The sequence below is a fragment of the Durio zibethinus genome, chromosome 11 (genome assembly GCF_047325235.1).
Source record: "Durio zibethinus cultivar Kanyao isolate XHJ-2024 chromosome 11, ASM4732523v1, whole genome shotgun sequence".
Lineage (NCBI taxonomy): Eukaryota > Viridiplantae > Streptophyta > Magnoliopsida > Malvales > Malvaceae > Durio > Durio zibethinus.
In genome coordinates, this window is record NC_143172.1 from 2,937,624 (window position 1) to 3,225,981 (window position 288,358).

The 288,358-nt window shown below is 31.9% G+C and overlaps 24 protein-coding genes, 1 long non-coding RNA gene, 1 other non-coding gene and 8 pseudogenes across 59 annotated transcripts in view; 19 read left to right on the plus strand and 15 right to left on the minus strand.

Annotated features, from left to right (window-relative positions):
- LOC149515985 (cytochrome P450 monooxygenase 76AD131-like) overlaps positions 1-2,556 on the plus strand; it is a 2,742-nt gene extending 186 nt beyond the window's left edge. The window contains exons 1-2 of the mRNA XM_089767679.1: positions 1-812; positions 1,767-2,556. The exon at positions 1-812 is cut by the window's left edge and continues 186 nt beyond it. Of these exons, the coding sequence (XP_089623805.1) occupies positions 1-812; positions 1,767-2,396 (1,442 nt within the window). The 3' untranslated portion in view covers positions 2,397-2,556. The remainder of the gene's footprint in view (positions 813-1,766) is intronic.
- A 6,927-nt stretch (positions 2,557-9,483) lies between these two features.
- On the plus strand, positions 9,484-11,217 carry LOC149515986 (cytochrome P450 71AU50-like; annotated as a pseudogene).
- Positions 11,218-29,471: 18,254 nt separating this feature from the next.
- Positions 29,472-31,670, plus strand: LOC111290059 (labd-13Z-ene-9,15,16-triol synthase, chloroplastic-like). The gene is made up of 2 exons (XM_089768765.1): positions 29,472-30,565; positions 30,667-31,670. Exons 1-2 carry the CDS (start codon positions 29,588-29,590, stop codon positions 31,303-31,305), a joined length of 1,617 nt encoding a protein of 538 aa, XP_089624891.1. The 5' UTR covers positions 29,472-29,587; the 3' UTR covers positions 31,306-31,670.
- A 29,961-nt stretch (positions 31,671-61,631) lies between these two features.
- On the plus strand, positions 61,632-63,530 carry LOC111290869 (7-ethoxycoumarin O-deethylase-like). The gene is made up of 2 exons (XM_022882367.2): positions 61,632-62,679; positions 62,756-63,530. Exons 1-2 carry the CDS (start codon positions 61,702-61,704, stop codon positions 63,383-63,385), a joined length of 1,608 nt encoding a protein of 535 aa, XP_022738102.1. The 5' UTR covers positions 61,632-61,701; the 3' UTR covers positions 63,386-63,530.
- A 1,424-nt stretch (positions 63,531-64,954) lies between these two features.
- Positions 64,955-74,946, plus strand: LOC111291500 (uncharacterized). 2 transcript variants are annotated; one of them, XR_016346672.1, is made up of 5 exons: positions 64,955-65,339; positions 65,689-65,827; positions 70,342-70,399; positions 71,373-71,438; positions 74,313-74,946. It is a non-coding gene; the product is annotated as an uncharacterized LOC111291500 (long non-coding RNA). The 2 variants fall into 2 exon arrangements; XR_016346671.1 differs by having other exon boundaries at positions 64,969-65,339; positions 65,703-65,827.
- A 12,806-nt stretch (positions 74,947-87,752) lies between these two features.
- On the plus strand, positions 87,753-92,758 carry LOC111290062 (labd-13Z-ene-9,15,16-triol synthase, chloroplastic-like; annotated as a pseudogene).
- A 2,318-nt stretch (positions 92,759-95,076) lies between these two features.
- On the minus strand, positions 95,077-99,012 carry LOC111290530 (amine oxidase [copper-containing] gamma 2-like; annotated as a pseudogene). The gene is made up of 4 exons (XR_016346189.1): positions 97,294-99,012; positions 96,555-96,666; positions 95,806-96,353; positions 95,077-95,698 (listed from the first exon to the last, which is right to left on the minus strand). The product of XR_016346189.1 is annotated as an amine oxidase [copper-containing] gamma 2-like (transcript).
- A 443-nt stretch (positions 99,013-99,455) lies between these two features.
- On the minus strand, positions 99,456-103,048 carry LOC111290657 (amine oxidase [copper-containing] gamma 1-like). The gene is given in 5 exon segments (XM_089767680.1): positions 99,456-100,028; positions 100,114-100,215; positions 100,217-100,572; positions 100,687-100,800; positions 101,350-103,048. Coding segments are annotated over 5 exon segments (2,253 nt in total). The 5' UTR covers positions 102,832-103,048; the 3' UTR covers positions 99,456-99,829.
- Positions 103,049-110,566: 7,518 nt separating this feature from the next.
- Positions 110,567-112,685, plus strand: LOC111290856 (UDP-glucuronate 4-epimerase 5 pseudogene; annotated as a pseudogene).
- A 1,688-nt stretch (positions 112,686-114,373) lies between these two features.
- On the minus strand, positions 114,374-116,400 carry LOC111290858 (zinc finger (C2H2 type) family protein). The gene has a single exon (XM_022882354.2). The coding sequence runs from the start codon at positions 115,950-115,952 to the stop codon at positions 114,813-114,815; it is 1,140 nt and encodes a 379-aa protein (XP_022738089.2). The 5' UTR covers positions 115,953-116,400; the 3' UTR covers positions 114,374-114,812.
- A 1,343-nt stretch (positions 116,401-117,743) lies between these two features.
- LOC111290756 (uncharacterized) lies at positions 117,744-122,493 on the plus strand. Of its 5 annotated transcripts, XM_022882218.2 has the most exons (8): positions 117,745-117,969; positions 118,756-118,881; positions 119,377-119,475; positions 119,791-119,933; positions 120,465-120,573; positions 121,167-121,274; positions 121,684-121,824; positions 121,926-122,493. In XM_022882218.2, exons 1-8 carry the CDS (start codon positions 117,898-117,900, stop codon positions 122,349-122,351), a joined length of 1,224 nt encoding a protein of 407 aa, XP_022737953.1. In that variant the 5' UTR covers positions 117,745-117,897; the 3' UTR covers positions 122,352-122,493. The 5 variants fall into 5 exon arrangements, with proteins under 5 accessions (XP_089623809.1, XP_089623808.1, XP_022737953.1 ...); XM_089767683.1 differs by lacking the exon at positions 121,167-121,274 and having other exon boundaries at positions 117,744-117,969; XM_089767682.1 differs by lacking the exon at positions 119,377-119,475 and having other exon boundaries at positions 117,744-117,969.
- Positions 122,494-125,686: 3,193 nt separating this feature from the next.
- On the minus strand, positions 125,687-126,479 carry LOC111291083 (putative calcium-binding protein CML13 pseudogene; annotated as a pseudogene). The gene has a single exon (XR_016346190.1). The product of XR_016346190.1 is annotated as a putative calcium-binding protein CML13 pseudogene (transcript).
- A 3,572-nt stretch (positions 126,480-130,051) lies between these two features.
- On the plus strand, positions 130,052-134,264 carry LOC111289946 (uncharacterized). Of its 2 annotated transcripts, XM_089767684.1 has the most exons (5): positions 130,052-130,391; positions 130,507-131,072; positions 131,552-131,812; positions 131,933-132,808; positions 132,901-134,264. In XM_089767684.1, the coding sequence occupies exons 2-5, from the start codon at positions 130,643-130,645 to the stop codon at positions 133,380-133,382; spliced, it is 2,049 nt and encodes a 682-aa protein (XP_089623810.1). In that variant the 5' UTR covers positions 130,052-130,391; positions 130,507-130,642; the 3' UTR covers positions 133,383-134,264. The 2 variants fall into 2 exon arrangements, with proteins under 2 accessions (XP_089623810.1, XP_022737047.1); XM_022881312.2 differs by having other exon boundaries at positions 130,083-131,072.
- On the minus strand, positions 134,132-136,944 carry LOC111289947 (putative transferase At4g12130, mitochondrial). The gene is made up of 5 exons (XM_022881313.2): positions 136,198-136,944; positions 135,343-135,596; positions 135,075-135,173; positions 134,721-134,879; positions 134,132-134,644 (listed from the first exon to the last, which is right to left on the minus strand). The coding sequence occupies exons 1-5, from the start codon at positions 136,620-136,622 to the stop codon at positions 134,403-134,405; spliced, it is 1,179 nt and encodes a 392-aa protein (XP_022737048.1). The 5' UTR covers positions 136,623-136,944; the 3' UTR covers positions 134,132-134,402.
- A 1,660-nt stretch (positions 136,945-138,604) lies between these two features.
- LOC111289948 (fatty acid desaturase 4, chloroplastic pseudogene) lies at positions 138,605-139,192 on the plus strand (annotated as a pseudogene).
- A 4,967-nt stretch (positions 139,193-144,159) lies between these two features.
- LOC111289230 (uncharacterized) lies at positions 144,160-145,526 on the plus strand. Its single transcript, XM_022880092.2, has 2 exons — positions 144,160-144,653; positions 144,743-145,526. Exons 1-2 carry the CDS (start codon positions 144,594-144,596, stop codon positions 145,331-145,333), a joined length of 651 nt encoding a protein of 216 aa, XP_022735827.2. The 5' UTR covers positions 144,160-144,593; the 3' UTR covers positions 145,334-145,526.
- Positions 145,527-148,237: 2,711 nt separating this feature from the next.
- Positions 148,238-157,172, minus strand: LOC111289229 (uncharacterized). 3 transcript variants are annotated; one of them, XR_016346191.1, is made up of 7 exons: positions 157,046-157,172; positions 155,995-156,596; positions 155,831-155,911; positions 149,844-149,919; positions 149,643-149,735; positions 148,463-148,709; positions 148,238-148,384 (listed from the first exon to the last, which is right to left on the minus strand). XR_016346191.1 is itself a non-coding variant. In XM_022880091.2 (6 exons), the coding sequence occupies exons 2-6, from the start codon at positions 156,574-156,576 to the stop codon at positions 149,152-149,154; spliced, it is 1,035 nt and encodes a 344-aa protein (XP_022735826.2). In that variant the 5' UTR covers positions 156,577-156,596; positions 157,046-157,172; the 3' UTR covers positions 148,838-149,151. The 3 variants fall into 3 exon arrangements, 2 of the variants coding, with proteins under 2 accessions (XP_022735826.2, XP_089623811.1); XM_022880091.2 differs by lacking the exons at positions 148,238-148,384; positions 148,463-148,709 and adding an exon at positions 148,838-149,354; XM_089767685.1 differs by lacking the exons at positions 148,238-148,384; positions 148,463-148,709 and adding an exon at positions 148,838-149,503.
- Positions 157,173-157,818: 646 nt separating this feature from the next.
- LOC111291119 (putative protein S-acyltransferase 14) lies at positions 157,819-162,033 on the minus strand. Of its 3 annotated transcripts, XR_016346192.1 has the most exons (8): positions 161,706-162,033; positions 160,934-161,180; positions 160,756-160,847; positions 159,324-159,447; positions 159,162-159,247; positions 159,011-159,076; positions 158,299-158,532; positions 157,819-158,219 (listed from the first exon to the last, which is right to left on the minus strand). XR_016346192.1 is itself a non-coding variant. In XM_022882710.2 (7 exons), exons 1-7 carry the CDS (start codon positions 161,892-161,894, stop codon positions 158,091-158,093), a joined length of 933 nt encoding a protein of 310 aa, XP_022738445.2. In that variant the 5' UTR covers positions 161,895-162,033; the 3' UTR covers positions 157,819-158,090. The 3 variants fall into 3 exon arrangements, 2 of the variants coding, with proteins under 2 accessions (XP_022738445.2, XP_089623812.1); XM_022882710.2 differs by lacking the exon at positions 158,299-158,532; XM_089767686.1 differs by lacking the exons at positions 157,819-158,219; positions 158,299-158,532 and adding an exon at positions 158,542-158,748.
- A 7,698-nt stretch (positions 162,034-169,731) lies between these two features.
- Positions 169,732-171,795, plus strand: LOC111290591 (IRK-interacting protein-like). The gene is made up of 2 exons (XM_022881963.2): positions 169,732-170,104; positions 170,304-171,795. The coding sequence occupies exons 1-2, from the start codon at positions 170,015-170,017 to the stop codon at positions 171,654-171,656; spliced, it is 1,443 nt and encodes a 480-aa protein (XP_022737698.2). The 5' UTR covers positions 169,732-170,014; the 3' UTR covers positions 171,657-171,795.
- Positions 171,796-175,568: 3,773 nt separating this feature from the next.
- On the plus strand, positions 175,569-183,039 carry LOC111291487 (SNARE-interacting protein KEULE-like). 4 transcript variants are annotated; one of them, XM_022883302.2, is made up of 21 exons: positions 175,569-175,797; positions 176,755-176,813; positions 176,932-177,013; positions 177,183-177,261; positions 177,759-177,809; positions 177,924-178,020; positions 178,162-178,194; positions 178,659-178,784; positions 178,857-179,045; positions 179,138-179,221; positions 179,311-179,409; positions 179,668-179,744; positions 180,165-180,261; positions 180,874-180,999; positions 181,079-181,174; positions 181,355-181,474; positions 181,586-181,663; positions 181,957-182,147; positions 182,353-182,443; positions 182,538-182,627; positions 182,714-183,039. In XM_022883302.2, exons 1-21 carry the CDS (start codon positions 175,716-175,718, stop codon positions 182,765-182,767), a joined length of 2,001 nt encoding a protein of 666 aa, XP_022739037.1. In that variant the 5' UTR covers positions 175,569-175,715; the 3' UTR covers positions 182,768-183,039. The 4 variants fall into 4 exon arrangements, with proteins under 4 accessions (XP_022739037.1, XP_022739038.1, XP_022739039.1 ...); XM_022883303.2 differs by having other exon boundaries at positions 180,874-180,972; XM_022883304.2 differs by lacking the exon at positions 178,659-178,784.
- A 67-nt stretch (positions 183,040-183,106) lies between these two features.
- On the minus strand, positions 183,107-186,370 carry PHR1 (photolyase 1). Of its 2 annotated transcripts, XM_022883308.2 has the most exons (9): positions 185,896-186,353; positions 185,207-185,547; positions 184,889-185,129; positions 184,627-184,784; positions 184,496-184,532; positions 184,237-184,295; positions 183,854-183,935; positions 183,698-183,769; positions 183,107-183,470 (listed from the first exon to the last, which is right to left on the minus strand). In XM_022883308.2, the coding sequence occupies exons 1-9, from the start codon at positions 186,217-186,219 to the stop codon at positions 183,297-183,299; spliced, it is 1,488 nt and encodes a 495-aa protein (XP_022739043.2). In that variant the 5' UTR covers positions 186,220-186,353; the 3' UTR covers positions 183,107-183,296. The 2 variants fall into 2 exon arrangements, with proteins under 2 accessions (XP_022739043.2, XP_089623814.1); XM_089767688.1 differs by lacking the exons at positions 183,698-183,769; positions 183,854-183,935 and having other exon boundaries at positions 185,896-186,370.
- Positions 186,371-197,626: 11,256 nt separating this feature from the next.
- On the minus strand, positions 197,627-202,940 carry LOC111289905 (uncharacterized). Of its 3 annotated transcripts, none has more exons than XM_089767689.1 (2): positions 199,918-202,940; positions 197,627-198,350 (listed from the first exon to the last, which is right to left on the minus strand). In XM_089767689.1, the coding sequence occupies exons 1-2, from the start codon at positions 202,243-202,245 to the stop codon at positions 198,291-198,293; spliced, it is 2,388 nt and encodes a 795-aa protein (XP_089623815.1). In that variant the 5' UTR covers positions 202,246-202,940; the 3' UTR covers positions 197,627-198,290. The 3 variants fall into 3 exon arrangements, with proteins under 3 accessions (XP_089623815.1, XP_089623816.1, XP_022737000.1); XM_089767690.1 differs by having other exon boundaries at positions 199,895-202,939; XM_022881265.2 differs by having other exon boundaries at positions 199,556-202,937.
- A 5,583-nt stretch (positions 202,941-208,523) lies between these two features.
- Positions 208,524-208,596, minus strand: TRNAK-CUU (transfer RNA lysine (anticodon CUU)). The gene has a single exon. It is a non-coding gene; the product is annotated as a tRNA-Lys (tRNA).
- Positions 208,597-209,210: 614 nt separating this feature from the next.
- On the minus strand, positions 209,211-213,597 carry LOC111289871 (methylsterol monooxygenase 1-1-like). Its single transcript, XM_022881227.2, has 5 exons — positions 213,052-213,597; positions 211,967-212,289; positions 210,185-210,332; positions 210,047-210,079; positions 209,211-209,566 (listed from the first exon to the last, which is right to left on the minus strand). Exons 1-5 carry the CDS (start codon positions 213,379-213,381, stop codon positions 209,486-209,488), a joined length of 915 nt encoding a protein of 304 aa, XP_022736962.2. The 5' UTR covers positions 213,382-213,597; the 3' UTR covers positions 209,211-209,485.
- An 8,432-nt stretch (positions 213,598-222,029) lies between these two features.
- LOC111291109 (uncharacterized protein At4g22758-like) lies at positions 222,030-223,439 on the plus strand. The gene is made up of 2 exons (XM_022882696.2): positions 222,030-222,645; positions 223,135-223,439. Exons 1-2 carry the CDS (start codon positions 222,249-222,251, stop codon positions 223,290-223,292), a joined length of 555 nt encoding a protein of 184 aa, XP_022738431.2. The 5' UTR covers positions 222,030-222,248; the 3' UTR covers positions 223,293-223,439.
- Positions 223,440-224,986: 1,547 nt separating this feature from the next.
- On the plus strand, positions 224,987-227,472 carry LOC111289831 (protein cornichon homolog 4-like). Its single transcript, XM_022881177.2, has 4 exons — positions 224,987-225,325; positions 225,854-226,035; positions 227,014-227,136; positions 227,240-227,472. Exons 1-4 carry the CDS (start codon positions 225,254-225,256, stop codon positions 227,274-227,276), a joined length of 414 nt encoding a protein of 137 aa, XP_022736912.1. The 5' UTR covers positions 224,987-225,253; the 3' UTR covers positions 227,277-227,472.
- Positions 227,473-227,569: 97 nt separating this feature from the next.
- On the plus strand, positions 227,570-230,848 carry LOC111289830 (pentatricopeptide repeat-containing protein At4g22760-like). The gene is made up of 2 exons (XM_022881176.2): positions 227,570-230,319; positions 230,658-230,848. Exon 1 carries the CDS (start codon positions 228,448-228,450, stop codon positions 230,176-230,178), a length of 1,731 nt encoding a protein of 576 aa, XP_022736911.2. The 5' UTR covers positions 227,570-228,447; the 3' UTR covers positions 230,179-230,319; positions 230,658-230,848.
- LOC111289832 (general transcription and DNA repair factor IIH subunit TFB5-like) lies at positions 230,256-231,316 on the plus strand (annotated as a pseudogene). Its single transcript, XR_016346193.1, has 3 exons — positions 230,256-230,319; positions 230,658-230,734; positions 231,135-231,316. The product of XR_016346193.1 is annotated as a general transcription and DNA repair factor IIH subunit TFB5-like (transcript).
- Positions 230,989-243,894, minus strand: REV1 (DNA-directed DNA polymerase). 14 transcript variants are annotated; one of them, XM_089767692.1, is made up of 27 exons: positions 243,580-243,889; positions 243,345-243,486; positions 243,106-243,221; positions 242,929-243,005; positions 242,290-242,672; positions 241,635-241,772; positions 241,300-241,432; positions 241,113-241,201; positions 240,779-240,829; positions 240,481-240,684; positions 239,327-239,446; positions 238,981-239,073; positions 238,304-238,363; positions 238,120-238,206; positions 237,873-237,956; positions 237,546-237,618; positions 236,749-236,817; positions 236,462-236,563; positions 235,834-236,130; positions 235,674-235,747; positions 234,665-235,254; positions 234,186-234,246; positions 233,033-233,212; positions 232,833-232,892; positions 232,342-232,434; positions 231,829-231,958; positions 230,989-231,331 (listed from the first exon to the last, which is right to left on the minus strand). In XM_089767692.1, the coding sequence occupies exons 1-23, from the start codon at positions 243,777-243,779 to the stop codon at positions 233,159-233,161; spliced, it is 3,297 nt and encodes a 1,098-aa protein (XP_089623818.1). In that variant the 5' UTR covers positions 243,780-243,889; the 3' UTR covers positions 230,989-231,331; positions 231,829-231,958; positions 232,342-232,434; positions 232,833-232,892; positions 233,033-233,158. The 14 variants fall into 14 exon arrangements, with proteins under 14 accessions (XP_089623818.1, XP_089623823.1, XP_089623817.1 ...); XM_089767697.1 differs by lacking the exon at positions 230,989-231,331 and having other exon boundaries at positions 231,623-231,958; positions 241,300-241,413; positions 241,670-241,772; positions 243,580-243,890; XM_089767691.1 differs by lacking the exon at positions 230,989-231,331 and having other exon boundaries at positions 231,623-231,958.
- A 101-nt stretch (positions 243,895-243,995) lies between these two features.
- On the plus strand, positions 243,996-247,563 carry LOC111290065 (ATP-dependent Clp protease proteolytic subunit-related protein 2, chloroplastic-like; annotated as a pseudogene). Its single transcript, XR_016346643.1, has 11 exons — positions 243,996-244,023; positions 244,265-244,324; positions 244,394-244,436; positions 244,534-244,575; positions 244,667-244,741; positions 245,491-245,610; positions 245,939-246,076; positions 246,209-246,354; positions 246,700-246,757; positions 246,844-246,939; positions 247,191-247,563. The product of XR_016346643.1 is annotated as an ATP-dependent Clp protease proteolytic subunit-related protein 2, chloroplastic-like (transcript).
- Positions 247,564-249,180: 1,617 nt separating this feature from the next.
- LOC111291213 (AT-hook motif nuclear-localized protein 1-like) lies at positions 249,181-253,473 on the minus strand. The gene is made up of 5 exons (XM_022882846.2): positions 252,645-253,473; positions 250,853-250,920; positions 250,509-250,640; positions 249,803-249,964; positions 249,181-249,633 (listed from the first exon to the last, which is right to left on the minus strand). The coding sequence occupies exons 1-5, from the start codon at positions 253,033-253,035 to the stop codon at positions 249,409-249,411; spliced, it is 978 nt and encodes a 325-aa protein (XP_022738581.1). The 5' UTR covers positions 253,036-253,473; the 3' UTR covers positions 249,181-249,408.
- An 11,323-nt stretch (positions 253,474-264,796) lies between these two features.
- LOC111290904 (ACT domain-containing protein ACR8-like) lies at positions 264,797-268,049 on the minus strand. Its single transcript, XM_022882418.2, has 7 exons — positions 267,661-268,049; positions 267,045-267,090; positions 266,770-266,884; positions 266,576-266,643; positions 265,910-266,476; positions 265,716-265,820; positions 264,797-265,611 (listed from the first exon to the last, which is right to left on the minus strand). The coding sequence occupies exons 1-7, from the start codon at positions 267,720-267,722 to the stop codon at positions 265,249-265,251; spliced, it is 1,326 nt and encodes a 441-aa protein (XP_022738153.1). The 5' UTR covers positions 267,723-268,049; the 3' UTR covers positions 264,797-265,248.
- Positions 268,050-276,573: 8,524 nt separating this feature from the next.
- Positions 276,574-279,200, plus strand: LOC111290492 (Double Clp-N motif protein). The gene is made up of 5 exons (XM_022881821.2): positions 276,574-276,848; positions 276,938-276,976; positions 277,071-277,180; positions 278,392-278,571; positions 278,955-279,200. The coding sequence occupies exons 1-5, from the start codon at positions 276,625-276,627 to the stop codon at positions 279,110-279,112; spliced, it is 711 nt and encodes a 236-aa protein (XP_022737556.2). The 5' UTR covers positions 276,574-276,624; the 3' UTR covers positions 279,113-279,200.
- A 210-nt stretch (positions 279,201-279,410) lies between these two features.
- LOC111290491 (protein DETOXIFICATION 56-like) lies at positions 279,411-281,257 on the minus strand. Its single transcript, XM_022881820.2, has one exon. It carries the CDS (start codon positions 281,110-281,112, stop codon positions 279,556-279,558), a length of 1,557 nt encoding a protein of 518 aa, XP_022737555.1. The 5' UTR covers positions 281,113-281,257; the 3' UTR covers positions 279,411-279,555.
- Positions 281,258-288,358: the final 7,101 nt, after the last annotated feature.

Here is a 288,358-nt window from a genome sequence, read left to right on the forward strand (position 1 = left end):
CCCCATCGCCGCCAGGCCCTCGAGGCCTCCCCTTGGTGGGAAACCTTCCCTTCCTTGACCCTGACCTTCACTCCTACTTCGCTGTACTAGCTCGCACCTACGGGCCAGTTGTGAAACTCCAGCTTGGGAGCAGGATTGGTATCCTGGTGACCTCCCCATCTACGGCCCGAGAAGTGCTTAAAGACCAAGACATCGCATTTGCCAACCGTGACGTGCCTGTGGCTGCTCTCTTAGCAACCGGCGGGCGTGACATAGCTTGGAACCCCTATGGTCCTGAGTGGAGGATGTTAAGAAAGGTATGTGTACTGAAGATGCTTAGCAATGTCACTTTGGACAAAGTATATATGCTTCGTCGTAGAGAAGTACGAGAAACCGTGGGTTATATATATAGCAAGGCTGGATCGCCTGTAAATGTCGGTGAGCAAATGTTTTTAACGATATTGAATGTGATTACCAATATGTTATGGGGTGGCACGTTTGAGGGGGATGCCAGGGCCAGCCTTGGCACGGAGTTCAGGCACGTCATCTCAGAAATAACAGAGCTTTTGGGTCTGCCCAATATTTCTGATTTTTTCCCAGTCCTGGCACCGCTTGATTTGCAAGGTATAGTCAAACGTATGGGAAAGCCGGTGGAGAAGTTGAACGGAATATTTGAGAAAATAATTGATCAGAGGTTGAAGATGGAAAGCGAAAGTGGGAGCACAGGCACAGCAGGGGAATTCAAGGACTTCTTACAGTTTCTAATCCAGTTAAAGGATGAGGAAGATTCCAAAACACCAATGACCATGAACCATATCAAAGCCTTGCTAATGGTGAGTTTTTTTTATCTTCCTTTTTATTTCTCATAAAAAAAAAGTTTTGACATTTTTAGTACTATTAATTGCCCAGATTATTTTTGGTACTATTTTTTTGCCTGAATTTTTTTTGGGTAGTATTTGTTGTTAACTCGTATAGACCATTTCATTTGTTATTGAATATTGGTTTTCTTTTTGTCCCGATTGAATATTGGTTAGTTATTAAAAAAACTAAACACTAACTTACTTTTAAATAGATAGCGATAGATACGGCAGAGCAAAGCCAGCCTTTGTGAAAAAAAAAAAAAAAAAAGTAAATGGCAATGAAAAGTACATTCTGTGCTCGAAATCTAACGACTATATAATTGTCTTCAAATTTACTGAAACAATTATTTACCCAACATTTATACAAAATACTACAATATAAAAATTTAATTAAATGTTATAAACAGTAATGAAATTTTTTTGGATATCAGATAATCCAAACAATCAATGTTAGATCCTTCTCTTATCAAAAAATTTATTTATAAAATTAAAAGATAAATCACATCAGATAAAAACCACAAAAAATTTGTATTGTGAAAAATAATACGCTTCTAGTCCCTTTTGTATGTTTCCATTTTAATTATTATAGAGATTAGAAAAAAAAAAGGGTTTTAAGTTTAGTGTATTTTATATTAGAAATTTTAAATTTTTTTTATAAAATTGATGTTTCATGATTTTAATATAAAAAAGTAAATATATATATATATATAAAATTTTGAAATATGAAAAATATATTATAAGTAATTGACCCACTGAAAAAAGGAATTGGTTATGCAACTGAATAATAAGAATGAGACCTAGAATTAAAATAATAGCTGTGAGAATATCAAAGCCCATACAAATTTTAGTGGTTTTCACATAAATTTGGAGAGGTATGGACATCCTAATCTATTAGTTCTATTATATATAATTGGAATATATGGACAGGATATGGTGGTGGGAGGATCAGACACATCATCCAACTCAATTGAGTTTACACTGGCTGAAGTCATCAACAAACCAGAAGTCATGAGAAAAGCACAGCAAGAACTGGATGAAGTAGTTGGCAAAGACAACATTGTGGAAGAATCCCACATTCATAAATTACCATATCTACTTGCAATTATGAAAGAGTCGTTGCGTTTGCACCCAGCTCTACCTCTCCTGGTTCCTCACTGCCCCAGTGAAGCCTGCACTGTTGGCGGCTATGTCATCCCTAAGGGTTCAAGGGTGTTCGTGAACGCCTGGGCAATTCATAGGGACCCTTCTATCTGGGAAAATCCATTGGAGTTCAACCCAGACAGGTTTTTGAACAGCAATTGGGATTTTAGTGGGAGTGACTTCAGTTATTTTCCTTTCGGATCAGGCAGAAGAATCTGTGCCGGGATAGCAATGGCCGAGAGGATGGTGCTGTATTCAATTGCCACGCTCCTGCATTCTTTTGACTGGAAAGTGCCTGAGGGTAACAAGTTAGATCTTTCAGAGAAGTTTGGGATTGTTTTGAAGTTAAAGAATCCACTTGTTGCAATTCCAACGCCAAGGTTATCAAATCCAGCTCTTTATGAATCAAAATTTTAGATTATTTGGGTCCTTTATATATATTCAGTCCAAAAAAAAGTACTGTTTTATACAAATTATTATGTTTGAATTTGAATGTTCTTATATTGTATACTATTTAACTAAATTATTGGCGACAAACATTTTAGAATAATATACTCTTTGATTTTACAGGCAATAATGTATTAACGTCAGAGCGTGGACTTAGTTGACAACATCTTGCCCTCCATTGGAGGGCATACCCCTTTCTCACCATTAATTAGCCTTGAGTCCTCGACTTTTGGCCAAGATATTTTATTGGTTTAACTGTTCATAACTATGATGATATGATGTTACTATGGGGTAAATAATACATGTAAATTAGAGAAACCTGCCCACTGCCAACCATTCACATAAGTCTAAAGCCTACAATTTGCATATTTAAGAGTATATCAGTTATCTGATCTCCACCCTACACGTAACATGTTCAATTTGTTATAGAAACTGTGGTAATATTTTATATATAAAATTATTGATACGATGAGATAATAATTATTTTATATTATATTTAATTTGTATTTGAAAAAAGATGATTGTTAAAAGAATTAATGCCTTTATGATATAGAGTTATTCAATTTTTTTCAAGTAAAAAAAATTATTTTTAATCTATAAGATTAAATTTATATATCTAATTATATTTTTAAAAATTATATCAATAATTTAAATTATATAAATTTTTTAAAAAAAATTTTGATAAATAAATAAATTATTTTATTCTAATTTTTGTACTCATCAAACATAAAATATTATGATATTATTTAATCTAATTTTATTTATAATATCATTTTATTCAATTTTATCATAATTTTATATACAAAACATAACCTGAGATCACTATTACCAATTGCACATAAGCTCCGAACAAATAACATTAATGGTTGCATTAAATTTGTTGTCAAAGTAAATTTTTTTGCTAAAATAACCAAAAAACCTCTTAAATTTTATTATTTTATTTAAATAAATCTTTATAATTTTATTACATTAAAATAAATTTTTAATATTTAATTTACACCTAAATAAGTTCTTAACTTTGAATTCGTACTTAAATAAACTCTTAACATGAATTAATTTTTTATTTGAAATAAAGATTTATTTTAATACAACTTTAAATTTAAAAGTTTATTTAAATATAATAAAAAAACAGAGGTTTATATAAGAAAAATGAAATAATTTAAGAATTTTTTAATATTTTAGTCTAAATTTTTTATAGTAGTAATTTTTTGAGTTCCTAATTATTTATACATCTTGAATGAAAATTTTAAATTTTATAAATAAAAGTAAAAGAATGACTTATATACTTTTCTTAATACATTTTTTTATTTTTATAATATATTTTTTAAATATGGGTTATTCTTTTAATTTTATAGATAAAATTTTAAAAAACTTTGGTGACCATCGATAAGATAAGAGAATCTTCATCCATTCAAAAGAAGACATTTGATTCTCAACTCAAGTGGACAACATCCAAGATTTCCATCTATTTTTGTCAGGTTACAACATGCAAAAAGGAAGAAAATCCAAGAAGTGTTCTTGTTCCATATACAAAAAGCAGCCCCCGCCTCTAGGTGTTGGCTATTTTAGGTGTTATATCGAATTTCGACTTAGAGGATATTTTTATAAATATAAAAAAATATATAATTTGAGATAAAGATAAAGGATATTCTTTATGTTTGTATTTCAATAAGTAAATCAATAAAAATCAAGCCAACAAAAAATAGAAAAGAGAGAGAAAGATGAGTGGGATGAACCTAGTTTGTAGATTCAGCTTATTTTGGTTTATAGTAACAGACAATGACAAATAATTCGAAAATTCAGGTTCAGGAAATTGTACTCAAATTTTTACATCAACTTCAGATTCACATCAATTATCTATCCTCAAACCAACAAGTAAGTCGAAGTTGCAAATAAATAATATTAAAAATTAATAAAAAGAAGCTCGACATGGTAAAAAGGAAGTAGACTGATAAGTTACCGATTGAGGATGATCATTAAGGTGCCCACTAGTGAAACTCTTTTTTATTTGGCATTTGAAACAGAGATTGTAATGCCGGTTGAAATTGACCTATCAAACTTAAGAGTTAAATTGGTATTGAAAAAAAAATAAATAAAAAGACGTTTAGGGCCAATCTCGACCTCATCGAATAACAAAGAGAATAACCTTAACATAAATTGTAACCTACCAACAAAAAATAACCAACTATTATAATAAGAAGGTCTGGCGTAAGTTTTGAAATGAGGCTGCATACAAAGTTTTGAAAGCAATTCAAGGTTACGGGGACAATTTTAGTATCTCAAGACAACTGATGGCTACGGGGATATCATTTTATTTAATTCTAATATGTTTTTTATTTATATATTATTAATAATATCTACATATTTTTATAAATGTAATTATATTCAAATTGATTTTTTTGTATATTTTATCTCTGTTATTATTATTATTATTATTATTATTATTATTATTTTATAATTTTATAATTTTTTATTTCATCAAATTTCAATAAGTTAAATTTGTTTTTAAAAAATATGTATTCAAACAAAACAATTATAAATACTAGTATTTTGAATTGATACATTTTAAATTGTTTTTTTTTTTTATTTTTTCAAAATTAAAAAATTTTCTTCCAAACACACTTTTAATATAATGGTTAGGTTTCATAATTATTATATATTATATTATATTATTATTTTTAATTTTTAATTTATTTTTTAAAACATTTATTTTATACATCGACTATGTATGAATGATAAATTGTTAATCAACCAGATAATGCCATTTTATTGAAAAAGTAAAAGTAGGTAAATCCTGGAAAATAAATAAGAAATTTTGTTTATTAAATACTCCTATAAGCAACTTATTGATATTTATTTCAAAAACATGTACACTTTTATCTTTGTTCCCTAATGAAATGACATTCTATGGCTATTATTATTAGTGCTCAAAAATATAAATTCTTTTTAGATTATCTGTATTTCATCTTTCTTACCAAAACAAGCGATGACAAATTTACCTTAATAATATGTAATTAGCTAGTTAAAATGCTAAAACCAATAATAAAAAATTATAAATATTGAAATTTTTTTAAAAAGTTATAATTATAATAAAATATTATATCTATATAATTAATTAAATAATAAATTATTACATTATAATTAAATTGTAATCACTAAGTAATCAATTCACCAGTTAAAAACAAGAAGTTGGCAGGAAAAAAAGAATCTATTACCACAAATTTCCATAACCTTATCTTTCCGTGGCTTTATGTATTTTTCTGTACACCACACTTTGCACAAGTTGGAAACAGCCTGTTTGATGGATGACCAGATTGACAAGTAGGCCATTCTTCTTCTTTATTTTCCTTGAACGTTTCTATGTGGGCCGTGGCCTTGGATCTCAAAGACTGACTAGAAATTCTATCTTGTATGTCTATATACAATAATAACATACCAAACTTCAATTGAAAATGAAGAAAAAAAATAGAATAACCAATCTGTATGTTATTAATGCTCTATTTAGATATGATTTTAACGTACAAATCCCTTCCAAAAGATAAAAATGGCCCCTTCAAAAAAGAGTTTTTTTTATGATTAAAAAGTTTAAAATTTTAAATAAAAAATTCAATTCTCAATTGTTTTAAATTTTGTGTATTAAATATATGTTAAAAAATTATTTAAACAATTGTTTGATTATTACAGTGTTATAAAGTATCATAACTTCACTTCGTTGTTGTTTTACACCTTAAATAAATAATATTATATAAAAAATTACTTAAAATTTAAAATAAATAATTAATTAATATAGTTCAGGCTTTGTTTATTATTAATCTTTTAGAACAAATTTTGAAAAGTGATTAAGGTATATTTCTTGTTGATATGTTGATTAACCTTTTGTTGATTCTTTAGATTTTACTATCTAATTTAAAGAATATTTTTCAGCGATAAAATTGTTAAAATAAAGTTTCGCAATAAATTCTGAAAAAAGTTTTTTGTGAATAATCTTATTTTATAAATTAAAAGAAAATTTAATGAAACTTTATACTCAAATGATTTTTTTTTTCACGAAATATCGTGGTATATTTTTAATAGTTCTATTTTTTATATTTCAATACTTTGAATTTTTTTATGAATGTCGTTTATAATGACGTATATGAAATATTATATTTCACATATATTAACTTTTGATAAAATAATAATATATTATATATTAAATAAAAAATTTCAGATTACATATTTTATTTTATGTTATCCTCCTCTAACTCGAAATCTTAGATACATCATTATAATATACATAAATATAAAAATATATATTTATATTTATATCATCACCTTTAAGCGTCAACTCCTATTCATAGAGCACTAAGTTGCACAGTCTAGGTGTTGTAATAATAATTAGCGGTGTTAATTTCTCCAATACAATCCCAAATTTTTCCGTAGTATCCGGTTTTTCACCATCTGGCATTTTCCACTCGAACATATGCAAGAAAGTAGCCAACATGTACATTAACATCCTCTCCCACAAGCGAAGCCCTGCGCATGTTTAAAAATTTTTCTTTCGAACGCATTTTTAATTTTTGTTTGGTAAAAAAAAATTTAAAGTAAATAAATTACTCGATTCTTCAGGGCAAAGTAAAATAAATTACACTTGACAACTTAAAACAAATAAATATAAGTCATATATTTAAGATAATTTCAATAAATAACTATTAGTAAGACTTGAACCAAAAATTTTTTCATCGAAAAGAACGAATCTTAACTCATTAAATCAATCACTTATTAATTATTTTTAATGTATTGATTAGGTTTCATAATTATTATATATTACATTATTATTTTTAATTTTTAATTTATTTTTTTTTAAAATTATTTTATACATTGACTATGTATGAACGATAAATTGTTAATCAACCAAATAATACCATTTTATTAAAAAACAAAAGTTGGTAAATCCTTGAAAATAAATAAGACATTTGATTTATTAAATACTCCTATAAGCAACTTATTGATATTTATTTCAGACATGTACACTTTTATCTTTGTTCCCTCATGAAATGACATTTTATGGTTGTTATTATTGGCGCTAAAAAATATAAATTCTTTTTTACCAAAACAAGCGCTAATAAATTTACCCTAATAATATGTAATTAGCTAGTTAGAATGCTAAAACCAATAATGAAAAATTACAATTATTAAATTTTTTTTGAAAAGTTATAATCATAATAAAATATTATATTTATATAATTAATTAAATAATAAATTATTACATCATAATTAAATTATAATCACTAAATAATCAATTATCTAATAAAAAATAAGTTGACAGGAAAAATAAAAACATAATAAAATATTTTTTGAAATTACAAGTATTGCTTTTATAACGCAACAAGTTGGCAGGAAAAACAAAAACAAAAAATTTATTACCACAATTTTCCATAACCTTATCTTCACGTGGCTTTATGTATTTTTCTGTACATCACACTTGTCATTTCCAAGCATCATCATTCTTTTGCCCAAAAAAAGGCACGGAAATCCAGTTGCTTGTTTTTAAGTCATGGCCCTGTTGGATTCAGACTCCTTCAAAGAAGTCCAAGAATTGTTGGAATGCGAGTAAAAGATTGTTTTTAACCACATTAATGATTAAATTAAAATCTCAGTTATTAATAAAATAAAAAAAATGGAAACGTTTGAATATTCTTCCATCGTGTTAAGCATAATAAGACAAATTTTTATTTGATACTGTTTATTTATGAGAAAGATTTAGACGAAATTTTTAGATAAAATTTGTAAAGATTTCAATTAAAAATAATTAACCAATTAAAAGATCTTATTAGATTAATAAAATATGCAAAATTTAAAAAAATTTGATGTATTTTTTATATAGTATTTTTAATAAAAATTTTAACAGATTTTTTATTGATAAATAAATATTAATTAAATTTAAATTATAAATAAAATTTTATTTTTTTATATATTATTATTTTTAATTAATTTTATTAATTTACACGATTAAATTTTTTTATTAAAATTTCAACTGAATCTTTTATATTAAAAAATTTTAAGAAATTTACCTTAAACTGTTTAAACTTTTTCTTTTTAATAGTAGGATTCTGTATTCAAACATTTCTCTTTCAACTTTCAAGACGAAAATAGTTTGTTAATTGAAAATTTGTCCATCAACGATATGCTTTTGTCAAAGTAAATTACATATATATATATATATAACTATTCCTAAACAAGTGTTAATGTAAACAATATGTGATTGTAATATAAAAAAAAAGTAATTTAACAAATATTGGGTGAGCTCAATGCTCAAAATCAAGACAACTCTTCCAAAAAAATGCGTGCACTAGGATAAATTATCATTTATATTATTTTAACATATGAATTCATAATTTTTTTTAAATATAATTTATATTTAATTAATATAAACTTACACGTGTATAAATATTATTACAAATAAAAATTATGCAAAATTTTTTTTTTAATTTGATTGAATGCAGATTTTTATTTATTTTATCATTCTATTCCTGCTCAATAATATATTATTTATTATGGATTTGAAATTTTGTCAAATTTTTTGAAAAAATCAAAATGTGTTAAATAAAAAGGTCATGATACGACAGTGAGAAGCCTCTAGAAAACATTTAGAGATAGTTTATTTGTTGATATATGCTTTTAGTTTTTGCTATTTGTTTTAGATTTTGTATTCAAATTTTTTTAAAAACAAATAAAAGTAGCAATCAAATGAAAATATGATTGTACATTCATGCTACACTGATGCAGTATTCAATTAAAAATTTCCAAGTTTAACAGCTTTTTATTTATAAATTGTTAATTAAAATTTTAGAAAGTAATGTTTCAAAACTTCGAAAATTAAAAGTGAAATTAAAAGATATATGAGACTACAACGTTGGTAAATCATGGTTCTTTCAAAGTTGCATTTGTCCCCAAATTAAATCACCTACTGCTATAAATCATGCCTACTACTTTCTAGTTACTTCGGCATTTTGGCCAAAAAAAGAAAACCATTTTAGCTTACAATTTCTTCGTTTCTTTTGTTCCTCCTAGAATAATGTGGCTAACAGCCTACACCTTGTTTTCATGGCTGTTGGATGGCAGCACCCAGAAAGATGGACCGCTTCGAGCAGTCTTCTCACTTCTGATTGCAATGTTAGAAATCTCACTGTGGCACCTCTGGACTAATAGGAAGTCAAACAAGCCAATTACTCCGTTGCCGCCTGGCCTCCGTGGCTTGCCGATAGTGGGATACCTTCCATTTCTTGGAACTGACAATCTTCACCTGGTCTTTACAGAATTGGCTGGAGTCTACGGTCCTATCTTCAAACTTTGGCTTGGAAACAAACTATACGTGGTAATTAGCTCACCATCGCTAGCAAAAGAAGTGGTTCGCGACCATGATATAACATTTTCTTAGCGGGATCCTACCATTGCTGCACAGATTTCTACCTTTGGCTGCAATGATTGCATTTGACTCCTACAGCAGTCCCAGCTGGAAAAAGAAGCTCAAAATTCTTGCAAGCGAGATGCTTAGCAGCGGTAGCCTGAATGCCTGTTATGGTCTAAGAAAAGAACAAGTAATGAATACCATTGGGGAAGTCTATAAAAACGTTGGCAAGCCAATTGATATTGGTGAATTATCATACTTAACGTCAATCAATGCGGTCACCAGCATGGTGCGGGGATGAAAACCTGGAGGAGAGAAAGGGGCTACGATTGAGGGGCACTTCAAAGAGTTTTCTTCAGAATTAATGATGTTGTTGGGAAAACCAAACGTTTCTGATATTTCCCCGCAATTGCACGGCTTGACTTGCAAGGTGTTGAGAGGGGAGTGAAGAAAATCTCTCATTTCTTCAATCAACTTTTGGAGACTGTAATTGAACTAAGAATGAACGTGGCCACCGACAAGGATAAAGTTGATGGAAAGAGTGAACAAAAATAGACTTCTTGCAGATGCTCTTGGAACTCAACAAAAATGAACATAGCGCATCATTTATTACAATGAATCAAGTTAAGGGTATGCTTATGGTAATATTTTTTTATCATGCCTCAATTTTCCTACTTTTTGTTCTGGTTTCTGATTTGGGTAATTGGTGCTAATAATTTTTAACTAGGACATTGTGGTTGGTCTAACGGATACTACATCAACTATGGTGGAGTGGACAATGGCAGAGCTAAAACAACATACAGAAATAATGGAAAAAGTGAAGAAAGAACTAGCTGATGTTGTTGGGCTAGACAGCACCGTTGAAGAGTTTCACTTGCCTAATTTAGGATACCTAAATGCGGTGACAAAGGACACCTTCCGATTGCATCCAGCCCTGCCCTCCTTGTTCCCCGTTGTTCTGGCCAATCAATCACTGTCGGTGGCTAGACCATACCAAAGGGCAGCAGGGTCTTCTTAAATATACGGTCCATTCACAGGGACCCCCATATTTCGGACAATCCTTCAGAATTTCAGCCTGAGAGGTTCCTGAATGATCCTGAAAAATTTGATTATTATGGAAATGATTTACGGTACATGCCATTTGTCTCTGGAAGGAGAAAGTGTCCTGGAATTCCTCTGGGGGAGAAGATGCTATATTTCATATTGGCCTCATTGCTGCGTTCTTTTGAGTGGAAATTGCCACAGGGCACAGAGCATGACCTGTCCGGCAAATTTGGAATTGTTGTGAAGAAAAAGAAGCCTTTACTTCTGATTCCGACACCAAGGTTACCTAATCTTGAGCTCTACAGAAAGTAACTGCTATAATGTACATGTACTATGCGACTATTGTATCTCTTTCATATTAATTACAATGCTTTTAGCAAATTTCTGTTGTCTATAGCTGGTTCAGGCAACAGTGCCATGCAACCAATTAAAGTCAAAAAATAAAATGAAATATATTGATACATGCCATTGAGTCAGTCGACTGGCGTGTTGCTGTAGGCTGGTTAACAGATCGGGAACGAGGGTCTCAACCAACCCTAGGCGGCATGATTCTGTGGCCTAGGACTCTGGGTATTAAATATATAGCATAACCATATAAAAAACGGGTGGGATGTGGTTTTTTTTTTGGTTCATCGGTGGGATGTAGTTTTATGTGTTCAATAGTTCTAATTTCTAATAGAATAGATGTGACTCGTGTTATTTGCTTCTTGTTTGCATCCATGGTAACATTAAGTATAGGATATATATTTGCTTAAAGCGTATATATGACCGTCCGGAGTTGATAAATCGAGATACCATTTCAATAGCAATGCCTGAATTATACTTGTCAAAGCGTAAATGTATGCCATGTCTCTTTCCACGAATCATCTCCAATTTTCACACGATCTCTTTCACTCACCCACTAATGTCTCACCCCTGTAATAACTCCAAATAAAGCTCTCAAAGTCCCAGTCTAATTTGGCTTGTTTTCAGCTTTCAAATATCTGTAGTCTCTACTTATACTAAGTGGACTGCTACAAAAGTAATATTCCATTTCAATGGCAATGCCTAAATTATACAAGTTGTGATCCGGAAGCTGGCAATTCTGACCGCTCAATTCATTCCTTGATTTACATTTTTCAACAAAACAAACACTCTATTTTTCCTAATGTCGAGAGTCGAGACGGATAATTACTCAGAGCAAGCTTCAACATCACCGTGAGTTGAGAGACCCTTCCATTCCCCTACTCTTGCAAGCTTGATATTAAATGCTTTTACCTTTTGGTAAATTTGCCATTTTCATAATATATATACACAACCGAAAACTCAAGTTTCTATAAGCCCGTTGGGTTACCTTATTTAAGACCAAGAAAGCCGAAAAAAATTTCCTTTTTGGGCCTAATGAAATGAAAGTGAGATATCCATATCCTTCTTGATTTCATTTTATAACCATTTGCGTTTCTAATATTTTTCAGTATTGTAATTTAGATAATGTTTTTTCACGATTGCAATATATCCCAGAAAACGTGACGTTACATGTATCTATACTTATATATAAAAGTAATCTTGAGCCGATCAAATTTCAATTTTACTGCCACGTCGGCAATTTCACTGTTCATCAGCTGAACCTGCATCAACCTCCCATTTCCCACCGCTGGTCACGAAAAGTCAAACCCTTGCAAACCACAAAATTCCATTTGACCAGCTCCACCCACAATTCCCCACCACCGAAACCCATTTTGAACCATCAACCACCGTTACACAAGCTCAAAACAGCCGTTGACAACCCTCATTCTACAGGCCTAAAACCACAAAAAAAATCACAAAAAAGGGAAAAAAAATCTCATCCCCTTTCGGGGAGCAACAACTCCAAAAGCCAAAAAAAAAAAAATTATAACATAAGAGAAGGAGAGAGGGCTTTCGGTTTGGGTAATTTGGAAGGATTTTAGGTCTTTTTTTTTTTTTTTTAGAAAGGAAGAAGGAACCGAGATGGGATAAGGTATGGGGGGCGGCGCGTTGGTGGTGGCGTCGACGACTGGCGGCTGAGAGGAGGCTCAGTCTCGGTGTCGGCAGAAGCAGGGGAAATGAACGAAAAAAAGAGAAGAGAAAGAAAAAGGAGGAGAAGAAGGAAGGAAAAAAAAAGAAAAAAAGGGTTGTGGCTGACCCGAAATGGATCCTCCGATTGAATCAACCCGGCCCGGTTCAATCCCAGTTTAGCTGATGGCAACGGGTCGAAACAGGTTTTTATTCTTGAATTCGATCAGATTTTATAATCATAAAATTCGTACTCTTACTTGATTTCAAAATTTTTAAAATTTTTTTATTTGAACTCGATCCGAATTCGACATTGTATAAATCATATCCGATCCGACTCGAAATTAATAAAATATTAATTTTTAAAATATAAAATATTATTTTTAAATATAAATATATAAATATATATAAATAAAAAATTTTAAAAATAATTTTTTATATAATATCAGATCAGATCGAGTTTACTTAAAACCCGAATCGATTCAAATCTGATTTTCACTTATTAATACACGACTCAAATTGAAATTCGATTTTTTTTTAAAAAATCGATCTTATAAAATCAGATCAGATCAAAACCCGTTGATTTCAGGTTGGACTACCAACCCTACCCATAAATCCATTGTGGGCTTCCTTTTGTGAGCAATTAAATACATAGTCAGACAAAAGTAACAAAACAAAGAATATGATTTTTTTTTATAAATATTTTAGATTAAAATATTAAAAAAAATTTTAATTATTTTATCTTTTGTAAGTAAACCTTTATATTTTTATCGTATTCAAATAAATTTTTATTATTTAATTTGTATTCAAATAAATTTTTATTTGAAACAAAAATTAATTTATATTAAAAATTTATTTAAATAAAATTAAAAGTTATTTAGATATAAATTAAAGGTTATGAATTTATTTAAATGCAAATTAAAGTTTAATAACTTATTTAGGTATAACAAAACTACAAGAATTTATTTAAATAAAGCAATAAAATTTGGAGAATTTTGTTATTTTAGCCAAAATTTTATAAATTTTAGAAACAAACTTTCAAGATTATAATCATCAATTCTGTTTTATTTATTTGACAATCTCCCATAACCAAAAACTCATTACATCTAATAACTCTCTCTCACATTCTCTTAAGGTGTATTGTAATTTTCTTAACAACACACATTTAACTCTAAACATAACCACAAATTTATAGGCATAAAAAACCTTCCTTAACTAATATATCAAAATTAAAAGTTAATTGCTAAGTAGCTTTTTAATCAAAATTAAAAGTTAATTATTAAGTAATTTTTTAATTAAGATACGTAATCTTAAACAATCATAATTAAATGTGAGATTACAGTATTTAAGGTCCCAAGCTTTGTTCAAAAAATCTTGATCATGCTGATACTTTACTTGAGAAATCCTAATATAGCTTATTAGACTCTACTCAATAACTGGTTATAATTCAAAGAATCCTAATCAAAACTAAACTTTGTTAAACTATTTTCAACAAACGTGAAGGTAAAACTTACTTTAAGCAATGCATGAGGCATGAGGTTCATGCACAAAATACATGTGAAAAAGACTGTGTATGCATGTCATGTATGCTTAGGTTAAGTTTACATTGTGCTATTATCAACTTACAAACAATGATACAATATTCTTATGCTGCTCAAATGATGTATCTAGGGTAGAAACCATGCCCGCAGCATAGCGTGGGTCTCCCTCTAATAATAATATAAAGCAGAATGAAGCAAAACGAAAGAAGATTTGGACTTATCTGTTGTTTAATTTCAACATGCATAAAAGCGATGTTTTAGTTTTTAAAACAATTTTTTTTGGGTAAGTTTTTCAAAGATTAATTTAGGTAAAGAAAATTTTGATGTGCTAATAAAAAAAATTGCTTATATTAGATTGGTTAATTTGGTAAGTCCGAACGTATCTTGTAGATTCATAATTTTTTTTTTAAACAATTACGTAGATAGCTAAATATCACATAAACTTCATGATAAATCGAATAAATTATAATTTATATGTACAAAATTCCATATCATATTCATTATATTTGAACAATTACATAGGTGAATATCATAAAACTTTGATGATGAGTTTGACAAATCAAGATGCTACATGCTATTTAATTCTCATACAACTCGATATACAAGTTACATGTATAAAAAATAACTATCATAAGTAAGTATTATATTTATATAAAAAAATTATTGAATTAAACTAAATTAACAAATGAACCAACAAACATGTATATGATAAAGGACAAACCAATATAAAATTGAATCAAATTCGTAAACAATAAAATTTGAATTTGAAACCTCAAAATTGCAAGATCTTTCTGCCAAGTCCGTAAACTTTTTTTCCTGAAGGGCCAAGTTAAATACTTGATGTCTTTCTAACAAAACAATATTAAAGTTTTTATATTCAATTTTTTGAATATTTTTAGAATGAACTTCGTGATTTGAACTTTTAATGTTAGGTATAAATGAAGATGGTTCATGTTCAATTTTTCTTTAATATTAATCAATAATTTATCTCTTTAACATATTGATAATAACTCATAAATATAATTAAAATTTGAACTATAGCAAATACATTGATAATTTGATAATACAACATTCAAATATACTAAACTATTCCATAAAACTTGCAAGGATGGGTCCGACCGATAAAAATTAAAAATATATTTTTGGACCCATAACTTTTGCGCATGCATATTGAAAGAAAATAAAGATAAAAGAAAATCAGATATTTCTACTCGGAAAGGGATAACATGAGAAATCAAATAATTCAAATAAAGTTGCTGATGAATCTTTTGAATTTCCAATTATAGAATATCTTTATATCTTATCCCGTACGTTGAAAATTTTACATAAATAACATTAGAATTTTGGTGAAATCAAACCATGAAAAAAGGTGCCCTGAACGTTGATCTCAGTTGATAATTAAAAAATTCCATGGAACGGAACGTACAAAACCTGAAAAGTGTCTATGATGACTTTTGACCATGTCTGGGAAGCACGCCGTTGTGTTGCCGCAGCCGTCCCTAGCATTGCAAAAGTAGGAGCTGGAAGAAGGCCCATATATAGTCCTCGGCCATTGCCCATTGGACGATGACTTTTTGCCACTCGAGTAAGTCCAAGTCCAAAAAGAAATGCCGCCTTGAATCTAATGACGTGCGAGCCCAAAATTTTTTATTCCCTGTTTCCTCTTTTTCAAAGAGCATTCATTGAACAAAATAACTATCCTGTCATCCTTTCTTCTCTTACTACTTTTGTTCCCTCACCAGCCATGACAAATTAATACTAGTGCTACTTGTTTAACGATTTCTTTTTCTTCTTTTGTTTTTATCATTATTATTTTTTGGCAACGGAGCCAAACCCTAAACTTAAGAGGATTTGCAAGTGCATCAAATCCTAAGCATATATGAATTTACCTCTTAACAGAAATGAGCAAATCATTTGAACAAATAAAATAAAAGTAAAAAGTGAAATTTTGGTATTTGTAGAGATCATTTTATTTTTTATATATAATGTATATAGGGTACTTAATATTAATATTATCATAATGCACATATATAGGGTTTTTTACCTGCTAAACATGTTGCTAATTAATCCACTATTGCATAGAATTGTTAATCCATAAAGCAATGGATGATCTATAGATGTGTAAATCATAGTACTAGTATTCTTCTAGGGAAGTTTTGATTCCAATGGCTGTGCCCATCTACTCCGACTACCAGTTAACTCTGTCGTTTTACTTGAATTCTTACAAACTGACGAACACGTGCTTTGATCTTTACGAAAATTAATTAGACCACTGTTCTTTCATAATTTTTTTTTCTTCTGATGACTGTAAATCTTCAAAATTTTTGGGGGGTAACCAATATTCTACTAATGACTGTTTATGTATTTTCTTTGATCTTTACGAACACGTGCTTTGATCTCTACGAATATTAATTAGACCATTGATTTTTCATAGTTCTTTTTTTTTTCTTTCTCTTCTAATGACTGTAAATCTTCAAAATATTGGGGTGGTAACCAATATTCTAGTACTCCCCAGCAATATTAGACTGTGCACTTCCTGGTTACCTCTGTGTTTCATTCCAAACAAGTATTGCTTTCCTAATTTCGAAAGTCCACAAGAACTTCGTAAAAAAGGAAATTATGACCACAAACCTTATCCTCACGTGGCTTTTATGTTTTTTTCTGTACATCAAACTTGTCATTTCCAAATATCATAAAAGTTTTGCCTAGAAAAATCACTGAAATCAATCGCTTGTTTGATTAAGGAGTTTTCAAAGACGTCCAAAAGTTACTGGAGCTGGGTTAGAATTCAAGCGTTGTTTTAAAATTTTTTATTTTATTTTATTTTTTATAAAATTTATCTAATTAAAAAACAAATAATGAAAAGTTAAAAAAAATAAATTAAGATGACACGGCAATCCGTCTCATATTCCTACAAAATTTATATAGTAAAAAATAAAAAATAAAAAATCATAAAAAATGTCATACGAATATCTATATTGAATTTAAAATATTAATTTTTAATTTTAATTTAAAATATATAAATATAAAATTAAATTAATATTAAAAAATATATGAAATGAGTCTGAACAAATAATTCTAATCATGCTTTCTTCACAATTTCGTTTCTCATAAAAAAATCGATTTGCTCCAATTTGATCTTGATTTAAAAAAATCAATTTCTATCGGATCTAGATGTATTAAATCCCATCGAATTCAAATTATTTTGGTATACCTATCAATGACTTTTTTTTTTTTTCATAATTTATCTAATAAAAAATAAAAAATAGCTAAAATAAAAAAAATCAAACGGGAATACGACATGGACATCTCAATTGGTTTTTTTTTTTCACAAAATTAATTTAATATAAAAGGGTATAAAAAGAAAAATAAACACCATTAATCTGGTTGAGATGTAAGATAAGATCTTATCCGAACGAAATAAAACACATAGAATATGAGTTATTTTGTTAGAATCACCACAGCTCTGATATCATTTGTTAGGTAAAAATCATAATCCAATCAAACAAATGAAGTGAAATTAAATAATCCATCAATCATACAAGAGACAGCAATTTAACGTAGTTCGATCCAATCGACCTACGTCTACGGATGAGAAACAAGATCCGTTAGTTGTAGAGAATTATAAATATACAAATCATATCAACCTCACTCAATAATCAATACTTATAGGCCCTCTCAATCTTTAGTTTATGGACTATTCTCAACTCAAACATACATATACTCATATGTACCATTTCAACACAAACAAACACATACCCATATGCATCCATACATCATACATATGTAAACCCTTTCAATATCTTCTAGTCAACTCATATGCATCATACTTATGTGGACCCTTTCAGTCTTCTCTAGTCCACTCACAAATATACAAACACACACACTTATAAGATGTAAATTTTCAGTACTCTTATGAAATATCTATCCCATAAAATCCTACGATTTTCTTATATCTTTTTCTCATACTTAACTTTATAAAGACTTCACCTATTTATAAGCATACAAACTTGCCTATTAAGAATATTTTTTCTCTTAGAATTTTTTTTCTATAAGTCTTCTTGTCCATTAAGTAATATCTAACAAATCTCAAATAACTATATTATGGGATTTGAATCGTTATTCCCAATAATCTCCACATTGACTCAAATTTCATCAAATTATTTATCTTTATGCTAGATATACTTAGCTTCGCCTACAATGAAAGTCTCACAATCATCTTCTTTTATGTGTCTTCACGTTTTATACAAACTAATTTTTAAAACATGAACTCGAACTTCTTCTTTGAGTTGAGCTCTTCTGGATTTACCTCTTCCCATGACTCGAACCTTCAAATCTTCTCATATATCGAACCTTTAGCGCTGATACCATTTGTTAGGATTACTACAGCTCTGATATCACTTGTTAGGCTAAAAAACACTAATCTAATGAACCCAACGAAAGCAAAATCAAATGATTAAATAATCACATAAGAGATAATAATTTAACGTAATTCGGTTCAATTGACCTACATCCATGAATAAAAAATAAGATCTATTAGTTGTACAAAATTACAAATATATAATCAAAGAATCAACATCACTCAATAATCAATCTCATAAGATCTTCTCAATCTCCTCTAGTCCTGTGGTAAAACCCTACAACTTTTTTATATTTTTTTCTCATACCTAATCCTGTAGAAACTTCACCCATTTATAAGCATACAAACTTATCTATTAAGAATCATTTTTCTCTTAGAATTATTCTTCTGCAAGTCAAACTTGCCTATTAAGAATATCTTTTTTCTTAGAATTTTTTTTCTGCAAGTCTTCTTGTCTATTAAGTAATATCTAAAAAATCTTAAACAAATCTGTTATAGGATTTGAGTCATTATTTTCAATAATTTTTTCATACCTACATTAGCATTTTTTCAAAAATTTATTTACTAATTTTTTTGTTGTAAAACTTATTTAATTAAAAAAATAAAAACAAAAACAAAAAAAAGAAAAAAAATATGGTACCACGTGTACACGCCTGTTAATTTTTTTAAAATGATCTAATTAAAAAAATTAAAAAATTGAGTTGCTGCATGATATTAAAAATGATTAATTTCTTTGATCATATATTTCAAAAAACTAAAATAAAAAGAAAAGTCTTTTCAAAATTATTCAACAATTAAAGTTAAAATCTGAGATAGAATCCAACAGTTGAATTAAATTAAAGATTTTTCATGCAAAATCTCACATTTTTATTTTTTCTTTTTTATCCCTTTTTTATTTTTATTTTTTACCCATTGACTTTGACTTTTTTGACCAAAAAAACAAAAAATAAACAAAAAATTAAACTAAAAAATAAAAATACAAATAAAATTTATGGCTTAATCTTTGAGCTTAAGATTCACTTTTCCAAATAATGCCCAATCGCACAATCAAAATTAAAATTCAAAGCCTAATTAATTGTAAAAAATCCTCAAACAAATAAGGTATCTACAATACCTTTAAAGTTAAAGGCAAAATTGTAAAAAATAATTGTAAGGCTTGCATTATTAGATAGAACTGAATATTGTGCCATTAAGAAATAACATGAGAAAAAAATGAGCTAGCTAATATGAGAACACTTAGATGGATGTGTAATAAGATTAGAAAAGAAAATCAGAAATGAAAAAATTTCAATAAAATTAGGAGTAGTACAAATTGAGGAAAGGATGTGAGAAAACCTTTTGAGATAGTTTGGACATATGAAACGGAGGCCTATCTATATACAGTTAGGAGAAATGAGTTTTTGAATTTGAGAGATACCAAAACTTCTAGAAGTAGACTATAAAATCTATTAAAAGTAATAAAAAATGATATTAAGATTAAAGAAATAGATAAAAAATTTATTTTTTATATACATGAGTGGCGCAAGAAAATTAAAAATTACGACCTAATATGATTCTTTTTTTTAACCTTTCATATAGTTGATTCCAAAGATATGCGATATAAGATTTAGTTTGTTATTATTATAATATCAAATGACCCTATCATGTGAAAATTTTAAAATATTTAAATTTTTTTTTTAAATTATAAATGAAAAAAGAAAATGTAAATAGCAATAAAATAAATAAAAAAAGAAATCAAATGGCTTAACATGTGATAATCCTTGATATAATGTGACTCCCACAAAAAAATGAAATCTAAAATATTAGTTATTAAATATATAAAATAAAAAAAAGAAAATGTTAAAAACGAAAAAAAAAACACATAACATACCATTGATATTAAATAAGTTCTATACACAAATATATATATATATATTTATTAACTCTTTTAAAAATAGAAAAAAAAAAAAGAAAAAATTGATATAAAGGGAACCCCAAAAAAATATTTATTAAATATAAAAGGTAGAATACAAAAAGATGACATGTGGCACCCAAGCAAAAAATAAAAATTAAAAAAAAAAAACTAAAACAAAAAAGTCCATGAAAAAATAATAAAGCTGTGGGTCAAAAAATAATAAAAAATTTAAGAATTTATTTTATAAAAAATTAAAAAGTTGAAAAAAAATGACACTAAAAGAAAAAGATGAAAATGGAAAAATTTTTGACATGATGAATATGAATAGTAACATTTGCATGTATGATTTATATATAGGATATTTTTAATGCACTTATATATAAGATTTTTTTTAGTTTTTGTTTAGGGTAGCTCTTAAAAAAATTTAAAATCTGACAGATTATTTATTAAATATATAAAAACAAAAGAATGGAAAAAATTTAAAAAAAATCGTGACATACCCTAAGTATTATGTAAGTCTTACATACAAAAAAAGATAAAATTTTTTCGGTACTACCCTCTTTGGGAAGAAGTAAAGCTAATGAGATGACCCCAAAGCTATTGGTTACTTTGAACCTAAAAAAGAAGAAAAAATCAATAGTTTTATTTTGTTCCATCTTTCGATAGTACGACTACGTTTAGATAGCGGTATGCCCTGCTTTGAAATGAAATATTTTTTTTCATCTAATTTTTTTTTATAATCAGACCGTCAAATAATTTAACATTTTTCAAAGAAATTGTTGTTTTGACAATAAGATTTATGTGGTGAGTTGCAAACAAATTTTCTACAAAGGCATTCTATTGTTGGGGGAGATAATATTAATTTTTTAATCACTCCGTACATATTAGAGTTTTATGTTTTTAAAACTTCTTTTTTTTTTTTCAAGAGAAAAGTGGACAGAGACTTGACTTTAGAGTTTAAATATACGACGGGACCACGGGATAGAGGAAAAGTATCAATGTGAGTTATTCCTAAAAAAAAAAAACATTTATATCAAATATTTAAAATTTAAATGTAAGACTATGCTTGGCCATTGGCAAAAGCCCAAAACTCATAATTCTGTTTTGGAGCTTAGTTTTTACACAACTTTTTTAGATGTTCATCAGTATTGTGGCAATCACATGCATGCTTCCATCTTAGCTTAATTTGTCCTTTTAATCAAGAATACCAACAAGAACTTGGTTTGTTCAAAACTTTGGCTTTGTGAAAGGGGAAAGAGGATGGCGACTTCACCTCCCAAAGCTTTGAAATTCGAGTCAGGTATATAATTGGAATGGGGACATAGGGATAAGGAGTGGTTTCATAACCAAACAAAATATTCAACTATTGGACTTTAAGTATTTCATCTTTCTATAATTCAATTGCGGAGACTTTAAGAAGAAATTTTTTTTAAAAATTAGAAAAGAAAACAGGCTTTCAACTCAAACTGTTGAATACCAACAAGAATTGATTCATATTTTAAATATCAATATTTGGATTAAATTGTTTTTTTTTTCTGATGAAAATTACTATTACATGTATAAGTAAAAATACATACAGTTATAATCAAATAATTTTTAACTTGCATAAGCATAACATAACTCAGAATTTGAGACCTAAAAATTATGATTTTTTTTATTATCACTGAAATAATCAAGAACTCATCGATAATTAATTTTTAAGCAATTAGTTGTATTTCTTAGAAGGCTTTGAAGGGAAAAAACGGAATATTGTTTTTCCTCTTTTTAAGCAATCAAAAACAATTCCAGCCCTAGTTTTTATTGGGGAAAACCACATATATAACTTGATAAAGCATATGCCAACAAGGTAATCAATATTAAATTCATGATTAAAACAACTCTCAAATCACTTTCCAAGAACATTAGTTAGATCTCTCGTCAAGTTCCTATCATCAAAACCAACGCAAGCCATAGCATTTAATACCTAAACCTGACAATATAAAGATCACGAGTGAATTGTCTCCCTCGTACCCTAACAAGATTTTATTGAGAAAGGGATTGAAATTTTTAGGTACAATGAATCATAAATCATTTCTTTCATTTCCTTTCCATTGTGGTTAGGATGTCTATTATAAATTTACAATAAAGTAGAGTGTTAATTTTTTATATAAAAGAGACTATAACTTGGAATAAAGTAAACGATTGTAAATTTTGTAATTTAAATTTTAGATAAGATATCACATTTTAATTGATTTAAGTTTCAGGTTTGAATATTAATATTCATAATTAGTTATATTTATCAACATTCAATGCATTTTCCATCCTAAGTTAAATTATATTAATCTTAGTTTAATCCTCTTAATTTATAATAATTTTATAATATTAACGATTATGTGATCTATTGATAAAATATTAAATTTTTAATTTTAATAATTAAGACTCAAATAATTTAAGCCATTGATTATTCATTACCCGATACCGCAATCAAAATATACAAATGAATCTAGGGCCATCATATTTGGAAAATCAATGAAAATGTAAAATATTAAGAAGATGCTTCAATCTTAATTTATAGGGAATTTGATAAATAGAAGCATAATAATAAATTATGTTTACTTGTTAAGGAACAAAGGAAATTAAACAAGAAAAATACAGAGATGTTGCAAAAGAGAATATTAATCAAATTAGATAAGGCAACTAGGCGAATGATAATGAAAATTAGCTGGGATAGGTATTCATGGGACCCAAATTGGTGTACAGGAATAATGAGAGATGGGGTCGTGGGGGGTGGAGTAGGGACTTGATTGGCTGGCAATAACTGGAGGAGAGACCCCAGCCAGACAGCAGGGCAGAAAAGCTCATAATGTAAAAATGTCATAAATCACCAAAAATTGTGGACCCTTTTGTGCCTGTGGTCCTTGCAAAAGGATGAGCTTTAGCAAACCATTTTTTTTCTAGCTTTGAAAGCTCTAAGTTGCACAGAAAGACACTTGCTAATGTCGACAGTCGTGACCATTCAAAACCAACGATTGAGATTGGTTGTCGGTGCCGTGCACATCTTTACTATGGTTCAAAAATATATAGTTGCACTTGCATGCATGGATCTATCCTGGAGTAAAATGTCTACTGTGTAGTCTTCTTTCTTTTACTTCTTAATATTCTTTCACTTTCTTTGTTATAAACAAAAATCAATTAGGTTTTTTATGTTTGTCTAGTGATTTTTTTTTGTTTAAAAAGTTTATGGTGAGAGAAAGATTTTTGTATTTTAAAATCAAAACGGATTGTAAATTTTAAAAATAATTTATATTAAATTTACAAATCATTCATTAAAAAAGATTATTGACAGCGTGAGTCAAACATAAACCTTGCAAACGAATTCTTTGAAACTTTACTAACTCAATCAATCTCATTGTAGTTTGTCTAGTGTTTTCTTCTAGCTTTCTTCGACCATATCTAGAAAGGAAGCAAAATTAGAGTAATTAAGAAGCATGTTTCCTCCTTTTTGATGAATTTTCCATGCAATACTTTCCTCTTTTTTCTTAATTACCTAGCTACTTTAACGATAGAACTTATTTTATACTGAAAGCTTATTCATCCGAAACAAGAAAAGTTTATCCTTTGGAGTTCCCATTTGTTAAACCAAATGAATCAATAGAAATTATTGAATTCATCAGTTACTGACTTTACCAAAAATATATTTATCATTGTAACTTTTTGATTATATATAGGTCTATTGTTGTTTGTCAAATATCTTATCAACACAAGCAAAATTCTTAATCGTTAGTTATAACATGGAAATCACATGTCATATCATAATTATTTGGAGAATAGCAACATAAATATTTCCACCCTTTCACCCCTTGGAGAGCCCTATTTCTTTTCCATCTCTTTTTTAATCAAGAAAAAGATAAAATGGAGGGCAATGGACATTACTTCAAATGAAAGTGCTACTTTCCTTTTATTCTAAAGTTGAATTTTGAGACTAACAACCTTTTTATATGATATTGGAGAAGGATTTTTAACTTGCCCTCACAAAAATGGGTTTTAAGATTATTATCTCATACATTAACCATAAAGTTTTATTTATAAAAGAACAATAAAATTTAATGATTCACAAATGAGTTTAAGGTTTTAGGGTTTAGGGTTTAAAGAGTTTTGATTTTAGGATTTAGGGTTTTAGAGTTTTGATTTTAGGATTTGAAGTTTAGGGTTTTAAATTTTTAAGGTTTAAGAGATTTGGGGTTTCTGGGCGTGGGAGAGCCTAGGTTTTTGGGTGTGGGAGAGAGTTTTGGTGCCTATGTCTATGTCCAAGAGAATTGAAAAGAGAGGAAGCTAGGTGCTTTATAAGGCTAGACGCCTAGGATGGTGGGTGGAGGAAGTGCCTAGCAAGGTATAGGTGTCATGACAGATTAAGGTCGGTGGTTTTGGGCAATTGGGGTTGGTGAAGTGCAGGGGTTTTGGGTATGGGTTCCATGGGTATAGTGCTATGTAGGGCAGGTGGGTAGGGTAGTATGGTATGATCAGTGACTGGCTTAAGGTATGATGGGGTGCATGGTGGTGGTAGGGTGGTTGGACAGGCTAGTGCCGTGCACGACACCATGTCTAATCCCGTCCCATCTCTTTTTTTTTTAAACCAATATTATTATTATTGTTGTTGTTGTTGTTGTTATTATTATTATTATTATTTACTAATTAATAATTTTAATACTAATAAACAAAAAACTAAAACGGAATCTCATCCGATAGATCCAGACAAAATTCGATGTCTATATAAATCATACCCAATATCATGTAATAATATTATGCCTAGATCATGCTAAAATATTCATGCAAGAATGTCATGAAAATTTATTAATTATCATGCAATAATAGCAATTATATAAATATACAATATCATGCAATAATATAAAATACCATGTGAATAGATTAATAACCATTAATGCAAATATATAATTATGAAATAAAATATAATCACACAAATATATTAATAATTATGTATAACCATGCAATTATGCACACAATAAATATATAAATATGCAATTAAGGATCATTCAAATATAATATTAATCATGCAATAACATATAATATCATATCATGCAATATATATAAAATCATGCAATAATAATAAATAAACAAATAAATAAATATGTTAATAATCATACAATCACATAAATAAATTAATTAATAATCATGTAATTAACAATGTAAATCATGCAAATAAACATATAATTAAATATATAATCATGCAAACAAAAATATTTAAACCATGCAAATAAATATACAATTTAATATATAATCATGCAATCACATGAATAAATAAATTAATAATCACGCAATTAGACATGCTGTTAAATATATAATCATGCAAATGATAACATTAATAATCATGCAAATAAACATACAATTAAATATATAATCTTGCAAATAAAAATATATAAACCATTCAAATAAATATACATATAAATTTATAATCATGCAAATAACAATATATGAATCATGCAATCATGTAAATAATAATATATAAACCATGCAAAATATGCAATTAAATATATAATTATGCAAATAAACATGCAATTAAATATATAATTATGCAAATAAATATATTAATAATCATGCAAATATATTAATAATTCACAAATAAATATATTAATCATGCAAATGTAATATTAGTCGTACAAATTCACGCAAAAATAAATATCATGCAATAAATATAAAAATAAGAGTAAGTAATTAAATATTATAAAAGTTATGCAAAAATCATTAAAAAAAAAGTAAATATTACCTCAATGGATCATGGGTTTTAAAAATTTTTCACCTTTCAAAAATTGATGTTTCATATTATAAATCTTAGCCTTCCTTTCAAAAAAATCCAATTGGATCATTTTGCAAATTTTTGCTTGATTGTTTTTTCTTTATTTATTCAAATTTTGTCCAAATTTTCTCTCTTTTCAATAACCTCTATTTGATCTTGAAATGAATTGCTGTTAGGAATTCCTTTTAATTACAGATTCAAAGTCCTTATATAGGGATTGAATTCTTTTCGATTTGAAAAAAATCAATTCAACCCAATTTAGGATTTCTTTCCAAGTTTTGTTATCTTTGTAATCTTTCCTTTTTCAATAGATTAAACCTTAAGTCTTTGCAAAATTATTTAATCATTAAAGTTAAAATCTGATATAAAATCTAAAAGTTGAATTGAATCAAAGATTTTTCATGTAAAATCTCATTTTTACCCTTTTTTATTTTTATTTTTTTTTACCAATTGATTTTGACTCTTTTTACTAAAAAATAATAATTAAACTAAAAAAATTAAAATACAAATAAAATTTAGGGCTTAATCTTTAGGCTCAAAATTTACTTTTCCAATTAAAGCTCAATTGCATAATCAAAATTAAAATTCAAAGCACTATAAATTTTGAAAAATCCTCAAACAAAATAAAGTGTCTACAATACCTTTAAAGCTAAAAGTGAAGTTGTAAAAAATAACTGTAAGACCTACATTGTTATTTGGAATTGAGTATAGTGCAATTAAGAAACAAGATAAGAAAAAAATGAGCTAGCTAATATGAGAACACTTAGATGGATGTGTAATAAGATTAGAAGAAACAAAATCAGAAATGAAAAAATTCAAGTAAATTTAGAGGTAGTACAAATTGAGGAAATAATGTGAGAAGGCCTTTTTGAGATGGTTTGGATATGTGAAATGGAGGTCTATCTATGCATGGTTAGCAGAAATGAGTTTTTGAATTTGAAAGATACCAAAACTTTTAGAGGTAGATTATAAAATATATGAAAGTAATAAGAAATGATATTACGATTAAAAAAATAGATAAAAAATCATTTTTGATAGAAATGAGTGGCACAAGAAAATTAAAAATTACGACATAATATGATTTCTTTTTTTAACCTTTCATACAGCTAATTTCAGAGTTATGAGATATCAAATTTATTTTGTTATTTTTATAACATCAAATGGGTCTAACATGTAAAAATTTTAAAATAGTTTAAATTTTTTTAAAAATTATAAATGAAAAAAATGTAAATAAAAAATAAAAAAAAGAAATCAAATGGCTTAACATGTGATAACCCTTGATATAATGTAACTCCTACAAAAAAATAAAATCTAAAATATCAGTTATTAAATATATAAAATTAAAAAAAATTTAAAAAAAACACGTAACATAACATTGATATTAAGTAAGTCATACACACAAATATATAAATATATATTTATTAACTTTTTTAGAAAGAGAAAAAAAAGAAAAAAATTAATATAAAGGGAACCCCACAAAGATATTTATTAAATATAAAAGGTAAAATACAAAAAGATGACATGTGGCACCCAGCAAAAAATAAAAATTAAAAAAAAAAGTCCATGAAAAAAATAATAAAGCTTTGGGTCAAAAAAATAATAAAAAAAGTTAAAATTTAGTTTATAAAAAAACTAAAAAGTTGAAAAAAAGAAAAACAAAAAAATGACACTCAATAAAAGAAAAAGATAAAAAAGGAAAAGTTTTGACACGTGGAATATGAATAGTAACATATGCATGTATGATTTATGTATAGAATATTTTTAATGCATTTATATATAGGTTTTTTTTAGTTTTTGTTTAGGGTATATCTAAAAAAAAATTAAAATCTGGAAGATTATTTATTAAATATATAAGAACAAAAGAATGGAAAAAATAAAAAAAAATTAATGACATATCCTTAGTATCATGTAAGTCTCACATAAAAAAACCTAAAAAAAGAAAAAGAAAATTAGCAATAAGTAGGTCTCACATACAAAAAATAAAATTTTAAAAAATTAAATATTTTTTATAATTTAAAAAATATTTATTAAATGTTAAAAAGAAAAAGTTAAAAAAGAAAAAAACCAAAAAATAAAAAACATTGAAAAACACAAAGAAAAATATCAACCTGTAGCAACAATACCGATTCATGCATCCGCACGATTTATATACATAGCATGAGACTACATTCCAACCACATTGGTAAATCATGGTTACTTCATAGTTGCTTTTGGCTCCCTTTGGATACAAACGTAATTACGGTATCGTAAATGCACTGGAGTTGAAAAATAGACTCGAGCCTTCATGTGTTCAGTGAAAATTTTGCATCTCCACCGGGGCTCGCTTCTCGTCTTCTCCCATAATTACCCCTAAATTTCTTTTTCTTTTTCTTTTTGCTTTTTTTACCAATTGAATTTCACTACAAAGACGAAAATATTCCTGTCACTTACCTTTTTTATTTTTTTATTTAAACGTTCAAAATAACCCTAATATAAATAAATAAAATTTCATAATTATATAATAAACTAATTAATAACTAAATAATTAAATTATTATTTGTTTATATATTTATTCAAGTTTTAATTGTTTATTATTTTGGCCAAAAAAGTTTTTACTAATTTATTAATTTAAAACAATGATTTGATATATTACAATCATTTTTATTAATTTTAATTATTTATAAACAAAAATATTATATGATATAAAAATACTTCAATAATTCATTAATTCCATAAATATCAAATATACTAAAATTTTTATTATATACAAACTTTAATCTTATTATTTGATATAAAATAATTTTGATAATTTTTCAATATTTATTAATTTTATAAATATCAAATTTATACTATAACTTCTATTATATATAAATTTTAATATAATATCTTTAATAATAATTTTCTTTTTGCACTATACTTCATCCTATTATCATTATTAGGTTTACATTGAAACACATATTTCTAATACTAATTTTCTACAATAACCAGTCTCACTGGTTGAGTTCTTTCAAAGTTGCTTTTGTCCCCAAGTTAAATCTCCTACTGCTATAAATAATGCCTAGTACTTACGCATTTTGGCCAAAAAGAAAAAAACAAAGAAAACCATTTTAGCTTATAATTTCTCCTTTTCTTTTGTTGCTCCTAGAATAATGTGGCTGACACCATACACATTGTATTCATGGCTGTTGGATGGCAGCACCCAGAAAGATGGACCGTTTCGAGCAGTTTTCTCATTTCTGATTGCAATGTTAGCGATCTCATTGTGGCACCTCTGGACTAATAGGAAGTCAAACAAGCCAATTGCTCCGTTGCCGCCTGGCCCCCGTGGCTTGCCGATAGTGGGATATCTTCCATTTCTTGGAACTGACAATCTTCACCTGGTCTTTACAGAATTGGCTGGAGTCTACGGTCCAATCTTCAAACTTTGGCTGGGAAACAAACTATGCGTGGTAATTACCTCACCATCGCTAGCAAAAGAAGTGGTTCGCGACCATGATATAACATTTTCTGAGCGGGATCCTCCCATTGCTGCACAGGTTTCTACCTTTGGCTGCAATGATATTGCATTTGACTCCTACAGCAGTCCCACCTGGAAAAAGAAGCGAAAAATTCTTGTAAGCGGGATGCTTAGCAGCGGTAGCCTTAATGCCTTTTATGGTCTAAGGAAAGAACAAGTAATGAATACCATTGGGGAAGTCTATAAAAACGTTGGCGAGCCAATTGATGTTGGTGAATTGTCATACTTAACGGCAATCAATGCGGTCACCAGCATGGTGTGGGGAGGAAAACTTGGAGGAGAGAAACGGGCTACGATTAAGGGGCACTTCAAAGAGATTTCTTCAGAATTAGCGATCTTATTGGGAAAACCAAACGTTTCTGATATTTTCCCCGCGATTGCACGGTTTGACATACAAGGTATTGAGAGAGGAGTAAAGAAAGTCATTCATTTGTTCAATCAACTTTTTGATTCTGTAATTGAACTAAGAACGAACGTGGCCACCGAGAAGGATAAAGTCGATGGAAAGAGTGAACAAAAATCAGACTTCTTGCAGATGCTCTTGGAACTCAACAAGAATGAACATAGCGCATCATCTATTACAATGAATCAAGTCAAGGGTATGCTCATGGTAAGATTTTTTTTAAAAAAATTTTTTTAGCATACCTCAATTTTCCTACTTTATGTTTTGGGTTCTGATTTGGGTAATTGGTGCTAATAATTTTTAACTAGGACATTGTGGTTGGTGGAACGGATACTACATCAACTATGGTAGAGTGGACAATGGCAGAGCTAATACAACATACAGAAATAATGGAAAAAGTGAAGAAAGAATTAACTGATGTTGTTGGACTAGACAGAACCGTTGAGGAGTTTCACTTGCCTAATTTAAGATACCTAAATGCGGTGATAAAGGAAACCTTCCGATTGCACCCAGCCCTTCCCCTCCTTGTTCCCCGTTGTTCTGGAAAATCAATCACTGTTGGTGGCTATACCATTCCAAAGGGCAGCAGGGTCTTCTTAAATATTTGGTCCATTCACAGGGACCCCCATATTTGGGACAATCCTTTACAATTTCAGCCTGACAGGTTCCTGAACGATCCTGACAAGTTTGATTATTATGGAAGTGATTTCCGGTACATGCCATTTGGCTCTGGAAGGAGAAAGTGTCCAGGACTTACCCTGGGGGAGAAGATGCTATATTTCATATTGGCCTCATTGCTGCATTCTTTTGACTGGAAATTGCCCCAGGGCACAGAGCATGACCTGTCCAGCAAATTTGGACTCGTTGTGAAGAAAAAGAAGCCTTTACTTCTGATTCCGACGCCAAGGTTACCTAATCTTGAGCTCTACAGAAAGAAACAGCTATAATGTACTGGTACTATACTACTATTGTATCTCTTTTATATTAAGGCAAAAGTGCCATGCAACCAATTAAAGTCGTTAAATAAAATGAAATATATTGATACATGTCATTGAGTCAGTCGACTGGCGTGTTGCTGTAGGCTGGTTACTAGATCGGGAACGAGGGTCTCAAGCAACCCTAGGCAGCATGATTCTGTGGCCTAGGGCTCTGGGGATTAGATATATAGCATAACCATATAAAAACCAGGCGGGATGTGGTTTTATGTGGTCAATAGTTATAATTTCTAATAGTATAGATGTGGCTCGTGTTATTTGCTTCTTGTTTGCATCCACGATAACATTGATAAATCGAAATACCCATTTCAATAGCAATGCCCGAATTATAGTTGTTGTCAAAGCGTATATGTATGCCATCATCTCCTTTTTACACACAATCTCTTTCACTCGCCCACTCATGTCTCACCCCTCTAATAACTCCAAATAATGCTCTCAAAGTCCCATTCTACTTTGGCTTGTTTTCAGCTTTCAAATATATGTAGTCTCTACGTATATTAGTGGTCTGCTACAAAATTATAGTAATATTCCATTTCAATGGCAATGCCAAAATTAGGGACGGAACCAGAAATTTTTTCTGGTGGCAGTAAATTTATTATATAATATATTTAGTTAAAATTTTTTATTTAATGCAAAGATAATGGTTTTTACTGCAAAAAAGGCTTTTAATAAAAGAATTTAAAATATTTCTTACGATATCAAATATATAAAAAATTTAAATAAAAATTAACATAAATATAATAAAAACTTATAATATTAGATACACTGAAATTTTAAATATCAAATAAATACAAACACATAATGTTGTCATTTTTCAAATGAAAATAGTATTATATAATTGAGTTAAATAGTTTTCATAGGTAGAAAATATAAGATTTTCTTCTTCATTGTCAATATTAAAATATATATAACTTTATTCAATTTTGGATATTTCCTCCAAAATTAACTCTCTTTGTCCTTAACTAATTTAAATCAAATACTAATTTAATTTCTTTATAATTTATAAGACATAAGGTAAGATACAAAACTACAAAATAGGACCAACAACATGCTACTTTTATAATTTTTTTAATAATTTTAAAATTGATGCTATTTTTTTTTCTAAATTTTAGATTGTGTTAGATTATATCTCTACAACATTATTTTACATCAAATATATGTCGTAACGGTTTTGTATCCGTCTGACGAATTTGAAAATGAAATAAAAAATAACGAAGTCGCCACCAATCTTTTTTGGCTAGGTGCGATTGATCACCTACTAAAACATATCCTTTTAATAAAGTTTTAAAATTAATTAAAATTTATTGAAAAGATAATTTTACGATCTGTGAAACAGTTTGGGTTCTAAAGTCGGTTACGCGTGGGGATGGATTAGCACCCCACAACGCTTGTTAAAAACGGTACCAGTTAACAACGTGTTATCCTTTGATTTTGATAAAAATAGTCCAATTTTTTGTGTTCAAAAAATAATTTCCTTGATTTTTATTTATTAGAAAAAAAATTTTATTCTCTAGAAAAATAAATTAAAACTTTTTTATTGAAATAATTCTTAAAATGTTTCAGTACGTTGGTAACATTAAAAAAAAAATTTTCATCTAGAGATTTCTTAGGCATCGCTTCTCGAAATATTTTAGAATCTCATCCTCGGATGCTCAAATTTACTTTTCGTAAAAAAATATCATGCATGCAATGCAAAATGTTACCATGTCGATGCACACATTTTATTTTCCTTTGTTAGAAATTTTATTAATTATTTTATTAATGTTTTATTTTTAATTGAAATTTTGAAGAAAAAAAGAATTTAATTATATTGAAGATTTTCTATAAACATTACAATACACTGGTAATATTTTACAAAAAATCTTCTCACCTAGGGATTTCTTAAAGCATCTCTACTTCAAAAACTTTTAGAATCCCATCATCGTATAAAATTTCTTTTCTTCTCATTTTTATTACTTATATTTTTAATTTAATACTCAATTTTTATTTATTACTTAAAAAAAAGAAAATTTTTATTGTATTGAAAATTTTTTTATAAATACTCCAATACACTGGTAGTATTTTAAAAAAATCATTCACCTAGAGATTTCAAAGGCATCACTACTCGAAATACCTTTGAATCTTATCGTCGGATAAAAATTTTCTTTTCCTACATTTTTTATTAGTTTAGTATTATTATTAAATTTATTTTTATATTATTTTGTTTTTAAAGTTTATTTTAAAAATTAACAAAATTATAAAAAAAATTTAACCACATATTTTATCATTTAATCTAACAAATATAAATATTTTAATATGCATTAATATTAATAAAATAATATATAAAAAATAAGAAAAATTCAAAAAATAATTTTTTTACCTGAACGGGACTGGGCAACAGTCCAATCAACTTGCGATTTGGTTCGACGGTTCGGTCTAGCGTCAGCGGTTCGGTCACGTTCAGTGGTTCAGTGGTTCAGTTTCGATCCGGGTCGGGTTCAGTGGTTCGGTTCCAGTTCAGTCGGATCGGTCAGAGGCTGATAAAGGAAGTGGGTTGCGGGTTAACGTGCAGATCCTTGGTGCTTCAAACGACATCGTTTTGGGCCTTTATTGAAACAACCTCGTTTTGGTTTTGACAATTTATATAAAAGGTGCTAAATTTGTTTTTAGTCATTCTCCCATTTTCTTCAGAAAAAAATGCCTTTTTTTTCTCTCTTTTTTTTCAGGCTGACCTGGGGCCGATGGCCATTCATCGCGATGACTGCCACAATCCTCGTCGGCTGCGAGCTTCGACCGCCGTCGTCGGTGTCGAAAAATTCTAAAATTTCTCAAAATGATCCCCTCAACACCCTAAATACAAATCCAACCTCTTTTTCACCAAAAAGTGTCCCAAATTCCCCTGATCTGCTGGTGAAGTTTTGGCCAAACCCTCTTTTTTTTTTTAAACTGACTCTTTTTGTTTTCTTTGTGCAGAAACTCTCGACGATGGGTTTCCCATTCCATGGGACTGAGTTTTTTTTTGTATTTTTTTAGTATATTTTTTTGGTAAAAAGGTCTTTTTTTTACAGGTTTTTTTTCTTCTTCGTTCCTTTTCTCTCTTTTTTATTCGACCAGGAGCTCTATTTATAGAGCTCCAATAGTGAATGACATAAGGCTTGGCATGGGGTGAAGTATGAGCCCCATGTTGCCTTTATTTATTTTCGTCTTATTTGACAGTGAGGGTAGTAACTGTCAGCGGGATGGGTGATCAGAGGGGTAGAGGGTAAGGTATGGTGATCAGAGTGGTGGGGGGTAGGGAATGGTGGTAGTGGTGCCTTCCTTGGCACCACTTCCCACTGCCATCCCCAATTTATTTTGTTTTTTTTGTTTGTTTTTTTTTTCTTTTGTTTTGGTGTTTTGTATTTTGTATTTTGTATTTTTTTTGTATTTTGTATTTAATAATATTATTATTATTCTTTTTTTGTCAGACAAATTTTATGTCCACAACTGCCCCTCTTTGCATATTACTGAGAATCGGTAATAAGGTAAAAACAAAGACAACAATTTTATCCGAAATCCAAATGGATTTTTTTTTCTTTTTTTTTTTTTGAACATAGACTACTCAAAAAGTTATTTTTTTTCAAATCGAAAATGTTTTTCTCACTTGAGGCTCAACAACTTTTGAAAATTTAAAATCTGAAAAATGCTCATCTCAATAGATGCTCAATAACTTTAAAAATTTCATCTTGAAAAGGGCTCATTTCAGCAGAGGTTTAAAAACTTTAAAAATCTCATCTTGAAAAGGGTCCTTCTCAGCAGAGGCTCAATAACTTTAAAATCTCATTTAAAAAAGCTCATTTCAGCAGAAGCTCAACTACTTTAAAAATTTTATCTTAAAAAGAGCTCCTCTCAACAGAGGCTCGACAATTTTAAAATCTCATTTGAAAAAGATTCTTTCAGCAGAGGCTCAACAACTTTAAAATCTCATTTGGAAAAGTTCCTCTTAGCAGAAGCTCAACAACTTTAAAAATCTTATCTTGAAAAAGCTTCTTTTAGCAGAGGCTCAACAACTTTAAAATCTCATCTGAAAAAGCTCCTCTTAGCAGAGGCTCAACAACTTTAAATTTCATCTTAAAAAAGCTCCTCTCAGCAAAGGCTCAATAACTTTAAAAATCTCATCTTGAAAAGGGCTTATCTTAGCAGAGGCTTAACAACTTTAAAATTTCATTTGAAAAAGTTCCTCTCAGTAGAGGCTCAACAACTTTAAAAATCTTATCTTAAAAAAGCTCATCTCAACAGAAGCTCAACAACTTTAAAATCTCATCTTGGAAAAGTTCATCTCAGCAGAGGCTCAACAACTTTAAAATCTTGATCTAGAAAAGCACATCTCAACAGAGGCTCAATAACTTTAAAATTTCATCTTGAAAAAGCTCCTTTCAATAGAGGCTCAATAATTTTAAAATTTTGATCTGAAAAAGCTCTTCTCAGCAGAGGCTCAACAACTTTAAAATCTTATCTTCTTCAAATCGAGTTCTCATTTTTTAACAAGAAAATTTCTCTCTTTTCAAATCTTTTGTTTGATTAAGAAATAGAAAGTCTATGTCCTCATTATTCATGGATGCATGTACTGAGTGCTCTAAATGCAATGCATGTAATGCAATCAGAATTATTCATTGTGGTAAAAAGGTTCTCAAAATCTTTCACTTTTTGCTTCTTTTATCAGAATTCTTAATAATTGCCATATGATCAATCTGTTCTCAACATCTGACCATTGAATTCTTCCCTACAATACTTTTCTTCAAAAGTCTGCAACATTGATGTCTTATCATGCTTTTCTCTTCTTTTTTTTCATTTACCTTTGTAAACTTTTTTAAAAAATAATGTTAAGATCTTTCATGTTTGTTTTTCTTTTTATTATTTTAAATCTAAGTCCAATAAAATGCGATCACACATTTTTCCTATTCGTATAGCGGTCAAAAAATAAGAATAAAAGAACGGATAGGTGTTATTTTCAAAAGAAAGATAGCATATTTTATTAGACTGGTAACAAGTGCATGGTAAAGTATTTGAGTTGAAAAAAAGGTGCCCAAATAATGATCATAAGATAATCATGAACAAAATGTTCCCAGATTCTTTTTTTAAAACTAAATTAGATGACTTTCTTGATCCTTCAAAGTTCATCAAACTACACTTGCCCTTGTATTGTGGAATGATGCTTCTTCTTAGCATCCAAGTCATCTTTTTTAGGATTTCACCTTAGATGAGTCATTATTTTTTATTTTTTACTTTTTTCATTTTTTTCATTTTTTTTCAAGCAGAATATTTCTTCACAGCATTTGAGTTTATCGGAGTAGGTAAATCACTTCCGTCCATCTCTGCCAAAATCAATGCTCCATTAGAAAAAGCTTTTTTCACCACATACGAGCCGTCCTAATTTGGTGTCTATTTTTCTTGATTGTCATGTTGATTTAGAAAGATCTTTTTCAACATTAAATCTTCTTCCCTAAAGCAATAAGGATGAATTTTCTTGTCATGTGCTCTCATCATTCTTTTTTGATATAATTGACTATGATAAAGTGCTATAAGTTTTTTCTCTTCAATGAAGTTCAACTGCTCGTAGCAATTTCGAATTCATTCTGCTTCTTTTAATTCTACCTCCATCAGAACTCTCAACGAGAGAATTTTTACTTCGACTGGTAGCACAGCTTTCATTCTATATACCAAAGAGAACGGAGTGGGCCTAGTAGATGTTCTATAAGCATGCAAAGTAAAATGTAACTTCTCATGCTAATCTTTATAAGTATCAGTCATTTTTTTAAAGATTCTTTTGATATTCTTATTTACAGCCTCTACTGCCCCATTCATCTTTGGATGATATAGTGTCGAATTACGGTGATGAATCTTGAACTGAGTGCAAACTTCATTCATCATTTTACTATTTAAGTTTTTGGTATTATCAGAAATAACTGTCTCTAAAAGCCCATATCTATATATTATCTATTTTTTTTATGAATTTAGATACCACAGATCGGGTCACACTAGCATATGATGCGACTTTTACCCATTTTGTGAAGTAATCAATCATCACAAAGATGAATCTATGACCATTTAAAGTTTTTAGAGTAATGGGACCGATGACATCCTTGCCTCACATAAAGAATGGCCATGGATGAGTGTGGATTTTATCGACATAGATCTGACACTTATGGTATTTTTTGGCATAATCAATATAGTCACTCTTCATTGTCAACCAATAGTATCCAGCCCTCATAATTTGTCTAACCATCATATGACTATTTACATGTGCCCTACAAACTTCATCATGCACTTCTTCAATAATTCTCTTCACTTTAGCTGCATTCACACACCTTAAAAGTACTTGATCTCGACCTCTTTTATAGAGGATGTCTCCATTAAGAAAGAAACTCATAGCCAACTTTCTGAGAGTTTTCTTATCATTTTTTGTTATATGTTCTGGGTATTGCTGGCTTTTAATGTATTGCATGATGTCACGATACCATGGTTTCCCATCAACTTCTTCTTCAACACCTAAACAATGTGTTGGTTCATCCTTTACATCCAGCTTGATGGGTTAGATTTTCGTATTTATATCTATTTTAATCATTGTAGCTAGAGTAGCCAGTGCATCAGCAATTTGGTTTTCCTCTCTAGGAAAATGTTCAAATTGAATTTCTTCGAATTATTTGATCAATTGAGAGATGTACTTATGGTACCGTATTAATTTGAAATCTCTGATTTCTCATTCTCCTCACAACTGATAAATGACTAGAGCTGAATCTTCAAACACATCTAATACTTTGATTTTCTTTTCAATTGTTGCTTGCAGACCCATAACACAGGCCTCATACTCATCCATATTATTTGTGCAATTAAAATTTAACCTGGCTGTAATGAGATAATAGTGCCCATAAGGAGATATTAAAATTACCCCAATATCATGACCCAAAGCATTAGTAGTTTCATCAAAATACATCATCCAAGACTCTTCAACAGGTTCATTTTCTTCAATGACCATCACATCTTCATCAAAAAACTCTAGGTTCATTGGTTCATAATTTTTGACAGCATAATTAGCAAGGAACTCGGTTACAACACTTCTTTTTATAGCTTTTTGAGTCACATAAATGATATCATATTCTGAAAGCATAACTTGCCACCGCACTATTTTTTCTGTCAATGAAGGCTTTTCGAAGATATATTTAATATGATCCAGTTTTGCTATGATCCAAGTAATGTGATAAAGCATGTATTGTTTAAGCCTTCGAGTTATCCAGGCTAATGCATAACATATCTTCTTTAATGATGAATACTTGGACTCATAAGCAGTGAATTTTTTGCTCAAGTAGTATATTGCTCATTTTTTTCTGTCAGTTTCATCTATTTTCCCTAGCACACATCTCATGAAATTTTTATGTACCATTAAGTATAAGATCAAAAGCTTTCTTAGAACATGTGGTACCAATATGGGCAGATTTGATAAGTATTATTTGATTTTGTCAAAAGCTTCTTGGCATTCATCATTCCATTCTCTTGGATCATGTTTTCTAAGAAGCTTGAAAATAAGATCGCACTTGTAGGTGAGTTGAGAGATGAAACGAGCAATATAGTTCAGTCTCTCTAGGAAAGCTCGTACTTCTTTTGGGGTACGAGGAGGAGATAAGTTTTGGATGGCTTGTACCTTATCTAGGTCCACTTCAATTCCTCTTTCACTAACCATAAAGCCTAATAGTTTTCTTGATTTAGCATCAAATGTACATTTAGCAGGATTCAACTTCAGCTAAAATCTTTTCAACCTGTCAAACAACTTTTTGAGATTGACTACATGATCTTTTCCTTCATGAGATTTCGTAATCATATCATCCATATACACTTATATTTCTTTATGTATCATGTCATGAAAGAGAGTCACCATTGCTTTTTGATAAATGGCACCAACATTTTTAAACCCAAAAAGCATGACTTTGTAACAGAATGTCCCTCACATGGTTATAAATGTAATTTTCTTCATATCATCTCGAGCCATCTTGATCTTATTATAGCCTCAGAAGCCATCCATAAAGGAAAATGTAGAATGCCTAGTAGTATTACCCACTAGAGTATCAATGTGAGGTAGAAAAAAGTTATCCTTAGAGCTTGCCCTATTCAGATCTCGATAATCGACACACATTCTTACTTTTCCATTCTTCTTAGGAACTGGTACTATGTTGGCTACCCATTCAAGATATTTTATCACCTCTAAAAATCTAGCATCAAATTATTTTTTCACTTCCTATTTAATTTTCAGCAACATCTCTAGTTTCATGCTCCTTAACTTTTGCAGTATCGACTTACATCTTGGTTTTAAAGGTAACTTATGCTCTACAATATCAATGCTGAGTCTTGACATATCCTAATAAGTCTACGTGAATACATCTACATATTCTCGAAGCACTTTTTTAGCTTCTGTCTTTCAACTGGTAAAAGAGATATACCAACTTTAACCTCTTTTTTATTTTCATCATCTCCCAAATTTACTAATTCGATAATTTTTTGGTGGGGTTCAATTAGCTTATCTTCATGTTCTATTAATTTTAACAAATCAAGAGGCAGTGTATAATTATCTGAATCTTTTTCATCATCAAGTTCATCAACATGAATTAAGTTTTCAAAATCAAATTTGAGATTATTACCATGATTATCTTCGTGTTCATTGTTTGAGACCCTGCAAAAGGTAAAATGAAAAGAATATTGGCACATAAAATTGGAATGACAAGAAAATGATGGAAAGAGAAGAATGGAAAGCAAAATGAATATGAAAACAATAGAAAAAATGTAAATCCATCTTCTAAATTTTTTATTAAAACGACAAACATAAACACACCACAAAAGATCTCCTAATACTCGTAAAAAATAATTAGGGATTTAAAGTTTCACAGTACATTACTTTTTCAAAGTTTTAAAGACAATAGGCAGCTTTATAACTTTCTAATTATTCAACTCAAAATCTGGCAGACAATGGTACACGAACAACTTTTCACTTCGACTCTTCTTTTCTTCATCATCTACCATTTAAATGGCCAGCTTTAAAAATTTTTTCATGAATTCTGCACTTAGGGCTTTCGATAAATCTGGATAAATATATCTTTCAGAGTGAAAAGAATCATAGAGCTATGAAATGATCATAGGTTCTGACTCTGACTCATATCCCTTAAGATTAGCTATTCTCTTATCTCTTTTCTCATTCACCATTCTCATTTTACCCCCTCTTGTTAGCTTATATCCCAAGCGAAATCTATCTCTCTTTTCATATATGGTTGATGGCTTCGTGATTCCTTGTAGGTTTTTCTTAAGTTCGGCTTCAGGTCACCATCTCATCTCGAAAAGTTATTTGACTACCATTTTAGTTATCGTAGATAAGTGTGGTGAATACAATTTAGATCTCTAGCTATATATGTTGCATTGGCAATCTTGAAGGATCTATAAGAGCATTCTAGAGCTTTATCTACTGATTCCACATGAGTATTTATTGGTTGAGTTACCAATAAATATTCTTTTCCTGCCATACATGTTAGCTTTTCTTTAATAATGAATTTGGCTTTCTAATGTAATGAGGATGGAACAGCACATGTCATATGGATCCACGACTTACCTAATAAATAACTGTATGAAGGAAAGATGTCTATAACTTAAATTTCACGTTAAAAGTACATGAGCCAATCTGTAATGATATTTTTATGTCTTCCAGCACCTCTTTTCGAGTTCCATCAAATGCTCTCACTATCATATGACTAGGTTTCATATAAGATTCATCGATAGAGAGTTTTGCCAGAGTAGTCACAGGTATAACATTGATAGATGAGCCATTATCAATCAAAATCTTAGCCATTATATGATATTTACATTTCACAGTAATGTGAAGAGTCTTGGTACTTCCTTGACCTTCAGAAGGAATCTCTTCATCATTGAAAATGATATAATTTAAAATTGTCAGATTGCTAACAAGCTGTTCTACATATTCGATAGAAGCACTGCGAGATACATATACTTGATTTAATACCTTCAGTAAAGCATTACGATGTGACCCTGAACTAAGCAATAATGATAATAGCAAAATTTTAGCTGACATTTTGTTAAGCTGTTCTACCACCCTATACTCGCTATATTTTATTAACTTTAAAAATTCACATGCTTCACTCTCAGAGACCGGCTTCTGATCACTCTCAGAGATCGGCTTCTGACATTCTTTTTTTGAGGCTGCATCAAGACCACTCTGACTTTTTTTTTTCTTTTTTCACATTAGCTTTCTTCTTTCTAGCTTTTTCTAGAGCATCTGGGGTATAACACCTATCACTTTGAGTCATGCCTCTTACTCCTATTATGTTCACAGTATCTGGGTTGACTACAACATCATATCATATTTTTACGATACTACTTTATCATTCTGATATGAAAAAAGGCCAGAAACTTTAATTGTCATCACTGGTTGGAAGACAGGCTTTTTTAGCTTCGATGTTGGCTTTTCATTATAATAGATAGTTATTGATCTATGCACAAACTTATTCTTTGAATCAATGGTAGACACTTCAGCTTTCACCAACTATTCTCTCTCTTGGTAAAACTTTATTTGACCCATGTCCATCAACTTTTGTACCTCTTGATGGAATTGGTGATAATTTTTTATAGAATGCCCTAGAACACCTCTGTGATAATTACAGCTTTCAGTTGAGTTAATCACTTCAGAGTAATTTTGAGATTCCATTGGCTTCAACATGTTAGCTTTGACCAAGACTTTGAACACCTTAATCATCGGAGTCTTAACTTCATTTATTTTTTCCTTCACGTGGCTTCTTTGTCCATCAATTAAGGTATTTATTAATGGTAGAGGGTTCCTATTAACATTCGATAGAGGATTCCTATTAACATTTAGAGTCCCTTGTTAGTTGGTATCAAAGTTTAATACCTTTAATTGATTAACCCTTGTACTTTATGCTTTAAAGTAGTACAGTTCTCAGTGGAATGACCTAGATTTCCATAGTGATAATCACAATGTGTATTGGGGTCATACCATTTGGGAAACAGAGATTTCAAAGGTTCAACGATAACAGGAGTAAGCAGATGTTTCTCAATAAGTCAAGGATACAAATTTGTGTATGTCATGGGAATGGGATCAAAAGTGATTTTTTTTTTATATTTCTCGAGGCTCTCAAACCACTATTAGGACTAAGTTTCCATTCTGATCTGGTAGGTGCAATAGGACAGTTGTAAGTGGGTGTCTGAAAGGTTGACTAAAAATGAGATGGATAAACTGGTTGTGGTAATGACTAGTATGACTGGTATGGATAAGAAGTAGATGTAATATTATTTATGGAAGGGTAATGGGTTTGGTAGACTGGTGTAAGATAAGGTGTGAAACCTTTGAATTGTTACCCCATATAGTTCACTGCTTGAGCTTCATTCTCTTTCTTTTTAGGAGCTTCATATTTTCTTGCTCTACTTGTCTTTCATTCATCGAGCTTACCATTCTTTATGGCGTTTTCAATGATCTTACCTGATATCACCATATCTGTAAAGTTCTTGGTTGCATTACCTATCAATCTCTCATAGTATGGTACTTTCAAGGTGTTCACAAATAAAACAGTTATTTTTTTTTCAGTGAGAAAAGGTTGAACTTGTGCAGCTATGTCTCTCCATCTTTGTGTATATTCTTTGAAGCTTTCAGTTGCTTTCTTTTTCATACCTTCTAAAGATAGACGATCTGGAGCTAAATCCCTGACATATTGATATTGTGTAAGAAATACCCTTGTGAGCTCTTGCCAGAAATGAATACGAGTGTTGTTTAGTTGGACATAGCATCTAACTGCAGATCTCATAAGGCTATCTTAAAATATGTGCATCAATAACTTCTCGTCACGAGTATGTGCTGTCATCTTATGACAATACATGGTGATATGAGTCATTGAACATTTTATACCATTATATTTTTCAAATTCAGGGACCTTAAATTTTGATGGAATGACCACATCTAGAACTAAACAAAGGTCAGCTGTATCTGTGAAGCCATAAAAATTCATTCCCTCTACAGCCCTAAGCCTTTCTTTCAATAACTTCATCTTCTCCCGGGCACTGGTATCTTTCACTTTGTTAGGTGTCTGTATCCCTAGCTTTTTTTTTTTTTGAGATCATCCAAATCAGGAACTAAGATTGGCTCAGGTGGTTTTTTCATCATAACGGGATTAACAAAATTTTGAAATTATCCTGGAGCAGGTGTGGATGTCATTCTTGGATAAAGATTGGGATATTTACTGGGAGTAAGAATTGGCACTCTAGTTCCTTGAGAAGGTTGGGTCGGTGTGGCTCAAACCCTGAAGGGTAGACAGGATCTACCATATCTGACGATTACTCTTGAAAGTTAAGATTTTCTTCCACTATTTTTTTCTTGTCAAATTTTTTGAGTATATCCATTATTATACTAAGATCCTCTCTTAGTTCTTCTTGAACTTTTTTTATTCTCTCAAATCGACTGACCTGTTCTTGTTTCATGATTCTTGTTTTAATCTTGGTATTGTATGAATGACAAGTAGGTTAGGTCAAAATTTTTTATGGGTAAGCCATTCTTGCACCTTTATTACCATAAAAAAAAATTTTAAGAAGAAGAAGAAGAAGGAAAAAGAAAAAAAATTAAAATGCTATGTGTTAAAAATTTTATGATGTACATGATGCATGAATGCAAGTGAGAGATATTTGCTCTTGGACGAATTTTAACATTAGAAATTTTTATTGATTCTATATAACTTTTATTACATGGGATTTACCATTATAGAGTTATATCCATAGAAGCATTTGACTTGTTCATAATGGTCATTTGCCTCGTTTAAAAAGTTGACTAGGCGTTGTCCACATTCTCCTATGGGATTGACTTCTCTTCTTAACGTTTTTACCTTTTCAACCATCTCCCAAGCTTTCTTCACTGCCTTGCAAACTTGATTAGTCAAGTGCTCTATGTACTGTTACCTCCCTAAGCTTTCTACCTTCTATCTCATGTGAGCATCCCTTTCTGAATCATATGTGAAAATCTAATCTTTTTTCCTTCTATGCTACTCATCTATTATTGCTGAAATATGGCTCTTGTGGTCTTGTAGTTGTATTTCTAAGCCTTGGATCACCTGGTGAAGTGATTCTTTTTTATTCAGTACTTCGAAGTGCTTTCTTTTCTCTTTTGCGGGCATGACTTTAAACCTTTCCTTTTCGTTTTGGCATTCCACCAATCTTACTGAGGTTGTAGAGTATAATCCTTTTCAATTCTGATATTTTTAAGAAATTTTAGTGGTCTCCTCTTACTTTTCTTGAGCTTTGCCCTTTCATTGGTTCATTTTCTCTCGGAGCTCATCCATTTCACATTGTCGACTAAGGTAAGACTTAGTGACTTTTTCAGTTTTGAATTGAACTCGTAACCTCTTATTTTTTTGGTGTAGATCTTTCAAATCACTATTAGATAGATCCTATTCTTTTATGACTTTTTCTAATATGCTCTATTGTATCTCTACTTCATATTTCAATTGTCCTACTTTCTCATGAAGTCTCAATTTTCTCTTCTTATTTTTTTTTAGCTTCTAATTCTTTCTTGATAAGCTCAACTTCTGATAATTGCACCTCTTCTGAAAGATTAACCAATTGATATGAGCTGTCATCAGGAAGGAATACTATGTCTTTAGGTCGTCTTACTTTTCAAATTTGATAATCAAAAGTGACTTTACCGATAAGAGGCCCTAACCTCATTTTTCGTGTTCTCTTCCATGCTTGAATCAACTGCTCTGAGGTTCTTGATGGATTCGATTCCCCATAAATAAATTTTACTTGGACCAGGCCATGAGTAGTAGGAACAAACTGCTTTGCACTAAATTGCTTAAACACCATTAATGGAGCATAACTTATAACGGCCCATAGCCCTAATAACGGTATCCATGGCTCATTTCCTTCACAATACAACAAGGGCACACGAGGCATTCAAGGCGTCATCCATTCGATTTCATCCCCAGTAAGCCTTCGTAAGAAAAGAACCCATTCTTTTTTAGTTTTTAATGTCGACCATTGGCTTTTACAAAACTCTTCGATTGGTGTCTTATTTCGAAGATATGGTTTCGAAAATGCACTCTTCTCACACTTAAAATGACTTCTAACCCATACATATAATAGAGATGCACATCCCATGAATCATCTTTTTCCATTTCATCAATAAAAATTCAATAACCTGATGGTTTCGGCTATGACTACTGGAATGGGATTAATTATTTAGGTTTCAATTTGCTTGAAAAAATCTACCACAATTATCTCAATGTAACCCAAAGTCTTCGGACAAATTACCATGCCATACAATGCTAAAGCAAACACAACCATACATTGATCATCATTTAAATGCTCCTAAATAAAGTTTCGAAGAAAGTCCCAATAGACGTCGAGATATTCACCTTTAGGCTTCACAAAGGAATCGATGGTTTCTACTTTAACCCCCATAAGCTTGGCTAACTTTTTGTGATAATCTTATTTTGGCTTTCGGGTAAATACTTTATCTGGACATTGTAGTTCTATCCCGAGCAAAATTGAATACTCCTCAATAGTTGGCACCAAATCTTTCTGATTAAAAGTGAAGTGTCTATAGGATGGATCCCAAAACTGTATAGCTATCTTGACCAGTTGTTCATCGATCACTACTAAAATGAGGGATACAATTTGCCCATACTTTTTATAAAAGCTTTTTTTTCTTTTTTCACTTAACTGACCCCAGACAGCAACTAACTCTTTTAAATCATTCTGTGTGAGATCTAAATGCACTTTCTCGGGTAATTCAGATACATAACCAGTAGGCAAACAATCTCTATTCTTTTGTTGAGCTTCTTTCGACCAAACATGTACTTCATTATACGACTCACATGGCACACTGACTGAGGATGAGCAAATCTATAATTCTATGAGATCCATGAAAACTTCTTGAAAGAAATATGTCCTAAAGCAAATACCTCAATACAAAACTGTATGATATGATTAATGCAAAAAAAGAAAGAGAAAATGAAACAAAATTGAGTTAGTGTAAGGATGTGGTTTAAAAAAAAATTTTTGTTTCTTTATTTTTGAGATTTTTTTGTTTTATTATGTTTTGTATTATACACAACTTTTATTTTTAGGTATTTCCTACAAGAAGGTGGACGAGACTCTACATAATGTTGGTTTCCTAGGCTTATTATATGCTGGGTTTGGATTGACAGGGTCTAAAGGTTCCTAAATTATTCTTCACTGTCATCCATGTTGGACTAGTAAGGTACCCCGATCTTCACCCATTACAAGTTACGAACGGAAAGGGTTCAATTCGAGTGAAAGTATTTCACTTGCCATTACGGAGGTTATCACCTCACGAAGGTATAGGTACTTTACTTCCTCCTATAAAGGACGAAGCCTGGGTATAAAGCTCATGCATGAGATGCATCGTGCCATTGTGTGCAAATATATCCTAATTTATTGAGAGTAATATATACAGAAAAATAAAACATAAGAGGCATAGAAAAAGAAATGTGCGTGAATTTTTTTATTTTTATTTTCGATTTGTTTTGTTCTTTTTTGTTTTGACCTTTTTTATTGAAAATGAAAAATAACAATTTAAGAAATTGATTAAGACTGTTTAAATCAAAATTTGATGATAACAAGTAGTTAATTTTGGCCTGACTCTCGAAAATAAAAAGCGTCCCTAGCGGATCGCCAAGTTATCGTAACGATTTTGTGTCCACCCGACGAATTTGAAAACAAAATAAAAAATAACGAAGTCACCACCAATCTTTTTTGGCTAGGTGTGATTGGCCACTTACTAAAACATATCATTTTAATAAAGTTTTAAAATTAATTAAAATTTATTAAAAAGATAATTTTATGGTCTGCGAAACAATCTGGGTTCGAGAATCGGTTAGGCGTGGGAAAAGATTAACACCTTCATAGTGCCCGTTAAAAACAGTACCAGTTAACAACGTGTTATCCTTTGATTTTGATAAAAATAGTCTAATTTTTTTGTGTTCGAAAAATAATTTCCTTGATTTTTATTTATTAGAAAAAAAATTTTATTCTCGAGAAAAATAAATTAAAACTTTTTTATTGAAATAATTATTAAAATGTTCCAGTATGAGAGTAACATTAAAAAAACTTTTTCTCACCTAAAAATTTCTTAGGCATCGCTTCTCGAAACACCTTAGAATCTCATTCTCGGAGGCTCAAATTTACTTTTCGTAAAAAATGTCATACATACAATGCAAAATGTTTCCATGTTGATGCACACATTTTATTCTCCTTCGTTAGAAATTTTATTAATATTTATTTTTAATTGAAATTTTGAAGAAAAAAAAATTTAATTATATTGAAGATTTCTATAAATATTTCAATACACTGGTATTATTTTACAAAAAATTATCTCACTTAGGGATTTCTTAAAGCATCTATATTCGAAGTACTTTTAGAATTCCATCATCGGATAAAATTTTTTTTCTTCTCATTTTTATTACTTATATTTTTAATTTATTAATCAATTTTTATTTATTACTTAAAAATTTTTTTTTATTATATTGAAAACTTTTTTATAAATACTCCAATACATTGATAGTATTTTAAAAAAATCTTCTCACCTAGAGATTTCGTAGGCATCACTACTCAAAATATCTTTGAATCTCATCGTCGGATAAAAATTTCATTTTCCTACATTTTTTATTAGTTTAGTATTATTATTAAATTTATTTTTATATTATTTTATTTTTAAAGTTTATTTTAAAAATTAACAAAATTATAAAAAAATTTTAACCACATATTTTATCATTTAATCTAACAAATATAAATATTTTAATATGCATAAATATTAATAAAATAATATATAAAAAAAAAAGAAATTTTCAAAAAAATTTTTTTTTTACTTGAACAGACAGGTCAACGGTCCGGTCAATGCGCGGTTCGGTCTGACGTTAGCAGTTCGATCACGTTCAGCGATTCAATTTCGATTCGAGTCGGGTTCAGCAATTCAATTTTTGTTCAGTCGGACCGATCAAAGGCTGATGAAGGAAGTGGGTCGCGGGTTGGGTGTACGGACCCCGAGTCTAGTCGTAGGTTGACACGCAGATCCTGAGTGCTTAAAACGACATCATTTTGGGCCTTTATTGAAATAACGTCGTTTTGGTTTTGACAGTTTATATAAAATGTGCTAAATTTTTTTTGGTCATTCTCCCCTTTTCTTCAGAAAAAAAACACATTTTTCTCTCTTTTTTTTCAGGCCGACCTGGGGCCGATGGCTATCCGTCGCGACGGCCGTCGTAGTCCTCGTCGGCTGCGAGCTTCGATCGCCGTCGTCGATGTTGAAAATTTTTAAAATTTCTCAAAATGATCCCTTCAACACCCTAAACACAGATCCAGCCTCATTTTCACAAAAAAGTGTCCCAAATTCCCTAGATCTACCGGTGAAGTTTCGGCCAAACCCTCACTTTTTATTTTCTCTCTTTTTTTTAAACTGACTCTTTTTGTTTTCTTTGTGCAAAAACTCTCGACGTTGGGTTCCCCGTTTCAGAGGACTGAGTTTTTTTTTTTTTTGTATTTTTTTGGTTTTTTTTTTGCAAAAGGGTCTTTTTTTTCAGGTTTTTCTTCCTTCTTCGTTCCTCTCCTCTCTTTCTTATTCGGCCAGGAGCTCTATTTATAAAGCTCCAGTAGTGAATGGCATAAGGCTCAGCATGGGGTGCAAGCACAAGCCCCATGCTGCCTTTATTTGTTTCCGTCTTATTTGACAGTGAGGGTAGTGGCTGTTAGTGAGATGGGTGATCAAAAGGGTGGAGGGTAAGATATGGTAATCAGAGAGGTGGGAGGTAGGGCATGGTGGCAGTGATGCCGGGGAAGGCACCACTACCATCCCCCATTTTTTTTTGTTCTGTTTGTTTTTTTTTTCTTTTTGGTATTTTGTATTTTGTATTTAATAATATTATTATTATTCTTTTTTTGCCAAGACAAATTTGATTTCCACAATATATATTATTAAAAATTCTAAATAATATTAAATAAACATCTTATCACATTATCAATATAAAAGAAAACAAAAGAGACGAAAGTATTTTGATATGTTAAAAATGAATTTTTATATCATGAATATTTTTTTTGTTTTATTTTACCCATATATTTTATTATACAAGATTATTTTAGCTTTAACTTGTATTTTTTTCCTTTTTAAAAATATTTTATGATTTTATGCTTAATTTGGATATTTTTACAATAATATAATCATATATCACATGAGTTAAAAAATAAAGTTTGCAAACAAAAAAAGAGGAAAATAGTCAGATGGGGCAAAAGAAAGAAAAATAATACTAGGTTATAATTTAAGTCAGTTAGAGTGAGACTTATAAAAAATAATTATTTATCGCCAACATTTATTAATATTTACATATAATACTTTTTTTTTTAAATGAGTCAATTTTTTTATTAAAGTATATCTATACTTTATATTATTTTTAAATCCCTTCCCTTTATATTTTTTCTCTTTCAATTTAATAGTGGCAAAATATAAAAACATTAAAATTTTTATCTAATATCATAATATACTTAAAAAAGATTTTAAGAAATAAGATTTCAATGGGGGCAATTGCTCCTACTGCCCCAGTATGAATCCGTCCCCAGCCTAAATTATAGAAGTGATCTAGAAGCTAGCAATTCTAAACACTCAATTCATTCCTCTTGATTTAACATTTTTCAACTAAACGAACACTTTATTTTTCCTAATGTCGAGAGTCGAGACGGATAATTACACAGAGCAAGCTTCAATATCACAGTGAGTTGAGAGACTCTTTCTTTCCTATATTCTTGAAAATTTTGAAATTAAATGCTTTTGCATTTTGGTAAATTTGCCATTTGGTAAATTTGCCATTTTCATAATGATATTTCAAATATATAAACAACCCCTAAAATTCAACTTTCTGTAAACCCGTTGGGTTCCCTAATTTAAGACCGAAAAGTCCCAACAAAATTTTCCTTTTTGGGCCTAATGAAACGAAAGTGAGATATCCATATCCTTCTTCATTTCATTTTATAACTTTTTGTGTTTTCTAATATTTTTCAGCATTGTCATTTAGATAATGTTTTTTCACGATTTACTATATCCCAGAAAACATGATGTTATATAAATATATATATATATATATTAATATTAATATAAAGCAGTAGAAAGAAAAAAGAACGAATATTTTGACTTGTCTGTTGTTAAATTTCAACATACATAATAGGGACGCTTTAGTTTTTAAAACAATATTTTTTGGGTAAGTTTTTCAAAGATTTAGGTAGAAAATTTTTTGATCTGCTGATAAAAAAATTACTTATATTGGATTGGTTAATTTGGTGAGTCCAATAGTATCCTGTCGATTCATAGTTTTTTCTTCAAACAATTACGTAGATAGCTTGATATCATATAGATTTTCATGATAAATCCAATAAATTATAATTTATATGTACAAAATTTCATATCATTTTCATTATATTAGAACAATTATATAGGTGAATATCATAAACTTTGACGATGAGTTTGACAAATCAAGATGCTGCATACTAAACTATTCCATAAAATTTGCAAGGATGGGTCCGACCGATAAAAATTAAAAAAGAATTTTTGGACCCATAAGTTTTGCGTAAGCATATTGAAAGGAAATAAAGACAAAAAAAAAAAAAATCATATTTTTCCACCCGGAAAGGGATAACATGATATCCCTGAGTATTCAAAGTAATTCAAATAAAGTTGCTGATGAATTTTTTGAATTTCCAAATCATAGAATATCTTTTTATCTTATTCCGTTCGTTGAAAATTTTTCAGAAATAACATTAGAATTTTGCGTCAATCAAACAATGGAAAAAGGTGCCTTGAATGCCGATCTCCATTGATCATTAAAAAATTCTATAGAAGGGAACGTTCAAAATCTGATAAGTATAACCCTAGTCGACATTACTAACTGTTGCCATGGAACAAAAGAAACCAAAATGTCCATGATGACTTTTGACCAGGTACTGGCAGGTGTGGCAACGCCCTTGTGTTGGCGCTGCCTTCCCTATCATTGGAAACGTCGGAGCTTGAAGAAGCCCCATATGCAGTACTTCGCCATTTCCCATCGTTCCTGTGGCGGATCCAAAATTTTAAATTAGAAGAATCAAACTAAATAATAATTATAATTTGAATATTTTCACTTAATATATAATATATTATTATTTCATCAAAAGTTATAAAAATTTTAAGTAAAATATGACATTTCATAATGTAATCATAAATAAGATACAAAAAAAAATTAATATTGAAACAAAAAATATATAACTATTTAAAATAGAAGAAACTCAAATAATTTTATTTAAAATTGTGCTTGATGATTTTTAATAAAAAAAATCATTAGATTAAAAATTTTTAACAAATTTTCTCACAATATAGATAATGATTTTAAAATTTTCTCTCAATAAATATTTATAATTTTTTTTATTTAAAATTAAAAATAATTTGTAACTTACTATCAATGATTCAAAATTAGAAGATAAAAGATGCAGTGTTCTTATCATGGAAGAAGTTACAATCGCCTTTTGCACCATCATTATAATTGGCTTTCTAAGAAAACAAGAATGCACCTTCTTTTGTAATAATTATAGTGACTTGTGCTGGGTTCAACCCTTTAAGGAAGAATATTTAATGCTGAGTTTAGGTTTTTAGGGAATAAGATATGTGTTTTTTTCTATTCTATTAATCTCACATTTTTTTATTTGTTTTATTAAACTTTTTAAATACTTTTAACTTTTTTTAATGTGGGTCATATTTAACAAATACATTTAGTTTTTAAATTTTTAATGAGAACTAAACTATAAATATCAATACTTTTTACAAAATAATTAGAATTTGATAATTGAATTTTTTATCTCAAAAGTTTTTTTTTTGAAATTCCAAATACAAATACAAATTATAATTAAGTATTACATAATTAAATAATCAAACAAATAAATTAATCAACAAATTAAAATATAACTAGATAAATTCAACATAAAATTAAAACAAATTCACATATAATAAAATTTAAATATAAAATCTCAAGATTCTAATAATTTGTAACCACTAAAAGCAATTTTTTTAGTTTTTGGGAGACCATTTTTTAAATTAAAAAAAAAAACTCTTATGAATTATATATGAAATCGATTGATTACTGAAGACAAAGAAGAGAAGAGGGATAAAGAATAAAAAAAAAGATTTTTGAGTGACTAAAAGCCAGATGGGTCTGCCATGAAACAGAGATTTTTGGTCGAAAATTGAAAGATTTAAAAGGGCAAGACTATTGGAAATGGCTTTTAAAGATTAAAAGAATTGAACCAAAAGTTGAATTAACTTGGATGAAAATGCATGATATAATTCATTGGTTGCATCTTTATCCTTTCAATCATCACAATTATTACATGCATCGCATACCTCTTGGTAAGTTGTATAAAAGGTTTCTTTATGAAACATTAGGAAGAAGTCCTCTTTTTCAAAACAAATATGATGGCCTTTAGGGTAATATGTTACCTCCAAGATAATTCTTAAAACCAAACTATCGGTTTATGGAGTACCCAACCCCCTATTTCTCAAATCATAGCTCAGTTATGGTTATTTTTATTCCCTTGACTTACGGTTCAGTCCCGATCATCGTTAATATTTGATTCGTGGTTTAATCCCGATCATTTTTATAGCTTCTCGACTTATGATTTAATCCTAATCATTTTTATTTTTTTGACTTGTGGTTCAGTCTCAGTTATCTTTAATCTTTGACTCATGATTTTATCCCGATCATTCTTATAGCTTCTCAACTTACGATTTAATCGTAGTCGTTTTTATTTCTTTGACTGGAGTTTGAGTCTCAATTATCTTTAATCTTTGACTCGTAGTTTAATCCCAATCATTCTTATAGCTTCTCGACTTACGGTTTAATCTTAGTATTTTTTATTTCTTTGACTTACGGTTTAGTCCTAGTTATCTTTAATCTTTGACTCATGGTCTAATCTCGATCATTTTTATAGCTTTTTGACTTACGGTTTAATCCTAATCGTTTTTATTTCTTTGACTTGCGGTTCAATCTCAGTTATCTTTAATCTTTGACTCGTGATTTAATCTCGATCTTTTTATTTTTTAATTCGCGGTTCAATCCCGATCTCTTTAATTTAAAATCACAGTTTAATGTCAATTGTTGTTGTTATCTTATGACTCGTGGTTTAATCTTGATTTTTTTATTCTTCGATTCATGGTTCAATCCCGATCTCTTTAATTTAAAATCACAATTTAATTTCGATTGTTGTTGTTATCTTCTAACTCGTGGTTTAATCCCGATCTTTTTATTTTTTAATTCGCGGTTTAATCTCGATCTCTTTAATTTAAAATTACAGTTTAATATCGATTGTTGTTATTATCTTTTGACTCGTGTTTAATCCTGATCTTTTTATTTTTCGATTTACGATTCAATTCTGATCTCTTTAATTTAAAATCACAGTTTAATCTCGATTATTGTTGTTATCTTCTGACTTGTGGTTTCATCCCAATCTTTTTATTCTCTTATTCGCGGTTCAATTTCGATCTCTTTAATTTAAAATCACAGTTTAATCTCGATTGTTGTTGTTAACCCCTGACTCGTGGTTTATTCTCGATCTTCTTATTTTTTAACTTGTGATTCAATCCAAGTTAACGTCATTTTTTGACTCACGGTTTAATCCTGATCTTTTTATTCTTCGATTTATGGTTCAATCTCGATCTCTTTAATTTAAAATTGTAATTTAATCTCGATTATTGTTGTTAACCTCTGACTTGTGACTTATTTTTTGACTTGTGATTCAATCCAAGTTAATGTCATTTTTTGATTCACGATTTAATTTCGGTCTCTTTATTCTCTGATTCACGGTTTAATCTTGATCTTTAGTATTTCTCTTACTCATGATTTAATCCCGATCTCTTCATTTTTGACTTGTGATTCAATCCAAGTTCAATCCTGATCTTGTTATTTCTTGACTCGTAGTGTCGTCCCGATCACTTTCTTTATTGTTCGACTTTCGGTGTTGCCTTAATCGATTCTTTATTTTTCAACACACGATGTCATTTTTTTTATCACTCGACCTGACCTAAAAAAAAAATTGTTTGGATTTCGAATAAAATTGTTATTTTTATCTTTGCCCTATTACTGATAATCAATAATGTACAAAGTGGAGTAGCTGTGGACATCAAATTTATCAAAAAAAAGTATAAAATATGAAATACAAAAAAAATACAAAATACAAAAAAAAATATAACAGAAAAAAAAATCGAGGATGGCAGTGGTGCCTTCCCTGGCACAATTGCCATCATACCCTACCACCCATCTCTCACCCTGCCCTACCCCTTACCCTTCTGATCACCTAACCCTATCACTGCCAGATGTTGCCAAAAAAAATAAAAGAGGCATGGGGCTCGTGCTTACACCCCATGTCGAGCCCCATGCCTTTCCCTCAAACACAATCACGGTCGGAGCTCTATAAATAGAGTTCCTAGCCAAACCAAAAAATAGATAGAGAAAGAGGGAAAGATTTTGCCAAAAAAAAATCAAACAGTCATCCCCGTAGGGAAGAACCCAGCGCCGAGTTTCCTGCACGAAAAAGAAAAATAAAAGTCAGTTTAAAAAAGAGTCAGAATAAAAAATATATATAGTTTCACTGAAACTTCACCAACAGATCTGAGGATTTTGGGACTTTTTTTTGTGAAAAAAAGGTCGGATGTGTGTTCAGGAGGTCGAGAGGAGTTTTTGGATGTTTTTCAAAATTTTTCGACACAGTCGATGATGGCCGAAGTTTGCCGCCGGCGAAGACTGTGGCGACCATCAAGACAGATAGCCACCGGCCTAAGTAGGTTGAAAAAAAATGAGAGAAAAAAAAACAGGCATTTTATTTTAGAGAAGAAAGGAAAAATGATCGAAAAAAAAATTTGAACCTTTTATATAAACGGTGAAAACTAAAAAGACGTCGTTTCGATAAAATGCCCAAAACGATGTCGTTTTAAGCACCCAGGATCTGCGCGTCAACCTGCGACCCGACACAGGGTTCGCACACCCGGCCCACTACTCGCTTCCTTCATCAGCCTCTGACCAGTCTAATTGAACTGAAATCGAATTACCTAGACTGAACCGAACCAGTACCGAACTGTTGAGCCACCTAGACCTTGCCCAGATCGAGCCGAACCGTCAGATCGAATCATCGAACCGAACTACCGTTGATCGGACCGTTGACCGGTCCGGTTCAGGTAAAAAAAATTTTTTTTTTTGAATTTTCTAATTTTTTTATATATAATTATTTTTGTTATTTTAAGTTTTTTTCTTTTTTTTTATATATTTTATGCATGATAAGTTTTAAATTTGTTAGGATAAATTTTTTTAATTGTTTTAATAATAATAAAATGAAAACAAAGTAAAATAATAATTAAAAAAATATTAAGAATGCTTAAATAATAATAATAATAGAATTATTTTTCTTGCCTAGATGTTGGAGGGAATAAAAAAATATTTTTTTAAAGAAATAATTTCACCTAGATGTTGAAGAATTATTATTAATAAATTTTCATAAAAAAAGAAATATATAAAAAAATTATTGATTAATTTTCAAAAATCACTAAAATCGAACTTGCTCCGAAAATTCGCCTAGATGTTGAAAATTTTTATAGATGTTCACACTTTCTTAAAAACGAAACCTTTTTTTTAAAACTAAAATCCCTTAAATCTAAACCCCAAAATCCAAAATCCCTAAAATCCAAACCCTTAAATCAAAACCCCAAACCCAAACCCTAAAATCTCCAAACTCTAAAATCAAAACCCTAAACCTTCCATATCCTAAAATTCAACCTTAAAACCCTCTAAACCTTAAAACCAAACCTTCAAAACCTCTACTCAAGCCCTTACTCAAAACATCCTAAAAATCTTAAGCACACGTGTGAAAATTTCATTTAAAGCAATTTGTTTCCGAATGCCGCCTAGATGATGGGATATTTAGGAAATTTTACTTCGTTAAGTCTTTTCACATGATTTCTTAATTCGCATTAATAATAAGATTAATAAATAAAAAGTATAATAATAAAATGAGATCTCAAATATCAATAGTCGCACCTAAGCTCTACCTAGATGTTTGAAAGTCAAGGTGGTCTTATTATATTTAAGAATTCAATTTCAAGTTTGCATTCCATCATTATACATAGCACCTATTAGCTTACATGCATTTATTTTTTATTGTTTGCACTTGTTTGCATTTCTCTGTCTTTAATTTCTACTTGTTACCTGATAACAACATCACTTACTTTTTCGTATAAAATGTGTAATTTAAAAATAAAATAAAAAATAACATTTCGAAAAAAATAATTCTTAGTATTCTGCCTAGATGTTGGAGAGTCACTAACAATTATATTATATAAAAATTGTTGTTTTATTTTAATGATTACTGTGTTAAATCTTAAGCGAAAAGAATTATTTTAAATTCTGCCTAGATGTTGGAGAATTTTAAGATAATTCTTTAACTTAAAGATTTTCTCAATATTTCTAAATAAAAATTTTAACAAAAATATTTTTTAAAAAATAAAAGAAATTAGTATTAAATTTCAAGTTAAAATCATTTTTATCTAACGTTGAAAATAACGCATAATTAAATGTACCAATTTATGGGCGTTGTGGGGGTGCTAATCCTTCCCTACACGTAACCGACTCCCGGACTCAACCTGATTTTTCGTAAATCAAAATTCATCTTTTTGATAAACTTTAAACCCGTTTTTATAGTTTTATTAAAAAGATAAATTTTTGGGTTGTCAATCACACCCTAACAAAGATTGGTGACGATTCTCCCATTTACTTCGATTTTAAAACTCTTTTACGTCTGACGATCCCAAAACCGTTATGACAATACTGAGAGAATATAAGATTTTCTTCTTCATTGTCAATATTAAAATATATATAACTTTATTCAATTTTGGATATTTCTTCCAAAATTAACTCTCTTACTAATGATATTTGTCATTAACTAATTTAAATCAAATACTAATTTAATTTCTCTATAATTTATAAAACATAAGGTAAGATACCAAACTACAAAATAGGACCAACAACATGCTACTTTTATATATTTTTTATTTTTTTAATAATTTTAAAATTGATACTATTTTTTTTCTAAATTTTGATTGCATTAGATTATATCTCTACAACATTATTTTATATCAAATATATATTATTAAAAATTCTAAATAATATTAAATAAACATCTTATCACATTATCAATATAAAAGAAAATAAAAGAGACGAAAGTATTTTGATACGTTAAAAATGAATTTTTATATCATGAATATTTTTTTTGTTTTATTTTACTCGTACATTTTACTATACAAGATTATTTTAGCTTTAATTTGTATTTTTTTCCTTTTTAAAAATATTTTATGATTTTATATTTAATTTGGATATTTTTACAATAATATAATCATGTATCACATAAGTTAAAAAATAAAATTTGCAAACAAAAAAAGAGGAAAATAGTCAGATGGGGCAAAAGAAAGAAAAATAATACTAAGTTATAACTTAAGTCAGTTAGAGTGAGACTAATATAAAATAATTATTTATAGCCAACATTTATTACTATTTACATATAATACTTTTATTTTTGAAATGAGTCAATTTTTTTATTAAAGTATATCTATACTTTATATTATTTTTAAATCCCTTCCCTTTATATTTTTTCTCTTTCAATTTAATAGTGGCAAAATATAAAAACATTAAAATTTTTATCTAATATCATAATATACTTTAAAAAGATTTTAAGAATTAAGATTTCAATGGGGGCAATTGCTCCTACTGCCCCAGTATAAATCCGTCCCCAGCCTAAATTATAGAAGTGATCTAGAAGCTAGCAATTCTAAACACTCAATTCATTCCTCTTGATTTAACATTTTTCAACTAAACGAACACTTTATTTTTCCTAATGTCGAGAGTCGAGACGGATAATTACACAGAGCAAGCTTCAATATCACAGTGAGTTGAGAGACTCTTTCTTTCCTATATTCTTGAAAATTTTGAAATTAAATGCTTTTGCCTTTTGGTAAATTTGCCATTTTCATAATGATATTTCAAATATATAAACAACCCCTAAAATTCAACTTTCTGCAAACCCGTTGGGTTCCCTAATTTAAGACCGAAAAGTCCCAACAAAATTTTCCTTTTTGGGCCTAATGAAACGAAAGTGAGATATCCATATCCTTCTTCATTTCATTTTATAACTTTTTGTGTTTTCTAATATTTTTCAGCATTGTCATTTAGATAATGTTTTTTCACGATTTACTATATCCCAGAAAACATGATGTTATATAAATATATATATATATATTAATATTAATATAAAGCAGTAGAAAGAAAAAAGAACGAATATTTTGACTTGTCTGTTGTTAAATTTCAACATACATAATAGCGACGCTTTAGTTTTTAAAACAATATTGTTTGGGTAAGTTTTTCAAAGATTTAGGTAGAAAAATTTTTGATCTGCTGATAAAAAAATTACTTATATTGGATTGGTTAATTTGGTGAGTCCAATAGTATCCTGTCGATTCATAGTTTTTTCTTCAAACAATTACGTAGATAACTTGATATCATATAAATTTTCATGATAAATCCAATAAATTATAATTTATATGTACAAAATTTCATATCATTTTCATTATATTAGAACAATTATATAGGTGAATATCATAAACTTTGACGATGAGTTTGACAAATCAAGATGCTGCATATTAAACTATTCCATAAAATTTGCAAGGATGGGTCCGACCGATAAAAATTAAAAAAGAATATTTGGACCCATAAGTTTTGCGTAAGCATATTGAAAGGAAATAAAGACAAAAAAAAAAAAAAATTCATATTTTTCCACCCGGAAAGGGATAACATGATATCCCTGAGTATTCAAAGTAATTCAAATAAAGTTGCTGATGAATTTTTTGAATTTCCAAATCATAGAATATCTTTTTATCTTATTCCGTTCGTTGAAAATTTTTCAGAGAATTTTGCGTCAATCAAACAATGGAAAAAGGTACCTTGAATGCCGATCTCCATTGATCATTAAAAAATTCTATAGAAGGGAACGTTCAAAATCTGATAAGTACAACCCTGGTCGACATTACTAACTGTTGCCATGGAACAAAAGAAAACCAAAATGTCCATGATGACTTTTGACCAGTTACTGGCAGGTGTGGCAACGCCCTTGTGTTGGCGCTGCCTTCCCTATCATTGCAAACGTCGGAGCTTGAAGAAGCCCCATATGTAGTACTTCGCCATTTTCCATCGTTCCTGTGGCGGATCCAAAATTTTAAATTAGAAGAATCAAACTAAATAATAATTATAATTTGAATATTTTCACTTAATATATAATATATTATTATTTTATCAAAAGTTATAAAAATTTTAAATAAAATATGACATTTCATAATGTAATCATAAAAAAGATACAAAAAAAATTTAATATTGAAATAAAAAATATATAACTATTTAAAATAGAAGAAACTCAAATAATTTTATTTAAAATTGTGCTTGATGATCTTTCATAAAAAAAAAATCATTAGATTGAAAAATTTTAACAAATTTTCTCACAATATAAATAACGATGTTAAAATTTTCTCTCAATAAATATTTATAATTTTTTTATTTAAAATCAAAAAGAATTTGTAACTTACTATCGATGATTCAAAATTAGAAGATAAAAGATGCAGTGTTCTTATCATGGAAGAAGTTATAATGGCCTTTTGCACCATCATTATAATTGGCTTTCTAAGAAAACAAGAATGCACCTTCTTTTGTAATAATTATAGTGACTTGGTGTTGGGTTCAACCTTTTAAGGAAAAATATTTAATGCTGAGTTTAGGCTTTTAGGGAATAAGATATGTGTTTCTTTCTATTCTATTAATCTCACATTTTTTTATTTGTTTTATTAAACTTTTTAAATACTTTTAACTTTTTTTAATGTGGGTCATATTTAACAAATACATTTAGTTTTTAAATTTTTAATGAGAACTAAACTATAAATATCAACACTTTTTACAAAATAATTAGAATTTGATAATTGAATTTTTTTATCTCAAAAGTTTTTTTTTTGAAATTCCAAATACAAATACAAATTATAATTAAGTATTACATAATTAAATAATCAAACAAATAAATTAATCAACAAGTTAAAATATAACTAGATAAATTCAACATAAAATTAAAACAAATTCACATATAATAAAATTTAAATATAAAATCTCACGATTCTAATAATTTGTAACCACTAAAAACAATTTTTTTACTTTTTGGGAGGCCATTTTTTAAATTAAAAAAAAAAAACTCTTATGAATTATATACGTTATACACTTAGAGGGTTTTAAAAATCTTTTGGGGTGTTTTGGGGGAGGGGGTGGCTCTGGTTTAAATGTGGCTGCGCCGTTGCATCTGACAATGACTTTTTGTCACCATTTAAATACTACTCCACTCGAGTCCAAAACAACAGAGCCGCCTTGAATCACGGGACAACGACGAGCAACCCCAAAATTTTTTATTCCCCCTTTCTTCTTTTTCAAAGGGCATTCCTTGAACAAAATAACAATTCTGTCTTCTTTTATTCTCTGACTAGTTTGCTTCCTCACCAACCATGACAAATTAATACTAGTACTACTTGTTTAACGATTTCATTTTCTTCTTTTGTTTTTATCATTATTAATTTTTTGCAACAGAGCCAAAGCTTAAACTTAAGAGGATTTGCAAGTGCATCAAATCCTAAGCTTAGATGAATCTCCCTCTTAAGACAAATGAACGAATTATCGGAGCAAATGAAATAAGAGTAAAAAGAGAAACTTTGATATTTGTAGAGATCATTTTACTTTTTATATATAATGTATGTAGGGTACTTAATATTAATATTATCATAATGCCCATATGTAGGGTATTTCACCGCGTAACATGTTGGTAATTGCTCCACTATTGCATAGAATTGTTAATCCACAACGAAGCGGATGATCCATAGATGTGTAAATCATAGTACTAGTATTCCTCCAAGGAAGTTTGGATTACCTAGGCTATGGCCATCTACTCTGACTAACAGTTAGCTCTTTTGTTTGACTGGAATTCTTACAAAGTGACGGCCGCGTGCTTTGATCTTTACGAAAATTAATTAGACCGTTGATCTTTCATACGGTAAATGTTCAATTTTTTGGGGGGGTAACCAATACTCTAGCACTATAAATTATGGTCACAACTTAGCAATATTAGACTGTGCGCTTCCTGGTTACCTCTGTGTTTCAACCTGCAACTTCTTTTTCCTCCCAAAGCAACAAGATGTTGCAAACAGCTTTCAGCTCGTATTCATGGCTATTGAATGCTAGCAACCAGAAAGATGGATTCTTTCCAGGTGCTTTCTCATTTCTGATCGCCATTTTGGCAATTTCACTCTGGCACGTATGGACTATTCGGAAGTCAAGGAAGCCAACCGCTCCATTACCGCCTGGCCCCCGTGGTTTGCCAATCGTGGGATATCTTCCATTTCTTGGAACTGATAATCTTCACCTGGTGTTTACAGATTTGGCTGGAGTCTATGGTCCTATCTATAAACTTTGGCTTGGAAACAAACTATGCGTGGTAATTAGCTCACCATCGCTAGCAAAAGAAGTGGTTCGTGACCACGACATAACATTTTCTGAGCGGGATCCTCCCATTGCTGCAAAGATCTGTACCTTTGGCTGCAATGATATTGTATTTGACTCCTACAGTAGTCCTGACTGGAGAAAGAAGAGAAAAGTTCTTGTACGTGAAATGCTTAACAATACTAGCATCAAAGCTTGTTATGGTCTAAGGAGAGAACAAGTGATAAAAACCATTAAAGATGTGTATAAAAATGCTGGCAAGCCAATTGATTTTGGTGAATTGGCATTTTTAGCATCAATCAACTCGGTCATGAGCATGCTGTGGGGAGGCAAACAGGGAGGAGATCAGAAAGGTGCTCAAATTTGGAGCGAGTTTCGAGATCTTATAACAGAATTAATGGTGATATTGGGAAAACCAAACATTTCCGATATTTTCCCCGTGCTTGCGAGGTTTGACATGCAAGGACTGGAGAGGGAAATGAAGAAAATCTCTCATTTGTTTGATCAACTTTTCGACTCTATGATTGAAGCAAGAGTAAACGTGGCCAACAAAATGGAAAAAGATGATGGAAAGACTGACCAAAAGGACTTCTTGCAGCTTCTTTTGGAACTCAAGGAGAAGAATGATAGCGCAACATCAATTACAATGAATCAACTCAAGGCCCTGCTGATGGTAAGCTTGTTCCCTCATGCACCATTATTCTTTTTGTATTCGCTTTCTTATTCGGGTGCTAATAATTTTTAATTAGGACATTGTGGTGGGTGGAACTGATACTACATCGACAATGATGGAGTGGACAATGGCAGAGCTAATGCAACATCCTGAAGTAATGGAAAAGGTGAGGAAAGAAATAGCTGATGTTGTCGGTCCAAACAGCAGCGTTGACGAGGTTCACTTGCCTAATTTGCGCTATCTAGATGCTGTAGTAAAGGAGACCTTCCGGTTGCACCCACCTATGCCCCTCCTTGTGCCCCGTTGTCCGGGCCAATCAACCACTGTTGGTGGCTATAGCGTACCAAAGGGCACAAGGGTCTTCCTAAATATTTGGTCTATTCAGAGGGATCCACAGGTTTGGGACAATTCTACAGAATTCCAACCTGAGAGGTTCTTGAATGATCCTGACAAGTTTGATTACTTGGGAAATGATTGCCGGTACATGCCATTTGGCTCCGGAAGGAGAATGTGTGCAGGAGTTTCTCTTGGGGAGAGGATGCTATATTCCACGTTGGCCTCATTGCTGCATGCTTTTGACTGGAAATTGCCTCAGGGTGCAGAACAAGACTTGACCGGCAGATTTGGAATTATCATGAAGAAAATGAAGCCTATAGTTGTTATTCCAACACCAAGATCATCTAATATCGAGCACTATATCAAATAACTGTGTTATTCGTTGCCTCTTTAGCATTATTTGGCAACAGTACTATGTATCGGGTCATAAAGCTTGTCAAATAATCAATCAAACAATAATGAATTAAAAAGTAGATTATCCAAAACTAATTGAGCCCGCTAGGTTTGTTATTTTTATTTTTTTTTTCAAATACATTGAATGAATAAACGGACTTTGAACCCGTAGCAGAAAAAAAAAATCACCAAAAAAAAAAAAAAATTTGACGGAAGCTATACATAGCTCCAGCTCAAGGAGATTTATTAACAAGGATAACCCATCCAAACGTATTTCATTTACCCCTTGTCCAACCCAGGAAGTCTATCCCCAATGATCATAGCATCAACAAATTGCATGTATTGCTTGTTATATGAGGAAAACCAAATATTTCGGATTTCATCCCGAGTCTGGCTCGTTTTGAATACAAGGATTGGAAAGGAATATGAAAAAGGCATCCGAGTGGACAGATCAAATTTCGATTTCGTGATCGATCAAAGAATGAAAAAGAAAGTGGACAAAGGTCAAGGTTCAAAAATGAAATTAAATAAGGATTTCTTGGATTTCCTCTTAGAGTTCAAAGATGACGAAACGACAGTCACTTTCACGAGCACAAATGAAAGCCCTCCTTGCGGTAAAGTTTCTCCCTAGCTAGTTTCAACTCGTAATTCCATTTTCATTAACATCGAAAAAACCAAAAACACTCCCTACAACAAATTTTTTAGGTATTAACACTTGATTATATTGACAATTAAATTATATCAATAAAAAAAAGTTTTATTGAAGATTTTTTAAAATCGTCAAAATATATCATATTTATATCAATACTTTATACAATAATTAATTTAAATAAATTTTTTTAATGATATATAATTATCCGTCAGTATAAATATATTATTTACTGATACTTACTTATATTGATAATTAAATTATGTAAGTAAAAAATATTTATATTGACAGATTTTTGTTATTATCAATATAAATAGTGTTTATACCAACACTTTATATAACCGTCGGTATAAATCATTTTTTTTTCTAACAATATATAAATATTCGTCAGTATAAGTATTTTATATACTAATGGTTATAATAACCGTCAGTATAAGCTCTAAAAAATATTAATTCTTAATTTCTTTTTTGAAAAATATTATTTCATAATATTTTCCTCCAATAAAAATTTTAAAAAATTATAATTTCTTTAAAATTATAATTATTAATAAATAAAATTTATAACTTAATTAATTTTAAATGATAATGAATTCTAAATAAAAATTTTTAAGTAATATATTAATTAATAAATTTATAATTAAATATTATACTAAATTTTTTTAATTTAAATATTATTTATTATTAAAATTATTAATAAATTTATTAAAATAAATATTTATCATTTAATTTAATTATCACATATGATATATAATAAATAATTGATTTTTAATAATATAATTACACCATATGATTCAAGTTAAAGATAAATATATTAACGTGAAACAATAATTTCATATAATATTTCCTCATATTCCACTAATAAGACACTCTTTTAAAAAGAAAAAAAATAGAATCTTTCTCCTTTCTTAACATAATTAACGAAAGAAATTTGAATAAAAATTTTATAAAAGTTGTATGGGTTCTTTTAGATCTTTATTGTTTGGTTAGAGATGCTAAAAATGAATTTATGCGTTTTTAAACAACAAATAGAACTATGGAGAAAAGCAATATTAAAATAGGAAAAAGAAGGTGGTAAAAAAAATGAAACAAAAAAATGTGAAAACCCAAAAATAAAGTAAAAAAGCAGCGGTCCACTTGCTTCTGCCATAAGCCGATCCTGCGGTATCCACTTTCTTCTTTTATCCTTCCCTAGACGTTGTCCATTTCCATTCTCCGAGAATCCCCTCATTCTTCGCATTTTGTATGAATTTCCCCATCATCTTCATCTCATTTCCACTGTCAGGTTTGCTTTTTTCCCTTTTTAATTTTTTTATTATTAGTGTTACTTATGCAACCCATCTATTATCTTTGCCATCACTCTTTTTTTTTGTTTTTGATGATGCACCTGCAGTATCCATTGCCCAAGTTTTTGTTAATATTTTACTTTTATTAGTTTTGGACCAAGTATTTGTTAGTAAAGGGGTGGTAAGGTTTCTCATCAGTTGTTCAACTAGAAGGTTTTACGCCGTTCTTTGGTTTTCAAGGTTTCCAAGCAGGGTCTGCATTTTTCCTATTTTTCTTTTAAGTTTTTTGGTTGGTGTTGTTAATATTTTGTTTTTTAAACTAAATAATGATTCTGAATTTCTTTGAAGTTTAAATTTTGCAGCTGGAGGCAAAAAGCTACTAGGCATGCTTTTTCCTGAGAGTCCTAATTTTGCAAAAGAAAAGCAAATCTGTTGCATGGTGAGCTATTGTTCGTCATCAACTAGTGTAGAACAACGTGCTTTCTAGGTATGATTCCTGATGGCCTTCATGTCTTATTTATGATAGAGAGCAATATCTAGAAAAGTGGAAGGAAAATATTGATGCCATTGTTACTGCTGTGTGTATTAATTGAATTGTAAACAAACGATAAGCTATTGACTTGTACCTTCATGCAGTTTTACAATCATTTCTTCATTTCTGGTATTTAATGAAAGTATTATGATGATATGCTCAAATTTATGGTTTTTTTTGGTACTTTTCTTAATGACTATGTTTAACAATAGGAAAACTCGAAAAAAAAAATTTTTAGAGTTGGTCAGATATAAGATAAGACTCTTAAAAATGAGGTATCATTGATTTAGTATATCTGTTTGAAAAATGGCTTATCTGTTTAACATATCCGAAGTAAAAAGAATAGCTACTGTTCTAAAGAATTATTTATTGTTTATTTCACTAATTTGGACTGTATATATGAAAATTAATTGATAAGACAAGTCTAATGCTCAAAATTCTGACTCAGCATTCCAACACCACAATTATCTTATCTCAAAGAGGTTTCAGCATCAAAGCAGCTTTCATCAGACTCCAATACAGGGAAGATGAGTTTTTTTAAATTGATGTTTCTTTGGAACAGAAAAGATTCTACGAATAAGCATAAGTGGTTCCCAATACACTTTTCCTACTGTGCATACACATTGCCCATCCACATTTGATCACCGTGCTTATAGAAAGAAACCAATTGAAAATCAGACATCCCCCACCTCCACTGCCCTGCTTTTTATCAATATTATTGTCAGTTCCCTTGGGCAATTGGCCCTCCAAATCTCCTTAATAATTTGTTTTCTTTTTTATATTTGAGGTTTTAGAGATTGAATTTTAAATAAAAATTAAGAATTCAGTACTCTACAAACAAACTACACATGACTGTCGACTAACCCTGTTAATAATTCTATGTTATCATATTTATCATAAACTATAAACTAAAGGATTACCTAATGGCTTATCTACTTCCATATGTTTTAGCAAACTTTGCATCACTTTAGCATCAGAAAATTTAATTTTCATTAAATAGATGACAATTCTGATTCATGAAACATATATTTTATATTTGACAGTCAACTTTGAAATTGAATCTACATATATAGATCTAGTTTTGTTTTTTTTTAAATTCAAGTTTCTTTTAATAACTTCACTTCAGTTTCCAACAACTATGTTTCTGCTAGGAACGTTCATTACAATTTACATGAGAAAGGGCCTCAACAACAATTTTAACAATGACAAAAACAAAACACAAGAACAAAAAGTGAAACCTAACAACAACCTTCATAATCCAATTCCTATGGGCCTTGTAGACATCGATTTTGTCCAGATCTACTGTTTTTATTTTAATTTAATATTAGTAATAATAATAATTTAAAAATATATAATAATAATAAAAAAAAAGAAAAATGAGACAAAAACCAAAGGGTTGGTACGATGTCGCTGTCACCCCCGATCAGCCCCCTATTCAGCCCACCTACAGCCACCCCACAGCCATCCAGATCCCCATATTTGAAGTTCTTAAAAATCTCATAGATTCTTCCCCTTCAAAAAAACCTCTCTCTCGAACCCTCTTTCAAAAAAAACTTTCGAACCCCCATTTTTGAAAACTCTCAGATAAAGAACATATCCTTTTCGAAAAACCTTCGAGCAGATCTTCGAAACCTCCAAACTTTTTCTTTCAACAACCCCAAACACCACGCCAAACCTCTTCCTTCAATAACCCCAAACAGAACCTACGCTAACCACAAAAAAAAAAAACAAACAGAAAAACAAAAACAAAAAAAGGACAAACACAATCCTCCTCGTAGGGAGAAACCCAGTGCCAAAGCTACCTGTGAAAGCAAAAAACAAAATTAAGTCAATCTTGTTTCAATAAAACAAAACAAAAGAAAAAAGGAAAAAAGGGGAAATAGAAACTTTGAGCCCGATCTACGTTGATCGGGGTTGTTTTTGGTAAAACGGACGTCAAATCTAGGAAGAGCACGTTGAAGAGCGCTTTTGGGAGTATTATTGAAATTTTTTGGCCACTGGCGACCCAGGCGGCGGTCGACGCGACAATCTGACGATCGGACGACGATAGCCCGAAGCTTTCCCCCAGAGCTCTCTCTCTCTCTTTCTCTCTCTCTCTCCCTTTTTTTTTGAAACAGGAAAAGAATGAACAAAAAATTTTTTTTTCATTATATATAAAAGACTAAGGAGCAAAACGATGTCGTTTTAGGCCAAGGAAGATTCGCGCGTTGACCCATATCCGACCCGAGATCCACGCAACCTGACTCGTAGACCCGTTTTTTCAACAGCTGCTGACCGGTCCAATTTCAATCGGTTTGAACCAAATCAAACCATAGATCGTCAACCCGAACCACTGACTGAACCGTAGAACCCGTCAAACCGGTCCAGACCAGCGTTGACCGGTCCGGTTCAAGTAAAAAAAAATTTTTTTTTGAATTATTTTTTTTATATTATTATTTTTGTTATTTTGAGTTTTTTTTTTATATATTGATACATGATATTTTTTTTAATTTGTTAGAATAAATGTTTAATTGTTTTAATAATAATAAAATTGAAAACAAGTAATAATTAAAAATATATATTAAAAATGCTTAAAAATAATAATAATTATTATTTTCCCTACTTAAATGTTGGAAGGAATAAAAAATATTTTTTTAAAGAAATAATTCCGTCTAGATGTTGAGAAATTATTATTAATAAATTTTCATAAAAAGAAATATAAGAAATTTTTAATTAATTTTCAAAAATCATTAAAATCGAACTTGCTTTGAAAATTTACCTAGATGTTGAAAATTTTTAGAGTTGTTCGTATTTTCTTAAAAACGAAACCTTAAACATTAATTCTTAATTTTCAAAATCCTAGGTTTCTAAAACCCTTAAAATCCAAAATCCCTAGAATCCAAACCCCTAAAATCTGAAACCCCTAAAATCCAAAACCCCATAAAATTCGAAATCCCAAACCCTTAAACTCTTAAATCCAGACCCTTAAATCAAAACCCCAAACCTCAAATTTTCAAACCAAAGCCCTAAAATCTTCAAACTCTAAAATCAAAACCCTAAACCTTTCATAACTTAAAACCAAACCCCAAAACCCTCAAAACTTAAATCCAAACCCTTAAAATTCGAATCTTCAAAATCTTGAAACCTTAATCTTTAAAATCTCTACTTAAGCCTTTACTCAAAACATCTTAAAAATTCTAAAGACACGTGTGAAAATTTCATTTGAAGCAATCTATTCCTAAATGTCGCCTAGATGATGGGGTATTTAAGAAATTTTACTTCGTTAGGTCTTTTCACACGATTTCTTAATTCACATTAATAATAAGATTAATAAATAAAAAGTATAACAGTAAATTGGGATCTTAAATATAAATAGTCGCACCTAAGTTATGCCTAGATATTGGAGAGTCGAGGTGGCCTTATTATACTTAAGAATCCAACTTTTAAATTGCATCTCATCCTACATAACATTCATTGACATATATACGTTAGCATGTTATTATCAATAATTATTTACACTATTCTGTCTTTAATTTTTATTTACTACTTGGTGATAAAATATTTTATAATAAAAAAAGAATAATACTTAAAAAAAATTATGATATTACAAAATAAAATAAAAATAAAATTCCGAAAAAAATAATTCTTGGTACTCTGTCTAGATGTTGGAGAGTCACCAATAATTTTCTATAAAGAGTGTTATTTCATTTTAATGATTGTTGTGTTAAATCTTAAGCGAAAAAAATTATTCTAAATTCTGCCTAGATGTTAGAGAATTTTAAGATAATTTTTTAACTTAAAGATTTTCTCAATATTTCTAAATAAAAATTTTAGCAAAACTATTTTTTAAAACAAAGGAAATTAGTATTAAATTTTAAGTCAAAACCATTTTTATCCAACACCGAAAATAGTGCATAATTAAATGGTACCAATTTATGGGCGTTGTGGGGGTGCTAATCCTTCCTCACACGTAACCGACTCTCGGACCCAACTTGATTTTTCATAGATCAAAATTTATCTTTTTGATAAACTTTAAACCCGTTTTTATAATTTTATTAAAAAGATAAACTTTTGGGTAGCCAATCACACCCTAACAAAGATTGACGGCGACTCTCCCTTTTTATTTCTCTCGATTTTAAAACCTATTTACATCTGACGGTCTCAAAACTGTTACAATAGGCCTCAAGTGGTTGTTGATCATACATGATTTGCTCTTTGAATACTCTCGTGTTCCAAACTTCATTATAACATATTAATTAATATATTACCATCATTTACAGGTTAATGTCACTTTTTTATACATATTAAGTAGTATTAATAACTCAACTATATACCTTAAGTTCAGAATCCATATTGTATAGTCTAATTTTTTTTTTCATTTGTCAATTGAAATTCTATAATCCCACATAATGTAAGTACTGAAATCAATGCTCAAACTTTCATCCAAAAAAAATGATAAAATAAATCGATTCTTCATCTTCTTATGGCAGGACTTGGTGGCTTTGAGAATCTCTGCAGCTATGTAATATATATTACAAGGAGTAAGCAGTAAGTACAGATGTTTGCAGTAATTTTTAAGAGTTAATATTTAGTAAATTTGATATTCTAATTTGATATTATTATTTTATTTATTCTCAAATTGTGACATTTTTTATAAAAAAAATATAAATTAAATAATCATATTTTGATTTTGAGTGCTTTATTGATTCAATTCAACTTATTTGTGGTTACCATGCAATGTATAGTTGCAAAAAGCACACCTGAAGCCTGATGGACTTTTCATGTTTGCCCCCAAAATAATTAATAAAAATAAAAACTTGAAGACTTTCCAGGCTAATCTGTATTATTTTATGATTAATCATTTTCCCTGTTTTTGGATTCATGCCATTGAGGATTCTTTATGTTTCCTTTTCATATTGTGAGTAGTTTTCTTTCAAGATTGAAGGCTTACAAAATATAAGTAGACCAATCAAATACAACAAACATGCCTCAAATTCAATAAAAAATGCTTATCTCCTTGTAAAAGTTAATTGAAAATTTTGGATATTAAATATTTATAAATTTTAAATTTTGTATCTGCATATACGCATATACATGTATGTAATTGAAGTATATTTTTGTATGTGTATGTATATATATACATATATTTTATAGATAAAATATTAAATAATGTCAATAAACTTGAAACAGTATGCCAAAAACCATATAGGTATAAGAAAAATAAAAATAAGTACCAATGGTAAAAAGGAAACAATCATTCAGCTTGTTCATGCTTCCAAAAGATTAGAGTTTCATTGAAAACATAGATAAATCCTAAAAATAAAGCAATGCAAAAAGATGACTGCTAATTTCTATATTACAGGTTGTTATTTTTCTTCATATTATCATTCGCACAACTGCGATTTTGTATCTAATGATTGTTATTCTCAAGTTAATTTTCATTTTTCCTTACATTTTTTCATTTGATTTCTATATTTGTTTTTAAATTTTATTATTGATTATTATGAAATTGGTTTTTTAGGCTACATTCACATAATATTTGGAGTTCAACGATCATTCCTTCTTGCTTTTCTTTGGAATCTTTTTGGTAAGAGATAATACATTGAATTGTGAACAGTTATCAATATTAATGTAACTATTTCCCGTCACTTGTTAATAATTAAGTTGATATTTAGATAATTTTGATTGGATGGATGTATAAAACAAACTATTTACTAATAATTAAGTTGATATTTTTAGGTAACTTTCATTAGTACTGTCAATATCGAGGTTGCTTTAATTTTTGAGTTTTTTAAATGATGATACATTTTGAATATTTAAATATAATTTTATTATTATGACAAATCATCTTACATTCTATGGATAAAACGTGAATAAATCTCACGTCAAGAGCCAGTAAAGAATACATAAAAAAAAGTTACTAGTTTTCTAAACTTGGTTTTGCAAGATCATCTAAAGATGGAAAAATTTAGTGTCCTAATGTTAAATGTGTCAACACATATAGAGTGTGTAAAAAAGATGCATTTGATCACATCATATGTGATGGTTTTCTCAAAGGATATATAACATGGTAAATAGAGAGGTATATATAACATCTATTTTAGTTTATATATATGTAAATTGTCATCTTGCTCATGAATCTTGAACGTTATTGAAATTTTTTTGAATTACTTTTAGGTTCTTGATGCTAGTAGTGCTTCAAAAATTATACGTAAAACCTATCATTCTTCAAATTTAAGTCATCACCTTAATCAAAATGAAAATGGTTAACCTATCAGCACATTATATATATGTTGAAATACTTTGCTTAATACTTGTTTATTAGATAAAATGCCAAAATCAATTTTGAATATAGGTTTTGAATCATGTAACTATTTTATTGAAACATTACCCATCATTTTTACTATAATCATTAAATTACACTATGATTTAAAGCCTGTTTTTTTTCATTAAGAAGGCTTTCTTGTCTTTTTTTTTCTTTGAAAAAGCTTTCTTATGATGTAAGCGTACTTTGTAATTATAAACTTGAATATTGTAGTAAAAATATTTATTTAATGATAATTTTGTTGACCAAAACAATATTAGGTTGGTTTTATTAAGTTATTATTTGAAATTAAACTAAAAAAATGAGGAAATTACACATGCAAATTAGGTTTTTTCTTGTTTATTCATGTATTACATTAATGAATAGGATGTTTATAAAATTATTTTTGTTGGTATATAAATTGATGATTATCTTCTGTATATATGAATGAATAAGATGTTTATAAAATTATCTCTATTGGTATGTGAATGGATAATTACCTTCTTCCCTTATATATATATATATATATAAGATAATTTACAAGAATTATCTAATTGGATTTTTTTATGTTATGTAAACGCTTTTTTGTAGAAATTTATGATGGATCATTTATTTTAAGAAGTTGTTTATCTACTATGAGCATCATGTTTGTAGGGGGATTTGGTTTTGTTTGAATGTTATACATTTTGTTGAAATAAGGCTGTTGTGTTTTGTGATGCTTGATTAGTATATTGAATATTGTTAGTGACTCGGGTTTATTCAGCTTTTTAGTGATATGATGTGGCTACACTTGGTGACTTTTTCAAGACTTGTGATATTTTGTGTGAATTAAAATATTTTAGTTTTGAAAAGGGCTTGTAATAGGTGTATATATATTTTTTCTTATGAAGTGGTTTTGCAATTGTTTGTTGGTTTATAGTTTTTTTAAGATTATTTTATTTAGAGTTCTATTAAAGTTTTAAAGTGATCAAAATATCTTTAAGTGTTTGGTGGTGCAAACTTATGATTGTATTATTTAAGGTGATGTGATATAACTTTTTATATATATTGTCATGATGTTTGTTTTATCAATTTTTTTTATCAGACTTGATACAATGACTTTAGTTTTTTACTTTTATTAAATTTGTGGATTATAAATAATTTACTTGTAGTTTTAATTTTATTAAATGTCTTTTACTTTATTATGTTTTTTTTTGTCTATATGAAAATATATTATATTATGGTTATAAATAAATGAATATTAATAAATAAAAATATAATTGTTTAAAAAATTTTACCAACGTCTTAACATTTATGCTGATGCACTTGATCATTGAAATATTTCAAGCGATACTAATAGTCACCAATTGTCAATAAAATATAATAACAAAATTAAAACATATAAGTCTATACTAACAATCTCTAGCCATTGGGATAGGTAAGAAAATTAAAACATACAAGTTTATACTGATAGTCTTTAACCATCAATATAAGTAAAAAAATAAAAAAAAATACAAATCTATATTGATAGATATTAAGCTCGGTATAGGTATAAAAATTACAAGTTTATATTGATAGACATTAACCGTTGGTATAGGTAAAAAAAATTAAAACGTATAACTCTGTACTGATGAGCGTTAGCCATCGATATAGGTAAGAAAATTAAAATATATAAATTTATACCGATGGGCTTTAAGTGTTAGTATATGTAAGAAAAATTACAAATTTATACTAATGAGCGTTAACCGTCGATATAAACAAAAAAAAAAATGAAAACATATAAGTCTATATGGACAGATATTAATTGTTGGTAAAAAATATAATGATAGAATATACAACAGATAATATATCAATAGATATACATTTATTGATGGTTTTAAACCGTAGGTATATCTCTACGAGTTATTTTGATACTTTAAAAACCATCAATATAGGTCTATATTGACAAGGGATATATTAACAATTAAAAATTCATTGAAATATATATTGTGACTATCATTGTAGAGTTTATTGTGACTATCGTTATAGGGTTTATTGTGCTATACTAATAGATTTTTTATTTTATCAATGATTTTTTGAATGTAAATATATGTCACTTTTCTTGTAGTGTCTACTATATTCAAAGTGTCCCATACTCCAAGTAATCTTTTCCTTCTGTCATTTTCAATTCGTTAACAGGTCATTGTAATTGGGGAAACCGACACAACCTCGACTGCTTTTGAACGGACAATGGCGGAGCTGATGCTACACCCAGAAGCGATGAAGAAAATGCAGGAAGAAATAACAGAAGTGGTTGGCGCTAACAACATTGTTAAAGATTACCACATTTACAAATTGCCTCATCTGCAAGCAGTTGTAAGGAAGCATTAAGATTACATCCATCAGCTCCACTAGTGTTACCCCGTTGCCCGACCTAAACTTGCACTGTGGGCGGCTATACTATTCCCAAAGGTGCTAAGGTTTTTTTGAATGCTTGGGCTATGCATAGCGATCCTCAATTTTGGAGCAATCCTTTTGAGTTTCAGCCCGAGAGATTCATTGGGGATGCTAATAACTTGGATTATTCAGGAAAAAATTTTTATTATATTCCGTTTGGGTCTGGTAGGCGGACATGCGCAGGGCTTCGCTCGGGGGAGAGGGTGTTGATGTACATATTGGCTACTTTCTTGCATATGTTCGAGTGGAAAATGCCAGATGGTGAAAAACCGGATACTACGGAAAAATTTGGGATTGTGTTGGAGAAATTAACACCGCTAATTGTTATTACAGCACCTAGATTGTATAACTTAGAGCTCTATGAATAGGAGTTGATGCTGAATGATGATGATGTAAATAAATATATATATATATATATATATATATAAACATTATAATGGTATATCCAGGATTTCAAGTAAGAGGAGGCTAAAATAAAATAAAATATGACTTGAAATTTTTTATTTAGTATATAATATGTTATTATTTTATCAAAAGTTAATATATGTGAAATATAACATTTTATATATGTAATTATGAACAACCTACGTAAAAAAATTAAAGTATTAAAATATAAAAATATAACTATTAAATATAAAAGAAACTTGAAGATTTTTATTTAAAATTATAAAGATTGATATTTCATGAAAAGAAAATAATTTGGGTATAAAGTTTTATCAAATTACTTTTTAATTTATAGAATAAGATTATTATGAAGTACTCTTTTCATATTTTGTTGCGAAACTTTATTTTCCTAATTTTATCATTGAAAAATATTCTTTTAAGTGATGTAGTAAAAATCGAAAAAGTCAACAAAAGATCAATCAACATGTCAACCAGAAAATATACCTTAACTTAATCATTTTTCACAAGTTGCTCTAAAAGATAAATAATAATCAAAACTTGAACTATATTAATTAATTATTTATTTTAGATTTTAAGTAATATTTTGCATAATATTATTTATTTAAGGTATAAAACAATAATAAAGCGAAGTTATGATATTTTATAACATTGTAATAATCAAACAAATGTTTAAATAAATTTTGAACATATATATTTAATGCATAAAGTTAAAAACAATAAAATATATGAAATAATTTAATAAAAACTAAAATCAAATAATTTAATGCATTATAAAAAAACAATAAAAATATTTATTTTTTAGTTTTTTAGTGAAAACTAAACCATTAAATATAATACATTTTATAAATTGATTGAGATTTGAGAATTGAATTTTTTATCTTAAAATTTAAACTTTTTAATCACAAAAAACCATTTTTGAAGGGGCTACTTTGTTTTTTGAATTGGCTTTGTATATTAAAATCGTATCTAAATATAACAATAATAACATACAGATTGGGTAATCTTTTCTTCTTTTTTTTTTTTCCATTTTCAATAGTGGTATTCCAAACTTCAATATTGAAAATGACCAAAAAAAAAAATGAGATTAACCAATCTGCATGTTATTAATGTAAATAAATGTAAGATAGAATTTCTAGCCAGTCTTTAAGAACCAAGGCAATGGCCCACATAGATGCAGTAAGAGGCTAGGATTTTTACCACCTTTATCAAGTTGGTGCAAGTTTGAATTAGAATTAAATGTAAAAGTGATTTTTGTATTTTATGTTTTTTGTGAATTTGATATTTAAAAAAAGGAAATTGACAATTGAGTAACAAACTTATAAAAATATATAGTACATAAATCAAATGTGTATTTTATCCTTTTAATTGCAACCATTTTATCAAAAATGGTCGAGTTGTACATTCATTTTATTACGTTGAGATAGATAAATTCAAACTATTTATTGAATATTATAAACATCGAATTTTATTTGAAATATTTTTATTGATTGAACAAAATACATTTAAAACTCACAACTATTTATATATAAGTTGGAACTATTAAGTTAGAGTACATAAAATCATTATTATATAAATTATGTAAATAATATATGTAATTGATTCTAAACATATTTTTTAAAATTAATTATTGATTTGTCTCTAATTATGAGAATCATCTAATATATAATTGTTTTTAGCAAATCTTGAGAAGTCAGTACTTTCTAATACTCTCTTTTAACTTGATATGCAAAATATTAATTGGAGTGGTCAATTTGAAAAAAGTTACAAAGTCAAGATTTAATGAATCTTTACGAAAATGATGAGTAAAGAATGAGCTCCATTCATTTTGAGTAAAGGATGTTAAACCTTGGTAAGAACGATTTTGCAAAATAAATGTATGAACTCTCCTTGAACTGGACGGTTAAATAATTAAATAAAAATTGAGAACTAAAACTCGAAAAGTGAAAAAAATAAAAATTCATCAAAAAATTTTGGAAAGGCAATATTAATGCAAAAAAAAAAAAGGGTTCATTCAAATGCGTAAATGATGATAGCGATAAAAAGACAATGAGTTAGGATCAAACCTGATATCATGTTAAATGTAAAATAAAAATAACTTCTGAATGAAAAAAAGTAATAGATCAAAAGGTAAGAACAATATATATATATATATATATATATGGCTTGCTCATGTTTGTTTACATCTAAAGGAGAAAACTTAAAGGATTACATTGTGAATATTTTGATTTGTATAAAAAAAAAAGTACATAATATATGAAAAATAATAATAAGAAAGATATTAAAAGTTATAACAATTGATTTTATTCATATTTTTTTAATTAATGAATGATTGCTTTCTAATTATCAAAATTTTCTCATAGTTGACAAATATTAGAAAAGAATACTTTTCAAAAAAAATTTCTCTGTCCTTTATCTTCTTTCAGCTTTTTCTTTTAAACAGAAAATATTATAAATTAAAATGTTTCTTTTTTTCAGGAGATTTTCAGGAGACCTTAGAAAAACACCCCCTCCCATTGATGCAATGGAGGTCACTGTCCCAGGCCATAAGTTTTATTGATAGCTCATTAACCCCATTAAAAATGTTTGGTGTAGAAAAAAAAATCGTAAAAGCATTTATACATGTAGGTAAAATCCAATCGATGGTTCTGATTATGTCACATGAATTAATTTTGACTCTTATTTTTCAAAATTAAGTGAACAGTTCTATTGATGGTGGAATGAATATAAACAAATAAAATTTATTGTTATTCATTAACTGTTAAAAATTCTCATTACCTGCAATCAATATACTTTTTGTTTTTGTCTTCTTTTTACCAAATAATATGCTTTTTTTATTACAACTCTTTTTCCATTTTTGTTCAATTTCAATCTTTGTGCTATGAAGCTTTTATCTCTATGAAATCCACTTTTCGGTGAAAAATTCGACCACTTTCTCAACTGAATTCTACTCTCTGCACCGTAATTATGAGCTCTCGAATCATAATGGTGCATTCTTTTACGTTCATATATATTATTTTCTTTTGAAAAAAACCTTAAGATTGATGGAAATCCGAAAAAAAAATTATAGGCAACTTCGAATTGAAACTTTATTGCTTCCAATATCCTCTATTCCATTTGCTTGTTAAAGAAAAGAAAATAGATATATAGAATCCTACCATTCAAGAACTTTTTTATGACTGACAGATGACAAGCCTCTCATGATAAGAAATACCCGTTTGCTATTTCCTTTTATTTTAAGAAACAACATCACAATTTAGATTAAGAATTAGCAAATCGTCGTCAATGGATTATTTATGGAGATGAAATTAGAGCTTTCTGATATATTTTTTAATTCTAGTATTTATAATTTTTTTTTATTCTGAAGTTTTGATCGCTTTAAAAAAAAAAATCAAAATCTGCACCAAAACCAATAGCGTTTATACATAAAACAGTTGAATTTGACAAGTTCCAGTGAAGTGAATTGAGTTTTTGTTTCTACCGTATTAATGGTGATAACAAGGCGAGAGAGATAGAGGAGTTGAAGAAAACCGAAAAAGGAGAGTAGATAAGTCAAAGTGGAAGAGATCTTTGACATGGCAGGCATGTAGATCACAAATTTCTTTTATGTTTGTTTTTTAATCTGACCGTACTCTTCATTTAATGTTGAAAATGGATAGAGCCTGATCCGGATGACATTAGCTGGTCAGATTTCCGCCATATGATCACTAATAAAAATAAAATTAAACTATATTACCGGAATATTGATGCGGGATAATTATCCAAAAAAAATGGAAAAAAAAGAAAGATTGACGGGGGATTCGTTAGCCCATAACATAAGCACTGGGCTGGTTGCCTGAGCCCTATAAAGATGAACCAGGCTCACTTTCTTGCACGACATGCAGTCATCAGGCTTCACAGCTCAAAATAAAGGTTTGGGCATTGCGACTTTTAAATTTGAGACCTCTGATGTAGAAACTTTTGATTACTATGTCAGAAATTATACCAACGTCTTCCATTTGGATTTATATCAGAGGCAAATTTGCACAAAGGCTTCCACTAGCAGGGAAATTTTTCAATGTAAGTCAATTTAAATTTCGTAATTTTCCAATCTAGCGAGCTTGATCGAAATCCATCGGATAAATTATGAAGAGATTTATAATTCGAGGCTATATTATGAATAGGATGACAGAACAAAAAATTAAATTTTTGCACGAGAAAAGAAACTAAGGAAAAAGCCTTTAGTTACCCTGTTTGTACCTGATGAGCTTGCCCTGCGAACGAGGAACTGATTGAGTGTCTGTGAGCAATTTGGATTTTGGTCTTCTATGATAAGCTCTTTAAATGTTTCAACTATTTCAGTTTGATTACGATTGGTTAATGGTTAGATTTTTTTTTTTGTAGTTTCTAATTAATGCTATCTGACATCAGGTCATTCATGGATGACCAATAAGCATTGACGCTGGTTCAAATTCCATAATTGCTGAGGCTCTCCCCTAATGCGGATGCTCTCTAATAGTAGAATTATCTTTGAGGTAGAGCGGCATGGATTACTCCTCCGTCTCATTATTGTTAGTGTGAAAAAATTTTCTTTCAAGTACATAAGTAATGGTTTCATCTTAACCGGAATCAATGTAGAAAACAGACTCTTTCAAAGAAACAATTTTTGTTGAAAATTAGAGGAATTATCAAAGTTAAATAAAATTATTCTCACCGACCCATACCTAAAATTAAGGATTTATCGTAGTATATGACCTGTATACTTGCCATTTCTCATCTCTATTTTCTTATGTATATATTTGCATTGTATTTGAGTTTTATTCATTCAAGAATAAAAAAAACAAAAGATTATAATAAAGTTCTTCATGGTTCAGAGCTATGAAATTCATAAGCATAAATAGCCCAATTCCTAAAAATGTTTATGGGTAAGGTATGAAAAAGGTAGAGTATTTTTCATTATTATTTTTAGATTTTTATATTATATTTATTTTCGTATTCATACCTAATAAGTATTTTAAATTTATTTTTATATTCATTTTCATAGGTATTTAATGGGTATGAATAATCCCTTTACCTATAGCTTTTTAAAAAAATAAAAACTAAAATTTATTTTTTTAACTTTTTCATTTTTATCTTATATATTTAAGTAATTTTTATAAATATATATTAATATATTTTTTTCAAAAAAAATATATTAATTCTAATTAATCTAAAATAATAATTTATATTATTTAATAAAAAATTATTTACTGTTATATATAAATATATATATGTAAGGTACATGTATAAGACGAGTATTATATTATCCATTTCATTCTTATTCCCAATAAAAATTCAAAATCATACTCATTCTCATACTCACAATATAATACACATCTTCATCCCCATTCGAGTAAAAAATCAAGTTTTTAATTAAGTATGAGTAAGACTGACATCTCTATGACAATTCCTCCACTCTCTTATTCATTAGTCATAGAAGAACTCAAGCTTACAATACAATCATTCCATCAATGTGCCAGTGTGGTATTAATCAAACTAGGTTCCAGAAACTAATCAATCAAACTAGGCTCCAAAAACTATCTCAAGTAGCAATCCCAAATCTTTCACCTGTCTTGTAGTCTCGATGTGCTTCATCATCTAAAAAAAATGGTGAAAAACCTAAAGCCTTGCTAAAAATAGGATCGTAAATTCAGTTATACCTTATGGTTAACAAATGATGGACTTCTCATTTCATGGTTGTTTGGCACAATAAAAGAAGAAGCTCAACTATCTATTGCAGAAGATACCACTGCCTAAAATGTATAGATTTCATTGGAAGAATAGTTGCTGTCAACTATTATTGAAAAGGAAGGTCTTTTGAAAAACATGTTGATGACCATAAAAAAAGGATCAAGATCTTTAGACGATTATATAAAAGAATTCAAATCAATCTGTTATAATCTTCCAACCATCAAAAAACTAGTTGCTGATATTGATAAAGTTTTCCAACTTACATGTGCACTAGGAGCAAAATACGAAAGCTTTCGTCTAGCTATGTAACTAAACCTCTTTGTCCTACATTTAACCAATTTGTGCTTACTTTTCAAGGATATGAGCAAACTCATGCTTCTCAAAAGGAAGAAGACAAGGTTATATTAAATACAATCAAGCACTATTTAGCCAACGAGGGTATGGTGGAAATAGCAAAGAAAATTGAAAAAGCTTTAATTCGAAAGGTAGAGGTTTCACTCTAGCTGATCATTACAATAACATAGGTTTAAGTAAAAATAACTCCTTGAAAAAAGGGACAATAAAAGCTAGACAACATCAAGAAAAATGTAAAGACCAATTTACCAAATTTGTTGGAAAATGAATCATGTTGTAAGTATAGGCTTGATTATTTCTATCAATAAAAAAACCTACCACAAGCTTTGGTAGCTCTTGCTTTGAACAACAATGATCATTTTCTTTACATGGACTGGGAACAACGACGTACATGATTAACGATATAGGTATGTTGTCTTATTTAAAACTATATAGAGGGAATGAGGTTATTTATGTTGGCAATGGAAACAAACTTGATATAACACATACTAAAAACACATGTATTAGAGAATTAAGTTTAAAAAATGTTTTCGTTGTTCTTAAACTGAAAAAGAACTTGGTTTTAGTAAATAAAATGACTACTGATAACTCATGCATTGTTGAATTCACATCATTTGATTTTGTTATTAAGAATTAAAACAAGAGAACGAAATGGAAAGGGTATAAATGAAGACAACTTTATGCTTTGGATTCAAGTTTTCAATAAGCTTTATTAGCAATAAAAAAAAGGCGGTTTATTTTCTTTATGGCATCAATGCCTTGGACAACCAAGTGCAAAGATTCTATCTTTGTTAAAAGGACAGAAAGTCATTGATGTCAAAAATTGGCCAACTAAACATTCCATCTGTGCTAGCTGTAATCTGAAAAGAGTTGTAAATAACCCTTCAATTTAAATAATAATATTTCTAATTGTCATTTACAAAAGGTGCATTGTGACTTCTGGGACCAGCTCTTATTTCCTCAAATCAAGGTTTTCAGTTTTATGCTATCTTTATAGATGATTTTTCAAGGTTCACCTAGTTATACCCTTTGAAAAAAAAAAGTCATAATTTTACAAGTTTCAGAGACTAATAAAAAACCAATTTGACAAGAAAATCAAAATTTTTTAATGTGATGGAAGAGAGTTTAACTCCTTGGATTTCCTTAATCATATTGGTAATTGCTAAATTTAGTTGCAAATTTCATGTGCTCGACCACCAGAGCAAAATGGGGTGGTCGACAGGAAACATCGACACATTGTTAGGACAGGTTTAACCATGTTATTTCATGCTAGTCTACCATTGTTCTTATGGATTAAGGCTTTTCTTGTAGCTATCTATTTAATTAACAGGATGCCATCTTCAATTTTACATAACCAATCCCTATACTCTAAGCTATATTATAAAGATCTGAATTATAAAAACTTGCGAGTGTTTGGATGCTTATGCTTCATTTATTTAAAACATCAAGAAGGAAATAAATTTGTTAAAAAGACTTATGTATGTAAAACATCAAGGAGGAAATAAATTTGTTAAGAAGACTTACGTATATGTGTTTATTGGTTATAGTCCAATTGACAATGGCTACCAGTGTTACAAGCCTCAAACAAAAAGAGTTTACATATTAGGGCATGTTGTCTTTAATGAAGGAAAATTTCTCTGTAAACCATCTCCAGATGAGTCAACTCTTATACCATTAAAACTTGTTGAATTACCAACTCTTGATGAATGGTTTACGTCACACGTGACATTGATCCTATAACGGTGCAATCGAAGACATAATTAGCAATACAACTTTCTCTTGTGAACACTGATTTTGTTGTGATGAAGATAATGGTTAATCTCTTAACAATCATGATAGTCCAGCCCTTGACTCTGATGATGAAATATTTTCTAATATTAAAGCACCCCAAAAAGACGAACCATTGGTTACAACAGAGCCAATAAACATACAAGCAATCACATTGCGTGATGACATGCCTGGTCTTATTATTGATACCAATATCAACAATAATGTTAGTGATACTTATGTTCATCATCAACACAATACGCAACATCCAAGACATTTGCAGGACTATGAATGCTATCTATCATAAGTTACATTATTGGTTGAACCATGAAATCATCATCTTGGACTGAAGGATTCTCTATAAGCAGCTGCCATAGAAGAGCGATTAAAGGCTCTTCATTCAAACTAGACCTGTTCATTAGTTCCCTAACCACAAAATGTGAATATTGTTAGTTCAAAATATATTTGTCGCATTAAGTAACGTGAGAATGGCTCTATTGAACAATTCAAGGCTGGCCTAGTTACCCATAGTTTTACCTAAGTTTTTGGTATTGATTTCGATGAAACATATAACCTAGTTGTTCGCCACACTACAATTCAGCTTGTCATAACTCTTTACTTCATTAAATTATGCATGAATGTCATAACGTATCATTCTGAAGACTCGATCACTAGATGTAAAAATTTAAAATAGTAAAAAACTTTGAGAATTGTCAACAATCTTTTTTAAGGTATGATTGGTCATTTAAAAATTTTATCTTTTTAATAAAACAATAAAATGGGTTTAAAGTTTATTAGAAAGATAATTTTGATCTACAAAAATAAGATTAAGTTTGGAGTCAATTACATATAAAAAAATGATTAGCATCCCCACAGCGCTTGTAAAATTGGTATCAATTAATTATACGCCATTTATAATTTTTGACAAAAATTATTTTTATATGAAATTTAATTATAATTCTTTCTTCTTTTAGAAAGAAAATCAGTTAAAAATCTTTATTTAGGAATATTATCAAAATCTTTAAATTAACAAAACTCCTTTAAATTCTTCGACATAAAGGTAGATTTTAAAGATAATCTTTTCGTCTAAAATTTATCACAACATTCTTTTAAAAATAATAAAATAACACTCTTTCTAAATGATAATTATTGATGACTCTTTAATATCTAAGTAGAGTACCAATAATTATATTTCATGAAATACTATTTTAATTTTATTTGTTTAAAACTATTTTTTTAACTCTTTATACAGTAAATGAAGAATGATATAATTAATATTAAGCATCAATAATTAAAATAAACATAAATGTGCTTAATAGGTGTAAACATTAATATAAAAATGAGATCTATGCAAATGATGATAAATGCAAATTTAGGAATCAAGTTTTGAATATTAAAAAAATCACATGGACTCTCCAACCTCTAAGCAGAGTTAAGGTTTCACTTATGGTTTCGAATCTTAGTGTTTTATTTAAGGTTTTAATATTGAGGTTTTATTTACGGTTTTAATTTTAGAATTTCAATTTTAAAGTTTTGGTTTTAGAGTATCAATTCTAAGGTTTCAGTTGTAGGAATTTTCAAAGCAAGCTTACTTTTTATGATTTTTAAAAGATGAATTTGTATATTTTTTACTTATTTTTCTTTCGCTAAAAAATTTATTATTATTATTATTATTATCATTTATTAATTAATTTTTATTATTTAATATTTTTTAATATCTATGCAGAATTATTACTATTATTATTATTATTAATAAAATATAAATTTCCTCCAATATCTAAGCAGAAATTTGAAAATCATTTTTTACCTAAAATATTTAATTATTTTAAACATTATTTTTATTATACTATTATCTTATTATTATTATTATTATCTTTTATCTTTAACTGAGCCCGTACAATAGCTTTATACCAAGAGAAGACTAACATCCATGAATATTCCTTATTCAATTTTGGGCTAGACAAAAGGGAGAAAGATTGCATGACGATGTAATGGACACCTTAAATTACAAACATGGCACCTAGGCTATGGAATTTCTTTCATAACTTTCCACGACTATGAGCTCATGGCTCTCCCTAGACTTCTCTTTTCCTGAAACTGTTAAAGTATAAAGAACACACATTCTTAACCTAGAACCGAAAGCATGAAGAATAAGGGAGCAAAAGACAATGAACCAAAAAGGTTGGGCAAACCGAGAATTTAGACCTACATGAACACCCTCGACAACATGCATGCAATTGAGGATACCTTATGTTCCATGCAAGCAGTCCACACGCAAGGAAAGGGGACCAAGAAAACTAAGCATGCAATAGTTGGGAGCTTTGGGGTTTATTTAACAATTTTTACGTAAAAAGACAATGAGAATAAACTTGTTAAAGATCCTCACCTCAATAGATTCGCCTAAGGTAGCCTGAACTTGATCTCTCCTTGTCCAAGCCCACCAGTTGATGGTTTTATTTGAATAGCCTTTGTAAAATCAGCAATTACAGATCAAGCTCTCATTGAAATGCATATGCAGTCCCTCCTCCTCACGTTTAAGCTTTTTTTTTTTTTTGGTCTTTGAAGAGCTTCCTTTTTCTTATTTTTGTTTTCTGCTGCTTCTTGCTATTGTCCAAAAACTCTCCTTCCTTCCAATTTCTTTGGGTTTTTTTTTTTTTTTTGCTTATGAGCTTTTCCTCACCCACCTGCTGCCTTCTTTTTTCCTGGTTGTACCTTTTGCTTTTGTCCTCTCTTTTATTTTTCCTCTACAGTTTATTTTTTGGCTGCTGCGCGTCCCTCCTCTGGTTTTCTGCTCTTCACGCCTCTTCTTGTTTCCTTGCCGCGTGCTTTCTGCCTGGTTACCTGCTCCTTTTTCTTTTCCTTTTGGTTTCTACCGTGTGCTGTCTTCCTTGTCTGCCTTATAATATGTTTTTTTTTTTTGCTTCTGCTCTTTCGTTGCGTTTTCTCCTTCTGTCCTTTACCTCCGAGCTCGCTGCCTGCCCAGTTCTTTTTTAGTTTTTTGATGCAGGTTTTTTTTCCACGTTGCTGCAGTTTTTTCTTGCTTATTTTTCTGGTTATTTTTCCCCCCTTTTTCCTTTCGCCCAGTCCCAGTTTTGTCGCTGCTGCCTTCCAGTTTTCGGCCTCACGCCCCCTTTCTTCCCTCGTTGTTTTCAGTTCTATTCATTTCAGTTTCATGGACCCACGAAACAGTCATGAAATCATGCGCTCATTTCAATTTTTTGTTCCGTGTAACTTCATGTTGCCACGTCCTCTCTGCAGTTCTTGTGTCAGCTTTTTTATCCTCATGTATTGTTCTCCTATGCACATGCAGAATTTTATTCCCGTTTTCATTCATGTTTGCCGTAGCTTTCAATTCCCGTGCATGGTTCACCTCCCATGCATGGCTTCTCATCCATTTTTTTAACACGATTTACATGCATGTAACCAAGTGGGCTGTCTTTCTTTTTCATAGTTTGGGCTTCCTCCTCTTGTTTTTATTTTTTGGGCTTTCTCTGTCTATCTCTCTTTTTTTTTTTAATATTTTGTCTTTCTCTAACTATCTCCTTTTTCTTTTCTTTTGGGCTTTTCAAATTTTTGTTTGTTGGGGCCAAGTTTTGTGGATTTGTATTTATTAACTTTTATTTATTTATATTATCATTATTTCTTAATTTTTAAATTTGTAAATTTTTAAAATTTTAAATTTTAAATTTTAAATTTTTTAAAATTAATTTAATTTTTTGATTAATTATTATTATTATTTATTTTGATTTTTGCTTAACAACCAATAATTGACCCTTAATGGGCTTTGAAAATAAATCGTTAAGCGAATCTACATCGAGGTCACGTCGAACCATTCAAGCATAAGACCTGCAATAAGCTCAAACAATGATTACAATGAGATAATTTGATGTGAAGAATGCCTTTTTGCATGAAAATCTCAATGAGATCCTGCATATGGAGCAACCTCTTAGATTTTGTGGATCCACACAAATCTGATTATATATGCTTTCTTCACAAGTCCCTTTATAGTCTAAAGTAAGCTCCCCCAAGCTTGGTTTGATCGTTTACTCCGTTTCTTCTCCACCTTAGTTTCTATTACAGCAAGGTATTTTCTTTTTTATTTGTTTACCATCAAAATTTAGTTACAATTCTGCTTCTTATCTATGTAGATGACATATTGGTGACAAGAAACAATGACTTGTTCATCTTTAACCTAATTCATCAATTGAGCTTAGAGTTTGCCATAAAAGATCTTGGATCTCTAAGTTTCTTTTTAGGTGCTGAAGTTAAACACTTCACTGGAAGAGTTATTCTCTCTCAAAGCAAGTACATTAAGGATCTATTTTATCACACTGGTCTGGCTGATTGTGCTCCTAATGCTACTCTTACGACCCTCAAGGACAAGTCCCACGTCTCTAAAGAAAACCTATTAGATGCAACATATTATAAAAGTTTTGTTTGCGCTCTTCAATACCCCATTCACTAGACCAAACATTCAACATGCGTAAATAAAGTTTGTCAATTTTTAAACAATCCAACAAAATTACATCTTAGAGTAGTCAAGCGAATTTTTCGCTATCTTAAAGGCATACAAGACTATGGCTTACGGTTTATATCTCACAGTCCTCTCACCTTATATGCATTTTTAGACACTGACTAGGCACCTTGACACGACGAGGCATAATTGATTTTTGTGTCTTCTTACGTGCAAACTGAATCTCATGGTGTTCTAAAAAGCAACCTACTGCTACTCGATCAAGTTTAGAAGCAGAATACAGGTCCATGGCCTCGACTACTGCTGAATTAACCTGGCTCACATTCTTATAACGCGGCACTGGCATTCCTTTACTTCATCCTCCTTAATTATTTTGTGACAATCTTAGTGCTCTTCTAATGTCCATTAATCCCCTTTTTCATGCTAGGACAAAGCCTATTGAAATAGACTACCATTTCGTCCAAGAAAAGGTAGTCATGGGTAATCTCATCACACGGTTTGTGCCATCTTCGCATCAGATAGTAGATATCCTAACCAAGTCGTTGCCAAGGGCACCATTTCTTTTCCTTCGCAACAAGATGAGACTCCATTTACACTCCGTTTCCACCTTGAAGGGGGCTGATAAGGAAGCAAAATCAATCAAAGAAACAATCTTTGTTGAAAAACAGGAGAATCGTCAAAGTCAAATAAAATCATTCTCATTAACTCATGCCTAAAATTGAGTTAATGTAGTATACTACCTGTACACTTGCCATTTCTTACCTCTATTTTCCTGCATATATATTTGCATTGTATTTGAGTTTTATTCATTCAAGAATCAAGAATACAAAAGATTGTAGAGTTCTATAAACTATTCATATGTTCTTACTCGTTTCAAATTTTTTTGCAATGACAATTCAAAACTTTCTTGACAAAGGAGAGAAGTTCCCACAAATAATGCTCTGGTTTTTGTTAAATTATTATTACTAGGCCTAGCTGTTTATTTGCTTTCAGGGTCGTTCAAGAAACTGGGAGATCAGGAAAGGTCAAGCAGCTACCAGGACCCCGTGGCTTACCCCTGGTGGTCTACCTCCTAATCCTCGGTAGAAACACTCACAGAACTTTGATGGAATTGGCCAAGATTTATGGTCATCCAATTTATAAACTTTCGCTTGGATAGAGACAATGTGTGATAATAAGCTCTCCATACTTGGCAAAAGAGGTGGTTCATGATCAAGACATCGTATTTGCCAACCGTAACCCAACAATTGCAGCATTGGCTTTCTCTTTTGGTGGAAAGGACATTGCATTCTCGCCTTATGGGCCAGGACAACGAATGCTGTGCAGGATATTTGTCCAGGAAATGCAGAGTAAAGCAAACCTTGATGCTTTTTATGCCCTTCGGCAAAATGAGGTTAAAAAGAGTGTTAGAGATGTGTAAGGGAAGAATCGAACGCCATTGATGTCGGAGCGTTGGCGTTTTCGACAGTGATCAACATGATAACTAACATGTTCTGGGGTGGCACGATTCAAGTAGACAAAGGAGCTTCTGGCATCAATACTGAGTTTCGAGCAGCAGTGTCAGAACTCCTTGTTATATGGGGAAAACCAAATATTTCAGATTTCACCCCGAGTCTGGCTCGTTTTGATCTATAAGGATTGGAGAGGGATATGAAAAAGGCATCCGAGCGGATAGAGCAAATATTCGATTTCGTGATCGATCAAAGAATGAAAAAGAAAGAGGAAAAAGGTCAAGGTTCAAAAATGAAATTAAATGAGGATTTCTTGGATTTCCTCCTCGAGTTCAAAGATGACGAACCTGGACAGTCACTTTCACGAGCACAAATGAAAGTCCTCCTTGCGGTAATGTTTCTCCCTAGCTAATTTCAACTCGTAATTCCATTCTCATTAACAAACGAAAAAAACAAAAATTCTACTAAATTCAAAGTGTCCCAGACTCCAAGTAATCTTTTCATTCCGTCATTTCCAATTCGTTAAGAGGACATTGTAATTGCGGGAACCGACACAACCTCGACTGCTTTTGAATGGACAATGGCGGAGCTGATGCTACACCCAGAAGCGATGAAGAAAGTGCAGGAAGAATTAACAGAAGTGATTGGCGCTAACAATATTTTTGAAGAATACCACATTTACAAATTGCCTCATTTGCAAGCAGTTGTAAAGGAAGCATTAAGACTACATCCATCAGCTCCACTGCTGGTACCCCGTTGCCCGACCCAAACTTGCACTGTGGGCGGCTATACTATACCCAAAGGTGCTAAGGTTTTTTTGAATGCTTGGGCTATGCATAGGGATCCTCAATTTTGGAGCAATCCTTTTGAGTTTCATTGGGGATGCTAATAACTTGGATTATTCAGGGAAAATTTTTCATTATATTCCGTTTGGGTCTGGTAGCCGAACATGCGCAGGGCTTCGCTCGGGGGAGAGGATGTTAATGTACATATTGGCTACTTTCTTGCATATGTTCGAGTGGAAAATGCCTGATGGTGAAAAACCGGATACTACGGAAAAACTTGGGATTGTGTTGGAGAAATTAACACCGCTAATTGTTATTACAGCGCCTAGATTGTACAACTTAGAGCTCTATGAATTGCAGTTGACGCTTAATGGTGATGATATATATATATATATATACTTGTATTTATGTATATTATAGTAATGTATCTAGGATTTCAAGTTAGAAGAGGTTAAAATAAAATGTGTAACCTGAAATTTTTAATTTAGTATATAATATATTATTATTTTATCAAAAATTAATATATATGAAATATAATATTTCATATATGTAACCATTAACAATATACATAAAAGAATTCAAGTATTGAAATTTAAAAAATATAATTATTAAAAATCCATGATGATATTTTACGAAAATAAAATCTATTGGGTATTGTTAAAATCATATCTAAATAGAACATTAATAACATACAGCTTGGTTTTTTTTTTTTTTTTTCATTTTCAATATGGAAGTTTGGTATGTTATTAATGTATAAACATAAAAGATAGTATTTCTAGTCAGCCTTTGAGATTCAAGGCCACGGCCCACATAGAAGCAGCGATAGCGGCTAGGATTTTTAGTACCTTTATCAAGTTGGTGTTAAGTTTTAGTTAGAATTAAATATGCAAAAATGAAATTGTCAGTTAAGTACTAAACTGATAATATATATAATACAAGAACTAAATGTGTATTTATCCTTTTAATTACAATCATTTTATCAAAGTTGGTTGAGTTGTACATTAATTTTATTACGTTGAGATAGATCTATTCAAACTATTTATTCAATAACTTCGAAAGATAAATTACGCTAAAATTGGAAGTTAGAAATATATATATATATATATATATATAAAAGTTGTAAAACTATATTTATTAAGTTAGAGTACATAAAATCATTATTTATATAAATTATGTAAATAATATATGAAAAAAATAATGAAAGATGTCAATGATTATGATTGATTACTTGATTTTAAACATATTTTTTAAAATTAATTATTGATTTGTCTCTAATTATGAGAATCATCTACGAAATCTTAAGAAATCAATACTTTCTAATACTCTCTTTCAACTTGATATGTGAAAAATTAATTAGAGTGTTCAATTTGAAAAAAAAAAATTATAAAAGTCAAAATTTAATGAATTTTTACAAGAAAGATCATTAAAGAAAGAAAATTTATGAAAAATGTGCTCCATCCATTCTGCTCTGACATGAGGAAGGAGATGTTACACTTTTGTAAGAACGATTTTGTAAAATAAATATATGAACTCTCTCTGAGCTCGACAGTTGAATAACTAAATAAACATTGAAAATTAAAACTCAAAATGTAAAAAGATAAAAAATCCATCAAAAAAATATTGGGATAGGCAACATTATTGCCAATAAAAAGGGTTCATTCAAAAGCTTAAAAAATGATAATGAGAAAAAAGACAATGAGTTAGGATCAAACCTGATATCATATTAAATTTAAAATAAAAATTACTTGCGAATGAAATAGAGTAATAGATCAAAAGGTAAGAACAAAAAAAAAAAAAACACGGTTTGCTCTTGTTCGTTTAGATCTAAGGAGAAAGCTTACGTTGTGAATATTTTGATTTTTATAAAAGAGGTACATAATATATGAAAAACAATAATAAAAATATATTAAAAGTTATAACAGTTGATTTTAGACAATTTTTAAATTAATGAATGATTGCTCTCTAATTATCAAAATCATCCCGTAGTTGCAAATCTTAGAAAAGAATACGATCCAATATTTTTTCTCTCTCCTTATCTTCTTTCAGCTTTTTCTTTTAAATAGAAAACATTAACATAAACCAAAATGTTTCTTTCTTTAGAAATGCATTTTTTTTTTCATGAGACCTTCGAACGGCACCCCTCCCATCCCATTGATGCAATGGAGGTCACTGTCCCAGGCCATAAGTTTTATTGATTGCTCATTAACCCCATTAAAAATCTGTTCTATGTAGAAGAAATAAATAGTAAAAGCATTTAAACATGTAGGTAAAATTCAATCCATGGTTCTGATTATGTTACGCGATTTAATTTTGATTTCTTTTTTTAGATTTTTTTACATGTTTTAATCTTGATAAAATTAAATAATCATAAGGCTTCTCTGAAAGATTTGAGACTCTCATTTTTCAAAATTAAATGAACAGTTCTATTGATGGTAAAATGAATATACACAAATAAAATTTATTGTTATTCATTAACTGTTAAAAATTCTCATTACCCGCAATCAATATACTTTTTGTTTTTCTCTTTTTTTTACCAAATAATATGCTTTTTTTATTACAACTCTTTTTCCATTTTGGTTCAATTTCAATCTCTGTGCTATGAAGCTTTTATCTCTATGAAATCCATTTTTTGGTGAAAAATTCGACCACTTTCCCAACTGAAGTCTACTGTCTGCAATGTAATTATGAGCTCTCGAATCATAATGGTGCATTCTTTTACGTTCACATATATTATTTTCTTTTCGAAAAAACCCTAAGATTGATGGAAATCCGGAAAAAAATTTATAGGCAACTTGGAATTGAAACTTTATTGCTTCCGATATCCTCTATTCCATTTGCTTGTTAAAGAAAAGAAAATATATAGAATCCTACCATTCAAAAAACCTTTTTTAAGACTGGCAGATAACAAGCCTATCATGTTTATTTTAAGAAACAACATCACAATTTAAAATAAGGAACTAGCAAGACGTCGTCAATGGATTATTAATGGAGATGAAATTAGAGCTTTCTATTAAATTTGATATGTTTTTAAATTTTAACATTTATAATTTTTTTTATTCTCAAATTTTAGTCGCTTTTGAAAAAAACAACCAAAATCTGCATCGAAACCAATAGCTTTTATACTTTTAATTTTGAGACCTTTTGATTACTGTGTCAGAAATTATACCAGTGTCTTCCATTTGGATTTTGTATCAGATAGGCAAATTCGCACAAAGACTTCCACTTGCAGGGAAAATGTCAACGTAAGTCAGAAATTAAACTTTGTAATTATCTAACCTAGCTTGATAGATCGAAATTTATAAGATAAATTATAAAATTTATATTTGATATATTATTAATATATAAAATTTATATATTATTAATAAATTAAATGATATTATTTTATTAATAAATAAATATTATTTTTTAAAATAAATATATAAAAATTAATATTTTTTAAAATTTTATTTATTAATAAAATGATATCATTTTATTTATTGATAATATATAAAACTTATTTAATAATAATGTTTAAATATAAATCTTAAATTATAAAAAGATTTATAATTTGAGGCTGTATTATGAATAGGATGACAGAAAAAAAAAAATTAAACTTATGCACGAGGAAAGAAACTAAGGAAAAAGCCTTTACTTTCCCCATTTGTACCCGATGAGCTTGCCCTGCGAACTAGGAATTGATTGAGCGTTTGTAACCAATTTGGATTTTGGATTTTATGATTGGCTCTTTAAATGTTTCAACTATTTCAATTTGATTACAATAGGGTTAGCATTTTTATTTTTTTTTGTATTTTCTAATTAATGCTATCTGACATCAGGTCATTCATGGAATGACCAATAAGCAAGGACGCTCTCTCAAATTTCCATAATTGGTGAGGCTCTCCGCTCATGCTCTCACATTGCGGACGTTATCTGAGTTTTTTCTTTAATAAGGTACTTTAAAATTTTTATTTTCAAACTAAGATACTTTTAAAATGTATTTTAATCCATCTAGATGTCATATCATTTAAAAAAATAATAACAAATTTTAAAAATAATTTTAGTTCTTAATAAACATTAAAAATTAAACAATCTGATTCTTTCTTTTTTTTCAACCCTAAATATATACAAAAACCTCAAGTAAGAAATTGATACGGTTCAATAGAATTCTTAGAACAAAGGAATGAAAACAATAGTTGCCCAACCCAACTACCAAAGACTAATTATTGTTCAGTAGAATCAACTTACTCCTTTTATCAGAATTAAGCTTGCATCAGACATGTAGAGATCATGTCAAAATCTAAGCCAGCGCAAGTCAAAGCTTTCCTTTTAGTTTTCACCGCTCAGCTTCTTCAATTTGTTTCTTTTTTTTTTTTTTAATTTGTATTCAAGAAGCCAAGCTACTCTTTGTTATTTCAAATGATTTATTTACCAAACAGTCATTTTGACCTGTTAAATTTAGAGAGATGTGGAGGGTGGATAGGGAAAGAGAAGGAGTGCACCAACTAAAATTTTAGATCTTCTAACATGTAAAAGCCTACAAATTGCAAATTAGGGAGACGGAGAGGAAAGAGTATTTAAGTCTAAAACCAGAAAAACAAAAATAAAAAATCGAATAAAGAAATTTTAGGGAAGGGATGATGAGATTGAATAGCTAAAACAGAACAATATTTTTTCTGTAGGTGACGAATGAGTAAAAAAGCACATATTATTGCTTTGAATAATAGTGAATGATGATATTTAAGTCTTTATCAGAATGAACTGAACAAAAGAAATAATGAGTTTGAGAGAGATGGAGACAGTTATAGGAAAGAGAAGAGTATGGTTTTAAGTTTTAAACAACTAATTACAGTTTTATAAAATGGAGGGCTGACGTGGAATCCAAATATACAAAAGTACCTTGCTTTAGGAATAAAGTTTAAAATTATTCCACTTTACAAAATAAGATCATAAATCACCCTGGTTTGGGAAAAAATTCGACGTTGTCTAGTAGTACAATTATCTTTGATGTCTCCTATAGTACAATAATCTTTGAGGTACAGCCATATGGATGAGATAAAATTTATAAAAAGTTTTATTATGGAGATGGTGAAATTTTTTATTAAAATAAAATAAATAAAAATTTTGAATTGATAAATTAATAAAATTTAATATGAAAATTAATAATTTGTAAAAAAAATTATTAAAAATATTGTTTATAATTTAAATTTGATTGATATTTATTTAATAATAAAAATTTTATCACTATTTTTATTAAAAATATATATTTAATAAATATATCAAAATTTATTTAAACTTTTAAAAATTTTATATGTTTAATTTATGTGATGAAATCTTTTAATTCATCAATTTTAATTTTTTATTTTAATTTTTATTTATTTATTTCTAATAAGAAATTTTAAGAACTCCATTTATGAAACTTTATGTAAAATTTTCTCGTATGGATTTCTCTTCCGTTCCATAATTGTTAGTGAAAAAAAATTGATTTTAATGTATTTAACATTATAATTAAAATTTTTTTATAAATTTAAAATTTATTATTTTGATATAAAAATAATTTTAAAATATAAAAATAGGAATTTTAAATATTCATAAAAAACATAAATATGAGACATTTCGATTAAAAAAAGAAAAAGACAAAAGGAACATCTCACTTGTTATTTCTTTATTTATGCAACTTATTCGAAAGATACCCAACGATACGAATGTGACCCTTACATCCTTTGGTAGCTTATCGGAGCCTTTGAATGTGGCCACTGTTAAAAGCCCAACACACAATGTGATGTTATGTGAAGTGATTGAGACAATGCAACCTCTAATTAATCTTGCCGGGGAAGCCCTTGAATAATTACTGTTTAGATCTCTGACTATTCAGAAACTTGGATTTCGGCTTTACGTCTAGTTTTTTTTTTCTTTTTACTATTGACATAGACCAAGTTTTTATCCTGCCACTTCATATATGCAGATTCTACCCCACAGATAAACATAGAACTAGAGTTTCATGCTGAAGCAGCAGGCCTGCAGACAGGTAAATCCTTTTCAGCATTGGGTGGAATCCGAAGAATTGGGTTGCTCTCAAAGAAATTAACTGGCTTCAAATCAAAGCTTGAGGACACAGTTGGCATAACAGGAAAATCTTCTTGACACGGTATGTGATGGAAGCCTAAAGTATACCAGAGCACAATCTCGTTGTTCTCAATTGATCGATCCCTGCAAAGTTCAATCACATTGGAAATTAACGGAAATGAATACTAGCTATGGGAAATAAATCAATTTTAACTTGGAAAAGAACTCTAAATCAAAATCATTATTTTTACCTATCAGACCAAACGGCAAGAGTATCTTCACCCTGGCTCTGGTAAACAAATAATCCACCAGCCCATTGCTCTCTGCTGTTATATGGAGTGACCCATATTTGGTTTTTTGTGAATGCACCTCTTCTCTGTGGTGGATCTTCATGATCTAGCAAGCTAGCGGCAGTGCCACCAGGAACTACCTTGTATCCAACGGGGTTCCCAACCCTCGTCTTCTTAGTTGGATTGATCACATGGAACTCAGATGGGTCATAGAGTTTAAGCTGAACCTGTGCATCTTTCTCTGTTTTAGCCACATTTCTAACAGCTTTCAGATAGCTTTTTCTTGGTGACTCTCCAGGGGAGGTATCTTGCCTTTTGATATTTACTTTAACAAAGGAATTATCAGGGCCATCAATGTCCATATCCAAGTAGAATGTAATGAAATGATAATGGATAACGCCAATATCATTTTCAGACAATAGGGTGCCAAAGAGATTTTCTTGCCCTTCCACTTGGTTCATATTCTCATAGCTTGTCCCTTTAACCATCAAAATGCCACTGAGTCCAACCTGCATGTGGCCAGTAGTTTTGAAAAATTAGAACAGCCTCAAAAGGCTAGCAAGGAAAGTCCAACTAAACGAAAATTTTAATGAATATCTTCGTCAAACATTAGAGGCACATTTGATTGAAAATATCCATGACTAAATGATTGACGACCCAATGCACTTACTTGAAAAATAAGACTTTTGAATAAAACAAAGTTCACTAACCTTAATCCTGATTAGTCCGTCTGTTTGGAACGCCCAATCAACAATAATCATAGTTAGCAACCGATGCAGCCATTCTAACCACTAATGTCACCTTTGGCCTCACTTCCTTAATCTGCCAAAACAGAAAACAAAAAGGTAATGCTGATAATCATGATCACTTCTACTATAGAAATTGAACTATGAATAAATTAATCATAAATAAATATATATATTTAAATATCGTCTTAACTCAAGATATTAATTAATATTTTTCTTCTTTTATATGCCCAAAAAAAATATTTAAGAAATTGAACCATGTATAAATTAAAGATTTTGTTAGTGTTTGTGTATGCGTGTGTGCACACGTGTATATATATATATATATATTATGACACCTCTTAAAAATTAATTTTAAATATATTTTTAAGATTAAATATATATTTTAAAATTTTTTAAAATATTAAAATTAATTTTATAAAAAAATTATTATATAATTCACTAATAATATATAATATATATGCATATATTAACTGTTTATCAAAAATAAATTCATATAGTAATCCTAAATAAACAAAATTGCGAACACATCAACAAAAATATAAGATTGTTAGATACACTGATATAGTATTAAAAAATCTACATACCCCACGCAACAATCACAAAATAAAGATAAAGTAGTAGTATTACAGGTAGTGTAGTGCTATTAAATTAGAAAGGCATATATGAAGACCCGACAAGTGTCGGACTCAAATATTCTTACCTCCATACCCGTAATTGGACTCTCCGCATGCCGCCACCCTATATCACCGGTGTAGCTCTCAAACACGCAGATCATGTTTGATCGAACATAAGGTACACCATCACCGGCGGCAAACACCCCATCCATATAATATGCATTTCTTGGACAATCATTAAGCGGGTCAAGTGGCATAGCTTGCAACCCGAATCCGTATTCACCCGCATCCATATAAGTCTTGAAATACCATGCATCAGTGGGGTCCATGTAAGGCACAAATAATTCAGACGTAAAACCTTTGTACATCACATCCCTCATCACCCCACTATCCGGGTCCCCGACCTTAGCTCGGGAAACCACCACACCAGCTCTCGGGTCGGGTTTCAAATGGAATTCCCAGTTTGCCCATTTCACCAAATGTTCATCTTCAGTAACAAAACTTGGACCCTTTGGCTGTTCAATAGATATAGGGTTTATCAAGTTGAAGCTTCTGTTCCGAGAAGCGATAATCCGTGTTCTTGGCTTTTGGTATCGGGATAGCCCGACCCGTATCCGATATCTCCACCACTTCTTTCGTGTCCATTTTGAGTAAAACAGTTAACCCTTCGATTGGTCTCATGTAAAAGTTTGCAGTATCACTGTACCTTAATTAACCTCCTGTTCTCCTCGTTTTCCCCGAACCTTCCCAACGAAATCGGTAGGCACGCCACGTCTTCAAGATAACGCCTCGTTTGATGATCGTACTATTGAACTCGGCGTTCGAAAATGGAGCCCACGTGGCCGATGTCATGTCCTCTATCGTCATCATCGGGTAACCGGTGGGAGGAGCCGTGTTGAGGACGTTGACTTCGTTAGTTTCCAAGTTGACTGTCAGCACGTGCGACTTGCCGTTGGAACGTGCGATGACGGAAGCTATTCTATGAAAGAGTGGTTGGCCTTCTTCCCAATTAAGGACAAGGTCTTTGTCGGGTTCCTCTAAGACGACGGAATGAAGTGCGTAGTTTTTAGAGGACTTGAAGAGCGCGTGGGAAGACAGGATGGTGCGAACCTTGTTGAATTCTTGGATGGTGAGAGGGTCGAGTGGGTGTCGAGGGACGGATGACTCGTGGCGAGGCTTGGAGGTGGTGGCACGGGACGTTTTGGTGAGTCTGGGTTGTTTGGACTGAAACCGGTTCTTGGATGAGGTGCACCAGGGGGAGTCACTGGCGCAGTCGAGGAGGGTGGTGGCGTCAGGTGGTGGACCATAAGGAGGACGAATCCAAGTGAAGAGGAGGAGGAAAGCTATGGCGACGAAGAACAAGAGGAAACGAAAGAATGGTTGTGATTCCATGGCTGTTGTTTTTGTGAGTGAAAGAGTGAAAAGTGTAGCTGATAAGCCTGTTTTATATAGAAACATGAAATGCTTGAATTTTGACAAGTTAGCAATAGTATGCAAACGTGGCTTTACGTTTTCGGTCCGAGTTTTAAAAGTTTTTGGGCAAGTTAGTAGAGTTTTAAAGGTGAAGTTTGAAGTGTCTTTTTTTGTTTTCAAAGTCAATGTATAAAGATTAAAATTAAAAATCTAAATTGATATTGTTACATAAAATAAATGTATAAAATTTTATTAAATATTTTTTAAAATTTGATAATATTTTAGATAAATATTTTTATTAAATTTTAATAAAATTTTTCGATTAATAAAATTTTTATTATAAAAAATATTTTTAATAATTTTGATACATCATTGGCTTTTATTAAATTCTATTAATTTATCAAATTTAATTTTTTAAGTAAATTTTTATGACATTATTTTAAAAAATCACGAATTTCAATTATATATCTTGTCCAGTTTTTTGTGCATGTAAGATACTCTCTTCCCCCCTTTTTTTTTTTTTTTCACAAATGTTGTTGGGTTAGTGAGTTAGTTATGAAATTTTATCAGATACAATAGTGATAAATCAAAATTCAGAAGTCTTCACCCATTTTAATTTGGGACATAAATTACTCTGCGTTTTTTTTTTTAAGTTTAAATTACCCTTTGTTTTAAATGTTTGTAGTACTTTAATTCATTATTTTTTCCTAGACTGGCAGCTCAAAATAAGGTTTAGATCTAATGACCCACTTATATATAAAAACCAATCTATGCAAGAATGAGTAGGAATATCAGTTACAAGTTAATTTATAACAATTCTACTAAATATACATGGTGATAGTATTTATTAAATTAAGCATATTGATCGAGTTCTTATTTTACTCTTCCAAAAACACTGTGCCAGCCCAATATGCTTTTGTAACGTTAAGTCATATCGGGATACAAAATTTAGAACTTCAAATATCTTTGTTCATATATAGTTATTGTCTGTTTTGTGGGTCGCTTGGTAAGTGGAAGTTGCATGGAAATTTACATGTGTTTTATTTCAGGTGTAAACCCCACTAGTCCCAATTGATTCTGGGACTAAAATATCAGGCCATATTAAGGCTATTGAGATTCTCCATATTCCTTAATATTTATGGGTCTCCTCCTGCAGGCATGAATTGCGATAATATGGTGTGGGAGAGAGGGGCATGTAGCAATCGAGAATCAAGACCTGCAGACAGGTAAGTCTTTCTTAAAGGCTGGGGCAGCTCGAAGAATTGGATTGCTTTCGAAGAAATTGGCAGGCTTTAGCTCAAAGCTTGATGTCACTGTTGGCATTACAGGGAAATCTTCTTGGCATGGAATGTGATGGAATCCCATGGTGTACCACAACACGATATCCTTATTTTCAATAGGACGATTCCTGTTCTCAAACATGACGAATTGAGCATAAATCAATGGCAGAACCAATGCGTTAAAATATTTTATTAATATTTTGAGTTTTATACCTTTCAGACCACACGGCAAGAGTGTCATCTCCCCTGCGCTGATACACTAGAAGCCCACCAGCCCATTGTTCACTCCTATTATAGGGGGTCACCCATATCTGTTGGATTTCCCAGCCTAGACCTTCTAGAAGGATTAATCATATGAAATTCTGATGGATCATACAACTTAAGCTTAATTTGTGCATCTTTTTCTGTCTTCGCTATTTTCCTCTTAGCTTTCAAGTAGCTTTTCCTAGGGGATTCACCTGGTAAACTCTCTTCCTTAACGAGATTAACATTAACAAACGAATTATTAGCCCCATCAATATCCATGTCCAGGTGAAAGATAATGAAGTGATCGTGAACTACTCCGATAACATTCTCTGAAATAAGAGGGCCGGACATTTCTTCTTGGTTAGGCACCTGATATACATTCTGATAAGGACTCCCTTTCACCATCAGCATTCCTGAGAGTCCTACCTGTTAGTATAATAATATAAATTAAATCATATGACTTGGATCAGTAATTACTTTAGGATCCTCTAATAGAATTCCAACACTATTACTTAGGGAATAGTAGCATAAAAGAATGACCTTAATCCTAATTAAACCATCCGTTTGAAACTCCCAATCGAAGATGTAATCGTAATTTCCCACTGATGCTGCCATACGGGCGACCAGGGTTACTTTTGGTCGTGTCTCCCTAATCTACTCCAAAGACAAAGGAAATTAACTTCTGTAAGTACATTAATAATTGACATACAGAAAAATTAAAAAAAAAAAAGGACAAACAGCGAATAAAAATACTACTACTTGCAGGAAGACCAAGTACAATAATTCAAGTGCTTCTTTTTTTCTTTCTTGAAAATAAAATGGAAAATAAGTAACAAATAATTTTTTTGTAAACGTGGGAAAACAGTGAATTTGCTAATAATTGCAGACTGAAGACTGATAGAGATTCTTTGTACTAAAAGAAAACACGGTTGGAAATGATAAAAAGACTCCCAATAAACGAAGAAAATTTTCATTTCTTTTGAATATTCTACGAGATTGACGTTATATGGTAGCCCAGATCGTTGACAGTTTTGCACATATGAAAGTTACTTGATGCTGACACCATATGAAACTACAGTAGTGATTGATTTTCGCATTAGTAAGAGCTAAGGAAAAATTAAAAAAATAGCAATACGAAACCACGCTTCTGAATGTACTATATTTTTTCTAATTCTCATTGCTGCTATTGTTGAAGTTACGTACCTGAAAACCACTAAGCTGGCTTTCCGAATGCCGCCAACCAATGTCACCAGCATATCGCTCAAATAGGCAAATCATGTTCGGCTGAACAAATGGCTTTCCATCCGGAGCCGCAAAAACCCCATCCATGTAGTAAGAGTACCTTGGACAATCGTTTAAAGGCACAAGTGGAAGGGCTAATGTCCCTAACCCAAACTCACCAGCGTCCATATACGACTTAAAATACCAAGACTCGTCGAGGTCCATGTAAGGCGCAAATAATTCTGAAGTGAACCCTTTATACATCACATTCCTGAGCTCGCCCGTCTCCGAGTCCCGTACCATGGCTCTTGAAAACACCAAACCAGCGCGTTGGTCAGCCTTGAGGTGAAATAGCCAGTTGGCCCACTTAACTGTATGCCCATCTTCAACTCTAAAACTTGACCCTTTGGGTTGTTCTATGGAAATTGGGTTTAATGGTTCCATTTCTGGTTGCTTCTCTTGAGCTGTGTACCGGTAATCAGTATTGGCACTTTTTGGACCCGGGATACCTCGGCCCGTATCAGAGATTTTCAGTACCTCCATTTTATCTAAGTCAACCGTCAAGGTGAGCCCTTCAATGGGCCTCATGTAGAAGTTGGATGTGCCTTCATTAGAGTAACACTGGACCCTTATGACTCTTTTGCCTTCTTCATTCGTCCCAAACCAGCCTGCCGAAGGCGTTAGGCATATCAAATCTGATAATGAGACCCCTCTGGCGGTCACGGATTTGTTAAATTCTGCGTTAGAAAAGGGCAGTTTGGAAGCACCCAAAATATCATCCATGGATAGCATCGGATAGCCTGAGCTGGTATTGATGGCATGGCTAATGACACGGCTAGAGTCCAAGTCCACGGTAAGCCCGTGGGATTGGCCATTCAACAGAGCCGAAACAGCTGCTTTTCTTGGTGGAAGTGGGTCACCTTTTCTCCACCTCAGAACCTGTAGCTTGTCTGGTTCATCAAGCAGTAAAGTGTTAATAGTAGGGAAGGTAGATGAAAAGGGTTCATAGGACGAGATGATGGTCCGGACCCTGTTGATTTCCTGTATAGTAAGAGGGTCTAGTGGATGGTGAGGGGACTCAGCTGAGTGGTCTGTCGATTTGTGAACTTGGTTCTCCAACACTGAGCTCCCCTTGGAGTTGGAGAAAATCCGGTTCTTGGAGGTGCACCATGGGCTGTGCAGGGAGCAATTAGGAAATTCTGATTTGCTAGGGCTGTACCAGGAACGCACAAAAAGGAATAAAATTAAGCATGAAATGAGACAGAAATGAAGACATGAAGTTTTCTCCATCATCTCCCTTCCAAGAAAAAGTGAGGGTGAGACAGCCTCTATTCCTGTTGAGTGTTGACAATTGAGCTTTCCAAGGGCAAATGATAGAAGGTGGTGAGGCCATCCACAGAATTTGTCAAATACAGGAAGAAAACTCTCCGGATATTTTAGTAGACATGAAGTTTTCTCCATCATCTCCCGTCCAAGATAAAGTGAGGGTGAGACAGCCTCTATTCCTGCTGAGTGTTGATAATTGAGCTTTCCAAGGGCAAATGATAGAATGTTGTGAGGCCATCCACAGAATTTGTTAAATACAGCCAGAAAACTCTCCAGATATTTTATATGTTATCGTTTATTACAATGCAGAGGGGAAGATTACTATCAGTTTGTGACATGACCGTCCATTAAAATTTTAGAAATGAAGGACAGTGACCGATGGCTGAAGGTGATTTAAGTTGAGTGGGTAAGCTATGAATCTCGTTTTCTCAAAATAGAGTATTGTAAAATTTAAATGTTGGTTTGATTGAATCTTGACATTTCGCGGTGGATAATCCCCTATGATTCAGACAAAAACAAGAAACAAGTAGTAAATAAAATAAAAACACTAACCAAATGGAGCTTAAATAAAATAGTGTCCTATTTGTTAGAAAAATAGGATTCAGTTTCATGTAAGTAATTTTGGATCAAGTAAAAATTATAGGTCTTGATCTTTCATTTTACACAGAACCCTAGCTACTTAAAAAAAAAGGTGGGGTTGTTTTAAGGGTGAGTTGAAAACCAAGTAAAAAAAGAAGAAAAGTCAAAAAAAGTAGATAGAAAAAAAAGAAGGGAGAATTAGTTGAACGGAAGTCGATCCGTGATCTGATTGAGTTGGAACATCGTCAGGAGGTTTATGATTCATAGTTCTATATTCTAAACGGTGAAGATCGATATATAAAGTTATTCTACATTCAAACACCATGATAAAATTGACAATATCGAATTATTCAATTTGAAAACCTATGATGGAGGATCATCTATACTGCAAATATTTGTATGAGCCAGTATTAGGTGATTCGGCTAAACCAGCAGATATGAAAGATGAAAGCTGGAAGAAGCTAGGTAGAAAGACGCTGGCTACAATCAAAAAATGGGTTGATATCAACGTGTTTCATCATGTAGCGCAGGAGTCAGATGCTCACATTGTTTGAGAAAAAATTGGCAGCATTGTATGAGAGAAAAATAGGTATGAATAAAGTTATGCTTGTTAAAAAGCTTGTAACTTTACAGTATAAGGATTGATGATCTGTTACAGAGCACTTGAGTGATTTTTAAGATATATTTAATAGGATGACTACTATGAAGCTTAAGATGGATGATGAAATGAAGGCGTTATTTTTTTAGTTTCATTGTCAGACAGTTGAAATACTCTAGTTGTGACTGTTCTTAATTCAGCTCCTGATTATAAGGTGACATTAGAGATGATAAAAGACAGTATACTTAACGAAGAAGTAAGGCGAAAAGATATAGACCCTGAGAATCAAGCTCTGGTCACAGAGAACAGGGGTAAAAATATCGACAGAAGTTAAGACTTAAAAGGTCATTGTAAGTCTAAACATAGATCCAAGTCTAGAAGTAAAGTGAAATGTTTCTATTGTGGTAAGACAGGTCATATAAAATGAAACTATAAAATCTTGAAGCAAAAGCGAAAAGATAAGAAAGGCAAGAGTTCAGATGATGGTAATGTTACAATAATGAATTCAGATAATGATTCGGTTACTTTGATTTGTACACATGATGATTGTAATCATGTTAGTGATCCCGGTATTAAGTGGATAGTTGACACAGGAGTGACATATCATTGTGTTTCTAAGAGAGAGTTGTTTACAACTTACAAAGTATGAGACTTTTGTTGTACTAAAATGAGAAACAAGAGTGTGTCATAAATTGTTAGGATTGGTGATATTATTGTACAAACTAGTACAAACTGCATGTTGACTTTGAGAGATGTCAGACACATTTCAGATATAAAAATGAACTTGTTTGCTATTAATATCCTTGATAAGGAGGGATATGAAAGTCGATAAAAGAATAGACAGTAAAAGCTTTTTAAAAAATTTATGGTAGTTAGAAGGAAAAAACTATATTGTATAATGTATAAGACACGGATGCAATTAAATGGTAACCAGGTAAATGTCATTGAAAATGATGCTTCAACAAACTTGTGACACAGGAGGCTGGCATACATGAGTGAAAAGAGGTTATAGATTTTAGTAAGACAGTCTCTTATTCCTTTGACCAAAGGTATGTCTCTCGATTCATGTGATTATTATTTATTTGGTAAGCATCATAGAATTTTTTTTCGTAAAAGTTCTAAAAAAAAAATTAATTAAAATTAATTTATTCTGAGGTATGTGGTCCTATTGAGATTAAGTCATCAGGTGGTAACAAATATTTTGTTACTTTTATTGATGATGCTTCACGTAAGACTTGAGTGTATATATTAAAATATAAAAGTCAGGTACTACAGTATTTTCAAAAATTTTATGCCATGATTGAAAGGATGATAGGGTTACCCTTGAAGTGTATTCGAACTGATAATGGTAGGGAATACACATCTAAAGGCTTTAAAAAGTATTGTTCAAAGTATGAAATCAGGCATAAAATGATAAAACCTGGAACACCGTAGTATAATGGTATAACTAGAAGAATGAATTGCACCATTATGAAAAAAGTCAGATGTATATTGAGGATGGTAAAATTACCGAAACCATTCTGAGGTGAAGCAGTCAACACAGCTTGTTACTTACTTAACAGGTCACCATTAGTTTCTTTGGGCTTTGACATTCCAGAAAGAGTGTGGATAGAAAAAGATACTTTATACTCTCACTTGAAAGTTTTTGAGTGTAAAGCATTTATACATGTACCGAAAAGAGCAGAGATCAAAGCTTGATAGTAAAGTCATACAGTGTGTGTTTGTAGGATATGGTGATGAAAAATTTGATTACAGGGTATGAGATCCAATAAAAAAAATAGTCAGAAGCAGAGATATGATCTTTCATGAAAAAAAAAACTATAGTAGACCTTGAAAAAAATAAAAGACTACACGAATTACTGTTAAGTATGATATTTTAACATCGATAGAGATTCCACAGGAAAGAGCCACAGATGATAAAAATAAGTAAGAAACAAAACTTGGGGATATGAATGAGCCAACATAGTTGGTGATGAGCTAAATGCAATTAGTTTTAAGCAAGGGGAACAATCCTTTCTACCTAAGAGTATTGAGTAAGGGGAGCTACTTTTGACATCAAATGCTGTAGAGTCTGAACCCAAAAGATCTACTAGAAAGCGCAAGCCATCTACCAAGTATTCAAGTTCAGATTTTATTTTAGTTACATGTGAAGGAGAGTCAGAAAGCTTTCAAAATGTACAGACTATTTCGGATAGAGAGCACTGGTTAAAAGTAATAAAAAAAAAGATTGAGTCATTGTAAAAGATGGTACTTATGATCTTGTTAAACTTCCAGAAGAGAATAAGCCATTAAAAAATAAATAGGTGTTCAAGTTTAAAAAAGATGATGATAAACTAGTGAGGTACAAAGCTCGATTGGTAGTAAAAGGTTTTTTTCAGAAACCAGGCATCGATTTTGATGAGATCTTTGCTTCAGTTGTAAAGATGAGTTCTATTCGAGTGGTATTGAGATTAGCAGTTAGTTTGAATCTTGAGCTTGAACAACTTGATGTTAAAACTGTATTTTTGCATGGTGATTTACAGAATGACATTTATATGAATCAGCCTGAGAGTTTTGAAGTGAAAGAGAAATAGCACTTAGTTTGTAGAAGAAAAGCTTGTATGGCTTAAAACAAGCTCTACGACAGTATTATAAAAAGTTTGATTCTTTTATGGTGAGTCATAGTTATAAAAAAATAGCAGCGAATTCTTGTGTGTATGTTAAACAATTCTCTAATGGTAACTTCATTATTCTATTATTATATGTTGATGATATGTTGATTGTAAGACAAGATGCTAGTATAGTTTACAAGTTGAAAGAATAATTATCTAAGTCATTTGATATGAAAGATTTAGGTCCAGCAAAGCAGATTCTTGGTATGAACATTATACGGGATAGAAGAGCTGAAAAAGCTATGGTTGTCACAAAAAAAGTATGTTGAATCAGTGCTTAGTAGATTCATCATGCAACATGCTAAATTAGTTAGCAGTCTATTTATCAATCATTTTCATCTAAGTAAGAAATCTTATCCAATGTCTAAGGAAGAACAACTAACTATGTCTAGTATTCCTTATTCTTCTGTAATCAATTTTTTAATGTATCTTATGATTTGTACAAGACCTGACGTTGCTCATGTAGTTGGTGTAGTGAGCAGATTTCTTTCTAATCCGGGGAAGATTCACTGGGAAGCAGTGAAATAAATTTTTAGATATTTGAGGAGTACCTAAAAAATGTGCTTGACTTATGGAGTTTCACAACCAGTTCTAGAAGGGTTTACTGATACTGACACGACAGACGATCTTGATGGTAAAAAATCTACTTCAGGATATTTGTTCACTTTTACAGAAGAAGCTGTATCTTGACAATCTAAGTTACAGAATTGTATTACTTTGTTAACTATAGAGGCTGAGTATATTACAGTAACCGAAGCATGTAAAAAAATGCTTTGGATGAAACATTTTCTTCTTAAATTGAGGTTGAATCAAAAAGAGTATGTGATATTTTGTGATAGCCAGAGTGCTTTAGATTTAAGTAAAAATGTTATGTACCATGCTAGAACAAAGCATATTGATGTTAGATATCATTGGTTACGTTCAGTAATTGAAGAACATCAGATGCTGTTGAAGAAAGTCCATATTAATAAGAATATAACAGATATGTTGACTAAGATACTTCCCAAAAAAAAAGCTTAAGCTCTGCAGTAACTTGACGAGAATGAGTTTTCTAGTCAAAGTAAGTTCCAAATGAAACTGCTATAGTGATGAATCTCCTCCTAATGGGGCTGGAGGGGAAGATTGTTAGAAAAATGGGGTCCAGCCCCATGTAAGTGGTTTTGGACCAAGTAAAGGCAATGGGCTTTGATCTTTTATTTTTCACAGAGCCCTAGCTACTTAATAAAAAAGATGTGGGGTTGTTTTAAGGGTGAGTCAAAAATCAAGCAGAAAAATAAGAAAAGCAAAAAAAAAAAAATAGAGAGAAAAAGGAGAAGGGAGAGTTAGTTGAACGAAAGTCGATCTATGATTTGATTAAGTTGAAACCTTGTTAGGAGGTTTATGATTCAGAGTTCTACATTCTGAACGATGAAGGTCATTCTGAAAGGTGAAGGTCGGGTTTGAAGCTCTCTAGGAATAAATTCATGATATATTTGTTGAGTCACTTATTTGATGAGATTTCTCCAATTGTTTCTCTAGTTGTTGTTTAGCTCTAATTTTAGTTAGAGAAGAACTTTATATACCTATTATTTGACAGTGAAGATTTTTCTGGTGGTCCGTGATTTTTTTCCTCTACACTGGAGGGTTTTTCACATAAATCTTAGTGTGCTTTATTTTTCTTGCATTTTTAATTATTGATTGTTGTCTATTGCTTCTGTATTATTGTGATTATTGCTTCAAGCGCAACATTGTTTACTTAACTTTAGTTATCTTGAAAAATATCTGATTTGAAGAGTAAAAAAAAAAATTATTTTTTCTTTTACTCTTTAATTATGATTATTCATTTTTGTCTTCTTTTCCAAAGCAAGAACAATTCAAGAAAAACATCTTGTAATTAACAAAAGTCAAGATTCAAATTAAAATTTCTTAAAGTTGATGTAAACTCAAACTAAGACGTTATATATGTGACGAAGAGATAAAAATAAGTAATAAAATGAAAAAGTCATACAACCAACTGTGGATTTTTTTTCCTTGAGTAGAACCCATATAATTTCAGCCTTCTGTGGCCCATTTAAGAACTCTAAATTGGATTTTTTGCATCTTACAACAATTGGGCTCTTATTGCAAGGAAAGGGAAGATTTGGCCTCTTCAATTGGTTGTTTTTGTTGCTGTCGAAAGCTGGAAACGACCTGATATAATATTCACCATTGATCCCTGAATCTTCAGGTAACTTGGAAACTAGATATATTTCCTTTCATTTCCATCATAAAGCAGCAGAAGGAGGAGATGATTTTTAAGATCAGCGAATGACTTCAACGGAATAGAACATATTGTCATATGCCACTCAATGTTATGTTAACTAAATAATAAGTAATAGCAGAATAACAGGGAAGTGAATTTGGGAGGATAAAATTTATCCGTGGATTTCAGCGAGTGGTAGCGCATAGCAATTACTGGCCTGACCACCGATCTGCTTTCATCAACTGGATAAATTCAGTACCGTTCTATTTCAGACTTTAGATTTTGTGTAAATGCATGATATTGAATGAGCAGTTGATTAATTTAGTTGCAACTTGTCTGCTCACACGAGCTTTGTAAGCATAACAAGGTAAGCTGATGGAAATGGGCATAGAAGATGGTGTTTTGGTGTCTGAGGACGCTGGTGATAGCAAGGTTGCTGGATTGACAGTGATGAGGATTTCAGGGCACGTTCTAACACTCAAGCCAACAACGAGAGAGAAGAAGAAGATAGCAGGAAGGGAGTAGTGTTCAACATAGTTTTCAACCCACCTATATAGTTTTAGCATGCACTTAATTTTCAAGTTTCAAAGGTGCAAAAGGCCATATTGAAACATGGTTTTTTTACCATTTGAATGGAATAAAGTTTGATTATAATGGGTGTTTAGGATAAACAAACGCCATAATAAATCAAAGAGATTAAATTACAACATTCTTCACTGAAAAAAAAAAGGGAACCAGTAATGTTGTGAAGAGAAGCAAAGTCTAAAACCGAATGTGACGAATACAACCCTTCATGTTTTCTTCAACTGTAATATTCATGATGAAACTTGAATGAGTTTGGTGGTTCTGTGTGATTAACAACTCGCAAATTTGAGCCATCCTACCTTAAATTAGAAAACAAGATACCTTATTAGCCCTTGCCCACTTTCCAAGTTTCCTTTTCACTGTTTCAACTGGAAATTTTTCACTTTCCAGATCTCCATATTAATCTTCCTTGCATTAACTGCTCAAAGGCAGTCTCAGATGAAATTCAAATAACCCAAGCCAAAGCCCCTAGAATCAGAAAAATAATTTAATCCGAAACTAACATATAGAAAAAAAAAAGATTTTCTTATGATATCAGGCTTAGATCATTTATAAAGCAGTGAAATGGCAACTGAAATCTGTTGAATAGCAAGAAATATTTTTCCAGGATATCAAACTTGCACCTACTCATCATGTCTCCTGATCTGTTAGGTAAAACCACCGAGGAGGAGAGCTTATAAATCCAGTCTCCGGGAAGTAGCCAGCCTTGTTAAAAAAAACATGTCCAAATATGATTTTCTTGTCTTTCCAATTTTCAAATATGAGCATGATTACCTCCTAATTATACAATGCTCTGATGAGAAAGTTAGTCAGGATTTAATTTTCAACGTAATATTGACTATTCAGATTCTTCAATGATCAAAATTAATATACCTCTAGAGATTTGCTATTAATAATAATCATTCTAATTGTTTTTGCTTATTAATTTAATTTAGACTATTTTGAGATTCAAATAACTTGATATAGAACAACCTAATCGTGCTAAACGGCTTAAAAAATAAATACTTTGCATGTTCAAAATAAATTTCTACTTTCAATTTTTTAATAAAAAACAAAGCTAATTTTTATTTATAATAATATCATATGTAAATAATATTTCAAAAAATAAATTAAAAAAAAATTCTAATCTCAAAATTTTTAAATTTTAATTTCAGATAATAATGTTAAGTTTGACCTAAAAATGCAAAAATGAACATTTAAATTTGAATTTAAATCCTGAGAGAGTATTAAGTTAACAAGATGAAGATGAAAGAAATCATCCAAATTCAAATTTATGCTGTCAACTAATTCTGCGAAACCAGTCAAATCGCTAAAACGCCTAAATCCATCGCCACTCGCTCACACTCACATTTCTATGATGATAATTTCCCAATTACCCTTTCCCACCACCTTCACTTCCGCCAACCAAACCCTTATAAACCCCGGCAAATTCCCCACTCCTGAAAATAACCATCAGCCTTCCACCTTCCTCCAGCACCTCTCCCTTTCTCCTCCTCTACCGCCGCCGCCACCAATACCAAAGTTTTCCCATTTCCATCCCCAAATCAGAACCCCTGATCCAAAAAATCCCATCTTTCCTTGTTCCCTAAAAGCAACGAGGACAAATGTCGCACCTTGACAACATTCCTTCCACTCCTGGCAAAAACAAACCCGACAAGTCTTTCCGTTTCTATTCCTCCGCCGCCTTCTTATCTCTTTCCAAACTAACCCTTTATTCCACCCTTTTCCTTTCCATCCTCCTTATCCTCCTCCTCCTCTCCTCCCCTTCCTCCACCCCATCCCGACGCCGTCACCTATCTACTGGGACCCACCACACCCCAATCTCTATTCCCTACAAACTAATCCACAAATCGGCCCGTCCACGCTCTACCACCGGCCACACCGTTCTTGTGACCGGAGCCGCTGGCTTCGTTGGAACCCACGTTTCCGTCGCCCTCAAACGCCGTGGCGACGGTGTCCTTGGCCTCGACAACTTCTACCATTACTATGATCCCACCCTCAAAAGGGCACGCCAAAAGTTCCTCGAAAAAGCCGGGGTTTTTATCGTTGAAGGCGACATCAACGACAAGGGTCTTCTCCACCAACTCTTCGACGCCGTTTTGTTCACTCATGTAATGCATTTAGCAGCCCAGGCAGGTGTTCGTTACGCTATGCAAAATCCAGGGTCTTATATTCATAGCAACATTGCTGGGTTTGTGAACTTACTGGAAGTTTCGAAATCCGCAAACCCTCAACCGGCGGTTATCTGGGCGTCTTCGAGTTCGGTCTACGGGTTGAATTCTGAGGTACCCTTTTCGGAAAAAGACAGAACTGATCAACCTGCGAGTTTATATGCTGCTACAAAAAAAGCTGGTGAGGAAATTGCTCATACTTATAATCATATTTACGGGCTTTCAATAACTGGATTGCTGTTTTTCACGGTTTATGGCCCCTGGGGTCGACCTGATATGGCATATTTCTTTTTCACTAGAGATATAATGAAAGGAAAAACGATTACTTTGTATGAATCACCAGATAAAGGTAGTGTGGCTAGAGATTTTACTTATATTGATGACGTAGTGAAAGGGTGTTTGGGGGCATTGGATACAGCAAAGAAAAGTACGGGAAGTGGGGGGAAGAAGAGAGGGCCAGCGCAATAGAGGATTTTTAATTTGGGGAATACTTCGCCAGTACCTGTGAGTAGGCTGGTGAGTATATTGGAGAAGATTTTAAAGGTGAAAGCTAAGAAGAAAGTAGTGCCTTTGCCAAGAAATGGGGATGTAGAGTTTACACACGCCAATATTACCTTAGCAATGAGGGAGCTTGGGTATAAGCCCACAACTGATTTGGAGGCGGGGTTGAAGAAGTTTGTTAGATGGTACCTCAGTTTTTATTTGGGGCAAAGAAGAATTCTTGGTGAATTTTCTTAATCTTTTTTCTTTTTACTTCATATTGATTACTTTTATTGTGTTCTTTATGAGGTTTAGGGTAATCATGCAAGGAGGGGTAATGTTCCATGGAGAACTGTTTTACTTGTCGGGTGGGCATTTTCTCACAGACATTTCATCCAATTTGTAGTGATGCAAAACTAGCAGCATTCTAATTGTTCTTCAACATGTTGCTTCCTTTTCTTCTTTGAAGCTTCTCTTGGGAGTTTAAGCATTGTACAGTTCATGACTGATAGATCAACATGATGTTCTGATTACTGGGTCATTTTTTAATTAATCTTATAGTTATTTCAATAAATTAGCATCTGCTTCAATGTGCTTGTTATTATAATTCTTGTAACCAGAATGTTTTAACTTGTTTGCTCTATCTTTGTTGTTATTATAGCTCTTATAAGTTATAACCCTAATTTCAGCTTGGGCTATAACATTTACTTGGCTTCTGGAATGTTTATGTTGTCTCTAATCCCCTGCTGTAGCAAACACAATTTGTAGTATGAAAAAACTCTGTATAAGCCCGTCTCCATAAAGTTGCTGTAAGTTTAGAATAAATGGTATCTACATGTTTGCTTTGTCCATTTAGTATTTAATACTTATGCAGCTAGGCTTGCCATTGATCTGTTAATTTAACATTTATTTGTCCATTGGATTGTCAAACTTTTTTTTTATCTGTTAGTGCACGGTCATGTATTGCTTGCAGGTATAGACTCCTTCAGAGTCCTCAGTCCTCTGGTGATGTTTAAATTTTAGTAATGTTTAAAATATTTAGGGGATTGTTAAGAAAATTGTTATTTTTTTAGACACAACTTGTAAGGGTATTGTTTATCAGTTATCACTTATCACCTTGTTGTGAAGATAACAGCTTATACCTAGGAAGTTTCCTTTTTTTTTTTTTTTTTTCCATTTTTTTAACAGAGAGATGTAATTCTTCTCCTTGGTTATTTTAACTTAGATGTCTATATGTCTAAATTGATATTCTGGAAATAACTTTGGTTTAGATTTATTAAAAAGTTGTTATATGCTTGCTCATTATCCATGTCTATTTGTCACGCCAAGCACTCCGAGGAAAAGTAGGCAGGGTACTTAATCCCACATTGGATATGAAAGGGAGGTCACTGGGATATAAAAACATTGTCGCTACATATCCTGATAAATCGTTTTTAAGGGGAGAGAGTAATGGCCATGTGACAAGTGGAATCAAAGCAGATCTTACATCGTTCAACCCACACTAAGCGTCTCGAGGGTATTAGGCAGGGTAGTCAACTTCTCTAATAAAGACGTCACGAGATTGGGTGGGAGAAAATATCACGCCAAACGCTCCAAAGAGGAATAGGCAAGGTAATCCAATCCCACATCGGACATGAACTGAAGATCACTGAGGTATAAAAATATTAACGTGATAAGTTGGTTTTGAGCGAAGAGGATAATGGCCACATGACATATTCATATTCATTTTATCTGCCTATATACTTAGTGGATGCTTACCAATTGATTCAATGAATTTTTTTTTTTTTTTGCAGTGCCATATAAGGGGTGTTTGGTTGGACAATATTTCAGATTGACCTATTATTTCTTTTAGCCTTAAATCTGAGCATAAAACCAGAATGAATTTGGAGAATAAATGGAGGAATGTTAACAATTCATTATAATGATGGGTCGGCAGGTGACGGTTTGTATCTTTAGATAGCAGCCATGGTATTGTTCTGACAACATTAGCAGTTTGGTTGAGTCTCTTTATCTCTTTATTTATTTATTTATTTATTTATTTTTGAAGAATTATCTCTTGATCCTTGAAACCAATTCATACAGTTGTTTCATGCACAAGAAATTGTGTAAGCAAGGAACTTGGAATATTGACAAGCCTGATTAAATGGATGAAAAGGTATCAAGGAGTTCATTTATTTTAGCCAAAAATGCATCATCAAGAACACTCTAACAACGAAAAAAAGGGAGCATTAATAAGAGGATTTTTAGTAACATCTACCATTAGTTCTTCCACGTTTCATCCTTGTGTACGGATGAACATAGGAAACAAAAATTTTGCATTTTATGTACTTTAAACCACGGAAAAGACATACATGCCATGCTTAGTCAAGTATCAAATTTTTTTTTAACCCAAGACACATATCCTAACGCTGTAACTATTCACTAAATTTGGCATCATGTTGCAGCAGTCATTGTGTACATCTTTCTCTTAACTAGGTATTTGCAATGGAAAGAACTGAAGAGTTATAGGCGCTATAGAGCAGAATAAGCTTATAGCAGATCAAAGGAATGAATAATAACTAAAGGTCAGACATATTAAAGAGATTAGAGATTTAAATACTCGCAAAGTTACAATATATACATGGCAGATGACAGAAAGGAACCATCTGAACTACATCTAAAGATAGGACAAACAAGAACCAGAACGACAACGCAGACAATGTCAAATCAAAGTCAATGACTAAATCCAGTGTTTCAGCTGATCAGCCACATTACCTCTAACAAAAATTGAATCCAGGAGAGGATACTTGATAGCAGCTTTTTAAGTTAGAAAGTCGGGGACAACATCTACATTGTTATTGCGGCTGGGAAGAATTGAAATCAGAATCAGAGTCCAGCTCCCACCATGGACCAGAATCTTTCGTACAAATACAATCAGCATTACTTCCATCATCAGTGCTATTAAAATCCTGATCCTCGCTCTGATCATCGAACACATCTTCAGAACCATTTAACTTCCCGTCTACCTCTGGATTATATGTCCACTCCAATCTCTTCAAGATATCACGGTCCTTCCACTTCCCCACAACGGATACTGCCTCCTTCTTAGCCTTTCCCTTCAATATTTCCATCCAAGAAAACCCAGTATCCGCAACTCTTTTCAATGCCCCATCATTGAGATCCCCAACAACAACGGTCTTCAAACACCTCAGTTTCGCCTCTTTCAAAACTTCCACAAAATCTGAATCATCGGACACAAGCACCAAACACTCAGCTTTCCTCTTATCCATAACATTCACCATGTGATCCCTCAATGCAACATCCGCGGCTTGTGGCCTATTTGAGACAGTCCCAACCCAAAACCCTGCCCTTTTCAACTCAGCAGCCAAACCATACCCAACTTTCGGTGTCAAAACATCCCTAGCCGCATTTTTATACTTCTCCATTTTCATTGAATACTTACCTACCAATTTCACCCTCCTACTTCCTCTAGCAGATTCTATTTGATTCAACCTCTTCTGGTGTTCACGCTCATGAATTTGCTTAAAATGATTAACAAGTTTCTCATTAGTGTAAAATCTTCTCCCACAAACTTTACAAAAATGTGGTTCAACTGACTTGATCACACCCTTATTTTCTAACTGATTCAGCAATTTCCTCTCTCTTCTCTGTTCCCGAACAACTATAGGTACATAGCTGAAAGCATGATGATTAGCATAGGCTACCATGGACCTAACAACCCCAAAGGAAGAAGCTGCCGTTTTCAACTTAACAGCAGCTTCAAATGGAGGGAATGAATTTGGGGGCTTGTTATCCAAATCCCAGAATATTGCAACATTGTTCTGGGCAGTTTTTGATGCCAAAGTTGATGTTCGGTTTAAAGATTCAAAACCCATTTTTGTCTTAAAGTGACAATATCTAGACAAGGAGATACTTAGGGTTTTAATTCTTGTAGATTGCATTGAGTTAATGATGGTAGGAAACTTGTGAAGCATGACTGAAAGTTGTAAGTGACTATTTGTGTTGATGGATTGTGAGAAGAAACATGAAAAAACAAAGGAATGGATGAAAAAGATAATTAAAAAGAAATGGAGAAATTGATTTGCCTTTGAAACTAGAGAGATTAAAGATTGTGTCCCCTACATAGAAGATAAGCAGAGAACAAGAGAAAGTAGAATGGAGGCCCGGACGTGGAGTGAGAATGGAATATAAAGGGTTTTCGGGTACTAGGAGAGGGTTTTCGGGAACAACTGTGTGGCCAATTAAAGGGCCCAAAAATAAGTAAATGAAACAAGGCTAGCAGTACAAGAAAGCCCAAATATTCCCCATCGATAAGAACACATGTCAAACCTGTCATGTTAGGTCAAGACTCATTTATGGTTAGTTTGTTTTAGATTTTTTAATTAATATTTTAGCTTTATTGATTGGGAGTTTAATACAAATAATTTGTTTTTTTAAGAGACTGATTTCAATAAGATTGGATTTTGATTCTCACCATTTGTAAATTCACCTTTTTAATTTCCCCCTAAGCCTTATATATTTTTGTTAAAAAAAAACCATTTTTATAAATTAAAATTAATATTTTTTTAATTCTACAAGTAAATTTATTTGATTAGAAGGAAATATAATTTTAATCTCTAATCTCTAAACATTTATAGTGAGTAAAATATTTAAATGTTTGTTTGTATGCTTGAAAAATATAAATCTTTAGAAGGTTGTAAATAAGCTAATATGTATGGGGTGAGAAAAAATCAATAATTAATTTAAAATTACAATGTTCAGTTTGATTTAGATCAAATTAAATTCAGATATTAAAAATATTATATTCATATCAAATTTTGGATTCGAAAGTAAAAATTTAAAAAAAAATTGAACCAAACTAAATATATATTGTTATTAATTTTTATATATTTTTAAAATTTTTATAAAATAAAAATAATTATTTTTGTCTAAATCTATTTAAATATATTAAAAATTATATTAAAATAATATATACAAATGTCAAATTAAAAAATTGATAACTCAAACCAAATTGAATTAGATCTATTATATAAAAGTTTGATTCGGATCAACATTGAATTTTAAGAATTCATAATTTTATGCAATATCTAAAAAAATTAAACTTAATTTTATTTTATTCCAACTGTTATCACCTATACTAATATGCATAAAAACAAGAAAGTAGCAAAATATCTTTATTAAAACAATAATAAATAAATAAATTGTTATCACTATTAGGAAGCAATTAGGTGGGGAGTAGAGAAGTTATCAATAAGTGAATAATTTTCCATAAGAAATATACTTTCTTTCTTCTCATATTTCATATACCTTTTTTTACTTGATAACATGTTAGTTTATTTTATACTTTATGTTAAAATTTTTAAATTAAAAAAAAAAGTTTATAGTTTTATAATTTTTTTTTTTTACTTCTACCCTATCAATTAAAGCAAATGACACAAACTCATGACTAAATATTTATTCAACCTACTTGCACCAATTCATTCTTATTCTTAATTTGATTTTTCATCCTAACAAAGGGATAGAGATAAGGTCATTTTCTTTTGAGGAAATTTATTTAACTTGTTTAAATGTTGACAAATAAAAAAATGATTGAATTATGAGAGATGCCAACTAATCTAAAATGCACCAATTTGGTACACAAAAGTTATCCTGCGCACCCCCTTGAGAAAACGCTGACCAGCTGTTGAGAAACGTTTCTGTCAATTGACTGTTAACGCCCAGCCACGTGGTTTCTCTCGTCTTCTCGTCAAAATAAAATTGAAAAGAACAATTAATACCAGAAAGAAAGGATAAATAAAAAGAGAGAGAGAGAGAAAAGAGAGAGAGAGAGAGAGAGATCGTTGATCGATTTAATTGATTGGTTCAAAAATCAAAACAATAGAATCGAATGGAATGATTGTAGAGTGAGTGGATTCAACAATGAAAGGCGTCTTCTTGGCGCCCGGAGATTACATCCACTTCAAGTCCCAAGTCCCTCTTCACAAGATCCCTGTAAGTTTTTCTTTTTTTTTTGTAATTTCCTTTTTCATAATTTTTATACAATTTCGATCATGGGTTTATTGGTTTACGCTTATTTTGATAGTGGGTATGTTTTTGTTTTTGCTATGGTCTATTGTTATGTGGGTTTTGATGAGAATTCTAATCGCAGAATCGGAAAATGTTGTTCTTGGGTGAGCCTAGAATTTGCTTAATTCTATGCTTTACTTAATATAGTTTATAATTTATTCTGGGGTGTGAATTTGTTTCATCTGTGAATGTCCTTTTTGTAGTAAGTTAGTGATCCATATGAGCTCAGATTTTTACTTATTTGGAAAATTTTGTATTGGATTTCAATTTGATATCTGAAGTATTGGTTCTGGCTTATGCTAATTATTGAATTCTTATCTGGCGAGATTTACTAGTTGACTTTGTTATGTCACTGAGGATGCCTATATTTGAAAGGTTGTTAACCAGTTGGTAGATGTCTGGTTTCCCCTGTGCTGGAGTTTTGTTATTATTATTATTATTTTAATTATGCTTATGATTGTGGATTCCTTGTCTTCAATATGGCGTATCATGGAATCTGTCATTAAGTATATTGCTGGTCATGAAGGTACATTCTGATTTCTGATCAATGTTATGTCCTTTTTTTTCCTTCAAGTCTAGGATAGTTGACCAAATCTTTTTAGTTTTTGCATTGCTTAGCATGAATCTTGAAAAGAGACAGAGCACATCTCTGATATTACTTTTATCAATTCTGATGAATCTTATTTTTGGAGCTTCTTGTTTCTCTCATAGATTGGCACAAAGCAGTGGCGATATTATGATTTTGGTCCCAAAGTGGTTCCTCCACTTATATGCCTTCCTGGAACTGCTGGGACAGCAGATGTCTACTACAAACAGATCATGTCCTTGTCCATGAAGGTTGCAATCTATGTATTATAGTATCTTTGACAAGTTCTCGGTGCATTTTTTTTCCTTTTTTTTTTCTTCTTTTAGCCCTTGGAAGAATTCCTGTGGGACCTGACACAGGCTGTATTATCTCTCCAAACCTACAAGAAAAATAGAAGGAAACCTCCATAGGCTATCAGTTCTTGTATATGGCTTTATTCCTGTCCCCTTATTGCTTTCAGTATTATGATATACTGGATGTTTTGTGGTTAAGTTTTTTGTTAGAGAGTTAACTCCTAGCAATTTATGAATATTATCTCTTTAATAAGTAGAGTCGCTAATTTCTTATAACCACTGCCAGCCTGAAAGTTCCACATAGCATTTATTAGTTGGTGGAGACATTATATTTATTCTGTGTAATGGATTATTCAAATTATTATATGGTTTATTACCAAAAATCATTTGGACTACTGTGAAGAATTTTTACATCTTGTTAAGTCTGATAATTTAAATTTAACAAATGTACAGGGTTATCGGGTGATTTCTGTTGATATTCCCCGTGTTTGGAATCATCAAGAATGGATTCAAAGTTTTGAAAAGTTCTTGGACGCCATCGATGTTCACCATGTGAGAACTTAATATATTTGTGGCCTATCCTTAATTCCTTCCCTACTATGGCATCTATTTGTCCTTTTCTATGGATATTTCATATTTATTATTCCTATTATATGTTTCTGAAATAAAGAATAGGCTACCTACATAAAATGAAACAATATTTTGCTCAATTAGTTTCATAGTAAGTTCATTGCATGGTTCTAAAATGGCAATCTTATCCTAATTTGCTGGTTCTACTGTTGGAGCTATATTTTCTGTTTATGTTAGCGATTGTTCATGTTTAATTGTAACATTTGCTTAGTAGACTGAGTAACTTGTCTTTTACAGATACATTTATATGGTACATCTCTTGGAGGCTTCCTAGCTCAACTTTTTGCTCAACATCGTCCAAGACGGGTTAAATCCTTAATTCTATCAAATACTTTTTTGGAGACACACAGTTTTGCAGCGGCAATGCCTTGGGCACCTATGTATGTCTTTACATTTCTTTTAATTAACTCTAGGCTGGATATAATCAAAATTGCTTCATTTGTTGGATTATGCATGCAGTAATTCATTTGCGTAAGATTTGCCTCTTAGTGTGCTGTAAATAGATTGGCATTTTGAAATCAAATGATTGCTTGTATGCAGTTTATTGTGGCATTGAGTAAGAACAAATTTCCTTGCAATGAGTCAGTTTCCTTAAATTAACCACTTGCTTGTATTAGCATAAAAGCATTTCTTGTGTGAATGGAAGAGGTTTTTTTTTTTTTTTTTTGCCAATAGAATGGAAGAGTATATTTATTCTGCTTTCACATGCATTTTTCTATATAAGCTAGTCTTGTCCATGGTTTAAATTTACTTATTGCTATAAGTTGTTTCTTGTATATTAAGTTTAATCAATATTCTTTTTTTTTTTTAGTTCCTGCAATTATTTCTCAGTTTTTCTTCTTACATGATCTTAGTTACTTATTGCATGTAAATATGAAAGTGTTATTAAGATATTAACTGGCCACATGCAGTGTGGGATGGACTCCGTCTTTTTTGTTGAAACGATACGTCTTAACAGGAATTCGGGATGGCCCTCATGAACCTTTTATTGCAGATTCTGTGGACTTTGTTGTTTCACAGGTAGGTTTCTAGGAAGACATGGACCATTTTTCCTTATTGGATTTTTGTTATTATCATTTTGTACGAGGCACACATCACTTTCTTATTGTGGTTTGATATGATATGTTGAAGTAATCTTTGCTTCACAGGTTGCATTATCACAGTTTCAAATGCACGGTGCATCTTATCATCCTCTCAATAGTTGCATTATTATATATAATTAACTACAGTGCAAGGGAAAGTTCATGTTTCTGTAAGCTACATGTAGTACAAATATAGTTTTGCTAGGTTTTTACCTTGGTTCTATCAATTAAGAAATGCAATCACTTAAGGTGGATCTCACTCTGTGCATCATCTTTATGTTGGTGAAATTCTAAACAGTTGGTTTTTCCTAGAATTTCTCTCTCTCTCTCTCTCTCTCCCCTTTTTCTCTGGCTCCTTTCCTTTCTTTCATTTGTGGGCAAGGAGAACTAGCCCATTTATTTTCTATGGATAATTGCTTTTTCAGTTTGAAGTCTGCACTCTGTATTTTGCTTTCAAATGCAAAAAACAATCTGCTGTAATAGAAAGAGATTGCTTTCTCTATCTGAGGCCATATGTGACAATCATTTCAGGTTGAAACACTCTCAAGAGATGACTTGGCATCCAGGTTGACTTTGACAGTTGATAGGGCTTCAGTTGAACCACTTCTACTTTCTGATTCATTTATTACTATAATGGATGTAAGTTGTATGAAACTTGCTTTTCATGAGTGTGCACACAAACATATTTGAAGTATTCATGCTCTTTTAGTAAACAAGGTTTGTTTGCTAAGCTGGACAAGGAGAAATAGAAAAGATGGCTTCTCTATCTTCATACATTGTTAACATTTTCCTTTAAAAGTGAATGAAATATATTGTGTAATTATATTAAATGTGATTTTATAAAAAAATTTTGTTCAGTTCTCCGTTGTTTAGATTTTTTTTAGTTAATTTGCAGGTTAACATGCCAAGTTTTCCTAGCTGCATGGCTGTAGAAATGTTTTAAAGCACAAGATGATTTCCTTCTTGGAACACTTGTATTCATATTAGGAAGTTTTTCCCTTTAGCTGATAGCTCTATTATTGACATGGTTTTCTACACGGCCTTGAAGACAAATGACTACTCTGCAATTCCTCAACAACTCAAAGATCAGCTGGGTGAGAGGTACCCAGGTGCACGGCAAGCTTATCTGAAAACAGGAGGTGATTTCCCATTTCTTTCCCGCCCAGATGAAGTTAACTTACATCTTCAGGTATATAACGTGTATATGTTAACACAGGACTTATCTCATAATGATAATACTGTCGATATATCAAAAGACTGTTATTTCAACTGGTGTGTGAAACATGGCAGCTGCACCTGAGACGAGTTGGAGTAGAAGCTCAGCCAGATTTGGTTCGGAGGATCCCAAAAGATGGCACTGGTGGGAGCCCTAGCAAAGAGAATGATGAAAAGAAGGATCGTGATGACCAACCAAAAGATAGCGAGGGCAATCCTGAAAATACTTCTGAAGAAAGCGGGTCACCTCCAGCTCCGGAAAGTTCCGAATCTCGTGGTCTAGATGATCAGCTACTCAGCAATGCAGAAGCTTGTTCCATAGATCAGGCAGATTCAATTGTTTTGCCGCATTCTGCATTGTTGAAGAATCAACACACTGTAGCCACTAGAATCCTTCTTCGATCGACTTGGGAGTTCTTTATTTTCTCTTTGCTTCCCTTTTGCGTGGAGTCATTATACATCACTTCTAATAATGTTTGGAAATACAGACAACTGGTGTAAAATAGGACATAAATTAGCAGTTTCTTCTTATTGTTGTTGTTCATACAAGCAATTGTTGCAGACAAACCTGCGTTTTCCATTGACAATGTTGTACTTTGTACCTGTTCAATTATTTCAAAGTTCTTATTATTACTGAATTCAAGTCAAATCTTTTTCACCTGGGACTTTGTAAATCCTGCAGGATTTGAAAAGCACGTGCTTTGAAATGGATAAGGTCATATGTTCCAATGGATTGTTAAGAAATATCATCGTATATGTCTCAAATTATAGCAACTAAAAGAAATTGTGTTTGTAAGGCAATTTATTTTCATGCAAAAGCCTTCTTGGTATATAAACCCTAACAGGATAAATAGGTTGCCTTTCTGCTTGTGGACTGACGGCCTCCGCAACTTCCATAATCAGTCACCATTGCATGCACGGTAGCAGTCAGCTCGCTCTCTCTCTCTCTCTCTTCGCTTAATCTCTTACTTCAAACTAATTAGCTAACAGTAAATCTCGGCCATTTCTTTGTTGTAACAGAAAAGGGTGTTTCAGCCTCCGCATTACCCTACAGACGCACCCCTTCCACCTGGCTTAAGATATCCCCTCAAGACGTAAAGACCTATAACTAAACAAACTAAAATAAACCCATTTTCCCTTTTCTCTTATTCTTCATGATTTCTCACTTGTTATTTAAGTTCAGGTGGAGGAAAAAAAACATCTGCAAATTTGCCAAGAAAGTCTTGACTCCCTCACAAATAGGTGTCATACAACTTCCTTTGTTTTTCGACATAGAAATGTTGTATATGTAGTGGTATTTACGTGTTGAGGATTGCTAATTGGGGTAGCATTGGCGCCAGAGATTCCAGAAGATCTTTACCATTTGATAAAGAAAGCGATGGCGATTCGGAAGCATTTGGAGAGGAACAGGAAGGATAAAGATTCCAAGTTCAGGTTGATTCTTGTGGAGAGCAGGATTCAACGGCTCGCTCGTTATTACAAGACTAAGAAGCTCCCTCCTGTTTGGAAATAGTCAGTTCTTTGCTTCTTATCTTTCATTTGCTTTACACAATTATAATATTATGAATATGATGATTGCTTTGTGTTTTTGCTGTTGTTAACATTTTTTGACAGCATTTGAACTTTGCCTCTTTCCCTCATGTTCTTATTGTAGTGACTTTCTCCTATATGATTGTTAACCGTTACTAATCCTATCTCTGCAGCGATTCAACCACGGCAAGCACCCTGGTTGCTTAGTGAAAGTGTTAGAACTCTGGCTGAGGGCGTGTCATGTCCTAATTGAACTGAGCTAAAAACTTTCCGGTGAAAAAACTGTCTAGTAACGTTGGATCCTTATACTAAAACAATGATTTTGCTTTTGCTAAATTTTTTTGTGATATGCAGGGAGCATTATTATCTTATATCTATCTTTTCCAAGCTTTTGATGCCTAAATCTGTCTTTGTACGTCATCATGTGTTGAGAATTGTTATTTTGCCTGAATTGTATGCTGATTTAGTCGCCAGCAGCGAGAACCATACCAAGTTTCAATTCAGGAAATATAGCGTTAGGTTCCAACCATTTCAACCCCAATTGACTTCTCTCTGTTTCTTCTATCTTCAATCATCACCAAATGAAAATGTGAATTATGTGTGATTCATAGTCATTAGATTTTCTAAAATTTGATTCTTTTCCGTAATTAACCAGTCTTACAGCAACCAACATTTGATTCCATTATTAAGATCTTAACAAGATCAACTAAATTCAAGCCCTTGTTCCATGTCCCGAGTTCTGACTATCTGGGGATGGCAAAACAAACCTATACTGCACAGTATCTAGTGATTATACATTCTTAAATATCTAAGCATATACTGACAATTTTCAAGCATTATTTCCAGAAAAATAAAGGGGGTGCTATTGTGTTTGCTGTCAGCCAGCTACACAAGGCAACTTGCCACTTCTGACTGCTACCAGCATTGGGCGAAGCTCAACATGACATCCAATGGTAGACCAGTGAGGTTGCAACTAGAAAGCAAAGGAACATCCTTCATCTACTTTTGCATATCAAAAGAACCCAAGACTTGTAGGTGCAGTACAAGACACTTCATTAAAATGATGGATCACACAACATCACAGCCCCACAGCCTTATTTAAAGCTATCAATTATAAGCTGGCATCCTTTTAAGCATGAAGATAAAGGAAAGAGATCCAAAAGCCAAGATACCACTTCCTGGCAACATGATTGCTCAAACAAGGTTGTGAATAATCCATCTACCCTATTCTGAATAAATTTTTAGGTGAAGGTGGTGGTCTTTGGTCCTCCACTCAACTAAACCCTTCTCCAAGTATCAAAAGGTCAGTCAGATTGTTCCATCATTAGTTCCCAGTAAACCTCATAGCAAACACACCATGGACTGCAGCATGTACAAACTAAAGTTCCAGCAATTCATTACAAAGTATATTATTCCCTACATAAATCCTACTTCTACAAACTTTGTTGGCTTTAGTATCAGTTTAGTTCTGACAGATGTAAGATAAAACACGAGCAATTGATGGAAGCCTACAATCAATCTTACAGTTATCTTTCAGCCATGAGTCGTACCATGATCAAGACAACAAGGTGAAGCCAAGATGATTGAAAGTGATAATCCATACATTAGCATGCACCTACCACAAATATCTTTAAAAGTTTCTTGGAACTCAATAATACTATGACAACATCTCTAATGCTCCAAGATAAAAAGTTACAAAATTGCCGATGTGAAAGATGTGGTTCGGAGGAAGGACTTTCGTACACCTTCAAATTATAATTACAATGCAATCTCCTTGGTCTATTAGTCCATGAATGTTAGCAAAAGAGGCCCATAGAATTCGAGGATTCAATGCAAATCTCAATCCTCCTTTTCCCTAAGGAGAGACAACTAAAGATAGTAGAATGCTATCTGAGAACTTTGGCAGCCACCTCAAAACACAGCCCTAGTTTCAGTTTCATTTCATCTTTAGCCATCACAATTACTATCCTTAAATCAGCAATTCCCTCTCATTGACAAACTATTATCGGGATCTTTAATCATTGGATAACAGAGTCTCTCAGAAGGCACTTTGCATGCCATCATGATAACATATACACCTCTCCTCTCATTTCAGCAACTCCATAAGATTAATACATAGCAAATTGTACAAACATAACAATTGGGTCCTAACTTGCACCTATCTCAACCAAATGAAAATAAGATTGTAGCAAATATTCCTCATATAGGAATTAATCCTAAAACTTTAGAGACATTCAAAAATCACAACTTTGCATAAAGAATTGAAAGGACACAAAAAAATTGTTGGAATAAATTCCTCAAAAACATGGGGAAAAACACAAATTTCTAATACAAAATCAAACCAAACACAAGAATATTAATATAAATTACATAGCTACACACCAATCAAATTCTCAAAGAAAGAGAGCATTACTTCCAACAATTCCATAGAAACAAACGAAAACAAACAAATAAGAAACACATTATCCTCCACCACCTCAAATCCAAATAACTCGCCCACAAGAAAAATACATTTCTTGAAAAACAAAGAAATAAAAAACAAATATTAATGACCTTTTCTCACTTAGCAACCATCCTGGCAATAAATTCCTCGTAACGGATCTTCCCATCTGGCCCAACATCCACTTCCCGGATCCACTCATCGAACTCAGACGGCTCCAGCTTCTCACCAATGCTAGTCAATATGTGTCTCAGATCCGCGACGGAGACAAACCCGGTCGACTCCTTATCCAGCACCTTGAATGCATCGCGTAGCTGCCTGTCAAACGGCTCAGGTTTCATGTGCTTCGCCATGAGATCTAAAAACCGAGGGAAATCAAACGGAGCCGTGAGCTTCTCTTCGGCAACTATAGATTTGAGTTGGGCTTGGGTCGGGTTTCCACCGAGAGACCTCATTAGGATTCCTAGCTCCGATGGAGCGATCTTGCCGTCGCCGTCCGTGTCGAAGAGAGTGAAAGCCTCCTTCATTGACGAGACCTGTTCGTCGCTCAGATCCTTGCCCATTTTCGAGGGTTCGGGTTTTCGAAGGAAGACAAGAAATGATTTGTTTTTTTTTTTTTTCTTTGAATTTTGAGTTTTTTGTTGGTGTGAGAGGAGACGAGTGGAGCCAGGAAAGGAGCACATATAAAACGGTGGCGAATTAAAGGAGTGCTGTATAAGACGACGTCGTTTTAGTTGTTACTGAGAAATAGTTATAACGTGTGACTTGTCCCGTCAGTTCTTCATCTCCTCCGTGGATGCCGTTGAGCCGTGTAGGATTGTTGGTAAATGGAATCGGGTCCACATTCCACTGCTGATTTCAAATTAATTAAGACAATGCATTTAAATATAAAATTATAAATATCATTAAATTCAGGCTTAATTCATTTTCTGTTGAATTGAAAGAAATTTAGAATTTAAATTTAAATTTTAAAATTTTTTTATTTTCAGAATGTAATTTTTTATAAAATATTATAATATCATTGATTAATACAAAAAATTATTAAATATACTGATAATAAAATATTTTACTTTTATAAACAAAATTAACAAAATAAAATGTCATTTATATAATAATATAGGATCATAGGTTCATCATTTCTCTTAAGATTATGGTTTTTATTTTTTTATTTGTTTTGGTAAAATGTTGTACGTTACGGCCCAAAGGATAAAGAATTTCAGGCTTAGTTGTTGTAGGAACTAGGAATCATCTCTTTTGGGTTGGCGGAAAAATCCAACTTTCTTGCAATAGTTGTAATCGTCCAGTCTAAGTTTCATGGATCCGTCCCAGTATCTTCAGCCTGAAGCTTCTACAGTTACCAACATTTATGTCCCAAAATTGGCCCAAAGCTTTATACTACCAATACCCAAAGGCCCAAGCTTTGCAGCTCTTCGAATATTTAGCTTATGTGCGGATGCAATTGCATAAATTTATCAACAAGTAGTCATGGTTACTTCAATTAGTTGGGGTTTTTTTTTTAATGAAAAAATTTTAGGTTTCAGTTTTGTTGGTGACATGTCATCTTTCGAATGTACGACCTACAGTCACTTGTTTTAAATTGTCAAGTACTGTACATCTTACCATAATATAAGAAATTGAATAATTTATTTATCCTAAAATTTTTTCTTATAAAAAAGAATTGCATAAATTTTATATTAATTATTTTTAATTATAATTATAATAATAATATATATATTTTTTAATCTTAACAGACTCAATTCCACCGTTAATTTCAATTTAAACTTTCAAAGCCACTGCCCACTGGGATTTGGGAGTACAATTTCAGGTGTTTTACAGATTGCCAACATTCAAGCTGCAATGGCGAAGCCACCAATAATCAATTCCATTATGGCTCTCAATTTTCTAAGGTTATTTCTCCTTTTAACGTCCTTTCATGGTTAAGGGCTACTGTATGAACTAATCAACAGTCAATTAGTCATATCTTCCCTTTTTTTTTCCCAAAAAGAAAATCTTTAACTTTAACTTTAACTCTTCCATTAAAACATAAAAAGTACCGTCATTAGGGGAGATGTTTATGGAAATCGTTTTATAAGTGAAAGACAAGGTAAAAGAGACGAGTACAATGAAAAATAAGTGAACTTCTTTCATGAAGACGTCACTTTTCTTGTCGCTCATACCTGACCTTTATTATTATTATTATTATTATTATTTTTTCGCGTTAATAGTTGCTGGCTGACCTCGCACATGCAGAAGGTGATCTTCACACCAATTTTCAAAAGCAGGTCTTTGGTCTCTACGACGTATGACCAAACAAGTAGTAGTGGTAGTAGTAGTTATTAGATATCCGTCAATCTCAAACAATAAACATTTCTAAAACGAAGAACAATGAAACAAAACAAGACAAAATCCATGTTAGTATATATATTTCAGTCTTGTTTTATATTGTGTACGCATTGAATTACTATTAACAATTCAATGTTAGCCAATCAAAACTTTGTTCAAATATGCGTATATGGTTTTCGACCACTTTGATCCTTTTTTTTTCCTATTGAAAATGGTGGGGAGGTATTTGAAAACGCCATGATATTTCACTAAAATGGCATGATTTTCTTTCTCAATTTTCATCATGGCCATGGTATCCTTTTTCTTTTTTACCACTAACCCAAGTTCTTTCACTTTATTGTTTATATAAATGATCCCATGTGACAGTCTAAGGTAAGATCAAATATAAGAGGTTGATACTATCTTTTTAGAACATTGAAAAAGATGGCTCCACTCGTTGAAAGTGCAAAGTCGGCAGCCAACTTTTTCTTGTGGACCATGATCAAGGATCTAATTGCATGACCCAATTCTTTAATTGTAAACAACTGCGGGACCGATCCCTAGTTTTGCCTCTATTATTAGTTTTGTTTTATTTGAGAGCGCCTCTATACTCTTTGAAAATTCAAGGAATTTTTTCCTCTTAGAGGATGGATTTCAGTTGTTCAATTTTTGTTGTGCTCGTTTGTTTGATATAGAAAGTACATGAAACATGAAAATATGATGATAAACCAATAGCCATATAATAACATTTGAAATTGGTATTCATTTATATTCAAATTTTAATTTAATTGATTAATAAAATTATATTTAAAAAACAAAATTTAACATATTTGAGATTAAAAAATTTGATATTAATTCAGGAATTGAAGCAAAACTATTCAAGTAAATGCATTAGAAAGATGATGGGACAGCCAGATTTAACCTTTATACTAGTGTCGGTATTGCAACGCAACATTTGAACGCAGTTATAATCAAAAGATCATTCGGACAAAAGAATCACAAAATGGACCCCTTTTTTCCCTCTTCGAAGAGAAACATATAGTAGTAATTAATGACGAAGAATGCCTTAACATGATGTTCTGGTGAGGGCAATGAATTAGAGTTTACCAGAATCCAAGGTTGAGGAATAGTTCTATATATTTATCCTACTTATTTTTGTTGAAAAGTATTATACATAATGCGCTTTCGGGGTCAAGAATCCCTTATTTGACGCAAATCTTCAGGGCATTTTGGCTTATTTCAAGTTTGGTACTAGAATTATGTGAGGGACATCGAACAGGAATAATCAATCATTGTCTGTTCGGAGAAGTGGAAAAATCCCTCCAAAAAGAATAGGAAAATAAATGAGGCAGTGCTATCCAGTTATTCATCCACTTTCTAGGCTGGTTTTCTGACCGGGGTGGTTTGAACTTTGCTATATTTCTTGCTCTGATTTCTACAACAGGGCAGAGGAGTAAATGTTCAACCCCCATGTGGGAGGCCATGTTTTGTTAGGTTTCCCACCCAATTCCCATTGACCTCAACACTTTTCAAATTAACAAGGACAGGAATATATTATATTTCCCTAATGGCTAGGCTGCTTTATTTTTCATGGTGAACCATTGCAAATAAATACTATTAAACATGACACAGTTAGAATCTGGCAATGTAAAGGAATAAATAGTTATTAATTGTTTTTATTAGTTTAATTTAATTGCCAACAATCACATAATATATTGGTAAAATATTAAATTTTTAATTTTAATTATTAGAATTTAAAATTTGATGATTTCGAATATAAAAAAATATATAAATATTTCTTATAATTTATCAATAATTTCATTGATTTAAAAAAAAAATTATCTTTTTATAATCCTCCGATCATCCAAACCCACATGATAGACAAATCTCCATATGGTTCTACTGATAGACAAATCTCCATATGGTTCTACTGATCCAATTGCCCATCTGCTTTGCTTATCCTTTTCTGTACACAAAGTCACCAACTACAACCAAATTATTACCTATTTGTCACAGACAAGAAACTTCATCACAGCCCATTTCTTGATAATCAGACCTAAATCAAACTTAACTACAAAAATCAAGCGAAGGAAAAATCTTTCCTATGGTCACAGTCGTGATGGCTAGCTGTCATCATACCTTCACCCATATTTCTTTATCAACTGGGTATTAAATTTCGAATGGGAACATGCTGTGTTTTCCGAAAGTCGCTATTAATTGTGCATTCTTTGTTTCAACTTTGACATGCAGTAAGCTCTACACTGCTTCCACTTCTCTGTCCTTCTTTCTCTTTCTTACGGCTCTGTTCTCACTATCTTCTTCTTCGTTTCATTAACTATTGGATTTACTACAAAAATTCTACAGGAAGAGAGACTTAATTACTACTCTTAAAGGAAGAAACAGATATGGGTTGTTTTCTTTGAACTCTTTTATTACAAACCAAGTAGAAGAATTCGGTTGAAAGACAGGAAACCCTGGAAGATTTGAGCCAAGGGAGAAGATGGGTGTTTTTCAGTTTCTGTTCTTTCTCTTTCTTTTGTTCACACTCTACATTCCACTATCGGTTCACGGGAACACGGAGGTTAGAGCTCTAATGGAGCTGAAGGCTTCTTTAGATCCAACAAACAAGGTCCTCGATTCATGGAAAAGTGATGCTGACCCTTGTAGCGGTTCTTTTGTGGGTGTGGCTTGTAACGAGCACCGTAAGGTGGCTAATATTTCGTTACAGGGAAAGGGTCTTTCTGGTAAAGTCTCGCCTGCTATTGCGGGACTGAAGTGTCTCTCTGGTTTGTACTTGCATTACAATTCTTTATCCGGAGAAATACCAAAAGAGCTTTCAAATCTTCAAGAATTAACTGATCTTTATCTTAATGTTAATAATCTGTCTGGAAGCATTCCTCCTGAGATAGGTAACATGGCTGGTTTACAAGGTTAGTTCATCTTTTGGTTTCTGAATTTTGGTTTATTTGGAGCCAAAAAAAGAAGAAAATTATTATCACATCACTCTTATATTGGAGCCAAAAAATGAACTACATTTTCTCTTAGTAGATCTCGCTCAATCTCAATTTTACAATTTTTTTAAACTTAGTTAATGCATTTTAGAAGAAAAATTGCTTTCCTTTCCATAGTATACAAAATATATCCCACCAGCAGCATTTTTTTTTTTTAATATTTAAAGCTCCCAAACCATAAACACTGAAATTATGAGATAACATGATTGTTGACATCCCACCAGCAACTTAGCTATAACCGAGAAACTGATTTCTGTTTTACAAATGTACAGTTTTTACTGAGTTGTTGAAATTTTAGATAAATGGAATTTTTTTAATCTTACTCTATCTTGTGTGATATTGATTGATCTTCTAAGTTCAGACACTGGTCTTAACGTTAAAATTTTTTTGGCTGGTAGTTCTACAGTTATGTTGCAACCAGCTGACAGGGAATATACCAACAGTGATAGGGTTTTTGAAGAGACTAAGTGTTCTTGCTTTGCAATATAATAGACTAAATGGTACAATTCCATCCAGCTTAGGGAACTTAGGGATGTTAAGAAGACTTGACTTGAGCTTCAATAGCCTCTTTGGTGCAATTCCTACAACATTAGCAGATATTCCAGAATTGGAAATTCTAGATATCCGAAACAATACTCTATCTGGAAATGTCCCTTCCGGTAACTATGTTTCTCCTAGACTAACTCCTTAAATTAAATATTGTTCATTTGTTCTTGTATCATTCTTGTTCCTCATGTTAACTTAGACTGATTTATAGTCTGTAATGAATGAAAACCAAGGTCTGAAGAGATTAAATGGAGGATTCCAAGGTGAGAACAACCCAGGTTTATGTGGAACAGGCTTTCCATCACTGAGAGGTTGCAGTCCTTTTGATAGTCTGAACATCAACCAGCTTGAACCTTTCCGATCACATCTAAATGACACAGCTCCAGGAGTTACCTCACAGACATCAAATATCCATGGACATTGCAACCACACTCATTGCTCAAATTCATCGAGATTCCCAGAGTTACCCGTTATTTCAGGGGTTATTACATTCAGTTTCGGTTTTATGGTTGCTGGATTTCTTGCATTTTTTCACTACCGTAGGAAGAAACAAAAGATTGGAAATACATCTGATTCTTCTGATGGGCGCCTAAGCACAGACAGGGCCAAAGAATTTCAAAGGAATGGAAGTGTTTCTCCGCTTGTAACTCTTGAATATTCATACGGATGGGATCCATTAGGTGATGGTTGGAATGGCATCGGATTTTCTCAGGAGCATTTGAATAAGTTTAGGTTCAATCTAGAAGAAGTTGAGTCAGCAACTCAGTGCTTTTCTGAGTTGAATTTACTGGGAAGGAGCAACTTCTCTTCTGTCTACAAAGGGATTCTGAGAGACGGTTCTCTTGTAGCCATTAGGAGCATAAACGTGACCAGCTGCAAGTCTGAGGAAGCAGAGTTTGTGAAGGGTTTGTACTTATTAACCTCCTTGAGTCATGAAAACCTCGTTAGGCTGCGAGGATTTTGCTGCTCAAGGGGAAGAGGCGAATGTTTTCTCATCTATAACTTTGCTTCAAAGGGAAACCTATATAAATATCTCGATCTAGAAGAAGGAGATGAATCAATTCTTGACTGGTCGACAAGGATTTCCATCATCAATGGCATCGCAAAAGGTCAGTTTCTGATCAGGTTTATGTGCCATAAAAGATCACGAGTCCATCAAATGTTTCTCTTTGACTAATATTCTTGTAATTTGCTCCAACAGGTATAGAATATTTGCACAAAAATGAAGCAAACAAGCCGCCCATTGTCCACCGCAACATATCTGTAGAGAAAGTTCTAATTGACCAGCAATTCAACCCATTGATTGCAGACTCTGGTCTCCATAAGATTCTTGCTGATGACATTGTCTACTCAACTCTGAAAGTGAGTGCAGCCATGGGTTATCTAGCGCCAGAGTACATTACAACTGGCCGTTTTACAGAGAAGACTGACATATTTGCATTTGGAGTGATTATTCTCCAAATCCTGTCTGGTAAACTTCAACTAACAAGCTCAATACGGTTGGGAACAGAATCTAGCAGGTTTGAAGATTTTGTTGATACAAATCTCAGAGGAGAATTTTCAGAATCAATGGCAGCGAAGCTGGGGAAAATTGCACTTAATTGTACCCATGAACACCCTGACGGTAGACCAACCATGGAGACAATAATTAAAGAGCTAAATGATTGCAATGTCCGTCGTTGATGCGCGCTCTTTTTTGCCAACTTGAAAAAACGATGATAATGGGATCAAAGAGATTGCTGAAAATGCCTTTTTGTTGGTTGTTTTAGATCTTTTTGAGAGGGACTAAGATGATTGAGGTGTAAAAAGATGGCAAATATCGTGTAAAGTGGAGTTGCAGATAGGAAAAATTTTGGGAGGAGTTTCCCCAATGATGACTATAAATAACAAAGCCTTAGGGACACAACTTTCTAATCAACACAATTTGTTACGTGCATTCTATTGTGTATCTCCATGAGCATTTGCAAGCAAGCCAACAAAACGAGCCTCAACTGCTGAACTGCTCTCGTAACAAACACTCGAAAAGCATTTAATGTAGTCCAGAGATTCAATCTTTTAACATTTTAATGCCTGCAAGCTCATCTGAAGCTTGAATTCGCATTTTCTGAAAATTCTATGTTAACCTCCCAAAAACAAACTGTTGGTAGAAACAAAGATAGGCTCGTGATCTAGTCTCATAGAGCTGGTTTCATTAATAGTGTAAAGTTGTTTTTTTCTTCTCAAACTAAACTGTCATAAAAGAGCTGGAATGAATTTCACAATGTATTGAGCCAATGAAGGCGTTCAAGAAACCACACTTCTTCTCTTTCTCAAAAAGTTTTAACTGCAAATAAAAAGCTTGGAAACAAACATCCACATATCCAAGAGTGTACGGAAGCTGTGTTGCATCATGATCCATAGACAATCAGAAGATTTTCAAGAGAATCATGGGCTTATTGAATACAACATAATTTGATCTCATATTTATTTCCTCACAATAGGTATGATGCAGTAGCAGACAAACAATGGTAATCAACTCCAGGGTGTACAGCTATTTCATTTCTAATTCCTTTTTTTTTTTTGTTTAGTGAGAACATAAAAATGTAAACAAGTTAGCAGTTATAAAATAAAGTTCTAAGAAGCTGTAACAGTGCTTATAATAACCATGTGAGGTGCCAAGCCAGGCCAAAGACCTGGAGGACTATTAAATGATTGCAAAACAGTCTATGCCATGGCAGTATGTTTTTGATCTTGAAACCATTCCGAGGGCCACCAATCTGGTCTAATTGTCTCAACCTTTATATCCTCCTGCCCCTGTATTATCAATGAGTTAGACCCTTTGAACGCTTCATCCAGTCGCAAGACACCCGTTCCACAAAAGCCAAGTGCAGTGGTCACACTTCCTGCCTTTTTATTGGAGGCAGGGTTAATCACCTCTGAACCAGGGGCAACTCTCCCCTCAACCTCTGAAATAACAGAAAGGTGTCAGTTGTCTTGTTGCAAGATAATTAACTTCATCAAAGCCCACTGGAGGCAGACTACCTTTTCCATTATTATCAAGAAACTTTAAAGGAAGCAAACGTTTGCGGATAACCCCCCTGTGGTGTGTACGAGCTATAAGTTCTTGCCCTACATAGCACCCTTTATCAAAGCTGATTCCGTTTAGGCCTGTGAAATTGTATTCAAGTGGAATTGCCTCCCCTAAACAACATAATAACAATGTCATAACAGAAACAGCATACAAATAAATGTAACTCTGAAAACAAAGGCAAAACATAACATAATAAATTGAAGAAACAACAATAGGAAGAATAGTCATGATAAAAACAAAGTTAGAAAATGCAAAAAATATTCAAGAAACTTAAGTATACCATTAGCAACAAAGCAAACAAGCACCTTTTGGAATTTCAGTTGAACCCTCAGCAACTCCCTTCCCTAATCTCCACAGAAGGTAATTCTCTTCATCTGTTTCTTTATCAGACTCAACTAAAGGCGCTGCAACAGACAAAAGAATATGAAATTTTGCAGTATAAGCAACAAGTAGGTAGCATGACTTCTTAAGAAGCAAACATCTTAAGTCGATCAATATCTCAAAGCTAACGGTTTACATTAAAAATGTAGATAAGAATAAATTTCAGAAGTAACAAAAGTTTGGTAAACTCACGTGATCTACCAGATGGAAAAATTCCCCTAAAACCTAGACAATCCAATCTGGGATCCTTAAACCATAGCCATCCAACATCATTGCCATGTGAAGCTGACTTGCCAGAGCGATCAACCCCACCCCCCCAACCAACTGAAGCTGCCTCTGGTTCTTCAACAGCTGGGGTCTTTCCAGACAGGTTCCAACCATACCTCTGCCAGCAAGAAAAGTCTTCTGCCAGATTCTCAATATCAACTTTAGACCTCAACCGATATCTGCAACAGCATCCATAGGAGCAACCATTAACAGAGAGAGATTCTAAAGTTCATATTACTATAAAAGACAAGTACACATCACTAGCTGGTATAATAGTCAATCCCATAAAGAGACAAGAACATTTGCACATTTATCTCTTCAACAAATCATTTTAAAAGAAACAGCAACAACGTAGAATTCATACTGACTATGAATTTAACAAATAATAATACACTGAGAAATTGCAAAGAGATACAGACCAATTACTTATTTGCTTTAGACCTGGCTACCAGTGATTCAGGCATGTCCTCAAACAGAAATTCTAATGTCACAAGCAAGGCATTGTACATGGCTATTAAATGCCAAACTTGAAATACAGGTTCATCTAGAGGCTTACCAAGGCAAAAATCCAAAGCAGCTACTAGAATTTGGAAACATAAAAGAAAGCTAAAAACAACAGAAAATTTGACCCTGATCCTTAATCTGTGAATGAGAGATCCTAACTAATTCTAATGCAGAAGCCACAGACAACAGAAAATTATTCTTTTAAAATCTAAATTCTCAATCAAAATTAAAAAAAAAATTCCAATCTTTAAGAACAAGTAAACTAAAAATACCCACTTCTTAAGAGTCGCCAACAACTCATCCAAGAGAGACCTATCAACATCGGCCAAAATTTCCACCGACCCACCAGACCCACTACCAGGACCCGACCCAGTCCTGTCCAGCTTCTCCTCGGGCTGGGGCGGTCTATATAAGAAGAAGTCATACAAAAATCTTCCTTGAGGGGTCAAAAGAGCCGCATACATAGGCGGAACAACGACAGAGGCTACGTTGGGAGTAGGAATGGCGGAGTTATCTTCACATGGGGGCTCACCGAACCTCCGTACATCGTTTGTTAAAAGACCCTGGAGGAATTTGATGGTGTCGGGTCCCGAGAACCGGATTACGGACCGGGATTTTAAGTGAGAGCAGACTGGACCGGCGTTTTGTAGGTGGTGAAGGCAACGGCCGTGGACGAGAAGAGAGGGTCTGAAACGGTTCATTTCGAAATCGTTTCGGAATGAAGATTCGGATTGTTCTTGTAGGGTTTAAGGTTGGAAGAAAGGAAGGGGTTTAGGAGTTTCGAATGGGTTTGTTGGGTAGGTGACACGTTGCTTCCGTCGAGTTTTTGGATCGTGACTAACTGACACGTTGTTTGGAGGAAGACACAACCAACAGATGTTCGATGAAATTGTTGAATAGAATTTGGAAATGTTTTAATTTTGAGGAGGAATGCGGGCTTTGAGTTGATTTTTAAATTGGGTCATTATCCAAAAATAATGAGGCCATAAGCTTGGTTGCCTCTCTTGCGCCTTTGCGTCTCTTTTCCCATCCAAAACTCAAAACTCACAGCCAACCTTTAAAACACCATCCCCGCATTCCCGAGTAAATGTTTTCGAAAATCTCAATAACCATGGCTAAATCTATGAGCACAACTGCATAAAAATAGTCTTCAGTTTCCTATTCTATATCTTTCCTTTCATTTGGTTTTGTTTACTTTATTTACAAATTGTGTGACTAAGATTAGAGAGAATTAAAAATAAATAAATAAAGTGCTCAGAGGATAGTAATTGTTTTTTTATTATTTAAACCCATGGACTGAACCAAATGCTCGTTTCTTAGAGTTGATGACATAATAAATTACTAAAAAAATTAAATAATCTTAAGCCTAATATTGAAATTGCAACTGCATGCAGTCCACAGTTTTCAGATAGAACAGCTGTTGATGCATAGTTCTTTAATTTTCAATAGATTCCATCAAAATAATTAAAGTTCAACATATTATTAGCATTTGATTCGGAAAAAGGTTTAATTTATTTTTTTTTTTTAATTAGATGAAAGTAAGTTATTCTATTTCAAAGTCAAAATATATAGTAAATTTCAACAAAAATTATCTTAGACTTAAAGATCATTAATTAAGAAATTATTGACAATAAAAATGGAATTCAACTTTTACAAGTAAAGTATTTGCAAATGACATAAGCCTCAGCCGTAAAAATAGATTATGCTAAATGCATAAGCTGTCGTAGTCACATAATTCATCATCGCCATAGGGGACAGCTGAATTCCGCCAGTTGAAGTTGTGATATATAGTAACTAAAGTTTTTATTTAATAATTAATAATAAGTGAAATAAAGGCTTTACCAAAATTTGTATTCATAGTGTCGACGACTTTAGATCACCTCTTTACCTAATTTCTCGTTTTCGGCTTCATTTCAACCGTACAATCAGGTGATTCTATAAAAGCAATTAATATAAAAATAATTACTATGTGTTGACAAAATGCACGAAAATGACTATGTAATAGTTACCTCCACTAGTTCGTTTTGTTACTTACAATAAATAATACGCAACATGATCAACCACTTGTTATTTCCAAAAACAAAAAAAAAAAAAAGAAAAGAAAATTGCACTCCAAGCCTCATTTTAATTGCAAAAAATAAAAATAAAAAAAAAATCAGTGGGTAATTATGAAAAGTAGAAAAACTTTATGTAATTTTGCTTTTATCTTATCTTTTCTTTTTTTTGGTACTATTTTTTTATCTTATAGTAAAATATCCATAGTTGAATTCCATTTATATTTGGCAAGTTCAATTGATCTCAAATCCCTCTAGAAATGGACGATAATGGCCACTTTGAATATTTACCAGCGTCCAAATTGTCCACTTTCTACCGGCCAAATTTGGCTAGAAAATTCAATGCTTAAGCAATCAATGACGAGCCCTACGTAACGGTTGATGTCAAAACTCAAAAGACAAGACCAAGAAGCCAAGGCTTGGGGGGGGGGGGGCTTTTCGAGTTTGGTATGTACGGTCTCTAATGTATCAGTATCACACGGAATGAAGGAGGAAGTCTTGTCCGTTGACTTTTTGGCTTAACCTTAAGGATTCTTTAATCAAAATAAAGATTTATGCGCACTGGAAATAAAGAAAAAGAATTTGACAATTAGATGGCAAGTGGGTGCACCCAAAGGTCATAATGGGTGCTGATTCACATGTGGCTAGAACCTATGCTAGCAGGCTATGTATTGTTGGGTACATTTTGGCTGACCTATTTTCCGGGGTATGCCATTGGGGTACTGACAATTATGGTGATGCATCATCTCCAATTTTTAGTTCTCAAATTGAAGAACTCCAGGGGCAACACCTTTGCCCTGTACTATCACCAGGCGCCAGTTTGCTAACAATTTACATGCATTGGCTCGTAACATAATTTCACAGTGCTTCCGATAGATATTCTTTGCAATGACCATGTTATTAAAGGATTTGTTAGCATCTGTGTCAGTTGCATCATGTTCAGCCAACAATTTCATGCTTGGTCTCATGGCAACAACAGCAAGCTCCCGCCTTTGGTGGTGGCACTAAAAGACGCCAGTGTGCTTTTCTCGCGACCTCAACATTCTGCACACCATAGGCCACCATATATCAGTAACTATTGCATCGTGGAAACAAAGTTTTAGAGGCATATATTGGACATGGTTATCTTTTTTAAGGTCGGGGTCTGACCCAGGTCTTAGAGTGAGCCTGATGCTGAATGGACCGATCAGACTCGTCCTCACGTTACAGCTCATTGAATTTTTTCCCACTTCTGTAATAAGAATTATAAGAAAACATTCAAAAGAATCAGGGGGTTTTGCTGCAAGTAGCATTATATTGTTATCAGAAAGACCATTGAAGATGTGCTAACAATTACCAAGCAGAGTTACCCGTTTTATCAGTTTTTCCTCGAATTTCAAACATTGACCTGTGAATTTCATTGTAATTTGTAAGCTTGGTGTATGTGAACCTGTGAATCTCTTAATTATAAGCTGTGTCTAATCTTAACATTAGTTTCATAATGAAAACTATCCGCGCTATGCGATGAGATAAATAATTGTTAGAAGAAATATAAATTATTTTTTTATTCAGTAATTGATTGTGCAACTCTTGCCAAATTGGTAAAAGTGTTACTTTGAAAATAACTATATTAAAAAACATCTCAACCTATATAGTTTAGATATTTTTAATATAATTTACTCTAAAAACTCCTATAATGTATATGTGTTATACACTATAACTTAATATCCAAATACACCCTCAAATTTTATTAAAAAATAAACAATCACTCAATCTTTTATTTCATGAAATTAAAATTATAAAATTTTATTTTATCGTAATTATAATTATCAAATCTTAAAAATGGATTAATAATGTCAAATTGACACAGTTTTTGAAATAATATTCCCCTAAATATTGGTCATTCAATTCATCCAAATATATCTAAATAAATATTTACAAATTAAATCATCCATCTAAAACAATTTTAACAAAAATTTGAATATCTTTTACTACCAAAATTCTAATTACAATAAAATAGAAGCTTATAACATTAATTTCAAGTAATAAAATATTAATGATTTATTTTTATTTTTTAGTAAAATTCAATTACTTATTTTAATGTTATCAACATCCACCATTAAGACATGCTAACCTATTTATAGATTGTGTGGTTAAAATATAACCAATAAAAGTCATATTTAATGTATAGGATGATAGATATGATAAGATGAAAATTATTTTATATTATATTTAGTTTATATTTTTAAAAAATGAATAGAATTATAAAAAGAATTAATATCCTCTTACTATAAGATAATTCAATTTTTTCAAAGTAGAAAAGATGATTTTTTAATTTATGATATTGAATTTACATGTCTTATTATATCCTTAAAAATTACATAAATAATTTAAATTGTATAAATTTTGAGGAATGATAATTTTGATCAATAAATAAATTATCTTATTTTAATTTTTACATACATCAAATATAATATAAGATGATATTATTTAATCTAATTATATTTATAATATTATCTTATTATATCCTATTATAATTTTATTTATCAAACATATCAAAAAGGATAAAATAAGGTTATCAAAAGCCAACTAATCAATTTCAATTTTGTTTAGAACACTAAACAATCCAAACACTCAAAATAGAATACAAAAGCAAAATTCAACTAGGGTTTGTTCCCAACAGAATTGGACTCATCTGTTCTAAGCTTTACTTTCTTTTGGGTATATATATGTTACTATCAACAAGTTATTATTTAAACGTAGTTTGGATCTCTTTCCTTCCCATTGAATTGAAATTACTTTTTTTATTCAATATTCACTGTTTTCATAGTGTGTTAAATCAGGAGATATATAAGTTATTCAATTTTTTATATTAAGATAAGATGTGTTATATCTAACAACTTAAAACAGATAATTGTAAATCGTACATTCAAAATAATATAATATAATATATAATACAAGCTACAAAAATGTTCATAAAAAAAAAACTTTCATAAATATTTACACGTATAATTTATTATTATGACACGTATTTATAATTATCTATCAAATAATTTATTCAATCAATTATTTGAAGTTTTAAAATGTTCTAAATTTCAAAAAACAAAAAAAAAAGAAGATACTTATCCAAGTCTTTTCATGTTAAATCATTTATAATCTTTATTCTTATTCAAAATCTTTCCAATAAAAAAATTAAAAATTAAAATCTTATTTAAAATTAACATGTGCATATTGTTTATCCTGCGTCTAAACAATGTAAATGTGCTGTGAAGCAATTTAAAGGTTTTGCAGTTTCTCTAATTTTTAAATAAGTAAAATTAATACATGCATTAAATGCATGGATTATAAGTTAATTAATTGATAATATTCAAAAAAAGCTCAAGTATAATTTTGAATATAAAATTACAAAAAACCCAAAGCTTATTATATTATTTGTAAAAGTCAATAAATTAATCTGTTGTTATCCAATATCAACGCAAATATGATAAATTAAGCAACAAAAAACAATGGTGCAAAAGACTTTAGAAAATTTGTAAGCTAATATTAACTTTTAATTTATATATGGCTAGGTATGAATTAGTCCATAGTCTTGATTTTTTTTATTTTCCAGAAATTGTTTTGTTTATTTTGATAATCTTGATTCATGAAAGAGTACTGTCTTCAAAGAGGAAAAGGAAATAATATTTATGCTAGTGTTTTAGAGGTTGGCAAACATGATAATTAAATTAATTTATTTTGATTTGGCAAAGCTTATTCATGCAAGTTATTCAAAGTTGATTTTTTTAGTTTCGAGCTTAAAATCATTAAAATTTTTTAATTTTATAAACGAGATTAATATGATAATGCATATTTTTTAAAATATATTAAAAAAATATTTTTAAAAAGTGAGACATGTATAATTTTGATCTTAATCTATTTGTGAAAAAAAAATTACATTAATAATGTATTAAAATGAACACTAAAATAATTAATGAAATTCAAACTTTATGCAACCCATGGTCATCCTAATTCTTTTTTTTAATTAATTATTTGTGGGGCTCTTATATTCACCAATTATTCATCACCTAATTTTTTGTTATTTGGGTGGAAGCCAACTCCGTACCATTACGGCATTATCCAATAAAATTTCTATGAGCTGCTTATGAATTATTGTGACTTTGACAAAAACAATACCATGAAGATGACCAACTATTGTACTAAACTACTATTTATTAACATTTCTATATGTAGAAACAAGTTTCAAATAGTAATCTCCCAAATCCATGTGTATGGATTTTAGCTTCCTAGATATAAAATATTAACATTTTTAAATAATGAAATACTTGATTTTACTTGTACATATTGATCATGTTGAAGTAGTGTTATATTATAATTATGATTTTATTTTTTACTTTTTCTTTTATTTAAAATAACTTTTTTAAAATTAAAAAACAAGTGACAAAATTACCAATTAAAGGAAATTTAAATTATTAATTCTTAAAATTTTAAAATAATAATTGATTTAAACTTTCAAGAACTTGTTGATAAAAAAATTTGTATAAAAGATAAAAAAAATATTATAAATATTAAAATTTAAATTCAGATACGTTAAATATTATCTTTTAAAAATAATTATATAAATTATTTGATTTAAATTTTAAATTTAAAAAAATTAAAAAATGAACCAAATAACGAATGAATCAATTTTCAAAAAAACAGTTTTTTGAATGAATAAATGTTATATGGTGAAGTCTTCGTTCGATGTTTTATGAAAATAATCTTGCTGGAGTAGGTAAGCGTCGTTTCCACGTCAGCAGTAAAACGAGTTCCATTTTCTGACGTGGCAAGCCAGCCGGCCAACAAATGAAAATGCGCGTGGATCTGACTCGGAGTCAAACTGAAGCGGCGTCCAATCCAGGGGATCGATACGGTACGGCCGCTCTTTCTCTCATACGGAAATAACGTAAGGGAAGCCGTCTGTGTTTTGACTTTTCCTACACCTTCTTCTGGATGTTTCATCTGGACCCCACAACATGACCTGCCTCAAATATCACCAAATATCGTCAGTTTTATTTTTGTGTTTCCCCAAGTTGCCCTTTTTTCACAATCATTTTACATTTAAACCCATGACCTCCTTGTAAAAGAAAAATCAGTCACCTCCTTCTATACTTTGAATTGAATCATCAAATTAGCAATTTTGATTTTTGACTAATCTTTTCTTTTTCCTTCTAAAATAAATGTTGATGTTGTAACAGGATGGCACACATAACTATTGAGTTTAATAACAATTACATGATCTGTTGATAAAATGAAATTATTTAATTTTAGCAAATAAAGATTAATCCATGATAATTTTAAATATAAAAAATGTAATTAAGTGAGTTTTAATTCAAAATTTACAAGTAATTCATTTATTTATTCTAATATCAAAAGTCATAGTTTTTTTAAGATAAGATCTCATATGCTGATTCAACTTGAAACATTAGATATTATATGATATATAGTTAGATTTTGTTGCTAAATGAAAAAGTATTCAATTATTGATTGAATCTAAAATTGTGAAAAGTTTAGAGTAGAGTTGGCAACAAGCATGCAAGAAAATTATAATCACATGAATGTGAGATAGTGGCATTGTCCCTCATGCTTCTCCACTCAACCAAATTAAGTTAGAATTAAGTGGGGGAAAGAGAAAAAGACTGTATATATAATGGCTAACGATATTCATCTATATTGGAAAGTGAAATAATGAGTCTACACTCTACAATCATTGAACCATAGAAACTTTAAAGAAATTGATCTTTTTCATTGTCTTTCAATTAAAATTGTACATGCTCTTGAAGAAATTAAGAATCCCACTTTCAACAGTACAATACTATATCTTTGCATTAGCTTAACAAAATTTTTTTAAAAAAATTGTATCTAAATATTAATAACATAAGTATTTTTAAAAAGTGTATGTTACAGTTAAAAAATTGTGATTAGCTTTAAAAAAAAAAAGGAATATGGCATGAGTCGTGAATATAAGAATATTGACATCAATATAATAAATTTTGCATGTAAAGTCTAAAAGCCGGTTGATTTCGTCCAAGAAATGAAACATGAGACTAGAAAGCATAATCCTAGATGTCAAACTTTAATTATAGTAAATATTTAAGAGAGGAATTGGTTGATTTAACAAGAATCCAATGGTAACAGGCTAGCATTTTGCTTAAAGTTTGAATATTTCCCCGAGTAGGTCAAGCCGCGTAGATGCTTCCATCTCATTGAGTTCTTAACCAGCAAGTTATCAAAAACAAGTACCAGCACTGATTAGTTAGACCCCCTTATCCTTTGTAATTTCAGTGGACCAACCTGGGTATTTGCGAAGAAATTATTAACGAAAATGACATTTGAAAGATTCTGAAAAACCAGGTTGTTTCACATCAGTCCTGGAAACGTTAGATTTATACCAATCCACAGTAATCCCAATCAGCCACACGTTGGATTTGTCTGGGTACACCGTCAACGGTCCAACACAAATTAGTTTCCAGGAGATCTTTTCTGTCTCAAATATAAACCCAACACCAAACTGTTCTTTTCATTTTAGCTTGTCAACCAAGAACAACTTAAAATTGCTGAGAGAAAAAGAGAGAGAAACGAAATAGGTAACTGAAGGAAGATATGAAGCTAGTTTGGTCTCCGGAGACAGCATCCAAGGCCTATATTGATACCGTTAAATGTGTAAGCATCCTTCTGAATTCTGATGGGTAATTGTTTTCTTTTTGGTTTTTCATTTGATTCATCGGTTCTCCTTTTTGTTTTGTTTGCAGTGTGAACTCTATCATGATTCTGGTGTAGCAGAACTTGTTTCAGCCATGGCTGCAGGCTGGAACGCGAGATTCATCGTGGAGACGTGGTCACAGGGTGGAGCTACCGCAACAAGCATTGGCCTGGCCGTTGCTAGCAGGCATACAAATGGAAGACATGTATGCATAGTCCCCGATGAACGATCAAGATTAGAATACGTTCAGGCCCTGGAAGAGGCGGGCATGTCACCAGAACTCATTGTTGGAGAACCTGAGGAGGTAATGAATAGATTAAATGGCATAGATTTCATGGTGGTGGATAGCCAGCGAAAGGACTTTTCCAGGGTATTAAGGCTGGCAAAACTCAGTAACAGGGGGGCAGTTCTGGTATGCAAGAATGCTAATCCCAAAAGTGCTTCAAGTTTCAGGTGGAGAAGTGTTATTGATGACGGATCACGGCGGCTTGTTCGTTCTGTGTTTCTCCCGGTAGGGAAGGGCTTGGATATTGCACATGTAGCAACCAGTGGAGGAAATTCAGGTTCAGGCAAAGGCGAAAGGCGGTGGATCAGACATGTTGATCGACAATCAGGGGAAGAACATGTCATACGAAAGTAGAATAATATACTCTTGCTCCTGTAGAAAAGGAGAATAAATTTGCACAATTGTATGTAGAAAGATCTCTTTTCAACTTTTTTGTTCTTGACTCTTGATATGTACAGAAATTTTGAACCTGAAAATTATTTGGAAGAACATTCCAATCACCTGATAGAATCAACTACTAATGGTTTCAAGGAGGTTTTACACCTTACTTTCCATTCTCAGCAATCTATTTCTTATCCCATCTTTCTTTCTTACCCATAGCGGAACAAATAATTATGCACATAGCAACGATTATAAATCTGGCAGCGAGCACCCACTTATACGGTTCTTCACCTTCTTCTTTCTGCTTTTTTTTTTTTTTGGGTTTTCTATATTTTTTCTTTTTGATAATAGAAAGAAATTAGAACTGTATGCTTGTCAAAAGTTACTCCCAATTTGTAAGAATTCAAGAATCAATCGATGCAGGTTCAGACTTTTTATATAGTTGCAATTTTCAGAGCCACTAGAACAAAATTACTTGCAAAAACCCTATAACAGTATATCCTTAGAATACCATTAGCTGTGACAAACAGACACGTAACAAAATTATGGTGTGTAAATGTGTGCCTTAGCAGCCTATAATGGATCAATGGTTATTTTACATCAGTTCCTTTGCCCAACAATGAATAATTTTAACAACGAATATGGACAAAACTCTCCTTTAAGCTACCTCCCAGCTATCTATTTCCCTAGTCATTTGATGATCTTCAGACGCTATAAATTTAATGAGTTATGACTCGGTAATTTAGTCCCAACTGTCCCGACTTCTTCTAAATGCTTTCTTGTCTGAAAGGGCCTTCCTACTTTTAAGACGTTCTATGCTTCCCGATTGTAATCCAGAGCCAATCACAAGGAATATCATTCAAAAAGAATTGAAATATTGCCTCCAAAAGAATAAAACAACACAACAGATAAAGCAGCTACAGTGTCCACTTGTAAATGTGATGAACTCTTACATCTTCGAATTGTCTCTTTCGCTCTTCTGACGGGGGGTGGTGGCACATAAGCAGCAGCATCAATGATTGCCTGTTTGTTTCAAGAAAAAGGACAAAAAGATGACTAGGTCATCACCATATCCAGAAACCAAAAGATCAATAATGCACATATCATGCAATAACAAACCAGATATGTCAATTGCATCTTTGGTGGGTAATATAACCAAATGCTAGGAATGGAGCAAATAATGATTGCTAGAGAAAGACTATTTCAGCACCTATAATTTTGCCAAAGCATCATCAATATTTCCTCTGAAAAAAAAATCAACAAAATATAACTAAAATGAATTACACAAATTAAAAGAAAATTAAAAAAAAAAAAAAAACAGGGGAGAGAAACAAACTTCTGTGTCCCAGACGTTGTTGAAGAAATCACAATTTCACCATCCTTGTTTATTCCCTTTTTTCCTGTTCATAAATAGAATAGTGAGTTAAGGTTATAGAAAGATTAGAATTCCTAAACATAAGCAGATCTAGGGAAATCTAAAGTGTAAGCAAATACAAATTCTGAGACCAGCACTACATGTCAATTTAATGTATCTCGGTTTAAACTCCCCAGTGGAAGACTAATTAATAGTAGTAGGATCAGAGTCATATCTCTCATATTGGCAGAGCGTTGTTGGTATCCAAAATTCAAGCACTTCCATCCATCTTGATGCTTTTTTTAATTCATTCTCATTTGTTTCACTTTAATCTTGTTAACTAGTTAACAATAAGATATAACCTCAAGTTCGGAAGAGATTATTAGAGAATCAAGTTTCTCTTCTTCATTGGTACTATCAGAAGTTCCCAGTGAACATAATGAAAAATACCATTTAAGTTCCCTTAAATAATCATGAATTAGGTATGGACTTCACTTTTTTACTCTTATGTTGATCTTGCTGTGATCTTGGCAAATCAGTTTTATATTACTACCACGTACAAGCTACATTCCTTGTTGAGAATAGTATAACTGCACTAAAAAAACAAGCTACAAATATTAGAATTTATTAGAAGGGGCAGAAAGGTGAGAGGAATGGCATAGAACATAATAGTTGCATGCTTCTACTAGTCTCGGCAAAACATTGTTTAAAACCTTCTTCATGTTCACCCATGACATGTCTTATTAGAGCTTTGTTTCTCAATTCTAAATATGTGAGAACGAAGTCAGCATAGAAACACATCATCATAAAGTAAAACCAATGCACAGTCAATCTGTTGAATCTCTATAAAGACATTGCAGTTCTTATCTTGATGGCAATGTTTTCCAATAACATAACTTCTTTAAAAATAAGCAAACAACAGATGGCAGCGACAAACCAGCTGCATAATCTTCTCTCTGATCCTGTCACTTGGCCAATAAGCCCTTTTACATTGAAGCGCATGTACACCTTAGTGTTAACTGAACATTCAGCAACAAAAATAATCTACTATAAGTCTTAGCAACCAAGGTGTTTAGGGTCTAGAACGAAATGGATTCCGACACATGAAAGAAGATATAATACCTTTGTTTACATTTTGACCTCCAGGGCCACCAATTCTTGCAAAACTCACAGCAAAATGATCTAGGAAGAGTTTTTAAGTATAAAGGAGAGGAAGAATTCAACATATAAAATCAGCACAACGCAGTCCACAAATTCCAAAAAAACCCAGTTGATTTATATATGTAGCTAAAAACCCCATTGAAAAATAAGTACTTGCACAAAAGAAAAAGAAGAATCTTTCCAGCATTTCTCCTTCTCATTCGCAATCAGAAAGAATATTTAGTCGGCTAGTTCCCAGAGTGACTTGAAGACTGGGCTCATTAACGGCGGAGCTAGCTCGCTCTCCCTCTTCCTGGAGCTGTCGCATTTGCGAGAGGCTGGGCCTCGGCGTTGGATGCCGCGCAACCAATCCGGCTGAAACTTATTCCTCGGATGGTCGTCTTACAGGAACCGGCAGAAGCCCACGAGCCGAAGATGATAAAGAATTGTTAGATAGCAGTACCGTATGATGGAGGATTTGTTATTTCCGAATCATGTTCGCGCTTTTCCTAATAACAGCCATTTTGGTTCTGCGAGAATTTGAAAATCTAAAATCAGAATTACCAGAATAGAGGTGGAGCTTTTTGTCTTCTAACTTTGAGCTTTACAGTTTCTAGTTGTTCAAAAAGCTTCGGCGATTCTTCTGGTTTGGCTTCTGAAATCGAGACTTTGGGTTTTGGAGCATTGAATGAAATCCGTGGCCTAGGCTTCTTCCGATTTCTTTGTTTCATGTGACGAGGCACGTAGCACATTGTCTTTTAATCGGATTACCCGATTGGCCAAGGCTGTCCGTCCTGTTCTGACCATGTTCGCTTGGCCAAAGGTCTACTCGACTCCTTCAATTGCAATACTATCCTAGAAATGGAATAATCCCCTCCACGTAGTAATGAAGGGAAAAGAAGTAAAGCTAAACTCCAGTAGGATATAACATAAGAAACCATCCACAAGAGAACAATGCCGGAACATTAAAATTCATCAGAAAGTGAACAAAAGCATAAGAAAGAAACCATTAGATGGGCAATCATCTCAAATTGCAAGTTTTACGTACTGAAAACTCGAGATTATAATGTGATAATACGTGGAACTTAAAAGGGCATCATTTGCAGAAATTGTCTAAACCTCTCTGCATTAACCACCTCAAAAGCAAATGGTCTGACACAACCGACACATTATAAAATATGCAACTAAAGAGCTGAAAACTAAAGGGCAAACAAATGCTTTAAACTAGAAAAGATGGCTATGGCCTAACACAGGCAATAACCTCTTCTCCACATGATCTACTCGTGTGCCTTTCAACTTAGTCCCTTCGCTTCCCTTGTGAGTGAGAACTCTTATCTTTAAAATCTCTTGAACCTTTAGCCCTCATAGAATGCTGGTTGCTAGAGAGGCCTGCCCTGTCTCTGGCATCCAGCATCACTCTCCCTGACTGTTGAGAACGCTCGGTAGAAGGAAGTGCCCACCCTCCCCGACCAGCCTGCCCATTCTCACTGCGACCAGTCCCTAAGACAAAAATTGCAGCAACAAATATAATTATATCTTATAAGGTGTAAAAAAGCATTGCCAAAGAGTTTTGCTACTACTCAGGTACTCCCCATACTAACACTATCCTCAGACATCCACTATTGACATACGCTCTGAAGCAGTTAAAACTGGTTTTATGCAAAAGCATGTTTCAAAATCACACATTAATATGGGGTGTGGCTGAAACAATCACATAGATAAAAAGAGGAAGCACAGTCTTACTACCATGAAAAAAGCATATTTAAAGTGTACTAAGACAAATCTTACATATAGTATCATGGCCATTCAAACTCCCAGACCAGCCAGGCAAATGCTTTCTGGCATTTCCATTCCAAGCTTCTTCAAAACCAGCAAGCTTATCTGGAACACTCACCAATTTAAAACATTTACTTTAACTGCCATGGACAAGTTAATATACCTCTATCAACAAGTATAACATAGCACACTGTACATAAAACATGTGCTTACCTTCATTCAAATTGTGCAAGGTCTGCATTGTATCCACCCTACCATCTGAACCCAGCTTTCTCAGAACTGAATGACCCTACAGCAAAAGTTCTTATCATAAATACACTCTACAAGCACACTTACAGCCAATAACTGTGGAAAAATATTTATTTACAACTGGTTGTAATCTTGTAATCTATATATTTATATTTGTATCTCTAGAATTAAGTATTTGTATCCCTAGAATTAAGGAAGATTTAGTTTCCTAGTTTAACCCCTAGTTAGTTGTATATAAACCTAAGATTCTTGTATAATTGTAGATAAGCGGTTTTTCAATATACATTTAGTTTCCACGTGGTATCAGAGCTTTAGGCTCTTCTTGGGAAGAAAAATTTTTAGGCCTTCATTGCCGACTTTTTTAGGCCTTTATTGCCGACTTTTTTAGGCTTTCATTGCCGAATCTTGTTTAAGCCTTCATTGCCGAACCCTTTCAAAGAAAGATATCACTATCATCCAATTTAAGGAAATGTTAACTGAAAAAATCACTGGAGTACTACAGATGTCTCAGAAACAAGGAGAGTTCAACAGGGAAGAGATTGAAAAACGGAGAAACTTATTGAAAATCCTTGAAAAGCCTACTATGATATGTTCTTTAGGTAAAGTTTCTAGTTCAGGTAAAGCTTCCGGTTCTCATGGATTAAATGTCTCGGCTAAACCTATTACAAGTTCTTGGGTCATTGACTCAGGAGCCACAGACCACATGACACATTCCCCACAAAAGTTTAGTACATATAACCTGTGTCCTAGTAATAAGAAAATTGTTGTTGCTGATGGTTCACTCACCACAGTGGCAGGATTAGGAGATGTTCAAGTTAATCCCTCGTTTGTTCTCAAAAATGTTCTTCATGTTCCTGGATTGTCTACTAATCTGATATCTATACAAAAACTTACCAGAGATATGAATTGCAAAATAGCTTTTTATCCCTCTTATTGTGAATTTCAGGACCAGAGTTCGGGGAAGATGATTGGACTTGCTAAGGAGAAAGATGGACTATACTATCTTGAGACATCAAATAACACAAGTAGTATCAAAAATAGTTTACCTTTGTCATTTCTTTTTAAAAAATCTTCCAATAAAGATAAAATTTGACTTTATCATTTTCGTCTTGGTCATCTTTCTTTTGGAACCTTGAGAAACATGTTTCCTTCTTTGTTCAAAGGATTAAATGTTGAAGATTTTCATTGTGATATTTGTGAATTTGCAAAACATAGACGTGTGTCTTTTCCAATCAGTAACAAAAGAAGTTCTACTCCTTTTTACTTGATTCATAGTGACATTTGGGGTCCCTCTACAATTCGTAATATTTCTGGTACGAGATGATTAGTTTCATTCATAGATGATTGTACTAGGGTCTCTTGAATTTTTTTACTTAAATCCAAATCAAATGTGAATAGTGTATTTTTAAGCTTCCAAAACATGATCCAAAATCAATTTGGAGTGAGAATCAAGAGATTTAGGTCTGATAATGCAAGAGACTACTTCAACCAGAGTCTATCCACCTATTTCCAAAAAGAGGGAATTATCCATGAGTCATCTTGTGTTAATACTCCACAGCAGGATGGAGTGGCAGAGAGAAAAAACAGTCATTTACTAGCCACAACCCGAGCCTTTCTTTTTCAAGCAAATGTACCTAAATCTTATTGGGGGGAAGCTATTCTCACTGCCACACACATTATAAATAGGTTACCTTCAAGAGTTTTGGGATTTAAAACTCCTATGAAACTACTCTCACAATTTTATCCCAACCTCAATACCACAAACAATCTCATACCTAGGATATTTGGTTGTACATCATTTGTTCATGTTCACAGTCATAACAGGAAAAAATTCGATCCAAGAGCAATTAAGTGTATTTTTGTGGGGTATTCTTCAACTCAAAAAGGATATAAGTGCTATCATCCTCCTACCAAAAAATTCTATGTGTCTGCAGATGTCACTTTTGAAAAAAATAAATCATTTTTTACTCAACCTTATCTTCAGGGAAAGACTTTATTCATGGAAGATAAGGATAAAGACTTCTTTTTGCTTGATTTGCCCCCTTCTTCAACATTTACACCCATTAATTCTTCTGAGTCGAAACCTGTTTCTGCTGAGCTCAAGTCAAACACTGAATTTGAATCTGAATCCATTCCAAATACGGAAGATGTGACAAAGGATAATATTGTTCTTGATTCTATGAAGGAATTACAGGTGTACTCAAGAAGGAAAGTTTTAGATCCTGAACCAGTGCCAGTCCAAGAACCTGATCCTAACTCTGGAAATGAGGTAACTACAGTTTTTGACTCTGTTTCTCAAAATGAGCATGAATCTCCTAAAACTATAACTAGTGATTATGATTTGCCTATTGCCATTAGGAAAGGAACCAGAGAATGTACCAAGCATCCACTATACCCAATATCTAATTTTGTGTCATTTGAAAAATTCTCACCATCCCACAAAAATTTTTTTGTGAGCCTAAACACTATTTCTGTTCTAACTACATTATCCGAGGCATTATCCGATGAGAAATGGAGGCAAGCCATGAAAATAGAAATGGAGACCTTAGAGAAAAATCAAACATGAGAACTGATAGAATTGCCTAAAGGAAAAAATTCAGTGGGGTGTAAATGAGTTTTCACTGTAAAATACAATGCAAATGGCACTGTTGAAAGGTATAAAGCCAGGTTAGTGGCTAAAGGCTACACTCAAACCTATTGAGTGGATTACCAAGAAACCTTTGCTCCAGTTGCTAAGATGAATACAGTTAGGATTTTGTTATCATTGGCTGCAAATTACAATTGGCAGCTTCAACAATTTGATGTAAAGAATGCTTTTCTACATGGTGATTTGAAAGAAGAAATATATATGAAGGTTCCACCGAGATTTGAAGGTCATCTAGAAGCAAACAAAGTATGCAGGCTAAAAAAGGCTTTATATGGCCTTAAACAGTCTCCTAAAGCTTGGTTCGGGAGATTTGTCAAAGTGATGCTAGCAATGGGATATAAACAGAGCTCTTCGCTTTGCATCGAATTAAACCACATGCTCCACCGCTTGTGCGGGCCCCCGTCAATTCCTTTGAGTTTCATTCTTATATATATATATTTCATTCGAACATTCGAATTCAAAGTGGATTCTTATTTTCTATTTCTGTACTCTTTTTAGATTCAAGGACTAAGCACTGAATCAAAAAAAAAAAAAAACAGAGAATAGATTCATGGGCCCCTACCTTATAATTTATCTTATAATTTATAATATAATGAAAGTCATGCTTGATAGAAAGATTAGATCACATAAAGTCAACGAATGAGGTGGGTTCATTAACAATTCACAGATGAAACCTTCGCCATATGAAATATGAATTAGTAAGTAATAATAGCATGGCACTTTGAATTCGATATGAAAATTTTTTTTTTTCTTTTTTTTTTTTTTCAAAAAAAAATATTAGATTATGTATCGAAAGAGTAGTATGAGAGAAGGGGCATTTCCAATTTGATCTTAGCTATCGTGGGCCCATCTCAGGCGTCGCAAACTTTTTTTCTTTTCCCTTTCTCCTTCAAGTTTACCTACTACTGTACCAACGTGAATATGATCTCCACCAGACAGACGTAAAGCTTTAGCTAGTGATCAAGGATACTTCCAGCGAGAAATATATCGAAGGGTTAGTGCTGGATTAGCCGAAAATCAAAGTTTATCAGAAGCTTGGTTGCGCAAATGGTAATGATTCAACTCTAAAAGAAAGTTGCGCAAAGCCCTCTTTTCGTACGCACTTCAATCATATTCTAAATATTCTACTAAAAAATAAAAATTCTAATTTGAATTTAATAAAGAAAGAGTTTATTACAAATTGAGAAAGAGTTTATTACAAATTGTCGAAAGATTCGATTTGTTAGAATCCGATCCAAGAACAGGGATTTTTAGTAAAGCGTAGATTTCTTTTTTTTTTTCAATAGTCTTTTTTTTTTTTTAAACATTGTTAAAATACTTTTACGAGAAGATTTTATCGATAACATAAGGAAACATCGGGAAAGAAACAAATAAACAGAAAATATCTATTCTAGTTCTATCATCAGCTATGGGTTCGAATCTAAGAGAAATTCTAGAGAATGTTTGCTACCGCGGAAGCCTTACAGAATTATTATGAAGCTATGCGACTAGAAATTGATCCCTATGATCGAAGTTATAGAAAAAGAAAATAGAAAGGGAAAGTTTTTGTTTTTAGATATTGTGTGTCTTGAGATACTATAACCAATTGAAGGTATGGATCCAATCTAAAAATAAAAAGGGGATATCTTATTTATTAAATATATTATTTATTTTTATTAAATATCTTATTTATTAAATATCTTATTTATTTTTGTTAAATATCTTATTTATTAAATATATTATTTATTTTTGTTAAATATCTTATTTATTAAATATATTATTTATTTTTATTAAATATAAATAATAATATTTATTAATTTTATAAATAATAATATTTTATATAAATAATAATATTTTAAAAATGAATAATTTAATAATTTAGATATAATTATATATATATATGAATACTAAATATATAAATACTAAATATATAAATACTAATATATAATAATAGATATAATAATAAAATATAATAATATAAAAATATAAATGAATATTAATAACATTAATAACAAATAATATAAATTAATATAAATTAATAATAATTGATAATAATTGATATCAAGCACTCTGATTCAGGAAGAGTCACAGTTCTATTAGTGTATGTTGATGATATAATTGTAACTGGAGATGATGAAAAAGAGAGAGAATCTCTAAAACAGTGTTTGACTAGAGAATTTGAGATAAAGGAGCCAGGGAGATTGAAATACTTTCTAGGAATTGAAGTAGCTCACTCACGGCATGGTATTTTTATCTCACAACAGAAATATGTGATGGATCTTCTGAAGAAAACTGGGAAGCTTGCATGTAAACCTGCAAATACCCCTATAGATCCTAATCATAAAATTGGAGAAGCTAATGAAGATATTGCTGTAAATAGAGAGATGTATCAAAGATTAGTTGGAAGACTCATTTATCTCTCACATACTAGACCTGATATAGCATATGCTGTGAGTGTGGTAAGTCAATTTATGCATAATCCTAAAGAAGTGCACCTACAGGCTGTCTACCGTATATTGCACTATTTGAAGGCCAATCCTGGGAGAGGTATCTTATTCAAAAGAAATTCGGGGTTAGTTCTAGAAGCATATACAGATGTTGATTATGCAGGTTCAATAACTGATAAAAGATCCACCTCAGGCTACTGTACTTTCTTTGGTCGTAATCTTGTGACTTGGAGGAGTAAAAAACAAAATGTGGTGGCAAGATCAAGTGCTGAAGCAGAGTTCAGAGCAATGGCTCAAGGAATTTGTGAACTACTATGATTAAAGATTATCTTAGAAGACATGAAGATCAAGTGGGATGGACCAATGAGACTCTACTGTGATAACAAGTCTGCAATAAGCATTGCACACAATCCTGTACAACATGACAGAACAAAACACATTAAAATAGATCGACATTTCATAAAGGAGAAACTAGACAGTGGGTTGATTTGTACACCTTATGTATCAACCAAGGGTCAATTTACAGATTTGTTGACTAAAGGTCTCAACAGTGCAACATTTCAAGGAATTATTTCCAAGCTGGGAATGGAAAACACCTATTCACCAGCTTGAGGCGGAGTGTGGGAAAACACTTATTTACAACTGGTTGTAATCTTGTAATCTGTATATTTATATTTGTATCTCTAGAATTAAGTATTTGTATCCCTAAATTAAGGAAGATTTAGTTTCCTAGTTTAACCCCTAGTTAGTTGTATATAAACCTAAGATTCTTGTATAATTGTAGATAAGCAGTTTTTCAATATACATTCAGTTTCCACAATAACATAACCCAAAGTCAAAATTTAGATTGACCAAGTGAAACAAGATTTGAAAGGTACCTTGTCATGAAGCCCCCTAGAAACCAAGTGGCTTGCTTGACCTGTGGCTGTGTCAGCTTCTTTGCTTTCTTCAAAGATAACCTATTCCACAACAGTGGAATGTGAGATACAGAAAAAACAAGGGCTTAGTAATGAACATATCTTTAAACATCAGAAGTACTTACTCCATCACTTCCAGTCCTCCTTGTTTTGGATGAAGTATAGTAAGCTCCATTAGCACCACCATAAGTGACAGTGGAGCTCTGAAATGTAAAGCTACGAGTTTGAGGCTGTTGCTGCTGTCGCTGATATGAACTATTGTAACCATTCATATACTGCAAATGCCTGTTCCTTCTCTCAGACTGTCCAGCTACATCATCTGGAACCTCAACATAAGGTTCATCATCAGACCTACCATGCTTTCTAGGATTATCTTTCATCTCTTTATCTGCTTCTTCTTTTTCATCATCAGAATTTAGTTCTTGAATAATCAGGCCCCTTGGTCTCTTTGGCTCCGGGGCCTGATGCTCAATAAATCCAGTAGGATGCATATCCGGAAAAGGACTCTGGCCGGGGCCAAAGAAGCTTGATTCAAACATGCTTCCAAAAGGGCGTGTGAAGAAAGGGTCATCAAAAGGGTCCCTTCCTCCAAAGACATTGGAGAGCAAACTTCTAGGACCACCAAATCCTCCAAGGCCCCCAAAACCACCAAAAGGATCGCCACCAAAATCATAGAAAGGATCCCTTCCACCCCTGCCTCCCTGCATTTTCCGACACCCTCTAAACTCTGAAAAGAAAATAGCCATAAAATATATATTTTTAGAACAACAAAAAAGAAAGACACTTTTTAATAACTTAGATAACATAAATCATTCAAATTTAGTAAATTTCCCAATCGATTATATAACAAATAAAGCAACAGAAGCAATTCAACTCCAAGTTGGCAAAATTTACATATATTTAAATAGAAAAACAAAAAAAAAAGAAGCTATCGTATCACATTTCAGAAGCGAATGTCAATCTAAACCCTAAAACCAAAAGTTTGAAGGAACATTTTCACCTAAAACATCAATCAAAGACAACAAATGCTTAAAATTGAGTAAAGCGGATTTTTTTAAAGAAGAATTTTGTAAGAAATAATGACGGAAACAGAGATTTTATAGAACGTGATCAGCGTAACATATACGCTAATTTTCAATAAAAATTAAACCCTAAAAAATTGAGAGATGAGATTACCTTGGAAAGGAGGGGAAATTGAGACAAATTATGGGAGGATCGAAACCCTAAATACTCTGATGATTGATCGTAATGAGGCTTGGGGTTATCTTCAGGTGCCTCTCTTTTTTTTTTTTTTTTTTGAGATATTTTTTAATTTCAGGTGCCTCTTCTTTTTATTTATTTGGGATGAGAAAGAGAAACCGCCTAATCTATTTTCCAAGAAAGAGAATGGAAAGTTCTAGTACGTGCGAGAGTTGTCCGGACTAATCGATACTTCAATGCGCACCGGTAAATCTATTTTTTATTATTTATCCTTTATTTAAGTTATTTTTATTTTTATTAAAAACTAAAAATACCAATCGGAGTTTAAAAAATTTTATTTAAGTATTCGATTGGTTAACAAGAAATCCAAAATATTTTTCAAGATTTATATTATTTATTATATATTAAATAGTACAGTTTTTTATTAATATTTTTGCTATTAACCTTGTTACAGCTAAAAATAAAAGTACAAATGACTTGTGTCGTGTGACTGCCAAAAATTTATGGAAAAAAGATTAATTTTGGTTGAAAACAAACATAATTTTCATCATTTTAGTAAGGTTTGTAAATCATTTAGACTTCGCAAAAAATAAGGATAAAAAATTTATTAATTCAATGATTAAATTTTATAATCACTTTTTGACTTTGTAATAATCATTAAATTGATAATTTTTTCATTCTTTTCCTTTTTTATCTTTCTTGTAAGATAAAGAATATTTCAAATCAAACCAACCATGGGGGAAAAAAAATACTTAAGAACGTTTCAATTATTACAATAATTAAAATAATGATAAAGATATGAAGAACAAGAATACAAGCTCAAATGATTACATGGCAAGAGGGGAAAGCAATGAAAAATGTTGGGGTCGCATTGGCAGGTCTCAAACATTTTTAAGAAACAATAACCACTGCATCAAATAAGAACCAATGTTATCACTTACGAGGATACAATATGTACATAAGATGCAAACCAGGTTCTTATGAGTGGTAGAAACTTGAAAGCTTGATTTGTCAACCCTAGTTAATGCTGCAGGGGTGGCTCCCAGTCGGGCCTTGTTGGATATTCGAAACCCTGAAGGAATGGCATCCGTCTTAAATCATTCTCTGAATAGGCTGGGATGAACCAGAACTTCTTTTCTGTTCCAAACACCTGACAGAAAAAGCTAAATATGTCTATCATGATTAACAATGAAATTCATATGCGCAGGATGCATATATTAAATTCATACCTTACATTGTTTGCTGAATCACTTGAGGTAAAGTTTTCACTAGGAATCTATATACTCAAGTAAACTTGAGGACATATCGAAATTTTAAAAGTTAGCATAAGTCCTTGAATTTGATTGATGCCAGCAGTCTTTTAACTAGACTTCATGGTAGCAATGACAGGATATGCCTTTATGCAGCTTGGAAATTTATAATTTTCATTCTCCGAACAGTGTCGCCTGGTAGCTTAATGAAAGCTTAAAGAGTGAAGGAATGTATAAACCCATAAGCATACAGGGTATGGACGAGCAATTGTAAAAGTAAAACAGCCAGAAGAAGAAAGATCAGGTATATTTCCAATCTTTGATATGCTCCATCGAGCGGGAAACAGAGCAATTTGAGGAAGTTTGTTGAAAACACAAGAAACAAACATACATACTTTTGAACCTCAAGGTATACAACCATGCAGTTATCTGCAGAAGTCAAATTTTGAAACAAATGTTGAAAATCAAAGAATCAATTCAATCAGATCTTTTAGTGCTCTAGCAGCCACATGGCATTTATATTTTTAGGTTCTCCTATACCCTTTTCTTTGCAAAGTTTATTCAATGCTTATCATCTTATAAAATAGACAAGTGCCCAGAAAGACATAAAGAGATGGATTGAGACATGCACACAATGGATACTTATCAAAGCCAAAGGGGAGGGTTTGGCAAGAAAGAAAAAAGAGGTAACCTGTTCAAAATTTTTCTTCCAACCAAGGTCATAACGCCACTTAGGTGTGATTTTCTTCTCATATGCCTGAAAATAAGATTGAGCAAAGCAAAAATGTGAACTTTACTAATTATGTGGGCAACAAGGGAAACACAATTATGCAAGACGTTACCTCAATAGTGGTGGTATTGGCTCTCACCAATGTTATGTGCATAATCAGAAAGCCCAGAACACTTAGGGCAAATGCTATGTTAAACACTGAAAGATTTAGATGAGAATTAGTTAAAATAATGACAACCAATTAGATGAAAGAAACTAACCTCTAGAAACTTACCAAATGCAATAAAGGTAGCAGCAAGTGTTCCTGGTGTTTCAGCTATCTCACTATCGTTAAAAAATTCCATAAAAACCCACAATAATGATAAACTGACAAGTGTTGCGCCAAGAAATGTGTAAAACTGCATCAAATTTAAGCAAAACAAAATACAATTATTTTTTTCCCTTTTGGTAGATGCAAGCTAGTCATATTTCAAACAGTCATATCCACTTGCCATAGGAATCTGTTTAATAGGATAATAACTAACATAAGACTCAATATGCCAAGAGAAACTGCCAATAGAAAATAGGCTGTAGCAGGAAAAGTATTGTCTGAAAGTGCAAAATGTTAAAAGCTCTAAAGGACCATATAAATAACTATGACGACTGGTCAAGTAAAATTTTTAATCCAAGCTCACATATTATCCCAGTAAAAGCATACGAAGCTCTGAATTTTGGAATTCTACATAGAATACCATCTTTATTATTGGAGGGTGTGTTAGTTAATGCTGTGTCTGAGAGAGAGAGAGAGAGAGAGAGAACTCATAATGGTTTCAAAGTAAGTTTCATCTTTGAGTATAAAAAACATTACAATCATAGTTCTATGAACTTTTCTACCACTCTTTCTCGTTATACTCTCACATCATACCATTTATAAATTATGAGTATGGTGGGCAACGAAAGTCATGCAATTGCTCAATAGAAGGATGATATGATATTCAATAGTCACTGAAGAAGACAACTTTCATCATACTGAGGTTCATATGTAAATTAATGAACTATGGACAATGTCAGGAGACAACGTTCAGAAATAAGCATTCATTCAGGGTGGCAGCTTCCCTAGACTGGCAAGGTAAAACTGATCAAGGTAGTATAATGATATCATCTTCTTTGAGAAATAAAATACTAATTTTATAAGCAACAAGTTAGGGGCTTATAAGGCTTAAAGCTTCAATCAATGGGAATTACAGTGGAGAACAATCATATTTTGGCTTCTAGTTTTTTGGTTTGTAAGTAGCAACTTAGCAGGCTGCTAATGATTAACAAAGAATAATCTATTATGCGTCTAACAACATGAAGAGAAGACCATACTTGGTGCATCCTAAGTTCAGCCACTCATTTGTTTTCTCTTTTGCACCTTTGCATCTAATGTTGTGGACGGCTTGTTCAATATACGTATTGACAGTCACCATAACGTCCTAGACTACATGTTGAATGAATGCATCAAGTGAAAACAGGTTTTCAGCTCTAGTACTAAGAAAGGAAATTTTAGGCATTAGAATATGAAAATAATTACATCACAATCTTTTGACTAATCAACAAACCAAAAAGGCTAATAACGATAAACATGAATCCACTTTGATTCCAACAGTGAAAGCATCAGCCTAATTAAGTGCCAAATAAATGAGAGTATGCAGCTAGGAGACTTGAAATTGATGAATTAAACATACCAAGAAAAGAAGGAAATACTTGTAGTTCAATGCCCCAACACAGTTGACGACCCAAACACAATGATGGTCCATTTTTAATATACATCTCTTACCTGAAATCAATTAATAAACCAGGTTCTTTCACTGAAGATGGCAAAACAACAAAGATCCAACAGAAGAATTTATCTAGATTACTCACAAACAGAGCAGTGATGGGTGCGAGGTGGCTTAAATTGATTGCACTTCTGACAGAAACGTATGTCTTGGTTTTTGGAATCACCAGGTATAGCTGACTGAGTTGAACCTAATTCTGCACTTCCATAACTTGAACCTACCAAAGGATCAGCATCACCTTTCTCCTCATCCCTGAGAGGCCTCCAATTTGGTGGAACACCACCCGGATCCGTTAGAACAACAGAAGAGTAACTCCATAATACCATAAACAGCTGAAAAACCGGGTAAACTTAATTCAAAATGCAGCAATGTCATCTAATAAAACTAATTATAAATGAAAACAAGGAAAACAGACCATAAATATTATGACAGCTAATTCCAAGTTTCATTCCTTTTTCCCTTCAGGTTCAGCAAAACCCCACTAAGCTAAACCTCATAAAGTCACTTAAATTCACTCACATCTTTATTAAAAACCAAAAAAAAAAAAAAAAATTACAATAATTAAGTTCTCATATGTCAGTTATCATTCCAAAATAACCTGCATTTGGTCACCTATGAAAACTAAAGCTGGAACTAAAATCTTCTGCCTTCGTGTCCAGCAAAACCCGTAATAAGCAAATTCAACTAATTGAACCTCATAAAAGCACTTAAATTCACTCACTGTTATCATCAAATATCCTACATTTCATCAACAACCAAAAAAAGCAACAGCTAAAGCTAAAATCTTTGTTCCCCAGAGAACCATTACCGACACAAATAAATCAAAAAGAAGAGAGAAAAAGAAGAACAGGGTATACCAGAAAATGAAAAAAGAAGAGAACTAGAATAGCAGAAAGCATATCAAAGCCTCCAAGAAAGAGAGTTGGGCCATAATGAGCAACGACCACTGCATAATAAGTTACCCCAATAATCCCAAGAACGAAAACGATCATAATTGAACCCAAGGCACGTAGTGCCGTACAGAATTTGAAAACATTCCATGCCATAATAATTTTTGTATAGTTTGTAAAACAAAGAAGAAAATTTGAGAGGAAATATGGAATTCCGATGAGAAAAGGAATTCCGTTCCCCCTGACCCTGAATATGGGTAAATAATGAATATGATGTGGTTGATATTTCTAATGCTTGATTTGGGTTGGAACTTGGAACCTAGGAAATTTGTTTGCCCATAGGTTTTTCCTGATAAGGAAAGCGACACACCATAATCAATGAACATATAATACAATAGTAAGTTACTAAATTAAGGTATATAAGAATATCAAATATGAATAAATACTATAATTTCTTTCAACACGTTTCTGGTTGAAACCCAGAAAGAGTTTGCGGTGATGGGCCAAGCTTTTTTCTAAGCGGACCGGCACTGGGAGCAATGAAAACGGTGCAGATTGGTGGGGCTTGGTTTCAGTTTCTTACCGGGCCTGGCCTAAGCCGGCCGTGAGCCACGTTTAATCAAAACCTGGCTTAAAACCAGGCATCCCATCTGCCATCTACCTTAATAAAGGATTGGGAAGATTGTTTGATATTGTTTAACATGTACATTTATTTATTAAGTAAAAGGTAAGTAGACAAGTGTGTTTGAATGCAAATGCATTACTTTTATCTTATAGTAACAACTTTTGTCATATATATTCCCCAAATAAAAGAAAAAGAATTTTTTTCTACCAATTTTGTTTGAAAAAAATTAAAAATTGCAATGGATATCGTATGCATGAGCATCTAACATTATCCGACAGATTTAAATAAGATTAGGATACTCTACAGACGGGTTCGGGTTTTAATATGGTATTAATAAAGTATTGTTAATTGGGTTTGTAGAATTTATTATTGTCTTTGACAATCAGGTTCGAATATCAATATTCAATCCATTGTCATTTCCAAATAAAATAGATTAAAAATTAACTATTTAATTGTTAAAAAAATAATTGTTTAAATAAATTAATCATAAAAATATAATCGATCGAGTTTGAATTGATATAATATTAAGTTTAAATTTAAGCTTTATTTTAAATTAAAAACTCAAAATTTAATTCGAATTCAATCGATTTTGTTTTAGTTCGAATTTGATTCAAGATAAAAATTAAATTATTTAAATTTATTCAATTAAGTTCAATCAATATATAAAAATAAATTCGATTTTTATATTTCATAAAAATTTAATTATTTATATTCGAATTTGAGCTCGAATTTAAAATATTTTATTAATTAAAATAATTAAATTATATTAAAATATAAAAAATTAATTAAATTCATGTGCTATTCGATTCAAATATAAAAATATTAAAATTTGATTTAATCAATAAATTAAATTATTTAAACTCAAATTTAATTTAATAATAATCGAATCAAACTTAAATTTTATTCAAATTAAATTTAAATAATTTATGAATATTAATATATTATAAATGCCATCGACATTATAAATGCCATCAAGACTTTTTGTAGGCATTTCATTTTCGTAATAACAATTGAATTTGTCAAATTAAGCAGGCGCACAGTATTGACTGCCAATTATCGGAACAAGATGCGGTATGAAATAACTTCACCGACACTAAATTTCTTTTCCAAGAGAATAAACCTTATTTAATTTTGTCGTTATTGTGTATATGGACACGTTCCAACCACATCTTAATTTCCTGGAAAAACACAAGTCATTTTTCTTTCCCCTGCGTTTTCAACAGATCATTTTTCCTAATATACAGAATGTATGAAAACTACATTCACTAATCGATGGATTTTGGATGGAATTGGTGGAAAAAATTCCCCTTTGTAACAGAATTGCCAACGACTTTTTACGAAAATTATTGATGGAATTAATTAAATTTCGAAGGAAATTCTACTGGCAAAGTTCAATCACATGGTTTTAACATTCCAATTCTAATTCTTTCTTTTCGACCCTTGATTGACATGAAGTATCCTAGTTGCTTCTACATTAAATGCAACGCCCCCTTTAGTCCAACCCATAGGCATTACACTATTACTATGACGTGAAAATTGCAATAAAAAAGCTGTGGTTGTGATCAATCTACTAAAATCTGTTGTGTTTAAGAGCAAACCCATTGTAAAAAAAAAAAAAAAACACCTTTGCGGTTTGGTAGCAAGTACTTCAAGTCTTCAGCTTCGTGGTATTACGAGGCAAGTTATAGATTGATTTCATATATGATGTCCGATGGGTGCAACAAATTAAAGCTTAAGGGCAAAGCTCTTATTACATTAGTTCCCATAATGGCATGAAGTGCCTATCTTTATTTTGTCTCATTCGAGAGAAATAGAAGACTTCATGGTCGCAGAGTCGACACTAACTCAGCCATTTTGAATAGAATCAAGGAATTGTATGGTTAGATACAGGCTTCTAGCATTAAGGAAAGATGGCAGGAGGTAGCATTAACAGGAGCATAATTGGGGATTAGAAGATGACAAATTTGTTTAGGGAACTGGTTTTATTTTTGCTGCTGTTTTTCTTAGTTCTTACTGGTTTTAAACCTGCAATACTCTGCTGTATACCCTGTTCACTTTGTAGAAAATTTCACGCCCTACCAATTCACAGGCCGAAAACGTATCAATCGGGCCAAACATAGGTAGCAAAAATCAGCTTCAGAGTTCAGTCCCTGTGCAGTGGAAGACAAATGTTGACACGTACACGTGAGCCCATACAAAAGACATAAACAGGGGACACATCACCCAAGTCAGCGCTCCAAACTGTGCTGGCAGCTGCCCTGTCCTTGGCCTAGATAACCAGCCAAGGGACCACTCTCTCTCTTACCCCATTGCTCCATTTATTACCCTCACATGCAAGCCTGATCAGGTCCACGGGGGAGACCCTGGTTAGTAGATTTCAGGGCCACCCTTGGAGAGATTTATCTGTGGAATCAATTAATGCTACTAGTGGAAGATTTGCAAAACGGGAGATGGGGAGTTTAAGAGGGTCTTAAATGTGACAACTTATACAGAAGGATTGTAATAAATGTTTTCGGTTGATTACTGGAAATCGACTGTGTTAGACTTTTTCGATAAATTTGAGAAGATTACATTCCCATTTGCCTATATTATTTTTTTGATGTCAGTCCCACATTGCGAAGTTTCCCTCTTTACCATAAACTGTTCTCGAGTCGTTTTTTTCCTGTTTCTTTCCCAGAAAACAAATTAGATTGCACACAGTCTTTGGTCTCGATCATCATGGTATTTTTAGGCTGTTCTTTCTTTAGTTTCCCTAGCAGATGTTAATAGAAATTTGATCAAAAGAAAGGGCGTTGATGATCAACCAGTTGGTGCCTGATTTAACAAAAGTACCATAACATCAGCAAAAGTACTACTGCTATATATTGACTGACCAGTAACTGCAAGAAAATAGAAGAAACACCAGCATTCTCATTGAATCAATTTGCATTCAAATTTCAAGTTGACCCTCCTTTGATATATTGTTGAATGTAAATTATAAATGAATCCTGACAAACAGTTTTAGTTAACATTTAAATTACATTGCATAATAAATTTCATTTTTATCAACAATCGTGTGATATATGAAAAAAATATTAAATTTAATTTTAATTATGTCTTCAATATAAAAAAAAATTTCATTTCTTTTCACAAAAGTGCCTACTTTATTGAGGGAAAAAAGAAAAAGTTAAAACTTTAATTAAATCAGATAGCATCTTGATCTCAAATCCCGATCTTTCACCAACTCCAACTACTTTGAGTTGAGTTTTAACTACCATCGCGCCAACTGCCCTTGTATATATATGTATTCCATTTTTATGATCTTTCTTGTTCTACAATTACTGTTACGACCGAAATCGGAATGCCCATTTTTTTAAGGTTAAAGGAAGAAACTGGAATGGACCTGCCACGCCCTCACCAACCAGTATTGTTGAAGGTTGAGTTGAGTAGAGTAATGGCCAATAAATTATTGAATATGAAAAATTTTAGCTAAACGCCACAGTGCACCGGTCTCCAAGAAAAGCCCTAAAAAGGCTAAATCTTGCATACGCCTGCCCTTCAGTTTGTCTGTGAGTAATTCTATTTGCATTCCCAACTTTTTTCTTAATACGCTTAAAAAACTTTATATTACAATTTTATTTTTTAATAAATTTATTTAAATATCTATTAATCAATTATTTTCTCATCTTTCACATTTCTTCCAAAATTAAAATTTCAAAAACTTTTGATGGATTTGATTTCGGGGAATCCATATATTTTCTTCAAGAATCTTATTGGTGGATATTTGATTTCAACGATTGATTTAAGATAATTTGATTTAAAAAAAAAATGATAAATTTTTAACAGTACCCAAAATATCAAAATAAAAAATTTATCTTTCTTTGTGATATTCTAAGATTTAAAAAAAAAAATTATGTTATTTCTAAATTTGATCTGAATAAAAGATTATAAAATAATCGTTATCATTTTGAACAATATATTTAGAAGTGACTGTAAGTTAGTTATATTTCTATTACTAAATTTTTTTTTATATTACAATTAATGACGTTTGACAGGAAACACTTTAAATAATTATGTTCAATTTTTTTAGTATTATTTAATACATTTTTTAGTAAAAAAATACCAATATTATTTAAGATATTTTTTGTCAAAAAACACTTTAAATAATATTCTACAAAAAATATGAATGAGATTATTTAATGCATTTTTCTAAAAAATTGATCAACATTATTTAAGGTGTTTTCTGATAAAAATACCTTAAATAATCTCTAAAAAAATTTTATAAATAATCTCAAAAAATAAGTACTAAAATGAGGGATCGAACCTACAACCTTATCATTAATATTCAAATAAGCTACTCTAATTTGTTTATATTTTATTTATTAAATCTTATAAATAATTAGAGATATTATTTATGATTTTTTAAGGGTATTATTTAATGTGTTTTTAATCAAAAATACTTTAAATAATGCCATTTAAAAACATTAAAATACTAGAGGGAATAATCGAACTTACAATCTTATAGCTAATAATCATTTGCTTTAACTAACAGAGCTACTTCAATTATTTTATATTTTATCTCTTAAATCTTATAAGTAATGAAAGTAATTATTTAAGGCTTTTTTTTTAATCAAAAATACATTAAATAATACATTTCAAAAAAATTAAAGATTATTTAAGATATTTTTAGATAAAAACACCTTAAATAATCATCTCATATTTTTTAAATGTTATTTATTTAAGGTATTTTTAGATAATAAATGTCTTAAATAATCTCATTTTAAAAAAATAAAAAAATTTATTTAAGGCGTTTTTCAATCAAAAACGGCTTAAATAATATTTAAAATTTTTTATTGATAATATTTTATAAATAAAAACAGTAAAATATTTGTCTTCTTTTATTGTTAAAGGCATCATTTGTCGTTTGAGTATTTATTATTAATAAAAGCTAATAAAAAATTATCATCATGCATATTAAAAAAATTATGATAATTATTCAAAAATTAATATATATAGATTCTCCAAACAAAATAAGTGAATTTTAATACAAGATACTCTCAAAATGAAAAAAAAGCTCTGAGTATTATATTTTTTTAAAGATCACAATTTTTCTTAAAATCTAAGAATTCGTGAATCAAATACCCTAAAAGTTTTTAAAAATATTTTAATATTTATTTTCGAAAACTTTTAAAAACTTTCAAAAATTTATTTTCAAAACTTTCAAATCATATTCAAATATTTTAATATAAAATCTTATGAAACTAAATAGGTAATCAAACAAAAATAAAAATAAAACCAATTATTTTTAATTTTATGCTTTTTAAATTTAAAATGATAAAATTTATTTTAAATTTGACTTTATTTGACTTAAAGTGCTTTAAGATTTTCAATTGAGAAGAAAGAGAAAAAGAAGATAGGACATGAAAGAAAGTGGGATGAGGTGTATTGATTTTTTAGATAAAAATGTGTTTCTTGTGTGGCGTGTGTTTAATAAAAAATTAAAAGTTAAAAGTACGAGGTACGTTGAATAATTATTAAGGTGCAAATAATAACACTTTTATGTCGTAACATGGAATTAATTTTGTTACATCATTAAATTATAAAAATTAAAAATTAAAAATCTTAATACAATTAATTATTACAAATATTTAAATTTTAAATGTATTTCATATTTTATTATTAATTAAACAATTAATTTAATTTATTAACAAAATCCAACAACCCAATTAAAATGCAGCAAACCAATTTCAATCTTGAAATTTGCCGTGTCAAACCCCCAAACCCTCTCTTAATATATATTTGATTATTTAAACTTAATTTTTAAAATTTATAATATTTGAATTGATTTTAGAAAAAATGCTTAAAATAATATGATTATTGGCTTTGTCGATTATAAGAAAAATAAAAAATAAAAAATATTTTTTTTTAAATAGTAGTATTTTAATTATCCTTAATCCAACTCTTTCTTCAATATACTATATAATTTTAATGCTTTGTTCTTTAAAAAAAAAAAACTTTCTTTTTTCTCATTTACTTTACAAAATAAAAAATAACAAAAGTCATAATCAAACAAGAAAAAAACAATACATAGTTAGAAATATCCCTTGAGCTTATCCATGATCCATTGAGAGAAATCTAGTGGCTAATAATTTTGCCGCATGTTCTTGTAATAATTAATAATAACCAATAAGAACAAAGTCATTAGTTAAGAGTTTTAATCAAAAAATCGAGAAGAACCTTTGAGAAAAAAACAAAAAAGATTCAAGTTAGGAAACAGTCAACCGGGTTTGATTTTGAGACCATGATTGGTGTGCCATTTTAAATTTTCAGTAGCTGCTGCATGATTACAAGTAAGCATAAATATTGGTATGATGATGTTAGCTATATTATTTTATTATTGGTTAAGAAAATAAATTCAATTCATTGCATTTATCTACATAATGAAATCAAATCTCTCCCTTTTCTCTGATTCCTTTCATTCAAATGGGAATTTAGTCGAATATATTCTATTAAAATTTTATAGTTTCTAATGAAATTATAATTTTTAATCAAATATTACATTCAAATAAATTAATTAATTAATAAATCAATACATAATAAAACAAATTCAATTTAAAATTAAATTAAATCATACACGATGAAGCTTAAATTCCAAGTTTCACAAACTCTTTTTGCTACTAAATTAAAGTTTCATTGATATAATTTTATAATTTTTATTTGAAATTAATATAATCAAATATAATAATCATATGATCAATTGATAAAATATTATATTTTTAATTTTAACTATTAAATTTTGATTTTTAATAATATTAAATAAAAACCGATCATAAATACCTTTCATTATTTGGTGCATGTTGATCATAGCTATCAATGCCATATATTAATAAATGCAACAAGATTTCAAATATTGAATTGGTCATGCGACTAGACTCTTAGCATATATGTCCATATAATTCCCTTCTTGTTTTGATCATTGTCTTTCAGTCAGTGATCTGTCATCTTAGTAAAGCCTTTCCCTAAATCGAGAATAAATGTTGATAAGATTGATAGATAGTAATAGCATATCTAAGTTTGCGAGAATCCTTTAATCATAAAGGATGTCTAAATTCGCGAAGATTTTATCTAACGCTAGTGATATTTTCATTAGAAAATTATTAAATTAATGCCAGTAAATTTCGGATTTCTAGTTTCGGAAGAATGGGACTATATAGAAGAATATTAAATTTTTTAATCATATATAGTTGCTTTTTTTTTTTTTTAACTAATGTTTATACTTTTTTCAATCACATTAAAAGTGGAATCTGACTTGGCTCAAGGGCCCCACGGATAGCGATATTCATGCACAAAAATCTAACTCAAACAATGCACCGTCCATTTCCCTTGACTGAGCATGGTAACGTCTCTCCTTCTTTACACCTCTGATTCACAACCATGATTACAACACGACGAGAAATCAAACCCCTCTCGAAGATGAAAGCAAACGATAAATCAGAGTGCAGAGTGTGAAAAAAACAACACCAAAAAGCTCATCCCAATTTTCACAATTCTGAATTCTTAAGATAATAATAGTTGTAATAAATTAACTTCAAAAAAAAGTTCCCATGTATTTGGATTGTGTCTCTCATAGTCGTATATATCAGTAAAAACCAAATGAAAGAGACCAAACCCAATGAACATGGCTCCTTCTTCTTCTCCTTCTTCCTCGAAATCCCTTCCTCCTCCTCCTCCTCCACCTCACCAATCCCCTCTTTTCACTCCTGTAAGTTCCTTTATAATTCTGTTTATTTTTTTTCCTTTTGTTTCCCGAGAATCAAAATGATATAACCATAGATAAAATGGGTTTTTTTTTTTTTGGGGGGGGGGGGGGGGGGGAGAGGGGAGGGGGATTTTTAAAGCTTCCTATGTTTGGCTGATGAAAAAGTTGCTTTCTTTTGCTGTTTCTTTGCTTTGTCCAACAGATTCAAGAATGTGAAAGGGAGGAACAAGAAGATGCTACCCCAAGTGTAAGCACGGACAAAGGGGTGACGCCAAGGCATCTCCCAACGCCCCTTCATGACAAAAACATTGGAAAAGCCAAATCCAGGAAACGTCAGGAATCTGGGGAAAATGTTGGTGGAGATGATTCAGTTTCTTGCAACAAGTGTAGGCCACACTCTAGGGAGAAGATCTCCGTGGTTCCTTTGGACAACAATGGAATTAACAAGCACTCCTTTCCTATGGCTAGTCCTAATGGGATTTTCAAGTCCATTTTCCATTCCTTAACAAGAAAGAGTCCAAAATCAACTGATATGTCTACGGCCAGGGAAGAGCAGTGGAAAATTGCTGTTGCTGAACTGTCAAGCAAGCTTATTCAAGCTACAAGAAATAGAGATGAAGCATTGCTTGAAGCTTCAAGGTTGAAATATTCCATGGCTGAGCTTGAGAAGAAGCTTAACAAGCTTGAAGTTTACTGTCACAATCTCAAGTCTGGTCTGGATGAATGTAACAGCAATTCTCCTTGCGGAATTGGTAAAGGTCATAATATTCATCAAGTGAAGAATCAAGATGAAGTTATTGGAGCTAATGAAAAAGTGATTCAACAATTCTTGGTCTCTGTCTCTGAAGCTAGGTCTTCAATCAGGCTTTTAAGTAGATCACTCACCATGCAATTAAGGCACATGGGTAGCAAAGTTTGTGAGAGAATAACTTTGCTTTTACAGCCTTATGATACGAAGATTTCTTACTCGAAGAACCCCAAAAGCCTCCTTCTTCACCTAGAAGCTTTGTTGAACAAGGCTTTCTTCGAAGATTTTGAGTCAATTGGGTTTCAAAAGAATGCAGTGAACCAAATATTGAACCCTATTGATCGGTGTGAAGCCAATTACGGGTCATTCAATGATTTACAAGGATTAACATGGGAGGAGGTTCTGAACAAGGGGACAAGGCATTTCAGTGAGGAGTTTAGCAAGTTTTGTGACAGGAAAATGAGTGAAATTGTGGCTATGTTGGGGTGGAACAGAGCTTGGCCTGAGCCATTGTTGCAAGCCTTTTTTGGTGCATCAAAGAGTGTGTGGTTGGTGCACCTTTTGGCCAACTCGGTGCACCCTGGGTTGCCAATCTTCAGGGTGGATAACGGGGCGAGGTTTGATTCAGTATACATGGAGGATATGGGTGGAGAAAGAGCCAGAAAATTGGTTCCAAGCATGGTTCGGATCATGATCACACCAGGGTTCTATGTTTATGGCAATGTGGTCAAGTGCAAGGTTATTTGCCGGTACTACAACAATCTGGATAGTAGTTTAATTGATAAGGGCTTAACCCCATCTCCTTAATTATTGTTTAAATTTAATTAGGTTGAGTTAAATGTTGAAATCCCTTTGATTACTTTTGCACTTTGTAATATTTTGGTGCTAGTTTATATGTGATAAATGGGTGTTGATTAAGAATGCTTTTGAGCTTTTGGAGGATAAATATTTTTCCCCACGCAATTAGGGAAAATTAAATAAAATTTTTTAGATGAAGTTCCTGAAATTTTTTAATACAAATAGAATTAATTAAAATTTTAATAAAAAAATCCAATAGAGTTTAATAAAAAAATCAATAATATGTAAAAAAAAGTTACTGAAAATTCTATTTATGATTCAATATTCATTTTTAGTTGAGAACTTCATAAACTTTATCTAAATTTTTCCTAAGGGTAGGGGTTCTTTAATTGAAGTAAGGAATTGGCATTTTCTTATTCTGTTTTTATTCTTTGTATTATCTGTTTTTAACCACTTTTCCTCGAGAAATATATTTTAGTGGGACTTGGCTATGTGGATAGAATTATCTCCAGAAAAAATGAAAACGAAAAAAGAAGAGTCTGAAAACTTATGTCACATGTAGAATGGATGGCTTGTGAAGGATTTTTGGATCTTCTACTGTTGTTTCATTATTATATGACCAATTTGTTGTCAAATTCCCTTCTCCCCATGGGATATGGTTACTGCCAATTTCCAGCCTTGTGCAAAACAAAAAAATTGGAAACAAAGAATATAGATATAAATATAGTAGTATAGAATTGAAACACAATTTAATCGGTACTCATAATTTTGACAGGATACTCTTAAGGTTCTGTTTAAGATTTTCCTAATCCCAAGAAAACGAAAAAAAGAGAAAGAATTAATTATTAACTATTTAAGGTGGAGGTATCTTTCTGGGGGAAAAACCAGGAAAGGTGACCGAAAACAAAAGGGTGAAGGATAGGACAAAGGCAAAAAGAGTTGAGGACCACTTCACATTTGAGGAACATTGTCTTTAGTGATGCAAATCCAGAGCAAGAGAGTGGAGAGCAAAGAGTTTGATTATTCCCTGTTTTGGACATCTTTTGTTTGTTTTACTCTCTGGTTCTGACTTAGGGCTCTGTCCATCCTCCGGACCAATTTTGAATTATATCTTAACAGGGTCGAGCTCTGGGTATATTAGTTACAGTACGTAACAAAAGAAATTGCAATTTAAAGATAAAAAAAAGTTTCATAAAATTGAATCTCATAAATATTGATGTGGAGATTCATTTAGTTCATTCAGCGTTCGAACTTGCAAATATGTTAAGAAAATGGGTCATAAATATTTTCTTCTTTTTTTTTTTTGTTAGCGGCCTTGAGGCTTTTATGGCAAACCCCTTGTTTAGACAGCAGCTAATTTGGTGGTCTTAACACAAATGGGCCGGGCTTCTGCCTCCATTACAAGGGACTTTTTTCTTCTGACTCCATCCAGAGGCTTAGCTTGATAAGAATTTATAAGGAAAAAGAAAAATGAAAGGAAAAAAAGTACATACTTTTATGGTATATTTGATATGAAATATAGAAAATTTGAAAAAAAAAAAATTTTTTTTTCAACATTGCTTGGTATAATTGAAAAATGAGCGGAAGTAAAATAAAAATGATATTATTTTTATCATTGTAAGTTAAGATATAAAGATAAATTTTAAAAGTAATAGATAATTTTATAAATATAAGCACTTGATTCATATCTTTCTAATTTTTTCTTCTCCTATCTTTTTAACTTAGAATAAGTTATTTTTTTAATAATAAAAAATAATATTTTCTATTTTCTTGATGATTGAAAAAAACAAAAGCAAATACAATCCAAGTGAAATTGCTGCCTCAGCTTATGAAAGCAACCAATGAGTCATAATCTATCAAGAAAAAAAATAATCTAAAGGATAATCTACACATCATAATTCAATATTTTAAATTTGAAAATATTGTAATTAGGTTAATAGCCAGTGACAACAGCTCCTAATTTTCACTATGTACCCAAAAATTAAATGTTTAATCATGTACCTCAATTTTCAATAAGTGTAGCAATTTATTCTATAATCTAACATCATTAGCAAAAATTAGCGACATAGCAGTCAACCCATAAAAATTTGACACATTACAAAATTTTACATGTGGATGCTACAATTATCACATAATTATTACGTGTTATAAATATTAAAAAAATAAAAATTAATTATTTTGAAATCTATAAAAAATTTTAAAACTTTTTAAAATTTGGATTTTTAATTCAAATTTTTAAATAAAAATTATATTTTTTTACAAAAAGTAAAAGAGAAAATTACGGTTGCCTCGAGACAGATCGTACTAATCTACTTTAGAGCAAATTCACCTACCAACAGGTTCTAGTCACCACTCCCACCACCCTTCCCTCTCCTCAATTTGCTTCTTTCTTTTTTTTTTTTTTATTGTTTCTATTTTTTTCCGTATTTTATTTTACAAAAATTAAATTTGTTTTTTAATCAAAATTTTTAAAATTTTTTTAAAGTTTTAATTTTATTTTTTATAATCGTCACATTTGACAATTATATGAGTGTACATAATCACGTGCCATTCATTTGTGTAATATTTATATACATGCTAAATTTTTATTGATATATGATCACATCAATATTTTTTGTTAACGTTATTAATTAATGGTTACAGTTACTTTATAGATTATTTTAAATTTTAAACATTTTATTATATTTTTTTAATATTTATATATAAAATATTATATATTGTTAATAAATTACATAATTATATTTAAAAAAAATTTTAAATATATTTTTAGATTAAGTATATTTGTTTTTTATGATTTTTAATTTTTAAAATTAATTTTTATAAGATATCATCATGTGAATTATTGATAATGTATAACATAAAATACATAAAATATAAATTTATTTTTAATTTAATCATCACGTTAGATATTTTTTAATAATTTAAATATGATATAGAACATTACTTTTTTAATCTTGATTTTCCATCCGGATTCCACAACTTTAGTTTACAAGTCGGCCTTGTAAAACTTGCATGAACCAATGAATTATATATGATATTATTTATTAATAAATTTAAATTAACTTTTCGTTTTTCTCCAATGGATTAATTTATCATCCCCAAAGGTTAGATTAGAACTACTAGCTGTGTTATTTTGGATTTGTGGTCCGCTATGCTCCTACGAATTTTTTATTAATGTTATGTACGATTATTGAATAATAATAAATATTTAATATAATATTTAAATTTTAAAAATTTTAAATATATTATTTAAATTATAAATTTATTAATTAATTTAATATTTATTTTTAATATAATTAATTTTAAATAATAACATATGTCGTATAAATAATTATTGAAATACAATTAATAAAATTTTAATGTAAATATTATATTAAAATTTTTTTAAATTTAAATATTATATTTATATTTTATTATAATTTAAAAATTATTTATAATATTAACTCATTTTCTTTTAAAGAACATTGTTCAACGCACAATCCAAATCGACAAATATTCTTACGCAAATCATCCCCAACAAAAAGAAGTTTCAAGAAAAATGTGAAAACTGATATGAGACTTAAATAAATAAAAATGTAGTATAAGTTTTTTTTTTTTAAATAAAAAATAAACAAAGGACCTTTTCCAATTCCAATTGGAGAATATCGTAAAACCCAAGAAATCAAGAAATTTCCGAACAAGGAAATTTAATTACGATCATTGTCATTTCGTCGATGAAGACGAGCGTGAAAGGTCATAAAAGTAACTTCATCTCAACGCCGACCAGGGTCCATTTTCTTTCCCAGGTCCGAGACGGAAACGTTAAATCTATACTTTTCTTCTGTTAGCCGTTTCAACGTTTGTCTACAGTTAACACGTCATCCGAAATTTTTTTTAAAAAATGCATAAGATAATTACCCCTTTTTCTTAATAATAATTATTAACTTCTAATTGAAGAAAGAAAAAGAAAGGAAAAATAAAAGCTCCAGTTCCTGGCCCATCTCCTTTTCCCCTTCTTTTCTGCTTTGATTACTACACGATCTCCATCTCTCCGCCTCTCCTTTTGCTGGATCGGTTAATCGGAGGTTTATGGAAACGATGTCTTATTCGGATTCCGACTCATCCTCCGGCGCTGGCGACTACAAGAATTTCAGGCAAATCAGCCGTGAAAGTAACTCTTCTCTTCTCTCTTTGTTTAAAGTTTCTTGTCAATCCAGATAATCTTAAACTTTAATACTCTCCAATAATTTTGCTAATGATCTATCTTGTTGGACAATCGTTAGTAACTGTTTGAACTTAATCATGAAATTTCAACTGAATATTTTCGCAATTAGTTTTTCAGTTAAATTGATAATATTCTTAACGGCCAAATTGAGCGACTAACATTTTCAGACTTGACTGAAATTTATGCTTTTTAGGAAGTCTCTTATTATGATAAGAAATTTATTTAAAAAATAAAATGGAAAACGGATAAAACGATATTGTGATCTTTTTATAACTAATCTGCGTAACTGTCTTTTTTTGCATTTCAAAATTTTGATGTGTAAAACGCGAATAAAGAATGTGAATGACATTGATGTTCAAAGCTCAACAATGCTCTCTCAAAAAACCTAAAATTAGTAGATTGTGCTATATGCTACATTATTTGTATCTTCCCTTCGTTTCGGAGAACAATTGTAAGAATGATATTCCTGACAACTAGAAAAGAGACATTTTGTATGATCTATAGTTGATTATAGTGTATAAGAGGTTTTTTGTCGACTTTCTGCTATGAAATCATGCATAATAGGATGAGAAATATAAAGAAAAAAGAAGCTAAAAACAGTTTGAATTTATGCACTTTGTAGAAGTTTAGGGATGTTTTGACTAGTGTAATCAAGGTGTGCGCGTTTGCATTAAAGAGAATTGCTGGACTATGTGCATGTCACTATCCCGAAGTGAGATGCTTTTAGTGAGGCACACAGGTTTCTGCCTAGGCTTCATCTAATGTTTACTGTCCCTTTTATATGGAATTGGGTTTTATTTTTTATTATGATTTTGATGTATTCTTTAGGCATGATCTTGTCTTGGACTAATTTTTGGTGGTTGAACTGATTTAATGTTTTGTACTTATTGGATGTATGTAAAGGATTATTGTATGAAATGCTTCGTTCAGCAAAAACAGGGGATTCAAAATCAACGTGGAAGGTAGGTTGATAATTTTGTATTTTTTGTCATGTATTGGCTAGCTTCTATACTGTTGGTATTGTTTACCAGTTACCTGAAATGCCATTCTTATTTCTCGCATTTCATCTCTTCTAAGTAGGTGCTAATCATGGACAAAGTTACGGTTAAGATAATGTCTAACTCTTGCAAGATGGCCGACATCACATCAGAAGGAGTTTCATGTAAGCCAAGCTTCATTTACTTTTGTTTCGGTTATTGTCGCATAACAATTGGTTTAAGATGACGGGCAATGCAATAATGAATAAGCTGCATAAGATATGTCGTCATCTTAAAATTTGAAGGATCATGTTATCTTCCTGTAAGTGTAATTATTCTGGTTTTGTGGTGCAGTGGTAGAAGACATATACAGACGTAGACAGCCATTGCCATCATTGGATGCTATATACTTCATGCAACCAACCAAAGAGAAGTAAAGTATTTTCCCTTTACTGAGTTTCAATTATTAAGTTACTCTTTAGCTGGGTAAGTATTTTCTCTTGTGGGCTTGGGTCTTATGTGGGGATCACAATGTATTCCATTTTTTCCCCTTTTGTTACACTTATTAATTTTACATTTATTGGAGCATAAACGCTAGTCTATTTTTCAACAGTTGCAGACACCATATTGAGCATTTTCGCATGATATGCCTACAGTCATAACTTGGTTACCTATATCTTAGATGGCCTTATATCATACTTCCAATATCAGAAATTAAGCTTGTTGAAGCCTTATTTTGTTCTATTTTTTAATTTATTTTTCCCTTTTAGTGAAGATGCATGCATGAATGTATTCTTTTGCACAAGATGTAGTTGTGTTAATCAGTTTCAAAAGGATTAATGTGAGACTTATATGCCATAATGTCATATTCCTATTTCTCTCGTGGTTTTTTTTCTCACCCTTTGTTGCTTCACTTATTTACTTTTGCAGTGTTATTGTGTTCTTGTCTGACATGTCTGGAAGGACACCCTTATACAAGAAGTATGTGAAAGACTTCTATTTTGTACATGTACTTATATGTGTAGTTATATCTTCTGAATTTAGCGCATGTTACAGTTTCTGATATATTTTTTCCTTTTGTTTTGTATGTCGAAGGGCATTTGTTTACTTTAGTTCACCTATTTCAAGAGAATTGGTTGCTCATATTAAGAAGGATTCAAGTGTCTTGCCTCGCATAGGTGCATTGAGAGAGGTTAGATTTTTGTTCTTTAGATTGGCCATTGTGCAAACTGGTCTCATTATTGTCTCTTTCTTTCTCTGATTCTCTCTCTTTTTTCTATTGATTATTGAGTTTTCTGTAGATGTTCATTTTTTTTTGCATTGTAATATGCAGATGAATTTGGAGTACTTTGCAATAGACAGTCAGGTATATGATTTGGTCACTTAGTTGAATACTGCACAAAATAAATTCAATTAAAATAGTGGTCATCACTTTTTTTCCCTTGAAAAACAAATATAATGGACTACATGGCGTTTCATATTATTATGACGATCAGTTCATTTGGATTTGCTTTGAACTTGCATTTAGAGACATCAAGGTTAAAATTTGAGATGCAAATTTTGGCAAAAAATGAGCCTTATAAAAACCTTGGTGGTTTAAGCTTGAAAAACCTTTTCCCTAGAATAAATATTATATTCATATATTGGAATATAACCAGTTGATGTTTCCTATCTTTGGAAGATAATGGTTTTGAAAGACTTTAATGTTGAGTTTTAAGCAAGCTATGTTTCTTATGGCATATGATGAAGCCTAGGTGTTTCTTTAACACTATCTAATTTGAGCTAATGGCTTATCAACATTTTTGTTAACTGTAACTTTCTTCCCAATAGGGTTTTATCACTGATAATGGGAAGGCTCTAGAGGACCTTTTTGGTAATGAGGAAAATACTCGCATAGGTGATGCATGTTTGAATGTGATGGCTACCCGCATTGCTACAGTTTTTGCTTCATTAAGGGTATATGCAACGGCTTTTAAATCTTTATCCTCATATGTATTGAGAATTTTCTGAGATGTGTTTATTTGTCAGGAGTTTCCTTTTGTGCGCTACCGGGCTGCCAAGTCTCTTGATTCAATGACCATGACTACTTTCCGTGATCTAATTCCCACCAAGCTTGCTGCTGGAATCTGGAATTGTCTTGTGAAACATAAATCAATTCCTAACTTCCCTCAGAAAGAAACATGCGAGTTGCTCATCCTTGACAGATCTATAGATCAGGTTTGCATATTAATATTGGTTGTAAGCTAATGACATCTGCATTATATAATTATCCAATTTGCTTATGATAATTGGATAATTTCTATTTGTAGATTGCTCCTGTCATACATGAGTGGACTTATGATGCCATGTGCCATGATTTACTGAATATGGAGGGGAATAAATATGTGCATGAGGTATGTTCGTTGTTAGATACTATGCATGCTCCCGATTTCATTGTAAATTTTCTTTTGGTTTTTGTGTATCAAGCAATTGTACTGTTTAGGTTCCAAGCAAAACAGGAGGCGCTCCTGAGAAAAAGGAGGTTCTTTTGGAGGAGCATGATCCAATATGGCTGGAGCTTCGCCATGCACATATAGCAGACGTATGTATGGAGCTTTTCTACATTGTATACACAACCTATATTGCACTGACTTTTCATTTCCCTCAAGTTCTTGTGTTGGAAACTTGTCAGATATGTCAAAGTGGACATGGATATGTGGTCTTGACTGTCTTGTATAAGGAAAAACTTTAACAAAATTGAATGCATCAATGTCAAGCCCATGCCCATGTCCAATACCCCTGATTCTGAGCAACATAGCACTCAGTGTTGAATGCTGATTGACCTTTGATGTATTTTTAGGCTAGTGAAAGGTTGCATGAGAAGATGACCAATTTCGTATCAAAGAATAAAGCTGCACAACTTCAACATGGTTCAAGGTTTGTGTAAATGTGTTTTTACTTTTTTCATTATATGCATGAAAGTTCTTGGGAATATAGTCTTCTCACCTGGCACCTTCTGATTGGTTCATCGATGTTGTAAAAATGAGATAGTTATTCATCACTTGATCCATTTTTAGAAAATTGTTTTAACTGATTTTGAATCTTTATTATATGGTCCTAAGATTCATTATGTAATTATGGACGTTGATAGTTGTTAGCTCTATGATCTACTGATGTGGTCATGGTCATATGCCAAGAAGTTAGAAACAATTACTAGTTCTGAAATGCAACTGCTGAAAATTTAACTTAAATATTTTAAATATGATGAAGCTCTAATATTTTGTGCTTAGGGAATTTATTTGTGACTTTTAGCTATGTCATGACTCTTCTCTCACCTTAAATTCAACATATTTATAGAGATAGCGGTGAACTTTCAACAAGGGAATTACAAAAAATGGTTCAAGCATTGCCACAATACAGTGAACAAATTGACAAGCTCTCCCTTCATGTAGAGGTTAGTTTCTTGTCTGTGCAAAAGCATGAAATTAATTGCCCCAGATTTCTGCCCTCCGCCCCTTGTTAGCAAAGTGGAGAAGCTATCTATTTTTGTTGTCAGACTTATCTATGGTACCAACCTTTTTTATTCCTTTGAATCATCAGATTCTTTGTCACACATACATTGAGTTTTTAGATATTACTTTTTGATACATATACTTAGCTTTGTAGCATCGCTGTTTTTATTATCATATATTTCCTTAGTCTAATGTTCCAGTTTTCATTAAAGCCTTGGAAGTGAAAGAACCTTTTAAATATCTGTATGATTCATGGGAATCCTTTTTTTTTCTGTTCGAGCACTGCCTGTGTTACCAGGCTGATGCCATCTCTTTTTCTGACACAATTACACGCGTAACTTATAAGTTAATACCTCCTATTCATGTCTGAGAGCTGCCAATATTTACCTAAAGAAAATGGATGCTAATGTTTCAACTTCCAAGCTTCATGCGTTTCCTAACCAATTTCAGATGTATGAATCATTATATCTTATAACTGAAAGTAAATATACCTGATTATCAAAACTTTACTGTAGGATCCATGACTTCATGCAGATTTGGTTCTATAATTGCAGATTGCTGGAAAAATCAACCGGATCATCAGGGAGCAAGGGCTTCGAGAACTTGGACAACTGGAGCAAGACCTTGTTTTTGGTGATGCAGGAATGAAAGATGTAATTAAATTTTTGACCACAAATGAGGTCAGAACTTTTACTAGTATAAATGGATGTATTCTATTTTGTCAACATTTCTAAAACCTAGAAATGCCACTTTTTGCAGGAAGTATCTCGTGAAAATAAGTTGCGCTTATTGATGATTCTTGCAGCCATTTACCCTGAGAAGTTTGAGGGTGAAAAGGGTCTTAATTTGATGAAGGTTGCTACATTTTTTTTTTCTATTTTCATTATTTCTGTTTCATCCCCACCCTTCCTTCCCCCCCCCCCTTCCTACTCCTACAGGATCACAACACTATCCTTTTTTATAGGGGATATGAGATCAAGCAGTTTTCAGGTTGATAATAATGTTTCTCCAACCTGATGTTTTAATTGTTTCCAGTTAGCAAAATTACCACCTGACGATATGAATGCTGTGAATAATATGAGATTGCTTGCACCATCATCAGATGCCAAAAAAAGCTCAGCTGGGGCTTTCTCTTTGAAGTTTGATATTCACAAGGTAAACATCTTGGTGGTTCAAAATCTTATGGTGGTTGATCTGGTGTTACAATTTGCTAATAAATCTGGGTTCTTTTTCTTTTTCTCTGCTCCTTTGCTCATGAATTGCCAGAAGAAGCGAACAGCTAGGAAAGACCGAAGTGGTGAGCAAGAAACATGGCAATTATCACGCTTTTACCCTATAATAGAGGTGTGTTTATACTTAGGTTTGAAATTCTTAGCTTTGAAATTCAAGGACCATTACATTTTGCATTTGTGACTAGCATACTATCTTCAGGAACCACATACTTTTTCAAATCTCAAGTAGTAATTCATTGTTAATAACTAAAGGTTCAAGGAGAGATTATTATTGCAATTTGCCTTGTTATATAATTGACTCCTACATCTCACAATAACTTATCTTAAAGAGTAAAAAGATAGTGTTGCAAGTTTGCTTTTGAAATTGCAAGTGTTCATGGCATGTGAATTGTTTTCCATTTTCAGGAGCTTGTTGAAAAACTTGGCAAAGGAGAACTATCAAAGGATGATTATCCTTGCATGAACGATCCTAGTCCAACTTTCCATGGCACATCACAAGCTGCACCTATACATGAAGCTCCAGTTGCTCATTCCATGAGATCAAGGAGGACACCTACGTGGGCTCGGCCTCGGGGCTCAGATGATGGGTATTCAAGGTCAGAGCTGTCTACCTATCAATTACCTTTGCAGTCATACTCATTTTGGTTCGCTGCTGTGTCAGTCAAATGTGATTTTTGACTGTTTTAATCCATCAATGCCACTGTCAGGACTGGCATGCATTATCCTTTTGCTTTGTTATCCTTAACGCTATTTCTGTGTGGTGAATCTCATTTTAATGTTTGCTTTCCTACCTCATCTCAGTGATTCGGTACTAAGACATGCATCCAGTGATTTCAAGAAGATGGGTAAACGCATTTTTGTATTTATCATAGGTGGAGCTACAAGATCTGAGGTATGAAAAACTTATGATCTGTCTCCAAGACCATGATGTTATGATGATTGCCATTTTTAATACTTTTATCTCCCAAAATGTCCTTCATTTACAGCTAAGAGTCTGTCACAAGCTTACTGGAAAGTTGAACAGGGAAGTTGTTTTAGGCTCGACAAGTCTTGATGATCCTCCACAGTTTATCACGGTTCTGAAATTCCTACAGCCACAATTTTCTATTCTACTAGCAGAATTCTTTGACAGAACCTAACTTTGTATTGTCATGATCTGCAGAAACTGAAGCTGCTGACAGCACATGAACTCTCTTTGGAAGATCTGCAGATATAAACCTGGCGGAGAAGGTAGGAATGTGCTCTTTGCTCCATCCTGATTTGTAATCATAGATGTGTCATTTCATTATACCCATTTTTTAACATTCAATGGAAAAATCTGCCTCTTGATTAGTGTCACATTTTTACCTGGCTCTTCTTTCTGCTTCTGTATTGTAATTGATGTGTATAATATTATTGTTCTTGATAGTAAATAACTCACTGAATTTAGAAATTAAACATAGTGAACCCTAACACTATTCTGCTTATGACATTTTTTTTTGAAAGCTACATTCGATGAACAAGATATCTGATGCAGCAATGTTAACCTTTATACGAATCTTTGGTACAACCATGATAACTTGAGAATAACAATTTGTTTATAAGGAACTTATAGTTCTCCGGGGAATAGCAATGCCAAGCATGTCACCCCGTGGGTTACCCCAAGTACCTCATTTTACATTCGGTTCAAGAGAGCAAGAGCAAGATGTTAACTCTTAGAACATCTAATTTCACACTTTGGTACAAGAGAGCAAGATGTTAAGTTTTTAACTGCGGATCTGCTTTGTCTTTTGACCGAGCTGGCTTTCTGCTTTTCTCTTCTTAATTTCACCCACTAGCCTCTTGATGTAAGAAATGTAGCCATCAACATCGAATTTCCTTTTGCATCCAGCATAGTTCATATACCGTATTTTCCCAAAAATAGGTCTTTCTCGCCATCCCTGAAATGCCAATGAAGAAGAGCAGGATGGCATGAGAAGCTTTTCTAATTCCTATTTCTATTTATTTTCCAACTATACTTTCAAATTAGTTTTGTTTGCAGAAGGCCTGCCACTTTAAAGCCTTTTTAACTGCATTGATTTGACATTTTACCCACTGGGGGTACCTTTACCTATGACAATATTTAACAAATCAACGAGAAGGCACAAGTAAAATAATGAAGATAAACCTGGTCATGCACGCCGCAAATTGACCACATGCAACCAACGTAACCATTTGGATCCCTCCCGTCTATTTCATACTGCAATGAAGAGTTTCATGTCGAACGAAGATGGCATTTTTGCACTAATATCATTGAAGCAAAATGTATCATTACTTAATTTACCTTGTCATTTAGATATATGCATATTTCAAGTGCCTCTTTAGGTACCTTTGTCCACTCAAGAATCTTTTTAGCCCAGTACATGCTGAACACAAATTTGAAACTTTCAGCAAGAGGATTATTAACAATAAAGTTATAGAATATGAGCTACATAAATTAACAAAAGCTTACTTTAGTCATAGTCAGAAACCCAGGAAAAAAGGAATCTGCTTTAGTCAAATTTTATGATGCTAATTGGCTGATTTAATTGTGCCTTCCAGTTTTATCTTATTATTAGATGCATGGCTAACTTTTATCCATATCAAATAGCAGATAACAAGCATGCAAACAACATTCTCAACTTGCAACGAAGAAGAAAAACTTAAATTTATTGAGAAGTCACTTGCCGCATAAAACCATGCATCTTCCCATAGTGAACCATCTCGAGCTGTGAAGCATTCCAAAGCTGAAAGTTGTGACAAAATAATAAAAAACTAAAAGATGAGAAAAGAAAAAAAACTGAAAACTCCAGCAAAGCATAACTAAAGCTGAAATTTACTAATGCATGATGCCATAAAGCAAAAAAAAAAAAAAAAACCTCAGCAATATATTTGGAAAGATCAAAGGGCACAATGAAATTCAAACAGTCACCAACAATTTGCTTACAGGATCAGCTGTTTGTGCCTTCTCCAATTGCTCCATCCTGCAGATTCAAGAGTCCTTTGAGATTCACTCAGCACAATAGAGACAATATCCCACTACAAAGTGAATTAATAAGACAACAGAAAACCACTCACGTGTAAGTATGTTCTCGCTTATCAGAGGCATGGTCCATCAAGGTCTTACGTGCCCATTCCCACGCCCCCTGTAATGAATCATAATTGGGCTGATAATAGCAAAAGTTATCAGCAAGTTCTCTACGCACGATCAACTCCTCTAAAAAGGTATCAACTGCCTTCAGAGTAGCAAGTACGATGAAACAGTGAACCATACATCAGATATGACAAACTACAAGCGAAAGCAAACCATAGAATGGTTTGAGATTCAACTGCAACAAACCTGAGCATAAAGTTTCCGGAAACTACGTGCCTCTAAGGCACATCTCTGTGCGGATATCTGCCCAAAATGCAGATATGGAGACAAACAAGAAAGAGCTCTTGGTTTTAAAGGAATATTCCGATCTGTAGAATAATTCTTCAACCTTTTTGTCAAGAATCCATCTTTGTTTCCCATCAGTGCTTCCATTGCCGCAGTTTCTCCTGGTTCGCACCATTCAATTTCAGGTACTTCTGCCCCATTCCTGGCCATAGGATGTATCAGCATTATCAACCCAAAATACTCTTAACTCAACTCCACCCAAATAGATAAATTTCTGACCTCAAAACATCGGCAATGTGACTGTCCCAATCAATCAACTGATTCAAGGCATCCCATTTCTTGTTTGGTGGTTGCAAAGTTGGAAAGTCAATTAAGTACTCAGGAAGCAGTTTATTTATCTTACCCCTTATCGTCTTAGCACTATACTCCAACTTATCCGATGCAACCCAAATAGGAACTATATTGTGGGCATCAACCTCGTGTATGGTCACTGAATCACTCACTCTCTTACAAATTTCATCTTTACAATTTCGAATCTGCCTTAACGGCGAGAAATCTGTAACTAAAAGTGAAGCTCCACATTCTCCAAGAAATTTTGATATTGTTTCTTCAGCTTCTCCCTAAAAACTCAGCACGCAGGAAAAGCTAAATTTTGGTACCAAGCATAAAAAACATAGAATCACAGCCTTCTATTTTCATTAAGCAAGAACAATGCTGCTAATACAGTCATTCATTTTAGACAATTTTTTCATATCATCGAATGAAGAATCGTATACAACTAAGCTAAGCATAATTTAACAAACATAAGTAACAAATTTCACTTTTTACTTGAACATTCAGAACAAATTGGTAAAAAAAAAAATTGTTTTTTGTCAACACTTTCTTCTAAATTGGACCATAATTGCAAAACACAAAAACTAAAAAATGGGTTATCTTTAAATGCATTAAAAAATAAATTAAAACCTTACTTGAAACAAGAAGAATGGAATCTGAAGAGCATCCTCAATGCTTGTTTGTAATTGACGTAAACCCTTTAGCATGAACCCTAGTTGCCTTGCTTTAGCCCCCAAGAATTGATCAAAGAGATTGAAAGCTACAGCCACAGGCACATTAGCTTTGTTGGCTTGATCAACGGCGTGGATCAAAGCCCAGTTGTCTTTTAACCGTTGATCTCTAAACATCCAGTACACCACGGGACCTTTTTTCAGTGGCTGAGATCCTTCCTTCAGGACATGGATCCGACCCGGTTGTACGGAGGTTAGTTTAGTTGATCGTGAAGATAGAGAAGCCATGAAGAGGGTAAAGAGGAATCGAAGCGACGAGCATCTGCTACCGTGAGCCAGGGGGGTGGAGGGCGTAGGCTAACAAGGCGGGGGTTTGAGGAAGAAGAGAAATTGGAGGGAAGCAGGCAACCAGAAACAGTTCAAGGTTGTGGTTTTGAAACGATATACGTGGACCTGAATAAATTTGACACGTGGCATAATGCCATGTTGTTTCTAACTGTTGATTTGGAGCGGCGGCGGCCTATAGGCGTTCTGTACTCCTTCTAAACTTCAACACTTCAACATTTTACTCTTATTTTTTCACCGAAAGGAAAGGGTAGTGGTGATAATTGTTTAATTGCTAGTTTTGATTGAATTCAAAATTCATATGTAAATCTCATGAAATAAATATAAATTATTCAGTTTCTAAAATCAAGATAAAATTCATATCTTGGATTTTATATTTAAGATTAACATCAACAAAGAATTATAAAAAATTTTCTAATTGAAAATCACTTAGAACAAAATAAATTAATTTATGTGATGAATCAACTCTTTTTTAGTTTATGCATTGTCATTTTCCTACTTGTAGTTGTGCCATCAAATGGATCTCTCAGACACAAAGTCTGAATCTTCAATGAAAGCAATATATATTGGATAACATTTTCTAAATTAGTTTGCAGCAAACTAATACACACACTTTTTTTGGTTTAGACATCTTATCAAGTTCTATTCAAACAATTTTGAAGGTTGTAGGGTGTTCAAGAAATGATGGTCTAAAGCCTGAAAAAAGAAAGTTGCAGCAGCAACTACATAAAGCAAAGGCACTTACTCAGCTGAGGATTGCATTCAGTGCCCCACATATAGCAACACCATATTTGCTGCATGCTGTGCTGCTAATTAGTCCTAACTTTTATTTCCATCTTTGTTGAATTGGTTGTGGTTGCACTTTTCATTTTTTAATGTTGTCACTTGTCGTTACACGTCCAGCTTGCCTAAAGACAGATTTCAATTTTGTAATATACATCTTCATCAAGCGATTGAGAAATGAGAAGTGTGAATTTTGATTATTGACTAATAAGATTGCATGTGATATGAAGGGGGATTCATATATAAAACTGATTCTTGAGCTTACATTACAGCTTATAAGATCTTAAAACTTTTGATTAGGTGCCTCTAAGTGCAGGATATCATATATTTGACATATATAGCTTTCAGTCCCTTTCAAATTGCTTCAAATTTCACACTTTCAGACATTTGTTCTTCTTGTCGGTTGTGAGGTTGGGCTTGAGATGTTTTTCCAAAATCATTCTTGATTTCTTCGATAAAACGAAACCATGATTTCATGGATACTATTTATAATTATTATGTGAATAACATATCAATCCCTTAAAAAATTTTGTAAACCTTTTAGTTAGTTTCTGTTCTTTTGTCTGCTTTGTTAGTTTCTGTTTTTTCTCTTATTTAGATCAATCATGCATTATCAGTTATTAATAACTCCAGAATCTTGAATTAGTAGATGATGTATTTATTAACAAATTAAGTTCTTGCATCGTTCATGATCATCAAACTGTAGACCCTCCAATTATATAAAAGGCAGTATGAAGTACTATATACGGAGGTATTGGCCGGTGTTACTTTTAAAAGTAGTATTTGAAACTCTAGATCATATATCAAGCTGTTTTGCCAGGGAACAGTCAAAACACTAATTAAAGTTAGTCCATGGAAGAATCATGAAATTTTAGGTAGAATTTTGTCATCACAACTTTTCCCTATTAGTAGTTTGAAATTTTATTTTCATCAAAGCCATTTTTCAAGGTATTGACTTGCTGAATCAATAGAGATCCCATGAAGAAACAGTCAGTGTTCATCTGATAATATATATATAAAGGCAATAGCCTTCAATGCTAAGTCATACATAGGGATATACTTTTTCTGTGTTTACTCTTTTTTTTTTATGAAGATATGCAGTTAGACATCAATCTTAGTTTCCACAATATCATTCTTGATTAGTAACTTCAAGAAAACGAAATCATGATTTCACCCCATATTGTCTAAAATTCCTATGCAGAAAGTGAAAGTAATAAATACTACTAGCTATAAAGCAAATGCACTTGATTCTAATTTCCTAATCCTATCTGCTCTTTATTCTCTGATTCTTGTATTTATTTTTAGGTTATACCAAAGTGACGACTGATTTCCAATAATAATAATCTTTAGTATTTCCTGTTCGATGCCCGACATAACCCCCCGAATCCATGAAAATAATGCTGCTAAGGTCACATCAGCAAAAATCAAAGAATTGTTAAGTAATGGTTCTCGTGCTAAATGACCAATCTGTTGAAACTTGAAAGTGCTCCTATCCTATCGGACTCATAGCAGATAGAGATTCGGTTCCTTTGATCTCCTGGTAGTAGTACTGTAGGGCCTTGAAACTTGAAACCCCAAGCAGGCAACCTACCAACACTATAACTACAATATAGTTATAGATTTCCCTAAAGACGAACAATATGGTCTGATTGATATATATAGATATTAATGAAACTAATAGGTTCAACACCAGAAAAAACGATTTGTCTTTATATAAATAACATAAAGATTAATTTCAACATATTTCTGCACAGCTTGGGATTGTCTCCTTCCAAAATTCATATCTTCTCTTAGGTTATTCCCAAAAGAAACTTGTTGGTCTGTGTTTGGTACACAAATTTGTAAGACAAGATTGGTTGGTTGTACTAATAAACAAGGACTATAAGCCTTTAGTCCTCTTTAGCAAGATAAGACTGATGTCTCAGCTGGAAAGATGCCTGAGTCAATATATAGAACTAAAAGCATGGAGGTCAAGCCTTGTGAATTGTTGTGACCCAATTCGAAGGACAAAAAATAAGTAATGGTAAAAGACAAGAACAAAAAAAGAAAAAAGGACATAAAGGAGATTGACCAACCAGAAGCAATGTCTTCAAGGAAAATCCAACGTCTAGTTTCCACTTTTTCCCATAAACGAAAAAAAAAGGGAAATTGGAAAGTGGCAATGGTTGGCAGTCTTTTAGAATATAAGTAATCTTCAAAGGTTCTTGTTTATGTCTGTTGGTGGCTTGTGACCCTTGTGAGGAACGTGAAACTTTCATGGCTTCTTCTTGTTTTTTATTTTTATCTTTGAACTTCAAAAGTTGTCTCATAATTAAAGAATTTTGACCCCTCGTGATACACATTTTGTCCTTAAATTCCAAGTTAACAAACTTTGTTTCTTTTTTTTTTTTTAAAAGCTACTATATATATATATATATATATATATATTTATCTAATCTGATGATTAGCTTGGGAAAACAAAAGCTCTTTTACAAAAGAGACCAAAGCTTACAGAAATTGAAGAAACAGATCCAACCTCATTAAAATCCAACTACAAAGAGTGAACTATTTAGATTAGACCAATGTAAAATTCCATCCCTCCAATCCCCTGTCCCTGGCTAATATAACTTTTCTTTTGGACCCTTGGATATAATCATTTAAAGTGGACAGTATTACAGGCATTAAAATAATGCAGATGATTGTGATCGAACCCATACTTTACATGTCTTCTTTAGGTTTTTTAATTACACAAGTCCAAAAAGTTAAATGCAAAAAAAAAAAAAAATTACATTTAGATAATGCATTCACATTTTTTTTTAATCTTATTCTAAGGATTTAAGTGAAAATTTTAAAATCTTTATAGGTTATAATAAAATTTTGAAAACAAAATTTTATGTGAGTTAGCCTTTTTTTTTTTCCTTTGTAAATTATTCTTGTAAATATTTAAAAAGGGAATTCATGAAACATGAAACACCCAATTTCAGTGCCCCAATCAACGCATACATGTTATACCAATATTACAAAGTCTGCTTAATCATTGGAAAAGCATGCTTATGATTTAAAATTTCAGTGTTTCGCCAAAAATGGGAAATTGAGTAATAATGTTTACATGTTGTTAAGACCGAAAAAATATCTACTTCAAATAAATTGCCGAAGCTAATCACACACCAAATAATTAAACTTGCATGTATTATTTTCACTTGACCGCTGCTGCTAGAATAACAATAAATTTTCTTTAATTAATACTCCACTTATTACTACTAAATTTTTTTTTAAACTAAAATCATATATATAATTGCTTAATTGCTAGCTGTTATTCTACTTGCCAAACCGGGTTTAATGCTAATGACATAGTATTGTATTTATTAACTCACTTTGCTGGTGTTTTAATTTTCGTTTATTTTATGATTAATATCATGAATGATTCTTAAATTATAGTAAAATATAAATATAATATCTAAATATAAATTTATTAACTAATATAATATTTATGAAGTTATTTATTCATCTCATATTATTATTTGAAATTAATTATCTTAAAATTGAGTATCATTTTATTTAATAAATTCATAATTTAGATAATATGTTAAAAAATTTTAAAATTCAGATAACACATTAAATATTTACATATGATTTAAAAGTTGTTCATTACATTAACTATTTATTTTATTACATTAAAATTTAAAAATACTAATTTGTTAATTGTTACAAGTTGCCCAATGTAAAATAAATATTAAAAGAAATTAATCAAATTCCATAAAACTATATCAATCCATGAGCTGGATCAAACCTTATTGATTTTGATAATCTTTTATCCAATACTTGAACAGATCCATTTATTGTTTAAAATATTTTTTTAAAAATCATTTTTTAGTGATATTTTATAAATTTTCATACTGTTAAATAAATAACAATTTTTTATTTATTAAATAATGATTTGGATCAGGATGAAACTTTAAAACTCATACTCAAGAGACAAGCTTGCGAGCTGGATGGGTAAATCAAGCTCATAGACAGGTTTAAATATTCATAAGAATTCCTTGTTGTTGCTTAACCAATGCATCACTTTTACCAAATAAATTAATGGGTTTTTTTTTCATTTTTTAAATCTTACAACTCATACTTTCTTTAAACTTTTGTCTAATCACGTGTAACACACTAATATATTTATTAATTACCTAACTGGGGTAATGTGGAAATAAAAAAATGAAATGACTAAAAAATAATTAAGCCAATCCAATCACATATCTTTTGATGTAAGCAATCCAATGAACTAGGAATGTACGTACCCACCAAATCTTATTTTTTAGATTTTATACAGTAGGTTGGCAATATAAATGTTTTTTTTTTTAACAAACAGCACCCATTTTGCGAAATGACAAAAATATCCTAGCAAAAAGAATTTCAACCATAAAGATAAAGGACAGTTTTGAAATTTGGGTGCTTGAATATTAGGGTTATATAGGTCTAAGTCTATGAAAATCTTGGGTCCCAAATCCTAGCCTTAATGTTAGTATACTTAGGCACTCATGTAAATAATTATACTCATAAATAACGAATAATCAAATCAAAGCAAGATTGACCGCTTGAAAAAAGTAGGAAAAAAAAAGAAAATTAAGTAAAACAAGGGGTTCTCAATCGAATTATGTTAAATGGAGGTTTGCCCCACCAGGCCATCAAATGCAAAACCAAGCACTTTTCAACATACCTCATTAAACAATTCATGGAAACCCCACTTTCCTGCTCAAAAATAAATTAAAATTATCCTTTTCCCTTTTTTATTATTATTTTCCTATTGTTATTTTGATTTTTTTTGAATAATTTGATGATACCAACTATAGCATTAAACTTAGTAAAACTAGAACTAAAATAAATTTTGTTTTTATATTTAAATTTATTAAATTATTAAATTTTAATTACTGAAATTAAAAATTTAATATTCGATTAACAATTTAAGTGATTATTAACAAAATTTGAAATAAACTAAACTAAAATAATATCTTATATATTTTTTTAACCTTTTGTTGCATTGGATCAATTAATTATGTAATTATTTAAAAAAGAAGGTGATTAATTAAAAAAGTTAATGACAATCATAATAGCTAATTAGATGAAGTGGAAAAAGGAGGGAGGCAATGGTGCCGTTGGTTGTAATTGAAAGCTAAGTTTTAACTGAAACTTTTTGTAGTACTTCTAGAGAAACAACAATTCCAATCCACCATGTGATGATATGAGTATTGTGGCAGTTGATTTTATGTTGTTTCCATAAGTGGAATTTAAGATTAGATATAATTGTTAAAACGATTCCCATGAAACTACTTGATATACTTTGAAATTGGTCTCATATGTTAGAGACAGAATGATGAGTCTCTTTAGTTTTAGCACATTCTAGATGATCAAAAACAATATATTTTCATCGAAATCATTCTTACATTTTCACTTAATCAATAAAAAATTAGGTGAAAAATATTTCGATGTGATTTGAAAGTTGTAACTTTTATACTAAATTAACGGCATTCATCAACGAATTATTTGTTTAATAATATTGAAATCGATTTCAATTTAAAAAAATTAAAGTTTAAATCTGAATCACCATCATACATGTAACTAAACCTATTCAAACATTGGTTGAATGAATTATTTTATGTAACACTATGATCGAAATCACAAAAAATAGTCAAGTCTATATAGTGATCTAATATCAAATAAATGTTATTCATTATTTTAACATATCATTTCTCTCACTTATTACTGACTACAATACTGTTTACTACATTGTTTATTTTCAATCTATGGATGTAGGTGTCATTAAGCTTAACTTACGCATTGTTTCCTTAAACAAATATATATGGCATATATGATTATGCATATAAATACGTATATATATTTATACACACATGAACATTTATATATGTTTTTAAAAAATTAATACACAATTCAAATAATTTGAACAATATGCATAAATTTTTTTTTTTTTGAAAATTATGTTGGAATTTCAATGCATTACAGCAACTGCTCAACATTTTAAGCATTTTTAATAATCTTGGTCACAAAATTTGTCTGAATAAAAAATGATGTTAGAATTTTATTTTTGAAATACTACATTTCACCCCACAAATATGTAAAATTTAATACTTGTTAGTCAGGGTATTAAAGATATTTTATATTTAAAATAAAATGAAAATATTTGTAATATATATTAAAAAATAGGAACAATTTTTTTTGGCCAAAAAAATAATTAATGGTAGTAAAATTAAGTATGACGTAGATAGTACGGTGTTGACCAATACGATTCAATTCCAATGAATCATCGTCCCGACACAGTAGTTGACCACGTGACGAAGAAATAGAAGATAATCAAAGTCTTTTTTTGGTTGGGTCAAGGTTTTAGTTATTGTCAGTTTCGACTCTGTCTGAACTCTGAGCTGAAATCCGAACCCTTTCCACTCCTCCCTCGGTTTTTTATTTTGCCAAGACAAACAACACTCAACGACCGACGGAAACCACCTCCCCCTTTGGCTTTTGTTTATTAAGCTAGTTGTGCCGACAGTTAGTATCTTAATTTTTTTTTATCATACGCCGCACATGTGGTCCCATTCCAAGGCTTGGACGGCTTTGATGTGGCTCATCATTCATCAGAGTTGGGCTTTCGAACCATCAAAGACATGAGTGTGTTTTTCCCATGGTACGAACGAAAGCATTATACAAACTCCATGATTATGACACGTGCCTCGGTTACTGAACCCCCTAATTATGTGTAACACACCCAATGCCTCTGCCTAGTTGTAGTTTCATTATTAAAACCCATTGTTTTTATTTTTGAATAGTAGTCTAATATATAACATTATACCACTGTTTAATTTAAGATTATTAATTGTGTGGTCCAAATTTCTACCACCATTTTCGGGGGAAGAAATTTTGTTTTCTTTTCTTTAGGGCACGAACATAATTGATTAATATAAATTGTGTAGGACATGACAAGTATTATTTTTCACTCATAAATTTTGAAAAATTCGTAATGTATAACTGATTCTGATTGGATAGTCTCGATCTAAGCATTAATTATAACTAAAATTTTTTGAATGAGCTGTGATGGAGAACTAAACTTATCGGCTCAGTTTTCACTTGAATAAAAACATAAATGGTGGACGTAATTTGTTTTTTTTATTGTTATTCTACTTTCGTAACTTTTGACTGCTATGGGCTTCAAATTTTGAAACGACAGAGCACTTTTAGGGTTGATGTAAGGTCAGTCATCTTGACCTTTCTTGAATAATGCCATTCCAGGGTTTCACAGAAATGATAGAAAGCGCAGTCCTTTCGTTCTAGTTGGAAGGCTTTTATCATCGAAAAGAGGTGATGAACAAAGCAAGGGTAACAGTTTACTTGGTATCCCTTCGATGATCTTTGGTCGCGCACATAGACAATCGTTCCCTAACAATTTAATTTTAAAAATCAACATATTAATTGGTTGCAACTTTTCAATAGTTTTGCATGTATTAAAAATAATTTATACTAATAATTAGTAAGATTCATCACTACCTAATTCCGAATTTAAAAAAAATTGTAATTACAAGTGAAAGGAAGAATTAAAACAAATATAGTCTCTAATGAATTCCTTATCATCTTTCAACTTGTGTAAAAATTTGAATCTTATATTATATATAATTTATTTTTATATACTAACAGTATAATTTTTTAATTTTATAAATAAAATTAAAAAATTATAATATTTTTTATTTTTATTATATTTTAAAATATATGTATTAATTTATTTGTGAAGTCTACAAATTTTATTGTCCAGTGTGATTATTTATTATATATATATATATTCATCCATCTTTTAGACTCCTCCCCCATTTGTGTAAAAATGGAATAAAAAAATGAAGATTCTCACAATATTTTCAACTGAACTTCAATTAAATGAGAGTATAAGTTAGGCACTTAGGACCACGTTGAAAATGTATGTAAAATTTTCATAGCGTGACAGATATAGACATAAATAAAACGAAGTTAGGGTCTGCAGGTAAAAGAAACACAAAGAGGTAAGACTTTTTGGGAGCATATAAAGTGTAATACTATAAGACAACCTAAAATTAAAAAAAAAAAAATGGCAAGTATCTCCACGTGAAAGAACAGTGAATGAAAATAAGGTTGAAGGTTCCAAAAAAAAGGTATAATTAGTGTATATATATATTGTAATATATATAATAATAGTAGTAATATTTTTTAACTTTTAATGAGCTGACTTCTCTGTCAAGGTTTGGTGGTCCAACACCACAAGGCATGACCCATCTTGGTGATATATAATAAACATACAAGTTTAGGCTTTAGCAATGCATGGTAAACACACATTTTTAGAATATTTAGCATTGATCACGTTGGTCTCAAGCTATATTATCTTTAAGAACTCCCCTGTCAAAGCCTTACTCTCAATGATATTTTTTTAGATATTAAGATTGGAAATAAATATAAAATAAAATTCTTCTTTCTTATTCACAGTCGCACACCGTATGTATAACAAATACCAATATATATATATAGTAACCATATTTTTTTTTTCTTCAATAAAAATCGAAGATAAAAAAATTTTTATAGGTGTTAATATTTAAACTTTAAATTTATTTGGTGATATCTCTTAAAAATAATTGTATGAAACAATTAAACATAAATTCAATAAACACACCTTTAACATATGATTGTATTTTAGTAAATTTTGTTAATAAAATTACAATTTTTATTAGATATTAGAAGTTGTCATGCATTAACCATGTTTAGTTGTACATATACTTGTGACAAGTATATATTTATTAGTTCAAGAACTAGTCCAGTTATGTAACTTTACTTTTTAATATTCAATATATTGGAATTATTATCAAATTTTTGAACATCAATGCCAAGAATAAATTTAACTTTATTTCTAAAATATTTTTCTATAAGACACATTTTGATCTGTGCATATAGTAAAGTTCATACAAATCTTCGTATATAAATTGCTCCAATTTAACGCAAACTCAGACAATAAACCGAGTCAGGTTTTTTGAGATTTTGATATTTATCATTACATTTCAGTCTCATTTTGATTATATATAAAAGAACACCAAATTAAGATGATGATGATGCAGACAAAATAAGATCAGTCGTTCTCAGATTTTTTTTCTTGGAGGTTGGTAATGCTAGAGAAAATTCAAAGAAAATGAGCAGTTCAATGAGTGAAACCAAGTATAAGGGAAAGAAAGAAAACAAAATGACAGAGAAAAAGGAAAGGTTGTATGATGATGAGAAGCATTCGAAGAGGCAAAGATTCTTGTATGAAGAGAGTGTCGTCCTATACTAATCATTATATTTCTTTTCCTTCTAGCCAAACAAAAATGAGTGGAGTGAAGCATACCCATACGCAGAGAAAACGAGAAAAAAAAAAAGAAAATAAAAGAAAAGAAAGAAAGATTAGTAGCTTAGTTTGGTGAGCAGTCAGCATTAACGAGTCTTGCCGACAGGAAATTCTGTCTCTCCACTAAATGATCAGTAAATAGAACAGGACCCCTAAAGAATGGTAAAAACCAAAAGCAACACAAATTCACTCCACTTTTTTTTATCTACCCTCTTTCAAAAGGTGAATCAGCACTTGGTTTTACATACATGGATATGTGTATATAATATATTTCAACTTTTTAACTGTGGGTGGAGGTGGGTGGGGTGAATCTAATTCCATCGAGGCATTAAGCCAAAAGGGAGAATTCAAAGTTCGAAGTGCTTTTTCGAGGTGGTTTTATATGTTGAGAAGGAAAAAGATGGAAAGCCGATAGTAATTTCTTGAAAAATCTATGTTTGGTTGGTTTCCATGAAGGGGTTGCAACATGCCATTTGGTTGGTTTCCATGAAGGGGTTGCAACATGCCACAGTGATAGCTTACTATAATTGGAAGACAGAGCGATGCTTGATGACCAACCATATTGTCAAATGACTCCTTATAGCCCCTTGGTATCATCTATCTCTGCAATTCATTGCCTCCCCCTTTTCCGCTTGTTTTTCCTCTTTTTTTTCTTACTCAAATTGCATGTGTAATCCTCCCCCCCCAGCTTTTCTTAACTAGCATTTCTTTTTGTTTTTCCTCAACAAATGATCCCAGTTTTATGAATAAAATCTTGAAGTCTATGCTTCAGTTAATTTAACCATGTAAAGCAGATAAAATTAATCATATAGGTCCTATAATGATAAGAGTGCTGCTAAATACATGGCAGCCTTTTCTAATCACATTTAAGCTTTTTTTTTTAAATTGTAAATGAAATTATTTAATTATTTTTTTATACAAATTTTTGAAAAATAATATAACTATTTAAAAAAAAAAATTTTTTGAAATCATATAACTTTTAAAGAATGAATTTTCAAAAAATTATAAACTTTCGCAAAAAATTATGACTTTTTGAAATTTTATTTTTTAAAAGTAATAAATTCTAAAAAATTATAAAAAAAAAATAATTAAGTAATTCCACTTAAAAAAATTTTAAAACAAAATGTTAAAGTGTGAAAAGAAAAAATAGGATGCATTTAATAACACTCTAATGATAATCAAAATTAAACTACGGAGTGTACAAACAAAGTAGATAAATATGGGAAAATCCAATAGAAGTAGTGTACAAATAAGGTAGATAAATATGGGAAATCCACTAGGGAACTCGCAGTACTAGTTTAACTTGTACTGGTAGTTTTAAAATTACGGAGGCATGAGGAACCAATGAATCAGTTTGAAATTGTTGTAGGATCACTCTCAATCTCAACTCTCTCAAGCATCTTCTGTGCCACTTCATGCCGACAATCTTCCTTTGCTTTGGGTCCTCTTTAAGACCTTTCTTGCAATCATGGGGGGCATCAGCCAATGACTCTGCATGAACATCATGAGCTTTGGAATGTTTAAAAGATAAGTTACCCCAAAGATGATTTGATGGGCAAAAACCTGATCTCTCTCCTAGACAACCAAAGCTTGGAAAAAGACTTCCACTTCTTTCTTGGTGGGGCTCCACTCTCCCAAACACAAAAAACAGGGGATATCTAGATGAGATGGAAACATTTGGAAGTGCTCCTCCAGCTATAAAGGCCTGGTCTCATGTCCTTCTGACCCACGTACTGAAATAGGGCTCGCCATCCACCCAACCGGCTCGAGGAACCTCTTCCAAAAAGACACCTCCCTGTCAAAAAAACTTACGTCTTTGGATCCTTCAGCCAAATTCCTCTCTAATCATGGTCCAACAGTCCTAACGCACAACCATCTTATGGTGGTCTCTCCACTCCGACAATATCTTTGTCACATGCTTCTGCCAAAAAAGAACAAGACATTTAGCATAATTATCTAAAGTTCATTCCTCAGTTCAAGTTCAACTTATGATAATTGATTTTATCAAAGTTTTTGAACATATGTTTCTATAGTTTACTGTTCATCCAGAAAATAACACAGTAATATAAACAACTACAAATCCAAAGAAGAAATGAGCCTATCCAGACATTTCTGATAAGAAATATACTTTGAACCTGCCAGTTTCAGCGAAGCGGACAATGTACTTCTGATGTGATTTATGATTGCATCACAAGTCACAAAAACTAAACACAGTGGACACACAAAAGCCAGAAATCTTATCAAATTCTGGTAGGGGTACAGATACAGCATGGTCCAGGCAATTACCTGTTTTGGCTGAGAAAACGAACCTAAACTTGGAACTTCCTTCCAACTTCAGGTTGCGGAAAGACCCTCTAGAGGGGCATATGATGGACCACCAAATAGCAAAATTCAAGCACCAATGACCAGAAATAGTGAAAGGTTTTTCAGCAAAACCTCCCCCAATCATTTTTACCATACATCAAAGAGCAAATGATATCCAAATTGGACGTGTGAAATTGCACAAAGAAAGAGTGTTGATCACGCTAGTTTGCGAAGGAAATGAGATGATCATGCAAAGGATCCACACTTCAAATAAATATTGAAAATAAGGGACCAGCTGTACATTATATCAATTACAAAAGTTCAGCTGCACTTTAAGATCTAAATAAAGAAACAATGTAACAAACTTTTTTCAGACAGAAAGGTAATTGTCTTTAGAAGATAAATTACTTCATCAAGAACAATAAAATGGTGAACTGGACTAGGAGAGAAATTGCTTTTTTGGATTCTTAAGAACATAACTAAGGGCTCATAAGTCTTCAAGCAGGATTGTAAATGGAATAGAGAAAATTCAGTAACTAATATCATCTATTCACACATGCATTGAAGTCCTTAACCTATATCAAGTTCCATAAACAAAAAATCAAATATGGAAGGTAGCATATGAACTAAATCAGATCATATAAGTTCCAATATTGCTCAAGATAACAGCAAATAAGTGCTTTATGTCAAAGCATATAACTTGTTTGTAACCCTCAAAACACAATTTAGAGTCCGGATATGTTCATAAAACCAAGAGAAATCATAAATATTCCCCTTTATAGATATTATTTTTTATCAAAAATGCTAGAGGAAAAAAATTACATTCTTCTTCCTGTTCTGTAACTTCTATTCATGCAGCATTCTCTATCTTTACAAACAAGAAGACTCTTTTTCTGCAAATCCAAAAGCCCCAAAATCATGCCAGGGTAAAAGATGGGAAATGCTCAAACTGTGAGGCTGAGCAGTGGTAGGAATACAATATTCAACCCCAATCAATACCCTTTTCCTCCCACCTGACTCTCCCAAAATCTTCTAAACAGTAAGTAAAAACTAGTACAAAATGGAAAAAAAAAAAAAAAAGTAGTAAAAAGAATTCAAAAAATCCTACAATTTTCAAATTTCTAAAGAAATGGGAAAAAAAAAAGAAAGAAAAAACGTTACACTGAGGATGTTTCAATAAGAACCTCATTTAGTACATCATCCTCACTGTTTGCCAATGCGAAAAGCTCTGCATCCTTTTCTTCATCCCTGGAAAAATCCCGCCTCTCGAGCTTGTTGTGTGCTGCAATAAATATCAACTTTTGAGCCCTGTCCATGCCTACCCTTGAATGCCCATGTGCGCCTGCCCATCTCAACAAAGACCAACTGCATTTGAATCCACATGAAGTTGCATGGAGGAAAATAAGCCTAACTGCAACTTTCCCTAGGGACTTGAACTCAGTAAGATAAGTTTCCCAAACAAGCCTACTGCTCTGGGGATTAGCAATTTTCATCTTCCCTGTGACTGGATCTCTCTCCTTCATCTGCACCGCTTGGGCATATACCGGATCAAGCCCTTCTGTTCTCCATTTCATAAGTTCCATAAGAGCAATATGAGCCTCCTCTCTAGATACAAGCCTGGTTATCAGCTTATCAACATCCTTTTCTTGCTCAATTGTCAAGCACTTGAAGGGGGGAAGGTACTTCCCACTCATGTCTTTAATCAAGTAAAATGGATCAAGTATATATGAAGCAGCCCAAGCCGGGTGGTAGTTTTTCTTGAACCGCCTTTCAATCACTTTCTCTACTGGACCTTCTGCAATGTGAAATTTTGAACACCAATCCCTTACCTTGGTTCTAAGATCATCCCAAAGTGGCAGGCATTGCCCAACTAGTGGTCTTTCTGTCTCAATCTCGTGAGCCATTTCTGTGATCAATTTAACCAATGAATGCACCGCCTCCAAGTCATTCCAAAACCCCATATCTCGAATCATCTCTGCAACGTCCCTGGCAACTGGATCCTCCATGGACAGCAGCTTATATGTTTCGTCAAGCAAAACCAACTGAAGTGCCCGAGCTGAGTTCAATATATCTTCAATCATTCTATACACAGGTCCAAAATTCAAGCTTTCATGATCACGCAAGGGCACTCTCAATAACCCGGCACTCCCACACTCCTGCAACTGATACTTTAGAAAGCTACTTCGAATTTGACTCGTATTATTTATGAAACTTGCAAGCTTCAAGGCATTCTCAGTCACTACCTTGAACAAAGGAAGCTCCTTGCTAAAGTCCTTAATCAAACTTTTAAAACCCTGAAACTGACAAGAAAGATTAACCATCCAATGATGCTGATTCTCCAAATTCCTCAATGCTTTAGCCTTAAACTTATCAGCAACAATCCCTGCACATTGCTGCACAGCATTCCCACAAATTCCCGTTACCGTCTCCCACAGCACCTCCTCTGCATATTTAGAAGGAACAGAACCACTAAGAAAAACTGCTCTTCTATACAAGCTAGTCCCATTAGGCAAATTCACGGTCAAATTCACCAAGCTCTCTTCCCCACTAGAAAAGCTCTCAACTTTCCACCCATCAGATGCAACCTGAAAGAACATAGCATCTCTAATCCTTGCCTCGGATTCAGCTTTCACTTCCTCATACTTAACATCCAATCTACTCCCAGCAAGCTCCCTCCTTGAAACCGGTGGCAAACCAACTTGATTAAGAAAAGCTCTAAACTTTGGATGTTCGAGACTCGAAAATGAAACCGACCCACAACACTCATAAATCCAATCAGCTAAAAATTCAACTGCACAATCAATCTGGGACTTGCTTAAAGTCGGCCCAGGTGAAGTCTTAGGACTTTTTAGCTTCTTTACACTATCTTCTAACATAGCCAAAGCACTTAAATCCTCTCTCCCTCCAGACAAAACCAAATGCTGCTGATGTTGTGGTACCAAACTTCCACCACTCGCCGTCACAACCGCCCCTGGCGACGGCGAGTAAGCTAACTCCCCACAAAACCTTGAAGGATCAACAATAGCCAGCGGAGTAGCCTGATAAGAACAACCCGAACCTGAAACAGAACCCGAACCCGAGGCAACAAGGACCCCGCCAGTGGCAGTTACAGTAACCGAAGAAGAACTTCGTTTTCTATTACTTTGAGTTGCGGTTGCTGTTGCTACCGTTGTTGCAGATGGAGAAACAGAAGAAATGGGTTTAGCAAGAGAGTTAAAATTGGGACAAGTTCCCCTCTTTAGATGTTCTGAAGCTGTTCTTGAAGGATTAGATGCTGAGAAAACGGCTTCGCACAAAGAGCACCGGAGCTTTACAGCTTTGGGAAGTCCGGTATCAGTATTATGAACGAGCATGGGCTCGAGATGAGCCCAATACCAAGCTCCTTTACCTTTTATAGCTTTGTTTCGAACCAAGACTAACCCTTCGTACCTTTTGTGTATGGCCTTGGCTGTTAACTCGTCGGCTGAGACTGAGTCCACTGGAGTGGTTGTTGTATTAGTCGTGGCAGCCATTGCACAGGGACTTCGATGAAAAAAAGGAAAATTTGGCTACTCTTTTTGGAGTTTCACTGAAAGATTCTGCTTCTTGTCTTTGCTACTGTTGATGTCGTTGTTGTTCTTGTCATCATTTTCTTCTTCTTCTCCTTGTTCCCGTGAATTATATAAACGACAACGTTTTACTGGTTCTTGCATTTAGCCGGGAAAATCCGCCGGCCCTGGCCGGATCTTGATTTCCCGGCGAGTTTCCATGCAGTTTTTGGTTTTTGTTATTGGGTATTTGATTTTTTTAGCAGAAGAAATTTCAAAGCCAAAGAAAGAGAGAGAAAGTAAAAAAGGTGTGGTAAGATAGAAATAAAGGGGGACACAAGAGAAAGAGAGAGAGGTAGAGTATAGTATTGACGCCCTGACACGCGCCGTCGAGGTGAGCGTGGGGGAAAGAGAAGGGGGCATGTTGATGGAAACTGGTGCATTGAGGTAACACCGGAGTCCCACGTACGAAAACATTTACTACCTGACAATGGTTGTCACGAACAGGTGATTGGAGAGTACTCTTCACTCGCCATAAAAGGTTCTAGTTTTGGTATCACTTTCATGTTTCTGCCTTTAATTTTCTTTTTCATTTTATTTTTTTTTTCCAACCATTTTCTTTCTTTCTATCTTTCTCTTTTGCGTTGCTGGGGTCTTGTTTGTCTTGTCTGTTTCTTTCCCTTCCTCTTCTTTCACTTTTAAAGATGTTGGGAATTTTCATATATATATATTTTTTAAAGAAAACTTGATTTTCTGTAGGATTTTTTTTCATGGCCCAACCAACCCAACCAGACCACAGATGAGTTAAAATGGGTTTCCATTTGTGACCTGTTGTTAACGTCGTTTTTTCTCAGAATGTGAACATAAAAAGGGCAGCCTAGGAATTGAATGAATTCCACTCCCTTCAACCAGTTCTTCTTGGCCAGTGTTGACCAAAGACAGCCAAACCAAAAAATTCCACCAAACACCCTACGCTCGGGGATTTTTTTCAATTTTTTTATCATTATTTTTCCTCTAATTTATTATTCCAAATTTTTTTATTTTGAATTTTTCTATAAGGGCCCTAAGATTAGGTAGCATATTCATGAGTAAAAATCCTGGCCAAATTTTATCTTTTTTTATTTTAAAGTTAATGTGATAAATAATCTTTGAATTATAATAAAATATTAAATTTACAAATTTTAAAATTTTTAATTTAATATTTAAATCATGAATATATTAAATAAGGTAAGATTTACTTTTATCATTGTTAATTTTAAATAATAACATGTAATTAATAAATAATTTTTTAAATATCATAATAATTAATAAATTCAAAATTTATCTATCAAATTAAATATTTTTAAAAATTAAATAACATATTAAATATTCTATTCTAATTTAAAAATTATTAGTGGTATTATCCCTTACTTTGTACTTACCTCCTCGTCACCACCCATCCCATTACCAAATTTTAATAGGTAAATATATTTTGTTTTGGTAAAAAAAATTTTAAAATAAATAAGTGATTCAATCTCTTAGATCAGAGTAAAATATATCATATTTAACAGTTTAAGATAAATTATTATAGATCGTACATTCGAGATAATCTCAATAAATGACTATCGATAGAATTTAAATTTAAGATATTTTTATCAAAATGAACGATCTTAATTGATTAAATCAATCACTTATTAATAATAAGTAAATATATTTTTATTTGATCTGATTGTGTTTTGGACACCCCTTAATTTATCAAAATAAGCAAAAAAATTCAGCATTAAAATTATCTCTTAATCACAACAATCATCTCTCTTCTTCTTTTCAACTTAATTGTCTAAATCTAATCATGAACACATCATTCATTTTAGATTATGATCTAGAAAAAGATCATTTACCCTAGCAGCTATCCCTTAAAATAAGTATTAGTAGCATCAATTTGTTCCGAGTACAAAAGTTTTTTATATACCCCCAATTGGGCTATTTGTATTTATGAACAAAAAATTTGAAGATTTTTTCTCAGGGGACCGGTTCGAAAACATCCGATGCACATATGAGAAACAACGGCTTCCAAATTTAGTTATTAAATTTATTTAATTGATCATTTACAACGTAAAAATACAAAGATAAAAAATCATTTTTTTCAAATAAAAGGAGTCTTCGTAAATATTTTGTAATCTTAAAAATAGATATGATGATTTATATATTTATATCATATAAAATATTAAAATTTATATATTTATATTATATTTTACATAAAAATTATATGTTATAATTCGTATCAATATTAAAATATATAATTTTAATTTTAATTTTGTTAAAATTAAATATAATTATTGCTAAAATTTTAAATTATGTTATATTCGTATCTTATATTCGTATCATATTTAAATTATATCATCATATCATATTTTAAATTATAAAATCTACTTAAAAAGTAAAAAATGTCAAAAATTTTATTTTATTTTTTTAGTTAAAGACGGAATACACGTTAAATGGTCAAAGTTTCATTAAGATTCTATTGAAGATCAAGTAATTTTATTCTACCTGACATTAAAAAAAGAACAAAAACAGAAGAAAATAACAAATCTCTTTTGAGTTAGAACTTTCTTTCCTATATGATTATTTTGTCATTAGTGTGGGGGAGAGATTAAATTTGATATGCATATATTTTTTAAAACAAAGGGTGTTTGTTACTAATTAAATTTAAATTAGTGGGAAGATCAAGAGTTGATTAAATTGTTAAATGAAGTTTAGTTGGTCCTTAAATGGAGCACACGTTTTCTATCAAAGGACTTTAAATGAGAGAAAGGGTCAATTTTTAATGCCTTAGTTGTCCATTTCCATTGAGTCAATAACCATATGTCACCCAACTGTCATCCACCTTATGTATCATCTTTCTCTTGAAACCATAGACATTACCCCTTTTTAAGCCATCAATTTTGAATTCTTCCCAATTCCCTAAGAAAAAATTGTAGTCATCCCTTAATTAGAGTTGAGCTATTTTTACATATCAATTCTAAGAATTCAATTGCAAAAAATTATGGATGTGACTTTATACCTACAAATTTTAGTGCATGCTTCAAAGTGGAAAACTCAAAAAAATAATCGTCATTTACGATAATTAAAAATTAAAATATAAATTTAAAATTTAATTCAATTTATTTATTTAATAAGTTTAAATTTTAAATTTTAATATTAAATTCTTGATTGATGTTCGATTTTTTTTTTTTGTACTTGGGAAAATGAAATATTGGATTTTTATAGCTTTTAAATATATATTAAAAAAAAAAGGCTTAAAATTTTTGAAAATTTGGATGAAATTCAACAAAAGAAAATTCTTCAAAGATTGTCGTTTTCAAAACTTTTTTTAACGCATACCATATGAGAATTGAAAACATTTCTTTGGAGGTCCTTGTCCCTTGTTCTCTATCTTTCCGGCAGGAAAGGAATTATCATAGAATTTTTTCATCAATAAATAAAGTTAGAATTATATATATATATTTTTAATCAATTTTCCTTCTCGCTGGACTCATCAAACCAACGTATATGTGGGGTGGCTTCAATTGACTTACTATTATTAGAGAAGAAAACCTCCTTAGCAGTTGGCAGATTCGGTGACACTCACATGTTTTCTATCAACTTCGATTGTAACTCGTTAATGTACTAGCCAATGGAAACACATTTTAAGTAAAAACCCATTTTATCTTTATGAGATTTTTAAGTTTAATCTTATAGAACGAAGATCAATTCTAATTTTATTACCATAAATTATACACTTTTTTTCATTATATTTATTTTTAATGTGTATTTAAAAAAAATATAATTACTCTTAAGAGTAATTACATGAAAAAAAAAAAGAAATTATAGATACAATGAGAAAATTTAAGATGATTAAATGTTATATATTAATAATGATTACATTAATTAATTAAATTAAAATTTGAATTTAAACCTTGAAACATTACAAATTTTGAATAATCTCGTTGCTACTTCCACACGAAATTTCAAGCTTGACTCAACTTTTATACTAAGTAATACTTAGTTTACAATAGGGGAAAAGCAACAGCTTATCTTAATTAACAAAATTAAGCGATGCATACATACTAGAAAATCCCAAATGATAAAGCAAAATTACTGTGGAGTAGGCCATAAAAGCCACTAGCTGCTTCTCTCTTTATTGTATAAAAAGTCAATGGAAAACCAACATATTGTCTATCAACGCCTCTACATAAAATGATAGAAAGCAATACCCTTCAACTCAAACTTAACGTTGTTCTTACATTTGTACTGCTGTTTCTAGCTATTACGAAAATAAAAAAAAAATAATAATAATCAAATTTTTTTTTAAAGTTTGACTCTTTTGTTGAATTATGAACATAACTATCTCCCTTCTCTTTACCATCATGGTTCATGAATCATATTTAAATTTGAATTCAAAATCTTAAACTTTCTTAAAAAAGAACTAAATCAAACAAATACCATTGATCTTTTTTTTTTTTCCCTTTTCACCATTTTCCTTGAGGATATGCATTATTTTTGCTGCTATTTATTTCCCAACACAGATATATGCCTTTCCTAAATTCCAAGCTTTTCCCTTTCTTCCTATTGGACTTTGGAGACAATTATAGACACTTTCATTTCACATCTTATCATTAGAAGTGCACCAAAATTACCCTTTTATTTTTTTTTCTTTAAAGAAAGGATAAAATAATTCATTTTGTTCCATTTCATATGTTTAATTATTTGACATGCCATGGAGTTTTGAGAGAAATTCATTAAATTTCTAATAATTCTAATTGAATTGTTAAATCATCTAAAAATTAATTAAAATAGAACATATTCTCTTCAAACCTCATTCAAGGGGAGAATTCACAAATACAAAACATTTGCAAAGTTATGATTAGGAACTTCTTTTGCGTTTGGATGTACAGAATGATCAATTTCATGCATATCACAAAATTGGCAATGTTTCCATATTATCAGTGCGGACCAAATTGAATAAACTTGGTTGTTTTTATCATGGGGCATGACCCATTCTCTACCTAAGGGCCCATGATTAACCTTGTGATTTATGACACGTGTTAATCATGGATTGATGAAGGTAACAATTCCCCAATGATGCCACAAAAAAGAATGCCATAAAGTTTGAGAAATGATGAGAAAAGTCATTTGCAATTTCCCCCCCTTTATAAAAAGGTGGAGGAGAGGGCAAAGAAAAGAGTGAAGGAGGGCGGGGGAGGGGGGGGCAATTTGAGACCTAAAAGCATTGAAAGTTGAAACTTGTGTTTGCAAAATACAAACCAGCTGGCTTGATCAACCACATGATTAATGAAATGGACCCACCCATTTGGTGAAATCCTTGTGGTTTTACTTCCACCTGGTGCTCACTCAAAGTTAACAAGATTGGACAATGATACAAATTCTCCTAAAGTTACAGCTCCTGCTCTTTTCCTTGTCTGATAGTCCCTTGATGGGCTAAATATGGAATTAGGGTCTAAGAGTGATCATCTCTCAATTGTTATTTATTGCATCCGAATATTTGGTTTAATAATAAATATATTATTACATATATATATCTCTTAATTCGACTAATTTCATTCAAAAATATTCATTTAAAAAATAATAATAATAACAATATACTTGTCTTACTGTTTTCAATCATAAAATTTATAATTTCAAGTAAATTTGTTGAGAAATGGTGATAATGGTAACTAGTTTTAAGTTTGAGTTATTCATTCAAATATGGATGGGTAGGAACACATTATGACTCGATCCATAGAGGTTCACAAGGACCTTAGAATATTTTTAGTATTAAACAACACATAAAATGGATCATTGGTAGTTTCATTTGACACAAAATTGATAGTTAATTATTAATTGAAGTGGTGAGCTTTAAATTAGTTTCTCAAATCTATTTTCATGCTATAATTCAGTAACTGTTAGATGACATATTATGGGCAAATATGATGGCCAGCATTGTTAAAATGGATTTTATGATCCAAAATTCCAGCATCTCAATCATGTGGGCGAGCTTGAAAAGAATTTTGGCTTGGTATTCATCTATGAACAAAAAATATATTCAAAGGATATGGCCGATAACTCAATTTGAGGCCTATGGTTATATCCAAAAAAACTGGAACTTGAACTTGAACCCCTACACATGAAATTGATTGTAGAGACCCAGCTTGAGGAAGGAGATTAATGGGCTGAATGCTTTGAAATGGTGGAGGCCCATAATTTCCTTCAGAAAAACATCAGAAGAGGTGGTTAAACAAATTAAACGCCCACCGTGGGGCTCGAACCAACGACCACAAGGTTAAGAGCCTTGCGCTCTACCGACTGAGCTAGAGGGGCTTGCCAATGGAAGATTGGAATAGTAAATAATTGTAGAGAAAATCACTGACAATGAGGCTCCGACGCCATGATCACGGAGAACTACTAGTGTTTTGCGAGTTAAGATTAAATTATTTCCCTAGTCGAGACAGTCTGGTTGCAGTACAGAAAATATCAATGGGTTTCACCAGTAAATAGCGCCATGGCTTGAGACATTGAACCCCCTAACTGAATCAGGATAGTTCTTGACTCTGCAGTTTAATCTCAACACAATATATTCTGCAGTTCATAACATAGCATCTATGACAACAGAGAGTGGAAGAGTTTGGCTGATTAATTACTGCTACAAAAAATCAATGAACACTACAGGCAAAAACGATGGATTTCGAGAGAAAGAGAGAAGAAAGAAACGAGACACCCTTTTCAACTATCAGTCAAGATTAGGACTTTTGGCAACTTTGAATTGTTGGTGTACTTGCCTATCAAATGCAAAGAAAAGAATGTTAAAGATGAGGCTTGCGAACACCAAGTTTCATTTAAACCGGACATCAAATATGAATAGGGAATATGGTATGCAAATTTACTTCGTTTCTTCCCCGATATCAAGAAATTAGCAAGTGCGGGAAGATACTTAGTAGAGATCAACATGCAGATTCTGATTTATAGTTTCTAAGCTTAAACAAAAGTTGAGTTGTAAACAGAGGACAGACATTAAACCTAAACAATGAGAACTGATTTCTCCCACAAAATAACATTTAGAAAATGGCAAATTTAATCTTCATTTGAATCACTTGAGAAAAATACTTTATATCATACTAACAACGAGGTCAACTTGAAATCGGATTTTCATGAGTTGTAACAAGCGGGGACACACTGAAGAGGCTGCTCGAATTGCTCTATTGACAAACGGCTATTCTGACTTAAGATCTTGACTAGGAACATAGTATGAGCTTCCATTCTGAGCACCAACAATTATAGATTCCTCTTTCAACTGAATGACACCAGCAATGAATATTGAATAGTTAGCAGAAGAAACGAAATAAAACTCTCAAGATGGAAGACATGATATGTGATTGCAATGCAATAACTAATGAACGGAATGTGAGGCCATGTTCAAAGCTATCATCTTAAGACTCTTTGGAAACAACAGAATTAACAGTTTAAGCATTCAAAATTGTCTTTCAATTATTTATGATGATTGAATTGATGAAGCCTGTCTTTCAATCAAGCTTTGTAAGTAACATTGAATGCTTAAACATAAAGATATGTAACTTTTATCCATATTCTTACCCTTCTCCACCAAGGATATATTAGTAACTTCAAAAATAACTCTTTTTACACCAACTGACCAACTCACATTCAATATCAGTGTATTTGTAGATAGACTTGATTTTTCATTTGCTAAACAAAAGTTTAAACGATGCCTTGGCAAGTAATAAAGGATGCACAACAAAAGAAGTGAGCAACTTACCTTCCTTAGAACCTTCTTATGGAAGCGATAGCCCTAATCACACAAGAAATAAAATTTATTACAGGAGAAAACTATTAGCTGATAGCATTAGATCAAATTAAAAAAAAAGAAAAGAGGAATCATGCATTGTTTGATTACCTTGTCAGTGCCATAGATATAATCACAATAAGTAAACACTGAAGCAAAGTTGCTCTGGCTTTGTCCTCCAACATAATGATGGTAATCATGGTAATCTGCGCCGCCATAAAATGGGATAAATCTTGTGGGAGTCCAAGGAAAGTCGTATCTGCATTACACAACTTATACTGTGAAATGCCTACTTTTTGCAGCAGAAAGCACTTACTAGCTTCATTAAATATTACCAAACAAATTGCATTAAGCCTTAGTACATAAGCTACCACTTCCAAGTGTGAAAATAATAGGTTTTTTTTTTCATCTCCATGTTTGTTTCATCAGTCAAAATCACTTGCCTATCACTCAATGACCAACTCTTAAGAGGTTACTGACTTCTTGGGAAGAAAGTTTCTAATACCAAAGTTGTCAACTTGATAGTCATTAGATTAACTCTACAGATCCAAACAAAACTACAAAAGTCTTAAATTCAAAAGTCATGATATCCGGAAAGAAGTGAGGATAGACATTTTAGCTTCCCTTTTTCTTTTTTCCTGCAGGCAGGTTTTATATTGAAAATAAATCTTATACACTAGCAAACGATGAAAAAAAACTGCGATTGCCTTACTACAAATTTTTCACCAGAATAAACTCAAAACCTATTTATACCAGATTAAGAAAATAGTCAGACATTAATGGTAGATTGATATGCATGTGACTTTTCTACTATATGCTTTGACAAAGTCATTATTAACAAAAATTCAGCACTCATCTTCTCTCTATGAAGCTTGATAGGATGTCAAATACCAGTAGCTTCTGCTTTAGTTATTAACTACAATAGCTTCCGTCCATAACTCCTACAATGAGCTCCTATATCAAAAGTAATCATGGATATCTTTGGCAGCCCCTGATAAATCTAGAAAATGAGTAAATGACCACTCTTCATCAGAACAGAGTGGTCGTTGGCACAGCATAATCACTTTTGAACTATACTTTTCATTTCTTTATCTTCATTTTGATCAATACAAGGACATTATGACATTTTTTCACGATTTCAGCTAAAATCTAGCCAGCAGATGTAATAGTAGCACAACACTCAAGCTTTGATGTTAATAGTTGCAAAACACTCGAGCTTCGATAGCAACAAAATGTGGTCAAACTATTGGATGCTAAGTCAGCATAACACCAGGCTAATCTCCATCACACAAGAAGGAATGGAAAGGAGAAATTTCCAAGAAAATATGATTATAAGAAATAATCAAACTTCAAAATGCATGGTATCTTCAAGCGACCAGCTAAATCCCTTAGCTACTTTTAAATTTCTCATGCAGAGTATTTAGTTATTAAATTTTCAAAAAGTGAAAAAGGATTACCAAAAATATTAGAAATGGATTAACCTGATGCCAGAATAACAGTGGCAGGCAACAAAAACCATTTAACAGAATAATTTATCTTAATTTTGATAAATGAGTAATTTATATATGCTCAGAACATTGTATTCCACATTTTAAGTGGTTATTAGTAGTAATCCCCTGCAAACAAAGTTCAATTTATGAAAAAGAATGTAGGCTAAAACCGAAGTTGAAAAGAGAAGACATGATCCTAGGCCGCATCAAGGAAAAGTTAGCCACTGTTGAAAAATCCTTCAAACCCAAGTACCTTGATATAGAAAGGAGGAGAGAAAAGTAATGAAAGAAATTCTAAAGTTGGCATCATTTGGGCACAAGAATTAAAGCAATAAAGGGCAGTGAACAAATTGAAAATTTTCAATAATATAAAAAAGCTTAGTTGTAGTTGTAGCATGCATACCCACTGTGTGTCTCTATTGCTTCAATTTGCCGTAAAGCTATCCACAACCAAAATGTGATCATATGCCCTGGAACAATTGCTGGCCCAAGAAAAGATGGAATACCAAGGATCAAAACTTCCAGCCAATGGGCGTATGGTGCAGCAAACCCAATTGGAGCAGTGTATTCATGGTGAACCCGGTGAATTTTCTCATAGCCCCATTTACCATGCAGGAATCTGTGAATCCAGTAATTGGTATAATCTTCTATCATGAAATATACCGTCAACTGTGCAAGGATCTCCCACACCGATGGCAGTGGCAACCCTTTTCGAATCCCAATCATCTGTCAAGAAAACACATGCAATTTTAGATACCTATTGATAAAATTACCCAATTGATAAAAAATAATATTACAAAGAACTTCAAAACTCCATTGTTTAAGCACGAAGCTGCTAGAAAAAGACAACCATGCAAGTGTGTTAGTTGCAACAATCTACCATATAAAGATGTATAAATAAACAGAGACATCTCAATGTTCAAATCTCCAATAATCATCACTAACGAGAACGAGGAATACACTCCCTTCACCAGGGAAAATAACTTAATCGTTTAGAAAGCTTAAAGCTTTGGAACTAAAACAGAACAGTGAACATGAACTGATCTGTCTGTCTTTTACAGTTCCAATTCTAGTCCTCTACAAAAAGCAAATAAACAAATGATTTCCTAAAACGCTAAAATTTCTCATAAAGGACTCATTCACAACGATTTGTACTAAAGCTGAAAAATTAAAAAAAAAAGAAAACTTATTACGCAACAATTACGCATTCAAAAATAAATTTCCCAGAAAACTAATCAACAAATTTCAAGAAATCAATTCTCATCATCCACCTTGATAAGACTCGAAATCTCATTAAGCCCCACATTATTTAAGCCCCAAAGATGAGAAAATCCCAAGAATTAACAAATTCCCCACTATCAATAAATCACATTTCCAAAAACTCAGACATTTACCGAAAATGACATCTAAAAATCCCAACTTTGTAATCAAACTCAAACGTTTAAAAACAACCCAAAATAAAAATCCTAAAAATTAAAGGACTTTTACCTTAATTGAAGGATAAGACACTAATTGCAAAGGACCCACAACGAGAATAAACATCCGCATAACATCTTTATAACACCTGAACATCTCAGACAACGACAGTCTAACTTTGGGCTGAATCTTGTACTTATCGAATCCCAAATATCTCATCATCTCAACGAAAACAAGCGGCAAAGGCACCAAAGAAAATATCAGAAACAAGAACAAAATATTGTGGCAATAAAGATAGTAATCCGATTTTTTAGCCGAATAATTGAACCACAATGTCTCCGCCACCGTCAGGTTTCGTCCCAGGAAAGCAGTAGCCTCCTCGATTGTAATAAATGGCAACATTTTTAGTCTTGCGGCGGTGGCAGGTGGTGGTGGTGATGTGAGGATTTATTGCAGTCAAAAAAAAATGCAGGGAATTTTAAAGGGAATCAGCTCTCCCTTGAATGAATTAATGAAGAGTTCGGGACTTTTGCTTATCAACAAAGTGGCAATTCTTTTTTTAGTGGTGAGGCCGTTGTTTGTTTGCATGGGGAAGGGCACCAATATTTTCTTTTTTTTTTCACGGGAGAGCTGGCATTTTTTACTGTATTTATTTTTGTACAGCGGAAATTAATGCTCATAATTATTAATAAATGGCCTGAGCTCTTAAGTAACTATCATGATGTTAGAGCTGATGTTTGAAGATTATTATAGAAGTTTATGCTCATTTTTAACCAGAATTTTTTCAATTAATTATCAATAAATGACTAAAAAATATGATTAAATTTCATTTAACATTATAAATAAAAATTTATCTAATTTAATTATCTATTAAAGCATATTTAAAATTAATAAAATAAATAAATGTGATTACAATTTAATTTTTATTTCGTGAAATTTAAAAATCATGGATGAACATATAAAACGATAATCCATGTATATTATATACATTTTTAATAAATAACAATCTATTTATTAAAAAAAAAAAAAGAACAGTCAATATTTTGTATTGCATGCTAATAAAATTTTTTTTAATGTAATGGTACTTTTTTTTTTGGCAGGAGTCTACAATTGGTTGAGGAAGACATTGTTGTTCAATTATTGTTTGTATTTATATTTCAAATATATATTGTTTATCGAATGATAGTAAAAATAATTCTTTAAATTTGAAATAATAATCTTTGTGGCCAAAATTTTCATTCTCTTTCTAATACAATTAATAATTTTAAATAAGATGGTTTGAATCAAATTCTTTCATTGAATTCAATATTGAGGTGATAATTAAGCTTCCATTTAAAATGCTAAAAATTATTATTATTTTTTTTTTGGAAAAAAATCAAGTGAGAAGAAGTTATTTTAATATTTTAAGATCCAAAGATATCACAAAGTTAAATGATTATTAAAATCAATTTGACATTTTAATTTGTGTTTCTTTATAGACATAATTGTTTTATATGTTTTGAGAAAAGCTTTGTATTTAAAGACTGCATGGAGGGAAACGGGGGTCCGATACACAGTTCGACTAGTTAGAATCTTGTCCTCTTCTCCAGGTGGCGAGATTAGCAAGTGGCCTGCCAGTGGGTTACTGCTTTTACTGCGCTCCACCTAGGACGAGGTACATCGTACTCGTGATTTTTATTTTATTATTTTTCGGTAAAATGTTTTATATTTAATATTAATCACATAAAAAAAAAAAACCCAACATTCCCATAAAAACAAACTAAATAAATTATTATTATCTATGATGACGCTGTTTTTGGTGATTGTGAGTTGGTGGGTGACATGGGGATTGAGTTGGGACTGAAAGGGATTTGCAGCAAAAAAGGATGGTCATAGGGAATGAAGTTTATTTTTCGAGATGTATTTCAATCCTCAAATTAGACAAATATCAAAGATTCAAGAAAAAATAAGACAGTACCCAAAGGAAAACTTTAAGGTGAATGACCTAGGAGGTTAACATCGTCGTATTTAATGATTTGTGCATTTATATTATTTAAATTTAAAACTTTAAAAATTTATATTATAGTTTATATAAAAATTATGTATTTTAATTTATATAAATATAAAAATATAAAATATATTTTTTATTTTATTAAATTTATATATAATTATTATTAAAATTTTAAATTATATTATTTTTTAAATTATATTTTTATATCATATTTTAAATTATTATGTGAGTTATTTATTTATTTTATATAATACAACGATTGAGTGGTGATAAATTTAAAATCGACTATCATCGTTAAAAAATTTTATGTAAAACTTAAGAAAGATTAAAGTAAGTACAAATTACATTTAATGTATTTTGATCAATCGTACCTTAGATTTAATAATTCTCTGTAAATTAACCCGTTGTGACATGTTAATGTGGCGGTAAGAAAAGTTTCAACGAATAGATCTTGTTTGTCGAGAGAACCTTAATGGGGCGAAAATTTTGGGCATCGAATTTCCTCAGTGCTCTAGCAGTTGAGTGTTCTTGCAAGATTTGACTTAGTTAACCGGGTGATTGGGCATAACAACCTATAATAAAAATAAAAGCTTATTCATTTAAATCGAGTGACAACAAATATAATCATGAACATTAACTATTCAAACAAAACATCGGAATATGGAAGTAGTAGGTGTGTTTTATGAAACTCCAATGCAAAGCATTTTCTCTTATGATTAGAGGATGCTTCGTAATTTTTTCCTTTTCTCTTTATGAGAAGAGAAAACTATTGAATTTATATTTTTCTATTATATGAAATGTAATTAATAGATTTTTCCAAAAAAATGTAATTAATTGAACCTATAATTTAATTTAATTAATTTACATAATCATCTTTTAAAAATTATATTTAATACATATAAAATTCAAATCTTAATACCTATAACATTTTTCATATTTATATACTTAATGTATTAAATAAAAAGTGTAACTAAGTACAAAGAGGAATGAATTTAATATAAAATTTTGTAATTAAGTTAGTATCTATCATAAAATTTAATTACATGACTTTATTTAATATTCAAATTATTCGATTTTACATCAATTTAAATTAAAATTTTAAAATAAATAAATTTTATATTAAAATAATTTGTATATTATTTGAATTTAAATATGTTAAAAAATCAAATTATTATTTTTAAATTAAATCAAGTTAGGTATTTGAGGCAATTATATGATTTTTGAATTCGGACATTAATAGCAAAGCAACAATTGTATGAACAAAAAATTATTAATAATAATAACAAAGTAACAATTATAAATGATGAGTTGGTGTGAGACAACTTTAACATTGGGAGAATATGCTAGTCATAGGAATTGGAAGGCTGTAATAATTAAAAGTTGTTCATCCAATAAGGAAAAGGGCAAAAGCTAAGGTGAAAGCCATGTTGTGCTTATCTTTGTTTTCATAACATTTCTTGTTTCCTTTTGAATGTATCCATAGGAATATAGATATTTAATTTTGCAAAGGGAATAAGGAAGCATGAGCTTCCTAGCATAATAAGTTCCCATGGAATTCTAATTTCCCTTTCTCATCATTAGTCATTTCACGCTACTTCTTTTACTTTTTAGTCATTGTCCCTAGCATCCCAATGATTGTTCAAATCGATTCATTATTTTTTTAACGGTAAATAATTTTTAGATTTCGATTTTTTTTTTCAATTTATTTTTGAATTAATTTAAAAAAAATTATTTATATTAGACTTAATGGTTAAATGTTGATAAAAAAACAAAAATGACGACAAAGGATATAAATAATAAAATTTTAAAGAAAATTTTGTTTATAAACTACTCAGATTATTAATTACATTAATTATCAATTTTATTATTTTTCATGACTAATTAACCATAACTATATAAGTCTGGGAGCTTGGTTGATGTTGAAAAATAAAATATTGCTTATCCGGGCGCGGGCCGACTCCAATCCCAATTAGTCTCCGAGACTAGATAAAGTGCAAATGATGTGAAAAGACTAAAGAGTGAGTTTGAAAAGAAGCAAAAATGGTCTCCACTTAGCGCTGTGCATGGGTCTCTGAGCCGATTTTATCTCACTGGCATCATGCAAGTGGCCAGATGATAAAAGTTTACCAACTTAGAAAGTAGAAAGAAAGGCATGGCAGAGCAGAGAAAGCTACTTTTATTATAAAAATTCATAGTTGGATTTAATGCGTATCAAAATCCAATCATTCGGGTGAACCAAAGTATAATTCACTTTGAGGGCAAATGGTTTGCCCCCTCTCATCAGTGGCGAATGTCGATGATGATGTGATGTGTGGAAATCATTTGGTGTTTGGACTCTCACACAGGGAAAAAAAAAATGCTCCTCTTCTTCGTTTTCCACAACCATAAGCATACATATGATGAGTCTGAGTAAAATTTTGCTAACTCCATAAACCAGCATGCGAGATGAATATGCTACTATTAATCGGCACGTTTTTGCCTCAAAGGATAGCTCATGATCACTTGCAGCACTCGTAGTATATATATAATTTGTGGCTCATATACGAAATTATGTAGTATATGTGTTTCCTAAACTTGAAAACCTTGAAAAACGTTTCTAGTCAAAGGAGGTCCCAGCACTATTCGCGGGGTTGAAGTTGTGATGGAGGGTTGCAATTGTAGCCACTCATCATGAGGAGGTCGTTGTTGGCCAAAACCTCTTTCGGTGCTGGAATTTTGACAGGGCGGCCCGTAACCTTTCCAGGAAGAATTAATTACTGCGCATTAATTGTTTTTTCAATCCAATGCCGTGGACTGTGATCTTCAAACTCACTGACAATAATTTTTTAACTTCGCAAATATTAGTACTAAGTTCCTACAACGCAACAACACTTTTTGGGTATTTTAGTTATTTTTGGGTAAAGTAGTTATCTTAATTATTGTTGAAGTTATTTTTGGGTCTTTTAGAAGGAAGGAGATGATGTGAGAAAGGAAGATAGTAGTGATTTGCAGTTAGAAAATACAGTTTAGTGTCAAAGTGATTATTTTAGGGCGCGTTTCGATACTTAAACCGATATGATGCTTGAGATAGAATTAGGAAGTGACGGAGAAGCTGAAGTTGGTGAAATGTGTGTAAAAAATTTTAATGAAGAGAGAGTTTAGAGGATGATTGGTTTAGATCGTATTGTCTTCAATATTTGATTTTTCATTTACTTAATGTTTGAAATCAAAGACGATGACTTGATTGAAAATGTTAACGGTTGATAAAATATATGTAAAATTTGTAAATGATACACCAATGAATGATAATTTTATTTAATGATCATAAAATATGGATCGTATTTAATAATTTCAAGTAAGTTAAATGCTAATGAATTAATTCTAAAGTAATCATTTTGACAAGTTATTGGTGAGGTTTTGAGCAAATCCTTTTTTTTTTTTTTTTTGGTGAAAGGCGAGTTATTCTTTTAAAACAGATAACACAATTGCTTGTGCCTATTTCGCTAACCCAAAAACCTAATTGTATTGATAAAGTTTTGATCGTCGATAACTTAGGCCTAACATTTTTAATGTTGAATATAAGTCAAAGTATACTTTTTTGGAATTATTTTAATATATTTTAAAATTTTTATTATTAATATTTTATTTTATTTTAATTAACAAATAAAATAATTATTTTATAATGTTAAAAAAATAAAATAATAATTTTACAATATTAGATTGCTATCACAATATAAACTATTTAAAAAAATTTTAATATAGAATTTTAGATTTTCATACTCTACCCCCAGAATTGAGTCTTAGGTAATGTTTAGATAAAATATTTATAAAGGAAAGGAAAGGAAAAAAAATTAAAATAAATGAAATGATATATGTATTCATTGTTTGAATAATTAAAATTAATAAAAGAAATGAAAGGAAAATAATTTTAACACCTATTATTTGGATAAAAAGTGAAAAAAAAAGAAAATAATTTATTATAATAATTTTTTTCAATTATAACATTTTATTATTTGTGATTTTAGAGCACTTTAGGATCATAATATGTTTATTATCTTGTATAACTTCACAATTGTTGCTATATAAGTATTTTTTAATCAAGTGAAACAAAAAAATATTTTACAAACATGTATTATAAATTTTTTATCCATTGTCAAAATTTCAGCATACTATCACTTTGACGATGTATTTATATAAAAGCTATTAAATATAAAAAAAAGTAATCAAATAAAAACATTACATCTCATAAACAAAAAAAAAAAAAGTTTATTCATATTCAATCATTCATCAAAATCAAATCATCAAAAAATTATAAAAAAAAATCGATATTAGAAGAAATAGGTGAAACTTAATTGAAAAAATAGATGGCTTTGAAAAAATTATAAGAAAATTATGACGTAATTAGGTTTTTTTTACTAGGTTTTTAATATTAATAAAATAATTGATATAATAATCTTTTATAAAAATACATTTTTTTTAACTTTGCTTTCTTTAGCTTTTCTCTCAAATTGAAATATTAAAAAAGTGAAGATTTCAAGAAAACTAAAAATTATTGAGTTTTTAATTCTTTCTTTTTTTTTTAAATTAAAAATTTATCGAAATAAAAAAATTTTTTATTTATTTATTTTTATTTATTTTATTTTATTTTCCTTTCCTTTTCTTCTCTTCAATTCAAACATAGTGTTAAGGAGGGAGTTGAGAAAAAGGAATAGAAAATAATTATTATAGAGGTTTGAAAAAATTTTATACAATATATGTTTTCCAATATAAGAATATTGGTTTTATATGTTTTCCAATATAAGAATGTTGGTTTTATATGTTTTCCAATATAAGAATGTTGGTTTAAAAATTTTTCTAAATAAAAAGTAAGGCCGAAGAGTCTAAGACCCAAAGTACAAAGGAACAACTGGGTTAAAAGCCCAATCTCTAATGGGCTGTCTTGTTCTGGCAAGGTTTTATTACAGGCTCAGACCACAGGCGGCAAAGCCTTTGAAAGTTTACAAATCCAGGAAAAGGTTTACATGGCCTAAAGCACTGTTCATTATTCATTCCAATTTGCAGCCCATCTTAGAAACTGGAAGCCTAAAGGCCAAAGCCCCCAACAAAATGCGCCGACTGCCAAACAAGACAGCAATGATCAACAATGGCCGCATGAAACTGCCAAATAAGCCTTGAATTATTGCACCCCTTTTTGCAAAACAACAAAGACATTTGAAAATGGACTGGACTTTTATTGGCCAATTCTTTACCTCTTTATTCATTTCTTTTTTTATTATTTCTAGTTTTCTAAAAATTTAAACATTTGACGGTATAGTCTCAAGCAAAAATATTAGTTATAGTTTTATTTTATATTTAAAAGGAAAATTGTTTGATTAATGATTTTGGGGATGAGGTGCTTGACGGGGGACTAGACTCGATAGTGATTTCCACCTGAGAGTAGCAAATGGTGAAGGCGTGATGCTCTAAAGTTAAAACTTCAATAGAAAAGTCCTGGATATACCCGAAGAAAAAGGGGGAAAACATGAAAAAAAAATTCAAATCCAAGACCATCTAACAAGACCATCTAAGAAATGATTAGGGATGTCAATTTTATTCATATTTAATAAATTATTTATTTTTTTATTTGAGTTATATAAGTATGAGGAGAAAATTATATTAATCGGATAATATTATTTAAATATGATCCAAGTATAATCGCTTTAAGTACGAGTCATGGATGAAAACAAGTGAGGTAATATCCATCCCAACATAATATCTGATATATATATATATATATATAATATTTTTTTATTTCTGTCTCTTTTATTTTTTTTAATTCAAATAATAAATCTATTATGAAAATATATAAATTACAAAAAAAATTTTTACAAACCACTTTTTTTATATATATTTTTAAAGAATACTTTAGTTTAACTACGTTATTATTTAAATAGCACTTTTATTATCTTTTATTTCTCCTTTAATTTACTACTTTTATTATTATTTAAAGACCAATTTTTTATGCTTTTAAGAATTTTTTTTATTTTTGTTGGTTTTGTTACTTAAAAAATAAAATTAATTTTTAATTAATTTTACTGAGTTGCATGTGTGATTTTTTTGAATTTTTTTATAATTTTTTAAATTATAATCGAATATTTGAATTATTCATAACCTGTCAAATACAAAAATAGACGTACAAAAATAAAAATATTGCTCAATATTGAATAGGAATAGGAAAACGGATATGAATATCTAAATCGGGATAAGAATCAAGAGTGTCATATCCAACAAGAATCGGGATTTTAATTTTGTTTGGGATCGTTTGGTTCACACGTCATTCTAAAGTTAGATTTAGATTTTAAAGTATTTTCAATAGTGTGCAATTAAATTTATTGTACTAACAATTGAAATCAAATATTAATTTTAATAACATTTTATTTAATATAAAATTTTCATTGAAATTTTTTAAAAATTAAAATTAAAATTAAAATTATTTTTAATTTCATCAAAATCAATCTTACTATTCATCTAAATGAAACCTAAGTGCAAAGATTAGCCATGGAATTAATACCCTTTGCCGCTAATGGACTGACGCATGCATATGGCTGCTATTGTTGCTACGAAGCCCGCAAATTGGTTTCCACCATTGGAAAAACACTCTTTAATTGGGGAAGACGCATTCAAAAATGCTAAAATTGTAAACAAATCCCCTCAGAAATCAGAACTCCCTTGGCGCAGTAATGTTTTGACACAACGCAGCTTCGTCTGAGGCGTGTGAATCTAACTATTCGATGCACAAAAAGAAAATTTCATCTGCGTCCCAAGTAATTAATGTCAACATTTTCTAATTTCTCATGGAATTATATTAACTACTGTAATCGATGCAAGAATGTAGACATATTTCTACTGCAATATTTGAGAGAGTTTAAATTCATGAATTTTATTAGTAACATACAACTCGTATAGTTAAATAGTTAATGCACCTATTAAATATCATATAATTAATTAATTGGTAATTATATATCCATCTACAGACTCTTTACATGTTCACATGGATTTGTAATTTTGATTTAACCTGGAGAAGAGCACCATATAGCATTTTCTAACGGGTTAGGGGGCAAGAAAAATTAGCTTAAACTCGATCTAGGTCTAGGGACAGTCCCAGAAATAAGCAATTTCCTGGAACTTTCGCACGTCCTTTGATTTATGCTACAGAATCCTAATACTTTCAAAACAATCGTAACGTAACTCCAATATTTCCTGCCAACAGATCAATTCCTACTTACAAAGGAAAGCCTTCATTTTTTGGTTTGTCCTCAACATGATTCCTCGTTCTCCAGGTAGTCGGAGACTTAGCTCCTTCAGGGTTCTGTCAACCTCCGAGAGATCAGTACAGACGTTCCCACCAGAACATCATTCAGACATAGTTCGACAGCGAGGAGGCCTCATCGCAGTCCCAGCAAGGCTGAAGACGTCGCAATCTCTGAGGTTTCCAGCAGTGAATGATGGAATATCCCTAAGGCTGACAAAGTTGTTGCTGAATGTGAACATAGAGAGTAGCTTGGGGCCAGTGCATGTGGTGATGTTATCAGAGAATACAGTGAATGATTTGATCAAAGCTGTTATAGAAATTTATGTAAAGGAGAAGCGAAGGCCATTGTTGAAGGAAACTGATCCTAAATTGTTTCAGCTTCACTATTCTCAGTTCAGCCTGGAAAGTAAGTTTCTTTCTGTTTTCACATGTTCTGTTTTCACAGGTGCTCTGCCCTACAAACTTCATAATCATGCCGTAGTTTGAATTCTGAACTTTAAATATTCCTTCATTTGTATGATTTATTGTGATTATTATATTTATGCGTATACACTGAAAGCAAAACATAATTATAAACAAAATAGATGGCCACGCCTTCACATGCAAAGAATTACAGTTGATTCATTTTATATGGTTGTTTCCATAGTAATCAAAGTAAAAGAATGCATAATAAGCTGTATTTAATGTGGATAAGCAAGCACTGTATAAAAGAAAGTGGGAAAATATTGATAAGCATTTACAATTAGATGTGTAATTTTGAAAATCATAACTATTGTACTTATAGAGGATTTGAACCTTCTCTTTAACAAAAATAATAATACAAATATTCGAATGATAAAAAATAATGTATTAATTATTCATATATAATTTGTACTAATTTGTGTGGTATCTGCAGGTTTAAAGCCAGAGGAGAAGCTGATAAATTTGGGGTCCAGGAATTTCTTTTTGTGTTTGAAGCCTTCTTCCTCAGTCACTTCTTGCGGCTCCGACAAGGCAAAGATGGCATCCGACTCTCTGTTTTCTTTTACAAAGTTTATCGATTTCTTGCTGTAGCAATGTATGGACATTCATGTCTATTGTCCTTTCCAATCATTTATAATTAATGTTTCTTTTTTTTTTTTTTTCATATTTAGATGGCACGGTTCTAAAAAAATCTATTCAGTAAGGTTCTAAAATAATGGCAAAAAAGTACACTTATTTTCCGACCAAAATATCACTTTTTCATATATATATATATATATTATAGTCTAAGAGTTATATATTTTTATGAGTTTTGTATCAAAATTAAATAAAAAATTTTCTTAATCAAGATAATATTTTTAAATTAAATTTAGTAATTTTGATTAAAAAATAAAAAAATAGTATAATAATTATATTAGTAAATTCCTACTATATATTTACACCAAAGCATTGAAATAATAAGATAATTCATATATTATAGATTTCGATAAACTTGATTCAATAAAAATAAAATTTTTTAAAAATTTAAATTGGGACAAAACAAAACAGATTTTTATATAAAAAATAATTGGAAGCAAGTTCAGGGTACTCTTTTTGACCTGCCCAAGTGTATATAAATACATATTGTTATATAATGTTTTATATTTATATATTATATTAATAAAGTTATTATTTAATAATTTAATTTAAAAAATCAATCTAATAAAATATTACATTTATATATAATTAAAATATAATTTATATTTAAAAATAATATTTTTAATTAAAATTATTAAATTAATTTTGAATTGAATTAAATCAAACACATATTATATTTGTGTTAGGTTGAAATTAAATATAAAAAAACCTGATATTACATTGAAACAAAATCAAATAAAATTATTAAAAAATAAAATCAGAGGTTGGGATGACAAAATTCACTTGGACCCATCTCGGTGCCATCATTAGACAACACAAACATAAAACGACTTGAAATTTGGTTTTCTACAATTTCATTTTTTTTTTTATTATTATTTGAGTTAAACGGTTTTTTCATATTTCATTATTGTGGTTTGATATTAAAAATGGAAATGAAAAATAATTTAATTTAGTAGCCATAAATATATTTGGTACTTTGGTGGCCATATATTTGAAAAATGCAAGCTTTTTTTTTTATTTAAATTTTATAAATAAAAAATTAAATTTAATAATTTATGTATTTATATTATGTAAAATATTAATAAATTATATATTTTTATTATATTTTATATGATAATTCAATGCAATAATTTATTTTAATATAAAAATATAAAATATATTTTTTTAATTTTTATTTAATAAATTTATAATTAAAAAAAAATTTAAATCTTATAAAATTTATATATTTGTTTTATATCGAGTCACTTGTTTTGAGTTATCAAATTTGTATAAAATATTTAAGTCAGTCATATTTAAAAAGAAAAGTTATAAGTATGGAAATAAAAAGTTACAAATAAATTGGCAGTGCAACATCTTTCCGTTTAGTCTTTTCCCATAGAAAGAAAGGAATGATTTTCTTTGTATGAAGAATACCATTCTTGCTTTGATAAAAAAGTGTAGAGAAAATCCAAAGGAATATATATCTTTCTTTTCAATCAATAAAAGAATGTAACAATTCACGTGTTTTACAAAACAAATTTGGTCAAAATCATTAATCTCGAGTATGACTTTTTTTTTTGACTTGGGTAATTAAAAAAAAAAAATGCAAATCACACATTTTAATTTAGTTCAAACATTATAAAATTTTTTTTATTTTTCCCAAGTAAAACAGCGAAGAAGTTGTAGAAGGGTTAAAAAAAATCTGAAAGTCTAAAAGTTTTAGACTCAAACGCAACTTTTTGTTGGCTACTTTTGGTCGGATCTCTCAGAATTCAGAGCAACAAGCCAACAACCTTCCTCGTCTCTTCCTGACGGGGGCATTTGTCACCCAGCATACTCAAGTCCCAGTCTCGCCCTGCTATCGTCCGGCCTTTATCTTATTATCATATCCAGGGGAGAAATAGACGAGATAGGAAGAGGGAGAGAGAAAGAGAGGCATGGGAGATCTCTTCATATGGCTTATTTCTTTCTTCATCCTCATTGCCCTTCTCGTTATGCTCGTTTATCAGGTCAATTCCCTCTTGAACCCTAGATTCTTTATTTTTTTTCCTTACTGGGTCTGCTTGTATTTTTGCTTTTATCACTTCTTTTTGCTTTGAATTATATTATGCTTTGTTATTAGCTTGGTGGGTAATGATTATTTAGTTGATACTTTTTTTAGTTGCAAGAATATCACTTAGTAAACGCAAAAAATTTTGTTTTTGTGTTGATAAAAGAAGAGAAGAACTATTATTTTTGGAGTGCATTTATCTGGGTGTGTTGAATTTTGTTGTAAAAATTGTGTGTGGGAAGTGGTATTGTATTTTTGTGAATTATCTTAGAAGAATCTAGGGTTGAAGTTCTCATTCCTGGAATACTGAACCCATTGCCCTCTGATTTGGAGAAACTATTGGGGCTTTCTTTTGGATTTTAAACATAAAAAGAAGTTTAGCAAAAGAAACCCTTAGCTCATTAGAGACGTTATTGTTCATCTGTAGATTCTTCTGGTTATATGAGAACTGAGAATGGAATTTAACAGCTTGATAATTTTGCTCCAGCTCATGTGCTTGGCTGATTTAGAGTTTGATTACATCAATCCTTATGACTCTTCATCACGGATAAACAAAGTGGTCTTGCCCGAATTTTTCCTGCAAGGATTTTTATGTTTATTCTATCTATTATCGGGGCATTGGGTCATGTCTCTGTTATGTGCTCCATATTTATACTACAACGTGAGACTGTAAGATTTTTCTTTTATCTTCTTATTCTACTTTTTATTATTAGTGTAATCTGTGTTAAGTTTTCACTAGCTTTGGTTGACAGTTAATTGCAGGTTGCTTCACTGCAGCTCCCTTATATATTGAACTTTGCTCCCTATGTCCAGTAGGATTTAAGCCCTTGTCTGGTTGATCAATCCTATTTTTCCAAGAGCTTGTTTGATAATGTGAATGATGAGTTGTGGGCCGTGTGGCTTGAAAGATTTATATCTTATAATTTGCAAAGACATGCTTCAATGGATAATTAATCTAACTTAATATAGGTAGAATTGGAACTTTATGAAAATGGAAATTTTGTTCTATGCCTACATTTTGCCAGTATCCCGAACCCTGTTGTAGTTACTATGAGTATTGACAATAGCTAATTGTTTGCATTGTTTACCTTTTGCCCTGTCTTAGGTTAAAGACTCATGCTATGAAGCAGTGAGTGTAAAGAAAATAGCAATTTATCTGATAAATGTAATATGTACTATGGCCAATGTTATATCAATTTATGGAAACAATAGAATGCTTTAGTGATCTTCATGAGGGAGAACAGAATAGAAGAGAGGGGAGGAGGGGATTGGTTGGCAGGCATAGTAATTACTTTCTGTTTAGTTTCGTCACAAACAATTATCAAAGGTCCCAAACAATATATCTATCGCTTCTACCAAGTTTGATGGATTTGAGAAGTGCATTATGGTTAAAATTAGCTTTCTTTCCTCTCTAGCCATTGCATGCAAGAGTATTGGTGTTTTGCAAAATTATAGTTATTTGTTTGCTCTAAATTAAGTTGTGTTTTATCATATTGATCATGGATCAGAGCATAGCGACACCTAAAGCATATGAAATTTACTCCTTGGGGAAAAAATTGTATTCTGTTATTAAGGTTTATAATTAGCTGAGTGCTGTTCCAATTGTACATTATTTGGGCCGTTTTCCTAACCTTTTCTTGTTATCAGTTACACGCGGAAACAACACCTGGTGGATGTGACGGAGATATTTAACTTGCTTCATTGGGAGAAGAAGCAACGCCTTTTTAAACTTGCCTACCTCGTCGTTCTTCTCTTTTTCTCCATATTCTGGTTAAGTTTTTTTTTTTTGAGCATACACAAGTTGCTCCCTCTAGGCATGTTGCTTTTATTCTTACTAGGTGCTAACATGGGAACTTTTATATGTATTTGTCAGGATGATCTGGTCTGCATTAGAAGATATGGATGATTAACGGGGGAGACCTGCAGCTTTCATAACCTCAAGTTTTTGTTGGTCTTAACTGCTGCCGTGCATCGGGTGTTCACATTGTTTTTTATTGCAGCTTCTGTCTGTTGTAACTGATATTAGCATAAATTCCAAGGTTGTATGATTGTCAGAATTTCAGTTGATTTTAATTAAAAATATTTTTCAGCTTCGATTTGCTCAAACAGTGAGCTTTTTCAATTTCTAATTTAACAAGAAAAAATTCTGCGTTCCTTCTTTTTTTTTAAAAAAAAAAAATTAGATGCTTATTGCCTTACATTTCTTCCTATTGAGAATTGAACTGGAAACGCTTAAAGCCTGGATTGCCATTGTATTTCTTCTTTTATTTTCTTATAGAAAAGCCAAGAAAATGGGAAATTGACAAAAGATGGTCCTTTCTTAAATAAATGTGGATATGAAACCTGAACTGACGTTTAAAACAACACCGTAGAAATCAATTAACTTTCAATATTATGAAATATGTTTCATTTTTTTTGGATCGTATATCCCGTTGCATAGTACGAATCTATGTTTAGGTTTTTCAACTTCATTAAGTATCATAAGGATCAGGTGAAAAGTGAAAAAAAAAAGGGTTACATCGATTCGACCCGACACGACACAAACCATCAGCCGCCTAACGCCTTGTATTTAAGGTTCCAAACCATTTTTAAAAACGCAGCAATCTTCGCTCCCTCGGCTTCCAACTGTCTTTCCATTCTGTTTTTTGGGGAACGTCTTCGGTTCATAACTTGATTTTTCGAATCCAATCTTCTTTGGTCGAAAAATATTCCAACAACCTGTGTGAAAACTGGATTTCTATCTGTTACAGGTCAAGGTGCTTTGATTTTTGGCTATTAGAGAATGGTTTCATCACTTTCTAAAGTGTGAAAGGAAAAATTTTCCTTTACATTGATTGTGAAGTTTGATATTTTATTAGGATTAGCCCGACTATTGATCGAACAATCTACTGATTTATCACTGCAACAGAGTATATATTGAAGTGAAAGTGTAACACTTGGGTATTTCAGTATTTTTTGTTTGACAAGGAGAAACACCCAATAGGGCAAGCATATTTAGGATCTTTTGATTGGTTAGACACTTGAGATTGCAAGTCCAAATGGTTTAGATTGTGCTCATTTGAATCAGCCTTTGTTTGTTAGATGTTGGTTCATACGCTAAAGAGCTTCTTAAGTAACCAGCTAACAATCAAACAGGCGAAACAAATTCATGCCCAAATCCTTATTAGCAGTCTTAACCACCTTCAGCCCCTCTTTGTTCATCGGTTTCTTCTGTCAACTAGTAACTACTCTACAATTGCTTACCTATATGTGCAACAAATCCTTTATCATTTGCAAAAGCCAGATGCTTTTTCGTGGGGTTGCACAGTAAGGTTTTTATCCCAGCATGGGCAGTTTGAAGAAGCTTTTTCTCTTTATGTTAAAATGCAGAAGCTAGGGTTGTACCCTACCACACATGCTATATCATCTGCTTTAAGATCGTGTGCTAGAACTGGGGGTAAAATGGGTGGAATTTCAATCCATGCTCAGGTTCATAGATATGGGGTTTGCAACTGTGTTTTTGTGCAAACAGCTCTTGTGGATTTGTATACGAAACTGGCTGATATGGATACAGCAAAAAGGGTTTTTGATGAGATGCCTGAGAAAAATGTGGTCTCATGGAATTCAATTTTATCTGGGCATTTGAAGGCTGGGAATTTATTAGAGGCTCGGAGGGTTTTGGATGAGATTCCAAAGAAAAATGCTATATCTTGGAATACAATTTTATCAGGGTATGCAAAAATGGGAAATATGGATCAGATGCTTTTATTTTTTCAGCAGATGCCTGAGAAAAACTTGGCTTCTTGGAATACTCTGATTAGTGGTTATGTGGAACATGGAGAAATAGAATCAGCTCGGAGCTTTTTTGACATGATGCATCAAAGAAATAATGTTACTTGGATCATAATGATTGCTGGGTACTCTAAATGTGGGGATGTCAAATCTGCTCGTGAACTCTTTGATAAAATGCGTAAGAAAGATCTTTTAGCCTTTAATGCCATGATATCTTGCTATGCTCAAAACAGCCAAGCAAAGGAAGCCCTAAAGTTGTTTGACGAGATGCTTACAGCAGGTGTTGGTATCCAGCCAGATGGAGTAACTTTGGCAAGTGTTATATCTGCTTGTTCACAACTAGGAGAGTTGAGATTTGGTTCATGGATTGAGTCATACATAAATAAGCTTGGAATTCAAATGGATGATCATATGGCTACAGCTTTAATTGATTTATATGCAAAGTGTGGGAATATTGATAAGGCTTATAGCCTCTTTCATGGTCTGAGAAAGAAGGATGTGGTTGCATACAGTGCAATGATATTGGGATGTGCCATCAATGGTAAGGCTGTTGATGCCATCACGTTGTTCCAAAGAATGGTGGATGCACATATTCAACCAAACTTGGCTACCTTCTCCGGGTTATTAACTGCCTATAATCATACTGGCCTGGTTGAAGAGGGCTACCAGTGCTTTAATTCTATGAAGGACAACGGAGTTGTGCCTTCAACTGATCACTATGCGATCATGGTTGATCTTTTGGGCAGGGCAGGGAGATTGGAAGATGCATATAAGCTTATAAAGAGCATGCCGATGAAGCCTCATACTGGAGTTTGGGGAGCTTTGCTTCTTGCATGTAGCTTACATGACAATGTTGAGTTTGGAGAGATTGCAGCTCAGCATTGCTTTGAGTTGGAGCCTGGTACAGCCGGTTATTATTCTCTCCTTGCCAATATTTATGCTTCGGTTGGGAGGTGGAGTGATGCCACAAGATTGAGAAAGAACATGGAAAGGAAGAAGCTGGCCAAGGTACCTGGCTGTAGCTGGACAGAATCAGCTTGATTTTTCCACCATTGACAGGAGCAGCCATTTACTGCTAGCTTAGGGGCCACCAAACTCAGAATATGGCTTGGGGGTGGCAAGTTGATACTGAATGTGCAGCTCCAGGCTTCAACAAAGTGCATTGAGTACTGCATAATTTGGGTACGAACTACAAGGACATTGCTAAATCTCAATTCCTTTTATTCTGTACTCTACAATATGTCCTCCAGTGTTGCTTAAAATTTTATGTCAAACAGGAGATATAGATTCTTCTTGTTCCTCAATGGTAAAGGGAGATACAGAATAACTCCATTTTCACCTTATTTTTTCTGTTTCTTTCTTTTTCATTTTTGAGGGGCAGCTCAATATAATGTTTCTTCTTCTTGGTTTCATTTAATTAGAAAATGAACCTGACTTTTAATTCCCAATAATTCTGAAATGAAATTCGTTATATATGATGCACCCCTATGATATAACTATGCTTTGCTCTTATTCTGTAGTGGCCTGTGTAGCAGTTCAGATTTTAAGGTTACTGAATCATCATGGTCAGTGCGACTAAAGGACTGTTCATTTCCTGGTAAGATAGATATTAATACTATACTACTATATTTTAAGGTTTCAATGTTCAATTCTTGTTTCTTTTTGCCCCCTCTACTTTTAAATGGCAACTTCAGCTTCACTTTGAACATAACTATGAGAACTGTGCTGTTTCTAAAGGCCATGATTCGGTGCTAGGAATCATACGAGTTTATCTAAGGATCTAATGGAGGGTAAAACTATCCTGTCTAGAGTTAATTGCATGGCATTTGACACTTGGTCATTACTCATTGATGAAAATAATCGAAAGAACTTGATTGCCTGTCAGTTTAAACGTTTAAAATAGTTGCATGGTAAAGCCCTTGTTTATTACTCATCATTGCCCTTTTCTCTGACTTCCTTATTGTAGCTAAAGGATTCTGCTCCATTATATTTTACAGTGACATTTCCACGGCACAATTTATCGTCAATTTGAATGCTTCATTGCCAGCATCGCAGAAGTTCATTACATGTCTTAGATAACACTCATTTTTTCGTGTAAACTGACGTGGCTGAGATGATACGAAATGCCGTATCTCATTTCAGAGACCAGAATTCCTATGAGAAACCATCTTGAGCTTAATATCCCTTCCTTTTCCTGTTATACAATTCTTCTTTAAAGGAGTTAAGACATGAAACCCAAAAAAAAAAAAAAGGAATTTCTATGCATGAACATGAGCAATTGCTGACTTCCCCCCCCCCCCCCCCCCTTTTTTTTTTTAATATCAGATCCTGATTTAATCCAGGGCTCTATTTGGACTTAGATTTTTCTATTCAAGTTCAAGTTTGGCTATTCCAAGACCATTTCTAGGCTTGATCCCACGTAAAATTACGATTTTTATTTTTGATGATTATACCAGAGTTGAAATTGTTATCTATTGAGCCGAGGTTTCATATATCAAATCAGACGGTCCACATTTCACGTTTTAAAAAACTATAATACATGATTTAAATTTTAACATACTTCAACCAAAAATAGAAAAGACACTCTTTAACAAATCAATGCCTGATTAACGTGCCTTCAAAATACATGAAATAATTTTGTAGGGTTAATCATAAGTTAACCAGGTCCAGGAAACAAAATATGTACCGTACCTCCAAGAAAGGTGGCCAGGATACATTCTCGAGCTTGTATCCAAGATCGAACAAGTAGAGGGATAGCTCATTTTGATGAGTAAAGTGCTGCTTCATCAGTCAATTGCTCATTGCATATCCTGAAGTTACCCTGTTTTCAAGTATTAACAATGCAATTTAGAACTCCCGTACCAACCAACATTTCATATTACTCGAGACAACTAAAAGTTTGATCTTCCCCACAAAGACAAAGACCCATTTTTTCTATCAACCATTTTTCTTGTACATATATCTAAAACACAGATCTAAGCAATCATAAGAACAAATGGCACTCCTGAAAGGCTTGTTTCCAAAGGCTTCAGTGCATGGTATTTAAAGCACAAATAAAACGAAAAGAACCCAAATAAAATAACTCCATGATTTAGGCGCTAACCAACCATCCAGAATCTGTTGTTACCTCAATAATCACTAAAAGCTTGATAAGGAATCACAATTCTGTAATAAAATTTGGAAAGCTCAAATCAGACTGGTTACCTTTTTGTATCCAACCAAAATGAATTGAGGAAAAGTTTTGGAGCCAATTAGATCACCAAATTCAAATGATGATGCCCAGTTTCAAGTGCCCAACTAACAAGAAAGTGGTAGGAAAAAAATGAGAAAAGTTACTACTTAATTGCATACAGAGAGAATATAAGCAGAGAGAGTTTAACAGTATTATGATTAGGCCATCAGTGTCGAAGCTATGGTGAGAAAGAAGAGATGAGACAAAGAAAAATGATAAAGAGATGCTACTGATTTAGCAGAACATATGTCCTTAGGCACGGGTGAATGACAAAATAGTTATGCGCTGCGGATCAAGCACAAGATAATGTTATGAGGCAAGCACAAGATAATGTTATGAGGCTTTTACCAAATGTAGTTTTATAACATGAACAAAGCATGTGAAGAAAAACAGTAAATTAGAAAACCAAACAAGACCGATCAACGGCACATCGCTGATCAATTACCTATAAGAGAAAACTCACCTGTAGATATGCATGAGAATGACTGAATCAATGGAAAAGCCACTGGAGTGATGTTCATACCTATTGAACAAGACATTTATAATAACAATGCCAGCTAGATTCAGGGTAGAAAATGCTAGAGAGGAAATGTGATATAGATGCTGAGTGCAACGATTTTTAGGAAGTTATATTTTTTTATCGAAATCAGAATGTAAGCTCACCTATAAATCATGGAATCACAAGCCACATAGTGATGCAGTAATTAAATTCTTTCTTGACTTGCTCAAAGTGCAACAGCTGAATGAAGGATCAATGTGGACATCTATAGAGTCCTATAGATAGTGGCACTACTTGTTTAGAGGTATATGCAAGTTTCCACCATAGTGTTCATCAACAGATGCCTGGAAGAAAAGATTTTAGCATAGAGAAACAAACATAACATCAATAAGGACATACCTTGGAAGTCAGTTTATAATACATGAAAAATAATGAAACTTTGGTAAAAATAAGAGATGGCTTAATGTATTGGAAACTCAAGTGCTAAAAATGTGTTCAATTTTCCAAAGCACAAATCCTATACAATGGCAGAGCCAATAAAATTAAGAAGATGGTGATTGTCATCTATGGGAGAATTACACTGTTTTCCAACTTGTCATTTATATGAGCTCAGTCACTCCAGTCACCAAAGGGAATAATACAGTTAAATGACATTGAAGTATACATGCCAAATCTGTCAGAAACTTGTAACAACATCAGAATCAAACCATTCTCAGCCGGACAGGTATGTGTAACACTGTGGAACAGACATAAGCATAATAGCCAGGTGGCTATTTCTTATATTTCTGTATTCCTCTGTCCCTTAATAAGGATGAAGAAAGGATGCTATTGGGAGTTAGGTAATAATTACCCTCCGACTTTTGATTTTAGACAACTTTTTTCAGATATCTCAAAAAAGAAATAAGATATTTATAAGGGAACAGAGGGATTAATAATTCTTTTAGTTGGATTAGAAGTTCATGACTTAACAGATGTAATCAGCAGCCTATAAGTTGTGCTGTGTTACTGTAGTAAAATCAAACTAAGTATAAAATCAAAACTCTTTTCATGACAAATTGCCGCACCTCATGAATCTCAGCATATTAATTGAAAGAATTCTCATTCACTTTTTGTTATAACAAACTATCACAACCATCTTCAAACTATTTACAGAATTGTAAAATGAAATCCTTCGAGGTAGTCAGAAAATACAATTAGAAAGGTCCAAGAATGCCAAAAAATGGATAAATAAATGAAGATGTTAAACAGTGATTGTCACCAAAAGCAAACAAATAATTTCAAGTTAGAGACAGGAGAATAGGAATGCGAAGTACTAACCTGAAGGTGGGGAAAGACTAAATTGTACACTTCCAAAAAAAATTCTGACTTGTTACTTAGCCTGAAACAATATTTTTGCTTCCATGAATATTAGATGACAAAAGGTTAAGAAAAAGAGACACTGAATCTAATAATTTACAGCACTTATGTATTAAACAGCATCCTTTTATGTGAGTATTAACATGTATTCATTGTTAAGGCATTCTAAAGACAACTGATCATAGTAAATCAGTTCAAAGATCACTCGTCCATTAATCAATGTTTTGAAACCAGATCAGTTAGCCCAAAGGCCAGCAATAGTTGAACTCAAACATCATTTTGATGTCTTAAACAAAATGATAAATATAAAATCTAGAATGAAAAAATATAAAACTATATAATAATATACATACATAAAGGGACAAGGACAATAATAAAATTATGCAAGAACTTTTATCCTCTTCAAAAATGGACAATCTCAACAAAATACAAGTACATACCTTCTTAGAAGACGAAAACAAATATAGATCTCCTCAATATCTACTACTATTTTCAGTTTAATATACTCCAAGAGAAGCTCACTGAAGCTGTTAACAGCTTCATTCCAAGTTCCACATCTTGCATCTAAAGGATGTAATGATTCAGCAACAGTGCATTGCAATATCGAAGATAAACTCTCAGCTGACTTTGCTTTGTAATACATGTCAGCAAAAAGTTTCAATGTCAACAAATTGCTGACTTTGAACTTATCAACCCATGGTGGAGGATTTCCAATCCAGAGATTGTTGCTCAACCCAGAATCAGTTGATCCAGGTTGATTGCCAGTAGTCTTGATGCCTAATGGATGATGTACATTTTTGGTGTTAGGGCCCAGGGCAGAGATTTCTTGCATCCTGTGTGCAGGAAGCAACTCAAATAAATCAGCTCTCAATTCCTCGGGCAACTGCTGTAATACTGATGTGTCTACTTGGCTTAGAGACGAAGGCATTAAATCATTATTTTCAAGTCCTGGAATGGAAATGGCAACACTATTGGATTCTGCTCCAGAGTCAGGCACTGTCTGCAGTTCCTCCAATATATGTTGTTTGTCCTTTGGGGAAGAAAGAAAATGATTATCAATGATAAAACCAAAAACATTTTTTGAACAAATTATAGGTGAACATAAAGTCATCATAACCATAGGGAGGCCAACAGAAGAAAGCTCAAATGTCGGGACTGAATCAGTTAAGATAGAAATAAAAAAATCTGTATTGCTTTATTTATCTTACACTAAAACAGCGACATGTACGTACATGTTAAACTTTTTTTTTTTTTTTGAAATCCCAACTACCCACAACTGCTATCTCTTTGGTTTTCTCACTTTTATATTTTAACCTCAATAAATGTAACCTAAGACTAGTACTGCCTAGTTATCATCATTGTTTTACAAAGTTTTAGCTGAGATAGGGACACTTTAAACACGATACAAAGAATCAAAAAGAAAATATCTAGTTTGACTTAAAGAGTTACCTTCATTTCCACTGCTGTTCTGCTCAATGAGAAAGGATCAGAGTTGCAAGATATTTCTGCTTGCTCTACTGCAACTCGGTGAACAAAGCCAACACATTTGTAAGGCACTCATACAAAGATATTAAATGATGTACTTAAAGACCAGGTAAGAGAGTTTCACCTTTGGATGGCTCAGGAGGAAGGAAGCATAAATATCCGGTGTTATTCTCACTTTGTCCTTTACTTTTGGCAATCAAATCAACTAGCTTCCCACCATAAATTTCATTTAATTCTGAGAGGAGCTCTGATGGAAGACTCTCCACTACTCCCATATCAAGGTGACATAACGGTGGGACACTTGAGATCTGGTTTGAACAACCCTCACCGTTGGATGTATTATTTGTCCCATGAACAGAATTCTCCACTGGAGTAAAATGGAAACTCTTTAAATTTCCAGCCATACTCTTTCCTTCAGAATCTGCAACACGGCCATAACAGGGTAAGCTTAGTTTCAGTCATCTTAAGCAAATCAACAGCAGAAACTACAAATTTTGTCACCCAGAACATGGGTTTTGGCATATTAGACAAAGAATATTTTACTAACTGTTTATCAAATGAAATATTAGTAGCATGCTGGTCTCTATCTGGTGCAACAATGAAAGATCTTAGGCTGACATATTTAAAGAGTACATAGTACTCTGAGTTTTATGATGACAACGATTAGTGTAATTAAGGAAGCAATAGTTTGAAGCCAACCACCATGCTAATAAAATCGAACCACCAAAACAAGGAGGAGAAAAATGCATTACCTTTGCCAACCCTTTCTTTGGCTATACTATTGATATCTAATCGTTCTTTTGAGCTTGCTGAGGCAGACGTTAGCCATGATTTCATAGAGTTTCTTTCAAGCACTTAAAATCAATAAACACAAAGTTCACAGTCAGGAAGAAATATAGAACAACTGGAGCAATCAGGAATAAAAAGGTCATCTGCACCATTTCTACGCCACCAATAGGCACATGATAAAAATTTAAAAGCATGCATAAGCATAATAAAGAGTACTAAGCAAGTCTATTCAAGATAATGCAACACATACCTTGCCTAGCAGTATTTGCACTTTCAAGCCTCGAAACTTGCAAACCAACACCACGGATATCCTTGACATCTATGCAAAATCAATGTAAAAGATCACAAAGAATTAGTTTGAAGCCCATGTTAATTCATCAAGTTCTAACAGTTCCAACCAAAAGTACCACCTAAAATCTATTTCCAGAGGGTGTACATCATAATTTTCCTTACTTTAAGAAAGTTTGTTAAGTGAAGTGCGAGTAAACATGGAATAAACATCAAAATTGTGCATCATAATTTTAATTACTTTATGAAAGTTTGTTAAGCAAAGAGAGAGTAAAAACGGTATAAACATTACAATTATTTAAAGAGATTTCAGATCTGCTTTATGATAGAGATTCCAAATGTTTTTCATGGCTAAAAAGAAATGACATATGCAGAATTCTTCATCCCCACCATCAATGTATGATCCGTGAAGACCATGTTACAACCAACTTCTACAACATGATGCATATCTAATCACCATGTCAATGGAAGAGCTGTGAGGGCCATTTTCTTTCAATAACATTTACCATTTCTTAAGAAAAAAACTTGGCCGATAAACAAGAAAAAATGGTCAAAAATTGAAAATAAACAATTTTGTTCATTTACCAAGTTCGCCACTTAACAAAGTCAATCAACCTCACTAGTTTCGATATAAGGTCTACATTCATGCTTGGAATCGCAACAAGCTTATAAATTACATTCAACCTGAAATATCCAGAGGTAAAACCAATGGCAAGGATCAACTTTCATAATGTTCTAAATTTCTCAAAGCTGACATACCTATGTGGAAAAATCCAAAGAGCTGCTTTGTTATTCTTTGAAGCACTTCGACATCATCAGTAGCAAGTGGAACCTATTGTAATATTGGGTATCATAATCCTCAGAAGTGATACATTAATGGAAAGTGTATATGCACATGTCTCTCCATTCATGCTTACTAACAGCAGTGCACAAACAGGGTAAGCAAGGTGCAGACATATATACAGGCCAAAATGAATAACATGAACTTACGTAATAGGGGAAATGAAATAAACGGCTAATTTTGTGCCATGCTTAGAACATGAATATTGTGTATTTACATAATAGTGCACAAAAAACCCATGTTACCGTTGTGCTATGGCTCAGGTTTTCACAGTCTCCACAGCCCATATACTTTACAGGCTCTCCGGCATCTTTCCTTCTCCTTTTTATCTAACATGAGCATTAATACACCAGAACATTTCCAATTTAGTGCAGGCCTTGGTACATTCTGTTATCTTAGATTATCTTCTAGAGTAACTCAGAAAAAGAATATCACTAAGCTCATTTCAGTAAAGTGATACCTTATACCAACCAATATAAAAGAAGAAAGTACCTTAAGTGTGAAAGTTCGCCCTTGCACGCCACACCCCTGCAAGCGTAATGAAACCTCCTTGCAAAGGTCTAAGAGAAAGTGCTGAGTCTGAAATAATTGATTAACAATATTTAACTCAGCCATAAAGGTGAAAAGAAAGTGAAAAGACTACCATTGAACCTTTATAGTGCATCAGACTACTAACATCTTGCAAATCCCTGAATCTTACACCCCAATTCACTTCAGCCCCCACAGACTTGCTCTCCTGCAAATCACATCAACAGTAAGCATGGCAAAGAGGAATAAATTTATATGCAGAAATACAAAGGTTCATAAAAAAAATTTTAAACATGCCAGTCCAATATTATTAGACTGGAAAAATGAACTTCTATTCCATCAAATTATAGAAAAGATATGAATTTCTGCACGATTAAAACCACTTTTGAAATGGTATTTCAAGCATTCACATAGTTAATAATTCTGTGCTAGAAAAACTTGATAAGTAATGATACAATTATCAATAAAAGATAACACCAAATTTTCCTTCATATCCTAGAAAATTAGTTCATTGTTCTATTAAACTGGGTGGAATTTTAGAATTAGAGATAGGGATTTCTCATTACATCCTACTCAGAGGAGCTTCGTTAGAGACATCTGTTACAAACTCATAACCAACTTAAAGCTCATTCAAGATTATGTTTCAACCAGTGAAATAACAGCAAAGTGATTGGCTTAATACAAGAAAACAACTGTGTATGTCAGATAGCTTGGATATATGGACATGACCAGCAATGCAAATGAGGATCCTGTAACATGTGCAGGGCTATCAAAGGCATGAAGTCATGCAATTTTTGGATGAGAAAAGTATGCAGTTGGACAAACCTGAATCATCCCAACAAGCCGATTATCAACTCCTCTACTGTAATTCCAGAGCATCTCGCCAGTTTTAATCCCAAAATCCTTTTGAAGGGAGTCCTGCAGATGCAGAGAGGATTTACACAGATGAATATTTCACCATACTGAAACTTTAAACATTGCATGGGACATGAACTCTTTAAAAAAAAAAAGTCATTTCTAATTTTTGAGATAATGATCTATTCAAGCTCATTCATTTACCCATACTTACAAATGTAAAACAAAGATTTTGATTAATATTCACATTAGAAAAGTAACTTGACCATTTTAACACAAGGAAGTAAATCATATTTCAAATGAATTGTAAAACTACCTTAGAAATCATTCGCAACTGTCCACAAGTTCGGACATTTTTATTTTTCAACTTTTCCTCCAGCACATGCCCTATTCCTGGGAGTGCTTTTATTTGAAGTTGATCTAAATACTCATCAACCTACAAATGATTAAAACACTGTGGTAAGTAAGGTAGCATGTGCTTAAGATGCACCAACTCATAGATGTTTTCAAACCAATGTTCACAATCCAATAAAAACAAAATCACATATAGCTAGGAATTGAGCCCAATGTGATCAGTTCAATGCTATCTATGATAACAAGTATTTAACCATAGAGTAAACATATCTATGCTAATATAGAAAGATTCAGTTATCCTTCATCAAGCTCCTATTTAGTTTCATCAAAATCCTTTCTATTTGCTACACCGCTCAAGAAAATTTCAAATTGATGTCTTAATCCATCAGAAATACTAAGGGTTTATTTTGTAATTATACACTGATTACAATATATGACACTCAATAGTCCGCATGTTTATCTCCACAGTTAAACAAACCGGTCTTCAAAGCAATCTGCTTCTAGTGCAAAGAGCCATCGTCTTTTTCCACCTCTTCTTTTCTTTCCATAGTTATTGGACTATTTCCAACCCCAAAGACAACGTCCTTCAGCTAAATAGTCAGTAGATATTAAATTTTCTTTTGTACATATCTAAGTTTCTGAATAATCAATATACAAGATTATCAGAGGATGCTTTGTTTACAATGAGTATAGTTGGTAAAAACAACATAGTAAAATTGAAGAAAATAAGCATTCATTAGCCACAAACTCAATCAGTGATTATTTTACCATTTAAAATTATGTGCATGATAGTTATCATCCCTAATATTAACTTTCTTTGATGTATTAATATATACATCAAAGAACACAACATTTAAAGTTTTCTTTAAGTAATGGTCAATATAGTACAAGAGAACACAACATTTAACATTATTAATATAAAACAACAATCACAATACTTTAATATATATTTTAGTGAAAAGATCTGTTGAACAGATTTAATTTACATCCAACAAAAAACAGATAATGAAGCAGAATGAAACATTGGATCCCAACCAAACAGCATGATTATTACAACACAATAACATAGAAATCACAAAGATTTAAAAATGACAAATGTGAATTAACTGAGCATACCCTCTCAGGATGGATGTAGCATTGACCATTTGGTTTAGCAGTTCTTGTGGCTAGTCGGGCCATAAGCATATTCTCAGCAATCCCAGCACTTGCAGTGCATCCAGTAGCTTCACATATCTCTTTCCGTATTGCTGAAGCTAAAAGCTGAGGATCTTTCCTTTCTAGGTCTGTGACATCTAAAAATGCTTCATCACAGCTGACAGCCTACATTCAACAATAAATTCCAGTGTTAACAATCATAAAGGCTTTTCTTTTAGAAAAAAAATGGACATTTAATCCAATACATTCATAAGCAGACCTGAACTCTTTTGCAGTGCTTATGCAAGATGTTGTAAAACTGATCAGCAACCTGCATAATTCAAATACATATGAAAAAGCCCACAAAGGAGGAATAGTAATCAAAAAATTAAAACGGTAAGTCTTTTCCAACAATGTGGGGTTAGAAACATGAATCATATTAACTATAGTGCTTTATCTAGGATTATATCCTTAGTAAGATCAGCTAATTCAAGGTCCTTTATGATAGTTTTCAATCATGCCTTCCCTGATCTTATTCCTCCCTCTTTGGCATGCACATCCTCCGCTCAATAGGGAGTCTAACAGCTTAATCACATAACCAGCTTGCGATTTACCTCCTCATATGCTTCAAAGTTGTATGGCAAAATAATGAGTTGGGGGCAAAGAGCCTTGGCATCTCTAACAAACATTCCTGCCCTAATTCCTGAAGCAGAATAAGAGATTATAAATCTAATGCAGAATAAAAACTCTAAACCAAAATACTACAGCAAAAGGAGAGATATAACTAAGATAAAAACCAACCATAATCTCGAGCAGGATAATTTGCAGAAGAGATTTCAGCAGTTCCTTTTGGATTGTCCGAATGGCATACAGCTACAGGCTTGTCATATAATTCAGGATGGCTCCTGATGACCACTGAGACAAAAAAACAGTCCTGAAGCAGCATATTAGTGTTAATCCAAAACCACAAGTACAGAGGAGAAGAAAAGGTAGTCCATGTAGACATCTACAAGAATTGCATCTCATTGTAAAAGCCCAAATTCCCACCATACACCATTATCAATTATGAATACAATGTATGATATTAGAAGAGAAGGGATGGAACACAAAAATTCATGGTTAAAAGCTCAATTTACCATGTCCATATGGATAATGGAAGTCTTTTGAGTACCAGCTAAAACATCAGAATGAGACGTCATGCCTCCATTTGACAAGCAAGGAAAACGTTTACGATATCTATTTTTCCAGGTTCCTATGAAATGTAGCCTTGAATTCTGCAATAGTTAAAGAATGATCAAGATATAACTGATGGAACAATAAATACGACACACACACACACAGCACATATCCAGATATGTATGTATGCATGCATGTCATTTCAAAAGGAAGACAAGAAACCATTTAAATTTCAGGCCATGAGAAAAGCAGTCCAGTGGATCAGTTACTACTATAATATTAACAGTTCAGGGGAAAAAATGACCATAAACAAATGCTTGACCAAATATAAGATAATGGGCTACATGGGTCAACAGGAGCAAGTACAAACTTCATAGGGCACTATGACAACCACCATGCACTAATCTACAGAATACACTGGTGATAAGTTTTTAAAGATGATGAGCTAATTCAATTAGCCATTTTCAAACAAATAGCTCCATAAAAAGTTTGGAAAATTTTTTATAAACAGAAAAGAAGGCACTAATCACTTAACGTAACACCGGAGGATTATATAGAATTAATACAATATGGCACGGAAATCTGAGAATATGCAATCACTAATCTATTCAATACCTTGAAGTAATTCTCCACAAAATTGGGATCCCCAAGAGTTGAATTTTGCGGCTTCAAAGGTCCAATGGCTGTTGACTTTGGTGATCCTTTAATACTGTGATTGTCAAAGCAATGGCTACTAACAGAAACAGAGGGTTGTTCAGGACAGGGCTGAAGTCCATTGTTTTCTATGCTTTTATCATCCTCATCCAGATTACTTAATTCTACCACTTTTACTTTCTGAGATTCTTCACTGTTGCTAGCACTTGGCCCATCAGTTTCAAGTTTTACTTCACAAATTGCATTTGTAAAAGCACCTTCATCTGCAGGGTTGCTTTTTGGAGTGAAGAAGGCCGACAATGTTGGTTGATTGTTAGCAAACTGTTCAAGCTGGTAAGGAACCCCTTGAGAGAGCAAAACAAGATCCGTAGTAATTCAATTAGATGGTAAAGGTAATAACTCATGGTATCCATTAAAAAAATAATAAAGACAAGGAAGCAATAATATTTTTAAAGCTTGGTCAGCAATAACATTTCGTTTGAATTAAAAGAATTCTATTCTAATCATATCCCTTCAACAACTTATCAAAACCATTTTGCTATACTTATCTCATCAACTACAAAACCATAAATTGACAATCCATTTAGTGCATTAACTTACAACTCAAAAGTCTGTTAGCAGCAACAGAATCTAGAACCCAAGTAGGTTTCACTACTGGGAGTCCACCGCTGAAGGACCTGCATACCAACATTAATAAATAACCCAATTTATAACTAAAATCCACTTTAACCATTATAAGCAAAAGGAAAGAAAAACAACAAAATAAGGAATATGAACCTGCGATTCTTGATTTTACTGTCAGGAAGATTGCTGCAGATGATATGCGTGACACGATGCCTGGAAAAATAATTCTCAGATCGTCCACCATAATTCAACATGTATTGCCGTAGTTCCTGTGTATCTCATCATCAATATAAAAAAAGTTATCACAAATTAAAAGTCATCGAAACATACAAATTGTAACAAACAAACCCAAAGGTAAGTAGGTAACAGGGAATGATGGGAAAGAATTGAACCTGACTAGATGGAACAGTGAAACCGTCAACGAAGATAGAAACTCCGTGAAAGATAGGCTTCTTAGAAGAATCAGCTTGAGAAGAATTTGAAGCCTCGGCGTCAAACTGATTTTGAAGCTTTCTATTCTTTTCTATCATATAGCTACAAGAATAAGAAATCAATAATTAATAACCAGAAATATAATTCAATTGTTGAAAAAAAGAAAATGAGAAGAGAGGGAAAAGATGGAAAAACCTTCCAAAATCAGAGAAAGGAGAAGAGCGAAAAGAGGAGCGGGAGGAAGAGAGAGAATTGGCTCCCCAAGCCATGCCTAGGGTTTTCTGGTTGCTCTTTTTCTTCTTGCTATAACTGTTACTGCTTGAAGAATTTGAATTGAAGCTTCTTTTCGAATTTTGAAGGGTTGAATTCGCAGAGCGAGAGGAATCCATACTCATCTTCCTGGAATAGGAAAAAAAAAGAGTGCTGAAGAAGATTGCTGTGGTGGTTTCAAATGAAGCGGCAATAACGGACTCTCCCGCAACGAAAAAAGATCTGTGCCGAACCTATCTTGGATTTTGTAAGATCAGGTCCAACGGTTATTGGATCTTGAAAAATGTCCAAATATTGATTTGGATATGGGTCGGTCAAACTTGGGGTGAGCTTCACGCCTTATGAAAAGATCTGTGTCGACTGTAGAACGTATCTTGGATTTTGAAAGATCCGGCCCAACGGTTGGTTGCTTTAAACCGTTTTTGGATCTTGAAAGATGAATATGGGTTGGTCAAACTTTCCTTGGCTGGGCTTCAGGCGTTATTGGGCTTTATTTATAAAAATAAATAAGATATGCTAAAAAACCGAAACTCTGTCGGTTTACAAGGGGCAGCTACCTGGTGGTCCCGTTTACATGCTTTTTTTAATCTAAATCTAATCCGACTATTAGAGATTGCTCATGAATATATCTACAATAGTAACGGCTCCATTAGATCCTTGCTAAATCATTGTCCCTTCCCTCAACCTTCTTCTTCGTGATAAAACTCTCTTCGTATTATTCAAATCCCAAAAACAATAGCAACCTCACTCAATACAAATTTTCATCATCAGCCTTCTCTCAGGTTCTATTTCTTTCACTGTGTAATAAAATGTACGCTGTCTTTTTATACGAATATATGAATTGGGTATTTTGTATTTTCTTCTTTTCTTATCGTATAGTTGTGGAACTAAGCTTTACTCTGGTTTGAAGCTTCAATCTCCCTGTATGTTCATTTCCTTCACTCTATAGTCTAATCCCACTCTTATATGTACCCTAAATTTTTACCTTTTTTGCTAAATTTTCATTTTTCAAATGTTTGTTTGCAAGTGGGAGACCAAACTTGAGTGCAGACTTCTATAGCAGAGTTAATAAGAGCCTCCAATGCGGGTAATTAGTCTGTAGTTTGGAGTATTATTATTAATCATCTGTTAGTATTAGCTTAATCTTCATTAATGGTTTAAAGGCTAGTTTCGAAACATTGGCTTGTGATTGGAGATTTGGAGTTGTTCCTATTTAGTTTGATTATGTGCTCTCTAGAGCAATTTTGCAGTTTATAAATTCGAATTTTGGATTTTACAGTGTGCTTCTTGCAAGTAAAACTTGTATGTAACTTACTGAATTTTATTTTTGGTTCCAAGGAAAAGAAAAATGGCATCTTTTAATGATTATTTTTGACAATTTTGACAATTTTTTAGGGGTGTCCACTTATGATATATATATATATGTATATATATATATATATATATATATATAACACTGCCGATAAATTGACCAATTTTAACGATAGAAAGGATGTCTAGAAAAAAAATTTTGGGGTGTCGAGGAAAAATTTTCCTTTAAATTTTCTTGTTTTCCAATTTTTTGGGGTATCCAGAAGAAAATTTTGGGAGTGTACAGAGGAAAGTTTTCCTCTTAACTTTTCTTGTTTTCTAACCATTTGCATCCGCCACTGTTGATGACTTATTATGCATCTGCTACTTCTGCCTGATTTTTGTTGTATTCTAGTTACTTATTTTCATGGAAATGGAGAAGTTTATATGATGTAGTCTCAATAGAATAAAAGACGAGAACTCTGAATTCAAGTTTCCAATTATTTCTTCAAACATCTTGATGGTTATACGTTTCTTTGTTTGCAGAACATGAAACCGTAAGCCAACAAGGTCATGAGTTGAGATGAGGCCTATAGGAACTCCAAAGTTCCCTATAGAGTCCATGGTGAAGGAACTTGGCAATGGGTTGATTTATGGAATGCCCTAGCGAGTGATGTTAACTAAGTTTACATTATAAGAATGGAGAACCTAGTTAGAAACTTAAAAGATTGTAACATGTATACTGTTTTTGGTAATACGTGTAGGCAATGATTCCAATGTACACTCCTTACACTTTTATGAACTTTCTTTTACTGTTCAGCTGTAATACTAATTGCTTTCAGCTTTCAAAAGTGGTTTGATAATCTGTTATGGTTATACCCTTGGCATCTGTGCTAGATTTTGTTTATTGAATGAATCTTCTGTTTTCTTGTAATTTCAAATCAGCTTTACAATCTGTGTCCTTCTAAAGGCTAATGACATACTTTGGATGCAGTACCGAGAGCGAGTTATCTTCATCGGACAACATATAGACAAGGAATTTAGCAACCAACTATTGGCAACAATGTTATACCTTGATAGTATTGATGAAAATAAAATGCTTTATTTTTACATTAATGGTCCTGGTGGAGATGAAAGTTTTCTTTTTTTTTTTTTTCTAATTTAAAGCTTTGCTGATGTGTATATATATATATATATATATATATATATATTTCTAGTTTCTTATCTCTGGTAACTATCTGATATGGACTGGCTCTGTTTGCAGCTTACTCCATGCTTGGCTATCTATGACACCATGCAAAGCTTGAAGAGTCCTGTCAGCACCTGCTGTGTAGGCTATGCTTACCATCTAGCAGGCTTCCTTCTTGCAGCTGGGGAAAAGGTAATTTTCTCTTCCCTTCATCTAATTCTGTAAACTTTCTGGTGTTATTATTGTGAGGGAATGCTATTAATTCTTGTGGCATGATGTCAAAGTTATCCCTCAAAATTTTATGAGTTTTACTATTTTTTTTTTGGTTATGCTGACCATATAGTGATTCTTAAAATTTTCTTTTATGTTGGTTTGAATGTAAAGCTAGCAACCAGAAAATGCTATCACCCCTGATTGGGTTGCTTTTCTAACCATTGATAGGTGCATCATTGCTATCTTGTATCCGACCACTAGATTGTGAAATTTATTTTATGCCTTATGGTATGCATCTGTTGTTTAAAACTGTAATTTGAAAACATTCTCTTCTTGTTTTCTGCTGCCTGAAGGGTAATGCCTCTTTCAAGAATTGCTCTGCAGTCTCCAGCCGGTGCAGCTTGTGGTCGGGTACGACTGCATCCTATCATGGTGAATTATATTGAACTTTTCAATGTTATGATTTTAATAACCATGAAATTATCAAATTTTGACAGGCTGATGATATCCGTAATGAAGCAAATGAGCTTCTTAGAATCAGAGATTACCTTTTCAGTGAGCTAGCTAAGAACACAGGCCATTCTGTTGAGAAGGTGAGTATGTTAACAGCTTGAGCTCATATATTTCTGTTTGATTCATTTCAGTATTTCTAACTTCCCCTTCTGCACTTCAGATTGAAACAGCTATTGGGCAGTGGCTAAACAAAAACATTCAAATGAAATCTCCCTTTTGAATATTTGTTTGCCCGTCGCATAAAGTTCGTTTGTTTCTTTTTTCCTTGATTGTTGATTTATTCATTGTTTTATGTATCGAAATGGAATCAATAATGACTGTGCACATGTAGATTAACAAGGACTTAAGTAGGATGAAACACTTCAATGCTCAAGAGGCTTTTGAATATGGGTTCATTGATCGTATAGTCAGACCTCCTCATGTCAAGGCAGATGCACCTCGTAAGGATGCAGGAACAGGCCCCGGTTAGTGTCCTTTATTATTTGCTCATCAAACGGGCTGATAGCTGTAATAAATTTTTGTATGTTTCTTGAGTTTATTTGGACACTTTTAGAATTATTGGCAGTGGAACATTAGTTGTTCCGATGGCAATTAGAGAGAACAGCTACTGCCACCTAACGAGTAACATGATGATCAACTGTAAATCGACAGACAACTCAAATTATACCATGAGCTTTTACATTCCAGAGACATTTACAGATAATACATGTCACTCTACCCTGAAATATCATCTACCAGAAGATATGAAGCCTAGTTAAATTTGCTTATAATATCCCATTAATAACATACTTTTTTTTTTGTATATGTTCAGCATTGATCCTAACATCCATTGAACTCTGTAAATTATCATGCCATGTATTTCCAGTTTTGGAGAGTCCTTAGGGGTGTTAGGTACAACGAGTCGCTTTCCTTAATTCATTCCTGATTGGTGATTACAACCTAAAATCCGGGGCTGTGTTGTATGACAAATGTTTACAAGAAAGCGGATTTTTTTGCTGACTGGATGGCTACGCATTTTAATCATCTCGGCCTTGGTTTGCATGCGCTGTATCAGCCTGCAGATGGTGTGAAGCCTTTGCATTTTACTGATTTTATTGGCATTCGTTGGCCGCGAAACTCTAGGCATTATTTTTCTTCGTTGAGCTTCAGTCACCCGATTTGTCAAATAATATGAACTGTCATTCACAATGGCCAAGAGGTTCAACTTCTCCTCTAGCAACTCTTCCTTCCATCTCTGGTGACTCCTGGCAATAAACTCCTCGATCCTACTCTCCAACATCTTGACATCTTCATCCTCCCCGCTTCCACCAGTCCTCATCATCTTCTACGCTACCATCATCATCCTCGCAATTATCACGAGGATCACCAATGACAAGTTTTCTTGAGTTCGACCTTATCCTTCATTTCATGCCCTGAAGCATTTTCATCAGGATTTTTATGGCCTTCAACATACTCATTGTTGCCTGAAACACCATTATTCTCAGATTCATTTCTTCTCTCTTCATCCTTTTTAGGATAACCATCATTCTCATCTACTTTTGTTTCATTTCATGTGTTGAAAACTGTTCATCATCAACATTTTCCTTCCTGCTCCCTTCTGTCTCTTCCTTCTCTTCAAGAAGACATAATTCATAAGTAACCATCAGATAATTTATCCGATGACAGATTGGAGTTTCCGTGAAGGATACTGGCTATGATCATTTGAAAGGCAATGAACATCAACCCGGCTTTGTCTGTAAACTGATGCAAAAAATGGTGAAAGTAGCACTGAACTTCAGAGATCAATGGTGGCAAATAGAATAAGAGCAGATTTAAGATGGTTCCGGGGAATGAAAGAAACAATAAGAATGAATAGATCCCAAATAGCTTCATGAGTAACAACCTGGCTTTGCTCAAAAGAAAAGTCGATATATATATATATATATATATTAAAGTACTATTCAATTCACTGTGAAATGCAAAACATGGATGTTAAATTTATAGGTTGAGCAATGGAGAGTTACTATAGGCAGTTTTTGCATGTTGATTCTTGAGATGTTGGTGAGACAATTTCTTTCTATATATAGAGAAATTAAGGTGATTTCTTTCTATGTGTAATTTTGAGTCCAAATATCTTTCCAAGTTGTGTAGTGGATGAAGAAGATGCAGATGCTGCTCGCTTCTTTTACCTATTTTATTGATAAGCTGTCGTTAGTACCAAATAAATTGAATGAAAAGGAAATTGCTCGGCTAGACGCTTTGAAAAATGTTAGAAAACTTAAAAGAGTGATAGGCAAGTGACACAGGATATTTATTATTTAGGGCAAAAGACAAACAAGCAATTAACAATGAAGTTGAGGTGTTCAAAAGACACCGGTTTACTAAATCAGAATCCATCATCACGTCGAAGAAAGGCCAACTCTCTCAATAAACATTACATTCAAAATATTCTACATGACACAACAGCGGCAGAAGCCTATCTAATCATCTGTCTAACTAAACAATTGGTGATAATAAATAGGATAAGGCGAAAATGAACATGAACCATGCACTGCATAAGGAAATTTAGATTAGCCTTCAGACAAAGATACATTAATATCAGTGAGCTTATTCCTTGAATCTGATGGCAGCGAAGACCAGCTATCACCACGGAAGGCTGAGGAGATGTTTGATTTCGGATCAGCACTAGAAACGGGAATAGCAGCCATCAGTGTGGCAGCTGATATTGACTCATGCTTCTGTTTCTTAGGCTTCTGCTCATGCTGGTTCCCGGCAAGAAAACTGCCCACTACAACCTGGTTCAAAGCAACCAAAAGTAAGAAATTTAGAAGTTCAGTCTTCACCGGGGTTTGAGGTAATCATTTGGTTAAAAGAAAGTTGTGAAAACCCAGAAGCGTGGAAAACAGCAGAGGGAGATAGAAGAAAAAAGGGAAGCAGATGGAAGTGACATAATAGAAGCCAAACCTGCACTGGGCTAGCAGCTACTAGGAGACCAGCAACTCCACCACCTACTACACGCCCATCAGGACTTGCTAATGAAACACTCATCCCACCAGATCTGCCTCTTGTTCCCCCAGTGTCATTGGGCATAAATGAACCAGACAAGGACAGTATCTCAAAACGACCCTGCAAGAAATTTGAGAAGAGATAAGATGTCTGCCAATGAATGATCAAATAAATGAAGTAAAATTCACCCCATCAATAGGCAGATTAAAGTAGATGGGGCTAATATACTGCAACTTATGAAAGTAAAAGCAAGGTTATTAATGTTGATCTTGCTGGAAATATTAATCCTTTTAAATGTAGACCTTCAAAGGGATATTATATTTTGAATAAATGCAATATTTAGAAAGGAATGCTCAGATGATCTCCTAACTGCAAAAGGAAATATTTACGGAAAAGAAAAGTGCACGACATAGCTCCAACAAATTGCTTATGCACTCGCTTGCGCACATCACATGTGTCTCTGGTAAGATGTTCATGCAACAGCTCACAACTGTTGATCAAGAAATTTTCTAGAAACACAAAAAATGCTTTCACAGAGAATTCAACTTTCAAAGGGAATGAACAACTGTCAAGGCACAAGCATAGAATGACTATACATGCTAAGACCCATATAATTCAAAAGTCATCATGACTAATCTAGAATTAAAGAGAAATAAAGCATTACCTCATATGTCAATGTACCCCCGGAAGAATCAGATTGGCGAAGAGTGACACTTGAGATCACCCCATTTGCAGAGAGAATGCATATAGCTCGAGGCCCTTGTTGAGAAAATGATATAATATTCATCGTGACATCCTAAAATAACCAAAAGAAAATCACCGATATACTAAATTAACAAGTTTGTTCTTTAATATCGATCAACAGGATGACAGCACAGTATTCTCAAACCATATTTTTGCCAGAAAAGAAATTATGTAGTTTTTGCATTCATGCCAACTAAAATATCATGCAACCTTGATGCAGAATGTAAGTTTAACTTCCAGATAGCAGTTATGTTTACAACATACCTCACCAGCATTAACAGTGATGATATGCGGCGTAAAATTAGCCCCAACAGAGCATGCAACCCATTCCCCTACAAAAAGCAAAGTCTTACAAAATTAGCAACTAGATGTAGGAGTTTTCTCTGGCAAGGGATCTTCCATCACCACAAACAATTCCAAACACAGCATAAAGGAAACTGGACAATTAAACGCATGGAATTTTAGGAAATTTAGATCTGTGAACACCGAATTAAGCTCGTTATCCCTATAAATGAATAAGTGGGGAACTCAAGGATAAGCAATCAAAAAGTTTATACCACAAAACCACATCATTATTCTTACTATTATTGATACTGTAGACAGTCAATACCAGGTAAACCTTCATTCTTTATTCAGAGGTTACTTATATGTGAAATCACTAAAATAATGATGCCATCTCAAATTTTACTTTTCAGCTTATATTTATTACAAACAATAATTATTCGAAGATGGGAGCGGATGAGTCATCTTTCAAGGGAACAGAATTAGATTGATTGACAAGGGAAAACAGAATGGCACAAGTGAAAATGAAACAATGTAGAACATAATTGGTGTAATGGAAGCTAAAATTCTTCCAAAATGATCTCAAGATCCACTTCTTTTATGGACACATTGAAAAGGAAATCCTACATCCTTAAAATGCATAAATAGGACTTTCCTAGAAAGTGTCATGATCAGTGCATTCTAATCAATATGAAAAAACAACTAAAAACAAGCATTGGTGTCTCAAAGGTCATTGCCCAGCTTAAATCCTGCAAGACAATAATAAACATCCTGGGGAATTCATGAAACTTATCCCGTTGCAATTTGATATTCCCGAAAACAGTGTAAAACATTGTACTACAATACCTAGAAGTTGCATTCTTTGCTAGACTAAAACGCACGGCACTCGATCTATGTGCCCTGCAACTGAAGTCAGCGGGAGGACAAACTAGACAATTAAACTAGTAATAGTACATATGCTTGTATATTCTTCATTTTTCTTAAGGTTCAAAACTCAAGATATGAGCACGGCTGAAATCAAAGAAATTAGATGCAAGTAATCAAAACCAAGCCCCAGATATTCATCCATTCCCCATATGGTAGAAAAAATCCACACAAATGACATATAGCCACAAAATATCAAAAGATTACGAGTTATTATTCCAAGAAACCAACAACCAAGAACTTAAATCCAAACTCAATAACCCAAAGCATAAAATCAATTTCCTTCTCCATCTGGCAGCAAGATCAGCCATCAAATAGCAGACTTGAGCAGGTGCACCAAAGGTACCATGCACAAAATTCTCTTTCTATAAACGACGCCAAGTGGCAAAGGACACTCATAACAAGAAGATTCCATCATTCCCATATTACATACCAACCCATGAAAACTCTCACCATCCTTCCAAAACTACCACACACACACTTATCAAGAGATCCCTCAAGTAGGGGCATCTAGTCACGGCTCTAAGGTCCCACTTCAACCCAACACTATCACAAACTTAAAACTCAACAGGCCTAACCCTTTCTCCCTACTCACTAAAAACACTTAAAACAACACAAAGTGAAACACAAGAGCTCTAAGGTCCCACTTCAACCCAACACTATCACACACTTAAAAATTAACATGCCCACCCCTTCTCCTTATTCACTAAAAACACTTAAAAACTACACAAACAAAGTGAATCAACCATCACCATAAAACACCAAAGAATCCAACTTTTAACATGAAAACAGCCACCAAATCACTTGGAACTCAAAAGGGTATCCACCAAAATGGCTAATAGTTTCTCGCCTAAATTCTCCAGCTCGTACTTAGCCTTCGAAACAAACGTCGGCGACTTTACTTTCCCTCTCTTCCCGGCTGAGAAATCGATCACCGAAGGCGGCGCAGCCGTCGATATAGGCTTTGGAGAGAGCGCCATAGTGACTGAACCTTCCGGTCCATATTTTCTAGGCCTTCCCCTCTTTTTCTTCACGGGCATCCCCGCCACCAAAACCGGCAGCAGGGCTGGTTGCACGGCCGATTTCGAAGGAGGCTGCGGCGGCGTAGAGGATCCAGGAGTCAGGCTCTGGCTGGCGTTTTCGGACCTTGGAGCTATGTGGTAGTCCGATGGAGCATCGGATCCTACCACTGTAACCCCACCAGTGGCAGTAGTAGTAGTCACAGCATCTCTTGACTCCATAGTTAAAACTTAAACCTCTACAAAAAAAAAAAAAAAAAAAATCTTTTTGAGGTTTTATCAAAAACCCGTTTGGATTTTAAGCTCAAACAACTAAACACAAGGATTGAATTTTTAAAAAAAAGTACAAAGAGAAGAGCTTTTAAGTTCAAAACCAGAAAAAGATTTTGAGTTTTTGGTACCAAGGAAAAAAAACCAAAAAAAAAAAAAAGAGTAGAAAGAGAGCTTTTAAATTCAAAATCAAGAAAAGATTGAGTTTTTGGTACTAAGAGAAGGTTTTGAAGTTGATTTTGGAGCTAAAAATACTAGTTTTTTTTTTTTTTGTCAGTTAAACTCAAACAGAGAATATGAAGGGGTTTCTAATTTTTTTGAAAAAAATTTGTAAATTATTTTTGGAGAACGAGATTTGTGAAGGAAAAGTTAGAAAAAATGATTTTGAGTTGCTTGTGATTTTTTTTATTAAAAAAAGAAAATGATGAGATATAAATAATAAAAGAGATTTTTTATTTTGTTGTCTGGATTTAAGATTAATAAAATAATGGAAAAGGAAATTATTCAACAGGGCCTTTAATGAAATATTATTCTTTGTAATTATTAATTATTTTAATTGTTAAGATATTGATATTTATGTTTGGTTGGAATCTTATAAATAAAATATAAAAGTGCTTAGATTTTTTTTTAATTTTTTTAAGGGACAATGAGAGTATGGGTATGTGTGGATTATTATATAAATATACTCAAAAACATAATTTTTTATTTCTATTTTGAATGAATGGCAAGTAAAATTAGGATGCCAAGGCTTGAAGAAATTGTTTAGAAAAGGAAAAAAAAAATAGAGGGGTGGGCTAAGGCAAGCAATATCATTACTTTTTTTATGGGGCCTAATAATTTATTCTTTATTTAAAAAATATATAATATCATTAAAAATGTGAAATTTGAAAAAACATATTCCCATTCCTAAATTGTTTTCTTTTCATTAAAAAAAAAGAACAAAAAAATGAAAAAAGGAAAATTCATAGTAACATAAACTTTGGCCACTCGTGGGGGGAAATTATTGGGAAAATAAATTTGAAAATTGTGTAAAAGAAAAAGAAATATAGCAATCTATTGAATGAAAATAAAAATAAACTTTCCCCCTCTTAGACTGAAAAATATCTTTTTTTTTTTTTTAAATTACTCTATTTCATTCATATTTTTATTTTATAAAATTAATATTAATTATTATCTCATCAAACAGACATGACCCAACAAATGTGTTTTTTTTTTTTGGATAAGTGAAAACTGCTTTTTGCAGACATGATATAATACCATAGTACTCTATGATGTGATATTATGTTATCTCTTAACTAATGTAAATTAGTTTTATAAAAAATAATAACTTATTATATTAAATCAAATATATGTTATCTACTTTTATATTTTATTTGGAAGGAAAGAGCTAAGAGACAAAGAAATGAGAGAATTTATGATCAAATTTTTAAAATAGGATTAACCATTTTCAATTTTCCCTTTTCTCTAGAATAGATCTAGCTTCATGAGAAATACTTTGAGGCAAATAAAAAATATATATAAAGAATATTATTTTATTAATAAAAATTAAAAAAATTATTATTAAATCTATTAATTAAATCATCACTCATGCATTACAAAGATTGAATCATATATTACATACTTAAATAAATAAAATTAATTCATATATCACAAAAATTACAAATTAATTTATTAATAAAGCTTTAAATTTTTATAAATAAAATAATTAATAATAATTTGATTACAAAAAATCATTAACACATTATGCGAAACAAATAGGTGAGATGTAAGGCTGGGTCAAATATCTCTTTTTCAGAAAGAAAAGAATTTTTTTAAAAAAATTTATGGAAAAAAAAAGTAATCATAATTCAATAAAAATAACTATTTTAATATTGTGGTCATGGATGGACCGCAAACGTTGAACCAACAAAAATGCAATTAATTTCAGTTATAATATTAACAAATTCTGAAAGGTACGTTGCCCAAAACAAGAAAATAATATTAAAGAAATTAGATTGTGATAAGAACAAACTTACAAATAGTATTTAATTATTTTTTTAAAGTTTTATAAGTATTGGTGATGAGCTCGATCAACTTTAGCATCCACAATTTTTTATTTTTTAATTAATAATAATTATTATTATTTGAATATATAAAATTGTGAAACTTGCAAACATTTTTAATTTATTTAATTTTTTGGCAGCTAATCAGACCTAATTCTTTTTTTTATTTACTTTTAACTCATTGAAAAAAAAAAGGAAAATAAATAATTGAAAATGTTGTCATAAAAAATTAACACTTGAAGTTAAAGCCAAGCGCTGGTCATATTGCATGTCTGTGTCAAGGAGTGGAATACCAAGCTGGAAAATAATATTAGTATATTTTATTTATTTAAAATTCATATTACTATTATATTTTTAGTTTTTATTTTATTTATTAAAATTTGCTATCTTTGCTTAATAATATTTTTATAATAAAGAAAAAGTTAATTGCCGGCATCCCAATTAATTTTAGTTGATAAGAACATGGCTACTTGATTGCCCTTTTTTGTCATTATGATTCTTCAATTTAACTTAATTGATTATCATTTGAAAATGACTTTTATTTTTATTTTCTCAAAAATTATTTTAAAATTTTTTTTGATGATTCAAAAGAGTAAAACACCATACATCTTGATTTTTCCTTTAAACAAAAGAAAAAGAAAAGCTATGAAACCATTACTACTTTAAGTTAGCTTAACCCTTCTAAAGAAAAAGCAATAATCAAATCATTCCTACAACATATTTTTAAGTTTTTTACTTCCTAATAATTAGTTTGTAAATTTTAAAAATAAAAGAAAATTTGGTGAATATTTGATGCATATATTTCCACACTTAAAAATTTGGGTTCGAAATTTTTTTTAACAAAAAAGGAAAAAAACAAAAAAAGAAATTCATACTAAACACTACTACTAGTAGAACATAAGAATCTTGGGTATGGAATGGTACATAAATCCTTTTAGTTAAACCAGGTTCCAAATTGAACAGCAGTTATGTTGGAAAGAGGGGCAGTGAAGATAAGTGGAATGAGAGTGAAAGTGACAGATGATAAAATGGGTGGTTGTCCCATTTGAGATGCTTTATAAATGAGTAATAGAATCCATTTTTACATGTAAAAGAACAGAAACACAGAATCTAGTTGTTGGTCTTGCTGGTAAGAATCAATATCAATAAAAGGGTCAAACGTAGGAGGTAACTGTTTCTATATTGTAAGGGTTCCTTCCTCCTCCCCTTGTACTTGTCAGTTCCTTGATCCTCGAAATTTTTACACTTGTTCGATTTCGAAGTTACCAATTTCAACGGCCAAAGCCTAAAACTTGAATGAGTATGTGAACAGAACATATGATAAAATTGTCTTTTATAAATTAATCCTAGTTGTTTCCAATAAAAGCTCCTCTGGGAATTTCGGCAAAGGATTGATGGCCGATATATCACTCGCTATTATATAACAACAACCCAATATATCAGGCAGCCCCTTTTTATGACTATCCATGAGAGGAGACGTGAAATCAATTTTCAAAGACCATGATCTTAGGCAATCCATTAAGACGAAGTGCTTTTCCACTGGCCACCAGCTGAGCTGTGGCATTCTAAATCTAACAAGTTCTGGCCCATTTTTGAAAGGCCTTGGAGGGATCCCGAGATTGCAAACTTGGGATATGATGGGTCTTTTCCTCTGTCAACAGTGCTTCTTTATCTCAAATTCAGATTGAAATTTAAGGCCCAATTCTATTACACCAACCAGCACAGCAGAATCCCAAATGGGTTGGTCCATCGTCAATTATAACCCAATTTCCCCAGAAGCGACCTTAACTTGGGGTCAGCCCTGATTTGGCCTTTTGGTACATCTCCATTTCTTTCTCTATTAAAACAATTAAAACAATTAGAATTGCATCTCCTAATAGTATTCATATATAAGATTAAAAAAAAAACAAATAGCATCACTAGTAACATTATTGGAATTAAAAATAACTTGGACGGAATATATTATTTAAAATTATTGTATTATAATTAATTAATTATAAATAAAATGCTCCAATCTACGCCATGATAATATCAGGAAAGAACCACTCAAATTTATGAACATTTGACTCCATCATATGTCATGGATCATGTTTCATGTATATTTGGAATGACAAGTGGTTCTGGATTTGATTAGATTAGACATGAAGATAGAATTGTGACATTGGGGGAATCAACTAGTCCGATCATTTTCACGAGTCTTGTTTTTTATGTATCAAGACCCTACATGAGATAGGAATAATGACATTCCATTAGACAGATAGCAAATTCCAAAGCTTTGGTCAGAATCTTCTTTCTCCAAAGTCTACTTATCTGATTTAGCATCTTTGGGGAACATTCGATTAATTGAATCCTGCTGTATTTGAGTTTATAATTTGCATCATCAGCTGGAAAATTCAACTGAGCCTGCAATAACATTACAATTAGAAAAGGCCAAAAGCAAGCATCCGTCAGATTCTGCTAACAAATAGAAAAGAACTAAGAAGATTACTGTTAGCAGCCAAGGTTCCTCCAGAAACAAGGCTTCTGGATGGAGCCCTAGTTCCATTATTTAGTCAAAATCCGGCAACTAAATATTTTTGTATATAATTAACAAAGAATTTATAGTTATTTTTGTGGTTATACTGAGACATCCGTTAAAATTTGAACTATACAAATGTAATTGTCTTGTCTACGTGATTCGCCTAATTACAGTTTGCCAATTAACAAGAAAACCGACATAGCCATCCTTCAGACTTCAACAATGTCCTAAACCCTAAATTTGTTGTCCTCTTGGATTATTATCTTGTTCATATTTAAGGATGCTTACTAGTCTCTTAAGCATTTAATCCAAAATTACTCAAATATAAAAAAAATTCATTTAACACGTCCTTCACATTATGCCCAAAAAAAATATAATAAACATGAATTTTAATATTATGTTAAGCGCATATCTAAAATCAATTGATTACAAACATAAAAGTTCAATTTGAATATAAAATATTAAAAAATTTAAAACTTACGTACGTGGGATAACATCATTTATCAAGGTCAATGCTAATTAATTTTATTTACTATGGTAACCAAGTAGGCCAAGTCGCCAAGACTCTGAGTGGTTATCAACTTATCATAGTAGCTTTTGTTGAGGTAATAAATGTAGTTAGAGATTATGATATGGTAAAATTAAGGATTAAGATGTCATTACCATATTGTGTCGACGTGATTCCTGTCCTGCGTGATTCTCTACTTTTTTAGTGACAATCCCCTTGTATAAATAGGGCACACTTGTACATATATTGACAAGCTTGAAAATACAAGAACTATTTTCTTGTAACAGCTTTCATTTACTTTAACAGAAACTTAAACAAAGTCATTTGACTTTCAGAAATTTTCAGGCTAATTAATGTAGCTGGTAATGATAGCCGGATGTTTGTTTACCTTTTCCTTATCTGACACGAGAAATCCTAGTGGTTAAAATTCTTAAAAATCCTGATCCACTTGCAATTCAGAAACCCTAATTGAACCCATACTGTTAGAATAATTAGGATGTGCAGGCCTATATCTCAATAATTAAGTGTTGGCCTTAATCAATTACTAGTAACAATTCACCAAATGAAAAAAGTACTGTTCCTTTTCAATATATATTTATTCTTTAAGAACTGTCACTGAAACTAATATTGAACTGTCTTCTGTTCCATATATATTTAATGAATAACAACTCCATTCATTTTGTATCACTCTTACCCGATGAAATATGCAGAAGAGGTCTCTGCCAACGAAGTGGGTAGAATTGTAGGCGGCTATAACTGTTATGCCATTATTATTGAATATTATATCTGAAATGGCATGCAACTGTCCCGATTGGTTACAGTAGGAGGGGTTGGAAAGGAAGATAATTAGGGTAGTGAGTGTTGGGATTCCTGCCTGGTGGCAATAAATCATAGCAGGGTGTAAAGCATGAAGAACATTTACAAGAAGCAGGCAAGGGACCCAAATGCCACCCAGGTACTATAAATGTGATAATATCAAAACAAGCTATATTTATTCAAGTACATATCCAAAGGGCTCAGAACTTTGAGAGGCACCTAAATTTCATGATAAATTAAATGTGAGCTGGTTAATAATAATATCCAAAAGGCTCCCTCCGTAAATGTTCTTTGAGATGTGCCAATATTATATATATTATAGTATTTTTGAGTTAGTTAACAAAGTAACGCCAAGCATCTCCTTTACAGAAAATGCTTTCTTTCATGCATTGTGGGATAGAAACAAGAAGTTCAAAGCTATGTGAACACCGTCTAAGAAAAAGCCATAGACAAATTAAAGTATAAAATTATAGAGAATCTTATTACAAAAAGAAAAGGGTCCGAACAAGTCTCGCTACAAAGCAATTGCTTTGTTGGATGCTTTAAATATGAAATATCTAACCCTTTGGATAAATGATTCTGCAATTGGAGTGATGGAAGATTTGAAATATGAAAACAACATAAATTGCATTAAAAAAATTGGGTTACTGTTTCGGAATTTTTCCGTGTCTTTTTCTAGGTAGTGAAATGAATATATATTAGTGCTATATATTGTTCTAACAAGACATCAACTCAAAAAGAAAGATGGGTGGGTTTCCTTGTCGTTGTAATAAATGATGAAGAGAACAATATAAAGAGTATAAAGACGACATAAAAGACGTAGGTTTGCAAAATTTTAAAAATATCATCAAATTCAATTTGTTGTTTGCCACGTTATGTAAATAGGTCACACTTAATTTCTAGTGCCATTTATAGTTTTTCATGAAGAGTTTCTATTATATTATTTCAAATTAGTTGTTGATATGCCAATAGTTGTGTATCGTATAATTTGTTGATAAAATATTTTTTTTAGTAATGATCAAAGTTTAAATTTGGTCATATAAAAAACTTAATTAAAAAAATTGAGGATTTTTCATGTGAAAATTTTCTATTTTTTGCTCTTTTCATCTGCTTGATAATGTTACCAAACATAGTATTAGTGAAATAAACCAAATTCTATTGTATACTAATGAATCTTCAAAACTTTGAACTCTGTTAAAATTTACTCAGTCATTCAATAACCAATAGTATATTTTCGCTTGACTTTTGTAAGTGTACAAAGGGAAGGAGAGAAAAGGAGTATATATCAATTCTATTGACAAATTAAAAGGATATGCTGCAGAAATAAAGCACATTTCAATCCGCATGTGCAAGGCATAAACATACAGATGTTTGAGATGTAAGCTGCGTGAAGATGAACATATGCGAATAAAATAGCTAGGCTCAAAGACGTAGGACGTTTCAAATAGGTGCAACGAAAGGGAAAATTCATTAAACCAAACTCAGTTTTCCCTTCTGCAATATTGGTAGACAAGGCTGTCCAACTTTTTTCCTAGTGCATTAACAGAACCAATAGGAGATAGTCTCCTTTGAATAATGGGATCGTGAGGCATTCCTTTTTTGGCTGTAAAATTCACATGGATAATTGGTTTTAGGCACACTTAAAAGCATTGGGAAGCCAGATCACTATATGCTTTGGAACAAATGCTGGCAGGGAGATAGGGTTCATCAATATTCTTAAATATATGCAATTGCAGTGTTCCACCGTACCCTTGCCTAGTGAATGCAATTGAACCATCACTTGGCACTATAAATGATGATGATTTGAATCCATTATCCTTGTTTATATATTAGTTTTTAATTAACTTAGCATCAAATTTGTGATAATACTACTAGTAATGATAATAAATCCGTACGTACTACCTTTGAATCTAGTGGGTTAGTAGTTAATACATTTTTTTTTATTGACTTAAAAATAATGGTTCTAGAAGCATTTTAATATCTTACAGATTGCATTATTGCGGTTCTTTTATTTAAAATGGACAGATTCGAGGAAGGTTTCTATGCCACATTTTGGCCAAAATTAAAAAATAATAATAATAAAGGAAAAGCAAAATGAATCTAGCATAAAGTTGCCTGTAAATGTAAACCATACATTGTCAATCTCTCAATTATGTTAATTAGTATCTATAAATGTATTGGCTACTTTGCACAAAGTCCCCCTTTGAGTTTGAACTATTGGAATCTCACATGGGGGAGAATCCTCTTCAAAATACCGATTTAATTATGTTAGTATTAATTTACAAATAACATGTAATTCACATGCATGGCAGCATGTGTAAAGATGCTAAATAGTTCTAGAAAACAATGTTTGGAAATTCAAAAAGAAGTAACCATGGAGAAATTCATGCTAGATGGCCGGTCACAAGTATATATATTATATTTATTTATTTAAGGAAAGATAATGTGAATTTTATTTTTTAAACTATAAATCATGAATCAATCATTAAATCAAATGTTTATATATTAAAAAATATTACAATAGTTCACTTTACATATTTTGAAATTTTTATATTTCTTTGTTTGAGAAATGAGTAAAAATTAGGGGCATGCAATTATAAACACTTGACAAAAAAATTTAGTTTTTCTTATTTATTTATTCTATTAAACAACAAGCTTAATAAAAAGTGAAATTTTAATAAAGAGAATATAAAAAAAGTGATTTTTTTCCTTATCATTCCCTAATGTAATATCTAGCTAATGATTAGCCTAACTTAATCCAAAACCAGGATGACCAAAAGATGAAAATTTTCTTCCCTTCGCATTATAAAAAAGCAATAGCTTAATTGATGTTTGACTGTCCTATTTTTTGAGCCCAAAGCCAACCAAAAGAATGATCCTTATTTTATGTGCAAATTTCATCAAATTATTACGAGAGACAAACAAGCCAAGCCATGGAAAAATTGAAAGACAGACCAACAAAACAGACTTTCTAGTCTATGAAAAGCAGAGCCATATAAGAGAGTCAGCTGCAGGCCATCACACTTAGCCTTAAGGCATGTGTTTCCAACAGTGTCAGTGTCAGTGACTCTTTCTCTTTCTTTCTTCCTCCCCTGAGCCGAAAGGGACAGAAGCTAACCCACCTTAACCGGCGCATTTGCCGGCATGTGAGCCAAGGGGGGCTCTAAAGTTCCCCAAAGCTCACGCGGTTAGCTGTTAAACCCCAAATTTCTATGTGCTGTAGCTAGCTGGAGCATGTTTTTTAAGGTCAAAGTTGTCTTAGTTGTTTACCATTAACTTCTTCACTCTTGAAATTGACAAAACTTCCTATTTCTTTCTTCAAATTCCCATTGTGGACCACAAGGGGGGGATTCTGATTTATGAACCAAAGACTTTAGCTTGGAGTTGGGATGAAGAGAAGAAAAGATATTGTCTCATCTAAATTCATGTGACAACAAAAAGAAAGAAAATTTATGTAATCGAAAAGAGAGAGGGACAATTCACAGCCCATGCATTAATGGGTCAATGACAACAGATTTGATTTTGTTTTGAAATTCGGAAACTGCCAAATTCTTTACAGCTGTTTGAGCCGGTGCTCTGGTTTCTCTTGCTAGTTTCTAGTCCACCACTTGCATGTGTTGAGTGAATTTTTTGGACTAATTCTTTTTGCTTATATATTTTTTAAATGAATGGGAGCAAAAGATTTGTAAAACATTTTTCATAAGAATGCATAATTGTTTGTGGTTAATTTTATGGTATAAATGTTGCAAAAACAAATAACTTATAAAATTACAATCTGGCCAAAAGTATATGAGGCTCTAATTCCTATTAAACCAATTAATAGTGAAGGGAAGAGAGGAATATCTTGGAATTAATTTTAAATTGAAAACAATGGGGGAAAAAAAAGAAAAGAAAAGGAAGGGTGTTGAATCCAAAGCCACAACCCAAGAAACCTTCCACTTCAGGGGATTGACTTGAGTGTCGGGTATGGGTGGTTTTTCCCTGGGACAGGTAAAAACATGGTAAAGACAAAGCAGCCGACTTTCCCCTTGTGTTTTTGCCTTCTTTGACTGCTTTCAATGCCAATCTTATTCAATTAATTTTTTTCTTAAAGCGAGATGGTGCAGAGTCTATAGCTAGTATTAGTAGGCATTGGCTGCCCTGCCTGCCAAGTTTCATTATTAAAATGGGATTCTAACCAAAATTCCATAGATGTTTTAACAAATACAACCAAAAAAATAACTTATTCACCCAAATGGCAATAGAGATAAACACAAGTTAAATTCTCCGAGCTCATGTCAAGCATAAAGAAAGGTCTTTAACATTGGTTTTCTGGTTATTTAGTTATTATATAGGTGCTTTTATCAATTTGAATGTGCCAAGTGCCAATTGTTTTAGTTGATAAAATCTTTTAATAGTTACAATAAGAACTTAGGATCAAGTTTCACATCCATTTATCATGAAAAAGTTGATAGAATAATTCTTATCAATATTTACAAATTAGTTGTTAAAATTATGTCTAATTTTCCTAAGTATGAATATATTAGCCATACGACTAGTATTATTATTTATATGTGACAAGTGTTGAATTTTAATCTCACGTTTTGGACTTTATGATCATGAAATTTTGCACAAAATCAAGTTTTTAAGACTAAAATTTTATGGTATTGATATGAATGTTAAGCTGTGCAATTTTAAGGCTTTATTTAAATGAATAATAAAATTAATTTTAATGAAATTAAAAATAATTATAATTAAAAATTTTTATTATAATTAAAATTAATAAAAATTTATATTAAATAAATCTCACTAAAATTAATATTTAAATTTAATTAAAAATATAATAAATTCAATCATATAACACCAAAAATACCATAAATGCAATACTAGCGTAAATTTTTGGCAGGAAAGTGTGAAACTGGAACAAACTTGGTTGTGGTTGTTATAGGGCGGCAGCGGGTGCAAACCGTTATCACATCCACCGTAATTTCTATCTACCATAAATGCTGGTCTATTCAGAGTTATTAATTGTTGAAGACTTTGTGATTACTGTACCATATCTAAAAAGTTAGGCTAATTGATTTTTCTAATCTTTCCCTGCCGACTTTCCTTTTGAATAGCTGGCCGATACCAGCCAATCTAGTTAAAATTTATGTTCGATTTGGAATTTCAGGCCACTTGACTTGGTTCAAAGTGGTTGGTTGAATTTTGGCCTAAATAAAAAGTATTTGCTTGGTTAGATAGGTTAATATTCTCAGCTATACTAAAAACATTTAAATTTTTTTACAAAGAAGATTGCAGAGAAAATTTTTTTTTTTATTTTAAATATTAAAATTTTAATTTTTAAAAATAATTATATGAATCATACCATCAGTTAAATATAAATATTAACTTCAATTAGATCAATTTAATATAAATTTTTCATTACATTTTTTTCAATTATAATTAGGATAATTTTTATTATTATTTTTAATTTCACTACAATTAATTTTATTATTGATCCAAATGAAACTTTAAGATACAAATTGCTAGAGAAAAAAACATTCCATCTTTTGCATATAATAAAAAACAGAAAAATAAATCAATTTGTGAATATCACCAAAAATCAGTTTGAGTTAAAACAAAAATATTTATTTTTCTCCTTTTGGAAACCTACCATTGTTCCAAATATTTGTCCCCTTTGATTGGTTCCAAATGTTCTGATAAGAGAAGCATCTTGATGGAGTAGTCTTTGGGCAAAGGATTCTTTTTAATCTAGAAGAGTAGGACCTTATGTCTCATAATATTAATCAAACTCCAGATTCTTCCTTTAAACAGAAGGGCGAAATCAGAAAATAAAAGACAACAATATAAAAAAATTTCAAGTCAACCATTATAATTAATTAATACTTCAAAGTCGTCATGTACAAATGTTGTGTATAATAAACCATATTTTTCTTCTACCTAATCTTCTTTTTCTTCCTCTCTGCCAGCAACAAATCTATGGCACAAATCCACAAACCCCACCGACTTGTTTTAAATTTTCTTTTGTTTTCCCTCTTCCCATACAAATTCTTCCTCCCAAACAAGGCTTTGGGGGGTAATAAAAGCAATTGGTGGAGCTGCCTTCCAATCTTCCCTATATGTTCTGTCTATTCAACCAACCAAATCCAACTATAACAACAACTATCACCAAATGCCACCTTTTTCATATGCACACACAAAGGCCGAAGCCCAAACCTGAAGCAAAGAATATGCCAATCGCCAACCAAACAGCACTGAACAAATCTCTCCTACCGAATTGCTGCCCTGGAATTTCATCTTCAAGAATAGGACTTAATCAGCCCCAAATTGTAGAGATTCCTTCTCACTAGGCTCCCAAGTGATAACAACACTGCCCCACCAACCCCTACTGCTTGTTCTTCCCTTTCTGCCTTTTGATGATAAATCAATGGCAATTCCTTTACCTTTAAGTTCCCTAAACCAATCTTTTGTCTTACTGCTTCAATGATTTTGGGATCTGCTTGGTTCCCATTTGCATCTGTTACATAAAAAACGTTTAAAGCCATGTCCCTAGTGGTTGATATTTCAGCTCTCGTCACATTAAGACCGTTTTCTCTAAACGTTCGGGTCACATCTGCTAATAGACCCTGCTTGTCTGATGCGCATAACTCCAGCCTTACACCCTGAAATCACATAACTGATGCATCAGGGTTTGGAATATTGGATAAACATTGAAAATTAAAGATTCAACCTTCAAATAGAGAAATCTCTTGGAATAGAAATATACCTCAGATGCTCTCCTTTCAACTGCAGCTTGTAAGCATTGAATTACACGATGTCTTTCAGGTTCTGAACTAATTGGGGTTCCGTCCGTGTGCCTTATATAGAATTCCTGTAACACCAATAAGCCAATTTAAGTCAACAAACTGAAGCCCAGTAACCCAAATCTTAAGAAGATTTAATAATGAAACAATTAAGCACCAGATATGCTTTATCCTCAGCTGTGTTGATGGTGGCATGAAACACATCATATTGCATATCTGTCAATGTGCAAACAACATCAAACAAAAGCTTGGTTCGATCCTTGCACTGAACATTCACAACTGAATAACCTCTTTCCACCCAATTTTGCACAGTGACCACAGGGGAATCCACCTTATGTTGCAAAATAGGCTTTCTTTCATAGTCACGATCTGCAAACATCATTTGATGTAACCTTCTTTCAGTGTGGGTTACAGCCATAGAAACTGAAGTTTTTGCGCTGCAAATATCATTGTCTCCTTTCAAAACATTCCTTAAACGTGATTCGATTCTGTCAATTTGCTGTGAGTCCTCAATTGGGGACCCTGAATTGCAATCTTTTACATAAATTAAAGACGCAATTCGCCCATTATGAGTCCATACTTTAGCATCTACCACATTGCATTGCAGGTCAGCTAAAACTGCAAATACTTCTGATAAAAGACCAACTCTCTCTGTTCCCGTCAATTCCAATGCCGTTAAACCATTAAATTCATGGCTTCGATCTGGATGAGTGGTCTCAAGGGACTGTAACACAGAAAAATAAAACAAAATAAAAGTCTGTTTTATGGCAAGTTAAGATAGTATAAAGGGCACTAATAATAAAATAAAAAGCACAATAATTACCTGTTCAATGTAGCTAATAACGCTCTCATCAGTTAATTTGTTTCCGTTTAAATCAGTCACATGGAAAACTGCAAAACCGAAAAGGAAAATGTGAGTAGCAGGAATTTCAAGCAACAATCAGGTATAGTAACATACCAAAAGAGCAAACTTTATCTCAAAAATCAAAATTTTTTTTTGAAGTAAATTTAGCTTACCATCCATGAGCCACTGGCCATCAGATGAAATGTTAGCCTTCTTAATTGAAAGGTTCAGATCTGTTAAAACCTGAACAGCGTCTAACAAAATTCCGTGCCTTCTAGCACTATCAACCTGAGAAATCAAAGCAAGAGGAACTGGAATGACTCAAAGGCTTTGAAAAGTCAAAGGAAAACATGAGACCCATAAGTCCAAATTTTGGGCAATAATAAAGAAAAACAAGACAACAATCTTTGCGGTGTGTTCATATTTGAGAGGTTTCGTAGAAGCTGACCTTGACAAGAGTCGAATTGGGGCAAACGGCATTGTCGATCACAACCCTGTAAAACAACAAAAAGCACAGAAAGGTCAAGTCAGGGATATTCAGTTTCTAGTAATTTTTTTTTATTTTAGGAGTAGGAAAAATTTTATGAAACAGATCTTTGAAAAATCTAAGGAAGAATTACAGAGCTTCCGGAACATCTGAAGGGAAAGAAAAATCAAATGTCAAAAAATCATTAAAAAATGAAAATTTTAAAAATGGTAATAATTGTAATTAAAAATTGGTAAGTATTGGTTAAGGCTTAGAGATGATACGGTTCACAAGTTTCCATAAGTATGGAGAGATCCTGTTCCGGAAAAAAAGGAAACAGAAACCTTAGAACCAGAACAAGGCAGAGACCTTGAAGGCAGAACTGAGAAGAACATTGAAATCCAAAAGAAATATGTTACAAAGAAATTGTTGGCTTTAAAAGATATGATAAAATACACAAGGTGAAATTTAAAAGCCCAAAAAAGAGTTGAAACCCAAAATCCCAGGAAGCTCAAAGGTATAAGGCAAAATCAACAGGAAAACCCACTTATCAAACGCAAAAGTTTAGGATTTGAAGAAAGAAACCAAGACCACAAACCTGGGAGTACTCATCCTTATAACAAGCTTCTCATATTCATCAAGATAAGCATGCCACTCCATTTTTCTCTTCTCTTTCTTCCTTCTTCTTACTTTGCTTTCTCTTGAAGAACCCAAAAAAGATTGAAACTTCAATACAAAATAAACTTCAAAAACAACCCCTTTTATGTGTCGAAAAACCAAGGAAACCAACGTCGGTCTTGGCTGAATCAAACAAGGCCAAATGCCAGACACTCTAAGAACTCCTCGACTTTGTATTTCTTCGACTAAATCGCTATTAACAACCTGCCACCAAAGTCTTCTTTTCTCTCCTTTCTTTTCTTATTTTCCCTTGTTTTTGTCTTGTGAAAAAGAATTAGAGTTGCAAAGCGCAAAGCACGCCTCGTTCTTAACCCTCCCGTCTTCTATGCTCCCCAATTTATATATATTTTACATTAATTAATTTTTTTTATTTTTCATACTTTTTTTTATTTTATAATATCGAAACCATGCCTCTATTATACGCCCAAAAATAAAAAGAGATGGTCGCATGGCGTGAGTAAGGCCTGCCCGATAAGTCTGCCCGCGCTGACCTATTTTTCTTACATCTACTATACATTCCAGTTCTACACACTCCCGCTGGTAAACTTTATTAGTACCACGTGTCGCTTGATCCCCAATCGAGGTAGTTCATAAGTCCAGCTCGGATGCCACCTGTACTGAGGGCAATTTCCTTTTGCGTGCCTTCGACTCAAGAATAAAACGAAGAGTGAGTTTTTGATCAACGGTGTGGATCTATCCAGGTCGGCAAAGTGGGACCCTTCTTGGCTTTATAATTAAGTTTTAATTATCAAACCGACCCGACTTATGACGTCCGCAAAGTGACAACACCCGCTGGAATCGGCTTTTTCCGTCATTTTTCCGGGCCGGTTTTTCTTCTAATTGGTGTAATCTAATCTTTTATCTTTACATTGGCTTATAATTTCACTCATTTCCCCTTTTTACCCTCTGATTTTTCCTTCTTTAATCATTATAAATGGGTACATCTGTCTTTTTAACTATTCCGATTCTCATATTTGAATCGATCCTACTTTTACAAAAGGAAAGCCGTAAAATTAAAGATTCCGACGCCATACGTTGGATCGAATTGTATTAGGCGAGGAGCGAGCGTAATCACTAAGCATATTTATATTCCTTTTTGCACGGTCGGTCGGTCACAATCTCCAAAAGGCAAATTGGTCTATAAGAAAAAGGTCATGTTAAATCTTACGTGGTCGCATCTAATTGGTCGGAAGGTAAAAGACTGCCGCATGAGTTTCGACGTAGTCGTGGAGGCACGCCTTCCCATTAATTATGTCTTGCTCCTTAATCTAATGAGTTCTCTATTTTTTTTTAATTTTTTTCAAAAATACAATAAAATATTGATTTAATTGTAGAATGGACACGGATCGGTCATAGAATGCGATGTCCTACGACATGCTGTCATAACCAAGACCCCAACCCAGACGTGGGGCCCATATCTGCAAATCACGTGCAGGGTTGTCAGAAAACACGTTCTCCGGTTTAACTAGACTAGGGGTGTAAATGATACATTAGTACTCGCAAGCTACTCGGATTCGATTCGAAAAAAACTCGAATTCGGTTCGATTATTGTCGAGTCGAGCTCGAGCTCGAGTAGCTCGACTTATCGATCGAGCCGAATTCGAGTATTCTTATATCTGACTCGAATAGCTCGCGAGCCTAATCGAGCTTTTATATTTAAATATATTTTTATTTTTTTTAATTAAAAAAATATTTCGAATCCGAGTTCGAGTTCGAGTTCGAGTTCGAGCATGAATAATCGAACTCTTGTCGAGTATACAAATCGAGCTTATTTTTACATATTAATCGAGCTTAATCGAGCGAGCTCGAATAGCTCGAATTCGATCACGAATCGAGCTCGAGCTTAAAAAATAAAATTCGATCGAGCTCGAGCCGAGTATCGAGCCCCGAGTTGTGAGTCGAGCTCGAGCTCGAGCTTCTCACTACTCGACTCGGCTCGGCTCGTTTACAGCCCTAAACTAGACCACGTCTTGCACCGCTTCCTACGGGCCGTCTCCACAGTTAAGTTGTCAAGTGTCAACCACACGAAGATAAAAAGAAAACAGGCAAAGGGCTGACGTTAATTTTTAAATCTAACTCTCCGTTGAAGGATGAACGCCTCACGATTTTTGAAGTTTGAACCACGTTTGGCTCATGACGTTGCCCCGTGGCAAACAAAGCATTCAATACTTTCGACCCGCTCCCCTTCAGACGTGCGTTGCGCTACTCGAAAACCGAAAGCTGTTAATGTCCTAATGCACGTATCTGTTAACAGTGACGGTTGTTGGCGGTTAAAGCTTAAAATTAAATTCGAACGCCTCCTAAAGTTGAAGAGCACCAACTTCGGATTTGGGTATGGCGGGAAACCGGTGATATTCCCGCCAAACCGAGGACGGCAATGGGGCGACGTCATCGCGGAAATGTCCACATCGATAAAAGCAAAACAACAATTTTCTAGTCGAGAAAAAAAAAAAAAGACAGAGATTAATAGAAATGTAAACTAGTAGAGTATTTTTCAAAAATTTTGTGAATTTGTTTAATTTTTTTTATGTTTAGTTATATTTATTTATTAAATTTAATAAATAATTTTAAATAATATTTTTATATTTATTTATTAAACAAATTGAATATAAATAAGATCTATTTAATTGATTAATTGATTTATTTTTATTTTTATTTGTTAAAAATTTATTTATTTAAATTTATTTGATTATTATTTATTTATTATTTATAAATATATTTATTTATGTATATTCTTAAATATATTTATTTAATTTTTTTAAATTAATTTTTTTAATTTAATTGAATTATATGTTAAATTAAATGCAAATATCATATTTTTTAAATGAATCAAATTCAAATAAATAAAATATTTTTTTATTAAATACAAATCAAACTTAAATACTTTTAAAAATTCATAAATAAATTATAAACATATATTTATTTATTCATGTTGAATTTATATACAATCTAAATATTAGGGGAGCGTTAGGGCTAGAGAAAGCAAAAAAATTTGAAATTGATGGTTTCTATCTGATTCAATATTTTATAGTTTTTTTTTTAAATCGGGTATCAGGTAGGGTTGCATAAAAAAATTTGAGGTATGATCGAGGTCGGATTTTAAGCAAATCTGACCCAACATATATAAAAAATTTATTTTTTTAATTTTATATATATTTAATTTTATATTTATATTAAAAATAATATTTTATTAATTTCAAGTCAAATTAAATTAAATATAAATTTTCACAATATCAAATTTAAGTATAAAAATAATTAAAAATTTTATTTAATCGAATTTGAAACAAATAAAAATTTACTTCAATCCAACCCATTACCATTAATTACTGGTTAGGGCCAACTGTTTTCACCAACACTCGTCTATGGGTCATTGCGTTTTTTCAACTCCAAACCGGAAACTTGTTATTATAAGTTGCATAATTTTATTGTACCACACTCGCTCAAAACAGTACACATCTTATGATGATCCAACCCCAATAGGAAGTAAACGTGATTTGATTGTGTTATTGGTGGATTAAAAACAAGTAATACTAAACTCAAGCTTAATAAAATAAAAAAATAAGGTAGTGTTTGACTGCTAATATTAAACTCAGTAAAATACATTATAAATAATGTAAATAAACTTCTTCTCGTCAATCAATTGTCACCATTTTTATTTATAAATTTTAATTATAAATAATCTAATATTTAATACAAATTGTTTTTTAGTACAATAAAATATGTTTTCCCTTGAGTTACATAAAATTCATTAGTTATTTTGAATAACATAGTTTAAGAGTAAAACAATTATTTATTTTTTATTCATTTTTACAAGAAGGCATGTTTTAACATTATACATAATTTTTAAAATAATAAAATTTAAATGTTTTATTTTTAAAGTAAATAGACTGTTGAAAGGCGAAAGTTGGAGCAACTGCCCCTTGCATATTCCCAGAAGGCAAAAGAGGATCCTTGTTGGCTGACGTGGAAAGCCCGTAGGATTTGGGAGGCCGAATAACTCGAGGGATGAATCGGCTACAGTTGGTGGCTTTTGGAGCAACGGGGAGTCAAGTACGAGGTGACAATGAAGTGACACGTGGATACAGCTCAGCCCTCGAAACTGGGTCCCTTCGTAATTGACCTTTTTTTTAATTAATTTTTTTTGGTCGGCGACGGCCTGCCCTTTTGACCGTTATTGAACTCCTTTTGGCGCCCAACTCGAAACCTTATTCACATTTGTAGGCGGGAATTAAGTGGGACGTGGTTTAGGATAGGATACAGCGGCGCCGCAGATATCTCCGTCGGGCACTGCAAGCATGTTTTCCTCTGACGTGATTAAACATGTTCGATTAAACAAACAAGTAAAAATCGATATTTGTGAAACAAATCATAGCTATTTTATTTTATATAGTGCCCAAATATTTTGTTTGATTGAGCCTTGAATTTGGATGGTTTTTACTCTTTTTAGGACATTGCATGTTTTTTCACTTTTTATAGTAAAAGGATCCTAAATTTTCTTAACCAAAAGATCTTGGCCGTCAAATTCGGTTACTGTTTTAAGATAATCATGATTTGGTCAGACGTTATGCATGTGATTCTCCAGTATTAGCCTCAGCTCATGTTTTGCCCACTATTATATTTTTTTTAGGCATAGTTATGGCCTCATTGTGACATTGCCCTTTTAAAAATGTTAAATTAAAGATTTTTTATAAAAAATCATAATTTAATGATAAAAATGTATATATTAAAATTTTATTCTTAAGCCTTTATATGTTATTTTTAAAAATAATTATATGAAATAATTAAATTAAATTTTAATTTATCAAAATAAATATTTAATTTAACATATTCTGATTTAAAAACAAACTAATTACAATTACTATTAATTTTATCAAGATGCATCCATTATAGAAATCCCACTTTCAGAAAGTTCCCATAAAGTCATGTTTTAAGGCATGAAAAAGAATTTTCAAAACACGTGGATTTTCCTGGTTCAGTTTTTCTTAAATAGAAAGCAAAAGATGGTGACATCAATTTATTTATTTTGCTGAAATTAGATTTGCTTCAAAATATCAATCACTTACGTCATTTATGGCTACTAACAAACGTTTTTTTTTTTTAAGCAAATCCCATAAAAAAAAAACCATAATTTCTGAATCATACTTTTTGAATCAATGAACAATCCTTTTTTGGGAAAATAATGTAAAATGAAGCAAATCGGTAATTATGTAATTTTCACACTTAAAAAATCATTATTTTAATAAACCCAATGGAGAATATTCTCGTGTTCTTGAACAAGATTCCTGATGATGATGGAAGGTTTTGCTTGATAAGGCAAATTTACAATTTCAGACAAGAACTGATTGCTTATCTCACCGTCTGATCTGATCAGACGGTAAATATTTCCACTTCAGAACAAGCAAGGGAGTGATAATGGGAGACTGTGGAGCTAACAAAGAAAACGTAAACAAAAAGCAAAAAGTAAAAACAAAGTTTCATAGATGAGGCTTGCCTTGCAAGTCTGGGTTTGTTAGCTGAACCATTTGAGCCAATGAGTTCAGAAATAGGAAAATCTATTGAGTTGAGTCAATTGACTTGATCACTCAACTGACCCCTTTTTTTTTTTTTTTTTTTCTGATGATGTTAACTACTAAAGGATTTTTATTTTTTTATTAAAAATTCGTTTAATAAAAAAATTTATTTTTTTGGTTACTTGGTATTGAAGCACTTTGAAGCATGGGGTTTGAAAAATGTTTTTTTTTTTTTATTAAAATTTAAACTCGAAACCCTTAACTTTGAAGTCTGATTCTATTACTAATAAGCTTACAATTTATTCGTAATTAATTAGTTATTTATCTGCGTTATCTTTATTATGGCTCAATAATTTTCTCTTATTTTTATAATAACGTGTATAACATTTTTCTTTTTATTCAGATATAATATGTTGGTTTCTACTTTCTTTTCAAATTAAATGCATTTATTTGCTACCTTTCTCAACCCTAATGAAATTAATACCATTAACATTGAACACACCAAGTATTTGACGTGTGTGTGTGTGTTTTTTTTTGCTGCTTTGGTGAAGCTCATGAACAAGGTTAGCTTTTGATCATCAAGATCCAACATCGCTTTCCAACAAAGAAAAAATAAATGCAAATAAATAGGCAGCTTTCAAGTTTAAGGGATTATTAAACATGTTTTTATTTTTTTGTATTGGAAGTAAAGAACAGTTCATAAAACATTGATAGATGCTGGCAGTTATTACATCAAGTTCAGCCAGCTGGGAAAATAAAAAACAAAACTGGTTGTTGAGAATGGAAAATTGATTTGTCAAAAGGATGGGGGAGGGCCTGAGGCAGAGGCTGAAGCCATTAAAGGAAAAAAAATTGATGGAAATCGAAGTCAATTTAGGATGGAGACTCTTGCCCCTCTCCAAAGGCAAAGGCTTTGAGGAAATTTGGATGTGGGGCTTTTGGCTCCCTTTGACAAGGCATCAAATCCAATTGCCTACTCATTGTGTGCCCCCTAGGAGAAAATTGAAAAGAAAATAAAATGTTTTAACCATTCAATTGGCCTATCCAACAAATAGCATATCTTGATTTTTATCTTATTTTTTTAATGATTAGGCATGAAGTTTTTCAAAGTCCCACCTTTTTTTTTAACTAAGTAGTTATAATAGGGTGATTTGAAATTGACAATCTTCTTCATTGTTCATTGTAAAAGGATTCACAGCATGGGATTTTTTATTATTTCCCTCTGAAAATTTTGAATTACTTGATTTGATGATATCTTTTGCTTATGTAATGATAATGAATTGTATGTTTTTCTGAAAAAAAAAAAGTTACTTTTATTTAACTTTTAAGAATTCGATGTTTTGTTAAATTTTAAAGCATGAATAATTTAACATAATTAATTATAAATGTTTTACGTAACAAAATTATATATATTTATTTTTTATATAATGTAAAGTACATATATAATATATAAAAATAATTTTAAAATAATATATTATATAATTAAAAAAAATTAAATCGGATCGAAATGCTTGAATATGTTTTTTTTTTTCGCCCAAATTAAACTCATTATTCAAGTTGAATATATTTGATTTAAAGCTTCCTAAATATGGAGGGAATCCTCAAACATGAACATGTAGCCTGATCTTAGGCAGTTCAAGGTAAAACCAAGATTTTGTAGATTTTACTAAGCCATAGCTTTTCGCAGAAAAAGTGAAGCAATGAGTTATTAACTATTGTTTTTATTAGTTTATGTTTTTTGATAGAAAGGATCAATCATTCAATGTGCTTACATGCAGTGACATGAGAATGACCTAAGAAATTCTTCATTCCTTTGGTCAAGCTTTCATGCCCCGTCGATGGAGGCAAAACAATTTCACATCATCGTCTCAACTGTGACCTTTGGCTTAATATGAATACAAGAAAATTCTCTACGACTTACAGTTTACTTCAAACTCCCCAAAAAAAGTCTTTTGAAACATTTAGAATATATATATATATATATATATATATTGCTTAATGATAATTGTATAAAATTATTTTTGCTTAAAAAGGAGATACGGCTAAATTTTTTTATTAGTTTTAATCTTTAAAAATTATCTTTATCTGGTAATGTAATATTTGTTTAACCAAAAAAAAAGAAGAAAAACTGTGAATAAATAGTCTTTGCTCCAAAATTCTTCATACAAATTGAGTTTAAACACAACCTTAATCCCAATATTAAAGAGAAAAAAAGGAAAAGATCATAGATGGTATTGACATGCAGATGTTAATATCCAAAGGACCAAAGCTGAACAGGGGGTCCATCACGAGATCTGATAGGTGCTGCATATGCAACAGATTTTTGCTGTCCTACCTAGCTCCAAAATCTTCAAAAAGAAATTCCCTTCTTTTTAGTTCCTATTTGACTAACCAGCCTTAACATTCTCTGCTACTTGTATCCTGTTTAGCCCCCCTCTAAACAGGGTAACAGACCTGAAAATCCAAGTGGGAACCACTTGATTGCTCACATTTTTCTTCAATTGTGGCACAGGCAGGCCTGAGGCTGAGGAGGAGCCCACCCCGCAACCCCACAGCAAAGTTAAAACTTTTTTTTTTCCTGTACAAAATCATGACAAAATGGGTTTTGCCACACAAAATTGAGCCCTGATTAAGGTTCGGTGGTTCCTTAAGATTTTTTATTAGGTCCCTTCCCCACCTGCAGCCAAATCACATAACACCACACATTGCTTTATCAAATGAATCCATGTCTTGTTGGGCAAACAAGTTAAAAGAAGATACACCCTAACTTTTTAAAGACAACATTGGGATGTTGTTATAATTTTTCTTTTGCATCCTTAATCTACGTTGCGGCGCAACGTAATTGGCGGCATAAGAACATGTTAATTTGGTTTGGGTATAGAGAAGAAACTTAACTTTGGATTCCCCCAATTGGTATGGCAAGCATTACATGTGATTTGAAGCATGAAAATGATTGATGTATTAAAGGGTTTTGGAGGGGTGTTTTGGTTTTCTTTCTACAACTGTATTCTTTTTGCTTCTGTCGCTGGGAATTTGATCACGAGCAGTGTTGGGTGCAAATAGAAAGTATCATTGTCGTTGAAGTGAATTGACATTGGTGAGGGTAGAATGCCCAATTGCCCATATGACTATGGGCTTTGTTCAATTAAGCCCATAAAATGGTTGGTGGGTTTTTTTTTTATTATTAACAGTTGATTTATTTTACCCAATTTGTTGAAGAAAGGAAGGTGGATCAACTCGAGCCGAAATGAGAATGGAAAGTGAAGGGGCTCTAATACGATGCCGTTTCATATTTTGTTTTAACTTTTTCGCCTATCTACAATTTCCACCTATTCAAATTCGGAACTCGTTTTCTGGTTTCTACCCAAAGAAAAATGGCAGCTGCCCAATCTATATCAAATCCAGCGTCGACCGCGCCAGTAATTTCCCTATCCAGAAACAAATCAAAACCCAGTTCATCTTCTTCATTTCTAAAGCCCTACAGTCTACAAAGTCCATGGCTTGGCATCAAACTTTCTCTTCAATCATCAAAACCTAGACCCCACTTGCCCAACTACCGCCCCATCACTGCAACTTCCATCTCAAGTCTCCCTACTTCGTAAAATTCTCATATCCATCTTTTCTTCATTAACTAAAATGTAATTTTAGTTTTCTTTTTTGTGTTTTTATGTAATTTTTGTGTTGCAGGAAAACAGACAGATTTGCTTCAACTGAGAAAGTTCCCAAGTAAATTCAGTTTATTTTGATTTCTTTCCATAATTATATATATATATATATATTTAATTCTTTTTGGGTTTTTATTGAGTGAATGAAAATACAGATGGTCAAGGAGGGCAATAAAGTCATTTTGTATGGCTGAATTGGAAGCCAGGAAACTCAAGTATGAAACTACTGGAACTGAGGCTTTGCTTATGGGCATTTTGATTGAAGGTAATCACATTTTCTACCACCCATTTCCATTTAAAGCTCCTTTTAGTTCCCTTTTCTCGTTTTAGTAATTTGTCTGCCTAATGTCATCTTAAAGGCTAAAAGGTAATCTTCTCTCAGTCCCAATAGGGAAGGGAAAATGAGAAACAAGTCATTTAAAACAAACTACGTATAAAAGAATGTGTGATCATTGATAATGTTAGTCATTTTTGAAAATGACAATCAGCATAATTGAGAAGTGAGCTACCATGGGTCTATAGGATACAAAAGTTTGTTGTTAGCATGATTAATTTCATCAAGCAAACATGCACTTACTTTTTAGTGCTGCCTTGGTAGGTAGTAATAACATACTTGCATGATAAGCAAGCACTTCTGGGCCAAAATTTTGTAACATCTTTGTCTTCTGGTTGGTTAATAAAATAAGAAACTTTTTCTTGCTTTACAGTTTCAAGGTGCCACATTAATTTAATTAAAGATTGGTATTTTCTTGGAATGCACTGCAACAGCATCATTGCTCTTTTTTGTGGGGGTAGTATCGATAGTTTTATTGTTGTTAACTTGTTTTCAAAATTTTCATGAATTTCCTTTTCTTAATGGTGAATGACATGTTAGAAGTAAAAGTATAATCTTTCTGAAATAGGACGTGGCACTAAATATACAAGGCTGGGGCAGTGCAGATACTGTAGTGTAATTGGGTTCAGTCCAAATGTTAATTGTGCCCGTATAGATTTCTGATTTTTAGGTCTTTAGTGATTGGTATTTACTATTTACCAGAATGAGTCCTTTCCTGACAAAAACATATTGTTTCTTGTTTTCACTTTTGTGGAAATAGAATAGAAATTTTGAACGATGGAAAAAGCAAGTGTTGGAATTAATATTGTCGTTAAGTTTACTATTGGTTGTGTTGGAAAATCCCTGTACTTGACCAATATTTGTACCTTTACTGAAGTGATTGCAGAAAACTAGGGCATATTTGTGAGAACATTTGGAAAGTGAAATGATATGCAATTGTTAATTTTGAATTTGACTGCTGTATTCTGGGTTGCAGGGTGTACATGTTCAAAGTGCATGCATTTCTTTTAAGTTAGAGTTTGGGTCCTTTCAGAATCCATCTTATCTTTGCAATGGGATAATGTTTATCAGATGTTTTATCTAATAGCTCATAACTCTGTAAATGTTTTACCATCCCATATTGAAGTTCATTTGCTTGGCAGGAACTAGTCTGGCTGCAAAATTTTTGCGTGCAAATGGAATCACACTTTTCAAGGTGCGTGAAGAGAGTGTCAAATTACTAGAAAAGGGTGACCTTTTCTCTATCAGTCCTGAGCGTCCTCCTTTGACGGAACATGCTCAAAGGGCCCTTGATTGGGCTGTTGATCAGAAACTAAAATCTGGTAAGTTTCCAGTTTTTATTGTTAGTTGCTTTTATAACTGATTTCATGATTTCTTTAAGGTGCTTAAATGTAAGTTGCATGCTCTGTAAACAAAGTAAGATATATCTGAATGAATCAGTTGAACGGTTATACATATTGAATAAGGGAATATATGATTCTATTCATTCCTTATTATAACTTCAGAGCACACTGAGCCAAGAAAAAGTGGTAAGCTGGATGCCTCAGAGAGTTTTCATAATACTGTACATGATAAAGATTCTGCATTGATGTTGTTATTAGATTGCATTGTCTGTTTGATGAAATTCTTCTTCATGGAGTCTGTGGCTTTGTGCATGGCATATAAACTGTTGAGAGGATGCTGAAATTCAATCTTCAAATTGCAGCTGATGATGGGGAAATTACAACAACTCATCTGCTTCTTGGCATTTGGTCTGAAGTGGAATCACCTGGTCACAAGATAATGGCGGCTCTTGGCTTCAATGATGCCAAAGCCAAGGAGCTCACTTCTTTGAGTTCTGAACCTGAATCTGTAGATGGGTAAAACTTGCCTTTGCTACTCATTCTGAGATGTAATTCTTTTCATTATTGAGTGATCAATCTATGCATCCGTTGAATGATGTTGCTGGTCATTTCCATCCATGCATTCGTGAAAGTTCAACATAACCTGGCATTTTGCTTCCCTGTTTAGCATGTTTGCTTGAGCTGTATTCTGAATGGACATATGAACATGACCATTGTTCTCCAGCATCCAAAGGAAGATGCTGAATTCTGCCTTGTTTAGAACAATCTTCAAGATCATATAAAGTTCTTCATATGTACAAGCTAGCCTCATCAAAATAGGCTTTGGCAATTGAATCTAGGGGCACGAGGATTAAAGATTCCTCTATGTAACACTTAAAGGATGAAAACAAATAGGAGATCGAGGTTAGCGTGCATGTATATGGAGCATGGCTTTGAAGCACTAACAATTTTATCGGGTGTTTTTCATACTTCAGTGTCGTTTACTGGATCCACTGTCTTCAGATTTCCATCTTGAACAACTGCTACGTCAGAGGCAAGTATTTCTGCCTTCGCAGCTTCTTCATGCCACTTTATTCCCACAACCATCATCAACAACAATGCCAAACATGTTACCATCCCAACTAAAAATCCTAGCAACAATCCTTGTAGTCCAAGTGCAGCCTTGAAGGCTAAAACAACACCCAACGGTAAAGCTAAGAGGTAAAACCCCCCAAGATTAGCATACATTGCCAACCATGGCCTAGCTGTTCCACGGACAATTCCTCCACAAACAGCTAAGGGGAAATTTACAACTTCAACCACTGCCATTAGCAACAGAATCTTTTTTACTTCTGTTATGATTCCTCTATCGTGGCTAAACAGGGGGCCCCAAATACCTCTCGCTCCTACCATTACCATGGCACTAGTGCAACCTGAAATTACGCTCACTGCCAGTGATACGTATGCTGATTTGGATGCAGAGACGGGCTGGTTTGCGCCAAGCTCATTAGAGACGCGAGTGGATGCACATGTGGCTAGTGACAACATCACAGAGTAGAGCAAGTAGTCGAAGTTTAGCACGATAGCTATCACTCCCACTGCCTGCTTGGCATTTGGTAACCTTCCCGTAAGCAAGACCAAAATCTCATAGCACCACCATTCAAGGCAGGTGGTAAGACAACATGGTCCGCTAAGCTTGAGCAGTCTAAGCCAGTCTTGGACACCTTGATCCCACCATCCTCCTTCCTTCCACTTTCCTCCCTTTCTATTTTCTACCACCAGTACATATAAGGCTAGAAGGATTGCAGCTATGAGATCACTTATCCAGATAGCCATTGAAACTCCCTCAAGACCCTTGGCTTTTGCTAGAAACATGTTGATGGGGATGTGAAAAGCAAGCGCAAGAGCTGAGCTTAACATAATGGGAATAGTTTTGCTTTGAGAGCTCAAATAGGCTTTGAGAGGGCATAGCAATGAAGTGACAACCAAATCAGGGAGAAGATAGAGAATATATATCTTTGCAACAGCTGAAATGTCTTCTTTTTGGCCAAAATGGATTAGAATTTTGTCAACATTAAGCCAAAGGAAAGAAATGGGCAGTGTAGTTAACAGTAACAAGAATATGGCCATCAGAAGCGTCCTGTGGAGGAGCCTAAAGTTTTTAGCTCCAAAGGCCTGACCACAAATAGGTTCCATGGCACCACAAAGTCCGTTCAGGACGGAGAAACCAGTGACATTAGCAAAGGTGAATCCAAGTGTGCCACCGGCTAATTGGAGCTCTCCAAGCCTGCCTAGAAAAGCTGTAGTTACCGCTATCTTTGCAAACCAGGTTAAGTTCATCGCAACCAAAGGAACTGCTATTCCTCTCTGTGTTTTTAGCTCTGAAAGCATTATTTGCATGAGGTTGGCTGGCCATTTCTGGGTGGGATTTGAAAGTGAATGTGACTGAGATGTTTTTTCAGTTGGGTTCTCTTCTAAACTTAAGGTTGCAGGCATTATTTCTTGAGCAAAGCAGATTGGTGGGCTTGTTCCAAAATCCATATATATATATATATATATATTTATCAGGAGAGAGATGGGAAATCAGGGTTTCTTTAGATAAGATTGATTGCTTTCTGCTGGTGCATGAGTTTCGTGAGGATGTTAGTTTCTGAAGGTGCAAATGTGGTGGCTTTTTATTGTAACGGCCAATGAATGAAGAGAGATTTGGGTGGTGGATTTATAGTGCGTGATGAAAATGCTAAGGGCAAATTCATGCTTACGAATCCTCTTCAAATCTCGTGAGATATTCGTTTCATATTCACTGGTTTTTTCTTCCCAAGAATATTTACTTTTGCACTAGTTTTACCAAGGCTGCCTTGGAACTTTGAAATTCCGACAACCTTTCTCCCCACCTGATTCATTGCTTTAGAGTAGCTAAAATATCCTTTAGCCAGATGCTTTTCATGCTTCATTTTGTTCTTAAAGGACGATTATAACTGTGACAGAAGGGTAGTCGAAAAATCATCGCCATGTGAGAAGGAAGTGCTCATTATCTAGACTCTAGTCAAAGTATTTGAATGCTTTTATATCCAAGGATCTAATCCTGAAGACGATATCTTCCCATACAGATTAGGAGAATCGGTGCTAAATCAATGAAGTGAAAAAGATTTAGTCAAGAATATTATCACATACAAGAGAAAAACAACAATATGTTCTGATCTGGTTTCATTTAACATTGAAATTATATTTCATCATATCTTTCAAAGGAAAGGGTAAAATAATTTGAAGAGTAATATATTTAAGGTGTGAGCAAAAATGCTGTGGTCCCGCTAGCTGCTTGGCCTTTGAGGATGAATGGGTTTGCTCAGATTATATGCTGCAAGGTATCAAAAGGGGCTAGCTGGGCCACCATATCTAAGCTTTTTCTTTCATTTTCTGAAGTCACTAATAGTTTATTCTATATTCTTATCATTTCTCATTTTGTCAGTTTACATGGTACATTCAAAGGCCAAAGACAACAAAGTTGTAGTAAAATTAACTCTTTGTAACATATGCCTGTGTTATGAGATAGGAGTTAAATTTGGATAGCAATGATACGGGTGCTAAAGTGGTTCTTTTTTTTCCTTTTCCATCCTTTTTGTAAATATAAATAGGCAATCAAACTTGTTATTTGACGGTTTCTCTTTGGAGAAAAAAGGTTCTTTGGAAAGAGAAAAGACAGCAATTATGGTCATCAATCTTGTCCTGCCAAATGGAAAAAAACACACTATCAGAGGGAAGCCATTAAAGACATCTAAACACTCTGCTTTGTTTTCTTCAAAAGGACAGAGGCACTCAGCACTCACTCGTGTATCTATCGTCATTCAGTCCTTTTCTTCTTTATCAAGAGCACTTTGCTTTCCACTTGTTCCCAATTCATAAAGCATGAATATCTCTGCCTTAATTCCTGGTTGGTTTTTGTGCGTTTCCGACGTCTCAACCTCTCCATGATTGAGTACATCTCCATGTACAATTTCTAATGGAGATGGAGAGAAGAGAGAGAGAGAGAGAGAGATGTGATAGAGCTTACAACTCCTGCAATTAGGCAGGAGAATATGAGCTTGAAGAATCAAGCTCTAGTGCGCATCTACTCAAGATCGTGTGAATAAAATTAGCTGTGAATTTGGGATGGAGATCAATTAGATTCTAGATTGAATAATGCTTTATGCAAGTGATACTGCTAGATTGAACAAAGAAAAGGCTATAGATGTAATCTACCTTTGAAACGGAGGAATTAGTATATGTCCAATGGAATCAGTAGGCTATAGATGTAATCTACCTTTGAAACGGAGGAATTAATATATGTCCAATGGAATCAGTAGTATTCTATGTGCAACTTTCTTATTAGGAATGTAGTGCCATAACCGAAAGGAATTAATCATAGCAAGAAGGAATGTTATAGTGGAAATTAAGAAATGCTTTGTTCACTAACTCATTATGTTAGCCTGAGAGGGAAGGAAAAACACAGGACTTGTTGAGATAAACAAGCCAATTACTGTATCTTATCATAGTGGAAGTGGAAGGGGTAAGACTGCAACTTAGTAAATTATTTATCAATGGATTTCAAAGAACCATGCACCACATCCCAACATTAAAAAAAAAGGGTATCCTTTCCTAAAAGGAAGAGGCACCTAGTTTTTCTTCACTTTCATTTTCTGATATATAGAAAAGAAAAGAAAAGAAAAGATAGAGGCACCACTCTTTTTTGTTTGATGTAGAAGTTGGATTCAGTGATAAGGTTTGGTTGGAAATACATGCAAGGCAGCATAACTTTATCTAATAAATTAATGAACTATCAATCCTCTATTATTGATATTGTATACAATTTTTACCAGCAGGAGTTTGGATGCAATTAATGAAGTTTACAGTCTGCATCCACAAGAAAATTTCAAGTTACTTTATATGCTTACATTTCTTTCACCAAAGTAACTATGTTGTCGGTTCCATAAAGATGAATCTATATTGCTTAATCCTTTCAATTTCAACACATGATTTTTTATGAGAATTTATATATTTAAACATTTCCCTTCACTACAGGCAACAAGGGAAAAATCAACCTTATTCTTTTATTGTTGGAAATGGAATGGCCTCTCAAAAGGTTTTAAAAGATATGAAACAGGTCAAGCCTAAAGAAAATAATTTAGATTGAAGGCACTGGCCACATCAAAACCAGTAGATAAGGGAAATAACCTAGGCCAAACCTTGTATATTTATATATTTATTATTAGCTCATTCAGAAGAAAAATGTGCAGAAGTTTCTTGCTCACTGCAACACCATGCACTGTGGCAGTCTATATCACGATAAGATATACTCCTGAAATGATTGGTAGGATTCCTTTTTGCAATATAACACTGTACTATGGCCATGTATGTCTTCTAGAAGGGAAGAGCATTACTGATCAAAGATGCATACTTGAAAATGATTGAGCAATATCTGGCTGGATAGCCACTTCATCTTCCAAATTCTTTTGTTGTTTCATCCAATTAAGCAATGTTAGGTCATTCAGATAAGTTCTAAATGCAATCATATGGTACCTATAATAATTAAGATTTGAAGATTACGAGTTTTGTGCAAGCCACACTTCCAGGGGACAATTCCAACCCCATAATTACAAAAATCAGTCATATTCACGCCCCAAAAATAATCAATCATCTTCCTCCTTGAGTAGTGCTATATGTCCTCTGTTAGTTTTAACAAATGTCTAGTACTTTCGAGTCTTGCCTTGGGCTTTTGAGCAAGCTGGCCAGAAAAATTTTCCTAAAGCTGGAAGTCTTGAGCAATGAAAAGCGATACCAGTAATGAGAATCCAGGGTGCTATTCGCTGGTTTTGGCTGCAGCTCATCTTCATTTGCTTCCATCGACTTTAAGGAATTCATGGATGCTCTTGGAGTGAATACGATCCAATTCAGTGACAAATGAAGATGATTTAAATGCTGAAATTAGGGAACAATATACCAAAATTTTGAATTTGCAATGTATTAACTAGAGAGATTACCCTAAAAAATCTTAGAAACAAAATGCTCCCATAATTAATTTTTATTCATAATGAATTTAGCACGGCAGTAAGTGCATGTCTCACTTCGATATATTTCTTCATAACTATCAAATTTATGCGTATTTTTACAAGAGAAATAACTTTACCTACGCCAAAAAGTTGGAGAATTTTGCTAATGGTGCCAATTGCCAAGCCAATCATGATATAATTATAGTATTTGAATTTTTTTTTTTTTTAGTGGGATCAGAGTTGTACCTCTAACTTTGTCCACTCCATAACTGATTGGTGTATGGTGACGATAGACATGAATAAGTTTCCAATTGAGTCAAGGAAAGAAAGACTAGAGAAATAAAAGATAGACATAGCCTGCAAAATAAAGTTACTTTCTTCTACTCAAGTTCATGTTCCCACTAAAATCTTGATGATTTAATGCCACAATGATTGTCATTTGATTCAATTGGTTGCAACTTTGAACTGGTCCGATACATCTACTAATTAGAATGCACCAAATTCCTAAAAAACTCACTATAGGATTTAAGTAGAGATTGGTGGTGAAGTGCATTAGTTATGTTGTGTGATAGCAACATACTTTTAAAATTATAAGCGAAATTATATAAAATAACTATAAAATTTGTATTACTATATGAAACTGATTGTTGGACTGTTAAAAAATAATATGAGAAGAAAATGAACGTAATGGAGATGAAGATGTTTAGATGGATGTGTGTTAAGATTAGAAGAAAAAAAAATTGAGAGATTTGAGAAAAAATAAGAATAGTTCGAATTGAAGAGAAGATGAGAGAGGACCATTTATGATAGTTTGGACATGTGAAATGTAGACTTAATTATGTACCGATTAGAAGAATTGAGTCTCTAAATTTAAAAAAAATCAAAACATTTAAAAGTAAACCACGAAAGATATGGATGTAAGTAATAAAAAAAATGATATTACTGTTAAGAAATTAGATGAAAAAATAATTATTGATAGAAATAAACGATGTAAGAGGATTCAAACTACAACCTAATATAACTTTCTTATTTAATTTTTCACACAACCGATCTCAAATTTTGGGATATAAGTTTAATGTATTGTTATTATTGTAATTATAAATTGTGAATATAACACAAAAACATTATTCATAGCAAAAATAATTGTAAAGAAAGCTCTTTCATTATTTAAAACTACATCCACACAATGTAAATTGTGATGATTATGATGATTTTTTTGGAGAAATTATGATGTTTCATTTCATCTTTATCATATTTTCTCAAAGTTATAAGAGACCTTTTAAATGGGCTGGCCTTGGTCTGGTCTGGAAATTGGGATATATTAATTGGGTTAGGCTCAATGTTGCGCCATTTAATTAAAAAATGGATTTGTCAGGCCATGAATTATTCCGCAAATAAACTCCATGGATGGTCGAAAAAGTTACTACATAAATATCCCAGAACTTTGACACCAGAAATTAAAAAAAAAAAAAAAAAAAAAAAAAAACTCCATCCTCAAGAGCAAACAACGAGAAATAATTTTTTAGATGATATTCTATTATTTTCATATAGATTATCATTAAATTTAATATCTTATTTTCTTGTAGATTGCTTTATAGTTAAAATATTATGAGCTTTTTAGTTTGTCTTTCTATCTATGGATAATTTACACTAACAAAATTTTAAAAGCAACAAAAAAAAAAAATTATGGTGATGATATTTAATTAATTAGCATTTTGAGATTAAGAATTGGTGATGATATGATGAAATTAAATTTATGATCTTCAACAAGATTCCCAATGGATTACCATGGATCGATCACGTGGGTGGTTTGTCGTTTACTTAGCATCTAACTCGATCTATTGACTTGAGTTAATTTAATTAAACCTCGACATGTGAAAGCTAATTTTCGTTGGCCTCCCCCGCAGAAGATGCAACCGCCTTGAACTGGTAAGACATGAGAAAAGCAGAAACATGGCAACAATATTATGCCAGATTCGATGCAATGGGGGTGCCTTTCACATGCCGTTTAATTTAATTGTTTTGTTGCTTATCTTTTGTTTAACTTTTCTTTTATATATATATATATATATATTTCTTTGAATTTTTTTAAAAAATAAGATGGGATTGGTTGATTTGTTTAATGGAATAAATGGATTGATTAAGATAAGGCATTTAAAATATAATTTGTGTCACTGCCATTCAAAGTTGTGATAGTTTCTAAGGTTTTTTTTTTTTTTTTTTTTATAAATAAAAAATTAAAAGAGATCGTAATCTTAAAATAAAAAAAAAATACAGATGTTAAAATTTAAATTTTAAATTTTAAATCTAATTTCATTATTAAAAGAAATTGGTAATAAGCATAAGATAATTAATTCCTTTACTTTCTTGAAGTATGCCAACTTACCAATCAACGAATTTCAGTGCAAAATAATGCAAAGGCCGACTAACAAATTAACAAACATCATTCATTTTAATTGAATAGACACCAATTACTGTTATGGCAATAAGACAAAATTTAACATTTACTAATAAATAAATAAATAAATATTATGAGCCCGTGAACTGAACGTTGTGGATTTGGCAAAAAAAAAAAAAAACACTGAACGTTGCGGCAACGACTTTGTTCTTAATTTTTAATAATTGAAAGCCGACAAATTATCAAAAATTCAATTTTAATTAAAACTCAAATTAAGTCTTCATTACTATAAGAAATTCAACAAACATCTCAATATATCATTAAGCATCGCAACAAAATTGAATTAAAAAACAGTGACAAACCAGTTGGTGCTGCGTTGACTTACCCTAAGCTTGGTTCTGTTTTCTTGTCTGTTTCTTTTATTGTCAAAAAAAAAAAAAATTCACATAATTCCAAATGAAGCCGGCCTAGGAGATTAACAATAATATAGAAGAGGCCATTTCTTGATTTCATTTTCAATTTTTCTCAACACGTACGCTCCTAAATACACGCTTCTGATAGTCTAATTAATCTTCCTACATCTCTATTTATATCAAAAGGGAAAAAAAAATATATATATATGTATTTCTTTAAGTGAGAGGCTGCTTTGCAGTTCAATTTTGTATAAAGAAAGTCGGATTGTAGATATTAAAATTTGAATTATAAATTTATTAGATGTAATTTTTAAAAGTAATTATATGAATAAATTAAATTAAATTTTAATTATATTTTGTTCGATCGTGCCGAATAATCTTTTCTATATAAAATAATAATTTTCTATTATCAAACTTCTGAGATATCATGGAATATAGACAACCAGCATCTTTGCGCTTGACAAAGCCAAGAACAAAAACAAATTAAAGAAATTAAGATTAGTAAACAAAAAAAAATCAGGAGTCATCTGAAAATGAACCAAAAAATAAATAATATTATAACATCACCATGATAGTAATGAAATAACAGCTTTTGTGAGTCTTATGTTTACAAAGAATAAAAATAAAAAATATTCTTGTACACTCTTCTCATGTTATTTTAAAGGTTTTTTAAAAATTTTTTTGAATTCTTTTAAGGTTGAAAATTTTGGTTATTAATTAGGATAGTATCAAATTTTCTTTTACAAATTGGTAATTACAGTTCAAACCTCAAATATTTTAAACATCCTTATACTTATAATTAGATTTTAAAATAAAAATTTGAAATTAATATATTCAATTCTAAATTAATGGGTTGAATTTATATATTAGAGATACATAAACTGTATGGTATATATGGTAAGGATTCCCTTACACTTTTTTTTTTTTTTTTTACTATTGAATCAAAATTA

Bases quoted from the DNA above. Each gene is read 5' to 3' on its own strand.
- LOC111290059 (XM_089768765.1), top strand. From the start codon at position 29,588: ATGTGGCTGACACCATACACATTGTATTCATGGCTGTTGGATGGCAGC. The intron at 30,566-30,666 runs GTAAGATTTTTT...ATTTTTAACTAG, and splicing joins AAGTCAAGGGTATGCTCATG to GACATTGTGGTTGGTGGAAC.
- LOC111290869 (XM_022882367.2), top strand. From the start codon at position 61,702: ATGTTGCAAACAGCTTTCAGCTCGTATTCATGGCTATTGAATGCTAGC. The intron at 62,680-62,755 runs GTAAGCTTGTTC...ATTTTTAATTAG, and splicing joins AACTCAAGGCCCTGCTGATG to GACATTGTGGTGGGTGGAAC.
- LOC111290858 (XM_022882354.2), bottom strand. From the start codon at position 115,952: ATGCTTCACAAGTTTCCTACCATCATTAACTCAATGCAATCTACAAGA.
- LOC111290756 (XM_022882218.2), top strand. From the start codon at position 117,898: ATGAAAGGCGTCTTCTTGGCGCCCGGAGATTACATCCACTTCAAGTCC. The intron at 118,882-119,376 runs GTTGCAATCTAT...ACAAATGTACAG, and splicing joins TCATGTCCTTGTCCATGAAG to GGTTATCGGGTGATTTCTGT. The intron at 119,934-120,464 runs GTATGTCTTTAC...GGCCACATGCAG, and splicing joins GCAATGCCTTGGGCACCTAT to TGTGGGATGGACTCCGTCTT.
- LOC111289946 (XM_089767684.1), top strand. From the start codon at position 130,643: ATGGGTGTTTTTCAGTTTCTGTTCTTTCTCTTTCTTTTGTTCACACTC. The intron at 131,813-131,932 runs GTAACTATGTTT...ATGAAAACCAAG, and splicing joins ATCTGGAAATGTCCCTTCCG to GTCTGAAGAGATTAAATGGA. The intron at 132,809-132,900 runs GTCAGTTTCTGA...TTGCTCCAACAG, and splicing joins CATCAATGGCATCGCAAAAG to GTATAGAATATTTGCACAAA.
- LOC111289947 (XM_022881313.2), bottom strand. From the start codon at position 136,622: ATGAACCGTTTCAGACCCTCTCTTCTCGTCCACGGCCGTTGCCTTCAC. The intron at 135,174-135,342 runs GTGAGTTTACCA...TGTCTGTTGCAG, and splicing joins TTTTCCATCTGGTAGATCAC to CGCCTTTAGTTGAGTCTGAT. The intron at 134,645-134,720 runs GTAGTCTGCCTC...CTGTTATTTCAG, and splicing joins TCTTGATAATAATGGAAAAG to AGGTTGAGGGGAGAGTTGCC.
- LOC111289230 (XM_022880092.2), top strand. From the start codon at position 144,594: ATGAAGCTAGTTTGGTCTCCGGAGACAGCATCCAAGGCCTATATTGAT. The intron at 144,654-144,742 runs GTAAGCATCCTT...TTTTGTTTGCAG, and splicing joins ATATTGATACCGTTAAATGT to TGTGAACTCTATCATGATTC.
- LOC111289229 (XM_022880091.2), bottom strand. From the start codon at position 156,576: ATGCAGGGAGGCAGGGGTGGAAGGGATCCTTTCTATGATTTTGGTGGC. The intron at 149,920-155,830 runs GTACCTTTCAAA...CTTTTGCTGTAG, and splicing joins CTAGGGGGCTTCATGACAAG to GGTCATTCAGTTCTGAGAAA. The intron at 149,736-149,843 runs GTAAGCACATGT...TGAGTGTTCCAG, and splicing joins CTTGCACAATTTGAATGAAG to ATAAGCTTGCTGGTTTTGAA.
- LOC111291119 (XM_022882710.2), bottom strand. From the start codon at position 161,894: ATGGCATGGAATGTTTTCAAATTCTGTACGGCACTACGTGCCTTGGGT. The intron at 161,181-161,705 runs GTATACCCTGTT...CCGGTTTTTCAG, and splicing joins TCTTCTTTTTTCATTTTCTG to CTGTTTATGGTATTATGGAG. The intron at 159,448-160,755 runs GTATGTTTAATT...AATTTGATGCAG, and splicing joins AGTATTTCCTTCTTTTCTTG to TTTTACACATTTCTTGGCGC.
- LOC111290591 (XM_022881963.2), top strand. From the start codon at position 170,015: ATGAACATGGCTCCTTCTTCTTCTCCTTCTTCCTCGAAATCCCTTCCT. The intron at 170,105-170,303 runs GTAAGTTCCTTT...TTTGTCCAACAG, and splicing joins AATCCCCTCTTTTCACTCCT to ATTCAAGAATGTGAAAGGGA.
- LOC111291487 (XM_022883302.2), top strand. From the start codon at position 175,716: ATGGAAACGATGTCTTATTCGGATTCCGACTCATCCTCCGGCGCTGGC. The intron at 178,785-178,856 runs GTATATGCAACG...TTTATTTGTCAG, and splicing joins CAGTTTTTGCTTCATTAAGG to GAGTTTCCTTTTGTGCGCTA. The intron at 182,148-182,352 runs GTCAGAGCTGTC...ACCTCATCTCAG, and splicing joins TCAGATGATGGGTATTCAAG to TGATTCGGTACTAAGACATG.
- PHR1 (XM_022883308.2), bottom strand. From the start codon at position 186,219: ATGGCTTCTCTATCTTCACGATCAACTAAACTAACCTCCGTACAACCG. The intron at 184,296-184,495 runs GTAAGCAAATTG...CACAACTTTCAG, and splicing joins AGGCACAAACAGCTGATCCT to CTTTGGAATGCTTCACAGCT. The intron at 183,471-183,697 runs GTTTATCTTCAT...TTGGCATTTCAG, and splicing joins TTTGCGGCGTGCATGACCAG to GGATGGCGAGAAAGACCTAT.
- LOC111289905 (XM_089767689.1), bottom strand. From the start codon at position 202,245: ATGGCTGCCACGACTAATACAACAACCACTCCAGTGGACTCAGTCTCA. The intron at 198,351-199,917 runs GTTCTTATTGAA...CTTTTTTGGCAG, and splicing joins AGGATGATGTACTAAATGAG to AAGCATGTGACAAAGATATT.
- LOC111289871 (XM_022881227.2), bottom strand. From the start codon at position 213,381: ATGTTGCCATTTATTACAATCGAGGAGGCTACTGCTTTCCTGGGACGA. The intron at 210,333-211,966 runs GTATGCATGCTA...TGTGTAATGCAG, and splicing joins GCAATAGAGACACACAGTGG to ATACGACTTTCCTTGGACTC. The intron at 209,567-210,046 runs GTAAGTTGCTCA...GGTGTCATTCAG, and splicing joins ATAAGAAGGTTCTAAGGAAG to TTGAAAGAGGAATCTATAAT.
- LOC111291109 (XM_022882696.2), top strand. From the start codon at position 222,249: ATGATTCCTCGTTCTCCAGGTAGTCGGAGACTTAGCTCCTTCAGGGTT. The intron at 222,646-223,134 runs GTAAGTTTCTTT...TGGTATCTGCAG, and splicing joins TTCTCAGTTCAGCCTGGAAA to GTTTAAAGCCAGAGGAGAAG.
- LOC111289831 (XM_022881177.2), top strand. From the start codon at position 225,254: ATGGGAGATCTCTTCATATGGCTTATTTCTTTCTTCATCCTCATTGCC. The intron at 225,326-225,853 runs GTCAATTCCCTC...ATTTTGCTCCAG, and splicing joins TCGTTATGCTCGTTTATCAG to CTCATGTGCTTGGCTGATTT. The intron at 226,036-227,013 runs GTAAGATTTTTC...TCTTGTTATCAG, and splicing joins TTATACTACAACGTGAGACT to TTACACGCGGAAACAACACC.
- LOC111289830 (XM_022881176.2), top strand. From the start codon at position 228,448: ATGTTGGTTCATACGCTAAAGAGCTTCTTAAGTAACCAGCTAACAATC.
- REV1 (XM_089767692.1), bottom strand. From the start codon at position 243,779: ATGAGTATGGATTCCTCTCGCTCTGCGAATTCAACCCTTCAAAATTCG. The intron at 238,364-238,980 runs GTTTGTCCAACT...TGTGATTTGCAG, and splicing joins GGCTTGTTGGGATGATTCAG to GAGAGCAAGTCTGTGGGGGC. The intron at 236,564-236,748 runs GTATGTGTTGCA...ATTGATTTTAAG, and splicing joins TGCAAATACTGCTAGGCAAG to TGCTTGAAAGAAACTCTATG.
- LOC111291213 (XM_022882846.2), bottom strand. From the start codon at position 253,035: ATGGAGTCAAGAGATGCTGTGACTACTACTACTGCCACTGGTGGGGTT. The intron at 249,965-250,508 runs GTAATGCTTTAT...AATTTCTTGCAG, and splicing joins GGGGTACATTGACATATGAG to GGTCGTTTTGAGATACTGTC. The intron at 249,634-249,802 runs GTTTGGCTTCTA...GCTTTGAACCAG, and splicing joins TAGCTGCTAGCCCAGTGCAG to GTTGTAGTGGGCAGTTTTCT.
- LOC111290904 (XM_022882418.2), bottom strand. From the start codon at position 267,722: ATGGAGTGGCATGCTTATCTTGATGAATATGAGAAGCTTGTTATAAGG. The intron at 266,885-267,044 runs GTCAGCTTCTAC...TTGATTTCTCAG, and splicing joins CCAATTCGACTCTTGTCAAG to GTTGATAGTGCTAGAAGGCA. The intron at 265,612-265,715 runs GTATATTTCTAT...ATGTGATTTCAG, and splicing joins TTGAAAGGAGAGCATCTGAG to GGTGTAAGGCTGGAGTTATG.
- LOC111290492 (XM_022881821.2), top strand. From the start codon at position 276,625: ATGGCAGCTGCCCAATCTATATCAAATCCAGCGTCGACCGCGCCAGTA. The intron at 276,849-276,937 runs GTAAAATTCTCA...TTTGTGTTGCAG, and splicing joins ATCTCAAGTCTCCCTACTTC to GAAAACAGACAGATTTGCTT. The intron at 277,181-278,391 runs GTAATCACATTT...TTTGCTTGGCAG, and splicing joins TATGGGCATTTTGATTGAAG to GAACTAGTCTGGCTGCAAAA.
- LOC111290491 (XM_022881820.2), bottom strand. From the start codon at position 281,112: ATGGATTTTGGAACAAGCCCACCAATCTGCTTTGCTCAAGAAATAATG.